Below are 288358 nucleotides of genomic sequence, written 5' to 3' on the forward strand. Positions count from 1 at the left end.
TACTGCCACATCAGTTATATTTAACTTCTTAAAATATATATACAGATTATATTATCCAGAATTTCCCTCACAAAGTGAAGTTGCTTTAAAATATTTCTACAGGGCTTTCCTAGTGGTCCAGTGGTTGAGAATCTTCTTGCAATGCAGGGGACACCAGTTTGATTCCTGGTCTGGGAAGATCCCACATGCTGTGGGGCAACAAAGCCCTTGGGCCACAACTACTAAGCCTGTGCTCTGGAACCTGCAAGGTGCAACAACTTCGTTCACATGCAGCAACTACTGAAGCCCCTACAGACCATGCTCTGCAACAACAGAAGCCACTGCAATGAGAAGCCTGCACATGGCAACGAGAGTAGCCCCCACTCTCTGAAACTATAGAAACCCCATGCAAAGCAATGAAGACCCAGCTCAGCCAAAAGTAAATAAATAAATGAATATTAAAATATATTTCTACAAAGAAACAGCATATTGAAGAGAATACTAATAATACAAATAAAGTATTCAGGCTGATGCAAAAGTAATTTCCAATTTTGGATTCTTGAAATTTGCTGTTCGATACTGGAATATATTCTTAAATAAATGTAGTTACATTGTACATCACTTTAATGCTCATATCTTGCTTTGCTTTTTTTGCTAATGACTTATTACTTGCTGTTTATTTTATATTTATTTTAGACTAAGGAAACGATGTTAGACAAAAAGCAAATTCGAGTGATTTTCTTATTGAGTTCAAAATGGGTCATAAACAACATGTTACAGAGACAACTTGCAACATCAACAAAACACTTGGCCTAAGAACGCTAACAAAGATACACTGCAGTGGTGATTCGAGAAGTTTTGCAGAGCAAATGAGAGCCTTGAAGATGAAAGAGCACAGTGGCCGGCCACTGGAAGCTGACAATGACCAATTGAGAGGATCATCAAAACTGAGCCTCTTAAAACTACCTGAGAAGTTGCCAAAAAACTCAGCATCAACCATTCTATGGTCAGTCAGCATTTGAAGCAAATTGGAAAGGTGAAAAAGCTTGATAAGGGGGTGTCTTGTGAGCTGATCAAAAAGAAAAATCGTCATTTTGCAGTGTCATCTTTTTTTAGCTCTACAACACAAGAGAAGACTCTACACATGGACATCACCAGATGGTCAACACCGAAATCAGATTTATTATATTCTTTGCAGCCAAGGATGGAGAAACTCTATACAGTTAGCAAAAACAAGACCAGGAGCTGACTGTGGCTCAGATCATGAACTCCTTATTGCCAAATTCAGACTTAAATTCAAGAAAGTAGGGAAAACTACTAGACCATTCAGATATGACCTAAATAAAATCCCTTATGATTATACAGTGGGAGTAAGAAATAGATTTAAGGGACTAGATCTGATAGATAGAGTGCCTGAAGAACTCTGGACAGAGGTTTGTGACATTGTACAGGAGACAGGGACCAAGACCATCCCCATGGAAAAGAAATGCAAAAAAGAAAAATGGCTGTCTGAGGAGGCCTTACAAATAGCTGTGAAAAGAAGAGACACGAAAAGCAAAGGAGAAAAGGAAAGATATAAGCATCTGAATGCAGAGTTCCAAAGAATAGCTAGGAGAGATAAGAAAGCCTTCCTCAGCAATCAATGCAAAGAAATAGAGGAAAACAACAGAATAGGAAAAACAAGAGATCTCTTCAAGAAAATTAGAGATATCAAGGGAACATTTCATGCAAAGATGGGCTCGATAAAGGACAGTAATGGTATGGACCTTACAGAAGCAGGAGATATTAAGAAGAGGTGGCAAGAATACACAGAAGAACTGTTTAAAAAAGATCTTCATGACGAAGATAATCACGATGGCGTGATCACTCACCTGGGATCAGACATCTTGGAATGTGGAGTCAAGTGGGCCTTAGAGAGCATCATGACGAACAAAGCTAGTGGAGGTGATGGAATTCCAATTGAGCTATTTCAAATCCTGAAAGATGATGCTGTGAAAGTGCTGCACTCAAAATGCCAGCAAATTTGGAAAACTCAGCAGTGGCCACAGGACTGGAAAAGATCAGTCTTCATTCCAATCCCAAAGAAAGGGAATGCCAAAGAATGCTCAAATTACTGCACAATTGCATTCATCTCACACGCTAGTATAGTCATGCTCAAAGTTCTCCAAGCCAGGCTTCAGCAGTATGTGACCCGTGAACTTGCAGATGTTCAAGCAGATTTTAGAAAAGGCAGAGGAACCAGAGATCAAATTGCCAACATCCGCTGGATCATGGAGAAAGCAAGAGATTTCCAGAAAAACATCTATTTCTGCTTCATTGACTATGCCAAAGCCTTTGACTGTGTGGATCACAATAAACTGTGGAACATTCTGAAAGAGATGGGAATACCAGACCACCTGACCTGCCTCTTGAGAAACCTGTATGCAGGTCAGGAAGCAACAGTTAGAACTGGACATGGAACAACAGACTGGTTCCAAATAGGAAAAGGAGGGTGTCAAGGTTGTATATTGTCACCCTGCTTATTTAATTTATATGCAGAGTACATCATGAGGAACGCTGGGCTGGAGGAAGCACAAGCTGGAATCAAGATTGCCGGGAAAAATATCAATAACCTCAGATATGCAGATGACACCACCCTTATGGCAGAAAGTGAAGAGGAACTCAAAGGCCTCTGGATGAAAGTGAAAGAGGAGAGTGAAAAGGTTGGCTTGAAGCTCAACATTCAGAAAACAAAGATCATGGCATCTGGTCCCATCACTTCATGGGAAATAGATGGAAAAACAGTGGAAACAGTGTCAGACTTTATTTTTTTGGGCTCCAAAATCACTGTGGATGCTGATTGCAGCCAGGAAATTAAAAGACGCTTACTCCTTGGAAGGAAAGTTATGACCAACCTAGACAGCATATTAAAAAGCAGAGACATAACTTTGTCAACCAAGGGCCGTTTAGTCAAGGCTATGGTTTTTCCCGTGGTCATGTATGGATGTGAGAGTTGGACTGTGAAGAAAGCTGATAGCCGAAGAATTGATGCTTTTCAACTGTGGTGCTGGAGAAGACTCTTGAGAGTCCCTTGGACTGCAAGGAGATCCAACCAGTCCATTCTAAAGGAGATCAATCCTGGGTGTTCATTGGAAGGACTGATGCTAAAGCTGAAACTCCAATACTTTGGCCACCTCATGCGACGAGTTGACTCACTGGAAAAGACTCTGATGCTGGGAGGTATTGGGTGCAGGAGGAGAAGGGGACGACAATGAGATGGCTGGATGGCATCACCGACTCGATGGAGGTGAGTTTGAGTGAACTCCGGGAGTTGGTGATGGACAGGGAGGCCTGGCGTGCTGAGATTCATGGGGTCACAAAGAGTCGGACACGACTGAGCGACTGAACTGAACTGAACTGGAGCAACAATGAACCATTTTTTGATTGGATTGTGACATGTAATGAAAAGTGGATTTTATATGAAAATCAGCAATGACTAGCTCAGTGGCTGGACCAAGAAGAAACTCTAAAGCACTTTTCAAAGCCAAACCTGCACCAAAAAAAAGGTCATGGTCACTGTTTGGTGATCTGCCGATTTGATCCACTATAGCTTTCTGAATCCAGGCAAAACCATTACATCTGAGAACTATGCTCAGCAAATTGGTGAGATGCACCAAAAACTGCAATGCCTGCAGTTGGCATTAGTGGATAGCATGGGCCCAATTTTTCTGCATGACAACACCCAACCACACATAGCACAACCAATACTTCAGAAGTTGAACAAATTGGGCTACAAAGTTTTGCCTCATCTGTCGTATTCACCTCACCTCTCACCAAGTGACTACCACTTCTTCAAGCATCTTTTTTGCAGGGAAAATGCTTCCATAACCAGCAGGAGGCAGAAAATGCTTTACAAGAGTTCATGGAATCCCAAAGCATGGATTTTTATGCTACAAGAATAAACAAATTTATTTCTTGTTGGCAAAACTGTATTGAATGTAATAGTTCCTATTTTGATTAATTAAGATGTGTTTGAGCCTAGTTTTAATGATTTAAAATTCATGTTTCAATACCACAATTACTTTTTTACCAACATAATAAGGAATATAAAAGAAAGTAGAACATGATTACTATCTGCACAGAAGGTACAAATGAAGAGGAGAAAGAAACTGCGGTGAGGAGAGTGCTAGAGTATGTGAGATGCCCTATAAAATCATAGGGACAGTAGTCCACACTTCAGTTTAAAGAGATGACAACAAATGCAAAGCTGAGGTGAGTATACTTGCCTTACTCAACTTCTGTTTTTAACTTTTTGTTTCATAACTTAGCTAATATATTATGCTAGATAATTAAAAAGAAAATTTAAATATTACATTTTGGAAAATAGAAAACATTGAATGTCTATTCGAAATTAGGCAGTCATGTTTGGGCTATTAGTTTGTTCATTCACTCATTTAATGCAATAGTTATGAATGGTTACAGACACTCAATTTTCAGTCAGACAACTCTACCACTTTTTAATTTGCAAATTAGTTAACCTCTACTCTAGGGATAACCAGAGTACCATCACTCTGAAACCTCTTTTATAAGGATACTAATCCCCATTCATAAAGGCTCTGTCTTTATGATTTAATCACCACCCACTGCATCTACCTTCTAATAACATCACATTGAGGATTAGGTTTCAATATGAATTTCAGGTGACACAAATATTCAGTCTATAGCATTCCATCTCTGGCCCCCAAATTCACGTTCCTCTCTCATGAAAAATACATTTATTCCATTCCCAGAAGTTTTAACTGCTTCCAACATCAACTCAAAAACCTGAAGTCCAAAGTTTCATCTAAATATCACCTAAATCAGATATGGATGAGACTGAATGCAGGATTCATCTTGAGGCAAATTCCTCTCCATCTGTGAACCTGTGAAATCAAATGTGTTCTCTGCTTCCAAAATACAATGGTGGGACAGGCATAGGACAGACACTCCCTTTCCAAAGGGAGAAATAAAACAGAAAGGAATGACAGGTTCCAAGAAAGTCTAAACATTAATTCTGGATAATAATCTCTGGCTCTATGCGCTCCCTCCAGGCACACCGGGGCTGTGGACCCCTTCCAAACCTACTAGGGTAGGTAACCACATAGTTTTGCTAGGTAGGGGTTGGGCCCTATAGGATACAGCTGGTCTTGTCCCCATATGGCTTTGAAGGCAGCCCACACAGTAGCTGTCCCAGGTTAGAGTCAAGTGCCTGTGGTTTAGCTTGGCTTTACTGGTCAGGTTCATGATGGTGACCCTGACCCACAGCTCCACAGTGCAATGGAGATAAAAGAACTTATTATTTTACTTAGTCAAACGAGGCTAAGTTGTACCTTCAAAGCCTTGCTTAGATATTTCCTCAGCCACATATTCGCTTTCATTACTCACAAATTCTACCTTTCATGAAACAGTACACATGAACACAAATCAGCCAAGTTTTTGCCACTGTGTCACAAGGACCATTTTTTCTCCATTGCTCAATAACATGTTCCTCATTTTCATCTGACACCTTATTAGAATGCCCCCTTTACTGTCCATGTTTCTACCAAAATTCTGTTCAAAATTACTTGGGTATTCTCCAAGAAGACTGAAGCTTTCTCTACAGTTCTCACCTTTTCTTTCTGGGCTCACATCACAGTTGCCTTTAACAATCCATTCACTTGTGGCAATGTAGACCTTTTCTCTCTGGAGGAGGGCCCAGCAACTCACTCCAGCATTCTTGCCTAGAGAATTCCAGGGACAAAGGAGCCTGGTGGATTATGACCATAGAGTCACAAAGAGTCAGACATGACTGAAGCGACTTAGCACAGCACAGGCTTTTTCTAGAATGAACCTCAAAACTCTTCCAGCCTCTACCTTTTACCCAATTTCAAAGCCACTTCCACATTTTTAGGTATTTATTGCAGCAGCGTCCCCTTTTCTCAGTACCGATTTCTGTCTTTGTTTAGACTGCTATAACAAAAATACTAGACTGGGTGACTTATAAACAACAGAAATTTATTTCTCACAGATCTGGAGGCTGAGAAATCTAAGATCAAGGCACTGATATATCTGGTATTAGAAAGCACCCACTGCTGGTTCATAAATGGTTGTTTTCTATAGTAACCTCATTTGGAGGAATGGGCAAGGTAATTTGGAGGTTCTCTTTTTATAAGTGAATTAATTCCATTCATGAGAGTTCTGCCCTCTCTACATTATCACCTCCCCAATACCATCCTAACACTTCCTATTATCATCACGTTTTAGGGGGGACACAAATATTCAGTCTATAGCAATAATCAGTTAAACATTTTAAAAAATGTTTTGAAAGCAAGGGGAAGGATCTTAGTGGTAAGGGAAGACAGTGGCACAAAAATCTTAGACATCCATTTTGGGTAAATGGATGAAAAGTGCAGTTAATAACCAACTAGGGGGACACAAATATGGGGCAAGCTTGAGATTTGGCGGACAGAAATAATACAGTCTTTTGGGTCTTGATTTTAAAATGCTTGTATGTCAGCTAGATACACAATATGAAATTTGGGTCTATTCCTCTAGAGAAAATTCCAGAGTCACATAACAAAAAGTGAGAGTATAAACTAGGCACCATAAATCCTAGACATCTATTCAACTCTTAAATGCTTGACCACCTGGTTTTTGCCAAGTTTCTTTTAAAAGAAACCAAAGGTTTTATAATCACCTAATCCAAAGGCTTACTCTTGAACCTCTAACCACTACTGATTGATTCCTTGACCAGTTGCTCCTTCTTTCCCAAGACCCTGAATAAGTCTTTCTAAGGCACTGTCTTCAAACTTCACTTACATTTTCGTCCTTGGAGATTTCACTCAAATAGTTTCCACTCTCTCTCCCATGCAAATGGCTACCAAATCACCTTAATCCCTGAATTCCATCTCAAGTCTCACCATCACACCTACATTCCATGAAATTTTGATACCTGGATTTACTCACACTGAACTTGGGCCAAATTGAGTTTTCTTTTCCTTCAAAACAGTTTCTCTTTCACATTACTGTTCTGTTCAGTTCAGTCGCTCAGTCGTGTCCAGCTCTTTGCAACCCCATGGACTGCAGCACACCAGGCTTCCCTGTGTCCATCACCAACTCTCAGAGTCTACTCAAACTCATGTCCATTGCATCGCTGATGCCATCCAACCATCCATCCGTTACCTAGATTCAAATGTCGGCAAGGGTCAACTTTGAAAATGCCTCCTTCCTTATCTCCTCCACTAAAATAGTTGTCATTTTGTTGCGAGTTACAAAATTAAAAAAGTGTTTGTGTGTTTCCCCCTATCTTACTGCTACAAACACAGCTCAGTTCCTCACCAGTTCATTTCAGTTCAGTTCAGTTCAGTCGCTCAGTCGTGTCCGACTCTCCGCGACCCCATGAATCACAGCACGCCAGGCCTCCCTGTCCATCACCAACTCCCGGAGTTCACTCAAACTCATGTCCACAGAGTCGGTGATGCCATCCAGCCATCTCATTCTCCGTCGTCCCCTTCTCCTCCCGCCCCCAACCTTTCCCAGCATCAGAGTCTTTTCCAGTGAGTCAACTCTTCGCATGAGGTGGCCAAAGTATTGCAGTTTCAGCTTTAGCATCAGTCCCTCCAATGAACATCCAGGATTGATCTCTGCTCTAAATAGCCTACTAACCAATCTGTCTACTCTCTCTCCCCATATTAATTATTTCAACTCATCAAAAACAGATTAATCTTAGAAACTCACAATTGGTACTTTTGCTAAAAAATATATTGTTTGCCACTGCTAACATAGTTGAAAATAATGTCCCCACTTTCAATTTTCCACAATGTAACTCTATAGTGAAATACTTAAGATTATGAATTTTATTACCAGTAAGACTTAGACTAAGATCTAAAAACATCAATTTAATATCTGTATGACCTTCAGTAAATCATTTCATATCTTTCCATCTGGAAAGTGGGAATAATACTAGCACTACCTCATAAAGTATTCAAAAAGTTCTATAAAATGATGCATGCAGGATATGTGGCAAGAAGCACAGCATGCGGGTGTTCATTAAATGGTAGCTAGCTAGCATCACTATTTATCTTCCAAACAACATCAATTTACATTATTTGTTATTTCCCCAAAATATCCAATGTATTCTCTTTATCTTTGCTCATGTATCCTCCTTACTCTAGCATAACCTGCAAATTGACTACTTTCAAGACCCACCTCAAATACCATGTCTTTCAAGAAGTCTCCTTGGAAGTCCTCAACCAGCTGCAATTTCTCCCTGCTTGACATTCATGTCCTCTCAACTTCTGGTATTTACAATATTGTGTGACATATTACCATGATGCTTACTACCTAATTCCCACCACTTGACTGTATCCTCTCTGAGGACAGGGATGTTATTTTGAATCTTCAGTAAAAAATGATTTGATATTAGAAACATTGTTCTCTGTTGATCCCCCAATACCCAAATAGTATTTTACATGCAGGAATCATTTGTATCACTTCCCTAATTTTGCCGTATTTCTTCTCTGTATCTGTGGAGCATCTGGAAAGAGTTAAATACATTAAAAGATGAGAAAGGGGCTAGTGAGCAATTTTTTATCTATCACAATACGACACAACGTATTACTAGTTATATGGAATTTAATAAGACTACCAAGGTCTGTAGAACCCCACTAAATTGTTCTAAATAACTTAATATAGTACAATTATTATAGATATTTGTAGCATTAAAGTGAAATTCATGAGCTAAATAACATGGATTTTACATAAATTCTCCAAAGATTTCTACAGACCATGAATGCTACTTTAGTGTTACAGCAGAGTCCGAAAAAAATTAGAAAACAAGATCAATTCTTTTTGAATTGAAATATTACACAGTTGCATTGTTCAACAGAACAAAGGCCTTAGATATGGAGTATAGCCAATATGAATTCTTATGAAGCATCAGTTTTTATTACAATGTATATGTATTTTATGACTGATGTATCCCAGATGGCAAAATTACAACATATCCAAGGAGTTCTGAATAATCTCAGAATTTAATGAGACAGTGTGAATAAATACATACAGAATAGGAATGAAGACAAATGGCTACTTATAATAGAAATTGCTTTTATTGTTTGTATGCGACTGAGAAAAACAATGATTGTTCTTCCAAACAAAAAAAGTTGTCATTATTATTTTGCTCTCCAACACTGTTGTTATAGAAAGTACATATATACAGACTAACCCAGATGATGCAACTCTTCTGAGTTTGAGAAAAGTAACAGTATCTGTACCACTATCATTACACTTGGGGTATTTCAACATTATAATTTCAATTTTCATCATGTCCATTTCTAGATGTATCTCCTACATGAGTTTGAGTGAACTCCGGGAGTTGGTGATGGACAGGGAGGCCTGGCGTGCTGTGATTCATGGGGTCGCGGAGAGTCGGACACCACTGAGTGACTGAACTGAACTGAGATGGGTTTCATTGTTTCACGGGGCTTTCTTTAGTTGCGGTGAGCGGAGCTACTCTTGCCTGTGGTGCAGACTTCTCGCTGTGGTGGCTTCTCGTTGCTGAGCACAAAACTCTAGGCACCTGGGCTTCAGGAGTTGCAGCTTGTGGGCTCATTAGTGCGGCATACAGGCTCTAGGGTGTGAAGGCTTCTGTAGTTGTGGTGCATGGGCTTAGTTGCCTTGCATCATGTGGAATCTTCCCAGACCAGAGATCAAACCTGTTTCCCCTGCATTGGGAGGGCAATTCTTATCCATTGTACTACCAGGGAAGTCCTGGTATCTCACTTGTAAACAATGACTGTATGACTACAATACAGAATCTGCTTACTTCCAAAGAGAATTTAAAGTGAAAATAAGATAATTTTAATATTAAAGATTAAAATTTCATAAATTCAAGAGACAGTAAAAAAAAAATCAGAACTTAGGAGTCAAAAAATGCAGTTTCTATCACCATGCAACTTCCTGCATTTATAATCTCAAGAGGACACAGTGTTTTCAACTATAAGGGAAAGAAGTAGGACTGGATGATCTCTAAAAATTTGTTGGGCTTTCATATTTCTTCTTCTTCTTTATTTTTAAAACTATGAAAGTATGACAACACGTTTACAGAAGATTTGGAAAATACAGAACAAAGTTACACAGAGTTTCACCATATAATTTTTTTTAAGCAGATAAATTAAGAATTTTTAGTTGGAGTTTCAAAATAAAACTCTCAAAAATTAATAGAATAGACAGAAAAGTAGAAGGATATAGTAGACCTTAAAAAGCACTATGAACCAATTCAACATAATTAAGATTTATATAATTTTCACACAACAGTAGGATACAAATTCTATTCAAGTTCCCACAGACTATAAACCAGGAGACACTGGAACATCAATTCAGTTCAGTTCAGTCACTGAGTCGTGTCTGACCCTCTGTGACCCCATGGGACTGCAGCACTGCCAGGCTTCCCTGTCCATCACCAACTCCCAGAGCCTGCTCAAACTCATATCCATCGAGTCAGTGATGCCATCCAACTATCTCATCCTCTGTCGTCCCCTTCTCCTCCTTCCTTCAATCTTTCCCAGTATCAGGGTCTTTTCAAATGAGTCAGTTCTTTGCATCAGGTGGCCCAAGTATTGGAGCTTCAGCTTTAGCATCAGTCCTTCCAATGAACACCCAGGACTGATCTCCTTTTGAATGGCCTAGTTGGATCTCCTTGCAGTCCAAGGGACTCTCAAGAGTCTTCTCCAACACCACAGTTCAAAAGCGTCAATTCTTCGGCGATCTCTTTATTCTCAGTCCAACTCTCACATCCATACATGACTACTGGAAAAACCATAGCTTTGACTAGATGGACCTCTGGAGGCAAAGTAATGTCTCTGCTTTATAATATGCTGTCTAGGTTGGTCATAGCTTTTCTTCCAAGGAGCAAGTGTCTTTTAATTTCATGGCTGCAGTTACCATCTGCAGTGATTTTGGAGTCCAAAAAAATAAAGTCTGTCACCGTTTTCATTGTTTCCTCATCTATTTGCCATGAAGTAATGGGACCGGATGCCATGATCTTAGTTTTCTGAATGTTGGGCTTCAAGCCAACCTTTTCACCCTCCTCTTTCACTTTCATAAAGAGGCTTTTTAGTTCCTCTTCACTTTCTGCCATAAGGGTGGTGTCATCTGCATATCTGAGGTTATTGATATTTCTCCCAGCAATCGTGATTCCAGCTTGTGCTTCTTCCAGCCAAGCATTCCTCATGATGTACTCTGCATAGAAGTTAAACAAGCAGGGTGACAATTTACAGCCTTGATGTACTCCTTTCCCGATTTGGAATTAGTCTGCTGTTCCATGTAACTGTTGCCTCTTGACCTGCATACAGATTTCTCAGGAGGCAGGTAAGGTGGTCTGGTATTCCCATTTCTTTAAGAATTTTCCACAGTTTGTTGTGATCCACACAGTCAAAGGCTTTGGTATAGTCAATAAAGCAGAAATAGATGTTTTTTTGGAACTTTCTTGCTTTTTGGATGATCCAACTGGTGTTGGCAATTTGATCTTTGGTTCCTCTGCCTTTTCAAAATCCAGCTTGAACATCTGAAGTTCACGGTTCATGTACTGTTGAAGCCTGGCTTGGAGGATTTTGAGAATTACTTTGCTAGCGTGTAAGATGAGTGCAATTGTACAGTAGTCTGAACATTCTTTGGCATTGCCTTTCTTTGGGGTTGGAATGAAAACTGACCTTTTCCAATCCTGTAGCCACTCTTGAGTTTTCCAAATTTGCTGACATATTGAGTGCAGCACTTTCACAGCATCATCTTTCAGGATTTGAAATAGCTCAACTGAAATTCCATCACTTCCACTAGCTTTGTTTGTAGTGATGCCTCCTAAGGCCTACTTGACTTTACATTCCAATATGTCTGGCTCTAGGTGACTGACAATCTGGGTGGCTGATGGGTGGCTGTCACTGTTTTCATTGTTTCCTCATCTGTTTGCCATGAAGTAATGGGACCGGATGCCATGATCTTAGTTTTCTGAATGTTGAACTTTAAGCCAACTCTTTCATTCTCCTCTTTCACTTTCATTAAGAGGGTCTTTAGTTATTCTTTGCTTTTGGCCATAAGGGTGGTATCATCTGCATATCTGAGGTTATTGATATTTCTCCCAGCAATCTTCTCCCATCACCCATTGTGAATATCTGGGTCATGAATATCATTTTTGTATAATTCTTCTGTGTATTCTTGCCACCTCTTCTTAATATCTTCTGCTTCTGTTAGTTCCATACCATTTCTGTCCTTTATTGTGTCCATCTTTGCATGAAATGTTCCCTTGGTATCTCTAATTTTCTTGAAGAGATCTCTAGTCTTTCCCATTCTATTGTTTTCCTCCATTTCTTTACATTTATCACTGAGGAAGGCTTTCTTATCTCTCCTTAATCTTTGGAACTCTGCATTCAAATGGGTATATCTTTCCTTTTCCCCTTTGCCTTTAGCTTCTCTTCTTTTCACAGCTATTTGTAAGACCTCCTCAGACAACCATTTTGGTTTTTTGCGTTTTTCTTGGGGATGGTCTTGATCACTGCCTCTTGTACAATGTCACAAACCTCTGTCCATAGTTCTTCAGGCACTCTATCAGATCTAATCCCTTGAATCTACTTATCACTTCCATTGTATAATCATAAGGGCTTTGATTTAGGTCATACCTGAATGGTCTAGTGGCTTTCCCTACTTTTTTCAATTTAAGTCTGAATCTGGCAATAAGGTGTTCATGATCTGAGCCACAGTCAGCTCCCAGTCTTGTTTTTGCTGACTCTATAGAGCTTCTCCATCTTTGGCTGCAAAGAATATAATCAATCTGATTTTGGTATTGATCATCTGGTCAATGTCCATGTTTAGAGTCTTCTCTTGTGTTGCTGGAAGAGCGTGTTTGCTATGACCAGTGCGTTCTCTTGGCAAAACTCTTGTCAGCCTTTGCCCTGCTTCATTCTGTACTCCAAGGCCAAATTTGCCTGTTTCTCCAGGTATCTCTTGATTTCCTACTTTTGCATTTCAGTCCCCTATAATGAAAAGGACATTGTTTTTCTGGGTGTTAGTTCTGGAACCTACCCAGGGACATAAAACAAGGTGCAAAAATTTCTTGGTCTAAAGGTATTGAACTCATACAGAGTCTATTCTCTGTACTGTAGAATTATATTAGAAATCAGTATCAAAAGATATCTGAAAATAACCCACATATTTTCAAGTGCAATGTGTCATTCACCAAGAGAGATCTTTGACTTAGCCACTGAAAGCCTCAATAAAGTTAGACTAGAAAAACACAGAGGGTGATTTCACAGAAGAAAGAATTTAAATGAAAAATTAATGTCAAATATACTTTAAAAACCTCATGTATTTGGAAATTAATGTTCATTTTTAAATGATGGATGTATCTAAGTCATAACAAGGAAAGTTAGACAATATTAACAACAGAATAAAAATGAAAAGAGAATTTATCAGAATTTGGTGCATGAAGCTAAAGCAACTAAATACAATGTATGGAAACAAATAATGGACACTAGCATAAAATTTTGTGATATTTTTACTTTAGTTAATCATACTGTATCACATATTAATTTCTTTTTTTTTTTTACAACACAGTATTTCTTTATATTCTCAGAATTGGATTAAAAGTTTTAAGGCTCATCAAAATCTTTTAAAAATCACTAAGCTTATCAGCTTTCTAGGTTTTTAGCAGTAATATTAGATGCCAGAATAAATGGACCTATGTCAAAGTTTTAAGTGAATTTAAATTAGAAATCTAGCATTCTATTCACACTCAGTCAAACAAGTGGAATAAAAAATGTCACAAAAGGCAAAAATTCATACATTTTCTAACATGTGTATATTATACATACTATTGGAGAAGGAAATGGCAACCCACTCCAGTATTCTTGCTTGAAAAATCCCATGGACCGAGGAGCCTGGTAGGCTACAGCCCATGGGGTCACAAAGAGTTTGCAAAGAGTCGGACATGACTAAGCGACTTCACTTTCACTTTCTTATACATATATATACACATATATGTATATAAAAGTTTTTCTACTACACTTGATAAAGGCTTGAGAAAGAGCAACAAAAAGAGACAAACTAGAAAACATAAACTAAATGAAATGGGAGTACTGACCATGCATAGAAAAAGTGAAACAAACTGGATAAAGGTAAAAGATCATCATACAGTCCAGCTGTTTTTAAACGTGGCTGCACTTAAGAATCATATCTGAATCTTTGGAAAAAGAGAACAATCTCTGGGCATTTTTATTTTTCAAAAAGTTCCAAGATACTTCTAACGTGCATCTGGATTTTAAGAAATGATTACAAGTTTTTCTATTAAATGATAGTTTTCGTGATAGTCTATTATTTTCTGTTAACCAATCATGATACATGGTATCAAATGAATAATAATTACATAATCACAACAGCAAAAGATATTTATCAGTTTTCACAGTCAATCAGAGAGAGAGATCAGATCAATCACAGTCAATAGCCAGACCAAAAAAAAAAGATAATTACAATTGCAAGCCGTAATGGGAACAGGATTAATCTAACAATATAAAATAATTACATATAATTTGAGGGGTAGAATGACATGGTAAATAGAAGTGATGTGGTAACATACATGCACAAGTTTTCATCCACTTAGCCAGTCTATGTCTTTTGGCTGATGGATTTAATCCTTTTACATTTAAGATAAATATCAATACGTAAGGGAAATAGATGGGGAAACAGTGGAAACAGTGTCAGACTTTATTTTTTTGGGCTCCAAAATCACTGCGGATGCTGATTGAAGCCATGAAATTAAAAGATGCTTACTCCTTGGAAGGAAAGTTGTGACCAACCTAGATAGCATATTAAAAAGCAGAGACATTACTTTGCCAACAAAGGTCCATCTAGTCAAGGCTATGGTTTTTCCCGTGGTCATGTATGGATGTGAGAGTTGGACTGTGAAGAAAGCTGATCGCCAAAGAATTGATGCTTTTGAACTGTGGTGCTGGAGAAGACTCTTGAGAGTCCCTTGGACTACAAGGAGATCCAACCAGTCCATTCTAAAGGAGATCAATCCTGGGTGTTCATTGGAAGGACTGATGCTAAAGCTGAAGCTCCAATACTTTGGCCACCTCATGCGAAGAGTTGACTCACTGGAAGACTCTGATGCTGGGAGGGATTGGGGGCAGGAGGAGGGGATGACAGAGAATGAGATGGCTGGATGGCATCACTGACTTGATGGACATGAGTTTGAGTGAACTCCGGGAGTTGGTGATGGACAGGGAGGCCTGGCGTGCTCTGATTCATGGGGTCGCAAAGAGTCGGACAGGGCTGAGCAACTGAACTGAACTGAACTGATGATTCTATTACCATGTTCTTAATCATTTTGGGTTTATTTTCTGTAGATCTTTCCCTTCTCTGTGTTTCCTGCCTAGATAAGTTCTTTAGCATTAGTTGTAAAGCTGGTTTGGTGGTGCTGAATTCTCTTAACTTTTGCTTATCTGGAAAGCTTTTGATTTCTCTGCCAATCTGAATGAGAGTCTTGCTGGATAGAGTATTCCTGGTTGTAGGTTCTTCCCTTTCATCACTTTGAATATATCGTGCCATTCCCTTATGGCTCATAGAGTTTCTGTTGAGAAATCAGTTGATAACCTGATAGGAGTTCCCTTGTATGTTTTTCCCATGTTGCTTTTAATATTTTATCTTTGTCAGTTGGTATACTATGTGTGTTGGTGTGTTCCTCCTTGAGTTTATCCTGCCTGGGGCTCTCTGTGCTTCCTGGATTTGGTTAACTATTTCCTTTCCCAATTTAGGGAAGTTTTCAGCTACTATCCCTTCAAATACTTTCTTGGGTCCTTTCTCTCTCTTCTCCTTCTGGGACCTATATAATGTGAATGTTAGTGCATTTAATGTTGTTCCAGAGGACTCTTAGGCTGTCTTCATTTTTTTTCATTCTTTTTTCAATATTCTGTTTTATGGAGTGACTTCCTCCATCCTATCTTCCAGGTCACTCATCCATTCTTCCACCTGTTATTCTGCTGTTGATTCTTTCTAATGAATTGTTCATCTCTGCTTTGTTCTTCCGTTCTTCTAGGTCTTTAGTAAACATTTCTTGCATCTTCTCCATTCTTCTCAGATCCTGAATCATCTTCACTATCATTATTTTGAATTCTTTTTCTCGAAAGTTGTTTCTCTCCACTTCATTTAGCTGTCTCTCTGGGGTTTATTTTGTCCCTTCATCTGGAATATAACTTTCTGGCTGTTCATTTTGAATAACTTTCTGTGAAGTGGTTTTCATTCTAGCAGCTGTGGAGTCATGTTTCTTCTTGCTTCTTCTGTCTGGCCTCTGGTGGATGAGGCAAAGAGGCCTGTGTAAGTTTTCTGGTGGGAGGGACCTCTGGTTGAAAACCTAGGTCTTGCTCTAGTGGGCAGGGCCTTGCTCAGTAAAGTTTTAATTTGGTTATCTGCTGATGGAAGAGGCTTCCCTCCTTCCCTGTTAGTTGTTTGGCCTGAGGGAACACAGCCCTGGAGTCCACAGGTTCTATGGTAGGACTGATGGCAACCTCCAAGACAGCTTATGCTAAGGGGCGCCTCCCAGACTGCTGCTGCCAGTGACTCCATCCCTGCAGCAAGCCACTGCCGACCCACACCTCCACAGGAGACCCTCCAACACTAGCAGGTAGGTCTGGTTCAGTTTATTGTGGGGTCAGTGCTCCTTTCTCCTGGGTCCTGGTGTGCACAAAATTTTATTTGTGCTCTCTAAGAGTAGAGTCTCTGTGTTCCCCAGTTCTGTGGAAGTCCTGTAATCAAATGCCACTAGTCTTCAAAGTCACATTCCCTGGGGATTCCTAATTTCCTTGTTGGATCCCCAGGCTTGGAAGTCTGATGTGGGGCTCAGAACCTTTACAACAGGGGAAGAACTTCTTTAGTATTACTGTTCTCCAGTTTGTGGGTTGCCCATCAGTGGGTATGAAAGTGAAAATGAAGTCGCTCAGTCGTGTTCAACTCTTAGCGACGCCATGGACCATAGCCTGCCAGGCTCCTCTGTCCATGGGATTCTCTAGGCAGAAATACTGGAGTGGGTAACCGTTCCCTTCTCCAGGGGATCTTCCTGATCTAGAGATCAAACCCAGGTCTCCTGCATTGCAGGCAGATACCTTACCATCTGAGCCACCAGGAAATCCCAGTGGGTATGGGGTTTGACTTTATCATGATTTTGCCCCTCCTACTGTCCTGCTGCAGCTTCTCCTTTTTCTTTGGACATGGGGTTTCTCTTTTTGGTGGGTTCCAGCATCTGCCTGCCAATGGTTGGTAAACAGCTAGTTGCGATTTTGGTGCTCTTGCAGGAGAAGATGAGCACACGTCCTTCTACTCTTCTATTGTGAACCAATCTTCCATATTTCTTAATTTAGCTATTCTGGCTGTTATTCCTCAAAAGTCTTCTATTCCCCCTTGCTGAATTATCAGCCCCTCTCCAGTATTTAACCATATATCAGAGTCAAATTTCACCAGCCCTCCTTTCATCACATCTGTGTTAAATCTTGTCAGCGCTGAAGACTGCTAAACTTTATTAGCTTTGCAATACCTGTTGGTTTTCAGTGTTTATTCTGTTTCCAGTTCACATACAATCTCCTCTGATTTGGCAATCATATTAGTCTAAAAGCTGTATTTCTTGTCCAATTTTAACATTCAACATTCTTCATCACCTTCAATCCCCATCTGGAGCCTTCTGATAGAAGTCTGATACCTTCTATCATCTTTCATGAGAGATGCTTTGATCACTGCTTCAAGACAATTAAATATACCAGATATGAATTATCTTTGGCAAATGTTCACAGAGTGTTTCACTGTCCTTCCCACCTAAGCAGCCCAATATAATTATAATGTTATCAGCTCTGAAGTCAGGCAGTCAAACAGGAGTGCACAATCTACCAATAGTTGTATAACTGGGAAAGACATTTAACCTCATAATTTTATCTGTAAAATTATATTTTATAAGAGAGGTTATAAAGATAAATTTAAAAATAAGTATATGTAATAAAGAACAGTTATAGTAATAAAAGTGCTTTTGTGGCAGGGACAGTCAAGTCTGTAAGTTCCCCCAACACTTCCAGAGTTGTAAACTTTTTCTTTTTTATTCTTAGGAAAATTCCATGAAGAAAATCCAAAATATAGATAAGGAAGGTGAGGACTATAGTAACAAAAAGAAATAGGATTCTACTGAGATGAATCTGAAGACAACTGTGTGTCAGTCTACAAAGTTTAAAACTATGTAAGTCTACAATTCTAACATTGTAAAGAATTATTTTAAATTCTCACATACTATTGACAAAAGTATAAACTGGTAGAAACCTTGGGAAGGAAATTTTGAACTATATAACAAGAGTCTTTAAAATGTATCCACTACTTTAAAATGTAGTAATAGTATTTCATCAAAGTTAAATTGATGATTTGGGTAACTACACTGTAGTCATGTAAGAATAAAAATATGCCTATTTTTGGAAACAGCATACTGAAGTATCAAGTGGTTGAAAGATTGCATCTACAAGTTTTTGTAAAGATTGTACTCTTCGCTGTGTGTGGTCAACAGCATGACACTAACATACCGCACATGTGAGCTGCCATTCCAATGGCCACCTGTGAGCTGGGAATGGACGATAGCAGGTGGGTGTTGAAACTAACCATTGCTAGTTTTATGTGTCAGCTTGGTTGGGTCAGGGTACCTAGATATCTGGTGAAGTATTATTCTAGATGTTGCTGTGTGAAGGTGATTTTTTTTAGATGAAATTAACTTTTAAATTGATAGGTTCTGAGTAAAGCAGATTACCCTTCACAATGTGGACAGGTCTCATTTAATTAGTCAAAGGCATTAATAGAAAAGAAAAAACTGACCTCTCCTAAGCAAGAAGGAATTTTGTAGCAGAACTAACTGCCTTTGGACTTGAAATGCAACTTTCCTGAGTCTCTAGCCTGCTGGCCTACCCCATCACATTTTGGACTATTAAGACACCACAATCATATGAGACAGTTCCTTAAAAATAAATTTGTCTCTGTGTATACACACATGCACACACACTCTGTTAATTGTGTTACTCAGGAATTACCCTAACACGTGGGAAAGTAGCTTAATGAAATACAGCAGCTGCTTTCTTTAGTAAGCAATCTTCTGGGTATTGTCAAGTTTTTATCAGATTCCAAAATTAGACTCCAGAGATCCAAAAGATCTAATTTTAACAGTACTTTCCCCCAGTTTAATCATTGCTTCAGTTGAGGAATAGATCTTTTTAAAGTTCCCTAATCTGTAATTTTCAGTAATATCACTACAACTTACTTAAATGATTCTCAAATATATGTTGAATTATATATTTTCCAGAATCATTACTTTCAAATGTTAACATTGAGAATATTGGGAAGTTGGGTGTAAAGCAACTGGAAATCTTCTCTTCTGTTTCTGAAACTTTTCTGTAAGTCTGAAATTAAATCAAAACAATTTCTAAAATATAGCCTTTTTAGAGACTCGCTCAACATGGGCAAATGAATACAAGCCAAAGCCTTCTCATGCCACCCCAAAGTGCCTGGAAATTAAAGAACATTTTCTCTCCAGATCACCTTACCTGCCTCCTGAGAAATCTGTATGCAGGTCAAGAAGCAACAGTTAGAACCGGACATGGAACAACAGACTGGTTCCAAACTGGGAAAGGTGTATGTCAAGGCTGTATTTTGTCACCCTGCTTATTTAACTTATATGCAGAACACATTATGCAAAATGCCAGGCTGGATGAAGCACAAGCTGGAATCAAAATTGCCAGGAGAAATATAAATAACCTCAGATATGCAGATGCTGCTGCTATGCTGCTAAGTCGCTTCAGTCGTGTCTGACTCTGTGTGACCCCATAGACGGCAGCCCACGAGGCTCCCCTGTCCCTGGGATTCTCCAGGCAAGAACACTGGAGTGGGTTGCCATTTCCTTCTCCAATGCATGAAAGTGAAAAGTGAAAGTGAAGATGCTCAGTTGTATCGGACTCTTCGTGACCCCATGGACTGCAGCCCACCAGGCTCTTCCGTCCATGGGATTTTCCAGGCAAGAGTACTGGAGTGGGTTGCCATTGCCTTCTCTGGATATGCAGATGACACCACCGTTATAGCAGAAAGTGAAGAGGAACTAAAGAGACTCTTGAAGAAAGTGAAAGAAGAGAGTGAAAAAGCTGGCTTAAAACTCAACATTCAGGAAACTAAGATCATGGCATCTGGGCCCATCACTTCATGGCAAATAGGTGGGGAAACAATGGAAACAGTGACAGACTTTATTTTCTTTGGCTCCAAAATCACTGCAGATGGTGACTGCAGCCATGAAATTAAAGGACACTTGCTCCTTGAAAGAAAAGTTATGACCAACCTGAACAGCATATTAAAAAGCAGAGACATTACATTGTCTACAAAGGTCCATATAGTCAAAGCTATGGTTTTTCCAACAGTCATGTATGGATACAAGAGTTGGGCCATAAAAAAGGCTAAGCACTGAAGAATTGATGCTTTTGAACTGTGGTATTGGAGAAGACTCTGGAGAATTCCTTGGACTGCAAGGAAATCAAAGCAGCCAACCCTAAAGGAAATCAATCCTGAATATTCACTGAAAGGACTGATGCTGAAGCTGAAGGTCCAATACTTTGGCCACCTGATGCAAAGTACGGACTCACTGGAAAAGACCCTGATGCTGGGAAAGATTAAAGGCAGGAGGAGAAGGGGACAAGAGAGGATGAGATGGTTGGATGGCATCACCAACTTGATGGACATGAGTTTGAGCAAGCTCCGGGAGTTGGTGATGGACAGGGAAGCCTGGCGTACTATAGGTCCACAAGGTTGCAAAGAGTCAGACACGACTGAGCGACTGAACTGAACTGATCTCCATATTCCCTTAAAGATATAATAACAGTAATAAGCAAGCACAATCCTCAGGTCTCCAGAAACTATGAGAAATTGTTTCAAGAAAGAAAATACATGGAATGAAAAAAAATAAATACACAGAATGAAGAGGAAGACACCACAGCCCAACACACCCACAGAAAACAAACTCCCACAAAGCTGTAGGCTGGTTCAAGGGTGTGCTAAGATAATGAATGCAGGAGAGTCTGGGACAACAAGAGAATGACTTGCTGGAGTACAAAGTAGAGCACACAGGGTCACCTCTGCTCAGGTCAGGCTTTAAGCAACGGAGATGTCTATTGTCGGGTAGAGTGGAAACAGGCAATCCCAGGAGTGAAGGGGGAAACAGGAGCTTCAGGAGGTTAGCAACACACAGGAAAAACAGAGAGTTCTCACTACCCAGAAGCAGCAACTGGCTCACCTCATCCAGGAGCTCTGTGTCAGCCACTCTTTCACATTTGGAGAAAAGCTAAAGTAAACCAAGAATGCATAAATAATCTCAAGTATATAGTTGAGCATTCAATCACAGCAAAGAGAAAATCCAAAACTGAAAGAGAGGATACAAACCCAACAAAACAAATAATTCATTATGTAAAAAACACATTTAATAAACTAAATAGGATGGCACTTTAGAATAGCCACTAACTTCAGAAAGATATGAAATGATATTCATTATTTAAAAGAATAACAGAATATCATGGAAACTTAAATTTTGGCCACTGAAATAAAAAAAGTCAAACGATACACTATTAAAATGGTCAAATAAAAATCAGTAAACTGCAAGATTGAGCCAAGGGTTTTTCACAGAATGCAATCCAAAGTTTAAAAATTATGTATAAGACAAATGAATAAACTAGGAAACAAGTGAAAAACAAGCACATAAATAACCAATAGAGTTGGTTATGATCAATGTAGGCTGCCATTAAAACAAACAACGAACAGACTAGTGACTTAAACAACAGTCTTAAAACAGAAAACAAGTTGACTTTCTTACAGCTTTGGTGGCTAGAAGTCCAACATGAGGTTCTAGCTGACCTGGTTTCTGGTGAGAGCCCTCCCGGCTTGTGACTGGCCACCTTCTCTCTACGTTTTCTGTCACACAGCCTTTCTCTGGTTCATGACCAGAGAGAGTGAGCTTTCTGGTGTCTCTTCTGATAAAGAAACCAATCCCGTAAGATCAAGTCCCTACCTTGAATGACATCATTTCACCCTAACTACTATCCTTAGAGGCCTGATCTCCAAACACAGCTGGAGATTAGGGCTTCACCATATGAATTTAGGAGCACAAAAACATTCTGTCCACAATAATCAGTAAAACAAAAGCTGGGTCTTTAAAAGGAGAAAATTCAGAAATAAACCATACTACAAACATACCTGCAAACTATAGAAAAATTTAAAAGTTCCTAGAGGATATCTTGTACATATTTAACAAAAAAGAAAAGTTTAAAAGTCAGGTAGAAAGAGTGTAAGAAAGAAAAATCTATGTTAATCTCATTTAGGAAAACAGATTTTAAATATCCTAGCTAAAAGCAGATCAGATCTGAAAAGTAAGTCAGATGTATTAGAATATTGAGAAAAAGGGATCATGGCTAAATAGGCAGTGAGAAGTCATGGTTAATTAGTCCAACACTGGTCCCCTCCAACCTGACTTCCCTCACATGTGGCATCACAGAAAGCTCCATTGACACTGGCTATAGCCCAGAGCCCAAAACAATCAATACTGATCAACCACAACATGCGGACACCAGTGCCACCTCTACCCCTTCATGCCAGGGAAGGGGATGCTGCTAACCCAATCTGTATACTGGTGTGGCCAACTGAGAATTAAGCACGGTGATCCTACTGCTAACTTGCAGCATCTCACAACTGTAACCACTTATCTTAGATTTCTCAACAACCCTCAATGCCATGCTGTCAGGATAGTGCTAGAATCAAAGTTCTGCCACATTTTATTACTACTGTATCCTGGTCCCTGATCATGCCAGGGCAAATCATGTGTTTCTTTAATTATTCGTTAGAAGCTCCCCAGTTCAATGGTCAAAGGCTCTATAACGATAAGTTGCCCTGTGGACTGAATAGATTGTGCTGTATTCTGCCTCAGAGTGAAATGAGGCAAGGGAGGCTCACCATGAAGTTACTGACTCTGTCCTTGTGAGGGCTCTCTAGTAATACTGACCCAGCTAGTCTGACATGTGGGCTGCGAGGCTACTCGCATTGTTTGCATGACATGCCACATTACAGATTAGAGAAGGAAAACCATTATGATCATCTTCATATTTACCTCCCCAAAACAAGTGAGAAATTCAACATCCATTCACAATTTTTACAGCAAAAAATAAAGTTCAATCCCAACCCAGCATCATTTACTAAAACAAATTCTGGGCTGACTAAACAATAAGGTAAAAAGTATCAAACATATACAGAATTGAAATAAGAATGCATTTGTATGCAGAACACAAAAAAGTCATACAAGAAAGACTTTTGAAAACGTAGAGATTAAATGTTCTGTGTAAATAAAACTTAAAAAAATTAAAACCATAAAATAAGTTGATAAGCAAGAAAAAGACAAGGTTGAATATTTTCAATACACAGACACAGGGATTAATATTCAGACTGTACACAATATAAAGTGAGTATACTTGGTAGAAGAGCTTCGTGAAAGCAGGGAAGCCTCAAGATTGCTTTTCTGTTTATATTGTTTTGAAAACTTTGTAGTAAGACTTTAAATAATAAAACTTTGTAATTCGATATCCTAGTAAAAGTCTGAGTGTCAGGATCTAACAACATAAAAAGCACAAAACAGATTTTTTATTTCTAATATATGATTACAAACTATATGATCATATATAATATATAGTGCATTCTACAAGCAAAGAAGGGGAAAAGAGAAAAGAAGACTGTGATTGGATCTAATAATAAATATGAAACTTGAGATGATCCACATTCAATTATATTCTACCAAGACCAAAGTGTAAAAAATAAAACTCAAATATGACTCAAGAGAGAGAGAATAATGGCTAAGATTTCTTTATGGAAGTGTTGTGTTAGTCAATCGGTCAAGTCCTACTCTTTGTGACCCCATGAACTGTAGCCCGATGGACCGTAGCCCACCAGGCTCCTCTATTCATGGAATTCTCCAGGAAAGAACGCTGGAGTAGGTTGACATTTCCTTCTCCAGAGGATCTATCCAAGCCAGGGATCGAATACAGGTCTCCCACATTGCGGGGAAATTCTTTGCCGTCTGAACCACCAGGAAATCCCTTAAGATTTGTACACTATATCTCAAAGGTTACGGGAGAATCCATCCACCTCACCATGTAGTTTGTATACATTGTGACATGTAGCATGTAGGTTTTTCCAGAAGGAAAAACTTCCGAATTTTTAGACTACTAATTATAAAATTATAGCACACCCATAAATGGCTCATTACTTATTATTATTTATACTAATATTTAAATCCAGTTTTAAAATTAAGCACTGAGTCACATTTTTATAAAGTATGCAAAATGTTGTTCCCTCATTAGAAAAAGTCTGAACGGGAAACCTTTTGTCCTTGAACTTTTAGAAAAGCAGCAGTGAGATACTTTTGTTTGGGCTCAAATGAGATACTTTTAATGAAGATTTTAGATTGAAGAGCTAGGATTCATCTGAATGTTTCAGTTCAGTTCAGTTCAGTTGCTCAGTCATGTCCGACTCTTTGCAACCCCATGAATCACAGTATGCCAGGCCTCCCTGTCCATCACCAACTCCCAGAGTTCAAACTCATGTCCATTGAGTCGGTGATGCCATCCAGCCATCTCATTCTCTGTTGTCCCCATCTCCTCCCACCCGCAATCCCTCCCAGCATCAGCGTCTTTTCCAGTGAGTCAACTCGTCGCAGGAGGTGGTCAAAGTATAGGAGATTCAGCTTTAGCATCAGTCCTTCCAATGAACACCCAGGATTGATCTCCTTTAGAATGGACTGGTTGGATCTCCTTGCAGTCCAAGGGACTCTCAAGAGTCTTCTCCAGCACCACAGTTCAAAAGAATCAATTCTTTGGCGATCAGCTTTCTTCACAGTCCAACTCTCACATCCATACATGACCACTGGAAAAACCATAGCCTTGACTAGACGGACCTTGGTTAGCAAAGTAATGTCTCTGCTTTTTAATATGCTATCTAGGTTGGTCATAACTTTCCTTCCAAGGAGTAAGTGTCTTTTAATTTCATAGCTGCAATCAGCATCCACAGTGATTTTGGAGCCCAAAAAAATAAAGTCTGACACTGTTTCCCCATCTATTTCCCATGAAGTGATGGGACCAGATGCCATGATCTTTGTTTTCTGAATGTTGAGCTTCAAGCCAACCTTTTCACTCTCCTCTTTCACTTTCATCCAGAGGCCTTTGAGTTCCTCTTCACTTTCTGCCATAAGGGTGGTGTCATCTGCATATCTGAGGTTATTGATATTTCTCCCAGCAATCTTGATTCCAGCTTGTGCTTCTTCCAGCCTGGCATTTTGCATGATGTGTTTTGCATATAAGTTAAATAAGCAGGGTGACAAAAAACAGCCTTGACATAATCCTTTCTCAGTTTGGAACCAGTCTGTTGTTCCATGTACAGTTCTAACTGTTGCTTCCTGACCTGCATACAGGTTTCTCAAGAGGCAGGTCAGGTGGTCTGGTATTCCCATCTCTTTCAGAATTTTCCACAGTTTATTGTGATCTACACAGTCAAAAGCTTTGGCATAGTCGATAAAGCAAAAATAGATGTTTTTCTGGAACTCTCTTGCTTTCTCCATGATCCAGCGGATGTTGGCAATTCGATCTCTGGTGCCTCTGCCTTTTCTAAAATCTGCTTGAACATATGGAAGTTCACGGTTCACATATTGCTGAAGCCTGGCTTGGAGAATTTTGAGCATTACTTTACTAGCATGTGAGATGAGTGCAATTGTGCAGTAGTTGGAGCATTCTTTGGCATTGCCTTTCTTTGGGATTGGAATGAAGACTGACCTTTTCCAGTCCTGTGGCCACTGCTGAGTTTTCCAAATTTGCTGGCATATTGAGTGCAGCACTTTCATAGCATCATCTTTCGGGATTTGAAATAGCTCAACTGGAATTCCATCCCCTCCACTAGCTTTGTTCGTCGTGATGCTCTCTAAGGCCCACTTGACTTCACATTCCAAGATGTCTGGCTCCAGGTCAGTGATCACGGCATCGTGATTATCTTGGTCGTGAAGATCTTTTTTGTACAGTTCTTCTGTGTATCCTTGCCACCTCTTCTTAATATCTTCTGCTTCTGTTAGGTCCATACCATTTCTGTCCTTTATCGAGCCCACCTTTGCATGAAATGTTCCCTTGATATCTCTAATTTTCTTAAAGAGATCTCTTGTTTTTCCTATTCTGTTGTTTTCCTCTATTTCTTTGCATTGATCGCTGAGGAAGGCTTTCTTATCTCTCCTTGCTATTCTTTGGAACTCTGCATTCAGATGCTTATATCTTTCCTTTTCTCCTTTGCTTTTCACAGCTATTTGTAAGGCCTCTTCAGACAGCCATTTTGCTTTTTTGCATTTCTTTTCCTTGGGGACGGTCCTGGTCCCTGTCTCCTGTACAATGTCACGAACCTCCGTCCATAGTTCATCAGGCACTCTATCAGATCTAGTCCCTTAAATCTATTTCTTACTTCCACTGTATAATCATAAGTGATTTGATTTAGGTTTGATTAGGTCTGAATGTTTAGAAATCCTGAATAAAATTCATTCCCAAACCAGTCCACTTGGTATTAATGCATATCTCTTTTCTTTTAGTAGAATTTTTCTTTAATATAAAATGAAAATAAAATGTTTATAGGTTAAAACAAGCCAAATTCCCACCCTACACACATAAATACCTTAGAGTCAACTAAATCCAGAGCTAAACCTAAATTGTGCAAGTTTTCAGTGAAATCATAAGTCACACAATCTGAACAAAAGTCAACTACAGATATACATGGTTAGCCCTCGGCATGGTGAGCCCTCTGAGGAATGTACCCCAAGAAGCAGTAGCCTGTGTTCTGTGCCATCGTGAAGATCTGCATATCTTATTTGCTCATATAGTGCAACACTTCAATAGAATACATTAACTACTAGGTGATGATGCATTGGTACTATTCATATAGCATTCCTTATCTTAAATGATGTGTGTTTTCCTGAAGAGGAGCTTTGGTTTTGCTTTAGAAGTCTCATCTAAATTAAACACCTTATTAAATATTAACAGAAAGGGAGGTGACATAGGACGCAATACAGACAGTCAAGTCACCTCTCTGTATATACAGGAATAACTTTCTCCTTCGAGGTATTTACACTGGAAAGCTTAGTGTGGCCTGATTAATATTTCAGTGGTAAAATTTTTAGTGATCAGAACCTTGGCAAAACTAGAATTCAAAAATTGTTAACAAATATTTCTAGTGATAAGACTATGGAATTATTACAAATTTATTACTATGAGGGAAAGCAATCATCTTTAAAAAATGCCTCAATCACTGCTACTCAGCATAGAATAATAAAACTCCACAATAAGCCATAATCTCTGTCCTCTGAAATTTCCCTAATATCATTCATTAGAAGGGGATTTAAAGTTGTAAGAACACTTTATAACTACATTCAGCTTTCCTATGAAATAGTATCATAAACACTATGTATACTTTTTTCTCTTAGTAAACTTGATACAAGCTTCAGAGTTTGTGGAAATGGAAAAAAATGAAGAATCATCTATTATCATTCTAGAAATGATTTTTTGGTAGAATAGCAAGTATACAAATCAACATCCCTCATAATCAGAGAAATGCAAATCAAAACCACAATGAGATACCATTTCACACCAGTCAGAATGGCTGCTATCCAAAAGTCTACATGCAATAAATGCTGGAGAGGGTGTGGAGAAAAGGGAACCCTCTTACACTGTTGGTGGGAATGCAAACTAGTACAGCCACTATGGAGAACAGTGTGGAGATTCCTCAAAAAACTGGAAATAGAACTGCCTTATGATCCAGCAATTGCACTCCTGGGCATACATACCGAGGAAACCAGAATTGAAAGAGACACATGTACTCCAATGTTCACTGCAGCATTGTTTATAATAGCAAGGACATGGAAGCAACCTAGATGTCCATCTGCAGACGAATGGATAAGAAAGCTGTGGTACATATACACAATGGAGTATTACTCAGCCATTAAAAAGAACGCATTTGAACCAGTTCTAATGAGGTGGATGAAACTAGAGCCTATTACACAGAGTGAAGTAAGCCAGAAAGAAAAACATCAATACAATAGACTAACGCATATATATGGAATTTAGAAAGATGCAAATGATAACCCTGTATACGAGACAGCCAAAGAGACACAGATGTATAAAACAGTCTTTGGGACTCTGTGGGAGAGGGTGAGGGTGGGATGGTTTGGGAGAATGGCACTGAAACATGTATATTATCATATGTGAAATGAATCGCCAGTTCCGGGTTGATGCATGTTACAGGATGCTCGGGGCTGGTATGCGGGGATGACCCAGAGGGAGGATAAGGGGAGGAGAGAGGTGGGAGGGGGGTTTGGGAGGGGGAACTCATGTACACCGGGAGCAGATTTTTGTCAATGTATGGCAAAACCAATCAATATAATATTGTAAAATAATTAGCCTCCAATAAAAATTAAAAAAAAAAAGAACAGAAACTTTGGCATCTGGCATTTTAGCATTAAATAAAGAACATCAACATTAAAAAAAAAATAAAAAAACATGATAGGGACTCTAGGGCCTAAACTGTTCCCCCCGCCCCTAATTTATAAGTTGAAGTCCTAAACTTCAGTTATCTCAGAATAAAAGAGACAAGGTCCTTAAAGAGGTAATTAAAAAGAAGTCATCAGGGTGAGTCGTAATCCAGTTTGACTGCTTTAAGACTGGACAGAAGAGAAATCTGGACACAGACAAGCACAGAGGGGAGACCGTATGAAGACACAGGGAGAAGACAAAGATCTGGAATCCGAGGAACAGAACCTGACCTCCAGGGTCTCAGAAGGAGCCAACTCTGCGACACCTTGGTTTCAGACTTCTGGCCTCCAGAACCGTGAGAAAATATGTTTCTGTTGTTTAAGGCACTGTCTTCAGTACTTTGTCATGACAGACCCAGAAAACATATACAGCCACTTCTCTTTCCAAAACTGAAGTAGTTTTTTGTTCCCTTTTTCTGTAAGCCTCAGCCGTCACTCCTCAGTGGAAAAGGGTGGTGGTCCAGCCCTGCTCCTCCAGCTTCTCAGAAACTGCTTTCTCACTGTTGCAGTGAGGCTTAAACAGATGTGTGTTAATGAGGACTTTCCCAAATGCCTTTAAAGATAAACCCACAACCTATTTCCTGCCTTTCCTAACATGTGAGGCTGAAAATGAAAGACAGTTGCCTTGTTAAAACCAGAAACCATCTTTGCATGAGGGCCATCATCTGAGTGATAACTGGAACAAAAGCCTGGGCTGGAGAAGTACTTGAGAGGGACTGCAGGCACCAGAATTGTGACACTGGAATAATTCTTGCAGTTTAGTCATCTCGTGGTTTCTTCATCCCTTTCTAGACAGAGATAACACTTTTTCTGGCTTCAACACAGACCTCAGACCAGCCTGCCCTGATATCTATCACATGACTCTTGATTTTGGTTTTTCATCCCACTGGCAGCTTTTCCTGTCTTCACAAGCAGCACTCCACCGCTGCAAACCTGCTCTGAAGGAGTCTCCTGGAACTGCAGACAGCTTGAGAAGTCCTTTCAGCATTTACTTCTGCTCAAGTGAAAACCAGAGAACCTAGCTCTGCAAGTATAGCAGCCTTCTATAGTGCAGTGCCTGGAAAATCCCATGGATGGAGAAGCCTGGTAGGCTGCAGTCCATGGGGTCACTAAGAGTCGGACACGACTGAGAGACTTCACTTTCACGCATTGGAGAAGGAAATGGCAACCCACTCCAGTGTTCTTGCCTGGAGAATCCCAGGGATGGGGGAGCCTGGTGGGCTGCCGTCTATGGGGTTGCACAGAGTCGGACATGACTGAAGCGACTTAGCATGCATGCATGCATCTATAGTGCAGTACACCTCTGGCTTGTAAAACTCAACATCTTTACTTCCAGAAATAGTCTTCTGAAAGCTGCCATTCCATCCCCATCCTCAGTAACACTCTGCTGTGTGACTTGTACACTAGGCCATCCCCTGCCAATGTCCAGGCCCTCCCTCCTCAACCGCCTTATCTAGGATGACTGTCTCTCGTAGCTTTCCAGCAGACTACTTTTTTGGTTTAGCTTTTAACAAAGAAGCAGCACACAGCAAAGCTCCAAAAGCCCAAGGAAGGGGCAGAATCCATGGCTGTGGCGGAGGTAAACTGGCATTTGAAGGTGCTAAAGAACGTTTAGTACATAAGTGCATCTAAACACTTGACAGGACATACATATAGAGACACAGAGATTAAACATACAGTTATCTTCCCCTCCTCAGTTTCTATTTCTCAGAGCTTTTATTTGCTCCTGGGAACTTTAGCAGATAGCTAACAATGCAGACCTAGAGGAGCTGAGAACACTCCTTGTAAAAGAAAAAACAAGGAGGAGGTGTAAGATGATATTTGAAAGATGACAGCAGAAGAGAGGGAATGAAGTAAGGAAGTGACTGGTCAAGTTAAAACAAGTGCAGAGGTCTGTGTCTCCTGGGTGTGTACTGGGAGTGGAACAGCTCGGTCGTTATTGTTGTTCGGTCACCAAGAAGTGTCCAGCTGTCTGGGACCCAATGAACTGCAGCATGCCAGACTTCCCCGTCCTTCACTATCACACTGAGTTCGCTCAAATTCATGTCCATTGAGTCAGTGATACCATCCAACCATCTCATCCTCTGCTGCCCCCTTCTCCTCTTGTTTTCAGTCTTTCCTGGCATCACGGTCTTTTCCAGTGAATCAGCTCTTCGCATCAGGTGGCCAAAGGATTGGAACTTCAGCTTCTGCATCAGTCCTTCTAATGAATATTCAGGGTTGATATCCTTTAGGATTGATTGGTTTGATCTCAAGGGACTCTCAAGAGTCTTCTCCAGCACCACAATTCAAAAGCATCAATTCTTCAGCACTCAGCCTTCCTTATGGTCCAACTCTCACATCCATACATGACTACTGGAAAAACCGTAACTCTGACTATATAGGCCTCAGTCAGTACAGCGATGTCTCTGCTTTTTAATACGGTCTAGGTTTTTCATAGCTTTTCTTCCAAGAAGCAAGCATCTTTTAATTTCATGGCTGCAGTCACTGTCCACAGTGATTTTGGAGCCCAAGAAGACATAATGTCACTGTTTCTATTTTTTCCCTATCTGTTTGCCATGAAGTGATGGGACCAGATGCCATGATCTTAGTTTTTTGAATGTCGAGTTTTAAGCCAGCTTTTTCACTCTCCCCTTTCACCATCATCAAAAGGCTCTTTAGTTCCTCTTCACTTTGTCATTAAAGTAGTATTATTTGCATATCTGAGGTTGTTGATATTTCTCTTGGCAATCTTGATTCCAGCCTGTGATTCATCCAGCCTGGCATTTCACATGATGTACTCTGCACATAAGTTAAATAAGCAGGGTGACAATATACAGCCTTGATGTACTCCATTCCCAATTTTGAACCAGTCTGTTGTTCCATGTCCAGTACTAACTGTTGCTTCTTGTACTGCACACAGGTTTCGCAGGAGGCAGGAAAGGTGGTTGCATATTCCCATCACTTTAAGAATTTTCCACAGTTTGTTAAGATCCACAGTCAAAGGCTTTAGCATAGTCAGTGAAGCAGAAGCAGACTTTCTTCTGGAATTCCTTGCTTTCTCTATGATTCAGTGAATGTTGGCAATTTGATCTCTGGTTCCTCTACCTTTTCTAAATTCAGCTTGCACATCTGGAAATTCTTGATTCATGTACTGCTGAAGCCTAGTTTGACAGATTTTGAGCATAACCTTGCTAGCATGTGAAATGAGTGCAACTGTATAGTAATTTGAACATTCTTTGGCATTGCCTTTCTTTGGGATTGGAATGAAAACTGAGCTTTTCTAGTCCTGTGGCCGCTGCTGAGTTTTCCAGATTTGCTGGCATATTTACTGCAGCACTTTAACAGCCTGGTTGACTCTATGCTGAACATTCTGAGGAACTGTCCAAGTGTCTTCTTGAGAGCCTGCACCATTTCACATTCCCAGCAGTGACTATATGAGGGTTCCCACTTCATATCCTCACCAACACTTGCTATCTTTTTTATCACAGCCATCCTAGAAGGTGAGAAGTGTTTTCTCATTTCAGTTTTGATTTGTTTTTCTTATAGCTAATGTTGAATATCTACATGTGTCTTTTTTGCCATTGCTATATCACCTTTAGAGAAATGTCCTCTGTCAATGTTTAAAATTGGGTTACTTGTTTTTTATTATTAATTTTTAAGATATATTTAGATACAAGACCATTATATCATTTCAAAAATATTTGAAAATATTTACTCTCATTCTGTGTGTTGTCTTTTCACATTCTTGATAGCAGCACAAGAGTTTTTAAATTTGATGGAATCAACTTTTCTGTTTTTTCTTTTTTACCTATGATTTTGAAGTCAACATAAGAAGGTTTTGCCCAAGTCAAACTCAGGAAAATTTACTCCTGTATTTTCTTCTAAGAATTTAATAGTTTTAGCTTTTATATTTAAGCCCTATGTCCATTTTAATTTAATCTTTTAAAATATTACAAAGACTTTCAACTTGATTCTTTGCATGTGGCTATCCAGCTGCCTCAGTATAACATTTGTTGAAGACTGTTTTCCCATTAAACTGTCTTGGCATCCTGTTGAAAATCAGTTAACTCTTAACTCTAAGGGTTTATTTCTGGACATACCACTCTATTCCACTGATGTATTTCATTCTTATGGTACTAACATGAGAATATACCATGTGAACGGAAGTATGAGAGTACCATATGAATGGAAGAATGCGTCATGGAATAGAACTGTCCTGGTTACTATAATTTTCTAGTAAGTTTTGAAACTGGAAGTGTGAATCTTCTACCTCTGTTCTTTTCCAAGATTGTTTGGCTCTTCTGAGTTCCTCAACTTCCATATGAAGTCTGGAAGTTTGCCAATTTCTACAAAGAAGTCAATGGAAGGTTTGACAGGGATTGCACTGTATCTATAGATCAATTGAGGGAGTACTGTCATCTTAACAATATCAACTATTCCAATCCATGAACATGAGAAATCTTTCCACTTATTTAGGTCTTCCTCAACAGTGTTTTATAATTTGCAGAATATAAGCTCTGCACTTCTTGTAGAAATTATTCCTAAGTATTATATTCTTTTCATACTATTGTAAATAGAATTTTCTTAATTTCACATTTGGATTGCTGATTGCTAGTGTACAGATATACGCCTGTATATTGATCCTCAATCTGACAACCCTGTTGAACTGGCTTATTATTATTAGTTCTAATAGTCTTTTTACTGGATTCTTTAGGATACTCTATTTACCAAATCATCGACAAACAGAAAAGTTTACCTTTCCCTTTGCAACCTGGATGCTTTTAATATCATTTTCTTGCCTAACTGCCCTGGTTAGAACCTTGACTATAATGTTAGAACTGGGAAAAGTGAGCATTTTGTTTTGTTCCTTATTTCAGGGGAAACACCCATTCTTTCATCATAAAGTGTAGTGTAGTCTATGAGTTTTGTGCAGGTGCCCTTTCTGATTGAGGAAGTTCCTTTCTATTCCTAGTTTGTTGAAATTTGTTTTTAAATAAGGAAACTGTGTTAGATTTTGTTAAGTGCTTTTTCTGCATCTATTGGATGAGATTGTTGGATGGCATCACCGACTCAATGACATGGGTTTGGGTAGACTGGCAGTTGGTGATGGACAGGGAGGCCTGGCGTGCTGCGGTTCATGGGGTCGCAAAGAGTTGGACACGACTGAGCAACTGAACTGAACTGACTGACTGAGATGATCATGTGGTTTTCTTTTACTGATATGGTATACTATACTAATTAATTTTCAGATGTTAAACTAACTTTAAATTCCTGAGACAAATTTCTTTAATCATCATGTATGGTATTTTTTATATGTTGCTGAACTTGGTTTGCTAGTATTTTGTGAAGGATTTTTATCTCTACATTCATAAGAAATAATGGTCTATTCTTTTCATGTCTGATTTTGGTATCAGAGTAGATGGATTTGATTTTAAATTCTGTGATTACAAACCTTAAAAGGATACTCAATACTCCTATATAATTCTACCATAGTTCCCTTTAAGTATACTTTCCTGTTCATCTAGACAATTTCTCTATTGAAAATATACTCTTCTGCCTCCCCACCTTAGCTAATGAACTTAATTAGGAAATATTTCCATGAATTCAATTACTGTTTTCATCTATGATCAATCACAAGCACATAAACAAATATACACAAAGACTTAAGCTTAGCTCACAGGCTAAGTTAATGTGAAGATATATCAGAACAAACCTACTGTCTCCAAATTTAAGCCTCTTGTGATGAAAATAGAACTGCTCATCTGCCTTAAATTATACTTCCCAAACTATATTTTTCAATATTCCAGATAATGTGATCACAATGTCAAGCTATCATGGAGTCTTCTGCTCTTATATGCAGAATATACTTGTAATATGTTTATCAAGTAGTGTGTACAATTATAGACACTTGGCATTAAAGATACAAATTTTAAAATAGTTTTGACTAATAAAAAAACCAGACCACCTGACTTGCCTCTTGAGGAACCTGTATGCAGGTCAGGAAGCAACAGTCAGAACTGTACATGGAACAACAGACTGGTTCCAAATAGGAAAAGGAGTAGGTCAAGGTTGTATATTGTCACTCTGCTTATTTAACTTCTATGCAGAGTACATCATGAGGAACGCTGGGCTGGAAGAAGCACAAGCTGGAATCAAGAATGCCAGGAGAAATATCAATAACCTCAGATATGCAGATGACACCACCCTTATGGCAGAAAGTGAAGAGGAACTCAAAAGCCTCTTGATGAAAGTGAAAGAGGAGAGTGAAAAGGTTGGCTTGAAGCTCAACATTCAGAAAACAAAGATCATGGCATCTGGTCCCATCACTTCATGGGAAATAGATGGGGAAACAGTGTCAGACTTTATTTTTTTGGGCTCCAATATCACTGCGGATGCTGATTGCAGCCATGAAATTAAAAGACACTTACTCCTTGGAAGGAAAGTTATGACCAACCTAGATAGTATATTAAAAAGCAGAGACATTATTTTGCCAACAAAGGTCCGTCTAGTCAAGGCTATGGTTTTTCCAGAGGTCATGTATGGATGTGAAAGTTGGACTGTGAAGAAAGCTGATCGCCAAAGAATTGATGCTTTTGAACTGTGGTGCTGGAGAAGACTCTTGAGAGTCCCTTCGACTGCAAGGAGATCCAACCAGTCCATTCTAAAGGAGATCAATCCTGGGTGTTCATCAGAAGGACTGATGCTAAAGCTGAAGCTCCAATACTTTGGCCACCTCATGCGAAGAGCTGACTCACTGGAAAAGACTCTGATGCTGGGAGGGATTGGGGGCAGAAGGAGAAGGGGACGACAGAGAATGAGATGGCTGGATGGCATCACCGACTCGATGGACATGAGTCTGAGTGAACTCCGGGAGTTGGTGATGGACAGGGAGGCCTGGCGTGCTGTGATTCATGGGGTCGCAAAGTCGGACACGACTGAGCGACTGAACTGAACTGAACTGAACTGAACTGAAACCTTACTAGTTGGTGATGAACAGGGAGGCCTGTCATGCTGTAGACCATGGGGTCACAAACAGTCAGACACGACTGAGTGACTGAAGTGAAACTTTACTAGTAATGTGGCTATTTAATGTTTGTGAGTCTTAAATACTTAATGTCATAACCAATATATTGTTAGAATATATGTCTTGTTAATATGTTCATAAGATATGGTGAATAAGTTAACAGAAATTGGAAGATTAATATATAAAACAAGAATACAATACAATATGCAGGTTTAAAATACTTCTTTATGATTTAACTGGCATTCTAATTACTTATGGCCATAATTAGTATTACTAAATTTAAAATTATTATATTGTTCTATAAGAACTGAATAGTCTCTATGTCCAAAACTATTAACTTTTTCTTAAATTGTTAAAATGAGACACCAATTATTTCAAAGTTTATAGTAGCAATAGCCTACTAATGTATAATGAACTGCAATAATTCATAACTGTTTAATATAAACTATTTTTGGTAAGCCAAAAAGAAAATGTGACACATAAAAAAGACTCACAGTTTTTATCCTGACATGACTAAAGTAAAAGTCGCTGAATTCCAGAAAACAGAGAGCAGCACAAACATGTCAACAAAAGCGTTTACTTGTAGTTTGACTAGATATATTATCGAAGAAAAAAAATTTTAAAGAGATAGTTTTCTTGTATTTTCAAACACTGAGCATTGTGAAGAAAGCTGACTGCTGAAGAGTTGATGCTTTTGAACTGTAGTGTTGGAGAAGACTCTTCAGAGTCCTTTGGATTGCAAGGAGATCCAACCAGTCCATTCTAAAGGAGATCAGTCCTGGGTGTTCATTGGAAGGACTGATGCTAAAGCTGAAACTCCAATACTTTGGCCACCTCATGCGAAGAGTTGACTCATTTAGAAAAGACCCTGATGCTGGGAAAGATTGAAGGTAGGAAGAAAAAGGAACGACAGAGGTCGAGATTGTTGGATGGCATCACCGATTCAATGGACATGAGTTTGAGCAAGCTGCAGATGGTGAAGGATGGGGTCAAAAAGAGTCGGACATGACTGAGTGACTGAATGGCAACAAGGAAATCCCTGGTGGTCCTGGTTAGGACTTGGTGCTTTCACTGACATGGGCCCAAGTTTACAAAGATCCCACAAGCCATGTTCTGTGGCCAGAATGCCAAAAAAAAAAACAACAACCCAGTCCTACCTTTGATGACTGTTGTATTAAATGAAATTGCTATATATTTTTATAGTGTGAATTTTATATTTACATATCCAAATAAAACATTACAAGGTTAAAAGCAATATTATAAATGCATATGAAATGCTGACTGAAACTGCATTGTATCAGCTATAATTCATTTTGTTGCAAGTGACGGCTTAAGCCAAAAAATTAAAATTAAAAGGGAAAGAAAAAAGAAAAAATTATTGGTTCATATGTCAAAAGAGAGAAGTATGTCTGACATGAGGCACAGCTAAATTCAGAACTAAATCAACACAGCAAAATAAGCAGCATTTCTTTACACCAATAATGAACTACCCAAAAAGGAAATCAAGATGACTATCTCATTTACAATATCAGCAAAAATAATAAAATACTTACAGATAAATCTAACCAAGTAAGTGAAAGATCGGTTAAATGAAAACTACAAAACCCTGATGCAGGGACTTCCCTGGCGGTCCACTGGCTAAGATTCTGTGCTCCCAATGTAGCGGGCCCAGGTATGATCCCTGGTCAGGGAACTAGATCCCACATGACACAACTAAAAGATGCTGGATGTTGAAATAAAGATCAAATATCCCAAGTGCCACAACTAAAAACCAAATCAGCTAAATAAATAAATGAATACAAAAAATTTTAAAAACGATTGGTGAAAAAAACTGAAGACACAAGTAAATGAAAAGATATTCATTGTTCATGGATTGGAAGAATATTGTTAAAATGTCCATACTACACAAAGTGAGCTATAGATTCAATGTAATCGCTATCAAAACCCTATAGCATTTTTCACAAAAACAGGGAAAAAATTATAAAATTCCTATGGAACCACAAAAGATCCCAAATAGAGAAAGTAATCTCGAGAAAGAACAAGTTGAAAGCATCACAGTTTCTGATTTTAAAAATACATTACAATATTACAAAGCTACAGTAACCAAAAGATTATGCTGTTTGATTGAAGAAATACATACAGACCAACTGAACTGAACAGAACAGAGAAATAAATCCACAAATATATGGTCAACTAATGGTCCCATCACTTCATGGGAAATAGATGGAAAAACAGTGGAAACAGTGTCAGACTTCATTTTTTTGGGCTCCAAAATCACTGCAGATGCTGATTGCAGCCATGAAATTAAAAGACGCTTGCTCCTTGGAAGGAAAGTTATGACCAACCTTGATAGTATATTAAAAAGCAGAGACATTACTTTGCCAACCAAGGTCCATCTAGCCAAGGCTATGGTTTTTCCCGTGGTCATGTATGGATGTGAGAGTTGTACTGTGAACAAAGCTGATCGCCGAAGAATCGATGCTTTTGAACTGTGGTGTTGGAGAAGACTCTTGAGAGTCCCTTATACTGCAAGGAGATCCAACCAGTCCATTCTAAAGGAGATCAATCCTGGATGTTCATTGGAGGGACTGATGCTAAAGCTGAAACTGCAATACTTTGGCCACCTCATGCGGCGAGTTGACTCACTGGAAAAGACTCTGATGCTGGGAAAGGTTGGGGACGGGAGGAGAAGGGGACGACGGAGAATGAGATGGCTGGATGGTATCACCGACTCTGTGGACATGAGTTTGAGTGTACTCCGGGAGTTGGTGATAGACAGGGAGGCCTGGCGTACTGTGATTCATGGGGTCGCGGAGAGTCGGACACGACTGAGCGACTGAACTGAACTGAACTGAATCTTCAACAAGGGCATCAAGAACAGATAACGAGGAAAGGACAATCTCTTCAATAAGTGAGTCTTGGAAACGCAATATCAATTATCTTACAAAATACACAAAAATTAACTCAAAATGGATTAAAGGCTTAAAATGTAACACCTGATACTAGAAGGAAACAAGGGGAAAGCTTCATGACACTGGTCTTGGGAATAATTTCATGGATATGATACCAAAAACACAGGCAATAAAAGCAAAAACAGACAAGTAGAAATGCATCAAACTAAAAAGCTCTGCATAGCAAAGGGAAAACCAGAGTGAAAAGGCAACCTGAAGAAGAGACAATATTAATAACCATATCTGATATCAAAATATATAAGGAATTCTTACCTCAAAAGGAAAAAACCAAATAATCCAATCAAGAAATGGGCAAAGGACCAAACATACATTTTTTCAAAGAAGACATACAAACAGCCAGCAAGAGTATGAAAAAAGCTCAATGTCATTAACCATCAGGGAAATGCAAATCAAGCATTGACAAGGATGGAGGAAAAGGTTATCCTTGTACACTGTCAGTGGACATGTACATTGGTCTAGCCATTGCGGAAAACATTATGAAGGTTCTTCAAAAACTTAAACATAGAATTATGATATGATCCAACAATCCCATTTCTAGATATATATCCAAAGGAAATAAAAACATTGAGGTATCTGTACTCCCATGTTCATCGCAGCATTATTCACAATAACCAAGAAACAGAAAACAACCTAGGTGTCTATTGATTGATGAATCAATAAACAGTGATGTACACATACATATGTAAATTATTATTTAACCTTAAAAAAAAAAAAGGAAATCCTGTCCTATGTGACAACATAGGTGAACCTAGAAAGGCACTGGGCTGAATGAAATAAGTCAGGTATAGAAAGAAAAATATCATATAATCTTGCTTAGTCTGAAAAGTCAAACTCAGAAGCAGAAAGAACTGTGGTTACCAGAGGTGGGGGTGGGGAGAGGAAACGCGGTTCTGCTCCTCAAAGGGCACAAAGTTTCAGCTATGCAGAATGACTAAGTTCTCGACCTATGGTAAGGGTGGTGACTACAGTTAATAATACTGCTGCTGAAATCTAGTAAGACAGTAAACCTTTTTCTAAAAAAACAAAGATAGAAGCACTGTTCACAATCTCCAAATACCAGATAGAACCTATTTTTTTAATTTACAGAGAATTCTTTTTGTCTTTTTAATCCTCCTATATTTTAATTTTACTTTTATTAAATTACAGTTGATTTACAATATTAGTTTCAGGTGTACAATACAGTGATTTAGTATTTTTATATACTCCACTTTGAGTTATTATAAAATATTGGCTATATTCCCTATGCTAGGCAGTATATCCTTGCAGCTTATTTTATAAATAGCAGTTTGTACCTGTTAATCTAATATGCCTACCGTGCTCCTCCCCGATCCTTCTCCCCACTGGTAACCACTAGTTTGTTCTCTGCATCTGTGAGTTTGCTTCTGTTTTGTTATATTAATTCATCTGTTTTATTTTTGTAGATTCTGCATATAAATGATAATATAAAATATTTGTCTTTCAAGAGAGTAAATCTTGAGTGTTCTCACCACACACATATAGCAACTATGGGAGATGATATGGATATGTTGATAAATGTGACTGTAGTAATCATTTCGCAATGTATTAATATATGTACATCAAAAACATTTTGTTATACATTTTAAATACATACAATTCTTATAAAAATAAATAAGTTCAGGATTAGCTGATTTCATCAGGATTTGTTTTCCCTTAGTCTCTCTGATGCCTGCTTCTGCACTAGGTTAAGCATTAGGTCCCATGTGAAGGAAGATGGCAGCAAGCTCAAGGCCAGTGTGAGAGCACATGTATCTCCCCAGAAGCCCACAGAAGCCTCACGGCGTCACACTGATTCTCAGCGGGCATATGTCTCTACCAGTGTCAGTGGCCATAGCTGGCAAACACCACGTGCTCATTTTTCGGCAGAGGTCAGGTAAGTACCACTGGAGCAAGCGGTAGACACCGCTCCAGACGAAATACAGTGGGGGAAAAGAATTTGCAGAGGTAAACTGGGTAGAAGACAAAAAGAGTAGGTATTCATGCAATATTTGGAAATATATATACCAGAGACAAAAACTGGAAGAAAATATAGAAAATAAAAATCTTATGATAATAAGAATATGAACTGTTTTTCCCTCTATCTTCCAAACATTTTTAATAGAAGTTTTAAAATTATAGTTCCATATAACTATACAGGTCACTTCTCATTACTGGCAGATACCATATTTGCAATTCTGTCTACTCATTATAAATTATTTGTAACCTCTGATATCAGTATTTGCTGGGCTTTTGCAAGGTAACACTGACTTTCTTGCTTCAGCTTTCATACTGTAAACAAGTATCCATTCAGTGGTCTATTCAGGGCTAACATAAATGTAAAAGGACAAAATTAACATTTAAAAGTTATTTCTCAAAGATATTTTAGCGACATAACAGTATCTATTCTTGAGATAAACATTTTTTTAAAAAAACACACTTGGTATCAGATCAATATATATTAAAATGGTGACTAATTACAGAAAATTTTGAATAATACTAATTTATCAGGTTTAATACTATTTTTCTGTATATTCTGTTCACAATAACAGACTTCAATTAAAATCAGTTATTGAAAACTTTAAACTTTTAAATATGAAAAAATTTCCAAATAAACCACTAAACAGTATAAATTTTCAATAAAAATGATTTCAATCTGCATTATCTCTTTATTTAAACACTTGTGTACCTAAATCTAAGTTTTTGCTAAGCTGTAACTTCTTGTTGCAAAGATTAAATTGTAAAAATGTTTTATAGATTTGTAAATTTTAGAACTGTAAAGATGTATCAAGTAATATGCCAAAAATGGCTAATTTTATTTTAAATGTTAATTTTTTTGGTCCCACCATGGTCATACTGGATCTTAACTCCCTAACCTGGGATCAAACCCATGCCTCTGGCAGTGAACGTGCAGAGTCCCAAACACTGGACCGCCAGGGAATTCCCAATAATAGCTAATTTTAGAGTAACCTTAGAAAATGAAGATGATAAAGAGTTCAATAATTTTAATCCTTAGGAATGTAATTATAATGTATGTAAGAACTGTCAAGCAATATTCCGAGTTCAAGAAAATTCCCCTTAACCTACAAAAACATATTCCTTTGGGGGAAAAAATCTGGTTTTATTTAAATACAGCAATATGGACAATATTTTAAACTATGTATTAATTTGTTCCTTCACTCATTTTTTTTAAAACCAGATATTTACTGTGTACATGTCATGTGTTGCACAAAAGTTCTAGATGCTAGGGAAACACCAGTGAATCAAAACAGATACAGCATACGCGAGTTAACATTCCAGTAAGAGCGGACACAGAGGGTATATAAAAGCAAACCAATAAATAAATAATGTCAGATAATGATAAGTGCTGAAGAGCAACATAGGATGATATGATAGCGATAAATGTTGGAGGAGGTAATTTCTGGGAGGAAATTACATAGTCATGCATATTGGTAATACTACAAATTCAGACTCCAGTCTCAGATGAGCCCTCAGTACACCTTTAAGGCTATCCATTTTATGTATTATCTCTTTCCTCTTGCAATTCTTTAGTGATTATTCTAAACTTTTCTCAGTCTCAGACCAACCTCTTCATTCTCAAAAGATAAACTTTCCTCTTACTTTACAAGGATTATCTTTGCCATTTCTCACCTCAATACCTAAAAGCTTATCCAAAACTGCTCTCTTACATCCTTGCTGCCATTTCAGACCTCAATTCTATTTTCTTCTAAAATACTTCTTGAGGATTTGCTATGAACCAGTAAGCTAAAGCGGAGAAGGCAATGGCAAGCCACTCCAGTACTCTTGCCTAGAAAATCCCATGGATGGAGGAGCCTGGTAGGCTGCAGTCCGTGGGGTCGCTAAGGGTCGGACACGACTGAGCGACTTCACTTTCACTTTTCACTTTCACACATAGGAGAAGGAAATGGCAACCCACTCCAGTGTTCTTGCCTGGAGAATCCCAGGGACGGGGGAGCCTGGTGGGCTCCTGTCTATGGGGTCACACAGAGTCGGACACAACTGAAGTGACTTAGCAGCAGCAGCAGCAGCAGTAAGCTAAAGGAAAAACAAGATTCTTCTCCTCAAATAACATTAAGCACTACCATGAAACCAATACAGAATGATTTGGAAGCATACAGGGCACACCTAAGACTTTCAGGTAGGCGGTGTCAGGATACTGCAAAGAAGTGATTTTAAGCCAATCTGAAAAATTATTAAGTAGAGGCAGGCCACTATCATGTGCCCCTAGAAATCTCTACCCTTCTCCATGCCACTTAACACACTCCACTTAACATTTAAATGAAGTGCTCTACAAGACAAGGAAAATCCTGTGGCAAGTCATTCTATCTTGTTAACCACTGTATCCCTAGCATTTAATGGAATACTTACCAAAGAGGAGCATTGAAAGAATATTTATATTATAAAATAAAGAAAATAGTATGAACTTTAGAGTTAGGTCTGTCCTTGACAGTTCAGTCGCTCAGTCGTGTCCGACTCTCTGCGACCCCATGAATCACAGCACGCCAGGCCTCCCTGTCCATCACCAACTCCTGGAGTTCACTCAGACTCATGTCCATCAAGTCGGTGATGCCATCCAGCCATCTCATTCTCTGTCGTCCCCGTCTCCTCCTGCCCCCAATCCATCCCAGCATCAGAGTCTTTTCCAGTGAGTCAACTCGTCGCATGAGGTGGCCAAAGTATTGGAGTTTCAGCTTTAGCATCAGTCCTTCCAATGAACACCCAGGATTAATCTCCTTTAGAATGGACTGGTTGGATCTTCTTGCAGTCCAGGGGATTCTCAAGAGTCTTCTCCAACACCACAGTTCAAAAGCATCAATTCTTCGGCGATCAGCTTTCTTCACAGTCCAACTCTCACATCGATACATGACCACGGGAAAAACCATAGCCTTGACTAGACGGACCTTTGTTCCTTGACAGTACTGATATTCAAATTATTTTAAAACTAGGATGGCTATATCAGATGAATGTCATTTGTAGCTCTGGATTTAAATTCTGACTCCATTTTGTATGAGATTTTTAAATTAAGGCAAGTCAGTTGAATAATTTGACTATCATTTTATCATTTGTACATGCTGATAATAATAATACTGAAGTCATAGGATGGTTTTAATGATGAAACGAAACAGCATATAAAAAAACACATTTCAGAGTCAGTACATTAAATATAATAAATGTTTGACTTTCTTTCTAGACTACTTTTAAATGAGTAATATTTATAGTTAGATAAAATTAAAATACGCAGAAACCAATGCAGAATGAGAGCACTCTATTCTGTCTTTTGTTCATGATTTTTCTCAAGCACTCAACTTAATAAACGATTGTTTAGTTTGCATACAGACTTTAAAATGTCAGGCTTCCCTCATAGCTCAGTCGGTAAAGAATCTGCCAGCAATGCAGGAGACCTGGGTTCAATTACTGGGTCAGGAAGATCCCCTGGAGAAGGAAATGGCGACCCACTCCAGTATTCTTGCCTGGAGAATTCCATGGACAGAGGAGCCCAGCAGGCTATGGTCCATGGAGTCGCAAGAGTCAGACACGATTTAGTGACCAAACCACCACCAGACTTTAAAATGCATTTAATCTTAATCTTCTCGCCAATGTAAATTGGAATTTATAGGAATTCCAACTGGTGTTCCAATTGGAAATTGAAATTCTCCAGGCCAGAAAACTGGAGTGGGTAGCCTTTTCCTTCTCCAGGGGATCTTCCCAACCCAGGAATCGAACCCAGGTCTCCCACACTGCAGGTGGATTCTTTACCAGCAGAGCCACAAGGGAAGCCCATGGTTCTAGCGAGTAACTATATAAATAATGTTTCAAAAGTCACTATGCAAATACTAAGAAATCCATTAATAAAGAGTTTTTAAGTGAGAATGTGGAGTTAAATTTAAATTACATAATGCGAAACTAAGAATATGCTTCTACACATATCACATCTAAAATTGCAAAGTAAGCATGAAACACTGAGAACAGAAATAAGTTGAAATTATTCTGGAAAGAAACAAACAAAGGTTTTCCCCACTATCTCTAATTTTCTTTTCAATTTCTTTGGAGAGGGTCCTCTCCTTCTTTGTCCTGAGAGGAAAGCCTGGACAAATTCTTTCTGCATGATGAAACAGGAAATATAAGGAAGCAAAGAAGCTTCATGAAAGACTTCCAAAAATGTCATATTCATCCTCCGTCTTTCATTTAGGACCTTCAGAGCCTCATCACGATCTGTCAGGGAGGACTGATTCCTATTTCCACTGTGGTCTCCTGTCCAGTATATTCTGTGCTAAGGCTTCCTGGACTCCACTTCAATTCATGACAGATTCAAACCAAGTTTCTCAGAATATTTGTTGAAATTCTTTGTTCTCTGATGTCTCCCCAACTCTTTCTGTTATATGTGTAGTTTTTATTCTTTAATTCTAATCTTAATGGAAGGAAAAGATATAAATAAGTCAATCTGTAATCTCAAACGGAACTCAACAATTTGCTTTCTCAACAATATATTCTGAACATTTCCCTGTATAATTAAATGTCTACACTATTTAAGCATAGGCATGATTTTAGTTTTGAAGTTAAAGTTATACTTTATTTACTCTTCAATTAATGATTGCAGACAATTCTAATGAAATTCAAAGACCACAGTATTCAATATTGGAGTCACTAGACAATGATTTTTACATATTAGTGACTGATTTAGAAAACATTACCTATTTTTTGTTTTGTTGACTATGTTTTTGGTGCCACATCCAAGAAACTGCCAAATCTAGTATCATGAAGCTCTTCCCTATTTTTCTTCTAAGGGTGTTCTAGTTTCAGCTGTTAAATTTAGGCCTTTGTTCCATTTTGATTTAATTTTTATGGTGTCAGATAGGGTTCAACTTCATTATTTTGTATATGGATATTCAGTCTTTCCAACAACATTTGTTGAAAAGACTGCCCTATTCCCATTGGAGGGTCTTGGCGTATCTGTTGGAAATCATTTGGCCGTATATGTGAGGATTTTTTGTGCCCTTTATTCTATTCCACAGGGCTATATGTATGCCTTGATGCCAGTACCATAATGCTTTAATTCTACAGCTTTGTAATGTGTTTTGAGGTCAGCAAATAGCTTTGTTCTTTCTCAAGATTGTTTTGGCTATTTAAGGTCCCTTGGGATGCCATATTAATTTTAAGAGGAATATTTTCCATTTTGGTTTTATTTCTGATAATAGCCATCATAGTAAGTGTGATGCTAATAATTTTATTCCAATTGTCTATTTACTTAATGTATTTTTTTATTGCTAGTGAAGGGAGCATGTTAAATGGAAGCATCTTCCAGTATTGGGGGCATGTCTCCTAGTTCTGTCCAGTTTTGCTTTGTATGTCTGAGGCTTATATCCATTATCTGAAAATATAGGTTCCTCTTTTAAATGTGATATCATTTTAGGACAAGTAAAAAGTAGAACCATAATTTTTAAACTAATGTTGAAGAATTTTTCTGGAGTTCCCATCTGAGAATTTTTAAATTTACAAAAATGTCAAATGATGATCTAAGAAAGTAAACATTCTAAAATTATAATCAGGGTCAATTGAATGAAAACTTTATAAAGGAGTTAAGATATCCAATTTCAGTGTCTGAGCTGGCAGTGCTTATAGAAGTTGGTGGTAAAACAGGCTGGGCTAGATTACAAATGGACTTTTAAAATATGCAAAGGAGTCATTTCAGGAGTTTAAGAGGAGAAAAGTAGTGGCAAGATTTACACTTTTTAAAAGATCATTTAGCTATCCTATAAAGAATGACCTGGAAGCTAAAAAGAAAGAAAGAATTAGAAGAAACTATTATAATAGACAGATGGGAAACTGTGGCACAGTAGAGATTATGAAACAGATCCAAAAGATTAGCTAAAGGGTAAAATCTACAAAATCAGTTGAACAGACTGACTATAGGATGAGAGGAAAGGAGCTATAAAAGTCAAAGAGAATGACATAAAATGATTCTCAAAAGAAAATGACAAAATATAAGTGAATGAAAAAAAAACACTCATCATTTTGTTTTTGGACTTTTAATAATCAACTGACTATTCAGACAATTGAAAAATCTACAGTAGGAAACTGTGTTCTTAATTTTGCAACCATTAAAAAAATCAATGATTTCACTTTTATATCATGGATTGTGAAATGGGTTTGGAAACTTTCCCTCTCTTTTGCTACATAATCTATTTGAAAAACAGATTATGAAAAATCTATCTTTCTATAGATCTTACTGAAGCTTAATGTCATCCTTTCTCTGTTGTTTATTTGGTAGTTTTATAAAAATGTCTTTCCTCTGAAAAACTCACTTTTATCTTCCTGATTTTCATAGTGTATATGTGCAAGTCACAAAACAGAATTATTTCTGCCTCTCTTCCCATTTTAAATAGGGGAAAGAAGTTTATTTTCTTCATAGACACTTACAGAAACTGTTACAAAACTCAACGGGAGGGAATTTCTTATCATGTTAAATTTCTCATAGGTCTTGTCTATGTGACCGATTTCTGATAAATTAAAAAGCTACTTTGCCTGTTTCATCTCAGTGCCTAAAACAATGACACACGGCATGCTCTGAATAAATATTTGTTAAGTATTGAATGGTATTCCCTGGTGGCTCAGATGATAAAGAGCTTGCCTCCAAAAATTTGCCTGCAATGACGAAGACCAGGTTCTATCCCTGGGTCAGGAAGATCCCCTGGAGAAAGAAACGGCTCCTCACTCTAGTGTTCCTGCATGGAGAATCCCATGGACAGAGGAGCCTGGAGGGCTATAGTCCATGGGGTCACACAGAGTCGGGTATGACTGAGTGACTAACACCAAGTATTGAATAAACTAATGAATTCATATCTCAGACAGTAAGAGTCTAAGTCTCAAGCTTTAGGGAAGGGTTGCTCTTACTTCAGTTAGTAAGTACAGAATTCCCCCTGCTGGACCTTTTTTCCTTCTCTGTACAATCTACCAACCCTCTCCTGGGGCCTCTGCTGCTGTTCTTCTGTTAGCTCTTCTCGTATTTCTTCTCCCTACTCTCCTAAGATTATTAAAACTTTTCTTCACCTACGTATATCCAAGAAAAAGTCATTGCATTTATAATTATGATATTCATGTTTTTTTTTTTAATGAAAGCTGTCAGAAGCTAATTCCTCCTGACTATAAAGCACTTCAGGTCAAAAAGTTATTATGAAGTACACATTGTCTGTTCAGGACAAGGCTAGCTGCTATAGACAGAAGGATATATCTTTTTTTATAAATGGAATGTAATTGCCATAATAATTTGATATCTACTATCAACCCATTCATTTGAAAAGCACATGAACAAGATCTCCTTCTACAGTCAGGAAATTGATCTTGTTCCTTTTCTCCTTGAATTCATATTTTTCTATCACTTCCCCAACATAAGCTTATCCCAACACATTTCATTGCTTGCAAATACTTTAGTCATATTCTCCTACATGAAACAGTATATTTAAAAATTCCTGAGAACATAAATTTAAGAACTGTCATCAGTATTGTTATATTAATTTACTAAAGCAGTACTTAGCAAATGAGAAACAGTTCAAATTATGATCATTATAAAATATCCTAGGTCAGCTTTTATTGGAAATGCATCTCATTTAGAATTGGATAGCTCCTCCTCCCTCCAATTAAGTCATTCATTTCAGAATCATATTATTTGTTGCTAAACAGAAACAGGGTTCAAGCTGATCCTAGTCTTACATTTTATATTCTTCCATCCCAAATATTTAGGAGCAGAAGGATTCCTGGTTATATCAATAATCACTCTTCTGAACTACTAAGCTATGTACCAAAAATCACATAGGAGTATGCCATAAAATTATTCTTTTTTTTTTTTTTTTGAACAGATGAAAATTTATGCGTCGAACCTGGACTGGTCACTTATGATAATATACATGCTACAATTCCATTCTCCCCAATCATTCCACCTTCACCCTCTCCCACAGAGTCCCAAAGACTGTTCTAAATGCCTATGTCTCTTTTGCAGTCTCTTATACAGGGTTCAGGTTACCATTTTTCTAAATTCCATATATATGCGTTAATATACAGTATTGATGTTCTTCTTTCTGGCTTACTTCACTCTGTATAATTGGCTCCAATTTCATCCACCTCATTAAAACTGATTCAAATGCATTCTTTTTGATGGCTGAGAAATACTCCATTGTGTATATGTACCAAAGCTTTCTTATCCATTCATCTGCAGATGGACATCTAGGTTGCTTCCATGTCCTGGCTATTATAAACAGTGCTGCAATGAACATTGGAGTACATGTGTCTCTTTCAATTCTGGTTTCCTCGGTGTGTATGCCCAGGAGTGCGATCGCTGGATCATATGGCTGGATCATAATTATTCTTAATAAGCAGACAACTGTGTTCTTCTGTAACATTTTTGAAAACCACTGGAAATTACTATTCTTAGGAAACAATTAGCTATCCAGTTATTAGAATCATTTACTTTCTAAACAGATTTAGGTTAGATTAAAGGTATACTTTAATTGTAGAGTGGGAGAGGGACAGTTACCGAAGAGGAAAGGGGAGAGGTGTCCAAATTCAGGCAGATCAATTTTCGGAAGAAACATGCAATTTAACAACCTGAAAATTAATACCCTTAAAGCTATCATTTGGGCTTCCCTGATGGCTCAGACGGTAAAGAATCTGCCTGCAATGCAGGAGACATGGGTTCGATCCCTGGGTTAGGGAAGATCCTGAGAAGGGCATGGCAACCCACTCCAGTATTCTTGCCTGGAGAATCCCCATGGACAGAGGAGCCTGGCAGGCTACAGTCCAGTCCGTGGGGTCACAAAGAGTCGGACATGACTGAGTGATTAAGCACATAACCCCCTGGAAAGCCGTCATGTACTTTACAGGTTAAGGGTCTCGGTTACATGATGCCCAGTCTGAGGACTGCTGTTTCAGGGATACACACAGTCTCAGATACACACAGTGTAACAGAAGTCATGAACTTTGATGCTGAGGGGAGGTCTGGGGTGGGGGGTGTGGGCGCGGCACAGGGTGAGTGATGAGGTATGGGAAGAAAGAGGGAAAACAGACTCTGTAGGCCCAGACACCAGATTTTTCATTTTTGGTAGTATTTTTGAATCTGCTTTGTATCTCTGCCACTGAAACCATTCCCTTACCCTAAAGCTCTAGATGTGAATATATGATGGATGTGGGGGATGGGAAGAAAAATGGCTTTAAGACAATACTGATGAAATGACACTGAAGCTGATATATGAAGAGACACTGCTATTTCAGCTTATAGGTTCTGACATCTTAATTCCATTCTGCTAACACTGAACAGCCACACATACACAGTAGTCACAGAACACAGGGCAGAGAAACAGTAAACACGACCCCTTGGATGGTATGATTTTAATAATACAAAATTTAAATCACTAACCCAAAATACGCTTTACACATTTTCCTTAAAAGAAACATTCTCTTTCCTCTAACAGTATCTACTCTTCACAGCTTAGAAATCTATACCTCCCATTAAAAAAGAAAACACAACAGCACTATTTTTTTTATTGTTTTAACATACTGCCTAGTTAAAAGATCTGAAGCAGCTCTAAAGATGCAAGACTGCTGCATCCGCTGATAGACCTTGAACAATCTGCAGTTGTTCCTTTGGTTTGCACTAGGATGCAAAAGCAACATCCCCGTGCTTTCTGTCTGTCTGTGTGTGTGGCAGCTTAGATTGAATAGGGGAGTACATCTGAAGCCTAGAAACTGAGATACTTTCATGCCAGAAAGGTGTGTTAATGGGCTCTTCCTTGTTTTCCCAGTAACAAAGTTGGCAGTTACTTTGGATCAATCACCTGTCGTCATATCTGGCTGGCCACTGCTTTTCATCCACACAACATCCGGACTTACACAGACGGGAATGATGTCATCTCGAGCTCTTCATTTGTTTTGAACGTTGATTTATTTGGAGCGGAGGCATTGTTTTCGAGAAAAAATGTCATGCAAGTTGTCTAAAAATAAAACGCATTTAAACTCAAAATAAAATAAAGACGCAAGATTGTTTAAAAACGAGAGAAGCAGGCTGCGCCACAGTCAGGAGTTGGGTCAGGGACCCTATACTTGGTTCAGATATGGCTCTGAAATCCATTCTACCCCAGGGCAAACGGAACCTCGCTGAAGCTAGGCCTCACTCTAGGACTTTCAAGGACAACTCCAGATAGAGAACATCAGGACCTTGCCGAGATAACGGGCAGAGGTGGGGAAAGCTGGGGGAGAATCTCTTCGGATTTCTGTTTTTATTTACCACAGCCTGTAAACAAGACCTTTGAAAAACTGTCTTGTGTCAAGAGTTGAACTCAGTCCAAAATGGCCATTTTGTAACAAGTATATGTTTATAAACGCTTCGGAGGTAGCGTCTCCTAGGTATTCGATCACTAGGTCATCAAGATTCCCTGCAGAAGGAAAGGGCGACCCGCTCCAGTGTTCTTGCCTGGAAAATTCCACGGATAGGAGTCTGGTGGGCTACGGTCCGTGGGGTCGCAAAGACTCGGACACGACTAAGCGACGGGGCACATGTGTCCATGTTCTACAAACAACCCTAGCGCAGCAGGGTACACCCCGAAGCTAACAGCTTCCTCACTGTTAATAAGAGCCGCGCGCCCAACGGTTAGGGTCTCCGGAGCAACGCCCCGAAACCAGGCGGGGAATTAACGGCTCCTCAACAGCAGCGCACCGCTCCAGGTTCCTCGTTCCGGGCCACGGCGAGGCGAGCGCCCGAAACCCCAAAGAGCGTTACCCTACGGAGCCAACAGAGGACACGACACGCGGGGACCCCCAAGCGGACGCTCGAGGAAGCACACGACGCAGAAGGCGGCCCACGGCCTGACCGCGCTCACGGCCGCTCCGAACTTACCCCACAGCGCCTCCGCCTCCCGCGTCGCCGCGCCCCGCCCGCCCCGCCGCAGAGGCTCCCGGGACGCGCGGCCCGCGGCGGCCCCGCCCACCTCGCCGCGGGCGCTCACGGGACACGTAGTCCACCGCCGCCTCCGACCCCGCCCCGGCACCGGCTTCGCGAGCGCCCTCGGGGCTCTCTCGGGCCCGACTTCCGGTTCGCCCGCTCGGCCCTGGCTGCGAGCTGCGGACAACCGGAGGCCGCGTTTCCGGCGCGCGCCGCCCGCCCTGCCGCCGGCCCTTCCGCGGCGTTTCCCCTGCGCGGCGCGCCGCCCGGGCGGGCGCTGACGAGGCCGGGTTGCCGGTCTTCTTCGGCAGCGGCTCGGCCCTCCTTCCAGAGCCTCCGGGGCCGCAGCCCGCTAGCCGGGCGCGCCGGCCCCGGCCCCGCCGGGGCAGGAGAAATGGGCGTCCCTCCGCGGCGTTCCCGGAGCAGCTGCGTTCGCCAGGGAGGCGGCTGTGTCTTCGAGGAAACCGGAAGCCCGCGGTGACCCCTGGCGACCCGGTTTGTTTTCGGTCCGCTTCCAGACACCGGGGAATCGAAACTCGGCGGCCCCGGGGGCGGCCCCACGGAGCCTGTGTTCTGGGTGAGTGAGCCGCTCGGTCCGGCAGCGGGTGCGCACGGTGGGACCACCCTCCGCTGTCGGCGCCGGCGGAAACGGACGCGTCGTTTCTCCAGACGGCGGGGGTACCCAGCGCTGGGCATCTCGGGTGCCAGCCAGGGGTGCCCAGCTGGCATCCCGATTCTCGTCCCCTCGCGCGAGCCGGGCCGGGCCCGCTCGGTTCTCGCCTCTCCCGAGTGTTTGTCTTCTGCCGGTTCTCTGCTGTTCGGGGGGCCCTTCAGTTCTGTGTCATCCAGTGAGAACGCATTTAAATAGGAAACCAAAGAGGGGGACGTGTGGCTTGGATGCTCTTGCCTTGGGCGATGCATATTCCATTACTCAGGACTAAGAGTCCGTAGTCGTTGGTTCTCCAGTGTCTAACCCAGGATGGTTTTCCATCATTTGTTGAGTGACTGCCACATGCCAGATAGACTGAGTCCCTCATCCCTACCAACAGGGAACGGAGATACTCGGAAGTGAAAGAGAATACAGAAACTGAACTACAGGTGAAAACTGATTGGTCCAGCATGTGTTAGAGATACACTGAGATGATCAAAGTCAGTGACCTACTAGGATTGAAATTGATCCATGCCTCTTAAACCTAAAAGACGTTTGCTTTTTTTCACGTTTTGGAGTTTTAAATTGGCTTGAACGAGATCTCAAGGCATGGTTTACGTTCCAGTTCTCTAGAGTTGTCATATCTAATTCACCAACCTGTGGGGGAATGATGCATCCGTTCCAGGTTTGTTAAATTTCAATGCGATGTTGTTTGTAAAATGGGAAGTTGTAAACAAAGGTAAGGTTTTAATGTTAAAGAGACATAGTGACATGGGAAATGCACTGGGTTAAGTGAGAACATTAACTCAAAATCTGAGTGCTGAATTTTCTACTTATTCACTTGACACTGGGTAAGAAACCAAATCTCTCCGTTTTCCCTATCTCTGAAATGGGAATAATGCTTCCTCTCCGAGGCATCAAAGCAGTTTCCTGGAGTTTACTGGCTGTAGAGTCAGCTAGCCATTTTTCATTACTGGCTTCCACTGTTTAAATCATTCCATCTGTTATATAAGGAAATTCTTACTTACCTGGTAGGTCTTATGTAGATTTAATGAATTGTTATGGAAAGCAAATGAACTAGTTTCCCTAAAAGTCAAAACACACTGCTTGACATGCCAATACAGAATGTTGTCATGATTATTAAGTAAAATGATGTTATGAAGTACTTCATAATCCTAGAAGTAATGAAATCAGTGAAACAATGTTTTTTTCTTTCTTTTGGTACATGTATTCTGGATTAAAATACAGTTGTCTTATCACCATGAGAGCATTATGCTCAGTTGCGTTGAGATGTACTATATTTTTTGAAAGGAAAGAAAAGAAGTAGACTGCCTTTCACACCTATGCTAACCCAGAAAGGATCTTATGATTCCTTGGCCATACAAACTGATTTCTGAACTAAAGCAGTTATAAACATGATATTGGGGTTTTTCCTGCTGTGTATCTGCCATCGAGAACGTTTTCGGGCTCTCACTGGATTACAGGGTCTCTGAGTGGTGAGGTACACAGATTCAGTGGTAGTGGTTGTTCAGTTGCTCAGTCGTGTCTGACTCTTTGCGACCCCATGAATCACAGCACGCCAGTCTTCCCTGTCCTTCACCAGCTCCCGGAGCTTGCTCAAACTCATATCCATTGAGTTGATGATGCCATCCAACCATCTCATCCTCTGAAATTGAATATAGTATCTTGAAAAAAGGCATGCAAAGAGTCGGACACGACTGAGTGACTGAACTGAGCTGAACTGAACTGATCCCTTTATAAGCTAGTTAGACCATTCCTTCCCTTAATTCTTTCATTAAAAATAGAAAAAGAAGTATTGGTTTTCGTCTGTAAGACTTAATCCTTGTTCTGTAGTATACTGACTGATCTTATGAAGTAGGGATAGTCTGGTTTTTGAGGATTAGAAAGATGATGAAAATTCTAGATAAGGTTCACTTCAGGAGGCAATGCGAAGTTGAGGAAAGAGCCTGTTAAATAGGCCTCGACTCAAACCCTGGCTCTTATACTGCCAGATGATTATAGACAAATTTACCTCACTTTAAGCCTCTGTTTGCTCATTTGTGTGATAATACCTTTCCAGTCAAGTTAGGTGATGACATGACATATTATGTGTTCAGTTCAGTTCAGTCGCTCAGTCATCTCCGACTCTTTGCAACCCCATGAATTGCAGCGTGCCAGGCCTCCCTTTCCATCACCAACTCCTGGAGTTCACTCAAACTCATGCCCACAGAGTCGGTGATGCCATCCAGCCATCTCATTCTCTGTCGTCCCCTTCTCCTCCTGCCCCCAATCCCTCCCAGCATCAAAGTCTTTTCCAGTGAGTCAGCTCTTCACATGAGGTAGCCAAAGTATTGGAGTTTCAGCTTTAGCATCAGTCCTTCTGATGAACACCCAGGATTGATCTCCTTTAGAATGGACTGGTTGGATCTCCTTGTAGTCGAAGGGACTCTCAAGAGTCTTCTCCAGCACCACAGTTCAAAAGCATCAATTCTTTGATGATCAGCTTTCTTCACAGTCCAACTCTCACATCCATACATGACCACTGGAAAAACTATAGCCTTGACTAGACGAACCTTGGTTGGCCAAGTAATGTCTCATATTATGTGTAGTATATCTTTTACTCAATTCATAGTAAAGCTGAATTCTGTTTTAGGTTGCCATACTGTGTTTGCATTAACACTTTGTTTTCACAATATAGAAAGGCAGCATCTGAGTGATGTTGTTCAACCCTGGCATTTTCCCACAGATAGTAGGAAAATTTAGATCTGGATAGGTAAACTAATCAATAATCAAGGTGCCAGATCTTAGAGTCTGGGCTTCTGAATCTCAGGCCAGTGTTTTTCGTACCACTGAGTTCTGCCTTGTCCAGATTCTTATTGGGAAAATAAGAATCCATTTTGTGTTGCCTCTCAGAATGTGGTATTAAGACTACACATTTGGAAGATGGCTTATTTGGGTTCACATTTGACCTTTGCTGCTGATTCTTTTTGTAGGTGTAAGTAAAGTATTAATTTTTCTGGGATTTGTTTATATATTAGAATGATAGTACCTACTTGAGAAATAGGAAGATGCATATTCAGAAGAAACATTCCTCTGTTCTAATATTATTCAAGCCCACTGGGGATTTTAATCCAAGAGACAGTCTTTCAGAAAGCTCTGAGAGGTCAAAGCATAGTTCTATAAGTTTTTGAGACAGATAATATGACATATTATTGATGGTTCACACAGTCCAGATCTAAGTGTACAAAGTGAGTAAGTGGTCATGGGTCATTGTGGCCTCTTACAAGATTAAGGGGGAAGTTATTTCCTAAGGAGTTCTGGTTAATGCAAATGCGCAACACGCTAAAGGAAGGGAGGAGGCTCATAAGGGTAGACAAAATTTTAACGTTTAAATTTTTCTCATCATAAAATATGAATGTTATTTCATCACTTTCCCCCACCCTTGATCATTAATTTTTTGATAGCATTATGGTGATCAAATATTTGGTTCCCTGATGCCAGGGCGGTTGCTTACTTGCCCTAGGTCCATCATGTCCTTTGGCGTTGGGTCTTAATAGCTCAATTTAGGGAGTTGTACCAGTAAGATGTCTAGCAAGGACTAATGGTCAGTTCCAGTGTCTGATAGGATTTCTGCCAGTTCTGCCTTGCAGGTGCATTGTGCATGTTCATTAATCTATAGAAAACTATCTATGTGATCAAAACTGACAATAGGAGAACTTTCCTGGCAGTCCAGTGGTTCGTACACTAGTTTCCACTGCAGTGTTTGATTCCTGACCAGGAAACCAGGATCCTGCCTACCATGCTACATGGCCAAAAAATTGGGGGTGGGTGGGGCGGAAATTGACGATAGAAGTATCAGTGTCAGTAGTAAATGTTTAAGCCAAGATCCTCCTAAAGTAAAACATTTTCCTAGTGTGGTTTCTCAACTGGGAAGAGGAACATTCAGAGTGGAAATTTGACTCTTCGAATATATTATAAGATAGGTTAACAAATATCTTGGCTAAATGGCCTTACTATTGGAAAACTGATGGAAACCCCACACATAAGCATTAAAGGCAAATTGGGAGGTTTGTTTCCAAAGGCTACCCATAGACGACCTTCAGGCCGGAGGAAACCAATTGTGAGTGCTCTAACCAACCTGGAGAGAGCTGGGACGATAAACTTATTCCGTAAGTTCATTAGATTCATTAGGAACTACCCAGTACTTAGCATCTAGTGAAAAAGAATGTCTATGGCCAGGTTCAGAACAGGTGTCATTAACTGGCCAGGTAAGAAGGTCCCACGTAGTGGCATTAGTAGTGGGTAGTTTGTATAGTATTAGAGTTACTTCTAAAATAAAATAAGGGCCATCCAGTTAGAGCCTTGGAGAGGAGAAATCTACCAAGGAAACCTAGAAATGTTGGACATAGGTCCACAAACCTATGGTTTGTTTGGCTTGATTTTTGAAACTTGCAAATGATCGAGCCCAAGGAAGAAATACAGGGGGTTTATGAGCAGAAGTGTGAGCAGTTGTCAGAGTAATGTATGCAGTCCTGGTCTGGCTCTCTGCTTCAGGTGCCGTTTCCAGGTGCCCTGGTCTGGTGGTGCTGATCCTAGTCAAAGTCAGGGGTCAGAAAAAGGAGTTACAGCTCATTCAGGAGTGGAGGCCTGCCATGGGCCCTGTCCTCCAAGGCTGTAGAATCTTTTGTTGATGTCTTTTCCAGTGTGCATAATCCCTTGGTTGCAAGTCATGGTGAGATCTTCATTCAAAAATAGATTATTGTGATAGGCTTTAGAAACAAACATAGAGTGTTGTTTTAATAATTTGATTCAGTTTTACAGTAATATAACAAGCCATCTAAGAAGTGAGTCTTAGGCAGTAAATATATTAAAAAAAAACCTCAATTAACAAAACTAGAATTTAATATCCACTGATGCATAATCTTTCTTTCTGTGAAATTACCTTCGTTAACAACCAAATAGCCAAAGTAAGACCGATTTGTGAAGTGAGAATGGTTAATTGACCACATGCTTATTTGCTCAGCACTGTCTGACGCTTTGTAACCCCCTGGACTGTAGCCCGTCAGGCTCCTCTGTCCTTGGGATTTCCCAGGCAAGAATACTGGAGTGAATTACCATTTCCTTTTCCAGGGAATTTCCTGACCTAGGGATCGAACCCACATCTCCTGCAGTGGCAGGTGGATTCTTTATCAGTGAACCACCTGGGGAGACCAGTTGACCACACAGCTTCTTATAAGTAGGCTGTATCGGAACTTTTCATAAGGAATCTTAGATTAAACCTTTTAAAGGCCTTCAAGGCCACATAAATCACAACAAGAGTTTGCCACAGATTCTTCCTGCAATATCTATAGATTTGGGTGAATTCCTCCTTTTGAGGTCCCCAAAATACCTGAGGTTCATGCACCTCTTAGATGGTAGCCTTCTTTATTTACCTGATAAAGGTGCTGGAAACCTAAGAGTTTCCAATTCCTGGAGGGATCAGGTAGAGAAAAAAGATGTGGTTGCTTAGTTGCACACATGTATAAATCTTAATTGTGTTGAATTTTATTTCTGACTTTGCAACTCGATGGACTGTAGCCTGCCAGGCTTCTCTGTCCATGGGATTCTCCAGGCAGGAATACTGGAGTGGGTTGCCATTCCCTTCTGCAGGGGATCTTCCCCAACCCAGCGTTCAAATCCGGGTCTCCTACATTGCAGGCAGATTCTTTACCGTCTAAGCCACCCAGGTGGAAGGCAGTTCAGATGGAGGATACCTGCAGTGGGCACCCAAAGCAGGATAGACGGGAGCAGTAGTTACCTCAGTCTTTGGCCACATATGCGGGATCTTGGTTCCCCAATCAAGGATTGTCAGTTTTAAAGAGGTTTCTTTGTTGTTTGTTTTAGTTACCTTCTATAGTATGAATATTTAATTAGCCCTTACAACAAATCTTTCAGTGAGGCTATTTTGGAATTTTGAAGCCTTTTGGGGCTTCTGCATATCAGTTAAAATAGATAAAATAGTTTGAAATGGGAGCTTTTCTGAATTTTAACAGCCTTCAAATCTTTTTAATTCAAAGGAACCAAGGAGCTAGCCCTACAAATATTTTCACCAGCTATAATTCAATTTTAGAAATGAGAAAAACTTTTATTTAAATTTTTTATTTTTTAAATTGTGGAAGTATGATAACATATTTATAGGAGATTTAGAAAATACAAAGCAAAGTTACATATAGTTCCACTTTATATTACAATTATTTTTTAAGTAGATAAACAAAGATTTTTAGTTGGAATTTCAATGTGAAAACTCTCAAACATTAATAGAATGAGTAAACAGAAAAGTAGAATATAGTAGACCTGAAAAGCACTATGAACCAATTCAACATAATTAAGATTTATATAGGTTTTATACAAATTCTGTTCAAGTTCCCAGGAGACACTGGAACATATCCAGGGACATAAAACAAGGTACAAAATGTCATGGTCTAAAGATTTTGAAATCATAGAGTCTGTTCTCTTATCACATGGAATTATGTTAGAAATGAATATCAAAAGATATTTTAAAATGACCCGCGTGTTTTCAAGTACAATGTAACATTTTCCAAGAGAGATCTTTGACTTAGCTATTGAAAGCCTGGAGAAGGTTAAAAGACTGAAAAAACAGGGTGATTGCAGAGAGTAAAGTATTTAAATGAGAAATTGATATGAAAGATACTTTAAAAACCTCATGTATTTGGAAATTAGATGCCCACTTTTAAATGATGGATGTATCTAAGAAGCCATAACAAGGAAAATTAGAAAATATCTGTAACAGAATAAAAAGGAAAAGAGAATTTATCAGGGTTTGCAGCATGCTGCTGAAGGTGCTCAATGCAACTGAATACAGTGTGGACTCTTGACTAGGTAGGAAAACAATAATGAACACTAGCATAAACTTTTGTGGGGTTTGAATAAAATCTGTACTTCAATTAATAGTTTTTTGGGTTTTTTTTAATGACATAGTATTTCTTGATATTCTCAGAATTTGATTAGAAGTTTCAAGCCTCATTCAAATATTTTTTTAAAAAATCACTAAAATAATAAGCATTCTAGACTTTTAGCAGTAATACTAGATGCCACAATAAATGGAACTATTATCAAAGTTTTCAGTGAATATAATTACAGATCTATCATTCTATTCATACTTGGTCAAACAAGTAGAATCAAAATATCATAAATTTTTTAGCTAAGCAAAAATTCATAAATTTTCTGAAGTATATATATTATACTATATATATAGGTATGTATATATGTATGCAAAAGCTTTTCTACTACACTTGATAAAGGCTTGAGAAAGATGAATAACAAAAATAGATGGAGAAATTGGAAAATATAAACTGAATGAAATGGGAGCACTGAATATGAAATAGAAAAAGTGAAACAAACTAGAACGAACTAGAAATAAAGATCATCATATAGTCCTGTTGTTTGTAGACGTGGTTGCTCATTAGAATCATACCTCGAGCTTTGGAGGAAAAATGATAGCTAGGCACCTATATTTTTCAAAAAATTCCAAGATAATGCTAATGTGCATCCGGATTTTAAAAAGTGATTATAGGTTTTTCTATTAAATGGTAGCTTTTGTGATACAGAATTCTATTATTTTCTGTTGACCAATCATGATACAGTGGTATTAAAATGAATAATAGTTATATAATCACAATAGTAAAAGATGTTTATCAGTTTTCACAAAAAATAAAATTGCCAACCATAATGGAAACATGATTAACCTAACAGTATAAAATAATTACAATTTGAGGGGTTAGGTAGAGTGATATAAGTTGAAGTACATACATGCATATGTTTTCATCCACACAGTCCAGTGTGTATCTTTGGTACATTTAATCCATTTACATTTAAGGTAATTATTGACCTATATGATCCTGTTACCATTTTCTTAATTGTTTGGAGTTTATTCTTTGTAGGTCTTTTCCTTATCTTGTGTTTCCTGCCTAGAGAAGTTACTTTAGCATTTGTTGTAAAGGTTGTTTGGTGGTACTGAATTCTCTTGAACTTTTGCTTGTCTGGAAACCCTTTGATTTCTCTGTCAGATCTGAACAAGAGTCTTGCTGGGTAAAGTATTCATGGTTTTAAGTTCTTCACTTTTATCACTTTAAATATATCATGCCATTCCCTTCTGGCTTGAAGAGTTTCTGTTGAGAAATCAGCTGAAAACCTTATGAGAGTTCCATTGTATGCTATTCGTTGTTTTTCCCTTGTTTCTTCTAAGATTTTTGTCTTTGTCTTGTCTTTTTTTTTTTTTTTTTGCATCAAACCTGGACTGGCGATTCGTATCACATATGATAATATACATGTTTCAGTGCCATTCTCCCATATCATGCCACCCTCGCCCTCTCCCACAGAGTCCAAAAGACTGTTCTACACACCTGTGTCTCTTTTGCTGTCTCTTATACAGGGTTATCATTTCCATCTTTCTAAATTCCATATATATGCGTTAGTATACTGTTTCGGTGTTTTTCTTTCTGGCTTACTTCACTCTGTATAATGGGTTCCAGTTTCATCCACCTCATTGGAACTGGTTCAAATGCATTCTTTTTAATGGCTGAGTAATACTCCATTGTGTATATGTACCAAAGCTTTCTTATCCATTCGTCTGCAGATGGACATCTAGGTCGCTTCCATGTCCTGGCTGTTATAAACAGTGCTGCAGTGAACATTGGGGTACAGGTGTCTCTTTCATTTCTGGTTTCCTCGGTATGTATGCCCAGCAGTGGGATTGCTGGGTTGTATGGCAGTTCTATTTCCAGTTTTTTAAGGAATCTCCACACTGTTCTCCATAGTGGCTGTACTAGTTTGCATTCCCACCAACAGTGTAAGAGGGTTCCCTTTTCTCCACACCCTCTCCAGCATTTATTGCTTGTAGACTTTTTTGATACATAATGGATTAAAGATCTAAATGTAAGACCAGAAACTATAAAGCTCCTAGAGGAGAACATAGGCGAAACACTCTCTGACAGAAATCACAGCAGGATCCTCCATGATCCACCTCTCAGAATATTGGAAGTAAAAGCAAAAATAAACAAATGGGACCTAATTAAAATTAAAAGCTTCTGCACAGCAAAGAAACTATAAGCAAGGTGAAAAGACAGCCTTCAGAATGTGAGAAGATAATAGCAAATGAAGCAACTGACAAAGAATTAATCTCTAAAATATACAAGCAGCTCCTGTAGCTCAATTCCAGAACAATAAACGACCCAATCAAAAAATGGGCGAAAGAACTAAACAGACGTTTCTCCAAAGAAGACATACAGATGGCTAACAAACACATGAAAAGATGCTCAACATCACTCATAATCAGAGAAATGCAAGTGAAAACCACAGTGAGGTACCATTTCACGCCAGTCAGAATGGCTGTCTTTAATTTCTGTTGGTTTGATTACTATGTGTCTTAGTGTGGTCCTCCTTGGGTTTGTCTTGCCTGGAACTCTCTGCATCTTCTGAGCTTGGTTGACTGTTTCCTTTCCCATGATAGGGAAGTTTTCAGCTATTATCTCTTCACATATTTTCCCAGGTCCTTTCTCTCTCTCCCCCTTCTGGGACCCCTATAATGTGAATGTTGTTGCATTTAATGGTGTCCCAGAGGATTCGTAGGCTGTCTTCATTGTTTTCCCCCTTCTTTTTTCAATATTCTCTTTTGCAGCCGTGGTTTCCACCATTCTGTCTTCTGGGTCACTCATCCGTTCTGCCTCAGTTATTCTGCTGTTGATTACTTCTAATGTATTGTTCGTCTCTGTTTATTCTTCCATTCTTCTAGGTCTTTGGTAAACATTTCTTGCATCTTCTCCATTCTTTTTCTGAGATCCTGGGTCATCTTCACTATCGTTATTTGGAATTCTTTTTCTGGAAGGTTGCTTAGCTCCACTTCATTTAGTTCTTTTTGTGGAGGTTTGTCTTGTTCGTTCTTCTGGGAGTTAATCCTCTGCCTTTTCATTTCAGTTATTCTGTGGTTGTAGTTTTCAGTCTGGAACCTGTGGGATTACAGGTCTTCTAACTCCTTCTGTTTGCCCCCTGGTGGAAGAGGCTGATGGGAGGGCCTGGTGGGGGAATCTGGGCAGGCTCCTGCTCAGTAGAACCTTCATCCAGCATCTGCTGGTGGGTGGAGCTGTGCCCCCTCCTTGGTGGTTCAGCCTGAGGTGATGAGCTTGATGGCACGCTCACCGGTGACCTCCAGGAGGCCTCACTTGCCAAGGGGACCTCCTAGGACTGCTGCTGCCAGTCCCCTGTCCCTGTGGCTGCCACTTCTGACCCACACCTTCACAGGAAACCCTCCAACACCAGCAGGTAGGGCTGGTTCAGTCTCCTTCCCCCTGGGTCCTGGTGCATGCAAGATTTTGTTTGTGCCCTCCAAGAGTGGAGTGTCTGTTTCCACCCATCCTTTGGAATTCATGAAATCAAATCCCGCTGGCCTTCAGAGTCAGATTCCCTGAGATTCCTAGTCCTGTTGACTAAAAAGATGCACACCATGAGAGTTCCGAGGTAAGTTTTAACTGGGCAAAATGAGGACTACAGCCCGGGAGACTGCACCTCAGGTAGCTCTAAGAAAGTTAGAGGCAATGGAGGAAAGTCAATATAAAAGATTTTGGTGAAAGGGGAGTTCAGTGCAATCAAGCCCTTACTTTATATAAGGAGCTGATGTCATCACAAAGGGATTTAGTGCTTTTCTAGGTATGAAGAGATATAAGGATCTCTTGGGATCATGAAATAGGTTCCTGAAAATAAGTATCTAAAGACCTGTTATACCAGTTTCCCTGGAGCACAGAGGGCCCCACTCTCCACCCTGAATTCAGGGGGTGTCGCAGGTCAGCAGCTGCAGCAGCACAGGCTTCAGCCTCCGCAGAGGCAGATGCCAAACGCCCTTGTTGTTGCTCACTCACTGGAAAATGCTCTTGGCAAGTGCCAGTTTGTGGTGGACGTTCCTTTGCTGGACCCCCAGGCTGGGGAGCCTGACTTAGGGCTCCGAATCTTCACAAGAGTGGGAGGACTTCTTTGGTCCTGTTGCTGTCCGGTTTGTAGGCCACCCATCTGGCAGGTGTGGAGTTTGATTTTACCGTGATTGTGCCGCGCTGTCTCGCTGCGGCTTCTCCTTTGTCTTTGGTCTTTGGTGGGTGCCAGTGTCGTTCTGTTGACGGTTGTCAAGCTGCTAGTTGTGACTGCGGTGCTCTTGGAGGAGGAGCACACGTCTTTCTGCGCTACCGTCTTAATTTGACGTCTTTAGAAATGAGAAAAACTCTTACCACTCTTGCTTCTAGTAGACCTTGCAGGCAGGGTTCCAGGCAACAGACTGACAAGGTAAGAATTTACCTTCTGCTGGCCTCTCTAACTGTGCATACAAAGATCAAGTTTGGAATGCCAAAAAAGAGCCCCATCTTGGCTGTTACGGGGCATGATTCCCTTATTTCCTAATTAAGGAAGCCCTTGTAAGCGTGTCTAAACCCAGCGGGTATTCCCATAGATGGCAGTCTGTCTAGGAGCTGTTTGGTCTTTAAGGTGAAGTTTCCATTGTCAGTTTGGTAGTTTAGTGCAGATATGAGACATGCTCTGAACAGCTCTGTAAAGATGGGACTGTGGATGAGATGTGTGCTGTTTATCCTTGGATCGGTTCCATTTTTAACATTTCTCGGTTTTTCCCTCCTACAGTATATCCTCTGAGAGTGCTCAGGGTGAAACAGGTCTCTGTGGGGCTCCCGGGCAGGAAGTCTTTATTGAGTCCAGCCTCTGCTGTGAGTTCCAAAGGGCAGATTCTGAACTGTTGCTAATGCAGTGATCCCGGAAGGAAATGGATTTAAAGACAGGGTGTGGGCAACCAAGAAACAGTAGTGCAGCCTTGGAGCAGGGCCCCGGTTCCACCTCAGGGGGCACAGTAACAGTGTCTTTAAGATCTTTAAGATGTCAGCCTTCTTCATACCAGGGAGGCTACATTAAAGGATTAAATCGTTTAATTACATTAAATCATTCAGCATGATTACCTGAGACCAGATTAGTGGAGTACAGGCCCTGCACACTCCCTAATCTTACCAGCAGCTCCGCCCTTGAACCATTGCCCTGAAATGCCTCATTAACTCTTCGGTTGGGAGACAAACAGTTTTCAGGGCAGGAGCCTCCTGTGTCCTTTTCCCTGGCAGAGCAGTAAAGCTATTCTCTTCTGTTGGGTTGGCCAAGAGGTTCATTTAGATTTTTCTGTAAGATGTGTGGAAAAAACCCAAGCTTACTTTTTGGCTGACCCCATTCTTCACCCACAACCCTGTCTCCGAGATTTGACTGGCACCAGTCACTGAGGCCAAGGTCGGGTCAAGAGCGCAAGACGATGTGACTGCAGCGCGCACCCGCGGGAGAGCTCTGCTGCCCTAATGGTCGCGGTGGGGCCCTTTGTAGGACTGCAGCGTCGTGAGGGCTGGCCCGCAGATACTTCTCCTAGGTTCTCAGGAGCAGGTGACCCTTCTTCAGAGCAGGATTGATTCATTCTCTCACTAGCAAAAGTTTGGTCAGACCATATATTGACTTGTTTTTAAAATTTAAATCCGACAAAAACCTTAGGTCCCCTGACTAGGAAATTCACGGTCGTCCTTCAGGCTTAATAAGGTAAAGCAGCTTGAATAACATTTTTAAGATCTTCACTTAAAAGTAATGAGACCCATATATCAGGAGAACTCAGCAGAACACCTGAGCTGGTGGGGCTCAGAACCCATGCTGGTTCTGAGCACTGGTTCAAGGTAGACCCCAGGAGTTCTCTGGTGGTAAGATACGCATGTCAATGAAAAGGTGAGCAAGTCAGTCTAAGAACGAAATGGAAAATGTTATTGGAGCCAACCTGGAGTTTGTACCCAGAGACATTCTTTCGGAACACTTTGAGGACTGCTCCACCCAATAGAGGTCAGAGCATGATCATGTTTTTGAAACAAAAGATTATACTTTAAGTGATGTATTATTGACACTTTACAGTCTAAGGAGAAGGCAATGGCACCCTACTCTGGTACTCTTGCCTGGAAAATCCCGTGGACGGAGGAGCCTGGTGGGCTTCAGTCCATGGGGTCACTAGGAGTCGGACACGACTGAGCGACTTCACTTTCACTTTTCTCTTTCACGCATTGGAGAAAGAAATGGTAGCCCACTCCAGTGTTCTTGCCTGGAGAATCCCAGGGATGGGGGAGCCTGGTGGGCTGCCGTCTCTGGGGTTGCACAGAGTCGCACACGACTGAAGTGACCTAGCAGCAGCATACAGTCTAAATATGCAGATGCAAAGTGAGTAGTAGGTCGTGGGTCACGGTGGCCCCAGGAAAATTTAGGAAGGACGCTCTCTCCTCAGGAGGTCTGGCTGATGCACAGGGAAGGGAGGAGGTGGGAGGGGCTGAAGAAACGTTCATGTTTACATTTCTCTTGTCTTGCTTTAACACCTTCCAGGTTTCTCTGGCTGAATTAAATTGACAGGAGGTGGTTTAACAGGAGAAAATCAATCAAAAATTTAATAACACGTGTATACACGGGAGAGACCTGGGGGTGCTGAGTAACTCGACAGAGTCGCCAAAGCCCTCACTGAGAGAAGAAGGGCAGAGAGAGGGCAGCAGCCTTGCAGGTGGAGATCTCCCTTGTAGATGTAGATGTTTCTTACAGAAGGGTGACTACTATTTGCTTTTCATAGTTTTCCCCCCACGTCTGCAGTTTCTTAGGAAATAACCAAAGAGATGTATTTTGGTGGCAAATTCTGCTTTCCTACTATGGGGAAACACTTGTACGTGGCATTTGGTTAGTGATCAATAAATAGTAAATATTCCGTTCCGTTCCGTCGCTCAGTCGTGTCCGACTCTTTGCGACCCCGTGAACTGTAGCCTACCAGGCTTCTCCATCCATGGGATTCTCCAGGCAAGAATACTGGAGTGGGTTACCGTTTCCTTCTCCAGGGGATCTTTCCGACCCAGGGATCGAACCCAGGTCTCCCGCATTGGAGGCAGACACTTTAACCTCTGAGCCACCAGGGAAGCCCAGTAAATATTAGGATGATTAAATATGACAGGATAGTCATATTTTTTCCTGGAAAAAAGACTATCTAGTATCAGAAGATAATCCTGTTTTTTCTAGTCTCTCCTCTCATTATATACAGCATATCTCAACTGAGGATCCTCTTGGTGTTGACAGTGGTCAGGAATGAAATACAAGGTCTCCTGAAATAACTCTGTGAGTAAGGCTTGAATTGTTTCCCTTTATGTCTCTCCTGTAGTCTTTAGAAACTCCTCTTCTCTTTTCTACCACCTCCTCTGGCAAGTTGTCTCCATCTTCCTCCGTTAACACTGACGATGTTGTGATTTGTAAGAAATGGACACGTAGTCACGCAGATGACCAAAGTATATTTCACACGTGCATTAGGTCTTCATCCATGGTTCTGTAACTCATGGGAGCATCTTTTGTCCTAATGTTTGGTCTCGTTACGCAGAGCAGACCTTCCACCTTGCCTGGATGTATGTCAGTGAGGTGACTTTTGGAAAACATCTAAGGATGGGAGCTGTTTGCCAGAGGATCTCCCCAGCTGATTAGAGGATTAGCACATTTAGTCCCACCGACCTCGGCTATTGAGGTGGGTGTCAGAGAGGTTGAGTCAGTTTCCAGTGGTTAGTCAGTCATGCTTATGTAATGAGGCCTCTGTTAAAAACCTAAAGCCGAAAGGGTCAGACATCTTCAGGTGGGTGAACCAGAATGTTCCCAGCGCCCGGTGCTGGCCGCCAGCTCCACAAGGGCAGAGGCTGCTTTGTTCAGCACCTCACCCTGTCTGTCTCTGCATCTGCTGTTGGTTTGTATCTTTTAATAGTAATCAAGTGATGAGTTTGAGTGATCAGATATAAAGGTCACGAGAACCTCTGCTTTATAGCCAGTTGCTCAGAAGCACAGGTAACAATCTGGACTTGGTGATTGGCTTCGTAAGTTGGAGGGAACCATTGAAACCTCTAGTTTGCAGCCAGTTCCTCAGAAGTACAGGTAGCAACCTGGGCTTGCCATTGGCTTCTGAAGTGGAGGCAGGTGCAGGGACTGAGCCCTTTACCTGTGGAGTCTGACGCTGTGTCCCGTAAACAGTGTCTGAGCCGAGTTGTAGGGCCCCCAGCTGGTGTCCAGAGCACTGGCAGTTGGTGGTGTGGAGCTGCCGCTTCCTCCACATTGGAATTGGGTGACCAGAACTCCTTTTAATCATTCTTGGGAGTTTTATTCTTTAATACCACAGAGTATATTCCTTAAATTGGAATGGGGCTTAAAATTACAAGGACTGATTACTGACAGTTCAGCTTAATATTTTTTACTCCAACATTCTGATTTGCATAGATCTGTACTGGAGCCTAGCCATTAGTAATTTTGAAGAGAACCCCAAATGATTCTAAGGTAGCTGTCCATTCGTCACTTTGCAAACACTTGGTCAGCTCAGTTTTTTTAGAATATTCTTATACAAGACAGTTTTTTTGGTTGATCATTCTTATCTTTGATAATGATATCCTGCTCATGGCACTCACTTTTTCAAGATTAAAATAAACACAGGTTCATTATTTTAAGATAATTTAAGTTGTGGTAAATAAACTTAGATTACAGTACACGGTAAAATTTGACAAATGTTAAAGCTGCCTTAGTCTAGTTTGTTAGCTTTATAATAGCCAGTTAGCCTTTTACCCTTTATCCAGAAAGTCAGATTTCCCCAGGCCAATACTTTGGATATTTGTGAATATCACAAATACTTTTTACATCACAAAGTACATAAAACTGAATCTGACTTTACTGTGAGTTAACTGCTGAAGCTCCCTTTTACTTCTCTGTTGCAGTGAGGTTAAGGAAGGGTGCTTGCATAAGCAATAAAGCCAAAGGTCACGCGTGGCCTATTTTATTACTTTGCAAGCAGTTTTCCTTTCAGTATGGAGATATTTACAGTGGGATACCTGCCTTGTATTATTTGGTGTCTTTCTAAGATCTCATTTTTCCCTGGCCCCACAGCTTTTACTCTCTAGAATTTGGGTGTGTATGGAGTCACACGATAAGCATTAAGGTTTCTAACTTACTTGATCTTATGTTTACTTTTCAGGGATAGGAATCAAATCTTTCATTTTCATTCATAATAAATTTGAATGGCAGTCATTGGAACAGTAAGCTTGCTGCGTGGCACTAGTAAATTTTCTCTTTGCTGTGCTTCATTTTTCTCATACTTTTTAGGACAGATAAGTAGTTTCCCAGGACAGCAGATTCTAAGTCCTGTTTAGAGTATATAGAATAATGGTATAAAACTTGAAAATCATTTTTAGGCAAATAATGTTGTTTTATATTTAGAGGGAGGCCATATGCAACTTTGGGTGATTTATAAATAATAAATAGGCAACAGATGTAACTATATAAAATAAACTATCTGGCTGCATATTTTGTCTTAAAAATGACCAGTTATCATACTTTATCGAATGTGACATTGTTAAGTCGTCACACTCCCTTCCCTTTAAGGTACTTAAAAGCCTTCCAAAGGGTTCATAGTTTTGTAGTTCTTGATGAATTTAGTGTATAAATGGTTCATTGAGGTGGGAAAAGTACTACTATTTCAGGCTCTAAAATCCATATGTTTGTGCTGATCTTGGTTGAATTTCATAATCTTTATGGGCCCCAGTTTTCCCAGATGTGAAATGGGTCCAACAAGATTTTCCTGCCTCATAGGTAATCATGAGAATCAATTGGGAGATCATTTGTGAACTACTTTGTGCAGTACTCAGTAGTTCATTTGACTGTGAATATGGTTTATAGTTGTGTGTGTGTTCTTCACATTCTTGACTCAGAGCCAGGTTTTTCTTAAATTCCACAGGAGGATCACATCCTGTAGTCTCTATTAGAAAGAGCCATCTTCATTGGTTTCCACTCTGCTTTTCCAGTCTCATCTCCTACTGCTCTCCTCCTCATCCCTTCTCCGCATACTCTTACAAGCCTTGGACCTTGTTAACACAGCTGGCAGCAAGCTGTTAAAGTACTGCAAGTACAGTAAACATAACCACCCCCTTCACCTGAGAGCGCAGGGTGGAGAGTCAGCCTCCTCCCCCGCCTCAGTCGCTGTGGCATTCTGTACTGTTGCAAATATATTACTTCCCTTTACGGCATAGTAACTATTTTACTGCACAGCTGTCTCCCACACTGGGTTTTCCTTGCTAAGTAAAGGATTATTTCGTGATAAAAATGAGTGCGTAGGAAATCACGCTGCTGACCTAGTTAGAACTTCGTGCAAAGCAAAGGCATAAAGACCCTCAAGGTGCACACACTGTGGGACACCATCTGTTTCAACTCTGTAGAGCAATTTGACTTACTCCTTTAGCGGGGAATAAAATGATTCCAGTTGAATAAATCCTGTCCATTTGGTTGGCTGTTAAGATGTTATGTATATCAGATATCTAAGATGAGCACAGTTCTACCTCTCCTTAGCTAGACTGCAGCCTGTCACTTCCCTGGCCGTTACTCTTACTCTGCTGTTCCTCTGTGGAGGCATAACGTGTGTGCGACAGAGTCTTAGTTGGAAATGTACATGCACACTTGAAGTGTACAGTATCATATTTCCTTTTGGACAGGAAATAAGAGGATTTCAACTACTAGCAACGTGATCGGAATGATGTTTACTGTTATTCTGGAATACAGTTGAATCCAGAGAGGAGAAAGTAAACCCTTCAGGGGAAGAAAACTTTACCTCTTTATCTGTCATTAGGAGAAAGTGCAGTTTGCACTGGAAACAGCAGGGGTTAATTATGGTCATGAGGATCTACCACTTTGAGGGGATATAGCAGGTCTTACCTCTTAACTTTTTTGATAAACTGAGAAAGAATCTAACTTAAGAATAGGAGTTGCCCTACATGGTTAGAAGTTATTAAATTGTTCTTGCTGAAGAATGATTGAATGGTAGCTTTCACCTACTCAGACTCGTAGTAAAACACATTTATTTTTGCCTAACTTTCCTATAATCCTTGGTATAAACAAATCACTGGACATGTCAAACTCTGACTTTACTTGGGAGCAGTTGGAAGCTTTCAGTTATAAAATCAGAAAAGCAAATGCACAATGATAGAACAGACCCAGAAAAACACACACACACCCTTTCCTTAATTTTCATGTTGTCTGAAATAAAGTAAAACAAACTTTACAGACTCGATTATTTAGTTGTGTAGCTGAAACTAACAGAACATGTGTAAATCAACTATACTTGAGTGAAAAAAAAAAGTTTTAATAAACTATACAGTGGAGAAAAGACAGTGTCTTCAGTAAGTGGTGCTAAGAAAAGTGGACAGTTCATGTAAGAGGGAACTTACGACATTCTCGAGCATCATGTCCAAAAGTAAAGACCTAAACGCAAGACCTGAAACTATAAAAGAAGAAAGCAGGCAGAATGCTCTTTGACATAGATCATAGCAATTTTTTTTTAAAATCTGTCTCCTAAAGCAAAGGAAACCAAAACAAAAGTTAGCAAGTGGGACTTAATTTCACAGCAAAGGAAATCATTCACAAAATGAAAAGACTGAATGGGAGAAAATATTTGCAAACCATAAAATCGATAATGATAACATCCAAAATAGCACAACTCAGCATCAAAAAAACAACCTTATTTAAAAATGGACAGAAGACCTGAATAGACTGTTTTCCAAAGAAGGTATACAGATGGCCAACAGACATGGGGAAAGATGCTCAGCATCATTAGTTAGAGAAATGCAAATTCAAACTACAGTGGGATAGAATGAGACTACAATTCTGACATCTGTCAGAACGGCCATCATCAAAAAGACCACAAATAACAAATGTTGGCAAGGATGTGGAGAAAAGAGATCGTTTGTACAGCACTGGTGGAAATGTAAATTGGTGCCGGCACCGTGGAAAAGAGTATGAAGCTTTCTCAAAAAAGTAACAATAGAGTTACCATATGAACTAGCAAGTCCACTCCTGAGTATATATCCAAAAAAGGTAAAAACACAAATGAAGAAAGATAACATGCACCCCAGTGTTCATAGCAGCGCTATTTACAATAGTCAAGACATGGAAGTAGCCTATGTCCATTGACTGATCAGTGGAGAAAAAAGGTATGGTGCATATGGACAGTGGGATACAACTCAGCTGTGGAAAAGGAGATGCTGCCGTTTGCAACAACATGGATGAGCTTGGAGGGTATTACACTTAGTGAAGTAAGTCAGAGAAAGACAAAATCTGTATGGTATCACTTACGTGGGGAATCTAAGAGATGAACTAGTGGCTGTATAACAGGTAAGAAACAAGCTTACAGGTATAGAGAGAAAGCTGGTGGTTACCAGGGAGGAGAGAGAATGGGGATGGGCAAGATAGGGTAGGAGATGCAGACTACTGTGTATAAAATAAATAACCTGAAAGGATATATTGTACAACACAGGAAATACAGCCAATGTATAACTGTAAATGGAAATAACCTTTAAAATTGTCAATCACTGTGTTATACACCTGAAACTTATATATACATCAACTGTATTTCAGTAAGAAAAAAGAAGTGGGAGTTTTTAAACCTTTCAGCAGTGTTCATATTATTCTCTCAATATACTTTTTTCTGCTTATTTATTCAGCAAGACATTTCTATTTTATGTCTTTATTTTTAAACAGCTGTCATGGATGCACTGGTGGAAGATGATATCTGTATTCTGAATCATGAAAAAGCCCACAGGAGAGACCCAGTGACTCCAGTCTCAATATATTCAGGAGATGAATCTGTTGCTTCACATTTTGCCCTTGTCACTGCATATGAAGACATCAAAAAACGACTTAAGGATTCAGAGAAAGAGAACTCTTTCTTAAAAAAAAGAATCAGAATTTTGGAAGAAAAGGTAATTTGTCTATCAACTTCATTGTGTTTACGACTTAATAATTCAAAGTATTTGAAATTTTAAATATTTCTCTGCTCTGTCTTCCATGAGTGTACCAAATTTCCAAAGATAAGTCACTGCTAATCTCAAAACCCTGAACATTTTACTTGACCTTCAGTGTTTCACGTATCATAATGTTTGGTGAATGTGTGCAGAAGATGATTTAGCAGCATAAAGGGATTAAAGTTCAAATGTTTTTCTTAACTCTTTCAGATTGCCGTACCTTCCTGGCTGTGTGTATTTCATTCAGGATGTTTAAACCTATGCAAGAAATTATATATCAAGAAAGGAACACGTTCTTGGAACATTGTTCCAATATGTTTAATAGTGTTTTTGTCAGGACTGAAATTTCACCAGGACTGACATCTTTACCTCAGCATTCTCTTTTGTTCTCAAATACACGTTAATAAGAATGTGTTTAACTGATGAATTAATGTCCTCTGTGTATACCTTTCTCATGCAGAAACTGTATATCCTAAATGTTATGGAATACATAAGCCAGGTAGCTGATTCAATGATAAATCCTCAGATCTGCTTTGCTTATGTATTGGGAAATCTTCCTCACTCATCCATTTATGTGTTACAGACAGCAGCTTCCACAAAATGAGAAGGAATGATCTAACTGTAGAAACTTGAGGATGGAGTTTGGTAGAAATTGGCTCATTTGCAGGAAGTAAGATAAGGAGGACTCGGTTGTAAAAACAATTGATTTCTTAGTATTCATACGAATTTTCTTTAATGACTATTGAATAGATTTGTGACATGCTGGGATAGAGTGAAAAAGGATAACATTTGGAGTTTGTAGTTAGGTTTATTTTAAAAGTCAGTAGAGAAATGTGAGCAATATTGGAATATTTCTGTACTTTGTGATCAACAATAATTTGATAATTTGTTCTGCAGTAATATAGAACTTAATGAACTAACACTTCTATTCCTTAAAGTATCAAGTAAATGACATCCCACTCCAGTATTCTTGCCTGGAGAATCCCATGGACAGAGGAGCCTGGTGGGCTATAGTCCATGGGGTCGCAAATAGTCAGACACGACTGAGCAACTTCACTTTCACTTTCACACACTAAATTGATATTCACTTTTCCGATGATGGAAGTTAAATAGTATGTTCTAGCTTGGAAAACAGAGAAGCGCCATAAAAGAATGATGTACTGTTTTAGTATGATGAATTATTATAAAAGATACAGCAAAGTATAAGACACTGATTAAGGAAAAGCATAAAAGAAGATTTTTAAAAATATCTATTCTGTGCTTTTTACTGTCTTAATCACTAATGCGTAATTGTGTGGAAGTGAAACGTTCACTTAATTGTAGTTCAGGCTTTATTCCCTGCATTAATGTAATTAAAGTGAGATATGGAGCCATCAGAAGACTGACTTATTCGCTGATGTCGAACATCTTCTTAAGCTTTGTTTTCTAATTTTGTGCCTTTAGCTTATAGGAGCTCGAAAGGATGACGAAACAAGCTCTGTGGGACGGGAACAAGTAAATAAAGCCTATCACGCGTACCGAGAGGTCTGCATTGATAGGGATAATCTGAAAAACAAACTGGATAAAATGGTAGGTTGGTCTGTAAAGAATGGTTTCTGTATGTTGCAAATGAGTTTTCTCCTTCAGGAGGTTTAAAATTAGGAGAGATATTTACATTTATTAGACAAAAAGTTTGCCTGCTCAAGGCAAAAGCAGAAAAAATTTTAATAGGAATATTTGTTACTTCTATACAAAGTAAGTAGTCGATTTGTAATGATGTTTAGGTCTTAAGTGCATCTAACACCATTAACTTATTTTGAAAAATTGTGACTTGGTAGAGTTTATTACTGTTTTCTCTTTTTTAAGCCAGTGAAAAAAATGTCCTAAGTTAGAAAAAGAGATTGGTGAAAACTGCATTCAGTTTCCCACCTTGCTTTTAAAAGGCTGGAATCTGTTTTTTCACATCTGCCTGAAAATGAATATATAATATGATACCAACCGTTAAATTTTATTGACTGTAATGTGGCATTTTCCCTACTTTACTAGAATAAAGACAACTCTGAATCTTTGAAAGTGTTGAATGAACAGCTACAATCTAAAGAAGTAGAACTCCTCCAACTGAGGACAGAGGTGGAAACTCAGCAGGGTAGGCCACTTACTTGTTACAAATATTCTACCGCAATCAGTATGATTTTCCATTCATGTGTTGTATCCATGATCAGTTTTCTATGTCTGTGTGCTAAGGACTGACTTTTTAATTTGGGGGCTTATGTTAATTTCTGTGTTCTGCTTTTACCAAATATCAAATCCTTAACTTTTCCTTAGGTGTAAATTGTACTTTTCCTCGAGAAACTTGGATGGTTGACTCAGGGCTGGTTTGTGATGAAGTAGATAAAGGAGTACAATCCCATCTTCTGTAAGGCCTCTGGCCCACACTGGCTATCCTGTCAGAGAGTAGTTACAGTTGCTTTTCTGTTTGTTTTAATCCAGTTTCTGAAGGTTGTTAAAATGTGCAGCTGAGATGCTATGCTGAGAAGTTAGGAGTGGGGGGTGGGTACTAGCCTGCCCCCATGCAAGCAAGCTCTGAGGGGACAGCTGAAGACATGGCCTCTGAGAGGCCTAACGGGAGGTTGAGGGGGCTATCTCATGGCAGGTGAGTGGGCCTTTTTCTATGGACAGAGTCTAAGGAACTAAGGACTTAATAAGGGTAAGGTTCCTTATTAAGGGTATCCCGTAATACGGATAAGGGTTAGTCCGTGTGCAGTGGTGTTGCATGTACAGTGGAACATTTATGAATGAAATTGTTCAGAAGTCATGTTGTAGGCCTGATGGTCAAACTTTATCCTTTCTACAAGGACTGGATGGGATGATTAACTGAGTGAGCCTCAGCTTACTCCCTTCATTTCATTCTTAATCACTTAAGAATGAACCTTAACCTTCACATATATATGTAATTGATCCGTTATTTCAGCATATGCTTGATATGTGCTGTATATTTTAAAGTTTCAGACTAATTTGCTGTTTAAACAGAAAATCAGGAATAGGGGTGATGAATACATTCTATTGTATAAAATAAGATTGCTAATATCTTAGCATAGACACTTGAAAATACTTACTGTCTTTCAAAAATGTTTTAATTGTAGATGTTTTATACTGGTTTTTCTTTTACCTCCATTTTACTAACATAATCTTTTTTGAACTGCAACCCATGTAGAAGTCAGAAATAACAATTTTAATGTCCATCCTTTTTGTAGTGATAAGAAATTTAAATCCTCCTTCATCAAACTGGGAGGTGGAAAAGTTAAGCTGCAACCTGAAGATCCATGGTTTGGAACAGGAAGTGGAGCTGATGAGGAAAGAATGTAGAGATCTCAAAGCAGAGCTGCAGAAAGCCAGACAAACGGTACTGCCGGGCCGCTGAGTGGAGAGGCCCAGCGCGCTGTGCACATCCCATGCAGGATTTATAGCTGGGTGTTAGGTCACAGAGGCAGCGTGAATTGTAACTACTCAGAGAAGTATATTCTGTGAAAATTCACCTTTATCTTCCCCTTTAATCATTTTTGCTAAAATGTGGTAACTGTATACTTTTATCTTAATTCCAGAATTACATGCTTTAGTTGTTTAAAAGCTAATTTTTTAAAAACCTTATTAAAGTTGTTCTTTCAGCTTCCTTTCTTTCAATCTCCTTAAGTCATTTTTTTCTCTGTAAAGTTTAAAGAGAACTCAAGTTTCAAGTTTTCCATTCTATTTAACTTAATAATTTGATTAATTTAAACATACAAGAGACTTGATTTTTAGAATTATTGAAACAAAACTTTTGAGCATCCACTAATTCTCAGAAGTCTAATACTTTCGGAGCAACTTTAGTTTTCGGCAGATAGCTGAGAATTCAAGAATTCGGGGCAGGGAAAGCAAAACAGAAAAACCTGCTGAGCTGCTAAGGTGTGTTTAGGCAGAAGTCATCCACTGAAACACAAGTTGCCTCTCAGATCATTCAGAGTCTGTCTGCTATTACAGTGACCCCTGGACAGTGTGGGTGTGACCAGTGGAGGTCCACTTATACAGAGATTTTCCCCAAGAAATATGCAGTCAGTCTTTGGTAAATCTTCAGGTTGCACATCTGTGGCTCGAGGCCACCACAGGTGGCTGCCGACTAGGCCACTGGTTGTTGGTTGCATCCATGGATGCTGACCTGAAGATATGCAGGGACGAATGTGGGACTTGAACATCCCTAAGTCGTTTTGGTACCCACTGCGAATTTTGGAACCAGACCGCCATGGACACCGAGGGACAACTTTACATTGAGTTTTGAAAAGCTTGGATATGTGTTTTCAGATATCTTGACAGAAAGGGCTGAGAGTAAAAAGAAGGAATGATAGAGAAGCAAAGCAGAGTGGGAGCAATGCTCTCGATGCAAAGTTTAAAATAGTTATTACAAGAAATTGAAAAGTTACTCTAGAGTTCAGTGGCCATTATATACATTCTGTACGCTCATATATTGCAATCTAAGGTGGCCTCGGACAGTTGCTCCTCAGGGTCAGCCTTTCTGCCCATCAGAGTACCCAGCACTCCTGAGTAGCTGGGCCCCCACCCTGGATCCTTCTGGGCAGCCACTGCCTGAGAGAAGAGCTTCCCCCATGTCGCCTGACTGCCCGCCGGCACTCTGCCCCACGTGTCCTTAGATGAGCTGACAGGCCCCTCTTCTGTACTGTGGTCTTTACTGAAGGTGACTACTGGTTAAGAAGGAGATAGGCATTAAGAATAATACAGCATCCTGCCTTGGCCTTTACCCAGTGAATTCCTCTGCACTGGACAGGGAGAATCTGATTTGCAGCCCCCAGGCCTGATACAGAGGAAATACCCCCTATAAAAATTACTCTCAACTCGCGTTAGAACCAAAAGAAATTTTTTTCCTACTTGACATCTGAAGTTGTTTTTCCTAGCTTTGCACCTGTGACCGCATACACAATTCCTTCAGCAGCTCCAACATCTTGTCCCACATCTTGTCCCACAAGCCCAGTCGCTACTTGCAAGATGTGCTTGCGAGAAAAGATTGGCACCTTGAAGCTCCGAATTACAATTGTCAGCATATACATTCTACTTGAAATAATTCAGTAGCTTTAATAAATAATGGATATCTCCTTATAGAGTGGAAAGCAGTACCATAGAGTCATAAAAACTTGGTTCTTAATTGTTGTATTGCTTATTAATTGTGACATCAGCAAAGTCATTAACTGTTCTAACTTGACACTAACTAGCTACTTTTTATGAAAGTTAAGTTAGGTAGTATGTAAAGCAGCATGGTGCCTAGCACATAGTTTATTCAATAAGTAACTGTGTTTCCAAAAAATGCAGTTAGATTAATCCAGAAAAGCAGCACTTTAGGGGTCTATCGGTGTAAGGGGTGTGTCTGTGCACCAGCGTTACCCAGTTAAACTCTTACCATTTAATGTTTTCCACTAGGTGGCGCTAGGGGATTAAATTTGCTTTTAGCTTAATTCATCTTTCACAAATCTCAGAAAGACTTTTGAAGTCTTTTAAAGATAGAAGAAACGTTAGAAATCACTTGTCTTACTGCTGATGAACTTGACTCAGAAACTAAGAAACTTTAAGAGTTGAAGGTGAGATAATGGAGGAATTTTTATTTTTTGAAAAGGAATTGAAGATCCTTCCTTCATAAGAATGTCTAGGGGAAGGGAAGTTTTAAAGTAAAAAAATGTTCAAAACCAAAGATGAACCAGAGAGAGATGGAGTGGAAATTTATCAAGGGTTCCAAGTTTAAATCTTGATATTGTGGGATGTGTACATTTCAGTCTTGTTTCAAAGGTGTTGCTATCAGAGTCCTTTTGAACCTGGGACTCAAAGAGCAAGCCAACGAGAGAAATTTATGTTCATATGAATAATCTTACTTAAATCTTCTGCGGGCATACTTAAAAATATTTTTAAGATGGTACTTCCTGTGAAACATTAATATCTCTGAAGTATGAAATAACATCCTACATGGAAAGAACAGTGGGGCTTTGGTGGGCTTACTTTTTTTAAAAGTACTTCGTGAGCTCGGTAGATAGTGTTTGATATTAATGAGGTCAAAGTTTCAGGGTCAGTTCCACTATGGGCCTTTTTTGCTTTTTGTATCCTCCAGTTTTCAAGCCATTTGTATTCGGAACAGTGGGACCTTTGAGAAGAACTGTAGGGGCCCTGGTCGAATGCAGTTGGTATAGATGTCTGTGGTGGCTGGTGTCAGCCCCGTCAGAGTCCCTGTTTGCTGTGTGGATTGCAGGTTCTGAGCAGTCCTGAAGCATAGGAACCTGTTTAACTGGAACAGTGTTCCCAGGATTCTGTAGCTCTGAGCCTGTTCATGCGAAGCTTCAAACATCAGATGGCAGGAAACAGATCCAGCACAGTTTTTAGAACATGGCAGCTAAGAACTGGCCAGGACAGGGTCTTTGCATGTTAGAGACAATTCCTTTGTGCTTTTTGTTACTTTACATTACACTTTTCTAAATTGTTAGGTAGTAGCTGGAGAAATACTTTACCAACCCAAACTGCTTGGTGTTTGGGTTTTTTTAATTGGTTTTAAAAAACAAGGAAGGTTTCCATCATGCATATATGTATAAGAGTCAGACACAACTTGGCAACTGAACAAAAAATAAGTATACTGTAATTAAAACAGGTATTTTTAATTAATGGTACAAAGAAACTAAAAGTGGCCTGATCTGATTCCTTCATTTCCTGTGAGGAAATGGAAAGGAAAAGGTCCAAGGTTATGTCCTTTATTCGTGGTCAGACTTCCTCTGACTCAGGGACCAGTTCTGTTTCCCCGTTCCATAGGGCTCCTTGAGATGCGGCCAAATCATTTGCAGTGTTTAGTTGCTGTTTTCTGAAACAAAGTCCGATCCAAAGACACTTTAACTTCTGTAGTACATTTTGATGATTTACACTCCCAGATTCAGAGGTCTCATGAATTCCTTTTGTGCTTTTTAGTGTTCCACTTATATCATTAAATGATATAAGAAATGGTAAAATGAAGTTTTATTCTCTCAGCTTATACTGGCCACTGCCGCTAATAGAATGGGTGCCTGTGCTAGTCATTTTTATTTGTTCTAGACCTCGAATTGAAATGCATTGCAAATAGTGTGTTATAGAATTACCTTAAATGTATTAAGTTCACTTTTAAATACCTTTTATAGGTTCTTTTTGTCATCTGTAACCTAAATTACTAAAACTTGAAAGTATATAAGGACTTTATATAAAATCCTTTCCCTATCATTTTATTATGGAAAGAGGACATTTATGCTGATCTTTTAAACAGTAACCTATTAAATTTGAGTACTTTTTTTGTAATAATACCAAAAGTGAAATACCAACAAACTTCCATTTTCTGATGGAATTCACTCAGCTATACCTTGAAGAAACAGTACTTTGATAGATGTTACCATTTTTTGAGTATAGATTTCAGGTTAGTGTCTTCAGAAATATATTTTGTACGACTTAAAGGTCTTTTATGTGAAAGCAAGTGTATTTTTTAAAGAAAATTAAAGCATTAATGACTTTAAATGATTTAGAAATATCTGGCAGATTTGGAGTTACTTTATTAATGTTGAATATAAGATCTACTATGGTTACAGATGTATTCTGTAAAAGCTGAAGCATGTGTAGATTAGTAAAGTACTGAGTAAATAGAAGGTAATGATTATAACTTTTAAACTGTTTTTTAAACAATGACAGGATCCATCTCCGGAAGACAGTCTGAACTGCAGGGATCTGCAGAGACTGAGGGTTTCAAGGTATGAACGTCTTCAGCGCTCAGAAGTGACACCTTCTCGTTTTGTCGGCCACTGTGTTAGGTGCTGCTTTTATGATTTAACCTTGAAAACAGATCGACACTGTTTGAGTACTGCATGAAATCTCTGATCACTGTGTATTTATAAAAATATTTAACTGTTCCTTAACAATGGGCTTGAACTTGAGCAGTAGAAAGGTGCATATTATTATGATGCCTTAGATAAAATTTTTGAACATTCAGTACTGTTTTAGATAGAATATTAGGGAGCTAGCTGTGTAGCAGAATGCTGTAATAAATTCTGAGTTTTACGTGAAGATTATGCATTTCCATACGTGGCAGTATCACTTTGTTTTAGGGCCAGACTTGGACAGCCTTAGTCTTTAATGTGACATGAACTTTAAGAGAGCCGTCTTCTTGGGGTGAGACTGAAAGTAGCTGTCAGGGCGTATGTGTGTTACTTCAGCCCCCTGTTTCTCAAGTACATATATCATTTTAATTTCAGTGACATAAGTGCATTGTTTTATCTGATGTTTTTTTTGTGCTGTGTTCTCACCCCCTCTCTTCATGGACACTCCACCCAATGAAACACACATATTTGACTTCATCGTTGGATTGTTTGGCTTCCAAAATTTACTGAATGATCTCATACCTATTCCTCCTATCAAACACCCAGTGGAGAGAAACACTCAGTTGGGAAAACAGCTGAAGGAAAGCCTGTGCAGCCCCTCTCCAGATGCAGGGCAGCCCCTCTGCAGGTGTGAAGGGCTGGCAGTACTGTAGGCCTCGTAGGCCGGAAGCTGCTCGGCCCTGCCATTCCTCCACCTGAAGCCTTCCACCTCTATCTACACTCACAGCAAGGAAGCGCTTCCTTTTTAAAACGTGCGCCTAGTACACTGTCCTTGTGAATTATTTTTCAAAGATGCTTTCTGTGTCAAACTTACCATTTTTCCTGTCAGCCTAGGTGTCCCCTTATTAATTTATTGTATTTGTCATTTTTATAAGCTTTCTTAAACCATTTTTTGGAAAGAGGCATGTTAGAGTAGGTCAAAAAAAGGGCTTATACAGATACTTCCTTAGGAGTACACGGTATAGAATAGGCCTCTGTATCCATTCATGAGCAATGTTACATAATTGGGGTCACTTCTTTTGAGAATAACGGGAAAAGCTGCCCCCCACCCACCAAAAAGATGTTTGTGTGAAGGCACGGTAGCACTGACAAGACAGTGGAAGCTCTCTGCAGGCTTTGGGAGAGGGAGGCAGCCCCAGGAGGCTGTAGAGCTATATAACTGTGGCTTCGGTGTACTGTTTTGAGTTTTCTAAAGCTCAGTAGTAGTTCAGGGGATATCAACTGAGAGAAACAGATTTTAGAATTAAGTTCAGTCTAAGAGCTTTTCTGTGTTACAGAACTGTATGATTAACCCTAGTCTTAATGGCTCCCCATGGCCAGGCACGTTTGTGTTTGTTTGCAAACCCGTAGCAGTGTGGATTGTGGAACTGACCACTTTTCCGTCTTCTGGTTAAGCAGCTAGAAAATTAATAACCAGATTTGTGACTTACCTTTGGTAAACTTAATATCATGCATAAAATTTTATGTAGTCTCATTCCTAACTGCGTTTTATCTTTTTTCCTTCAATTTTTTATACCTATGTCCAGTTTATAGTCCTGTTTTGTTAATCTTTGCAAGTTATGTCATCCACTTTTAAATGGAATAATTCAGATAATAAATTAAGTCTACTATATTAGGAGAGAGAAGTACATGGCATGTTTCCATAAAACCATTAGCTATCAGTTTAGGTATTTTTAATGATTATTTTCCAGTTATTTAGAAAACTTTTTTGGAACACCTCTGTTTTTTGCATTTCTTCATCATGTTACGGGGTGAACGAGGTGAGATACAGTATTATTCCTGAGTGAACGTTTGAATTACTGGAGGCCTTTTCATGGTCCTCGTTGTATACAATGTCATTCAACAATAATTGCCCTACCTGTCAGAAACTGGGCCACTGCCCTGCCAGTGTGCTGGCTAGGGTTACGTTTAGGTTATTGCCCTCAATTCTGAAGCCAGATCTAGGTGTGGGGTCACTTCAAATGCACGTTCTTGGTTTCCAAAATAGGGAATATGTTGGTGTTTTTCACACTGTGCTGTGCACAGCCTTAATGATCATGAAATTTTGAGTTAAGACAGCATTTTAAAAATAGGGAATAAAACAGAACATTCCAGAGTGTGGGCTGCAGGGTAAAATGATTGCCTGCTGTGCCTTACAACTAAAAGAAGCTTGTTTGAGGAAATCATAGTCGTCAAAACTACTTTCCTAAGTCCTGAGTTCTTGGCTGAAACTGTCCCGTACTTTCATTTTAATTCCTCTGGGGAATCTCACGGTTCAGTAAATTTTCAAAAGCTAAAGAAAAATAGGACTGAAGTAAAAAGATTTTTCTTGTAGAAGAAGGCACATTCATTTCAGTATTAAAGAGTTGAGTGGACAGTCTCGGTTAAGAAAATGGAGTTTTTACAGTTTTAACCATGTAAGCTAGATGTCTGCCCCCTCTTGAGCTGTGAATAAGGCAGGCTTCAATATGGTGTAGAATTACATACTGGGACTAAGAAGATTGTGCCAGCAGTCAGTGTGATAAAGATGAAGCTGAGGATGGTGTGGAAAATGTGACCCTAAAATGGTGGCAGTCAGTCACGGGACTGGATCACTAGAGGCCCTTTGCACGGCGGCTTGTCGGGGTCGGGAATTCCTCCCACCCCCACTTCCTTGTGTCCAGCGAGCCCCCAGGCCGCCAGGCTGGGTGAGGGCGGGTGAGCTGACTGTATGGCATGTGGGACCTGCCCAACCACCATTCCCCTCATGTCACTTCTGCTTTGTTATTTACGGTTCTCGTTTGGGATACTTGGGTGTTGCATCTCACTGTTAAGATCGTTTTTAGGAGTTCTTTATAGACAAGTCTATCATTAGGATTTTGCAACACACTTTGCAGACTTTAATATTAACTGTAAAGCGTAAATAACTGCCATTACTTTGCAATCCACAAGAGGGAGAGCTTACTCTTAGTATTAACTAGATTTTTATATCCGTAGTTTTCAATTCAGGTGACATTCAAGGCAAAAGAACAAGATTAGTAGTCGTATGTTAAACTTGGTGACATAGTTTCTAGTTTAACCTAATTTATAAGCAGTCTTTACTAAACTGAATTGGAAAATGTGTATTAGAGTTGGCCCAACATCTCTATTATTTTTCTCTTTTACTTTATTCAAGTAGCTATGTTGAATGATGAGATGCTTGATACTGCAGTTCCAGTATCCACATTGTCTTGAGTACTGTATTTGCTTTTCTCAAGTCAGGTACTGATTTGCCATCGCACAATAATAAGTGCTGTTTGTAAGCTGTGTGATTCATGTCAGGACTGCATGTATAGCATGTGTACAGTGTTTACATGCACTTAGCTGCTGTGTAACGTGAGTAACTCTTGGGGAAGCACCCTGATGCCCAGAATTGCAGCCAGGAACCCACGACTCTTCACACTTAAGACAGTGCCTGTGTGAGACGCGCAGAGTGGCACACAGCTCAGATGCTGACTGCCGAAGCAGAGGCGGTTCACTGATTTTTGTGATTCTCTCACACCTGTCAAAAACTTGCAAAAATAGACTACTGGTTAACAAATGATGTTTACAACAGATTAAAACAAGTAGATTATTCTCAAAAGCAATGTAAAGTTTATTCTCTTGCTTCTATTGAAAGAATTATAGTCTGAATGGAATGGGAATATTTTGACCAAAAAGGTATGTAGTCTTGCATAATTAAAATAACTCTGTTTTTTATTATATCTGTTGTTTTCATAGTTAGGATATTAGGTTTAGATATCAAGAGTGTTATCCTTGAAGTTTGCGCAAAGGTTTTTGTTTATAGCTAGACAAAAACTGAACCTGAAGTGACATGTTTGTTTAATTTTATTACTAAAATTACACTAATATCTTTAAGAGGCAGCAGTGCTTGTTTGAACAACATGGGATCAGTTGTTCTTACAGTTAACATTTTCTGTATTCTCGTGCAGCAAAGCAAGAATGTGAATTGAGGATTTCAGTTTATTTCGTTGCCAACTAAGAACCTTAAAAAAAAAATTATGACTATCCAAATAAGAATGCTTAGTGGAAGATGAAACTCAATAAAATTAGGTTTAAAATAACTGATTTATGACCTCCCAGGTAACTGAGGAAAATACTTTCATTTACGGGGGCTCTGTGCAGTCCTTGTTGTTTCCACGACCCTCTGCAGCTCCTCTCTGACCAGGAAGTCGGCAGCCCCTCATGTCTCGTGCCGTCACGTCACGCTGGTTTAGAGCCAGCAGTCTGAGACAGCCCGGTCAGTCATGAGCGCAGGGAGTGCATGGGACCTAGATTGTATGTTAATGTGGGCTTGGGTATACACTCAGCAACTGGTAACAGCATTCACAACATCAAAACAACAACTAAAGGTAAATATATTAATAAACTTAAAATGCATACATGAGTGAACGTCACTGAATTCTTGATGAGACTTGCAAGTGAAGAACACAGTCCTTAGTATTAAATATATTAACACCACTGCACCTCGTGGGCCGTCCTAAAATCTAAACACTGGGAACTATTAAATTAGGTTAAGATATTTTTTATATTACCATTCCGTTTAACACAGTTCAGTTCATTGATAAAAATTAGGTCATTATTACTGTAAGATTTTTTCATGTTATATAATGCTCTAATTAAATATTTCAACTAATATTTAATGGGGAAGTTTTATTATTTCAAAACTAATTTGAGCAGAAATGCAGGTAAGTTCATTTCTGTGTTAAAGTTTTCCCCTTCTATCCACGTAGAATAACAACCATTAAAAAATAAACCCCTGTATTTCAGTGACGACATGCAAAGTGCATACTGGGAACTGAAGAGAGAAATGTCTAACTTGCATCTGGTGGCTCAAGTGCAAGCCGCACTACTGAGGAAGCTGAAAGCCCCGACTGCAGCCAAGAAAGGCAAGTCCGTGTTTGCTGGAGACCGCTGATTCCAGCCAAACTACCCGAAGAGCAGCTCCTGATGGTGTCTTATTGAAATCTTACCAAATGTCCGATAAGCCCAAGTATATGTAGTGTGTTCACAGCCTCCCATTCTCTGCTCTGGCTTCGGCCTCATACGGGTCAGCTTCACACATAAAGGTGTTGCTGATGTGTTTCTTCAGCACTGTATTCTCTTCCCCTTGTGGCTTTTTTCTCAGCCAAGTGTTGCTTATGTGTTCAAGGCTGAGGTGTTAAGTTTGCTCTAGTTGACCTTTTACCACAAGTACTTCACATATTAAAAAAAAAAAGACAGCAAGGCACCAAAAGCTATTTTCATTCCAGTGCTTCAAAATATGCCAGAGACCTAGCTCTGTACATTGTTTTCAAAAAGACAACTCTAATTGGTTATTTGGTTATTTCCATTTTTGTAAACTTTTCTCTCCATAAAGGATAATTTTAAATGGAGACTAGATGCTATTCATTTAGCCCTTCTAACCAAACAAAAATTTTCGTTGCTTTTTCATATTTAACTGCTTAGCTGACTAAACCTTTTGAGTTTTGTGTTAACTAGTAGTGGGTACTTTGCCAAAGCTACTTTTTATACCTCAGAGAAAAATCAGTGCATTTGTACCTTTCATTACATAATAGTTGTAGTTCTGTAAAGTTGAGTAATGTAAATTTGAATGTCCTAAACTTTAAAGGCATGAGAGTAACTTTTTATTTTTTTTAAATCATTAGCTTAAAATTATTATTTGCACCTCAGATTGTTCTAAAGAGGGCACGAAACAATTATTTTATGAATCGTTCTCTGGGATGTTTACTGTGGGGCGGGGACAGTGGGACAGGAAAGAAGTTCAGAATTCCTTTCCTTTTCTAAGGTTAGTTACTTACGGACCAGCAAAGTAACAAGGTGCTTTGGCAGGCCCCGACTTAATTTATGATTCATTCTGTTTTCAGATTTTCCAGCAGCCAGGGTTACATAAGAGATAACTTTAAGTTGATGGTAGAAATAGCACTTCTCTTGAGAGACTCATAAATTAGTTTTTCAGTGAGTTTTCCTGTAACTCTTCTAAGTAGAACTTCCAGAAAGTAATAAAGGAGACGTGCTGTCCCCTTGTTTGGAAATGGCTCACTGTCGTGTCCCTTCTGAACTGGACTGTTAAGTTTCTAGCACGTTTCCAACAACAGTGCTAGGCCTGGGCCACCACTCTCCACCACAGAACTCTGTTGTGCAGAGTGGACAGAGATGAGCCGAAGTCACCTTTTCTCTCGAGCCACGTGTCACCACGGTCCAGAAGCTGAGCACTGCCACCGCCCGTGAGAAAGGGCAGTGGTGAGCGTACCGTCTCATGTGGTTCACTTTCTTTCTTCTTTAAAACTGGTCAGGCATTGATTTGCTTCCCTGGGCAGGTGAAGGCAGAGGGAGCAGGCCCTCGCTGGCTCTGCCGTCTGTGGTCTCTATTCTAAGCCATGACATGGTACTAAATACATTTTTTTTGCTTTTTTTTTTTTTTTTAACTTGAACTATATTGTGACCATAGCAGAATTTAACATTTACCATTTACAAGAAAAAAGATGATTTTATAGCTTTTAAACTATTTTATTCATAAAAGCCATTTAGGTCTCAACAATTCACAGTATAATCATTCCTGGGAAATTTACTTTTGGACCACCTTCCGGCTTTTTAAAATAGTGATTTCTTCACTTCACTGTGACACGGGCAGGGCAGGATTACAGTGCCCATTGTGCAGGTGAGAGATCAGCTATTTACCAAGAGGTAAATCTGAACTGGGAGCATCTGTCATCCCTCAAGTCCCAGGGCCACAGTGATTGCACTGACTTTGCAGTGTCCATTTCCACTTCTAGAATCAACCAGATTAACCATATATTTACTATTTTATGACTGTAACTGCCAGACAGCTGACGCTTAGCCTGTATTCTCTTTTCAGCTTGCGCCCCAGCAGGATGCATGGCAGACCTGGGTAAAGACAGCACAAAACTGCAATTGTCAAATTTCACTGCAACTTACAAGAGACATGCCCCCCTCTCACCAAATGGCAGAACTCCCTGCCATGCCACGCCTTCCCCCTTTCCAGGAGACGAAAAGGTTTTATCGGAGAAGGCAGCTCTCCAGTCGTGGACAGATCACGAGCGATCCATTCCTCACGACGGCACAAACTTTCAGGAACACAACTCTTACAGCAGAAATTCCCTGGAAGATAATTCCTGGGTATTCCCAAGCCCTCCTAAATCAAGTGAGACGACATTTGGGGAAATGAAAAGTAAACCTTTGCCTTTACCCAACCTGCCACCACTGCATTATTTGGATCAACATAATCAAAACTGTCATTATAAACATTGATTCTGAAGAGATTCATGGTGTTCTCATCAGTGGTTTTCTGGGAAAATCATTAGCAAACAAAGCAGATTTTGCTTAAACTTTTGGAGAGTTTTTCAGTATTTACATTTGCACATAATGTACCATATTATGTAGTTGATTTTTCAGTATGGAAGAACACCCTCCAGCTCCGTATTCTGGCTAAGAATGAAATATGTGTTAGTACTTAATAAATTAATAAACTTATGATATTTCAAAATCATAATTCTCCCTTTGATGATGATTGTAAATTTCTGCCTCTCACATTGAGAATGGAACTGAAAGTTTGCAGACATGGTTTTACACAGCGTATGAAATGCCTAACATAAAAATAAAAAAGGAAACTGTTCTATCAGAGAAGAGCCATGTTCAGCTGCATAAAGGAGTAGGTGGAAATGTGAGTAGATTACATTCCTGCTGGCCTGTTACAGCACACAGATAAGGAGACTAGGACAGAGGAACGGTAGTGTCTGGTTTACTCCATCCACGTGTGCTATTGTGTCTCAAAGTTTAAGGTTAAAATCATTGTTTAATCACAATGTTGATAAAATTTGAAGCTGCCATCTGGATTTTAAGACTTGAAATTACCTCATTGCAGCCAACTCTGTCCTGGTATTAATACATCCCTCAAGTCTTAACTGAAAAAAATGATGAAACAGTTGAAAAACTATATGTTATATGAATTAAACTTACAGTCACGTACATTATCCAGGTAGAAGTGGGAACAGCATCACACAGGCTATGTGAAGCTGTTTGCTTCAAAGGGTGTACACCTGCTATTAACATAGACTAGCTTATTCATCGGTTAGACTTTATTTTGAAGTGTTAAGGATTTGCTTATTGAGAAAGTGGTTTTTAATTAGTGAGGAATTTTAATTCTAGAAACCCAGTTCTGTGCTGTGTTGATGTCATGATGGTGCTTCCCAGGTGTTGAGAGCAGGAGCAGGGGGTGACACGAAGATGAGATGGTTGGATAAGACAACATCACCGACTCAGTGGACCTGAGTTTGAGCAAACTCCGGGAGATAGTGAAGGACAGGGAAGACGGACGTGGCTGCAGTTCACAGGGTCATGAAGAGTTGGACATGACTTAGTGACTGAACCACCACCACCACCACCCAGGCGGCCCGGTGGTCAAGAATCCACCCGCCCACGCAGGCAGAACGTCCCACAGGAGACGTGGGTTCGATCCCTAATGGTAAGGACGACTTCATCTGGAAATTCCTCTGTATTTCAGGGTGATAGTATTAAGAATATTAGTAATAACTGTCTCAGTTCCTACATCTTTTGCCTGAGATAAAGTGTTTGATGTCAGAAGGCTTTTATCCTTTTTGACAGTTTTAAACACCTTGGACTCAAAAAGAATATTTCAGATCTCATACATTAACTGGATAGCATCCATATATAAACAGTGTTCGCCATTCACTAGATATTTCTATTACCTTCCTCACTTATTCAGGCTTGTCTGTGATTAATAGAGTTGGTGTCAGATGATGGAATTTATTCTGACCAATGAACACAGCTGACTCAGGGGAGGAGGATCTCCTGCCAAGTAATAGAACAAAACCCAATATGCATAAAACAAATAGGAGGCTGCAGGCTTCTGCTGAAGGAAGCAACTACCTGTGTGATAAAGCAGCGGAAACTCTCCGGGCTGCGTAAGCTGTGCATTGTATCTAATTTCTCAGGGTAGCTTACTGGTTTGCCTGTTTCAAAAGCAAGATTGGGAGTGTTCCTTAAAATGAGTCATATGATATAATGGCTTGTTTAATGGTTTGAACAATGCCAAGACATTGTTTATTTAAATTATTTTTGTTTGAAGTGGGTGTGAAATACTGTCCTTGCCTAAATATTTCGGGGTCAGGTGCTAATTATTAGTTGTTAACAAGACATCTTGTTAAATCAACTTTCGAAGAGACAGTGCTTTTGCATCTGAACAGTAATAAGGTAGCTGTCAAACAGTTATGCTAGAAAGTCAGTGGTTGATGTTCCTGACAGTTCAAAGTGCTAAACAAATGAAATAAAACTGTAGGGAAAATTAACCCCCCAACATTTCCCCAGTCATAATTTTTTAAATGCACCCTTTATGATCATTTCTGTTAATGGTAAGATTCAAAGAGAAATGAGAGAATGGCCCATCTGTAGCTTATTTCAAATGGAAACTTTTGTTGACTTATGCCCCCCTAGCTGGAACTTCCTCCAAAGCAGTGGTCCCCAGTATTTCTGGCACCAGGAACCGGTTTCATAGAAGCCAGTTATTCCGTGGATAGGGTTGGGGGATGGTTAGGATGATTCAAGTGCATCACATTTATTGTGCATTTTATTTCTTTATTTGTACTATTACATCAGCTCCACCTCAGATCATCAGGCATTAGATCCCAGAGGTTGGGGACCCCTGCTCCAAAAGAAAATTTTCACTCACTTGAAAATATCTTTTATCTCCAGGGTTTGTTTTTTCCTTCCCATTTTTAAAATCTTTGCTACAATAGCATTTGTTTTATGTCTTGGTTTTTTTTTGACCTCGAAGCATATTGGATCCCAGCTCCTGCATTTGGAAGGCAGTCTTAACCTTTACACCATCAGGGAAGTCCGTAGTCTCCAGGTTTTTATAAGGATAACCCAGTTCAGCACTTCCATAACTCAAGACTGAAAAGAACATTGATAACCAAAAAAAGCCTCTTTATCCCCTCATTACCTAAAAGAGAAGTTACATCTTCTCTAAAGGGAAACAAGTTCTGCTAGAAAGGGACCTAATTTGTAAGCAGAGCAGGGATGTGACTCCCTGAAAACCAGAGGGGCAGAGGGGGAGTTCAAACCTCAACCCCCGAAGGACCGAGTCCTAGGGAACAGAGCAATGTTCTCATCCAGAAGCGCCCTCTGGAGGAGACAGCTCGCACAGGGTGGAAGACGGGCGGCCTGCAGCTGCCCAGGAGAGCCAGGGTCGGGGCATGCGCGGCGGGGGCCAGCGGGAGGGGCGCCAGTGGACGGGGAACGGGTTTCCCGCAGGGGACGCGTTTACACTCTGTAAGCTAGTCTGTCCAGCAGCTGCAAGGACGTGGCATCTGCACAGATGAACTGTCCGCGTAGAAACGAAGCTGGCCCCCGCAGAACAGCCAGAGGCCGTGTGTAGCTTTTCAAAAGTATCTTTCCCTTTCTTCAGTTAAGTCATCAGGCTGCACGACAGAAAAAGGCCCCAGCGGAGCTTGCGCTCGCTTACCCCACTGTGGTGTCTGCTGCCCTGGTCTCCCGCCTTTTGATCTGCACACAAGAGGTGCAGTGCGGGACCTACACATGTGGGTGAGCGCCTCTCTTTCTGAGGTCCCCAAAATACTTAAGAGACTCCTGCACCTCACCTGATAAAGGTGCTGGTGTGGGGCACCGAAGAGTTTCCAGTTTCTAGAGGGACCAGGTAGAAAAGGAAAATGTCTCAATTCTACTTAGCAGCAGTATAATTTACCAAGCTGCTGTAAGCCGTAATTAGCTTGAGGGGAAAAATTTACTTGTATCAGAAAAATACAGATTACAAACCAGATATTTTAGCCAAAAACAAAAAAGATTATAATCTTGTCCATCAGTTCATTCAGTTTCATGGGACTGGGGCCTAAGTTAAATCTTAGGCAAGAATTTCTATTTGTGATTTTAATAAGAACTATGTAAATACATATAAAATAAATATATATACACACATGTAAATACATATAAAGTACCTGGAAACTAGTTGCAGTGGCTCTGGTGAAGAGTTAACAGCTTGCATGAATAAAAGAGCAACTTTTAATATAAAAGCTCAGCCTGCAACCAAATTACTGCCCTGGGACAGAAAACTTTTACACTTAATATTATGTTACAAAATGGTCATTCATCCTTATAAAGAAGACTTCTAAAAACATTAAAATATTGTCAGTGGCAGAATTAACAGGTCATAGAGTGTTAATACATTTTAGGAAATTTCCTGTCAAAGACGTAAGCAGGGACTTCCCCGCTGGTCACTGGTTTAGAATCCTCCCTGCCTGGGACAGGGGTATGACCGCTGGTCAGGGTTCTAAGACCCCACACGGCACAGGGCAACTAAGCGTGGGTGCTGCAGCTGCTGAGCCCAGGCGCCACAACCAGACAGCGTGCCCCACAGTGAGAGCGCCCACACTGCGACTGAGGCCTGGTGCAGCCCAAGGAACTTAACAAAGAAAGATGCAAGTAAAACTGATTGGTGTATAAGCACTTACCTGTTTCCAAATAAGCCTTCTAATAGTCATTGAAGTGCACTTACCTCATCCAAGATGCTGTCCTGCATATTCTACTTGGCTGCGACACAGTTAATCCTCACCTCCACAGTCTTTGTAACTGTGGAGACTGCTTACATCCACAGCTGCTTAGTCATTAATAAAATGGTCAAGCCAGGCTCAGACCACCCTACTACACTGCCCAGTTACTAACTCCTCTGCAGATTGTCCACTCCTGCTCCCTTTCGTCACTTCTGGCTCCATGATTAGTCCACACACTGACGAGTAATACTCGTGTGGAAACCTAAAATTCAGTGTCACAGTTAGAGAACTATAGTTGTGAGACCATCTATTTAAAATCCATTACGACCAGGCAAACCATGTCCCAGTTCCCTGCTTGCTCTTATCAGTCAATAACTTTGAGATTAAAAAAAAAATCTTTATTTCAGATAAAGTTATTTCCATAATTAAGGATAAAGGAAACGCACTTCCCTGAGTCCATTATTTCAGGTGACTGATTTCCATGAACACTGACGTTCCTGAGCATCATCTTGAATATTTGCCTACATGCTTGTGGGAAGCTTCTGTAGCCTTTTCTTGGTAGGAATTCCAGTTCTTCTGAATTCCTCCCTTTCCTTCAGGTATTCCATTTTGCATTCTTCATAAAAGGCTGGATCTTTATAGCTGTGAGAAGGAAAAAAAAAATCTTTTAAAGCAAATCACTTTGCAAGCATGTAAGATAAACCTGCTTTAATAATAAATTCAGACATCCAGTTCATCAAGCACAATCTTTACAAGTAGGTTTGTTAGTAAAGTCATAAATTCATTGTAAAGATGAGGCTACCAAATGAAAGGGAAAAAAAAAACCAAAGGTTCTCTCTTGAACAGCAATGTCCCACAACAGGACAGTGGGGCGCGGGGCCCACACCAGCAGACGTCACGATGACGTGCACACAGCACGCCGTGTGGCCCAGGGCACCAGGGAGAGACAGGGTGAAGAGGAGCATAGCAGCTGTCGGGGAGACGTGTGAGCTGCATTCTGAAGGACCAACAGAAATCCCCACAGAAGGCCCACAAGGAAGAACCCACGGACGAGGGAAGCTGAGATGTGTGGAGAACCACGTGCAGCTGGTGCCACGGCGGCAGGGCACGGGCTGGAGGAAGGGCCTGAGGTGCAGCTGGAAAGGCAGGGGCACATCGTGGCAATCCATTCCCGCCCCATGAGAAGCCCAAGCTGCCCTGCCGGGCACTGTCAACAGAGCGGCTGGGACACCGGCTCGGGGCCTTGGATGAATCTCACAGTGTGGAGTGTGTGTGGCCTGTGGAGCACACACAGGCCAAGGGGGCCAGGGGACAGCAAGGTTAGTGGCCGAATGCCCAATAAATAAACTACTCCAATAATCCAGACAGGAAATGACTGATGCTAAAGCTGAAACTGCAATACTTTGGCCACCTCATGCAACGAGTTGACTCACTGGAAAAGACTCTGATGCTGGGAAAGGTTGGGGGCGGGAGGAGAAGGGGACGACAGAATGAGATGGCTGGATGGCATCACCGACTCTGTGGACATGAGTTTGGGTGAACTCCGGGAGTTGGTGATGGACAGGGAGGCCTGGCGTGCTGTGATTCATGGGGTCGCAGAGAGTCGGACATGACTGAGCGACTGAACTGAACTGAACTGAACGATCTAAAGGAGTCAACTTTCTGGTGACAAGGATAGAGTGGAGCTGGGAGAGATTGGGGAAATGTAATCAGGAAGATCCTGGATCCTAGACGATCAGAATTCACAAAGACACGAGGCAGGAGTCAGAGGAGCTGAGTTCAGTATGGGACCTGCAGGAGGAAGCGGAGAAATGCCATGACCCGCGGGAAGCACTGAATTCCACGGGTGCAGACTGAGCTTTCTCAGACTGAAGATGGAGAGGAGACCCTGGGGAAATAGCTTTCGGGAAGAGGTTAAGGAGGAAAAGGTGGAGAAAAAGTAGGCAGAGACACTGGGGAGACAGGATGAAAGGGGGTCTACGAACAGAGAAAGACACACGCTGGAACCTCTGGAAACAGTTCCAGGGCTGAGGGCAGAAGCCAGACATGGTTACTGAGGGACGAGCAAGATTAGATAGGGAGAAACGGAAGAACACGAACCATTGATGCTTCCCGTGTCACTGGGCAGAGATGCCAGAGGGTAGTGGTTCCACCCACAAAGTGTCCACAGCAGGTAGAGCAAAGGCGCCTCTTGGGCAAAGACGAAAACACAATTTCTTCAAGTATGCTGAGACTTGTGGTGCTAGTGCTAAGTCGTTTTAATCGTATCCGACTCTTTGTGACCCTATGGACCACAGCCTTCCAGGCTCCTCTGTCCAAGGGATTCTCCAGGCAAGAACGCTGGAGTGGGTTGCCATTTCTTCCTCCAGGGGGTCTTGCAGACCCAGGGATCAAACCCGCATCTCACTGGCAGGCGATGGCCTGCGCTGGCAGACGGGTTCTTTACGCTGAGCCTCCTGGTGGAGACTTGTGGTCAAGTAGGAGTCTCCCTCAGCAGCTCTCAGTCCCTTCCCACAGCGCCCGTCCCTCCTCTCGGTCTCCCCTCTGCCCTCTCTTCCAAGCAGCGGCAGCACCCCCAAACCCCCAGCCCCCCGGATGGTCTAGGACCTCTCATCCCCCTCTCAAGGGCGAGAGACGGCGGGATATTCCAATGACTAGTATTCACATAACAAACGCTGAAACTAACACAGACGGACTTTGGACGAGCCAGCGTCTACCGAGTACCAGGTATCGATGCCCTCCCCGTGCCCAGTGCTGGGGCGACGTGTTTCCACGTAAGGAATAAGCACCCTGCGGGAGAGCACGGACCCTGCCCAGGGCACGGGAGAGCTGAGCTCCGGGGGGCTGGCGAGACCGGCCTGCCGCCTCCTACAGTCCTGCTCCCAGCTCCAGGGCCACCCTGTCCCAACCAAGAGGAACAGGCGCAACGGAGGCTGAAGCTGAGGTGTCAACAGCCATTAATCAGGTGCACAGGGAATTCAACACATACAGTCACACAGACGTGCAAGAGGTTCATATGCATCCAGTGTCTCCTGGGAGCTCTAGGGACCAGAACCCATACTTCTCCACAGTTAGATGCTCAGTGCAGGTCTGGGATCATAAAAAAGAGCAGCTATTAGAATTGTTTTTATTTATTATTAACTTGAGAAAAGACTTGGACTTGGAGTATGTTTCCTTATGTATAAATGCAGATAATCAGTATTCTAAAACAGTGTGTAAATCCATGTGTACATTATTTGTTATCAAAAAAGAAAACAATTTAAGATTCAGATAATCACCACTTTCTTTTTATGTAATCATCTAAGAAGTATCTGACATAGATGCTCGCAGGCCAGGGGAGCAGAGTACAGAAGGTACTGATCTGACCTGACCTCACAGACAACTGCCAGCTACCTACTTACGAAAGCACTGCATCCACCACACTACCTGTCAGTAACGTGGGTGATGATGAAATCTGGGGAGATGAGCGAAAAGCACCTGCATTCAAAGAACTCCACACATTTTTACTTTAAGACTCAACAAACTACAATGAAGTATCAGTGAACACGTTTAAGAACTATTTTTTAAAGTAATTTACCTTCAGAAATCTAAACATACCTTTGTTTGATTTATTACAACTCTCCTTGAAGTTAAATGTATTTATCCAAAAGATCCTAAGGCTGGTAAAATTAGCTTTTCATTAAAAGATAAACATAAGCATAATATATTCGATAGATTAACCTGTTCATGAAAAGGCATTTATTAAATCCTATGGAAAATCATGTATTTTTATGGCTGACCTAGTATTTTAATCAGATAAAATGCTGACAAACACACATAACTTGAAAAGACCCTTCATAAATATATTGCACCACTTGTCTTAGAAGCATCTTTACCAAATTAAAATTTTAGACTCAGCCAACAATACGATAAATCTGGTGGGAGAGAAGTACAGAATGTATGACACACAGTGAGTTAAATAACACACTCTTACCTCCCACACATTACACACACACGCAGGAACACGGACACCAAGGTAACTACTTACTAAGAGGTCAGACAGTCTTTCAGTGCAGAATTTTCTTTCCGGCATTTTACTACCATAAGGACTCCAGAGTCCTTGCAACACTTGGTGAAATCTGAAATAAAAAATTTGGAAGAGAAAAAATGATCTGTAATTACATCTCTGTAAGTTTAAACAGCTCTAAAATCTTCGTTCATTTAACATCTATGGCCTAGACTGGTTGGCACACACAGTACATGTTCCACAAAAGACGTGAACGTGAATAAAAGCTGGTTGATCTGAAAGGAGGGAGGGACCTCTGAGGTAAGGAAGGAGCTGGCTCCACAGTGACACGCCGAGTGCAGACGAAGCAGGATTTCTAACTCAGGCATACTTCATGTGACTGCTCTGCAAGCACTTCTCTGTGTCATACTTTGGTAATTCTTGCAGCATTTCAAACTCGTTCAGTATTGTAATTGTTATGGTGACCTGTGATCAGTGATCTTTGATGTTACTACTGTAACTGCAGACGCGGAGGAAACAGCAGGAGACCTAGAATTAGAAGTGGAGCCTAGGGATGGGATGGACTGCTTCGTCTCCAGATCACACTTGACCAGAGAAGTTGCTTCTTAAGCATGAACAAAGACTGCGGTGTCCTGAAATGGACTCTATTCCTGGTGAAGATCCTATAAACCTTGCTGAAATGACAACAGAGGGTTTAGAATATTACAGAAACTTAGCTGATAAAGCAGCAGCAGCAGGGTTTGAGAGGACGACTCCAATTTTGAAAGTTCTTCACCAAATCAAATGCCACCAACTGGCACACTGCAGGCAGAAAAGAAACCGTTCCTAAAAGGAGGAGTCCTATGCAGCAAACTTTATTATTGCTCTCTTATTCTGAGAAATCCACCTCAACCTTCAGCAACCCCACCTTGATCAGTCAGCAGCCACCAACATCAAGGCAAGACCCTCTTCCTGCAAAAAGATTACGACTTGCTCAAGGATCACAGCTCAGAGGAGCATTGGCATTTTTCAGCAATAAAGTATCCTTACTGAAGGCATGCACAGTGTTTTTAGACCTAACGCTATTACACACTGCGGAGACTACAATGCAGTGTGGACATAACTTTTATACGCGCTAGGAAGCCAAAGGCTGCGTGTGACTTGCTCTACTGTGGCACTGAGCATTTTGCACTGGTCTGGAACCAAACCCACAGCCTCTCCAAGGTCTGTCTACAGACAGGAAGCAGGTACTCCATGGATGAACGACAAGGTCCCGCTGTACAGCACAGGAAACCATAGTCAATGTCCGGTGATAAACCGTCATGGAAAAGAATATTTTAAAAAGAATACACACACACACACACATATATATGTGTGAGTGCTCAGTCACTTTAGTCATGTCTGACTGTTTGCAACCCCGCCAGGCTCCTCTGTCCATGGGATTCTCTAGGCAAGAATACTGGAGTGGGTCGACATGCCCTCCTCCAGGGGATCTTTCTGACCCAGGGATCAAACCCATGTCTCCTGTGTCTCTTGCATTGCAGGCAGGTTCTTTACCACTGAGCCACCAGGGAAACCCATAAACATACACACACACACACACATACATATATACCCATAAACTTATATATATATAAAACGGAGTCACTTGGCTGTATAGCAGAAATTAACACAACATTGTAAATCAACTATACTCCCAGTTTTTTTAAAATAAAAGAGTATATTCCAGAAGAGATGAGTAGGGAGAGTGAAGGGGATTGTATCAGACACAGCCCCTCCTGGGGTCCAGTTTCTATGACTTCTGATGGCATCCTTCAACCCCATTTCCTTCAGACAACCTGCCATGGTCCTTTACTTTGATCCCAGGGCTCCCATCCCATATCCTGAGTCAACTCTGAGGTGCCCCAGAATCCAAATGGCTTTCCATCACATTTCCATTCTGGTAGTTTGCCCCTCAAATCACACTGGCCCCCTGGGAGTCCTGCCTTCTCAGGAGCCCCAACCCAGAGAACCCTATGCCAGAGTCCAGTCGCAGCAGCCCGCTGCTCAAGCCGGCCCGCGCCGGGGCAGACCAGCTCCTCCTCAGCCCCTCCTTGGGACGGGCATGGGGCCCTGCTCGAGCAGCGACTCTCCCCAGCTGTCCCAGTCCTGCCCAGTCCTTCCCCGCCTCCTCTCTCTAGTCTCTGTCTCGGCCACCCCCCATCTGTAACCAAAGATGTCAGACTTTAAGATACGACACCACCTTCACCAAGAAGCTTGCATCATCATTTAGTATAAAATTATCAGAATTCTCTTCTTATCCTTCCAGCTACTAAGGAATATGATTTATAATCATCTTAAAACAAGCAGGTAACTTCAGGAGTCCCCATGAAGACACGTTATGTGTAACAAAAGTGGCTTTAAACCACAAGCAAACTGAAAACGACTGACATTTGTAAATGCACAAGACATTTGAGGGGCTGTGCTGGACCGAGAGGCCTCGGGCATGGATGTGCGTCTGCAGCATCAGCGCAGTCTGCAGGGTGCGGGCGGGCGGAAACCAGGCCTGCTGGTCCAGGCGGAGGGCAGGTCTGGTCACAGCCGCGGGGCAGGGACGCTCCAGTGCGGGTCTCGGGCTCCGTGCACTAGCTGTTCACCAGTGTCAGCACTGCCACCATTTGCCCTGAGTCCTGAACTGAATCAGCCATCGTTTACACTCAACACACGCTCTTGTGGTCTCTGTGCTGATGAGCTGGGCATGTGGCCAAATCAGAGCAAAGGGGACTTCCTGTGTCCTCTGCGACGCAAAAAGGGAAAGCAGGGGCTTCCCTGGTGACTCAGTGGAAAATAAACCTGGCTGCCAGCGCAGGAGACACGACGTCGATGCTTGAGCCGGGAGGATCTCACACGCCGCGGAGCAACTAAGCCTTGTGTAACAGAACTGCTGTGAGCCTGTGCTCCGGAGCCTGGGGGCCACCGCTGCTGAAGCCCGTGTGCCCTGGAGCCCGAGCTCCGCAACCAGAGAGCAGCCCCCGCTCACCAGAGCCAGAGAAAAGCCTGCACAGCAACAAAGGCCCGGCACAGCCAAAAATAAACAAGGAAAACTATTTTCTATTAAAAAAGGGAAAAAACATTTCTTTTTTAAAAAAGGCAAAGCAAATGCAGGATCTCACTCTCATTGGAGGTCCCGAAGGGAGGCAGCAAGCCCATTGAGAAGTCCACTAGCCTGCACTCCGGAAGTCATCAGCTCCTTACACATCCACTGTTCTCCACACAGCCTAATGGCAGACCTGCCTTTCCAGAGGCAAGGGTTACGATCCTAAGCAAGAATTAAAGCATGAGCTACCCTCAAAGCGAGTGTGAACACAAAGTTAATCCAGAAGTGATGAATGTTCAACGGCGGTGACGGGCCGTGGGCTGGCTCCTCACAGCCCCACTTCATTCAGACACCTGGACCGGCTCACTTGGACGATGGCGTCCACAGAAAGATCGTGAGCATCAGGGACCTCCCCTCATAAACATGTGCAAGTTGACCAAACCCCAGCCCCCTTCCAGAAAACACGAATGCAAGGGCTCCTACCAACAGTATACTTTCTGAATTTAACACTCAGTACTCTGACACTTGACAAATTCACAACAGAATGCGCAGGCACTGACTTATGTTAAGATCTGTTTTCCCTAACGTGACTAAAAATGTCCTCAAGTAGGGAAGTGGCTCCAGATAGCATGTGTGTGTTCTGATGGCCATAAAGGCACAGTCTGCATTTTCACACTTGTCCAGATCTCTTCAGGAGTAACTGTGACTGGCCCAAAGCCTCAAGCTGTTTGTAAGGTTTCTGTCACTTGTTTAGCAACAAGATTTTAATGAGGATCCTTCTTTCAAACCACATTAGCAAACATTCATATAATGGTGATGTCGCCAGCTGATTTCTACAATGGTATTCTGAAACAAGCCCAATTTAAATCACTTCTGTCTCTCGATATTAAGTGTTAAAAAGTTTGTGCACCTGTAAATAAATATTCGCCTTTAACCACTACGAAAATGAACTGTCATTCACTGACATATACCTTAATGTAGTGAAATGGCTGTCGGTAAAGAGTGAGAGTAGAGAGACAACTAAAAGTCATCCCAGCTGCAGAGAAGTGCGGGCTTAACCACAGCATTCAAGACTTTTCCCCTTTAAAACATCAAGAACATGAAATGCTTTCTTTTGTAAACCCTCCTTTCTCTGAAAGAAACCACTGAATATCATACAAAATAAACTACGGGTAAACATATTCTGTGAGCATGGTAAAATCTGCGTCAAGTGAAGCTACGGAAAACAGAGATAAAGTCTTCTCCCCACTTTAGTCTAAGATAATGGGCAGAATAATCATGCTGTAATTAAGAACAAGAATACACAGTTTCCAGTTTATATAAGAAAAAACTTAGGGAAACTCCATATAAAAGCAGTGAGAGAAAGAAATGGTTTGGAATTCATTGCTTTTCACTCATTTATGAACTTTGGAATGTATCTTGATATTTAAAGAACCTCCATAATTAGGTTTCCTGATTAAGCCGAAGACGAGCAACAAAGTGTGCATGGGAGCAGAAAGACTGGCCTTCCACACTTCATCAGTTTCAAGCAACATGCAACTCTGCAGACACAGTCATCCAGGCAGGACTACAGCGTTCAATGAGAGATGACAATTTAGAAACATACCAGATTAAAAGAAGTAATTCCAGTGTTTCATATTTCTGACTAGAACCACTCCTTTCATAATTACACCGATTTATATTTTCTAAACAAGCCTGAGCTTACGAACTTTTGCACACTGCCCTTAGACACAGCACTTATTTCTAACTTTCCAGCTCTTTTATTTCCTCAATCAGTGAAGCACCTAATGAGGTACCTATTTTGTTTCCAGTATTATAAAAAGCAGAGCTCTATTTAGGTACCAATGTAATTTAGAATTTTTAACATGTAAGTTCTGTGTCATATTTCTGTGACTAAACCACCATCCTGATGGTCTCACTTTTAAATCTGGAACTTCAACTCAATCGAAAAGACATTTAGGAGGTCTTGCTTACTGAAGAAATGCAGCAAGCAGATTTTTAAATCACGCTGAATTCAAAACATTTCATCAACTGCACAAGAGGAAATCTTAAGCATAAAACTGCTTCCTTATAGAGAACTTGATAAAAATAAAAACAGAAATGTACTTGAAACAATGGATAAATGATCTGCCAACAAACATTCTGACAACAACAAAATTTCAGAGACAACTTTTTGAGAGATCACTCAATGGAAAACATAACACGCAGAAGCCACCTCATCTCTCAGGAGGCTCAGTCACCGAAACAGTGACTTCCTAACTGCACTCGCGCCTTCAAAATGTTTCCGCTTCCAAAGGTGAGCTGAAACACTGCAGACAGGGAAATCAACAAATCATGCCATCACGCCAGCGTTTGGGAGAGGACCCAGCTCTCTGTCCCTTGTTTGGTTTTGACTTTGTGTCGGCGTGGAGCTGATGAACAGCCTGTGTCAGTCTCTGCAGCAGAGGCAGTCACTCACCCGTACGCCTATGCCGCTGTCTTTCAGATTCTCTCCCACACAGGCCATTCCAGAGCACTGTGAAGAGCTCCCTGTGCTACACAGTAGGTCCTTGTCAATTATCTATTTTATATACAGTAGTATGTATATGGTAATCTCATATCATTTATTTCTTAAATTATCAGAACAGAATGAAAATGAAAAAAGTCACTTACATTCCTGCCTCATAACAGTAACAATGATAGCTAACACTTCTGTTTACTGTGTACCAGGCACCAGCCAATGAGTTAGGACAGGCTTTCACAGGTATTACTGATTAAAGTTTTGTTTTCATGTATTCTTTCAGTACTTATACAAAGGCTCATAAAAATGCCACTCATTCACTCCACTTGGGGAAGGGAGGTGGAGCAGGGGGGCGTGTGCCAGCTACCACCGCAGGCAGCGTTCCAGGTCGGGCTCTGTCCTGAGGCTGTGGAAGCCCTCAGAAGGGTTCGCCCAGCAGAACGGCATGATGAGACTTTCTTCTACAGAGAACTAGTCGAGCTGGAATGGAGGCAGAGGTGGGGATAACAGGGAAACCGGTGAAGAACTGAACACAGTAATCAGACCGAGAGACGGCAGCGGGGCAAGAGGCAGGGAGCAGCTCTGGAGAGGCGCAGACAGCTACCAGGGAACCATGACAGACACTGGCCAGTCACTGGGTGACAGACACGAAGTCAAGGATGATGCCGACACCTCCGCTGGGCGCAGCCGGCGCGGTGTGATGTCTCAGAGACACTAGGAAAGGAATGCACGTGACGGGGGAAAAGATCAGTGCGTGTTTCAGACACATCCAGCTGAGAGGAGCCCGTGAAACACCCAAGTGGACTGTCCAGAAAACCCTCGGCTCTACGGGGCTGAAGCAAGTCGAAGACACTGGGGTGGCAGCAGTCACTTATGAAAAATAAGGAAAAGTGAAGAGGGCCCAGGTAACCACTAGGCTGCCAATATTTAAGGGTCAGTGGAAACAGGGGAGCCCGAAAGACGGGAGGACCTCGGGGCATCACAGAAGGTAAGGGGACCAAGAGGCTGACCCTCTGAGTAGAGAGCAGGGTCCACTGGACCCAATTTTAATTCCTGAATTTCTTAGAGTAGTTCTAACTATTTTAAAGGTATGTTATGATTTTCGTTTTTTCTGAGGCTTTCCAAAAAACCAGAGAAAACATATACTTTGTAATATAATGAGGCTCATCTCTGTCTTGCAGCTGCAAATCAAATAGACTCACTGGAGCAGTGTGTGAAGGTGAGCCACCACACAGACTCGACGGTCTTTCTCCACATTTCGAGCCTTTTCACTGGATCATCCCAGGGCTTCTTTCGTCATGACTCATCACTTATTTTCAACTATGCTCAACCTGACTAAAACAAGAAAACACAATGATGGAATCAGCTACAAACAAAGTGAGACCGCTCAGTCGTGTCCGACTCTTTGCGACCCCGTGGACTGTGGCCCACCAGGCTCCTCCATCCGTGGGATTCTCCAGGCAAGAGTACTGGAGTGGGTTGCCATTGCCTTCTCCAGGAGCTCTTCCTGACCCAGGGATCGAACTCGGGTCTCCCGCACTGCAGGCAGACGGTTTAACCTCTGAGCCACCAGGGAAGCCCGGAATCAGCTAGAAGAACGATGCGACAGTGAAATAAACCACTGTTGTATCAGTTTTCTTACTGGATCATCTGGCATATTACATCATCATTTATCAGTATAGAAATGGAGTCTTTTTGATGTTTGCTTTCCTTGAACACAGTTAAGATCTGAGATTTTTTTTTTCACTTCCTGATTATGTTAGGTAGAATAATAGATCTCAAAGATTTCCAAATCCTACTCCCTGAACGCCATGAATGTGTCAGGTTATATGGCAAAGGGGAATTACAGTTACTAATCAGCTACAATCAAATAAGGAGATTACCCTGGATTATCCCCGGCGGGGCCCAAAGGAATCACCAGGGTCCTGAGAAAGGGAAGAGGGAGCCACAGATGAACAGAGAGACGTGGGGATGGCGAGACATCACCTTGGCAGCTTGAACATGGAAAAAGGGGACACCAGACAAAAAAAATAATAGGGTGCCTTATAATGGGGTATCTGTGTCCCCACAAAATGCATGTGTTGGAACCCTAATGCCCCCACCCCCACCACTAACCTACCACGTGATGATATCAGGGGGTGGGGGCTTGGAGGGAATCAGGATGAGACAAGGTCAGCAGGGTGGATCCTCATAAATGGAGCAACACCTTGGTAAGAGTCAGGAGGGAGTGGCTTGCTCTCTGCTCCCCACCAGTGAGGTCTGCAACCCGGAAGAGGAACCAACCAAGCTAGCACCCTGAGCTAGGACTTCCAGCATCTAAACCCGTGAGAATGAAGTTTTATTGTTTATGAATCATCGGTTTATATTATTTTTGTTAAGCAGGTCATGCTAAGATAGGTTTCTAGAAACTGAAAAAGGCAAAGAAACAGACTCTCTCATTGAGTTTCCAGAAAGGAACGCAGCTCTACCAACATGTGGATACTAACCCAGAAAGACCTGTGTCACACCTCTGAGTTAGACTGTAACGTCACACACCTGTGTTGTTTTATGGTACTCAGTTCAGTTCACTTCAGTCGCTCACTCGTGTCCGACTCTTTGCGACCCCATGAATCACAGCATGCCAGGCCTCCCTGTCTATCACCAACTCCTGGAGTTCACCCAAACTCATGTCCATCAAGTCGGTGATGCCATCCAGCCATCTCATTCTCTGTCGTCCCCTTCTCCTCCTGCCCCCAATCCTTCCCAGCATCAGAGTCTTTTCCAGTGAGTCAACTCGTCGCATGAGGTGGCCAAAGTATTGCAGTTTCAGCTTTAGCATCAGTCCTTCCAATGAACACCCAGGATTGATCTCCTCTAGAATGGACTGGTTGGATCTCCTTGAAGTCCAAGGAACTCTCAAGAGTCTTCTCCAGCACCACAGTTCAAAAGCATCAATTCTTCGGCGATCAGCCTTCTTCACAGTCCAACTCTCACATCCATACATGACCACGGGAAAAACCATAGCCTTGACTAGACGGACCTTGGTTGGCAAAGTAATGTTTCTGCTTTTTAATATGCTATGTAGGTTGGTCATAACTTTCCTTCCAAGGAGTAAGAGTCTTTTAATTTCATGGCTGCAATCAGCATCCACAGTGATTTTGGAGCCCAAAAAAATAAAGTCTGACACTGTTTCTACCGTTTCCCCATGTATTTCCCATGAAGTGATGGGACCAGAGGCCATGATCTTTGTTTTCTGAATGTTGAGCTTCAAGCCAACCTTTTCACTCTCCTCTGTCACTTTCATCAAGAGGCTTTTGAGTTCCTCTTCACTTTCTGCCATAAGGGTGGTGTCATCTGCATATCTGAGGTTATTGATATTTCTCCCAGCAATCTTGATTCCAGTTTGTGCTTCTTCTAGCCCAGAGTTCCTCATGATATACTCTGCACTAAATGTGTGTAATTTGTGACAGCTGCCATAATGAACTAACTGCACTGCCTGTAGCAGAAGAAGGAAAACTGACAAAAAGATGATTCTCATTTATTAGATGAATCAGAAAATGCACGCTAAGTCCTGAAAGCAGAGCTCCCGATTCTGCCAACAACGACAAAATTATCTACTATGAACACAACCACCAACCAGTATCTTCAGATGACAGTATCCCAGATGAACTTCTCAAAACTCAGGAACTGATGAGTAAATAACAAACTCTGCAGGACAAAAAGGAAATAAGGCCTCCTCATCCCATCAGTCATCTGACGAGAGGCACCTGGTGTCCCGTGAAAAGGAACCAGCACAGCCCACGTGCTGGGGATCCCCACTGGCATCCTCCCATCTTCTGTGCTGATGTGTATGTGACCTAGATACTTACACCTGGCTTATAAACGAAGACGATCAAGGAAATAGCATTTATGTGATGGGATGTATAAGTCAAAAAACTAAAATTCTTAAAAATTAAGGAGCAAAAAAGATAACTGTATTCTCTTAAAAAAAATTAGTAGCCAGCGATGCTTGCAAAAGCATTGTATGTTATGAAAGCAAGCACAAGAAGAACCAGCACTGCGGGTCCGTGGAGGGCCAGCTGGAGATGTGCGGGAACCTGGCACAGTACTGACAGGACAGGTGTGTCCAGGTTCCCAACGGACACTCAGCTTCATTCAGGCAACACTGACCATTGCAAGTACAAAACTTTCAGAACAGGGAACAACAGAATAAAAACTGCTACAGCTATATTTAATTATTATTAAAATTTTAAGGTCACCCTTTGTTCTTTCAAAAATTTTTGAATTTGATTTTTAAATAGAAAAATTAATAAATAAAAGGTATCCACAGATGACCACCTTTTCTAGGACAGTATGGACTAAAGAAGGCGTCACGATTGTTGAATGCTAAGATGAGGGGAGAAAGTCACCTGTTAGTTTTTATGTTAAGACTTTGTGACATTCTGCTGTCTAGGAATATCTTTGATTAATGTAAGGTCAGGAAGAGGATTAGAACAAACAAAAATCCTTGCTCTTTATCACAGATGAATTAAACATAGCTTTTATTTCCAAGACACTTATTTCTTTAATCAAGTATTCATTAAATACAAAATATGGTTCCTAACTTCAATGTGTTTATAATATAGTGGCAGATGCACAAAGGAATTCAATAATACCAAACAGTTGTCTTCATTTGGTCAGCTTGGGTTTGTAGAATCGATGCTTTTGAACTGTGGTGTTGGAGAAGACTCTTGAGAGTCCCTTATACTGCAAGGAGATCCAACCAGTCCATTCTAGAGGAGATCAATCCTGGATGTTCATTGGAGGGACTGATGCTAAAGCTGAAACTCCAATACTTTGGCCACCTCATGCGACGAGTTGACTCACTGGAAAAGACTCTGATGCTGGGAAAGGTTGGGGGCGGGAGGAGAAGGGGACGACAGAGAATGAGATGGCTGGATGGCATCACCGACTCTGTGGACATGAGTTTGAGTGAACTCCGGGAATTGGTGATGGACAGGGAGGCCTGGCGTGCTGTGATTCATGGGGTCGCGGAGAGTCGGACACGACTGAGTGACTGAACTGAACTGAACTGAAACCCTACACACAAGACTACCAAGCAAGGTCTGAAATGCGCCTAGTCTGAATCTCCATGTACTGTGAGTATAAAAGGCACACTGGAGGGATTCCCCTGCAGGTACAAGGGTTAAGCTGGTTTGGGGAGCTAAGATTCCACATGCCTTGTGGCCAGAACAAAAACATAGAAGCAATATTGTAACAAATTCGATAGAGACTTCAAAAACACCTTAAAAAAAAAAAAGACACATTGAATTGTTGGAGCTTAGGATGAAAAATAATAAGCAGGATGACAATATGCAGCCTTGACGTACTCCTTTTCCTATCTGGAACCAGTCTGTTGTTCCATGTCCAGTTCTAACTGTTGCTTCCTGACCTGCAAATACGTTTCTGAAGAGGCAGGTCAGATGGTCTGGTATTCCCATCTCTTTCAGAATTTTCCAGTTTGTTGTGATCCACACAGTCAAAGGTTTTGGCATAGTCAATAAAGCAGATATAGATGTTTTTCTGGAACTCTCTTGCTTTTTCCATGACCCAGCAGACGTTAGCAATTTGATCTCTGGTTCCTCCGCCTTTTCTAAAACCAGCTTGAACATCTGGAAGTTCACGGTTCACGTACTGTTGAAGTCTGGCTTGGAGAATTTTGAGCATGACTTTACTAGTGTGTGAGATGAGTGGAAATGTGCGGTAGTTTGAGCATTCTTTGGAATTGCCGTTCTTTGGGACTGGAATAAAAACTGACCTTTTCCAGTCCTGTGGCCACTGCTGAGGTTTCCAAATTTGCTGGCATATTGAGTGTAGCACTTTCACAGCATCATCTTTCAGGATTTGAAAGAGCTCAACTGGAATTCCATCACCTCCACTAGCTTTGTTTGCAGTGATGCTTTCTAAGGCCCACTTGACTTCATATTAAAAGATGTCTGGCTCTAGGTGAGTGATCACACCATCGTGATTATCTTGGTCATGAAGATCTTTTTTGTACAGTTCTTCTGTGTATTCTTGCCACCTCTTCTTAATATCTTCTGCTTCTGTTAGGTCCCTACCATTTCTGTCCTTTATCGAGCCCATCTTTGCATGAAATGTTCCCTTGGTATCTCTTGAATTTTCTTGAAGAGATCTCTAGTCTTTCCCATTCTGTTATTTTCCTCTATTTCCTTGCATTGATCGCTGAGAAAGGCTTTCTTATCTCTCCTTGCTATTCTTTGGAATTCTGTATTCAAATGCTTGTATCTTTCCTTTTCTCTTCTGTTCACAGCTATTTGTAAGGCCAACTCAGACAGCCATTTTGCTCTTTTGCATTTCTTTTCCATGAGGATGGTCTTGATCCCTGTCTCCTGTACAATGTCACAAATCTCCGTCCATGGAAGAAGCACAAGCTAGAATCAAGATTGCCAAGAGAAATGTCAATAACCTCAGATATGCAGATGACACCACCCTTATGGCAGAAAGTGAAGAGGAACTAAATACTCTCTTGATGACAGTGAAAGAGGAGAGTGGAAAAGTTGGCTTAAGGCTCAACATTCAGAAAACTAAGATCATGGCATCTGGTCCCATCACTTCATGGGAAATAGATGGGGATACAGTGGATACAGTGCCAGACTTTATTTTTTTGGGCTCCAAAATCACTGCAGATGGTGACTGTAGCCATGAAATTAAAAGACGCTTACTCCTTGGAAGGAAAGTTACGACCAACCTAGAAAGCATTAAAAAGCAGAGACATTACTTTGCCAACAAAGGTCCGTCTAGTCAAGGCTATGGTTTTTCCCGTGGTCATGTATGGATGTGAGAGTTGGACTGTGAAGAAAGCTGACTGCCGAAGAATTGATGCTTTTGAACTGTGGTGCTGGCGAAGACTCTTGAGAGTGCCTTGGACTGCAAGGAGATCCAACCTGTCCATCCTAAAGGAGATCAGTCCTGGGTGTTCATTAGAAGGACTGATGCTGAAGCTGAAACTCAAAGACTTTGGCCACCTGATGCGAAAAGCTGACTCGTTGGAAAAACACCTGGTGCTGGGAGGGATTGGGAGCAGGAGGAGAAGGGGACGACAGAGGATGAGATGGCTGGATGGCATCACCAACTTGATGGACATGAGTTTGGGTAAACTTTGGGTGTTGGTGATGGACAGGGAGGCCTGGCGTCCTGTGGTTCATGGGGTCGCAAAGAGTCGGACACGACTGAGCGACTGAACTGAACTAAGGATGAAAAATGTAACAAACTGTCTTGTTCACAGTTTTTATGCTGATTGCATGCTAATAAGATAGGTGTGCTGTGCTTGTCAGTCAGTTGTGTCTGACTCCTTGACTCCGTGGACTAAAGACTGCCAGGCTTCTCTTTCTGTGGGGATTCTCCAGGAAAGAATACTGGAGTCGAATACCATGCCCTCCTCCGGGGGATCTTCCCAGCCCAGGGATTGAACCCAGGTTTCCTGCATTGCAGGCAGATTCCTTACTGTCTGAGCCACAAGGGAAGCCCTAATAAGATAAATACTATTTATTTAATACATAAATTAAATAAATATAACATTGAAATTAAGCTTACCTTTCAAAACTAATGTCACATTAAAAAATATGTGGCTACTGTAGTTTAAGGAGAAGAAAAAGCTACCCACTCCAGTATTCTGGCCTGGAGAATTCCATGGGTTGTATAATCCATGGGGTCGCAAAGAGACGGACCCGACTGAGTGACTTCTACATCACTATAGTTTAAAATTATAAATATAGTTCATGTTATTTTCTTTGGTCCAGTGGCACTTTCTGCAACGACAGAGGTGTTCTCTGCACTTTCCCATAGTGCCACCGTGAGCCACGCAGGACGACTGAGCACTCGAAACGCGGCTGAGTGCAGCTGAGGAGCTGACTGTGTCTCTGTAGCTAATCAAGCTAGAGAGTGACGTGTGTGCAGCGCCTGCCACACTGAAAGAGGCAGCCCTGAGTGTGTTTAGTTCCCTGCACTTCAGGTCAGATGCAGGCAGGAGGCTGGTGATAAGATCCTCAGACTGCTCGTCTCCACGGACTGGAATGAAGCTCAATGGGCACAGCTGTGATTCTGACCAGGAGCCCTTAGCATGGAGCTCTTGGAACAGAGATGAGAATACATTAACTGCTCAGCAGGATCCATATCTCTATTAGAATAAACTCTTATTTCAGGTGGAATTTTTGTTTTTCCATTTTCCTATGTGATTTCATAACTTTTTCTTGTAAGGTATTTAAAGATGTTAATAATAACAGCAACAAAATCAAATTAATAATGGCTACTGACATATATTGGGTATTTACTATGTCCCAGACACGATGAGCACTTCATTAGCTCACTTGAATTAAAAAAAAAACCTAACAGATAAGCACTGTCATCATCTTCATTTGCCAGACAAGGACACCGAGCTTTCAGTGGGTGACATCATACATTCCAAGACGGACAGTGTGGCGAGGACTAGCCTGGAACCGGGCCTTTAGTTCCTGAAAAATCCGTAACTCCTATGGAATCCCACTGACTCTCCTTCACAGTGAGAACAGGGGAGACTCCTCCACACTGGGCACAAGTCCTCATGGTCACAGGAGAGCCGTAAGCCCTGCCGGTCACCACACACTGGGCCCAGGAAGCTCAGTCCTTCAGATCCCCACCTCCGGGGGAAGAAAAGCTACAGGTTAGAGCTCTGATGCTCTGCTCCTGAGCAATCATCTAAAATAAAATGATGCCAGATACCTTGCCCTCTGGTTCCACACCTCCTTTTCCAGAATGCCTATAAAATATATTTAAATATTTAAAATAAGGATTTTACACATTAGAAAGTGACTTTACCAAGCAGTTTACAAGAAACTGCTAAGTTCTGTGCTTGGGGTTCTGAGAGCCTTCAGCATAGGAAAGGGAGACATCAGCACAGCCGGGCTGTGGCTAAGAAGAGCACCGACTCACTCCATCTCCCAAATGAGACGCACACAAGAGAGGCCGTCAGCCTCCCCAGGCAGGAGAATCCGTGAGTATCACTAGCAGAGACAGAGGGGGAGGACTCAGACAGCGACAAAGCCAGAGGGACGCTGAGTGAGTCAATCTGGTTCACGCCACACATTTTGGCTGCGTGCTCCTCTTTGGCCCCCCACCCCCGCCCCCGCCTCTAAAGTTAAAAGATCTATTCATGAACACATGTCCATCAGAGCAACCAACAAAGGCACCATGTTTCTGAACATCCCCTGATAAGAAGCAGGATCAACACTGTAAACAACACAAGCAATGCAATCAACAAACCAGCCTTCTGTGCCTTCCCATCCTTGCAGGAGGCTTCACAGCCTGTTCTGGGGGCCAGGGTGGGCCAGGGTGACCACTCACGGCCATCCACAGAGGGGCCAGGAAAGGACCTTGTTCTCAACTCCTCGGGTGGAAACGGCCAGAGAAAGAAGGACTAGACGTCACTAACCCAAACCCTAGACCCTTCCTCAATTCAGAAAGTGCAAATCTTCTGGGAACAGAAACACCTTAGCAAACAAGGGAGCCAGCTGCACCCCACGTTACCCCTCCCCCACAACGCATGGTTTTGTCAACTTTTCTTATGTCTCGGACACCTTGCTTTGCTCCAAAAGAGGAGCTGACACAGCTTGGCATTTCCAAGCAGTTATGTTCTTTATATCCAAACACAGGGGACAATTCAAATACAAAAATAACCATGACTACACCTTTCTTATAACAAAAGTCATTTGTAGAGAATCATTAAGAGAACGGCATATCACGAGTCGTTCCTCATTCTGTCTTCTCTTAGCTGAAGCAAAAAATATCTTTATGTGAGTAAAAAATAGCCTTGGCACCGTTCAAAGCCACTTACCAGCTTTCATTTAATCTAACAGAGTCACACCAACAGCCTGAGTAGAAATACTAAACCACAAAGCTCTATCCGGCCACTAAAGAAAGTGCACAATTGGGGACGATCTCCAAGACACAAAGTGAAACCAGCAAGGACACACACACACACACACACACATATCCCTACAGACAAGACCCAAGGGCTGGGGGCGCCGGGAAGGGACGGGTGACGGTCCTGGGCTCAGGGGAAAACCTGGAGTCTGGGGGGACGGAAGAAGTAGGTCGCTACAGTGTTGTGGTAGCCTGTCCCTGGGCCAACCTTACAACACGCAATTTTAAAAAAGGAGAGTGAATAAAGTATACCTTTGTGTGGAGGAGGTCTCACTTTGACGCAGAGTGAGAGGTCATCTCTCCCGATTTTTTTTTTTTAAACAGTCCTCTTCCATTTCCTCGGAACTGCCCGTTAATGACAAGAGGGCAGGGACCTCTTTCTTGCAACAGAACCACCCCACTCTTCACAGTCAATGGACACTTCTGCCTGGATGGCTTCATTTCATTAAATGCTGACTGTTCTCAAATAAAAATGTGGGCATTCCTTTTCACAAATTACAGAGCTGCAGAGATCCTACGATTCCCACCCCACCAATGCCACGTGGAGCCCTGACCCAAGGTAAAAAGACACCGTCAAAACCCACACTCCTGGCTTTCTTTTAATTTAACACAGTCACACCAACTGCCAAAATGGAAGAAACCCAACACTGATAACGCATGCTCCCTTGCTCATAAACTGGTCCCAATTCTCAGTTTTAAAGAGGAAAAAAAAAAAAGAGAACAGAAGACATGTGATGCTAAATTTAATTAGACATTTAATAAATGTAGTGTCCCTAGTTAACAAGGCAAATCCATCCTTTCCGTTCAAGCTGCAGGTTATTTAAAGACTTTACAATTTTACTACTTAAGGGCGAGTCCTATGGAGGTGTTATCTCACCATTTATATTTTCACAACACTTATGATATTGCTATCACACTCTTAAAATAAATAAAAAGCCCATGCCGTGTGGTGGACCAATATAATGCTACATACTCTATTTCTGGAAATAAATATTAAAATCATTCTGTATTGTTCACTTGATTCTTGCAGTGTTGACTATTAGAAAAAAAGTAAAACTAATTTTTTTAAGCCCCAGGTATACTTGAAAAACAGAGGTTTTATCACTTGGTTTTTAAAATTAGATACTAGAAAATATATCACTAGAAAATTCTGACCACAATAGCATTTATGACAAAATTATTATGCTTTTAATTTTCTATTAAATTGTGGTTTATTAGCTTGCTACTTTAAAGATTAGACTGGGTACAGAATGAATTTAGTGATGCATTTAATGAGACAAGAAAGATGAACATGAAAAGATGATTTTACATGGTGGTGCATAGGCTATTTGATAATTCTAACATAGTACAAAAGAAAGCTTCTCTCTAGATTGACCATGGTTCACTTAACATCACTGAATATCTAATACCTCCAACTCAATTAATTCTCACCTGATTAAGATCAGACTGATATTCAAACTAAATCATCTCTCCAGTCAAGTAGAAATCAATATTTCTGATTTTACTTTTAAATTACAATAGAAAATAAAATGCACACGTCTTCAATATGCCAAGAGTAGCTTTTCCATTCTAGTCTACCATGGCAGGGATGACACAGTTGATTAAAGAATTATTCTAATTTGAGCACCAATATGTAGTCAGAATCTGATTAATTTGAACACGGAGATGGAATAAAGTAATTAAATATATCTTATACAGGGCAAATAGAAAATTGACATAAAATAAACTTGACTTCTTTAAAACAAACTTCACTATTTATCAGCTCAAGTAGTTAGGAATATGCTTTTATTACAGACTGACTGCTCTTGGAGGGGTCTTGTTTCAGGCGCAGATATTTACGAGGTAGCCAAAGAAAAGAAACAGTTCTGTTCAGGTCATCCTCCTTCCATGATCACCACTCCACAAAGTATGCACACACCTAGAAACAACCAAATCATTGTTTGACTCTTCCAAAGAAAGCTGGACGTACCAAGCAGGATAAAAATTAGTGAATCCGGGAGTTGGTGATGGACAGGGAGGCCTGGCGTGCTGTGATTCATGGGGTCGCAGAGAGTCGGACACGACTGAGCGACTGAACTGAACTGAACTGAAAGTGACAAAACGCTTACACCCTTGTAACCTACACTTCTAAAGAGAAGAGGAGCACTCCTCAGATCCAAGATGGAGAAGGGGAAAGTCAAATCATTCACTGGGTCGACTGAACAGAAGTATTGCTTGTCTTGTTAGCAAACTCAACTAACTCATATGAAAATGACAGAAAACTGTCAAATTTTAAACAATACATTTAAGAAACCAAAATCACTGTTAAATGCACTAATTATAAGAACTGAAAATAATAATACAATTTAGAGTATTTAATGCATGCCAAATATTGTTCATTATATATATTGTGTATTGTATATAATATGTAAAATAGTCTATTGTAAATATGTATTTTACATAAAATATATGAAGCATTTATTATCTATTATTTTTAAACCTTACAATAGAGGTTATTCCTATATACTGAATAATTCATACATGTTACCTACCTTAGGTGTACCTTTTCTCATGTCTTACCTATCATGTCCCAGAAAAGAATTTGAAGAATGAAAAAATTAAGTAAATTAACCTAGAAATGTGGACTTCCAAAATTCATATCCCATGAGAAACAGCCAAAGAAGTTACTTAGAGACCCGAACTAGGGGCATGAAACCCAGAATTTATAAGATACACCATTCTCCAGAAACTTGTAGAATTTGAGCTGGGGCTATCTATGCGACATGAAGTCGGGCCATTTGCACGTCAGATTCAAAGAATATTCTTGACTTTCATGGAAGACTCTTCCCTATTTTTCTTGAACCATACAGACATCTGTTTGATTTTCTTATAACTGAAACGTATTTTCAGAGAAATAACTAATATAAGCAGCATATACATATTATATAGTATACATGTATAAAATAGTATATTTATAATATAAAATATTTCACATGTATATAAGAATCACGGTACAAGCACTGAGGCTACTGAGCCAGTGCATGTACCCCACGTTTAAAGGTGGAGCTGTTGCTTTATCCCAGATACTGTCTGCCTTGCAGGAATGGAAAGAGCATTGCCAGACCCACGGATCCATGCTTCTTTTTAAGCTGGAATTTTTGTTTTATGTAAAATCTCACAATTTTAAGTAGCTCAGTTAATTTTGTTTCTAAGACGCCATGCAGAGGAAACACGAGATACAAAATGCCTACGCCTGCACAGTGGCTTCTGGCTGAAGGCTGATAGTCTGTGTTGCCAGCCTGAAAGGCTCTCATGGACAGGTCAGAGTAAATACGCACATGGGGCAATCCCCTTGAGTCCTACCATCACTCACTGGACAACCACCAAAGCAGAAGCCTCCTACAGATGCCAAACTAGCATCGCCGCCCTAGAAGCAGAAGTTGGAGGCGTTCCCATCTCTAACACCCTGACCTCCCACTTTCCACAGTCCTACAAGGCTGGGACGGATGGAGAATACTCCTTCTGGGAATCAACGACAGGGCATCGAAGTGCACTCTTCACTGAGTCCACGTTTCCTTCAAGTCCTCACTGGGTGGGTGCCGTGTGGGCTGCTCAGCCTCCCTGGCCTGACCGCGCTGCACTGAGGGGGACGCCGCTTCACAGCACAAATAAGGGGCCCTTTTCCTCCTCTGCGACACTGTGCGCGCTCGGTCGCTCAGTCACGTCAACTCTGCAGCCCATGGGCTGCAGCCCACCAGGCTCTCTGGCCATGGGATTTCCCAATCAAGAATACTAGAGGGGGTAGCCATTTCCTATTCCAGGGGATCTTCCCGACCCAGCGATCAAATTCACGTCTCCTGCATCTTCTGCCTTGGCAGATAGATGATTTACCACTGCACCACTTCATCCCACCCTCTATGACATTCTCAGACGTTTAGTAACCTAAAAAGTAGTGCATTTGCTGCCCTCCTGAAGTTTCCAATGGAGAAGCAGAGCAGTGACGTATAAAACTGAACAGCAATTATGGCAAAATACAGCAAACACCACAAGGCAGCAATGCCACCTGGGGGGACAAGTGTGCAGACTACTGTGAGGTGCGTGGGGTCCCCGTGGCCACAGAGACGAAACAGGACATTTAAAGGACTGGCCCCACGTTTGCAAAGATAGATGGAAGAGTCCCAAAAGTGCAAAACTACATTCTTTACCTTTCCTCTCCTACTGAATTGTCTATTAGTCTGTGGGTACAACTGCTGAAGTATTTTAGATAATTAATCCAAAATACTTTTAATAATTTTACATTTTCAGAATCCAATATAATACTGTTTGTTATACTCATGCATAACATGAGTGGTAAAATTTAACAAGTCAAACACATCAGGCTTGGTCGTAAGAAGCCACTTTACAGAAAACAATGCTAAATAAGAATTTTACTTCTGACCTGTACCTTATTAGTAACTTTCATTAAAATAATAAAAATAAACATTAAAAAATAAATTAAAATATAAAATATTCTAAGTATAAAAACAGATTTGGAAATTTTCTGCCATAGGAAACAGAAGAAAGTAGAGAAAGTTGCTGTCACAGAGTCATGTTCGTTAGATTCCACAAAGAATATTTTTAATTTTAAAACAGAATGTCAACAGGGTTGATTGAAATAAAGAGAAATAAATTAATGCTAAATAATTACTAAGGAAGTTTTGTTTATGGAAATGAATAATTCAGTGTTTTACAAAATAAATTCAAACAGCAGCTGCTTTGCTAACATTAAGCTAAAAAGAGCTTTCTCAAAATGTACAAACTTTAAAACTAGAGAATCATCATATTTTTAAATGTCAGAGTTATTTCCTGGGTTTTCTGGTTCTAGTGTAAAAGATTACATGGTTTCAAAGGTAATCGATCAACCATTTAAATATCTCCACGTTACATTTTTCATGGGGCATATCTATCACATTCTAGCTAACTGAATATATGCATAATTCCTGGCCTGTTAAATCCTAGAACAGCTGGGGGAGATAGGAATTCAGATTTCTAACAATCTGTTCCCAATCTACTTGGCCCTGAGTGATTCAGATCTCAAAATTAATCAATGGCTGCCTTTCACTCCACTGCGGTTTCATTTCTGTCTCCCAGCTACTGCCTCTCTTCTTCCTTCAAAAAGAAATGAATCCAAACTTTAAAAAACACACACTTGAGAGGAACTGCACAAATTACAAATTAAGTACATTTTTACTAAATAATGTATCCATAGTTTTTGTAAGAATCAGTTTCTCAAAACAGCAGCTAATGCAGAAACCCAAAAAATACTCTCAAAGATCAATTTGAAATGAAAACAAAACATTTCCAAACAGTCACATAAGACAAAGGGAAAACTGGGTACTACTTACATAAAAAGGTTTCTTGGTTTATCTATTGCCCAAAGCAAATTGCAGTCTGAACCCCTTTAATGGATCATGAAAATTTAGCAGATGGCAAATAACAGTTGTTTTTAAAAATGAAAGAGAAGAGGAAATAGCACATATCATGCATTTCATCTACATAAACACATACATATATACAAAAGTGCCTATTTATCTATGTAGACACTGGGTTGCACTTTAAAGTATATTTCTTACATTCAGCCTGGTGAAAAAATTTTTTGAAAGCCACTGGCCTAGTGCATTCTAATTCTTATACTCCACAACAGTAGGAAAACAACTGAGACAACATATTCCAACCTCCTTCTTCTGTTAAATACCTAACATTTCTGTATGTCCCTACTCTAGGCACTTGGAATAAGTGAGTAACACAAACCAGGCTCCCTGTCCTCAAAAGAACCAGACAAGAAATACAATATGGCAAGGTGGGTCAGAATGTGGGCACAATTATAGGAAAAGAGCAGAGAGAGGTAAGGGGACTACAGGAGAGTAGACGCAGTGGGTCCGATTTTTCTCACGGCTGCTGAGGTTAGACCTGCTGAGAATTTGGAGGGAAAACTTGAAGTAAGGAATCAATACACAATGTAGCATAATACACTGTATACACAATGGTAGCATAATACAAATACTTTAGTTTTTCCTTTTTAATGCAATTTTTACTTTTTGATGGGAATACCAGACTGCCTGACTCGCTTCCTGAGAAATGTGTATGCAGGTCAAGAAGCAACAATTAGAACTGGACATGGAACAACAGTTCAGTTCAGTTCAGTCGCTCAGTCGTGTCCGACTCTCCGCGACCCCGTGAATCACAGCACGCCAGGCCTCCCTGTCCATCACCAACTCCCGGACAACAGACTCATTCCAAACTGGGAAAGGAGTATGTCAAGGCTGTATATTGTTACCCTGTTTATTTAACTTTTATGCAGACTACATCATGAGAAATGCTAGACTGGATGAAGCACAAGCTGGAATCAAGATTGCCGGGAGAAGTATCAATAACCTCAGATATGCAGATGACACCACCCTTATGGCAGAAAGCAAAGAAAAACTGAACAACTTCTTGATGAAAGTGAAAGAGGAGAGTGAAACTCTTGGCTTAAAACTCAACATTTAGAAAACTAAGATCATGGTATCTGGTCCCATTGCTTCATGGCAAATAGATGGGGAAACAATGGAAATAGTGACAGACTTTATTTTGGGGGCTCCAAAATCACTGCAGATGGTGATTGCAGCCATGAAATTAAAAGAAGGTTGCTGCTTGGAAGAAAAGCTATAACCAACCTAGACAGCTATTAAAAAGCACAGACATTACTTTGCCAACAAAGGTCCATCTAGTCAAGCTATGGTTTTTCCAGTGGTCATGTATGGATGTGAGAGTTGGACTATAAAGAAAGCTGAGCACTGAAGAATTAATGCTTTTGAACTGTGGTGTTGGAGAAAACTCTTGAGAGTCCCTTGGACAGCAAGGAGATGCAACCAGTCCATCCTAAAGGAGATCAATCCTGAATATTCAATTGGAAGGACTGATGCTGAAGCTGAAAACTCCGATACTTTGGCCACCTGATTCGAAGAACCGACTCATTTGAAAAGACCCTGATGCTGGGAAAGATTGAAGGCAGAGGAGAAGGGGATGACAGAGGATGAGATGATTGGATGGCATCACCGACTCGATGGACATGAGTTTGAGTGAGCTCCAGGAGTTGGTGATCAACAGGGAAGCCTGGTGTGCTGCAGTCCATGGGGTCGCAAAGAGTCAGACACGACTGAGCAACTGAACTGAACTGATCTTTTGTCCACGCCTCAAGGCATGTGAGATCTTAGTTTCCCAAACAAGGATCGAACCCACACCCCCAGGAGTGGAAGTGCAAAGTCTTAACCCCTGGACCATGAGGGAAGTCCCCAAACATTTTAGTTTGTAATTCTATACCTGAGAGATCCAAAAAATATAAGCAAAATGGGACATGAGGAAAGAGTAACTGTAGATAAGACTAAATTTCCAGAAATGGATTCCTAAACACAAAGCAGGTAGCCACTTCACCAGCTACCAGAGAGAAGGCATAGCTACTGATGCCAATACATGACTCCTGTGGAAATCAGACAGAGTTTAAGATGCCACTAAAATGAAAGTAAAGACTCAAGAAAAACGAAATACATAAAAACTACTTTAAAATCTTGAACAGCTCAGATTACAATAAATCTACTGAAAAAACATTCACCAACAGTATTTCCAGGGTAGACAAGCATGAGAACAGCATTCCCTACTCCTTCCAGAGTCACAGATTCTTTATCTTTGGTTTTCTAAAAACTCAATGACACAAAACATCTCTGCAATTTCTACCACAGTAACAGAAGAATGAAGAAATAAATTTGGCTAATTAACCCAAGCCTGGTTTCTAATAAAACAAGTATCCTGAGTAATAGCAACTTCGGTGTTGGTTAACGTCTGGAACAATAAATACAGACACAGCCCTACGAGCATCCACTAGGAGCCTAAGTCCTCTATTTTGTATAAGGAAGTGAGCACAAACAGACCTCCTCAAGATGAGAAAAATAAGATGAAAGTATGTCAGGTTAAAATGAGTTTTTAACTTGTAAATACAGAGTTCTCTTTCTTCTTGTTTATGAAATACAGGGGTGTCATAGTTAACTTCTGGTATTCCATACTGGCCATGCGGCCATACAAGTTATCTTTCACTCACTTTGTAAAAGCCTATGAAATATTCTCCTAAATCCATCTGACATCTGAAATGGTTAATGAAAGTTTACTTGTCCTATACTGTAGAAGGAAGAAATTTATGTCATGTAAGAAAAGGAAAATACTATCCTCCAAGTCTATTTTCTCCCTTACTGCAATGCTAGAAAGCTATCTGGTAAGAAAAGAAAGCAATTGCAGAAATTTTGTGTATCAGTGAGAAACAAGCATGTCTTTTTGTAACTGTAACACTTGATAGCACTTGCTCCTTGGAAGAAAAGCTATGACCAACCAGAAAGTATATTAAAAAGTAAAGACATTACTTTGCTGACAAAGGTCTGTCTAGTCAAAGCTACAGCTTTTCCTGTAGTCATGTATGGATGTGAGAGTTGGACTATAAAGAAAGCTGAGCACCGAAGAACTGATGTTTTTGAACTGTGGTGTTGGAGAAGACTCGTGAGACTCCCCTGAACTGCAAGGAGATCAAATCAATCAATCCTAAAGGAAATCAATCCTGAATATTCATTGGAAGGACTGATGCTGAAGCTGAAAACTCCAATACTTTAGCCCCCTGATACAAAGAACTGACTCATTTGAAAAGACCCTGAAGCTAGGAAAGATTGAAAGAGAAGGGGATGACAGAGGATGAGATGGTTGGATGGCATCACCAACTCAATGGACGTGAGTTTGAGCAAGCTCCGGGAGCTGGTGATGGACAGGGAGACCTGGTGTGCTGCAGTCCATGGGGTCGCAAAGAGTCGGACATGACTGAGCGACTGAATTGCAACTGGAATACTTGATAAGGCTCTCAAAATTGTAGTGCCAGTTCTATAAATTTTTTGATGGAATTCATTTATGTAACTACCCCATAGACAGGAACCACTCACAGGCATACATCATGTTATGGTAAACAGAGGACCCTGGAGCAGCCCTTTCTACATAACTGTGCATGATTATCACGAAGGTTTAAAAAAAAAATCATTAACCTGACTTTTAATCCATTTTTTAAAAAAGATGTTGGCAACAATATTTTATTTCATTTCATGAAAATTGGAATTAACAAATCATGAAATTTGTTATTTTAGATATAACACCATTTATTTAATCTAATAAAGGGATGGAGCAAAAGCAAAACCAATACCCAGTTGTGGATGTGACCAGTGATAGAAGCAAGGTCCGGTGCTGTAAAGAGCAGTATTGCATAGGAACCTGGAATGTTAGGTCCATGAATCAAGGCAAATTGGAAGTGGTCAAACAGGAGATGGCAAGAGTGAACGTTGACATTCTAGGAATCAGTGAATTAAAATGGACTGGAATGGGTGAATTTAACTCAGACGACCATTATATCTACTACTGTGGGCAGGAATCCCTTAGAAGAAATGGAGTAGCCATCATGGTCAACAAAAGAGTCCGAAATGCAGTACTTGGATGCAATCTTAAAAATGACAGGATGATTTCTGTTCGTTTCCAAGGCAAACCATTCAATATTACAGTAATCCAGGCCTATGCCCCAACGAGTAATGCTGAAGAAGCCGAAGTTAATCGGTTCTATGAAGACCTACAAGACCTTTTAGAACTAACACCCAAAAAAGATGTCCTTTTCATTATAGGAGACTGGAATGCAAAAGTAGGAAGTCAAGAAACACCTGGAGTAACTGGCAAATTTGGCCTTGGAGCACGGAATGAAGCAGGGCAAAGGCTAATAGAGTTTTGTCAAGAGAATGCACTGGTCATAGCAAACACCCTCTTCCAACAGCACAAGAGAAGACTCTACACATGGACATCACCAGATGGTCAACACCGAAATCAGATTGATTATATTCTTTGCAACCAAAGATGGAGAAGCTGTATACAGTTAGCGAAAACAAGACCAGGAGCTGACTGTGGCTCAGATCATGAACTCCTTATTGCGAAGTTCAGACTTAAATTGAAGAAAGTAGGGAAAACCACTAGACCATTCAGATATGACCTCAGTCAAATCCCTTATGATTATACAGTGGAAGTGAGAAATAGATTTAAGGAACTAGATCTGATTGATAGAGTGCCTGATGAACTCTGGACGGAGGTTCGTGACATTGTACAGGAGACAGGGACCAAGACCATCCCCATGGAAAAGAAATGCAAAAGAGCGAAATGGCTGTCTGAGGAGGCCTTACAAATAGCTGTGAAAAGAAGAGAGGAGAAAAGCAAAGGAGAAAAGGAAAGATATAAGCATCTGAATGCAGAGTTCCAAAGAATAGCAAGGAGAGATAAGAAAGCCTTCCTCAGTGATCAATGCAAAGAAATAGAGGAAAACAACAGAATAGGAAAAACAAGAGAGCTCTTCAAGAAAATTAGAGATTCCAAGGGAACATTTCATGCAAAGATGGGCTCGATAAAGGACAGAAATGGTATGGACCTAACAGAAGCAGAAGATATTAAGAAGAGGTGGCAGGAATACACAGAAGAACTGTACAAAAAAGATCTTCACGACCAAGATAGTCACGATAACGTGATCACTGACCTAGAGCCAGACATCTTGGAATGTGAAGTCAAGTGGGCCTTAGAAAGCATCACTACGAACAAAGCTAGTGGAGGTGATGGAATTCCAGTTGAGCTATTTCAAGTCTTGAAAGATGATGCTGTGAAAGTGCTGCACTCAATATGCCAGCAGATTTGGAAAACTCAGCAGTGGCCACAGGACTGGAAGAGTTAAGTCTTCATTCCAATCCCAAAGAAAGGCAATGCCAAAGAATGCTCAAACTACCGCACAATTGCACTCATCTCACACGCTAGTAAAGTCATGCTCAAAATTCTCCAAGCCAGGCTTCAGCAGTATGTAAACCGTGAACTCCCAGATGTTCAAGCAGGTTTTAGAAAAGGCAGAGGCACCAGAGATCAAATTGCCAACATCCGCTGGATCATGGAGAAAGCAAGAGAGTTTCAGAAAAACATCTATTTCTGCTTTATTGACTATGCCAAAGCCTTTGACTGTGTCGATCACAATAAACCGTGGAACATTCTGAAAGAGATGGGAATCCCAGACCACCTGACCTGCCTCTTGAGAAACCTGTATGCAGGTCAGGAAGCAACTGTTAGAACTGGACATGGAACAACAGACTGGTTCCAAATAGGAAAAGGTGTACGTCAAGGTTGTATATTGTCACCTTGCTTATTTAACTTATATGCAGAGTACATCATGAGGAACGCTGGGCTGGAAGAAGCACAAGCTGGAATCAAGATTGCCGGGAGAAATATCAATAACCTCAGATATGCAGATGACACTACCCTTATGGCAGAAAGTGAAGAGGAACTCAAAAGCCTCTTGATGAAAGTGAAAGAGGAGAGTGAAAAGGTTGGCTTGAAGCTCAACATTCAGAAAACAAAGATCATGGCATCTGGTCCCATCACTTCATGGGAAATAGATGGAAAAACAGTGGAAACAGTGTCAGACTTTGTTTTTTTGGGCTCCAAAATCACTGCAGATGTTGATTGCAGCCATGAAATTAAAAGACGCTTGCTCCTTGGAAGGAAAGTTATGACCAACCTTGATAGTATATTAAAAAGCAGAGACATTACTTTGCCAACCAAGGTCCGTCTAGTCAAGGCAATGGTTTTTCCCGTGGTCATGTATGGATGTGAGAGTTGGACTGTGAAGAAGGCTGACCGCCGAAGAATCGATGCTTTTGAACTGTGGTGTTGGAGAAGACTCTTGAGAGTCCCTTATACTGCAAAGAGATCCAACCAGTCCATTCTAGAGGAGATCAATCCTGGATGTTCATTGGAGGGACTGATGCTAAAGCTGAAACTGCAATACTTTGGCCACCTCATGCGACGAGTTGACTCACTGGAAAAGACTCTGATGCTGGGAAAGGTTGGGGGCGGGAGGAGAAGGGGACGACGGAGAATGAGATGGCTGGATGGCATCACCGACTCTGTGGACATGAGTTTGAGTGAACTCCGGGAGTTGGTGATGGACAGGGAGGCCTGGCGTGCTGTGATTCATGGGGTCGCGGAGAGTCGGACACGACTGAGCGACTGAACTGAACTGAACTGATACAGACATATGGGCATATGTCTGTTTGGACATTTAGATTGCTCACAATCTTCGCTATTAAAAACAGTGCGGCAATAAGTACTTTTGTACTTATTGAACCCCTTATCAAAATAAGTTCTTAAAAAAATAATTATCCTCTTCCCTTATTTGAATTCAATACAGTTCAAATTTAATCACACAGCAAAATATCTTAGGAAGGTCTTAAGAAGAAAATGAACACAGACTTTACAGGACTCAAACCAAGACTTTGAGTTAAAAGAAATACTTTGGGTAACTTCCCTAGTGGTCCCATGGTTAAGACCCTCCCTTCCAATTTAGAGGGTGTGGTTTGCTTCCCAGTCAGCTAAGATCCCGCATGTCTCATGACCAAAAAAAGCAAAATATAAACAAGAGAAGAAATATTAAAAATGGTTCACATTAAAAAAATCTAAAAATATATATTAAAAAAACTAAGAATACTTTGCAAACATGTATGTTTTGCTGTAATAATAATTAGACACCTACGACTAAACAGTCTCTGCTGAACGCTGGGCATCTTCCTGGGTATCTCACAGCTACTGACCTCAGACCTAAGGTGCCCAGGTTCAATGCTTCTGGCAAAGCATCTGAAATCAAACTTTCCCTGGCATCATCAGGCTTCTCAGTGATCTCATCAATCACCAAGTCCTGCTAAGGTCTCCTTTGATTAAAGGTGAAATTTCTCAGGAATAAATACAAATTTCTGCATTTATTACATTAAAAAAAAATTTTAGAAGAGAATGACTATAAAGTCAATGTGCTCCAATGATATAAAAAATGACAGGACGTCAGTGTCACAATGGCAGTGGCAGCTCACAGTCTCTCTGTGCTCTTGTCTGAGATGGGTCTGGACAAACCATCGCGTTCCTAGAGAAAGGGAGCAGGAGCCCAGGAGGTCAGAAAGCACAAGGGGTGCACAAGCCATGTTACGGTCTAGCTGCATCTTGGAAACCCACCTGCGGCGTGAATGCCCAGTCGTCTCAGGCATGTCTGACTCTTCACAACCCTTTGGATGTAGCCCACCAGGCTCCTCTGTCCATGGGATTCTGCAGGCAAGAGGACTGGGGTGGGTTGCCATGCCCTCCTCCAGGGGATCTCCAGACACAGAGATCGAACCCACATCTCCTGCATCTCCTGCACTGCAGATGGATTCTTCACCACTGAGCCACCGGGGAAACCAATGGGAAACTGAAAATGTTTAAATTTAGCCACAGTTGAAGCTCGAGAGTGAGACCGTGACTAGCAAGGCAGACTAAAGTGCCATCTTGTGTGTGTGCGTTAAGTCACTTCAGTCATGACCGACTCTTTGCAACCCCATGGACTGTAGCCCGCCAGGCTCTTCTATCCATGGGATACTCCAGGCAAGAATACTGGAGTGGGTTGCATTTACTCCTCCGGGAGATCTTCCCGACTCAGGGATTGAACCCACATCTCTTACATCTCCTGCACTGGCAGGCGGGTTCCTAACCACTAGAGCCACCTGGGAAGTACAAGGGACATCCTGGAAGATGCTGAGCCTAAAAGTAGAGGCAGTGGGAATGACACGGACCAGACTGTGCACCTCAGCAAGCTCTACCGAGCAGTTACACTCAGGGTAAGGTGAGGAAAGGGGAAGGAAAGGAAATCTTCCAGACAGGGAAAGCCAGTCTACACACTAAGAAAACAATTCAAGCAACAGATACTGAGGACAGTCCTGGGTAAAAATGGCAGGCTATTTCAAGCTCACGTGAAGTCTCTAAATCGACCACTTGAATCTATATGAAGGAGAAAGGTGCTGAGAAAACTCACTCAAGAGCCCAGAGAGTTGGTTTGTAGCAACACCTGTTCCCTGGGCGAGTGTATTCTGCCTCTGCTGCCTTCCAGGAGTTCTCAACCAGGAGGAGTATGAACTCCTGCTCTGCTTGTTCAGAAAAATAAACGAGAAGGAGTTTAAGAAAAGGAAACATTGGCTAGCTCTCACAATACAAGAAAAAAGGTGTATCTCTGGTCTTACACCCTAAGCTTTACAAAGGAGCAGTAAGGAAAGAAAGAAAAGATTCTGGCAAAGCTCAGCTCAGATCCCATTCTTGCTCCACCCCTAGAACCCTGGAGTCACAGAGAAAGAGCTGAGAAAGTCCTGGAATCTCCACTGCCAGCCCCTTAATCTCAAGAGAAGCAGACAAGGCACACACAGAAATCCTAAAGAAAAAGCAAAAGCAAAGCATCTAGAACAAAAGCCTCCGGCCCCTGCAGAGGACCCAACAGGGGAAGAAGACCCCCCAGGGCTGCTGCTCCCCACCTAAGCTCCAAACAGAGAGAGGCACCCAAAGGCTACCCCATGGGAAAGAGGACGTGGCCCTGAGGGCTATTCAACAGAAACAAGGCACTGCCCGGCCTCCCTCCAGGCTCCCACAAGGGACGAGAGACATCAGAAAAAGGTGACAAGAGTGTTAGAGAGGATTAACCCACAACTTCTCAGAGAAGCAGCAGGGCAACTCTGCAAACATGCCCGAAGGAAAAGAAGATTCATCTCAGATGTCAGACTACGTAAGAACTTCACAAAAACCTAAGTTCAAGAAAGCCAGACTTCAAGGAATGGCTGATAAAACAGAGTGAGATGAAAGAGGAGATAAAAATATAAACTGAAGACCAGGACAAATCCATTACAGTGCTAACAAATAATAGAGCAGACACAGCTAAAATTCAAGTGCGAGATTTTCATAGAAATGACTTGGGATAATCATGGTAAATTCAGAGTAAAACAAAGCTCACACAGAGGTAGGGAAGGCCAAGGTGTGGCAGGCAGTTACTGCAGGAGGCAGCTGCTCAGGAGGCCTGGACAGATGCCAGCCCCTGGGGACCAGACCCGGAGGGCAGGCTGAACCAGCCACCCCCTTCCGGGCAGAGGGCATGCCCTGAGAAAGCATCAGGACTTCTCCCCTGTGCACACACACAGCTGCCTTCCCAGCTCGGCGCTCTGAGGAAAACCGCCCGTGGGTGCTGCTCCCGTGACCAGCAAGGAGGTGCTTGCTGGGGCGCTGGTGGCAGACCCCCCGGAAGAGGCCGCAGGTGAGCTGAGACCCTTGCCGCCTGTGGGAGACTGAGGCAGCTGTGTGCAGGGCTGACCCGCAGACACTGTGAGATGACCGGTGTGCACTGCTGGGGGCCACCCGGTTTGGGGTAGTTTGTGACGCAGCCAAAATGACACCAAGAGTTAATCCCATGTCCAAGTATAGAAAGAGCTGACACAGACCAATGAACACCCAAGATGCCAAACGCAGGGATAAAGGAAGAATGTTTCTACTATCCAAGCAGAAAAATCAGATCATCCGCGGCAAGGTGGGTGCGAGGTGAGGAGGGGATGCAATCAGGCTGGCCTCTGCCTTCCCAGAGCAACATCCAGGGTCACAAATCATGAATGCGACACTTACCAAGTTCTGAGGAAAAGAACACCATAATTTTATACCCACCCTCTATCTGACACATGCGTAAGGCAACAAGCATTCATTTCCAAACATGACAGACAGTAAGGATTCTAGGATCCAAAGATTCTTCTTAAATAAACTACGCGACAATGAAATCTAGCCCATGAAGCAATGAATAGAAACCAAAAAATGGAATGACGAGATGTGGTGAGCACTGAATTTTTCAGTTATAGAAAAGAAGTATTATACACTGTGACCATGTAAAAATATAACTGACAGAAACTGGGGCCCTGAGACAGGATGTGGGGGGAGTATAATATTTTCGAGACTGTGCCAAACTAGATCATGAAATTTAAAAAAACCCAATGACTCAAGTTTATTAATGGCTTTTATATAATCGTAAGATCTGAGGCAAACTTAGAAGTAATACACTTTTAATCAAACAATTTGACCTGAATGTCAGAAAATCTCAGTTTAGTTTAGTTCTGGTTTGCTAAATTCAGTTTTAAAATATGATGTATTTTAAGTAATACCTTAATCACAGAGAGATATCTGAATGTGTGAATGCTGACATTCTGGATAATTTTGTGGAAGGGATTTCATATTTTCTGTATTTCTTATATAAATTTATATAACTCATATAATTTTATATAATTACATGAATTTTATAGTTTTATATAGTATTTATAGTTTTTATTTCAAGAATGGTGTTTTCTAAAAAACTAACAATCAGGTATAGGAGGGCGTAAATAATAAAAGTCTGAATTGGGGCAGAGGTATCAAAAATGGAAGGTCTCATATATAGTTGGAAAGATTCCTGAACTGGGACCAATAACCTCAAAACATCCATCTAATGCAAATTTCTAAGATCCCAGAATTTCCCTAAATACAACTTAGCTGCAGGGAAATCCCTGTTTTCTATTACGTTAGATCTAGGCGTTTTTTGCTAGGCTTTCAAGGAGCACCAAAACAGGGTCCTGAACTAGTCTTATGATTAGGCTTATTTTCAGTCTGATTTCTATTCACTGTCCCACAGATAACTTGCATTATATTCAGCTTTCATGTTCTAACTCCTATTAGGGATATCTTCTAAATAGGCAACTGAGATGTTGCCCATTTTTAGGCTATTTCTTCCCTAATTATTGATAACATAAATGGGTATTTTTTTTAAAAGTTAATCTAAATCTAACCTAGCTAAAAAGTCTATCTGCTGCATAAAATTCTTCCTAAGCTCTTGGAATTTAACTAAAATATTCTTTCAGAATTCCTACAGCATTCATAGACTTTTCAATATAAAAAGTAAACTCTAAATGAATACTACTTTGTAAATTATATTAGTCAACTAAAATAAACAAAACTTACCAAACTAAAAGAATATAAAAACCAAAATATTAAGTTAAATACAATCTGTTAAAAATCTTTCAGAAAGTTTTAAAAAATTATTTTATTTAAAAAAATTTTAAATAAATCTGATTCTAATAAATCTGATTTGAATATGTTCTTAAATCTTTGATATTTCATATTAGAATTTAAGAAGATAATTTTATACATTTACATAGAATGTTATAGTTTACAAATTATTTTAATGCCCATTTTAAAATTTACTTCCAAAAATAATTTTATAATGATAATTCTCTTCAAAAAGGCTGAGTACATTCAAACACTAGAAACTATAACTAAAAATTATTAACCAAAAAAATTGAGTCAGCAAGAGACAATTTATGAAACTTCATGGATTTATCACAGAAACATATTTACCATAATCCTCTTTAACAACAATGTGCTTAAACTATCTCCAAGTAAGAAGCTAAAGCTATCGTGTGTGTTTTTCTCTCAACCATGACTAAAACGTTTGTATTCCTTGTTTTAATATTCCAACATACTCAAATGGCTTGTAGTTCTATATTTCCCCCTTTATAGTAATTATAAAATCTAAAATTATTTTTAGTTGGCTCCTGGAATAAGACCTAAAATTTTGTTAATAAACACTTCATTTACAGTAATGGGAATGAGCAGAGAAAGTCAATATAAAGATGAACATAGTTTAACAACATTCTTAAAAACAGGATTTACATATATTTCCACCACAAGATGGAGATAAAGGAGATATATTTACATATTTCAAAAATATATAATTTTTACTACAACAGTTGATATCATTTAGCTTATAATCAGAAATACAGGCTGATCTTTAAATATATAGGTTCAGTTCAGTTCAGTTCAGTCGCTCAGTCGTGTCCGACCTTTTGTGACCCCATGATGTAAAATTATTTCATATGTGATGAGTTTCAATTACAGTTCTTTCCAAAATTTTCTTTTGCTAAAAGAGAAGAAAATACAAAAGCATATAATGTTTACCTATTTCAATTCATTTCACACAGGAAACTACCAGTATTAAGATGTTTTTAAAAATACACTGACAAGGATGATTCGTATATCTATACCACTGCTGTCTGAAAAAACTTTCTGCAGTGGTAGAGATGATTAGCGACTGGATTATCCAGTATGGCAGCCACAGGCCACATGGAGCCAGTGAGCACTGCAAGTTTGGGTAGTGCTAAGAATAATGAAGTTGCTTCTGTGACTAGTGATTACCAAACTAGACAGCAAAAATCTACACCATATACATCAAAATCCAACGAGTTTCAGTATTAAAGCACTTAAATAAAACCTGAACTTTAAAAGTACAAACTAATGATAAAACACAGGTTCTGACAATCAATAATCAAGGTTTTTCCATAACCATGAGAAAAAGAATGGAAAAGATCAATACAACTACAAAAGTGAAAATATATATTAAAAGGAGTAAAGTTTTATAGCACTCCTCAAAGGGAATAACAAAGAGCATTATTAAACTACAAGCACACACATACAACACATACTAATCTTTTAAAAATATGTCAATTACCATGTGAATTTTTATATTTGACATAGAAATGTGCTTAAACACACAAAATATTTAAATATCTGCACATGAACTCCACATCTGTCATTTACTCAAGTCCTCGTAGCTCAGCTGGTAAAGAATCCCCTTGCAATGCAAGAGACGCCAGTTCGATTTCTGGGTCAGGAAGATCCCCTGGAGAAGGGATAGGCTACCCACTCCTGTATTCCTGGGCTTCCCTGGTGGCTCAGACGGTAAAGAATCCACCTGCGATGCAGGAGACCTGGGTTCGATACCTGAGTTGGGAAGATCCCGTGGAGAAGGGAACAACTACACACTCCAATATTTTGGCCTGGAGAATTCCATGGACAGAAGAGCCTGGCAGGCTACAGTCCATGGAGTCACAAAGAGTTGCACACAACTGAGCAACTTTCACTTTCAAGTCCAAGTTCAGTTAACATTTTCAATAATGGGAAAGAAATTGCTCCCTCTTACTAAACAGTAAGGGACTTCCCTGGTAGCTTGGCAGTAAGAATCCGCCTGCAACGCAGGAGACATGTGCAGGGGGTGTGGGTTCGATCCTGGATCAGGAAGATCCCCCAGAGAAGGACATGGCAACCCAGTCCAGTATACGTGCCTGGAGAATCCCATGGACAAAGAAGCCTGGTGGGCTACAGTCTGTGGGGTCACAAAAGAGTTGGACACGACTGGGTGACTAAATGGTAAAGAGCCTCATTCTATAATCATGAAGTAGAGCCCTCTGTGTCACAGACGGAGTCTGAGGAGAACAGCTGGCCCTTAAGTGATGCCAGGCTGGACGCCATTCAGGCCAAAAGACTCAGTCCACAGAGATGTCACTAGAAATCCACCATCGCGGCCGGAGTGCACTCAGGTCCATGAGGAGCCCACCTCGCTGAGGCTTCTGCTGTGTTTGAGCAGCAGAGGGGAGGCAGCTGACTGGCAAGTGCTAGTGAGGTGACACTGGGTGACAAAGGAGCATCAGAGAAGAATTCATGGGTCGGACTCTGGAAAATGCAGTGATGGCTGGATTAGTCTGGCACACGTGCTCTAACTGTAAAACCAACCAAGAAATCCCAAAAAGGATGTTCAATTAAACTGCCTGTAGGTGACAAAATTGGGATGTTCTCATGTTTAATTACAAAGTCAGCTTGCTTTGACTGGTCACACGGCACAGAAAATGAACAGAGCTTCCCTGTTTGGCAGACCCCTCCCCCCAAGATCTCATCACCTTTTTTCCACATGTGCTGTGTTAAAACTGAACCCCTAGAGGGCAACTCAGCTTCATTTTTTATTTCATAATATACTTCAGTTCCTGACCAGTTTATAGATGCCATGACCTATTTCCTTAAACCTTGGAACTTTTCCTTTAAAACAAAAAGGAAATAGAAGAAAACAGAGACATTCCACCCACTGCTGAAAAATATAATTACGGCATATATTCTTGAACAGTGATAATTTGAAGATGAAGAATATGGTATATTCTTATTAGGCATATTCCTGAATAACTCACATCATAGATGGATATTTGAATATTAACACTCTCAGCAGGAACCACGCAGCAGATAGGAAAGACATACTTAACAAGTCTATTTAATATAAATGCTCTGCATAACTTTACATTCATTAAATGGTATGTTAAAATGTATAGGGAAAAAAGGTGAAGAATCCAATCCAATGACAATTAACCCTAAAAAGGTCTCAGTATAACCCACGATAGGAAAACCAATGTTCCTTCAAGATCAAAAACTTAAAGGGGTTTCCTGACTGCCCATCTAAGCTGACTCTGCATCAGTGAGGCAGAAGTCTTGACATTCAAATAGGCCCACTCAAAATATTGGCATGGAAAAAAAGAGTTATTGTATACCAGTGTGAAAAGTATATTAGCTATCAAGGACACTAACCTATACACTTAACAGTGATATCTTTGACTCAGCCTTTTCTTTTAGTGAAATCCAAAAATGGGATATATATGAGTCTAACTAATATACATGCATGATGAGAGTAACATAACAAAAATGAGCTGAGCATTTCCCTGGATGATATGCAGGATTAGAGTAGTAACTCGGTAAGTCATGTATATGAATGTTCTTTAATCCAAATTAAGATTTTTAAAGGACCAATTCTCATGCTTATACATATACTCTATAGTACATACTCGCTAACTAGAACAACACTTTAACTCCATCTGTAGGCAGTTTTTGAGTGTAAATGTGTCGCGACGCAGGGCCTTCCTCTTGAACAGGGGATCGAGGGTGTCTCCTCGTCTCTGTGCAGGGGGCGCACCACGAGGGTGGGGAGGACCGACCTCACAGGCACAGGCTGGGTACGGACCACAGCTTCAAGCCAGAGCAACTGTCGTCCCTAAAACTCTAAGCTCATCACTCACACGGCATCATCCTCTGGACTCAGGGATCCGAGACGACCACAGACCACTCTCTGCTCATGGAGTTTAGAGTCAAGATTTGAAATCACAAATCAAAGATCGTGCTGATGGAACACAGAGGAAAGACCACCGCGGAAGGGGAGGTTTGTGTGCCACGAGGGGAGCGACTGTCCTAACGGGAAAGAGGGAAAGGGGTAATCATGTAATTACAGGATAAAAGGGGGTTGAGAATGAAGACTGCAAAAATATACTTGGATTTATCATTTCCTAAGAGGAGTTTTACCAAGAATCTTTGAGCCTCTGGAAAAGAAACAGAAGGCTTGCCTACATAATTTGGGGCTGAGCCTCCATGATGGAAGCAAAGGAAATTAAGGTTCAGGAAATGTGACACATGAAAACTAAGAACAGTTACAACCACAGAGCAACCAAAACATTCATAGTTAATACAAAAAATAGGAAAAGATGTCTAATACCATATATTCAGGGTTAAATTGGCACTATGATTTTTGAGTCTCGTCATCACTAAAACCAGTTATAAGGTTATGATGTAGAATAAAGGGGATTCAGTTCAGTTCAGTTCAGTCACTCAGTCGTGTCCGACTCTCCGCGACCCCATGAATCACAGCACGCCAGGCCTCCCTATCCATCACCAACTCCCGGAGTTCACTCAAACTCATGTCCACAGAGTCGGTGATGCCATCCAGCCACCTCATTCTCGGTCGTCCCGTTCTCCTCCCGCCCCCAACCCTTCCCAGCATCAGAGTCTTTTCCAGTGAGTCAACTCGTCACATGAGGTGGCCAAAGTATTGGAGTTTCAGCTTTAGCATCAGTCCTTCCAATGAACACCCAGGATCGATCTCCCTTAGAATGGACTGGTTGGATCTCCTTGCGGTACAAGGGACTCTCAAGAGTCTTCTCCAGCACCACAGTTCAAAAGCATCAATTCTTCGGCGATCAGCCTTCTTCACAGTCCAACTCTCACATCCATACATGACCACGGGATAGACCATAGCCTTGACCAGATGGACCTTTGTTGGCAAAGTAATGTCTCTGCTTTTTAATATATTATCAAGGTTGGTCATAACTTTCCTTCCAAGGAGTAAGCGTCTTTTAATTTCATGGCTACAATCAGCATCTGCAGTGATTTTGGAGCCCAAAACAGACTAAGCATTTATGCATTTTGAAAGTAAGGACTTGTATATGATATTCCAGGGCAGAACAAAACTATGGATGTTGATTACACACACAATGTGGCAATATGAACTTTCAGATTATGTAAGGAGAAGTCAATTGCTGTTCAATAAAAGGATAAACTGTTTAGCTATTTAGCCATTCTTAGGCCACTGAAGGTTTTTCTTTAGCTCTGGGGACTTAAAAATGTTAGATGTTAAAATCTGACAAATGTGATGACTCGATTTCTCTAGAAAAGATAACGAATAATACAAGTCTAAGGACACTTGGGAGTCCCTTGGACTGCAAGGAGATCCAACCAGTCCATTCTAAAGGAGACCAATCCTGGGTGTTCATTGGAAGGACTGATGCAAACCTGAAACTCCAATACTTTGGCCACCTCATTCGACGAGTTGACTCACTGGGATAGCTGGATGGCATCACCGACTCGATGGACATGAGTTTGAGTGAACTCCGGGAGTTGGTGACGGACAGGGAGGCCTGGCGTGCTGTGATTCATGGGGTCGCAAAGAGTCGGACACGACTGAGCGACTGAACTGAACTGAAGGACACTTGCCAACAAAGGTCCATCTAGTCAAGGCTATGGTTTTTCCCATGGTCATGTATGGATGTGAGAGTTGGACTGTGAAGAAAGCTGATTGCCGAAGAATTGATGCTTTTGAACTGTGGTGTTGGAGAAGACTCTTGAGAGTCCCTTGGACTGCAAGGAGATCCAACCAGTCCATTCTAAAGGAGATCAATCCTGGGTGTTCACTGGAAGGACTGATGCTAAAGCTGAAACTCCAATACTTTGGCCACCTCATGTGACGAGTTGACTCACTGGAAAAGACTCTGATGCTGGGAAGGATTGGGGGTGGGAGGAGAAGGGGACGACAGAGAATGAGGTGGCTGGATGGCATCACCGACTCTGTGGACATGAGTTTGAGTGAACTCTGGGAGTTGGTGATGGACAGGGAGGCCTGGTATGCTGTGATTCATGGGGTCACGAAGAGTCGGACACGACTGAGCAACTGAACTGAAGGACACCTATAAGGAGGAAGAGACTGTGCAGAAGCCTGTGCCATAGTAACGCCCACCTTACACACACCAAAAAGGGGTCCTGCCACCACACATGGGCCCAGGCTGGCCCAGGGGTGACCCCAGGCTCTGGCAAACACACACCGTGGTCACCTGAATGAAAAACAGCTTCGAAATGCAAAAGAATGAAGAGAGTCAAACTTTAGGAACTTGTCAGCTTGTCTTGCATTCTGTTGCAGAATTAGTCCCCTACTTTTCCTTGGGTAAAGTCTCCTGGGGAGGGATAGAGGAACACAATGGACGGGGGAGTAGCCACTGTAGATGCTTCTGACTTCTTACTAGAACCCAAGTCTACACTTCTGCCTGAGGTGTTGAAGGTGCTACAAAGTCAGGCTCAGCTCGACTCCCAGTTCTGATCTACCATCAGCCTCCCCAGAGGACCCCTGCTCTCCCAAGGTCAGTCTCCTTACTGTTTCAGGGACACGCCAGGCCTTTCTCAGCTCCCTGCCTCAGTCCTGAGTCTGGGGGCTGGGGTGCCTTTCCAGCCGAGCTGCCCCGTCCAAGTCTGGAGCTGTGACGCCGGGGCCAGTGCCAGCCCACACTCTCCACTGAGGCGAACCCGACTACAGCAGGACTCGTGGGCTTTTCCAAACTAATCCTCACTATTTCACTGTAAACTGTAATTGCAGCATTCTATTCCACGTGTGCCTGGGCCCCGCTCAGTCAGGCTAGAGGTCCTTAACGCGAGTCTCACTCCACGCTCTTCAGCGCTTCTCACTATGGTGCCCAAGTGACAGGCACTCGACAAACATTTAATAAGAATGCTGTTAAAATTCTTTAAATCAGGAGCAATATTTTCTTGAAGTTTAAAAAATTTCTGAAGCAGTGAATGTCTGGTTATCAACTCAATCTTCTTTACTTCCCTCCAAAGAAAAATAATTGACAAATATATCAGAAACCTAGAAAACTCCAAAAAGAGACAAATTTTTAAAATCACCAATATTCCCAACACTTAAAAACAACTTCTGTTAACATGTCTTCACAGCTCTCTCTCTCTCCAGACCATTAGTCGTAACTTCGGTTCAAGCATTTGTTTTCTAACTGCCACCTCCCATACTTACCTCTGTAAGGGTGAAGACCAACTCGGTCTCAGCCACACCTATGCACACAGCGTTGTGCACACGGTAAGGGAGCAGGTGGAGGAGGCAATGGCGCCCACTCCAGTGTTCTTGCCTGGAGAATCCCAGGGACGGGGGAGCCTGGTGGGCTGCCGTCTATGGGGTCACACAGAGTCGGACACGACTGAAGTGACTTAGCAGCAGCAGCAGCAAGGGAGCAGAAGAATGTATGGAATTAGTTACTTTTGGCAAGGCCTTCTATATTTTTAAAAATTTTATCTAATTGAACTAGGGATTGTACTTCCCAGGCAGCGCAGTGGTAAAGAATCCACCTGTCAATGCAGGAGATGCAGGTTCAATCCCTGGGTTGGGAAGATTCTCCTGGAGCAGGAAATGGCAACCCACTCCACTGTTCATGCCCAGGATGATCCCATGGACAGAGGAGCCTAGTGGGCTATAGTCCATGGGGTCAAAGAGAGTCGGACACAACTGCATGCATGCACGCAAACAAGGAATTAGGACATTTTTTCAGCAAAGAAGTTTATGGTAACTATATTGTCTCTGCTACAACTATTCCAATCTACTACAGCAGCATGAGAGGGGCCACAGGTAATACCTTAGAAAATGGGCACAGCTGTGCTCCAGTGAGACAGACAGGCAGAGGGCAGGAGCTTACCACTGTAGACCAGCAACCCTGGATGAAAAGTACATAGTATGCCAGTCTCTCATGTTGAAAATGAATCATTACGATCACAAGATCACAATGTGTATATCATCACTTCTGATAACATAATCTTTATAACCAATCAACTCTTGACGTCAAAGTTTTTGACAGACTTTTATATTACACCCAACACTATGGCAACATCTCTGATCACTGCCTTCACACACACGGAGAAGCCATATTTAGGAATCTGTTAATTTTTTAAAATATTTACCAACTCTTTTGCTGACATCATGCTGATCTACATTCTAAGCCAGCAGTGTAGAAACTGCATCTCCAAAGCCTCACCAATGTTATACCTCATATACATTTTCTTACCACATACTTCATGATGGGCATGATCAGAGTTCTATATTTTTCTTAGTAGATGGCACGTATATATAGTGAAATAAATAAATCTTAAATACAGTACTCAACAAAAGCATACACCTGTGCAACGTAAATCAAAGCACAAAACATTAAAATCACTCCAGAATGTTGCTTTAATATCCCTTTCTAATCAGAACCTGTCCCCTAGCAGTAAGGTCTGTGTTATGAATTTGGAAGTCATATCAAGTTTATTAGTTACATACTGGGTGTGGTTTGCAACTAACCCACGCAAAGTGAGAGCATACTTAATAATATGGTTAATGATTATGTACTTTATCGAGCCCATCTTTGCATGAAATGTTCCCTTGGTATGTCTAATTTTCTTGAAGAGATCTCTAGTCTTTAGCATTCCATTGTTTTCCTCTATTTCTTTGCACTGATCGCTAAGGAAGGCTTTCTTAGCCCTTTCCCCTTGCTATTCTCTGGAACTCTGCATGCAAATGGGTATATCTTTTGCTATCTCCTTTGCCTTTAGCTTCTCTTCTTTTCTCAGCTATTAGTATAAAAGACAGAATAAAGGACAGAAATGGTATGGATCTAACGGAAGCAGAAGATATGAAGAAAAGGTGGCAAAAATACACAGAAGAATTATACAAAAAAGATCTTCATGACCGAGATAATCACGATGGTGTGATCACTCACCTAGAGCCAGACATGCTGGAGTCTGAAGTCAAATGGGCCTTAGAAAGCATCACTACAAGCAAAGTTAGTGGAGGTGATGGAATTCCAGTTGAGTTTTTTCAAATCCTAAAAGATGATGCTGTGAAAGTGTTGTACTCAATATGCCAGCAAATTTGGAAAACTCAGCAGTGGCCACAGGACTGGAAAAGGTCAGTTTTCATTCCAATCCCAAAGAAAGGCAATTCCAAAGAATGTTCAAACTACCGCACAATTGCACTCATCTCACACGCTAGCAAAGTAAAGCTCAAATTTCTCCAAGCAAGCTTCAGCAATATGTGAACCGTGAACTTCCAGATGTTCAAGCTGGATTTAGAAAACGCAGAGGAACCAGAGATCAAATTGCCAGCATCCACTGGATCATTAAAAAAGCAAAAGAGTTCCAGAGAAACATCTACTTCTGCATTATTGACTACACCAAAGCCTTTGACTGTGTGGATCACAACAAACTGTGGAAAATCCTTCAAGAGATGAGAATACTAGACCACCTTACCTGCCCCCTGAGAAATCTGTATGCAGGACAAGAAGCAACAGTTAGAACTGGACATGGAACAACAGAATGGTTCCAAATCAGGAAAGGCGTACGTCAAGGCTGTATATTGTCACCCTGCTTATTTAACTTATATGCAGAGTACATCATGAGAAACGCTGGGCTGGATGAAGCACAAGCTGGAATCAAGATTGCCGGAAGAAATATCAATAATCTCAAATAGATGCAAGATGACACCACCCTGATGGCAAAGGGCAAAGAAGAACTAAAGAGCCTCTTGATGAAAGAGGAGAGTGAAAAAGTTGGCTTAAACGCAATATTCAGAAAACGAAGATCACGGCATCTGGTCCCATCACTTCATGGCAAATAGGTGAAAACAAAGGAAACAGTGACAGACTTTTTTTGGGGGGGGGGCTCCAAAATCACTGAAGATGGTGACTGCAGCCACGAAATTAAAAAACGCTTGCTCCTTTGAAGGAAAGCTATGACCAACATAGCATATTACAAAGTAGAGACATTACTTTGCTGACAAAGGTTCATCTAGTCAAAGCTAGTTTTTCACAGTATGGATGTGAGAGTTGGACTATTAAGAAAGCTGAGCGCCAAAGAATTGATGCTTTTGAACTGCGGTGTTGAAGAAGACTCTTGAGAGTCCCCTGGACTGATCAAACCAGTCCATCCTAAAGGAAATCAGTACTGAATATTCATTGGAAGGACTGAGGCTGAACCTGAAACTCCAATACTTTGGCCACCTGATGCAAAGAACTGACTCATTGGAAAAGACCCTGATGCTGGGAAAGACTGAAGGCGGAAGGAGAAGGGGACGACAGAGGATGAGATGGTTGGATGGCATCACCGACTGGATGGACATGAGTTTGAGTAAGCTCCAGGAGTTAGTGATGGACAGGGAAGCCTGGCGTGCTGCAGTCCATGGGGTCGCAAAGAGTCGGACACGACTGAGCGACTGAACTGAATATGTACTTTATCGGAAATTTATATGTGATTTATCAGAAAGAAATTTTGTGTCCTTTGCTCATTTTTTAAACTGGCTATTTAGATTAGTGGGATTTGTTCCAGAACACCATACAAATGCTGCCTGTTCTAGAACACAATATTTTTAAAGAGTGCGTACGCTCACATTTACATTCCATTCAGAATGACAGTCTGAGATTCGTCTATGCTACTGTGCATAACACTAGATGTTCCATTTTACTGCTGGACAGTACCCACTGCATAAGTACCCCAGAGTCTACCCTTTCTCCTTCTGAGAGATGCCTGGGCTGTTTTCAGTTTGGGGCTATCTGGATGAGCTACTGCATGATTTAAGTGTACCGCGATGAAAGGTGTTTCATTCCTCCTGGGGAGCAATCCTCAGGCAGTGTGCAGGTCTATGTTTAGTGAATGCTGTCAGTGTTTTCATTGTAGCCATTCTGGTAAGTAGGCAATTCCTATTACTTAAAGGTTATCATCCTTATGTTCCTACAGGTCCCTGAGATTCTGTTCATCACTTTTAATCTTCTTCTCTCTGTTCTTAAGATTGAATATTTCTACTATCTATCGCTATATTCATCATTCCTTCTGCCATTTTCATTCTACGGTTTTCTATGCCAGATATTTCAGTTCCAGAATTTTGATTTGGGTCTTTCTCATTTCAAATTCTATTAAGATTTTCTTTTTATTCATTGCAACCCTATTTTCCATTACATTGTTAAGCAATTACAACAGCTGAGATAAAATCCTTATCTAACTCCAATACTTTAGTAACCCTAAAGTCCGCCTCTGCCACTTTCTGTTAAGAACCCGTCAAACTTTCCTGTTTCTGTGTACACTGAATAATTTCACATGATCATGAACACTGTGATGATATCATGGAAAAAGTTTGGATCCTGTTCTGTCTCTCTCAAGATTTTTTTTTCCTTTTGCCTTTAAACAATCAATTTTCTTCACTGAATTCAAACTGCAGAAGCCTGTCTCCCCAACAATATACAGTGAGTAGAGCTCGAATTTTGGCTCAGTTCTTTTAGCCTTAACTGAGCTGCTTGGAATGGGCCCCACATGAAGTTCAGGACTGACCACAGTTCATGGACAGAGTATGAAACTCCTCTCCTCTGGCTCAATCCTTGGGATTTATGCTCTTCCCCTCTCCTCCACGTACAAACACAAACTTTCCAGGGCTTGCAGTTATACCAAACCCTGTGTTTGGTTCTTCAAACCAGTAAGACCAATGTGTTTTTGGTCAGTCTCAGCCTCCCCTCTGGAGAAGGCAATGGCAACCCTCTCCAGTACTCTTGCCTGGAGAATCCTTTGGACGGAGGAGCCTGGCAGGCTGTAGTCCATGGGGTCGTGAAGAGTCGGACATGACTGAGCGACTTCACTTTCACTTTTCACTTTCATGCACTGGAGAAGGAAATGGCAACCCATTCCAGTGTTCTTGCCTGGAGAACCCCAGGGACGGGGGAGCCTGGTGGGCTGCCTTCTATGGGGCTGCACAGAGTCGGACACGACTGAAGCGACTGAGCAGCAGCAGCAGCAGCCTCCCCTCAGTCAAATACCAATGTGTGACTCCCCTTTGAATTCCATCTGTTCTTGTCTACCCTCCAATGCCTTCAGGTGGTTCTCTTTAAATTTTGTTCATAGTTTATATTGTTTTCTACAGAAGGATGCGTGTGATAGAGCTATTAGGCCAGGCCAGAAGCAGAAAGTCTCTACTGGGAATTTTTAAATCATATCAAGTTCACAGATTACATATTGGGTGCGGTTTTCAATTAACCCACTGAAAGTGAGAATATGTTTAATAATATGTACTTAATCAGAAATTTATATTTATCAGAAAGAAACTGTGTCCTTTGCTCTTTTTTTTTTAAACTGGATATTCACTGATTCTTCATGGACAGTACATATTTATATATTAAGGATACCAAATATTTGTCTCATATGTTAGAAATATTTTCCTAGTTTATGATCTTTCTTTATCTTTCTATAGAACATATGGAAAAATTTACTCTTTATATATTTATAGCTTTACTGTATTATAAAACATATAGTGAGTTTTTATAGGTTTATTTTTTAAGAAATATACATTCATTATGGAGAACAATCTATGACAATTTTAAAATCACCCATAATCCACCCTCTTCCTCCCATATTCCTTCATGTGTTGTTTTTAAAAGTTGGATGTATGTGCATCCAGTTATTTGGAAGACTATCATGCACATTATAGGGCTCAGAAATCCCATTACTAAGTATATAAATAATAGAAATACATGTACACAGGTACCAAAGAACATGAACAAAAATGTTGCTAGGAGACTTATTTGCATAAAACCAAGAATGACCTAAATCTCTATCACAGAAGAATGGAGGAGCAGCACATTCACATCATGGTACCACGTGACAACGAAAATGAAGGACTGTTACTCCACGCAAGAACACGGGTGAATCTCACCAAGGTCAGTACAGGAAGTGAGGCACAAGGAACACACACCATTCGACTCCATTTACATTAAAGCACACGCAAACTAATCTATGCAGTCCGCAGTCAGGACAGCGGCTCCCTTCTGGGAAGAGCAGAAGGACAGCGATTGGGAGGGGACACAGAGAGAGTGACTTCCGGTCATTTCTGCCTCTTGACTTCAACTGTGGTAACACAGGCATGTTTACTACATCATAATTCATCAAGTGACACACTGATAATTTGCACATACAGGGCATAAGTTTATTTCAAGAAAGTAATGTAAAAACATAAAGCTTTGGAGAATATGAAAAAAACTACACATAGGAAAAGAAATAACTTATGATGTACCATCTCCCTTCCCACATTTCCAGATACTTATTAAACTTTGAATGTACTTTTTTCTATATGCATCTATCATTTTGTTATAATCAGGCTTAAACTATGTAGACAATTTTACATCATGCTTTTTTAAAGTTAGCATGATAAATAAATATGTTCAGATTTGCTAACAATCCTTCCTAAAATCAACCATTAATTAGCACATAATATTTTGAGTGTATTTTTCATAAGATTACTAGGGTAATGAAAATCAACACTTTCAATTTTAAAAACTAAACATCAAAAAAGTAGATACTATTAATTATAAATTATAAAAGTAAAACATTTAAGTTCAACACATAATCCAAATTACTATACCATGTGAGTATGACTGCATTTTTAATGAGTAAATAAATGGCCTACAGTTTACATACATCGGGCTGCTGCTCTGCTGTTAAGATTCCCCAAAAAGAGTGCTACAGAAAACACCACTGGAAGTGTACAAAATGAAGAGAATAATAAAAATTACTTACGCTATTGGAAGAAAATAACTTTTCAATCTAGGTGAAGTCTGAGATAAATATAAAGCATAGCAAACACGATCCAGAACTAAAAAGCAGTAACTACAAATAAACCTAGCACGTAGGCTGAAAGGACAAGTACTAGACAAAGTGTATCATCACCTAAAAAACCTACGACTCCCAACAGACACAGCACCACCATGCTGGGCACACTTACAGACTATCAGTCAGCACAGAGGAGCCATAATCGCTACCCCTGGCAACACGTCCTGTGACGCAAATGGCTAATTCAGCATCATCACTGTCGTGTGAATCCAGGTACCCAGCACCAGTACCAGAGCCAGTGTGCTGAATAAACACATCAGTGTAGTCACGATTTACTCTGGAAGGAAAGTGGTCCAGGTGGCATCTTAGAATCAAGGAATAAAAGTGTCAGTTTTTATCACTAAGTCAACACCATGTGTCAAACATATACTGAAAGAACTCAACCATTAGAAACATACCAGACCCACCAAAACTGGGTAAATATTCATTTCCCTCGAAAAGAGTGATGAATTTTTACCACTGTCCAATATAGTGGCTTCAAACTTAGATGTCTATCAGACACCTCAGAGTTCACGTGTCCAAACTCCCAGCCTATCAATCTCCAGAAACTAAAATCATATAACTTCTTGACATGCAGGTTTCCCACCTCTGTTAACCACAGGTCCATCCGTTACCTGCTCTCTCTCAGCCCTGTCTCCAGACACCCCAGGTCTGCTCACTGGCACCAGCCGCTGCTCCCCCACCCTGTCAGCTGGACCATCGTCCTCGTCCCTCCACCGGCCCCCGCTCAGCCCTCGCCCTGACCCATCTACTCCAAACGCAGCAGGGGGCGGTGTAGCACTCTGTGCATCAGACCCATCTCCCTCCACTGCTCCAAGTCACTGCGTCCTTGCACTTGTTTCCTCAGGGCTCTCAAGACCCTGAGCCTGCACTTGTCACCCTCCTGAACTCTCACTGCTCACCCTAACCACAAAGACCTTTCTAGCGCCCCTCCAACACGCCAGCCACGCCCACTGCGTCTGCCTCTTCCCTCCTCTTCACACCACTCCTCCCAGAGATGTCTGTATGTCTCACCTTTTCACCTCCTACGAGAATTCTGTCCAAATGTCACCTTCTTGGTGCGACCTACACTGACCACCTACTAATAACTGCAGCCCCGTCTAACACCAGCATCCTCACTGCTCTGACCCAACTTCATTACTCTCTAGATCACTTATATTTTCTTACAATAACTTAAGGTATTCACCACCTTCCTTCACTGAAATCTAAGAATTATAAGGGCAAATATTTTTGTGTTTTATTGACTGTTCATATAATGGTGAAGAGCACATTGGAAATACGCAGTAAATACTTTTGAATGACTATGTTCCATATAACCCTAAGTGCTTAAGGGAATCTGAAAATTCTGTTTTGCTTTGTAAAAATATATCTTAGTCATGTAAAAGTTGACAAACACTGAAATATATGCAAATAGTATATAACACTTTGGAGACAACCAATATACTAAAATACGATGCCAGATAAACTTGTTTCTGAGCCTCAGAACAAAACTTTTATTATATCTACTTAATTGAACAATTCTTTGGGTAAATTATAAGAAATCATTTCTATTTAGAACTTCTTTATGTGATTTAGGATTTACTCTACATTTGCATCCCCCAAAAGAGTAAACCACAAAAATGAACTGGGAAATACCCACTAGGCTGCAACTGTACTCCATAACATCTGAGTTCAGATTTGCTTCATGGAAATACCACAACACTGTTTTCACGTATTGACTCCTTAAATGTAATGAAATTAATAATTTGTAATAAAACCAAAAAAATACTGTGTTTATCTGTTTTATATATTATCAGTTCAGTTCAGGTCAGTCACTCAGTCGTGTCCAACTCTTTGCAACCCCATGGACGGCAGCACACTAGGTTTCCCTGTCCATCACCAACTCCCGGAGTTTACTCAAACTCATGTCCATCAACTCGGTGATGCCATCCAACCGTCTCATCCTCTGTCGTCCCCTTCTCCTCTGCCTTCAATCTTGCCCAGCATCAGTGTCTTTTCAAATGAGCCAGTTCTTTGCATCAGGTGGCCAAAGGATTGAAGTTTCAGGTTCAATGGGCTGCAAATTCTAGACCATCCCCCAAAAAACTGGTTATATTTTAAACAGTTTTACATCTATCAATTTAACATATTCCAAATTTCCCCCTTATTGATTTTTCCATGGACATATAAGATTCCTATGAGAATGTATCTAGCCAAAATATAACTGGCTGTGAGTATCAGTTCCTGATTATCCGGAAAGAATCACAATCACAACTCAAAATCATCAGGTAGCTTCAATCAAGTGTGATCTCATATTCAGATTTTATAAACAAGGCATGGAACTGTTTAAAGACCACAGTTAAGTCTGGATTAACTGCACATAAGATGACAGGATTTAAGTCTATTATGGCAAAATATTTGAAAGTTGAACAGCAAAGAAATCTAGAAAAATAGATATCTAGAAAAAATTAACACAAACTTGTTAATGAAGTACTGATAGAAACAGCTATAACTCATACTTTATATTAATAATATTTACCCATTTAAACAATATTTATAAGTTCCAAGCAACATAATTTTTTGGCTTTGTGTTCAAAATGTAGACTTTTCACTCTTAAACCTTCAGAGATGAGTTGCATAAATTAGTTGTTAAAATACTAAATTCAGCATTTCCCTGGCAATCCAGTGGTTAAGAATTTCCCCTTCCACTGAGCAGGTGCAGGTTTGATCCCTGGTAGGGAAACTAATCAGAGAAGGCAATGGCACCCCACTCCAGTACTCTTGTCTAGAAAATCCCATGGACGGAGGAGCCTAGTAGGCTGCAGTCCATGGGGTCGCAAAGAGTTGGACACGACTGAGCGACTTCACTTTCACTTTTCACTTTCATGCACTGGAGAAGGAAATGGCAACCCACTCCATTGTTCTTGCCTGGAGAATCCCAGGGACGGGGGAGCCTGGTGGGCTGCCGTCTACGGGGTCATACAGAGTCATACACCTGATGTGACTTAGCAGCAGCAGCAGGGAAACTAATACCCTACATGTTGCAGGGTGCAGCCAAAAGAAAAAGAAAAAAATACTAAATTCATCTGCCCTAACAATACTCCCTGCTAATTGAGTCATTTAAAGATTTAGCTTAACTCCTAAGACAAATATACTGCACCTTTCTTTGTGAAATAAGAACTGGCCATGTTATTCAAGTATACTGAAGTCCAAGTATACATAATTTTATTATAAAATTGCCATTATTCAGAAACTATCATAAGTCAAGACAATCATGAGTCCTACAACAGAAGTGTGAATTAATAAGTGTGACCAAGAATCACTCAAGTCAATGAGTCGTGACCATCAAACACTGTGCTCAGTTGTTCTAAAAATCATTCAGTTGGATTTGTGACTGACAGAGGTTTACTGCCCATGATTCCACTGGCATGACATCAGGCCCAATAGGCATACATAATAACTTTAATCACACATAATTATTTAAGTATTAGAAAGTTACTAAATACAGGGACTTCTCTGGTGGCCCAGTGGTTAAGACTCTGCACTTCCACAGCAGGGGGTGTGGTTTCCATCCATGGTTGAAGAACTAAAGATCCCACATGCCACATGGTATGACCAAAATAATAATAATAATACAATTATTAAACATAATAATTTTTACTGTGTCCATGTGCAAGAAAGAGTTACCATGGCAGGCCTGAAATTGCACTCCTTAGAAAGTGCTTCCAAGGCTAACCATTAGCTGTGTCAGAATCTCGATTTGGGAAGTACTCTCACTATTCCCTAATTGGTAAGAGCCACTCCCTGTGCTTCAACCATCTGGGTAAAGCATGTGTTTTGTGCTCCACACCTGCTTTCCTTCTGGGAGTCTGAAATTTCGGTACATGTTATGCAGAAGCTGCCACATCACCAATTCCCTGAGCCTCTAGTGAGTCGCCCCAGAGACAACACTTCACACGTCCTCACAATTTGACCACAGAAGAGTTCCGCTCAAGTTGACAGACTCTACTAAGAATTAGAGGAAGCTTGTGCCTGGTCTCCTCTAACCTTCATCCCACATGCCTTTCCCTTGGCTGGTTTTGCTGTAATAAACCTTAGCTGTGACCTTGACTGTGTGCTGAGGACAATGAGTCTTTGTAGGAAAGTACTAAGCCCAGGGTGGTCTCAGGAACCTGACACAGCCCAGTGAAGGCCCAGGAGAGAGGACTTGTGCCTTAAATCCCTTTATGCTCCTTAGACTACATAACATACTCTTATACATAACAGACATTCATCATATTTGAGAATTTTATATCTCGTTCTCCTAATTGATCCAAACCAGTCTAAAGATGTGCTGCATCTCCATTTCAGTGTGAGTTAACATTGGTGAACTAGTTATATGGCAAACACATTATGTGATAATACAGGTACAATTCAAACAACCAGTAAGAAATCTGGGGCAAGTTCAAGTAACAGAGTTGGAAAGACTGATTACTTTGACCATTTATAGTCTGTAGCCCTCCAATCTGCAGAAGGCAATGGCAGCCCACTCCAGTACTCTTGCCTGGAAAATCCCGTGGATGGAGGAGCCTGGTGGGTTGCAGTCCGTGGGGTCGCAAAGAGTTGCACACGACTGAGCGACTTCACTTTCACTTTTCACTTTCATGCATTGGAGAAGGAAATGGCAGCCCACTCCAGTGCTCTTGCCTGGAGAATCCCAGGGACGGGGGAGCCTGGTGGGCTGCCGTCTATGGGGTCGCAGAGTCGGACACGACTGAAGCAACGCAGCAGCAGCAGCAGCCCTCTGATCAGTTTTAATGATGCCTTGATAGTTCTCTGCCTGCAAAGTCCCTGAAGAATATCCTAAGCATTCTTAATTTGAATCTACTTCAAATTAAGGTTCATCTACCTTTGGAATTTAGTAAAACACAACATATTTCAGTTTTATGTGACTGATAAAGAAGACAGGCGTTTTTATCAAGGTTCTGTGTTATTTAACAACAGTTCTGTGATGTGTCAAATAAACAATCCACGCCCTTAAACTTGTTACAATTCCTTTAGAACCAATGCTACATATTGGCCAACAGATGAAAAAGACAGCCACAAAAAACACTGATTCAAAAGAAACACTGAAATACCATAAAAGAAGGTGCAAGGGATGAAGAGTCAGAGAGTAGAACATAACCAGGTTAAAGAAAGTTCCAGGCCACTGCTGATGTCAAAGTCCTTTACTGGTCTTGATCTGTCACAGCAAAAACAAAAAAAGGTTCTTGCTTCCCAGGTGGCCCCAGTGGTAAAAAAAAACAAAACCCCACCTGCCAATGCAGGAGACGTAAGAGACACAGGTTTGACCCCTGGATCGGGAAGATCCCCTGGAGGAAGGCATGGCTACCCACTCCAGTATTCTTGCCTGGAGAATTCCATGGACAGAGGAGCCTGGCGGGCTACAGTCCACAAAATCACAAACAGTCAGACGTGACTGAAGCAACTTAGCACATGCACGCACTATTTTTAAGGCAAACTTCCTTAGTCAACAAAGACATTATTATAAAATGTTAATTATGCATTTCCAAAAAACAAAGAAATACAATGAATTTTTACAAAACATAGCAATTCAGTGACTCTTCCTCTTATAAAGGCTCTATTTTTTAAAAAAATGTAACAATAGAATGCATACTTTACCAATATATATGACAAATAATATTCTTAAAAATATTAGTAACATAGAAAATATAAATCATGAAATTAGTGAAGAGTCAAACGTGTGGAAAAAGTCACACAGTGAAAAGTAACCCCCAGAGGTCATCAAACCATCCTCCTAAGACACCACAAGCTGGTACGTCGCAGATTCAAGAAAAAGCAGTGATTCCACCACCACGCTTAGTAGAAGGGGATTTCTGTTTGGGCCTTTGGGAGGTGGGGACACAGTGGGGAGAAAAGCAGAGACTAGCCATTCAAGAGTTTTCCTTCTGTTCATCCCCAGTACACTCAGCCCTCATCGTTACTCTGTTCATTTATTTTAGTGGTTCGGTTCACTGCTACTCATGCTTTGCTACTGGCAAAAAAAGAACATTATAAAGCTGAGTTTTCTATTTAAATGAACTGTGCAAATGCCTTTCTTTTGATGTATGCTCTACCAATAGAGTCTATCATCTTGTGAAAGTTTATGTAATAGTAAGACTGGGATTCTCAATTCTGCATTTAATCATCAAGTCAAGCCATCTTTACTCATCACATCAAAACTAAGTTCTAAGGGAAAAGGTGACGTGCATTCTTTTTCTCTTCAAAAAGAAACAAAGAAGTATATCTATTTTACAAAGATTCTCAGGTTGATCCCAGTTTAATACAAACACTGCTTAATTGTTACCCCGAAGCTGAGATTTTCTTGTTTCAGGTTATAATTTTCATTACATGGCAATGGTGAAGTGACCATGACTTTATAAATAATGGACTGCAGAATTAGAATCATGTAATTATAGGTAAAAGTCAAATTTTAGAAGCAATAGGGGATGTAACCACGGAACACTCTAAACATGATCCACTGCTTTGACAGATTTTAACTGTGTTTAAACAGAAGGTGCAGTGTGCACCACAGACTGAACCTGTGCAGAGTGAAACCCAGACGTGCAGACAGATAGTGAAGGGACCGGGAAGCAGGTCAAAACGCACAATGAAGAGAGAACTGGGAGGAATACAGCAACCTGGCTGAAACTGATACTCATTAGGGTGCTCTTCACATCAGTAGGAGCATTTGGACCCTGTGGTCTTTATCAGTGTCCCAGCTGCTAATGGCTGAAGGTTAATGCCTTGCCCCATTCTGTTCAATCTTCTATCCTAATTAGCCCTGCAAATCTATAGCTGTGAGCACCAAGTGTCTGTGCTCAAAAGAAACTAATTAATGCTGGCAAATTAGATCAAGTCCAAAGATCCAACAGCCAAACTCTTAGTTAAATGCTCCTTGTTAATAGGAAGTGTAGCTGTCAATAACTGCTGTTGCTGACTATAATGAGGCATCTCTTTTTTTTCATTGAAAGTGATTTCATTTCTCTTTGTCACTGGAAAAGCTGTTCCATTCCCTTCACAAACCTATAAGTTGCTGGCAGCCTGACCCAATTCTTATGATCAGCCAGGTTGAAATGACACAGGAAAAAAAAAAAAATCAAACAGAAAAGCTTTCTGACATAATCATGTTTCAGGCATTTAGCAGAAAGTCAGATCATTTATTAGAATTCTTATATCTTTATCTGAGAACTATACAATTAGGATGCATAATGCTTTTATGTAGAATCCTATAATTATGTAATAAAGCAAAGGCTATAAACAGTAAATAAACCACAAAGAAAGTCTCCTGATTCTACATTATGCCTTTTTGTTCAGTTTAAATGGAGTTGTTCTACTCCTGCCTGAGTAATGTCAGTGTATGTGCTCTCCTAATTCACCTGGTTAAACAGCAAGATTATTCTTAACAAAATAATCGATTTTAGATTCTAAAATACTGTTTTGGACCATATGGCCTAAAAGAAAAAAAAATCAATATATGATTATAAAAGTCCTAATACTCAAAGATCATATGTTATAACATGTTCTATTAGGGTTAAAGCATTGAAATAACTCAAATGAACCTCAAATTTCAAGGTGCTTTCCATCTTCAAAGGATTTTAAGTATATTAAATAAAAAAGGAAAGAAAACCTTAACACTGTAAGCAACTTAAGTTTTGATAAAGAAGCAAAATTAAATATTCTTTCTGTACCATTACAAAGTAGTAGGTGCGTGACACAAATAAGCCTTTTAAAGTTGTACTCTAGTTCTTTCATTTCAAAGGCCAAAACCAAAGTTTCATTGTCCAAGAGCAAAGCAAAGGTAGTCCTGAAACCCACACTCGACCATTTTGCATTTTCATTTGAATCACGAGAGGAAACAGTCTGTAACTGAGTTGGCTAGCTTTCTTTCATTCTAAGAATCAGAATAACATGTTACAAAAGAGAATAAAGTGAAAGTCACTCAGTCGTGTCTGATTCTTTGCAACCCCATGAAGTGGGACCTGCCAGGCTCCTCTGTCCATGGGGGTTCTCCAGGCAAGAATACGGGAGTGGGTATGCTCTGCTCCAGGGGATCTTTCCGACCCAGGGATCAAACCGGGGTCTCCTGTGTTGCAGGCAAATTCTTCACCAGCTGAATACCAGGGCAGACCCACAAAACAGAATAAGTACGACTAATGTTTATAATTTTGAACCAATACATCAGTAATAAATAAATAATTTTCCTGGCAGTGAAAAGTTAACCCTAAAATTTTATTATCCATTTTTAAGTTTTCTCCTCCATCACCAGAATCAGGATCTGTATTTTTAAACGTCTGTGCAGCAGATGGAAGATTACTTCTTGAAACCATGAGTATGGCTGCCCACCGCCAGGTGTGTACTGAATCGCACTGCAGGGGCCAACGGAGCAACTTCTCCTTAATCTGGGGAGGAGGGGGGACGGGGGGGTGGGCTCCAATCAGACAACTAATTCATAATGAAAGTAAGACCATCAAATGATACTGATAAACTGCTGATGATTTATTAACAAACTTATTTACAGATGGATTTAATTCAAACCTAATTTATAGATGGATATAAAATGGGAATAGCTCATAATAAGTCATTTATGAAAAAGAAATGATCATCACACAGTGTTGACTCTGAGGAACTACTCTTTTATTGTCTGTATCCATCAGTTCCAGAGGTTATTCTCTAAGGAGACAGCATCTAAGGGACAAGAATGTGCCTGACACCAAATGCTCCTGACACAGTCCCCAAAAGATAGCTGATACAGCCTGGCTTCCTGATGAGAAACGTGCAAGGAACTGCAGTCAGCCCCACCTGGCATAACTATGGTCCCTCAGCAAAGGCCACAAGGGAGAGGGGAAACGGGAAGCCGGGGAAGGTCCACGTCTGCCAGAGTTTGCCACTGCTTCTCTGACGTGGCCATTCCAAGAGATAGACTGTCGCTACAAGACATTTCTACAGTAAGACTGCCATCTGCTTTTCTAATTACCCATTATTTAAAGTCTCATTTTTCACCTTCCATGCCTTTGTTTATATTTTTCACTATAATATTACATATTAATCAACAATATATCTCTAGATTTATAGAATACAGGAATACTTCATGTTAAAAACTATTTTCCAAAGAACATAGGCATAGGTGGGTGCCTAGTACATGCATTTACATAAATACCTTCCACTTAAAACTGTAAAACATAGAAAAAATTTAAAAAACAGACTCACTGTATTTACTATTGCGATTCCATTCATAATTCAATAGCAATGATGCCAAAGAAATCATCTTAGAATTTATTCCTATATTAATATGTTGACAGAGGAGAAATAGATATACATTACATTTGACGTTTCTTCTTTCCCTATCAAAATCACCAGATTAACTTGTTTCTCCAAAATACAAATGCAAGTTTTTTCTCTATAACTGTACATCTGGGGGGAAAAATGTTCTTTACTGGGAATTTGGGAGAATATTTTTAAATTGTAAATGAACGCCGCTTGTAAGTTCTGAAAGCTGAAACACTGGTATCTTAGTGAAAGGGTGAGAACCAATTCATACATATTAATTCACTGACTACTTCACTCTGAGGCTAAGGATTAAATTCAGATCATATTATAAAAAACATATTTGATCTTTACATGAATATTTGAATTTACCTTGAACTTGTTCAGAACATCTCTCTCGGGCCTTTTCTCTCATTATTTTAGGGATCAAAACATCTTTTTCGACGTGTCTGAGATGCTGCTCTGAAAAAAAAAAAAATCTTCATTTAATAAAGTCTCAAGTAAACCACCTGTTTAGGTGAAAAATAAGCATTCTGGTTTACTTAAAATAAAAGCCTGTGCAAATATATTAAAAAGAAACTCTTCTATAACCTCATGAAGCTGTAATTAAGTCACTGAAAATCATTAAACATTGTTTTAAATATAACAGAAAAAACATGAGGGGCATAGGTAATATCTTCCTAAAAGACTTTCTGCAAACTACATTGTAACACTTTTATTTGGTGACATATTCCATATAGTCTTGACAAAATTAAAGTCATAGACTAAGGCATTATCATTTTTTAATTCATATAATCCACAAGAAGAGAATTTTTATCAACACTGAGACCCAAGGGTAGATGAAGAGATCCAAGATTACATATATAAGTAGTTTCTCCACCTAACAATGAGTAGCTTAAGAGCGAGCTGGCAGAAGAAGAAAAAGTGGAACTACCTTTGCAAAGAAAACAAAGCACAGGAGGTTTCTGTGTGTCTCAAACACAACTACCATAGTCAGACGAACACGGAGGCCTGGGCTCCTGCTCCAGACTCCCCCCCAGCATGCTCCTCAGTTCCCAGAGAGCTCTAAAACCCAAAGAGGTGAGTATTCTCCCAAAATCCAAATGGTCAGAAATTCCAAAAGGCAAAAGATGGATGGGATCAGATTAAAGAAGGCATTCTTATCCCCAGAGTTTTTTCCCAGGAAAACACTGATGTCAAAAGCTGGAAGCATGCCCCACTCTCTGAAGCAACAGAAATGGAGAGAAGACTTCCCGAGAGGAAGCCAAAGCATCAGTGGTCGAAATAACCACAGCAGGAGTCAAAGTAGGTCACTCTTTTGCTGCCTTCAGACCGTGGGTAAAATAAGTAAATACAGGCACTTATCTCCAAAAGATGAGCAAGTTTCTGAGTATGTATATAGTGACACTTAAGACCAGGAACTCCTAAACTTTTCCTGGTCCCCAACATCCTCTGGATGTAGCTATGAAGTGATACAGTATTTGCAGTTAGGGTAAGGGGGCATCGTCTCAAAAAGCAAATAAAATTAGCAACAACCAGTCAGTTCAGTTCAGTTCAGTCGCTCAGTTGTGTCCGACTCTCCGCGACCCCGTGAATCACAGCACGCCAGGCCTCCCTGTCCATCACCAAATCCCAGAGTTCACTCAAACTCATGTCCACAGAGTCGGTGATGCCATCCAGCCACCTCATTCTCTGTCATCCCCTTCTCCTCCCGCCCCCAACCTTTCCCAGCATCAGAGTCTTTTCCAGTGAGTCAACTCGTCGCATGAGGTGGCCAAAGTCAAGAATCACCTAAATTTGATAAGGACAACACAGTGAAAGGGAGAAGCCCACCGCAATGAATCAAGAAGTAAACTCCTGAGACAGTTAAACAGTACAGAAAATAAGACTTTCAAATGAACATAATCAATGTACTGAGGCAAATAAAAAGATATGAGCCCTCAGACAGAAACAAATCATAGATCACCTAACTGATGAAAGTCTGAAGCTCAAAAATCCTAAAAGCTTCAAAAGGGAAAAAAACATCACCACACACACAGAGAAACAAGAACCAGATTTACATCATATTTCACAGGCAAGATGTGGATACAAGAAATCAATGGTGAAATAATTTCAAGGCTCTGAGAAGACATTACTTTATATCCAAGAATTCCAGAGCCAATCAAGAGTGAAATTAAAGATATTCTCAGTGACTTCCCTGGTGGTCCAGTGGTTAAGACTTTGCCTTCCAATGTGAAAGGTGAGAGTTTGATCCCTGGTTGAGGAGTTAAGATCCTACATGCTTTGTGACCCAAAAACCAAAACATGAAACAGAAGCAATACTGTAACAAATTCAATGAAGACTTTAAAAATGGGAGGAAAATATGTATTTTCAGATATGTAGGAGCTGAAAAGTTTACCTCTTTCAACCTCACTGAAACAGAAATGATCTTTGTAACAGTGAGACACGCCAAGCTGCTAACCCAATGTGAACACAGAACAAACAGCTTCTGTGTGCACAGAGAGCCGGCAGAAAGGCATTCAGGCAGGTGGAGCAGAGCCGGTTCCTCTCTGCCTCTGTCTGGTGCTCAAAACCCATGAAAGCTAGGCCTGGAGGACTTTCTCCAAGACTTCTCTCTTCACATACGTATCCTGACACGTGGGCTGGGAAGACTGAGGGCGGGTTCAATGAGGAAGAGAAACCAAATCCCCTCCACAGGGCATAGCAGGGAGGTGACGAGCAGAAGCAAGCAGCCCAGGGGAAAGCAGAGCAGCCTTCTCTCTGAGCCTGTCGTGGGAGCCGTCAGCCGCATTTCTGCTATCTTCTGTGGATTTCAAGTCACTGGGTTCAGCTCAGCCTATACCCCAATGGACAGAGGGCTACATCACACAGAGCTTGACAGATGGAAGATACTGGCATAACCTTCTTTGTAAAACAAAATTTGGCTCAAGAAGTAATAGAGAACATACTCTGACCCAAAGAAACGAATCCGTGATGTACAAATGTGAAATATATAAAGCATATTAGAAAACACACATTTAAATTTACACGGTAAACCTGCAACATCAACAACTAACTTGACCCAAGTAACATTTATAGAATATTACACTCAATAACAGCTGAATATTTAGCAAGATAAACTACAAAATGGGATATGAAACAAATCTTAATAAGTGTAAGGGAATTCAAATCATTCATACAAAGTATGTGTCCTGACACCAGTGTGATTAAAGTAGAAATCAGTAAAAGATCTCTTGAAAATCTCTAAGCATCTGGAAACTAAACAACACACTTCTAAATAATCCATGGGTCTAAGCAGAAATGAAAAGGGAAATTAGAAAGTTTTTGTAAATGAAAGAAAATGTAACACATCAAACTTTGTGTGATGCAGTAAAACAGTACTGACAGAGAAACCTGTAGCACTTGCATCTACACTGGAAAAAAGGATGGTCTTCAAATCATGACTTAAGCTCCTGTCTTGAGAAATCAGAAGAACAACAAAAGAAACACAAAGCATAAATCAATGGAATGGAAAACAAAATGATCAAACAAGCAAAATGATGGAGAAAAGCAATGAAACCAAAACTGGTTCTTTGAAAAGATTATTAAAATTGATAAACAACCTAGCTAGGAAAAGAGAGGTCACAAACATCAGAAATGATACACCTTTTATATAACAATAATGTATTTAATATGTAAATATAGGGGAATAAATTTGACAACAAAGATGAAGTAGTCAAATTCCTTGAAAAACACAAATAACCAAACCTAACTCATAAGGACATATAATCAGTATAGCCCCACACCTATTAAAGAAATTGAATCTGTAATCAAAAGTTTTTTCACAAAAGAATTCCACACCCAGAGAGCCCTTACTGGTGAATGTGACCAAACACTTAAGAAAGAAATAATATCAATTCCACATAAACTCCTTCAGAAAACTGCTCTGAAGCCAAAATCAGACAAAGACATTACAAGAAACCTACAACCCAATATGTTATCATGAATACTAATGTAAAAATCTTAACAAAGATGAGCAAACTGAATCCAGCAATTAAAAAAAAGGATAATACTTCATGACCAGGTGGGGTTTATCCCAGGATTGCAAGATTTGTTTAATATTCAAAAAATGAAGAAGTGTAATTCATCATATTAAAAAACATGGTTATCACAACAGACACAGAAAATATATTTGACAAAAATCCTATATCCATTCCTAATTTAAACCTCCATAAAGTAGGAACTGAAGGAAACTTCCTCAACATGATAAATGGCATTTATAGAAAAAACCTACTGCTGACATCACATTTAATGCTGAAATACTGAATGGTTCCCCCTAAAACAGGGAACGAGCTAAAGAAGGCTGTTCTTACCACTTGTATTAAGCATTATACTGGGTGTTCTAGTCAGTATAATAAGGCAAGAAAAATAAAAGGCTTCTAGAGTGAAAAGAAAGAAATAAAACCATAGTTAATTGAAAGTCATATGATCATCTATATAGAAAATCAAATGAAATCTATAAAAAGTTACTAGAACTAGTAAGTGAGTTTAGCAAGATTTCCAGACACAACATTAACATACAAAAATCTAATGGAAATGACATAAAAGTCAGAGGACTAGAAGATAATTCAATAACAATTTCCCAAGCTATAAAATAGAAAATGGCTTTTTAAAAAATGAACTGAGGCTCAGGAACCTGGAAGACCAAAAAAAAAAAAAAAAAAAAAATTTAATATTGATTTTACCACAGTCTCAAAAAGAGGAAAGAAGAATTGCAAGGCTGAAAAAATATTTGAAGAAACAATGACTGAAAGTTTTCCAAATTAGTGAAAAGACAGAACCCTATCAATTCAATAAAACAGTTGAAAACCCAAAGAAATACACACCCAGACAAACCATACTTATACTTCTGAAAATGAGAAAGGAAAGTCATTGAAGTATCAGAAATACAGAGGAACAAAAATTCAAAAGACAAAGGATTTCTCATCAGAAACCACAGAAGCCTGAAGGAAGTGGCATGGTATTTTCAAGTGCTAAAAGAAAAGCACTGTCAATCAAGAATTCTATAACCAGTGAAAATATTCTTCAGGAATGAAGATAAAGATAACTCACATGAAGAGAAGCTAAGGTAATTTCCTGCCAGCAGACCTATTCTAAGAATGGCAAGAGGAAGCTACTCATACAGGAAGGAAATATTAACAAAAGGACACTCAGAACAACAGGAATGAAGGAAGGACAACAAAAAGGGTAAACACAGTAAACTGTTTTTTTCTTGAGTTTTAAAATTCATTTTTGACAGAAGCAAAAAATATAGCATTCTCAGTATACACAGAGGTAATATTAAAGATGACTTCATTGTAAAGGGAATAGGGTAAAGCAACTTTGGTAGTAAGATATCTACGTTCTATTTGAAAGATAAAATGTTGATTCGACTAGACTGTGATAAGCTATGCATAAGGTAATCTTCAGAACAACCACTAAAAAAGACAAAGAAATACATTCAAAAACACTATGCTGCTGCTAAGTCACTTCAGTCGTGTCCGACTCTGTGCGACCCCATAGACGGAAGCCCACCAGGCTCCCCCGTCCCTGGGATTCTCCAGGCAAGAACACTGGAGTGGGTTGCCATTTCCTTCTCCAATGCATCAAAGTGAAAAATCAAAGTGAAGTCGCTCAGTCGTGTCCGACTCTTCGCGACACCATGGATTGCAGCCTGCCAGGCTCCTCCGTCCATGGGATTTTCTAGGCAAGAGTACGGGAGTGGGTTGCCACTGCCTTCTCCGTCAAAAACACTATAGATAAACCAAATGGAATGGAGTCAACCAGACAGTAATAACAGAAAGATAGCAGGAAAATCTCCTGATACCTGGGAATTAAACAATATCCTGCTGCTAAATAATTCATAAGGCAGAAGAGGAATTAAAAGAAGACACTGATCTGAATGAAAATGAAAGCACAGCATATCAAAATGTGTAAGACAAAGCTGAAGCAGGGAAATTCACACCATAAATGTTCATATTTAAAGTCTCAAACCAATACAGCTGACCTGCGAACAACATGGGTTTGTACTGTGAAGGTCCACTTAGAAGGAGACTTTTCCCAACACATAGGTAATATGGCACTACACAGTGGCAGCTGGTTGGACCCACTACATTTTATTAGGACAGCATTACTCAGATAGCAAAAGTAAAAACATTTTTAAGTATCCTTCAAGATACTGACTGTTCATCTTTCATTAGACTCATTTCTGTTGGTAAAGGTATCTTTTCATAAATAACATAATTATTTATTGCTGGTACATTGGCTTTCCAGGTGGTGCTAGTGGTAAAGAACCTGCCTGCCAACGCAATGCAGGAGAAGTAAGAGACGTGGATTCGATCCCTGGTTTGGGAAGATCCCCTAGAGAAGGAAACAGCAACCCACTCCAGTATTCCTGCCTGGGAAATCCCACAGACAGAGGAGCCTGCTGGGCCAAGTCCTTGGGGTCACAAAGACACAACTGAGCACACACACATACAGGCTTGATTGAACTGACTGAATCAATACAGCCTTGAAAGTAAAAGTGTTAATGGCTTAGTCGTGTCTGAGTCCTTGCAACCCCATGGACTGTACCCTGCCAGGCTCCTCTGTCCATTGAATTCTCCAGGAAAGAATACTGGAATGGACTGCCATTCCCTTCTCCAGGGGATCTTCCTAACTCAGAAATCAAACCCAGGTCTCCCACATTGTAGGCATATTCTTTATCATCTGAGCCACCATGGAAACCCAATACAGCTTGACTGAATTCTAATTCTAATCCTCTGCCAATAGATTGTGTTCCGATTTCCATGCAGACAAGCATAATGATAGCTCTGCATTTTCCTTAATTCTTACTGTCAACACCTTTCAGAAGAACAGTGAGCAGTAGCCAGCAGCACCTGCACCTTGGGTACTCCAATTCTGTTTAGACTTTTTGCAGTTATCTTGATTTTGAGATCTGCCCATGACTTTCCTCTCTTATCTTTGTGTTGTTCTGGTAGCAAAGTTACATGATTTAAACAATAAATTAGGGACTTTTCTCTGTATTCTCTGAAACACTGTACAAGATAAAGATTACTACCAGTTTTATGAAAGTCTGACAGAAACCACCTGTGATGGTCAGCTTTATGGTCAGTTTGGCTAGGTGCAAGTCCCCAGTTACTCAAACAAACACTAATCCAGCTCTTGCTGTGAAGGTATTTTGCAGATGTGATTGAAGGCTATAATCAGTTGACTTTAAGAAGAAAGAAAAGAAAGAAAGTAAAGTCGCTCAGTCGCTGAAGTCGCTCTTGACATTTTTGAGATCCAGTTAGAGTTAAATCATTGATCAAAGTGAAGTGAAAGTCGCTCAGTCATGTCCAACTCTTTGCAAGTCCAACCATGGTGTTGGAAAAGACTCTTGAGACTCCCTTGGATTGCAAGATCAAGCTAGTCAATCCTAAAGGAAGTCAGTCCTGAATATTCACTGGAAGGACTGATGCTGAAGCTGAAACTCCAATACTTTGGCCACCTGATGCGAAGAGCCAACTCATTGGTAAAGACCCTGATGCTGCGAAAGACTGAAGGCAGGAGAAGAAGGGATGACAGAGGATGAGATGGTTGGATGGCATCACCGACTCGAAGGACATGAGCTTGAGCAAGCTCAGGGAGTTGGTGATGGACAGGGAAGCCTGGTGTGCTGCAGTCCATGGGGTAGCAAAGAGTTGGACAGAACTGAGCAACTGAACTGAACTGAGTTTATGTGTGTGTGCCAGGTTTAGGCAGGCTTTGTGAGTATGTGTGCGCTGGAAAGGGTTAGTCGCTCAGTCGTGCCCGACACTTTGCAACCTCATTGACCACAGGCCACCATGCTACTCTCTCTGTGGGATTCTCTAGGCAAGAATACTGGAGTAGGTGACTATTCACTTCTCCAGGGGATGTTCCTGACCCAGGGATCGAACCCAGGTCTCCTGCATTGCAGGCAGATTCGTTACCCTCTAAGTCACCAAGGAAAGCCCCAAGGTAGTCATAGAAAGACTTTTATCTATTGATCAAATTTTCTGAAGGTTTTTTATTCATTCTTGAGTCAACTTCAGTTTTCAGTAAGTTGGTATTTCTCAAGGAAACTATCCATTTCATCTAAAAGTTCAAAATAATGATATGGAAATGTTCACATGACTTTTTCCTCTTTACTGCACTTATAACTTTATCCCAGTTTTTACTGCCTGCCAGGGAGTCAACAAACTTTCTGTTAAGAACCAGAGTGTAAATATTTCAAGCTTTGTAGGCTACAAACCATCTCTGTCATGTACGCTCCTTTTTTCTTTTTTTCCAAACAACCCTTTGAAAATATTACTATCCATTCACAGCCTACCAGCCTTACCAGATTCTGCCCAGGACACAGATGGTTGAAGTCTGGCCTACACTATTGATCCATGCCTTCTCGTCTTCCTTAGTTTCGCCAGAGCTGCTGTCGGATGAGAAAAAGCACACTAGCACACGGGAGGAGCTGCCGAGTGTGGGTGGAGAGGGGAGGACTGAGAGGGCGGACCTGGGGGCACAGGGGGCTGGAGGGACAGAGGGACCGGGATGCGGCAAGGCGGCCTCCCAGGGTTTCGTCTCACAGTGAAATGAGGTGACCACTCACCAAGGTAGGGAGACGAAAGAACTCCAGGGGGGATGGCAAGTCTGACTGGACAAATGGAATATGAGATTCCTACGAGACACCCTGTGAGTGGAGAGCTGGCAACTACTTGGAAGAAAAACAATAAAACTGGGGCCATCTCCACACATTTCTTTCTCCTTGTCTGTAGTGCAAACCACAATCATCGGGGTAAAGAATCCACCTGCAATGCAGGAGACATGGATTTACATGGAAGATTCCCTGGAGCAGCATTCTTGCCTGGAAAATTCCACGGACAGAGGCGTCTGGTGGGCTACAGTCCGTGGGGTCACACAAGAGTTGGACACGACTGAGCAGGCACACACAATCAGCAGCACGACTATTGAGGAGATTAGGAGAAACAGCGTGACAGCTGATCTGGTTCACACAGTCAGCTTCAGCACCTGGGCTCCCCCGTCACTTACACACCTATAACCGAGACGGCTTATCTACAGTGCGTCCTCATGAATCCACCCCTTCCCTCCACAACTTGCAGTGTTCCTGAAACATTTTTTAAATGTGCTGTAAGAAGTCCTTCTGATCATTCGTCTAAAACTTCCTAAGGCAAAGAAAATCATAGAATCATATGAATGTTGATTCTGATTTTCCACACTCTTGGTGTTAAATCTCTGGCAGACCAGTGGTTAAGACTCTGCGTACACTGCAGGAGACACAGGTTCTATCTCTGGTTGGGGAACTATGATCCTGCATGCTGAGCAGTCAAAAAATAAAAGGCTTAAAAAAATTATATATATATATATATATATACACATAAATAAATTCTGCTAACACTTGGTAAAACTGACTTTCATTAAAAGTCAATTTTTAATTAATTATGATTCTGTATGTATTTCAAAGTTTCCTTTGATACTACAAATATAGATATGGCACCTTTTACTCACAAAATTACAGGGTGATTCCCTCAGTGTCAATACGCTACAGAGATGTTATACATCTGCACCAAAGCTTGCAAAAAAAAAAAAAATCAAACTTTGAGAATTTGCTACTCTACAGTCACATGAATTTATATTGAAATGAAGAATCAGGGTAACACCACCAGGGCAAATTTTCAAAGCTCTAACTCCTCGACATTCTATCACCACCTATAAGTCAATTTTTACCTTTTTCACTGGTTGACTTTGTTAGTACAGACTCTGCTCTGGGGCTCACATGTTCCTGCAACACAGCCACCCGGGATCACACAAAACAACCGACGGCGGTACCTGCCCTGAATCCACAAGTGACAACAGTGACACAGCTCAGAGCATCACAGAACCTTCCCCCAGAAAGCGGGCAAGGAGTGCCCTTCAACACTGACAGTGTCCATCACAACGAGCGGAACCGCTATTTAGGCAATGCCACATTTTTGTTTTTTGGAGCCTCCTGCTGCTGCTGCTAAGTCGCTTCAGTCGTGTCCGACTCTGTTTTACTTGTTCCATTACCATGACGTTGTTCACTCTGTAGGCAAAATCAGAAAAATGCTTGTAGGAAATGCGCAAAGGTGTTCTTATTAGCAACGGTTTCTCCTTCAGGTCCGTCTTTTGTACTGAAGGCCCCAAGTAGATGGCAATGCGCAGCATTCAGCAGAACCAGGGCGGCCAAAGGCACCTTCACCCCGTGCACTTCGCCCCGGAGCCCCCGAGGGCTCTGGTCTCAGTGCTCAAGGCACACTTGCCCCAGCACCTGGACTCCACAGTGCACAGAAAAATGTGGAGACTCCGACAGAGCGGGATGACCCAGGGGCAGGTTCCAAAGCTCTTCCATGGCCCAAGCCCTCCCCTAGGGCGGTGGTCTATTTCAGGGGACTTAGTAAACTAGGTCCCGGAGCTTCCAGAGGCCTGGTGAAGCCTGCAGAACTCTTGGACAAGAAGAATGTTGGTTTCAGAAGCATCATTCTGAACAAGCAAAATTCAAAACTTCACAGTTCATACTTCGTTATCAGAAAGAAGCTCAATGATTTCAACCATGAAGAAAACTATTTTACAAAAGGCAAAGGACTGATTTGTCAGCTGGCTGAAAAAGTACCTTCGCGGAGAGTAAACATCAAATATTGGGTCAGTCAGTGACCATAGAACTTTTCACAACTGCGACCTCACAAGACCCGGAAAGCACATCAGTGAGGCAGAAGTGCCTATTTCTGCTCAGCTTCTGGGTCACACACGCCGGCGCCCCGCCATCGCTGTGCCACATCTGAGCTCCTCCGTGCTATCAGCTCCCACTGGTAGTAACCGCCGCGTTCACACCACGAGTGCCCGGTTCCCAAAAGCACCTATTTCTTGGACCTCAGATTCTGCAGATTGCGAGGTGTGAAAACTTCCTCTTCCACCCACGTTGCTTTAACCAAGATGAGGCCAGAAAGGGACAACCCATCTCAAAGCATACCGAAGCAGGAAATCGGCTTATGCAAGAAGACCTGCCAATTTTAGAAAAGCGCTGTGATCTCCGCTGTGGCCATAATGCCTTCAGTGAAGAGGTTTCACATTTACTTTATTTGGTAAAACTTCAAGACTGTCTTTTGCTATGGGCATAATTTCCCATTGACTGCTAATAGGAAATCAGTCATGTTACTATCGGAGACATGTCTACATATGTAGACATCTGAGAAAGGAATATATGACAGCATGCCTGGGCCTCCCAGCAACACATCCCTCACTCTCGTACCTTCCCTCCGATGCGCATCTGGGACACAGTGGGCTACCCCCACACCGATGAGCACTCCTCAATGGCTTCTGGCCGTCCGAGCTCTCCCGGTCCTTCACCTCCATCTCTCAACAGTTCATAAAATTTAACAAAAAACATGGACCATTTTGATAATAGAGCAGGGGAATATTTTTATATTGAGAGCTTATTCACTTATTTCAAAGATTCATAGCTTGCTGCAATCATTCACATTTTTTAAATGGGGGTATAAGTGCTTTGGAGAAGGCAATGGCACCCCACTCCAGTACTCTAGCCTGGAAAATCTCATGGATGGAGGAGCCTGGTTGGCTGCAGTTCATGGGGTCGCTAAGAGTCGGACACGACTGAGCAACTTCACTTTCACTTTTCACTTTCACGCATTGGAGAAGGAAATGGCAACCCACTCCAGTGTTCTTGCCTGGAGAATCCCAGGGACGGGGGAGCCTGGTGGGCTTCCGTCTATGGGGTCGCACAGAGTCGGACACAACTGAAGTGACTTAGCGGCAGCAGCAGCATAAGTGCTTTACAATGCCGTGTCAGTTTCTGCTGTACGGAAGCGTGAGTCAGACACATGCATACAAACATCCCCTCCCTCCTGAGCCTTCCTCCCAGCCCTCCAGGTCATCACAGAGCATCCAGCCGAGCTCCCTGGGCGGTACAGCGGCTTCCCACTAACTACATATATGCCAATGCTAACCTCTCAACTTGTTTGTCCCCACCCTTCACCTCCCTGTGACTTCCCAGGTGGTGCAGTGGTAAAGACCATGCTGCCAATGCCAGAGACGTGGGTTCAATCCCTGGGTTGGGAAGATCCCCTGGAGGAGGGCATGGCAACTCACTCCAGTACTCTTGCCTGGAGAACCCCATGGACAGAGAAGCCCGGAAGGCTACAGTCCATGAGGTTGCAAAGAGTCAGATACGACTGAGCAACTGAGACACACACAGACAAACGGGGCCTCACATCCATTCCTCACGTCTGCGTCTCAATTCCTGCCCTGCAAACAGTGCCATCTGTTTGATTCCACACACACACGTTAATAAACGGTACTTGTTTTTCTCTTTCTGACTCACTTTACTCGATATGACAGCCTCCAGGTCCTTCACTGCAACACTACTGACAACAGCCAGGACACGGAAGCAACCTAGATGTCTACTGAGAGACAAATGGATAAAGAAGACATGCTACATACAAACAAAGGAGCATTGCTCAGCCATAAAAAGCAACGAACCTGGTTCATTTGTACAGACTCACAACATCTTTCTCAGGATGGCCTTTAGAGCCAAGCTGAGTTAAAACTACAATGCAACCTTCTTGGGGAGCAGTGTTCCCCAAGGAGGGTCATCTACTCCCTTCATCAGACTGCCTCTGGCTAACTGTGGCTGAAATTCAAGTTCGCCTTCAAAACAAAAATTTACCAAAATGGGAATATTAATAAGATATTAAGATAAATATTTAAGATATTAAGATAAATGTACTGTAGAGGCTGAAGGCAAATTCTAAAAGAGTCTTGAAAATACTCTGAACAACGGTAATACTAAAAGCCAAATAAACACTCCCAAAGCAAGCTCCGCTCCCATTCCTCCCCAGGCAACCCCACAAGGCTTTGTCTTTAAATCGGTGCTTTTCAGGCTGTGTTCTCAGTGCTGCTCTCTATCACCAAATTTGACCCACGTTTTCAAGAATCTGTTAGTAATTCCAAAGTCCCACCAGGATCAGAAGTTCCCAACTTAAAATGTCTATTGTTTAAATCCTTATTCTGCCATCCCAGGGGTTATATTATCCTCCTTGGCTAAAAATCAATCAATCCATCAGACAAACAGCTGAGATCTTACTTAGAGAAAGAAGGCCGAAGTGGAGGTGAAGGGATCGTTTTTCGAACCCCATCCAGGCAGGGGCGGGTGTTCCGACCCCGAGGCTCAGAGAGCACAGAGCGATCCTGCAGCGCCGAGCAGGCAGCCCGCCAGGTCAGACTCTGCCTCAGCCTGCCGGCTTTATTCTCCACCTCCCACCCTTCATTTTCTTTATCAAAGCTGACTCACTTACCATCATCCAAGGTGCGCCCTAACCCCAGCACCTGAAAGTGACTTCTCCTTCCACTAACCCCCAGGTGTTTCACGCACAAACACTATGGCTCTAATCATACGTGGACTCACAACTCAGAGTAGCACACTTCCTACAAAAACTTTCTTCTCTTGATCAATGGTTGCCAAGGACCAAACTGTGTTCCCACCACTGTAGGATTCACAGAAGCCCTAAACTCGAAATGACTCTAGTTGGAGAGGTGATTAAGGTTAAATGAGTTGACATGTATGTACGTTATGTGTATGAAAGTTAGTCGCTCAGTCATGTCCAACTGTTTGTGATCCAATGGACTGTAGCCCACCAGGCTCCTCTGTCCATGGAATTCTCCAGGGAAGAATACTGGACTGGGTTGCCATTTCCTCCTCCACAGGATCTTCCTGACCCAGAGACTGAACCTGGGTCTCCTGTATTGCAGGCAGATTCTCTACCATCTGAGTCACCAGGAGAGCTCACGTGGGTAGGGCCCTAATCAGACAGGGGGCCCTGCCAAGAACGGGAAAAACCAGCAGCTGAATCGGCCAGCACCTTGATCTCAGGCTGCCAGCCTTCCAAACTGTGAGAAAATAAACATTTATTGTTTAAGCCACCCAGTCTATAGAATATTATTACGGCAACCCAAGAGGATGGAGAAAGGATTTGAACAGAAGTTGTCAATTCTGGCTGCATCTAACAACCACACCTGATGTCTGGGCCCCACTCCAGACCAGTTAAATCAGAGACGCTGGGTAACATCCAGGAACTGGTATTTTAAAAAGCTTCCCAAATAATTATATTAGATTCTAGATTAAGAACCACTGCATGAAATATAACTATAATGAGGTCTGAGACCACACCTCGTTAACCTCCAAATTTCCCTCCTACTCCTAGGATATGGCAAAAATCCAATAAACTATGTAATAAATGACACATATGTGTAAAATTTCCATATTTGATAATCATTATAACAACTACAGTGATTAACACTATATCAACAAATAGTTGAAAGATATATTTATTCATTTGACATTCATTCTGTTAACAAACATGTATTAGGTGCCCACTATCTACCAATTATCAGGCTAGCGATTGTTGATACATTGATGTGCCCTATTCTGCAATATAAACATTTAAAATCGTCTTTCAATTAGTCATGCTTAGGGCTTCCCTGGTGGTTCAGATGGTAAAAAAACCTGCAATGCAGGTGACCCAGGTTCAATCCCTAAGTCAGGAAGACCCCCTGGAGAAGGAAATGGCCACCTTTTTGCCTAGAGAATTATTCTTGCTTGGAGAATCCCATGGACAGAGGAGCCTGGTGGGCTACAGTCCATGGGTCGCAAAGAGTCGGACACAACTGAGTGACAAACACACAGTTAATTAAAATATGGAAAACCAGTAAGAGTTCTCCAGCAAAAACACAACAAAGGATTCTTCTTAAAAATGTTTGTTTCCCTCAATCTCTTAAAAATGTAAAAGTGTAAAAGGAGCTGGCTGATGCAGGGAGAAGGTTAACTTGGGAATCAATGTTTTCATTTGGGCACATTTTGTGTGGCCGACTTATATCAAATCTAGATTTCTACAAATAAGGTAATAACACCCCTCAGTTCAGTTGCTCAGTCGTGTCCAACTCTTTGCAACCCGATGGACTGCAGCACACCAGGCCTCCCTGTCCATCACCAACTCCCAGAGCTTGCTCAAACACATGAGCATTGAGTTGGTGATGCCATCCAACCATCTCATTCTCTGTCACCCCCTTCTTCTCCTGCCTTCAGTCTTTTCCAGCATCAGGGTCTTTTCCAGTGAGTCAGTTCTTTCCATCAGGTAGCCAAAGTACTGGAACTTCAGCCTGAGCATCAATAACACGCCTAGAGATAAATAACCATACTAATCCAGTCAATGAAACATGAGCTTTCTGTGCTGAGTCTAGAACCCCTTGAGACCACCTCCAAGTATTTAAACACACACAAGTTTAAGGCTTAAAGCAGCCTTAGCATCCGATACATCTTACTCTCCCTCCCCGTCATCCTCAAATCTCAGAATAAGCCATTTAGAATTCCTGAAGGGCCTGAGGTTACTAGCAATGTCTGAAACACCTCAGTCCTACTCATTCCCAAATTCAATTCGGTGCTGTTTGCATAACAGTACAGAGCCTACTCGGGCTACTGGAGAATCTCTTACTCTCTAGCTGTAACTATCTGGCCTATCCTTTCCCTATGCTAATAAAGTTAAAGACACAGAACCATATCAAAGATACTGTTCACCACAGAAGTAAATATTCCTTCACATCTGATTTTTCTTCATCTCTCAAATTATTTGATACACGTAGCTTTCATTTTCTTTCTAAAAGAAAAAATTCTAGATCTAGAATGAAAGAAACTCCACACACTGGTTATTCGACATTTTGGTGGTTTTTAAAATTCCATATATTAAAATAATTTTTTTGTTAAAATATTAAAATAAAGTCCGGACGCAGTGACATCAAGGATGGCCTTCTATGAAACTCATTTCAAAAAAGAATAAGACTTAGATGTGAGGGTGGGACAGAAAGGGAAACGTTCCAAAGAGAAGGAACAGCAGGCAAAGGCCTAGAGACAAAAAGAAAAAAAAAGAGAGAGCACAATTTGGCATCTGTTATCCTGCGGATGGAGGAGCCATTGTCCATGGGGTTGCAAAAGAGTCAGACACAACTCTGCAACTAAACAACAAAGTAGATCTCAGGCCAGTGTTACCTACACTTCTTTACCACAACCCCATGATACTCCTGGACACAGCACACATGTGTATTTTCATATGTGCGCAGGGGTCCTCCTTCCTGCCTGACTTGCCCACCTGATTCGAACTCTCACTGCACATACTGAAGTTCCTAACAGTCTCAGATCAGTTATTTACAGGCTGCAACAACAGACTGGTTCCAAATCAGGAAAGGAGTACATCAAGGCTGTATATTGTCACCTTGCTTCTTTAACTCAAATGCAGAGTACATCATGAGAAATGCCGGGCTGGATGAAGCATAAGCTGGAATCAAGACTGCCGGGAGAAATATCAATAACCTCAGATATGCAGATGTTCAGTTCAGTTCAGTCGCTCAGTCGTGTCCGACTCTTTGTGACCCCATGAATCACAGCACGCCAGGCCTCCCTGTCCATCACCAACTCCCGGAGTTCACTCAAACTCATGTCCATCGAGTCAGTGATGCCATCCAGCCATCTCAATCTCTGCCATCCCTGTCTCCTCCCGCACCCAATCCCTCCCAGCATCAGACTCTTTTCCAGTGAGTCAACTTGTTGCATGAGGTGGCCAAAGTATTGGAGTTTCAGCTTTAGCATCAATCCTTCCAATGAACACCCAGGATTGATCTCCTCTAGAATGGACTGGTTGGATCTCCTTGCAGTCCAAGGGACTCTCAAGAGTCTTCTCCAGCACCACAGTTCAAAATGACACCACCCTTATGGCAGAAAGCGAAGAGGAACTAAAGAGCCTCTTGATGAAAGTGAAAGAAGAGAGTGAAAAGGTTCGCTTAAAGCTCAACATTCAGAAAACTAAGATCATGGCGTCTGGTCCCATCACTTCATGGCAAATAGACAGGGAAACAATGGTAACAGAGACAGACTTTATTTTTCCAGGGCTCCAAAATCACTGAAGATGGTGACTGCAGCCATGAAACTAAAAGACACTTGCTCCTTGGAAGAAAAGTTATGACCAACCTAGACAGCTTATTCAAAAGCAGAGACATTACTTTGCCAACAAAGGTTCGTCTAGCCAAAGCCATGGTTTTTCCAGTGGTCATGTATGGATGTGAGAGTTGGACTGTGAAGAAAGCTGATCGCCAAAGAATTGATGCTTTTGAACTGTGGTGCTGGAGAAGACTCTTGAGAGTCCCTTGGACTGCAAGGGGATCCAACCAGTCCATTCTAAAGGAGATCAATCCTGGGTGTTCAATGGAAGGACTGATGCTGAAGCTGAAACTCCAATACTTTGGCCACCTCATGCGACGAGTTGACTCACTGGAAAAGACTCTGATGCTGGGAGGGATTGGGGGCGGGAGGAGACGGGGACGACAGAGAATGAGATGGCTGGATGGCATCACCGACTCGATGGACATGAGTTTGAGTGAACTCCGGGAGTTGGTGATGGACAGGGAGGCCTGGCGTGCTGCAGTCCCTGGGGTCGCAAAGAGTCGGACACGACTGAGTGACTGAACTGAACTGCTGGTGTCTCTCCCTGTAACAAAGCCGGAGGAGAGCGAAAGCCTGCTCACCACCTGCAACCTTCCCAGCACGCCACCTGGGCCGTGGGTGTAGCACCTGGTAGTTTTCCATCTCCAGGCCCCTCTCTCTCCACCTGCAGTAGGCAAGGGCTGACAGGGGGTCACAAAGCCCAATTCCTTTGCTTCGGAAGCTAGACAAGTCCCCATACCACACCTTTACTCAGCCTCCTCCCTTCAGCTCCTACTCCGTCTCTCCCCCAAAGGTTTGCGCTCCAAGAATCAATCCCTGCACAGGAAAAACTCAATATCAATAACCTCAGATATGCAGATGACACCACCCTTATGGCAGAAAGTGAAGAGGAACTAAAGAGCCTCTTGATGAAAGTGAAAGAGGAGAGTGAAAAGGTTGGCTTAAAGCTCAACATTCAGAAAACTAAGATCATGGCATCTGGTCAAATCACTTCATTGCAAATAGACAGGGAAACAGTGGTAACAGAGACACTTTATTTTTTTTGGCCCAGGGGCCCACATATTGTGCTCCAAGACCCCCCAAATAAAGGAACCAGGGCTTGTTCGAAACATGAGTAATCCTGTGGCTGGGCTGGGAAGGTCCCAGAGTGGTCAGGACTTTCTGTGTGAGAAGTGAAGGAAACGCTCAAAAAAAGATGGGAGCGTGTCACAAAGACCCAGAAGCTGGTCTGAAGGAACTCTAGGTGGACAAATCTGGGAAAATGTGAGCACTGAAATAGTTACAGTGACAAATGATACACCATTGAGAAAACAAATTCCTGAATCCATGCCAATAATCATGCCAGTAATATCAATAAGAAACAAAGTATTTTCTTGTTTACAGCAAAGTGTCAACAACTGTCTAATGGAGAGATAACCATCTAAGTGGAAAGAATGTTGGAGGCAGAAAATCATTTTGCAACCTTCACAGGAAAAACTGAATCTGGCAAAAATCATCAACAGAGGCTCCATCATGTCTGGCTGTGTGACCCCGTGGACTGTCGCCCACCAGGCTCCTCTGTCCATGGTGCTTCTCCAGGCAAGAAGACTGGAGTGAGTTGCCATCCCTCCTCCAGGGGATCTTCCCAGCCCTGGGATCGAACCCATGTCTGCTGTGACTCCTGCACATAGGCAGATTCTTAACCACTGAGCCACCTGCGAAGTCCACAGAGTGCTTATTAATTACAGGAGAGGAAAAACACAGCAAAGAAACTGGGCAAGACACTGGCTGGGTGGTCAAAATTAGAACCACCCACTAGCAACAGACCTCTGTCTGGTGCCTCCAGGTCTGACACCTCAATGCAGAGGGTTCAGCTGAGATCTCGATCCCCGTCTGATCAAAAGTCAGAGCGACGCACAATGAAGAATTCTGCTGTCACTCCCTTCCCTAAGCACTCTCAGTGTCTCCCTGCTGTTCCTGGATAAAATCCAAACCCCACAAATGGGTTTAAGAGCCATTTCGTGATCCACAGCCCAAACCCCAGGGCCTCCACACACGCGCCGCTGTGACCTCAAAGCTTCTCTTTCCCCTGTGCTCCCTGCTCACGCCAGGGCTTTTCAATTTTGGAGAACAATTTCAGGCTGTTTAATTAACCAAACGAGGCAAACAAAACCAACATATTTTGTAGTAGTGCAAACATGCTTTGACCTTAAAAATTTATAAAATGTCAGACTTTTACCTCTGAACCATGAATATACAGGATACTGTAAAAACACAGAAGCAGTTACAAAATAAAAAAAATTCTAATCAACTACATAATAGTATTTTTATTTTTTACATATTAATCACACAATACTCAGGAAAAAAACATAAACAGATTCTCCCAATCTGTTTAGCTGTCTAACTCCAGAGTGGCCTTTTCCAGTGACTGAGCGCTGGTATACCTACAGCCCATCTACCTCCATCTCCATGGGAACCACTGAAAGAACCCCTGCAACCTAAGTATTCCCAGAGTTGCCAAGATGCCGTCCTCCCAGGAGACACACACTCGAAACCTGTACTCATGGGATGTCATGAAATTCCTGACCCCACTTCCCACCCTGAGCCTGCTCACTACCCATTCCTCCCCTGGAGGTTTCTGGAAGAAAACACCCATGGAGGGAGCCACAAATGGCCACGCATGTGCTTAAAGAAACCTCTCATCAGCTGCCCACTGCAGACTGGGCAATAGATGGGAAGGGAAACCATCTACTTAGCTCAAAGGGGAAAGAGTAGAACAATGGGGCAGAAAGAACTCTCTCCTAGTTATTAGGAAAAGTAAGAAACTACTCAGGCCCAGGTTCCTGTGAGTTGTCACCCGGGACTAATTTTGTCAGATGATTTCTCTGAACTCTGGAAGCAGCAAAGGCTTCACGGGTGTCCTTTCAGGACAGCACTGGGCTGGGCTTCCCATGACTGGGCTAGTTTACAACTTGTTAGGGGCAGAGGTTAAGTTCCAGAACTCTGTCCAATAGAGACAGAAATAATTTCTAACCAGTGGAAAGATAACCCCCCAAATGACAGTTCATGCTGCTACTGCTGCTGCTAAGTCACTTCAGTCGTGTCCAACTCTGTGTGACCCCATAGACGGCAGCCCACCAGGCTCCCCTGTCCCTGGGATTCTCCAGGCAAGAACACTGGAGTGGGTTGCCATTTCCTTCTCCAATGTGTGAAAGTGAAAAGTGAAAGTGAAGTCGCTCAGCCGTGTCTGACCCTTACACGGACTGCAGCCTACCAGGCTCCTCCATCCATGGGATTTTCTAATTAACCAGCTTTTACCTAAGCCAACGATCTATGACATTTTCTATGTATCTACCGTTTCAATGTTTTTCGAGTAGTTTTTATATTTTACCGGTTCCCTCACTACTGAGTTGGAGAAAATCTTCAACAAATATCCACTTTGTATTACCTTTTTACATTTTACCTTTACCTGTATTACATTTTATCTTTCTGGAAATCCTACTCTAATAAGTACCACTTGCACTACAGTCCATGGGGCTGCAAAGAGTCAGGCATGACTGAACACACATCCTTAGAAAACAGATTGTGCTGTTCATGTGCATGGTTTGTAATCTACATAAATGGTGTGTGCTCTAGATTTGATTTGATGATTTCCCTTTTTACTCAATACAATGTTTATAAGATCTTAAAAAAAACAGGTGTCATTTGTAACACTGTTTCTACGGATGAGCAATAAACAACCTCTAAAATTTCAATCACCTCAGTCTGACTGGATTTTTTAAATATATATAGTACATACAATATACATACTGTATACTTAAACTGCTTAAGTCTTTTCATAGGAGAATGACCTATACTGTATATTTCTTGAATCATTACTGTGTTATAAAAGGTCCCACTTAGGGCTAAAGATGCAAGGCAAACTTCCCAGGCTGCTAAGAAAACAAAGCTGAAGGTCAAGTCAATAAACCTGGGAGAGTTCAGAGCCCTGGCAATACTCTGCAGGTTAGAACTCCCCGTGGACTATTTTAAATCACCAGAAGCTTGGGCAAAGTAAGTCTGAACATCTGCTAGTGCAAACAGCTACTAGTATTTTTTTTTTTAATTTCCCTCTCTTCTCAGTCGCCTTCTCTGGGTGTTCTGCACTCTCCAGCTTTTTCTCTCGGCATTCAAATAGTAAGAGAAAATAGTGGACAGAATTATGGCTGATAAGCTTCCAAAGAGTGTTGTTATTACTTCAACATTAACAAAAAGGGAAACTGCGTAAATAAAACTACATTTAAGAGTAAGTATGCATTGTTGGGTTCAGAGTTTTTTGAGAAAAATGAACGGTACAAAGTTAGTTTAAAGGCTGCTGCCAAATGAAGATCAAACTTGTATAAAGATTTTTAAAAATCTAACATAAACCAATGGGAAAATAGATGTTGCTACATAAGCTTCATTTGGTATATCTACTCATTTAGCAAGAAACATACCACTGTGTACTCTAAGAAGCAAAACAAATATCAAAACATGACTCTATGCTTCAATCTATGAAGCAAACACAAATTAAAAGAGCAGTGTATTTGTATTCTGGAATCTAAACCAAGAAATTGTTCAAAAATAGTCCTACTAGCTGAGTCCGCTCTCTTAAGAACTTTCCATTCCAATCTTGCTTCCGAGTCTGCTCTTGTCCGAGTCTCCAGTGGTCAGCGTGTTGTTAGATCTGACCAACACCAGTCATCCAGTTGAAGAGCCTAGGAATTCTCTTCGTGCCTCCCTTTTGCTCACCACCCTTACTCAGTGAAACAGCGAGTCCTGTCAATTTCTGAACATCTTCTGAAGCTTTTAATTTCTCCCCATTTTTTCCCTAATACTATCCCAAGCCAACACATACCAACACATTTGGCCTGAACTGCTACCACTGTGTCTTAACCCTCCACTCTGGGCCCCTCTACAAGGCTACCACCACTGCCAGAGCGGTAAAGGTATAAATCGTATCATGTCACTGCCCTCTTTAAAAGCCTCCACAGGTTTTATGTTAACATGAAGAAAAGTCCAAATGCGCACTGATCAGGGCCTTCCGGCACTGCAACATGTAGGTTCTACTTTCCCAGCACCTCTGCTTATGCATCTCCTCCAAACTCTGGACCGCAATCCAACCCAACAGTTGAGGCACTCGCACCTTGGAGCGTCGAGCACACTGGTTCCTTCCCTCTTTCCAGGACAGCTGCCTCTGGTACTGAAGATGCCAACTCACACGAACCTGCCACCTAAAGTGGTCCTCTCTTTACCATCTACCTCTGACACCGCTTGTCTTCCTCATAACGTTTACCACTATCTGTAAAAGTCTGTGTGTTTGGGGGGGGGGGGTGTCTTTTCTTGCACCCCTAAGACACAAGATCTACACAGCGCAGGGGTCTTTCTGTCCTATAGACCAGTTTCCCAGGGCCTAGAAGAGACAGTGAGTTCGCAACAAGTATCTGTTTACTCCATGAGGCCTGGACACAGGGTTCCCTGAATCCCTGGCGGACTCGGCTCCCCAGCCACGAGTCTCGTCTACTTCTTCCTCGGGCCCACAGAGGGGCTGTCTCCCTCCCGGCTCTGCAAAGGTTGGAAGCCAGTCCTCCTCCCAACGCCTTGAGTTCACACACGTATAATACTGATACGAAGGGCGCGCCCCAAAGCGCCTCAGCGCTCCCGGCCGTTCAGCGAGCATGCTTGCGCCGGGTGCCGAAGGGAGCCCTGCGGCGGCGGGCGCGCGGAAGTCACGGGAGGGGGGACCGGCTCTCTGGGGACACCTTCCAGCGGAACGGCCCCGTCCCGGTCAGTGCGTTCCAGTCGGACCACAGATACTTAAAGGAGCCCGTGAGCCCCACGGGCCCAAAGAGAATGGCGGCGAGGCGGCAGGCGCCAGGACGGTGAACACGCGCACGCCCCGGCAGACCGCGGCCCCCGGCCCCGCGCCGAGCGCCCGCGGGCAGCGACGCAGGAGGGCGGCCCCGGCGCCGCGCCTCCCAGCCGCCCCGCCCCCTGCACGCCCCCGCCGCCCGCGCCTTACCTGCGGGGTCGCGCGCCATGTCCACGCGCGGCCGCCCGCGAGCGTGGGGGGGCGGGGCCGCACGGGGGCGAGGGGAGGAGCGCGGCCTGCGCAGAGCGAGGCGGCCCCGCGCCTCTGGCTTCCCGGTCGCGACTTCCGCCGCTCGCCGCGCCTGCGCACTCCCGACCCCGTTCCTAGCCGCGTGACCGCCGCGGAGCCGCTCGCCCGAGGAAGCCCCGGGAGAGGGCGTGGCCGCGCGCCCGGGGGCGGGGCCGCCTGGACCCCGCAGGCGTGCCGGGAGCCGGCCGCCCGACGGCGTCTGTGAGGGTGCCGACGGGCGTCCACACCCCCGGACGACTCCATTCAATCCCAAGCCTCTCTCTGCATTCCTGCCTTCCAACCTGAGAAGCAAGCCTACTCCTTTGTTTGCACTTCGTTAACGTCGTTCGTTCAGAAGTGTCTGTGTCAGGCCTGCCAGGTTCTAGCCTCGGTTCTGAATACTAGGGGGAAATAACTGGATAAAAATGAAATCTCTCATTCTGAAAAAGCACAGTGTTGGTGAAGAAGCCGGTGAGAGCAGTGCGCTGCTAAATGCGGCGAGCAGTTCTTCGAGGCGGTGCAGCAACTTTGTATTATATACAGCATCTTGCTCCTGCCCCCGCCCCCATCGGAAGCCTATGCCTCTCCTGGAGGTTACACATAGGAAGTGGGCGCAAGGGGCACTTCTGTCCTGTGAAATGATACCCTTGGATGATGCTACAAATCCCCACTCTGTCGATTGAAGCTGTTAAGTGTGTGAGAAAAATGAAGGAAGGTGATAGCCATCGTCCTCAAGAACCCCAACTGCCCCTTTCTCAGTAGAAACTTTCGGGGTAGCAGTGATGCCCATACCCATTCACGAAGCAGCCTTCAGAAAGGCCCCCTGGTTATGCTTACATGTAGCTAGCTCCAGCCCCCAAAGGGTGGGATGCGGAGGGGGACAGATGGGACAGATGTTGGAAAACAAGGAGCAGCTGCTGCTTCCCTGTGAGGGATTTAAGGCTTTCAAAAAAACCGATCCCCTCCCCACCTACCTGCAGGCCCTCCTCCCCTGCTGCTGCTTCCGCCTGGTCAGTTGGCAGAGAAGCTGACGCGGTGGAGCAGGACTGGGAAAGTGGGTCTCTGCTCAGCAGGTCTTCCGTTTAAGGGCCTATTTGGGCATAACGGCCCTTATCACAGCTGCAGGGTGAGGTGCCAAGTTGGAGAATTAATGTTTCACTCAGCCAGGCAGGAAATCGGGCCCTGTTCCCTGTATGTTTTATCAGTGTGTTTAAAAACACACCAAATTCATTCTGGAGGAGAAGGATTTCATTTAGGAAGTAAATATTTTTGAGGCGATGAAGTGGGATTAAAAAAAAAAAAAAGAGTCACACGTGTCAGTAGTTGAACGAAAAATTCCTTATACAAAAAAAAAAGCATCCTGGTAAAGGGGAACGTTGGAGAGCATTAGTCAGAGATGTAAGTACCTCCTCCTGAATCCTGTTTCATGACCTATTCACTTTCTAGGTTGGCTAAGTTCCAGTGTTTCTCTGGACTTTTATTTCTAATTTGCAAAGTTGTTGTGAGAAATAAATATGCCATCTAACACTCTTTCAGTCATTCGTGTACCACTTCCATAGTTTTTGCCATAACTTTCTCTTGAACCTTTATTAATTTTTTATTTAAACTGAATTTTTAAAAATACCTTAAATGGACACTCCCTCAGTTCAGTTCAGTTCAGTTCAGTCGCTCAGTCGTGTCCGACTCTTTGCAACCCCATGAACCACAGCACGCCAGGTCTCCCTGTCCATCACCAACTCCCGGAGTTCACTCAAACTCATGTCCATCGAGTTGGTGATGCCATCCAGCCAGCTCATTCTCTGTTGTCCCCTTCTCCTCCTGCCCCCAATCCTTCCCAGCATCAGACTCTTTTCCAGTGAGTCAACTCGTCGCATGAGGTGGCCAAAGTATTGGAGTTTCAGCTTTAGCATAAGTCCTTCCAATGAGCACCCAGGATTGATCTCCTTTAGAGTGGACTGGTTGGATCTTCTTGCAGTACAAGGGACTCTCAAGAGTCTTCTCCAGCACCACAGTTCAAAAGCATCAATTCTTTGGCGATCAGCTTTCTTCCTACTTTAGCCTTATCCTGAGCTAGAATGTCTGTAAAATCATGGTTTCTGTGTGCCCCATAAACAGTGTATGGTCAGGCCACACAAAATGACTGTTCTCTCGTTCTCCACATCCCCTGCCCAACAGGCACCAGCTCCACCTGCAGCTACTCTGACCTTCCTATGTACTTGCTCCTGCCCCAGCTTATAATTGTTCTGATCCAAGGAATGGTAAGGGGTGTGCCCCTCTGCTAGTTTCCATGGTAACCAAGAGCCACCTTGACATCCATTATTTCTAGAACTGACAATATCCCCCTGTCCCTGGGGAGCGAAGACTGCCACCATTTCCTGCCCATTGTCCACACAGTGGGACGTTGGTCCAGGGCCCTTCTTCAGACGTGTAAGATCCCCCTGTCCATTAAACCATTGATGTCTCTGTTGCCAACTCTAGGCTCTTTCTTAGGTCTTAAAGCTGGATAATATACGGCTTGTAGTTCAGCAACAAACAGACAGCTAGACCATTATACTGTGAGAAGTACTGGCAAAAACAGCACCTCACTGCCTGGTACCAGACAATATATTCCGTCTCCTCCCTCACATGAAACTAGGTCGTTTGGGGACAAAGTCTTTATAATCTGCCTGGGAAAGAGAAGTCATTTTTTAAGAGTTAAATCACAGAAATGTAATTGGCAATTCCAAACAGAAGAAATTTTGTAAGCAGTCACACTATCAATGCACAGTTTGGGGCTGAGGGGCTCACTGCCCCAGGAGTAGAAGAGGGAGGCGGGCCCATCATCCTGGGAATGAGCTGCAGCTGTCAGCCACTGGTGACCACTGGGGTTCAGACAGCAGAGCCAAACGGCCCCACGGTTGCTGGCACCAAGGATTGAGTGTCGGGGTGGTTAGGAAAGATGTCAAAGATGAGGATAAATTAAGGCTGACTTTGAAAGATGGGTAACGCAGGTAAGCAGAGAAGAAGGCTTGTCATGCTAGGAGAAGAAGGAGCAGACACCTCTGGGGCTCGAGATGTTCTTGAAGGACGGTGTGACATGGAAAAGCGGGGGAAGGGAGGGACACACAGGAGCAGAAGCACAGGAACTCTCCTGACTGCACTGTGGGCATGGGGCTGGGCAATGCCTGAAACCACCTCGGTGAATGTGGGGGAGCAAGGATGGTTATAAATAAGACTGGAAAAAAGCAAAACAGATTCCCAAAGCCTTCAGCATTAGACTGAGGGGGTGCTGAATGTGTTGCTATAAGCAGCTGAAGGCTAATGAGTATGATAGAAAATGGCATTGTGGTCAAAGTGATGTTTTTCAAAGATTTTCTGTAGGACAGATTTAGAGAGCCAAGAGGTGAACAGAAGAGTCAGGAGGCTACTGCAACTGGTGAGGCAGAATCAGATGATAACTCAAACTGGAATATGTGAAATGTACCAAGAAAGGGTGAGTCAGAGAGTAATTATAAAGGGAGGATCTAGGCTTCCTATTTTATTTAACAGAATGGAGTCAAGAAGGATTTCTAGGTGTGTACAGACCAGTGAGAAAGTCATGGTGATTTATGCTTCACGTGATCTGCCCTTGACCCTCATTACTAGGGAGCAGTACTGTGTCAGAGGGGAAGTTAGGAGGAAGACGGAGGACCCCATGGAGCAAAGACAGGCTGACCCGCGACAGAGCACATGAGGTGTGTAGTATGTAGACGGAATACGTGTGTAGGTATGCTATGCATATATTTATTTTGGGTTTTGTTTTTTTTGGCTGTGCTGAGCCTTTGTTGCTGCACACAGGCTTTCTCTAGTTGCAGCGAGTGGGGACTATTTTAGTTGTGGTGCTGGGACTTCTCATTGCAATGGCTTCTCTTGTTGCAGAGCACAGGCTCTATGGTGGGCAGGCTTAGTAGTTGTGGCACAGGGGCTTGGTTGCTCCACAGTATGCGGAATCCTCCATGTACAGGGATCGAATCCGTGTCCCTTGTGTTGGCAGGCAGATCCTTAACCTCTGGACCACCAGGGAAGCCCCCATATACTTAATTTTTTGGTCTAGTATCCAAAGAATGTGCAAATGTAAACAAATATTTTGTTTATCAAGTCAGTTCTGACTGGATCTAGCTTTCCTTTTTGCTCAGAGTTGATATCACATTATTTTTTTGAAATTGAAAAAAATTGAAATTGAAGTTAGTCAGCTTGCATCTAACTCTGCCTAGCATTGAAATTAAAATCTCTACCTTTTGTGTGTGTGTGATTTATTTTTTATTGAAGTATAGTTGATTTACAATGTGGTGTTAATTTCTGCTGTACAGTGAAGTGATTCAGTTATACATATATATAAATGTTTTCTTTATTTGTATTCTTTTCCATTATGGTTTATCATAAGATATTGAATATAGTTCCCTGTGCTATGCAATGGCTTCCCTGGTGGCTCAAATGGTAAAGAATCTGCCTGCAATGCAGTAGACCCAGGTTCAATCCCTGGGATGGGAAGATCCCCTGGAGAAGGGAATGGCAACCCACTCAAGTATTCTTGCCTGGAGAATCCCATGGACGGATACAGTGGGACCTTGTTGTACATCCACCCTATGTATAATAGTTTTAGTTTGCTAACCCCAGCCTCCCACTCTATTCCTCCCCCAACCCTCTCCCTCTTGCCAACCACAAGCCTGTTTTTTGTGTGAGTCTGTTCCTGTTTTCTAGATATGTTTGTTTGTGCCATATTTTAGACTCCACATATTAGTGATATCATGTGACATTCTGACTTACTTCACTTAATATGATAATCTGTCTCTTGGTCCATCCATGTTGCTGTGAATGGTATTGTTTTATTTTTTGAATGGCTGAGTACTATTCCACTGTGTATATGTACCACATCTTCTTTTTCCACTCATCTGCTGATGGACATTTAGGTGGTTTCCATGAGTGACCGTACCTTTAATCCACCTGTGGCTCTGCGCTGCCCAGTCTTTGTAACAAGAATTAAATTCAGAGGAATATTAACAGCCCCATTCCTACCAGTAGACGGACTTTGGAACCACTTCTTGGCTAGAAGCCCTGCCTGCTTTCTGAACTGTGATTTAGGCACGGCTGTGCCTTCTGTGATTTAAATGGCCTGAAGTCCAGGATGACATCTGTGCTTGCTTGCTAGGGTTGCCATTACAAAGTACTACATGCGGGGTGGCTTAAACCACAGACACTTGTATTCTTATAACTGGAGGCAAGAAGTCCAGGATCAGCATCCAGCATTTCGGCAGGTCTTCCGGGCTTCCCTTCCTGGCTTGTTGATGCTGTCTCTCCACATGGTCTTCTCGCAGTGTGTGTCTGTGTCCACATTTCCTTTTCTTATCAGGAGACCAGTCGTACTGGACTAGGGCCTCCTACCCTAATGACCTTCTTTTAACTTAATTACCTTTTAAAAGACCCTATCTCCAAATAAAGTCACATTCTGAGGTCCTAGGGGTCAGGACTTCAACATATGAATTGGGGATACACCATTTAGCCCATGACAACATTCTAGCTCTTCCCTGAGCCCCGAGTTACTTGCCGGGAGCCTCGACGAGCTGTCGAGCGTCAGCCTCTGCCCAGAGGACTACACTTTTTCCCTGTCTCCCTGAGGGTTACTTGTCACGTTGTTGCTCAGTCGTGACCCCATGGACTCAGCATGCCAGGCTTCCCTGACCTTGTTCAAACTCATGTCCATTGAGTCGGTGATTTCATCCAACCATCTTATACTCTGCTGTCCCCTTCTTCTGCCTTCAGTCTTCCCCAGCATCAGGGTCTTTTCCAGTGTGTTGGCTCTTCACATGAGGTGGCCAAAGTATTGAAGCCTCAGTTTCAGCAAAAGTCCTTTCAGTGAATATTCAGGTTGATGTCCTTTAGAATTGACTGGTTTGATCTCCTTGCTATCCAATGGACTCTCAAGAGTCTTCTCCAGTACCACAGTTCGAAGGCATCAATTCTTCAGCCTTTTTTATTGTCCAGCTCTCACATCCATACATGACTACTGGAAAAACCATAGCTTTGACCATACAGATCTTTGTCAACCAAGTAATGTCTCTGCTTTTTAATACACTCTCTAGGTTTGTCATACCTTTTCTTCCAAGGAGCAAGCGTCTTTTAATTTCATGGCTGCAGTCACCATCTGCAGTGATTTTGGAGCCCCCCAAAATAAAGTCTGTCACTGTTTCCACTTTTTCCTCATCTATTTGTCATGCAGTGATGGGACTGCATGCCATAATCTTCATTTTTTGAATGCTGAGTTTTAAGCCTGGTTTTTCATTCTTCTCTTTCACCTTCATCAAGAGGTTCTTTAGTTCCTCTTCACTTTCTGCCATAAGGGTGGTGTCATCTACATATCTGAGGTTATTGATATTTCTCCCTGTAATCGTGATTCCAGCTTGTGCTTCATCCAGCCCAGCATTTCTTATGATGTACTCTGCATATAAGTTAAATAAGCAGAGTGACAATATACAGCCTTGTATACTTCCTTCCCAATTTGGAACCAGTCCGTTGTTCCATGTCCAGTTCTAAGTGTTGCTTCTTGATCTGCATACAGGTTTCACGGGAGGTGGTTAAGGTGGTCTGGTATTCCCATCTCTTTGAGAATTTTCCAGTTTGTTGTGATCTACACAGTCAATGAAGCAGAAGTAGATGTTTTACTGGAATTCTTTAGCTTTTTCTATGATCCAGTGGATATTAGCAATTTGATCTCTGGTTCCTCTGCCTTTTCTAAATCCAGCTTGTACATCTGGAAGTTCCCGGTTCACATACTATTGAAGCGTAGATTGGAGGATTTTGAGCATTACTTTGCTAGCATGTGAAATGAGTGCAATTGTGTGGTAGTTTGGACATTCTTTGGCTTTGCCTTTCTTTGTGATTGGAATGAAAACTAATCTTTTCCAGTCCTGTGGCCACTGCTGAGTTTTCCAAATTTCCTGGCATATTGAGTGCAGCACTTTCACAGCATCATCTTTAGGATTTAAAATAGCTCAGCTAGAATTCCATCACCTCCCCCAGCTTTGTTTGTAGTGATGCTTTTTAAGGCCCACTTGACTTCACATTCCAGGATGTCTGGCTCTAGGTGAGTCGAGCCCCCTTTACTTGGAATTAGCCCACCAAGTCATATCAGAGCTCCTGTCCACCCATCATCTTTGTGTTGTGTGTTCTGTTCAGTTGCTTCGGTAATGACCGACTTTGCCACTCAAGGGGCTGTAGCCCACCAGGTTCCTCTGTCCATGGAATTCTCCAGGCAGGAACACTGGAGTGGGTTGCCATGTCCTTCCTCCAGGGGATATTCCCAAGCCACAGATCCAACCCATGTCTTCCGTGTCTCCTGCATTGTAGGAAGATTACCGCTGAGCCATCGGGAAACTTCACTGCCCATATCCAGTCGCTCACGATGTCCACTAACCGATGTTTGTTCCTTCTAAACCACACCGCTGCCATTCTCGGTCCAATGACAGAGACAGTGACAACAGCCTTCCACCCCTCTGTCAGCTCCCTGACCTTTCCTACACCCTTCCATCCATCGCCTCTCATCCATCTCACCGACAATGGCAAATACAATCATAAAGCTTGCCATATCAGATACCTCAGTGGCTCCCCGTATAAATAAAACACGTTCCTTGAACATGGATCACAAAACTCTTTATAAACCAATCCTAGCTGCTGTATTATCCTATCACAACCACTCCTGTATTCTGCAGTTTCTGTCACATAAGCTTATTTGCAATAGTTTATTAAAGTATCTGTGAGACTTTTCTGTGCAATATCCCAGAGTCTATGTTGAACATGAACTTTTGAAACATTGTGGAAATAGTGTGTAGTGGAAAAAGAGAGCCTTTGGAACTAAACAGAGCTGAACTCTAATTCTTTTCCCCCTTCTCTTTTTAACTTTTTAATTGAGGTACAACTTATATATAGAAAAGGGCACAGATATTTGTGCAGATGGATGACTTTTTAACACGTGTCCATGCTTTTGGACCACCATCCACATCAAGATATAAAACACTTATAGTCATCTAGAGTGTCCTCTGATAACCCTTCATATCCAAACCCACCCCACAAAGGTAACTCATGACTTCTATGAGGATTTATTGGTTTTACCTGCTTTTGAACTCTGTGGTTGTTGTTTAGTCACTAAGTCGTGTCTGACTCTTGGCGACCCCATGGACTATAACCCACCAGGCTCCTCTGTCCATGGGATTCTCCAGGCAAGAATACTAGAGAATGGGTTGCCATTTCCTTCTTCAGGGGATCTTCCTGACCCAGGGATCAAAGCACATCTCCTGCATTACAGGCAGTTTCTTTACCAGTTAACACCAGGGAAACCCTTTTGTATTTTAATAAATGAAATAATACAATGTGTAGTCTTTCATATCTGGCTCTTGTTCACCTTGAAAGCTGGGAGACTCATTCATATGCTGAAAAGACCTACCTGTCTCCCCTCCTACGTCGTCTCCATTTAATAAATAATTCTTCTCCTGAGCTTCAGTTTTCTCAATAACACCATCCCCACATGACTAATGTGAGCGTTAGATGACCTGTATCAAATGTCACTGATGCTTTTTGGCACAAAGTAGGCTGTTCCCGAATTCTAGCGGTTGTTACTATGAAAAGTAGTTTTTAAAAAACTGGTCTTTTGAACTACTATTGCACTATATTCTGGTTTTTGTTCTTTTTTTTTTTCATAGAGTAGCTCAGAGCTACTTTGCCTTGGGGACTGCAATCTAGGTAATGGTATGTTTAAATCAAGATTATGTGAAACACTCTTCAAAGGAGATTTAACAGTGTGCCCTATCACTTATCAGGTGAGAAAAAAAAGTGTGAAAAAATCACCTCTCACCTCTGCAGAAGGCTTTCTGTATTTTATGTTTTGTTTTTACTCCGTACTGTTTTTCAGGTGGCCTCCTATGAGACAGACCACAATTTTCTCTGGGGTCAGAGACTCTTCTTTGTAAAAGAAATGATGATAATAAAGATCATAATAAAGATAACACTACAACTTGACTTACACTGGAAATCTCTTACCTCGACCTCCCACAGATGCTCTCATCCTCCATAGAAATTTTTACAGGAGTTCACAAGCTTGACAAACAAAAAAGAGTAGAGCTTTTTCTTGTCCGGTGAGTCTGAAATATCAGCGGCATTCTAGTTAGCTGCACTGGAAACATCTCTAGGATCCTTTGCTTATTTCCAAGGAATAAGCAGTGAGAACCATAGTGACCTACACCAAAAGTCTGTGCTTGTTAGCCTTTCAGAGGACAAACTTGATGAATTCATTCTCTGCTTCTCCCCCAAACTGGAGGACCTGCTATGTGCCATGTTCCATACTGGATCCTGGGAAAACAAACAGAAAGAAGATGAAGTCCCTACCCTCAAGGAACTCTGAAGTCCAGAGGGAGAGAGACAAACACATTAAACAAATTATTACAGTCCAACATGAGAGAAGACAATGTGGGAGCCTGGAGCAGGGAGAAAATTAATTTGAATTTTGAGGACTTTATGGCCCAGGCGGTAAAGAATCTGCATGCAATGTGGGAGACCCAGGTTTGATCCCCGGGTTAGGAAGGTCCCCTGGAGAAGAAAATGGCAACCCATTCCAGTATTCTTGCCTGGAGAATCCCATGGACAGAGGAGCCTGGTGTGCTATAGCCCATGGGGTCGCAAAGAGCTGGACACGACGGAGTGACTAACACTTTCACTTTCATGTCCTGACGTGATACCTTTATTTAAGATACCTGACCTTAAGTAGGTCAATGATGCTTTGCCCTGGGACATTTTAGATGTGGGTCTAATTCAATCAGTTTATTTTCTGAGGGTGAAATTGTAAGATGCAAAATGTAGAAGTCATTAAAAGACAAGTTTTCTATCACACAGAGAAAAAGTGCTATCTCTGCAGCCAATGAGATACAGAGACTCAAGAATGAGAAGGTCCAGGTGGACTGGAACTTCTGGTTAGTTTCATTGAGATTCAGCTCTATTCCTGCCTTTCTGGGTCCTCGCTCATCTCTGAGTCACCAAAGTCTTGTGTATGGGGCATGTCTGGTATCCCTCTAAGCCCTATCCCTACATGTGGCCACCAGTGCTTTGTAGGTTTCAACCTTCTCCACGCAGGAGCAACCTAAGTGCACCAGGAGTGTCTCACGTGGTCCTTTGACACCTTGGAGTGGGTACACAAGGGCTCCCTCAGCTGTCACACGCACCACCTGACGTGCAGGAGAAGTTAGTGCTTGGGGGCCAACTTGATCGAGAGCGGTGGGGCCTAGTGTGTGAATATGTCCTGCTTTCTATTTCCTGGGCAGGCAGTTCTGAAGGCCCTGAGGGATCCAGCTCCAGTGACGTGTAGGGTGGGTCCATGTATTGTCCTTCCCAGCCCCATTCTTCCCTCTCACTCCTGCTCCTAGGATTAAACTCCAAGACAATCCACTTGCATGTGACCTAGGCTAGGAAAGGACTTCCCTGATAGCTCAGTTCAGTTCAGTCGCTCAGTTGTGTCTGACTCTTTGCAACCCCATGAATCACAGCACGCCAGGCCTCCCTGTCCATCACCAACTCCTGGAGTACACTCAGACTCATGTGCATCGACTCGGTGATGCCATCCAGCCATCTCATTCTCTGTTGTCCCCTTCTCCTCCTGCCCCCAATCCCTCCCAGCATCAAAGTCTTTTCCAGTGAGTCAACTCTTCACATGAGGTGGCCAAAGTATTGGAGTTTCAGCTTTAGCATCAGTCCTTCCAATGAACACCCAGGACTGGTCTCCTTTAGAATGGACTGGTTGGATCTCCTTGCAGTCCAAGGGACTCTCAAGAGTCTTCTCCAACACCACAGTCCAAAAGCACCAATTCTTTGGCTATCAGCTTTCTTCACAGTCCAACTCTCACGTCCATACATGACCACTGGAAAACCATAGCCTTGACTAGATGGACTTTGGTTGGCAAAGTAATGTCTCTGCTTTTGAATATGCTATCTAGGTTGGTCATAACTGTCCTTCCAAGGAGTAAGCGTCTTTTAATTTCATGGCTGCAATCAGCATCCACAGTGATTTTGGAGCCCAAAAAAATAAAGTCTGACACTGTTTCCACTGTTTGTCCATCTATTTCCCATGAAATGATGGGACCAGATGCCATGATCTTAGTTTTCTGAATGTTGAGCTTCAAGCCAACTTTTTCACTCTCCTCTTTCACTTTCATCAAGAGGCTTTTGAGTTCCTCTTCACTTTCTGCCATAAGGGTGGTGTCATCTGCATATCTGAGGTTATTGATATTTCTCCCAGCATCTTGATTCCAGCTTGTGCTTCCTCCAACCCAGCGTTCCTGCTTTGCTGGAGCGGCTGTGAAGAGATACCCCACGACCAAGGTAAGAGAAACCCAAGTAAGACGGTAGGTATTGCAAGAGGGCATCAGAGGGCGGACACACTGAAATCATAATCACAGAAAACTAGTCGATCTGATCACACAGACCACAGCCTTGTCTAACTCAATGAAACTAAGCCATGCCATGTGGGGCCACCCAAGACAGCCGGGTCATGGTGGAGAGGTCTGACAGAATGTGGTCCCCTGGAGAAGGGAATGGCAAACCATTTCAGTATACTTGCCTTGAGAACCTCATGAACAATATGAAAAGGCAAAATGATAGGATACTGAATGAGGAATTTCCCAGGTCGGTAGGTGCCCAGTATGCTACTGGAGATCAGTGGAGAAATAACTCCAGAAAGAATAAAGGGATGGAGCCAAAGCAAAAACAATACCCAGTTGTGGATGTGACTGGTGATAGAAGCAAGGTCTGATGCTGTAAAGATCAATGCTGCATAGGAACCTGGAACGTTAGGTCCATGAATCAAGGCAAATTGGAAGTGGTCAAACAGGAGATGACAAGAGTGAACATAGACATTCTAGGAATCAGTGAACTAAAATGGACTGGAATGGGTGAATTTAACTCGGATGACCATTATATCTACTACTGTGGGCAGGAATCCCTTAGAAGAAATGGAGTAGCCATCATGGTAAAAAAAAAAAAAGAGTCCAAAATGCAGTACTTGGATGCAATCTCAAAAACAACAGAATGATCTCTGTTCATTTCCAAGCAAACCATTCAATATTACAGTAATCCAAGCCTATGCCAGTAATGCTGAAGAAGCCGAAGTTGAACGGTTCTATGAAGACCTGCTGCTGCTGCTGCTGCTAAGTCACTTCAGTCGTGTCCGACTCTGTGCGACCCCATAGACGGCAGCCCATCAGGCTCCCCCGTCCCTGGGATTCTCCAGGCAAGAACACTGGAGTGGGTTGCCATTGCCTTCTCCATCTATGAAGACCTACAAGACCTTTTATAACTAACACCCAAAAAATATGTCCTTTTCATTCTAGGGGACTGGAATGTAAAAGTAGGAAGTCAAGAAACACCTGGAGTAACAGGCAAATTTGGCCTTGGAGCACGGAATGAAGCAGGGCAAAGGCTAATAGAGTTTTGTTAAGAGAACGCACTGGTCATAGCAAACACCCTGATAGCTCAGTTGGTAAAGAATCTGCCAACAATGCAAGAGACCCTGGTTTGATTCCTGGGTCGGGAAGATTCACTGGAAAAGGGATAGGTTACCCACTCCAGTAGTATGGCCTAGAGAATTCCATGGGCTCTGTAGTCCATGGGGTCACAAAGAGTTGAACACGACTGAGCAGCTTTCACTTTCACTTTTTCACTAGGCTACAAAAGAACTTGCTGATTGCTTCCTACTTTTTGTTTAAGCTAATTCAAGATCATTGTCCTAATTAATACAGAGACCAGCATTGGGTCCCTCACTGCCCACAGAATAAGATTGTAAAACAGCAGAACTGAATGGGAACCCATGGAAACCCAACCCAGAGTTTACTGAATATTAAATCTTCTTTTAGAAAATATTCTTCATTCAATATTTATTTATTTGGCTGCAGCAGGTCTTAGTTGTGTACAGGGGATCTTCATCATGTCACGTGGGGTTGCTCCATGCAGCTCAGGGACTCTCTAGTTGTCTCAGGCAGGCTTAGTTGCTCCAGGCATATGGGATCTTAGTTCCCGACCAGGGATCGAACCCACATCCTCTGCATTGCAAGGCAGATTCTTAACCACTGGACCACCAGGAAAGTCCCTGAGTTTACGTTCTTAACTTCTCTGCTGCTGTGTGAACGTCTGTCACCCTCTCCCAAACCATCAAATTCTCCCTCACTGCAAAATGACACCAGAAATATGTAAAAATCCGAGCAGAAAACCCGACTACTGTCATTAGCTCACTCTTTGCCTGCTCTTTCCTGTTGTGACCTGAATGTATGTGTGTGTGTGCGCGTGTGCACTCAGCTGTGTCCAACTCATTGTGACCTCATGGACTATAGCCCACCAGGCTCCTCTGTCCGCAGGATTCTCCAGGCGAGAATACTGGAGTAGTTTGCCACTTCCTCCTCTTGGGGATCTTCCCAACCCAGGGAGGGAACCCAGTGTCTCTTGCGTCGCCTGCATTGGCAGGTGAATTTTTTACCACTGCGTCACTTGAGTGTGCATACCATCCTTTACTTCACTGTTTATCTAGTGTCAGAGTTTTAGGTTGTTTCTTGTTTTTCTTTTAAAATTAACACAGAGATAAACACTCTAAAAATAAAGCTTTCATCTCTAGCTCTATTTCTGAAGGATAATTTCTAGAAAGAAGTGGAATTATTGCGCCAATTACTATGGATAAATTGTCAACAATAGGTACAGTCATTTTAAATGTATTTGCTAAATTGATACAAACAGGTATATTGTTACAACTTATTGACTGGCATTAATAATGATAAATACATGGATGCTTAATAGCCTTTTTACTATGAATTATCCATATTCTTTCACATTTAAAAGTTGGCTGTTACTATTTTTTCTATAGATTTTATTATCTTTCTATATAAAGACTTGTTCTGTTTGGTTTTTGGCACTTGTTTATTATAATTGTTGTTTTTCTTTCACTCCTCTATATTTCTTCTGTTTTCTGTTTATTGAAAAATATCTATTTTACATCTATTTCTTTTTTCCCTCTTTATTTCATCATATTACAGTAGGAATTGAGTATCTGAGTTGACTTCTTTTTCCAAATAATTAACCCATTTCCCCAGAACCTCTCTTTTCCTTTTCAGCTCTTTCTAACCTAGAATCTATTTCTAGGCTATTTATCCTGTCCCATCTCTGTCTATTTCTGCGACTGTCATAGTCTTCTTATTTTCAACAGACTCAAGCTCTGGATCAGTAACTTGAAAGGGGCAAATGATGTTTTCATCTCTTCCAGTTTCAGCCCATGTCTCAGCACATTTGAACACTGGACTTACTGAAAGCTCAAGACAAGATCTGTGAGTGGTCCGTGTCAGGACAGTGAGCAGGGTCATCAGCCGTCCATCCTGGTTCTGCGCCCGCTGTCTCCTAGTGTGTGAGCAGGCAGATGAGCTGTGGAGCTCGTAGCCAGTTTCTGGGTTCAGCTAAAGAATCCTGGCATACCGTCCCTGCTTTTAGAGCGTGTTTATGTTTATCTCATACAGCCTGCTCCCATGACTGGGGTTCCTGGGAAGTAATTTCTGAGGTGGAGATTGGCACACAGGAGTGCTCTGGTGGTCATTACTTTGGGAGCAGAAGAGAAAGAAACAGATTTAGGCAGAGGGGGAAACTGAGCTGAGGTGTAGGCATAACATGGACTTAGCCAGCTCCATGAGGTCTGAGCTGGGATGGCCCTTCTGGATTGTCCTGAATTGGAGGGACAGGCTCCTTTTGCATGGACCAAACTTTGCTAGTAAAGATCCAGCCAGCAATGCAGGAGACACGGGTTTGATCCCTGGGTCAGGAAGACCTCCTGGAGAAGGGAATGGCCACCCACTCCAGTATTCTTGCCTGGACAATTCCATGAACAGAGGAACCTGGCAGGCTACAGTCCATGGGATCGCAAAGAGTCAGACATGACTGAGCGACTTACACTTTTACACACTTTTCACTACCCTGGGACAGGGCATGGTGGGGTGGGGCATCTCTCTTTAAGAAAAAGCAGAAGCACTCATTGTAATTGCAAATCAACACAAACATGTGCAGTTCATTCATTATTGCCCCCCCCACTCTACATCATAGGGTCCAAAAGGTAAAGGACGCTGTCTGTTTTTAATATCTATTATAGCCTCTGAGCATAGCAATTTTTTGTTTAGTACCTGGCATGTGCAATGTACTCAATAAATAATTGCTGAATAAATAAATGATGAGGGGGCGATTCTCATTATTTGTATTTTAATATGAAGGTTATAGGACTTCCCTGGTGGTGCAGTGGTTGGGAGGCTGTATGCCAATGCAGAGGACATGTGTTAGATCCCTGCTCAGGGAAGATTCCACCTGCTGTGGGGCAACTAAGCCCGTGTGCCACAACTACTGAGCCTGCTCTTTAGAGCTCGTGCTCCACAAGAAAAGCCACTGCAACTAGAGAGTAGCCCTTGCTCACTGAAATCAGAAAAAGCCTGCCTGCAGCAACGAAGACCCAGAGCAGCCAAACAAAAATTTAAAACATTTAAATAAAGTGAAAGTCGTGCTTGTGGCTGGAGCTCCCTCCAGCAGTCTCTCTGGCTCACACACTTCCTTCTTGAAGTTCAGACTAGGTTCTCCAACTGTCTCCTTACTTGCCTCTACTTGCTGCCAGAAGAGCTCAGACACTTTCCCTAATCTGGTTTTTGGCTCTTTGAACCCGGCTACAATCCTAGGCAAAAGGCCCTTCCAGCTGTGGCGACTATAATCCTGCTTGATCTCCCTCTCCTACTACCCTTTTCCCTACTGCTCACCAGTCAACGCTTTCCACTGACCTTCAGTCTTTATTTAACCATTTCGCAACTCACCCTTCTATTCATTCTTTAACTCAAGAGTTTGCTTGGGACAAAGGCTATGGCATCATCTACTATACTTCTGCTTCAAACGAGTTCTTAGTACACTCAGAAACCATAAAAGGGGAAAAACTCTGGGCTGAAAAATTTAAAAAAATAGTCAATCACAACCTACCTATGAAATATTGCTAATGATAGTCTCTTCAATTTACCATTAAGAGGGCAACATAAGCTAGATTTTCAGAAGATGTGAATGACCCAACTCTTCATTAATTATACTGGAAGTACACAGAACCCTAATTATAGGAAAAATTAATTATGAAAAAGTGCATACCCTGTTTACTTTCAGGATCAAAAACAACTTCTTGAATTTGTAGATTCATTTTGTTTTGTAGGTTGGGTTTAAGTATAAATAATAGTGTATTTCTCCTGTAAGCTAAATAGGTTTAAAACAGGAAACTGTGAACTTTTGTAAACTAGATGCAAGGGATGACAGCTAAGCCACTATGTCAAATTTCAAATTAAAAGTTTTAACTGGGACAACGGAATTAACAGCAGAAAACATTCCTTACTCTCAGAAATTATGGTACAATGTAAGGAGGTCAGTTTTTATTGCAACTAGATAAAATTTCATATAATTTGTAGTTTCAAATAATTATTGGTAACAAACAAGAACAATGGGTAATATATTGCCTGATTAGCATTATTCTCTAGTGTTGATGCTTTTTTGATTTTCATTCTTTGATCTCTTGGTCCAAGAGTAGACCATTTTCTCAGTCTCAAAGGAATGGAGATATTGCCTTCCATTTCAAGGAGTATAAAACAACCTTGGGAGGCTGCTCTGAAAAATAAGGAACAATAATTCCCAACAATGTCCAATGTGCAGTATTGTCAATATTACATAAAAAAACCATTATGGAAATGCTAGCCAATGCATGGCATGTAATTGGTGGTCAGTAAATGTTAGATGTTCTACAATAGAGATTAGAGATCTCATCAAGAAAATTAGAGATACCAAGGGCAATTTTCAAGCAAAGATGGACACAATAAAGGACAGAAATGGTATGGACCTAACAGAGCAGAAGATTTTAAGAAGAGGTGGCAAGAATACACAGAAGAACTGTACAAAAAAGATCTTCATGACCCAGATAATCATGATGGTGTGATCACTCACCTAGAGCCAGACATCCTGGAATGTGAAGTCAGGTGGGCCATAGGAAGCATCACCACGAACAAAGCTAGTGGAGGTGATGGAATTCCAGTTGAGCTTTTTCAAATCCTAAAAGATGATGCTGTGAAAATGCTGCACTCAATATGTCAGCAAATTTGGAAAACTAAGCAGTGTCCACAGGATTGGAAAAGGTCAGTTTTCATTCCAATGCCAAAGAATGTTCAAACTATCACACAATTGTACTCATCTCACACGCTAGCAAAGTAATGCTCAAAATTCTCCAAGCAAGGCTTCAACAGTACGTGAACCATGAACTTCTAGATGTTCAAGCTGGATTTCAAAAAGGCAGAGGAACCAGAAATCAAATTGCCAAAAACCACTGGATAATCAAAAGAGCGAGAGAGTTCCAGAAAAACATCTACTTCTGCTTATGAGTACACCAAAGCCTTTGACTATGTGGATCACAACAAACTGTGGGAAATTCTTCAAGAGATGGGAATACTAGACCACCTTAACTGCCTCCTGAGAAATCTGTATGCAGGTCTAGAAGCAACAGTTAGAACTGGACATGGAACAACAGAATGGTTCCAAATCGGGAAAGGAGAATGTCAAGGCTATATATTGTCACCCTGCTTATTTAACTTATATGCAGAATACATCATGAGAAAGGCTGGACTGGATGAAGCAAAAGCTGGAAACGAGATTTGGGAGAGAAATAGCAGTAGCCTCAGAAATGCAGATGACACCCGTTTATGGCAGAAAGTGAAGAAGAACTAAAGAGTCTCTTGATGAAAGTGAAAGAGGAGAGTGAAAAAGTTGGCTTGAATCTCAACATTCAGAAAACTGAGATCATGGCATCTGGTCCCATCACTTCATGGCAAATAGATGGGGAAACAATGGAAACAGTGCCTGATTTTTTTTTTTTTTGGACTCCAAAATCACTGCAGATGGTGATTGCAGCCATGAAATTAAAAGACACTCGCTGCTTGGAAAAAAAGTTATGACCAATTTAGACACCTTATTAAAAAGCAGAGACATTACTCTGCCAACAAAAGTCCATCTAGTCAATTCTATGGTTTTTCCAGTAGTCATGTATGGATGTGAGAGTTGGACTATAAAGAAAGCTGAGTGTCTAAGAATTGATGCTTCTGAACTGTGGTGTTGGTGAAGACTCTTGACAGTCCCTTGGACTGCAAACAGATCGAACATTTAAGAGTCCATCCTAAAGGAAATCAGTCCTGAATATTCATTGGAAGGACTGATGCTGAAGCTGAAACTCCAATACTTTGGCCACCTGATGAGAATAACTGATTCATTGGAAAAGCCCCTGATGCTGGAAAGATTGAAGGCAAGTTGAGAAGGGGAAGACAGAGGATGAGATGGTTGGATTGCATCACTGACATGAGTTTGAGTAAACTCCAGGAGTTGGTGATGGACAGGAAGGCCTGACATGCTGCAGTCCATGGGGTTGCAAAGAGTAGGACCCAACTGAGTGACTGAACTGAACTGAAGTGTCCTACGATAGTACTTTAATACTCTCTGAATCCCAGAAATACCTTGGGCATCAAAGAGTTTACTCTTAGGAAATAGAAATGCCCATAAGTCATCATATTTTCTGGGCAATGATAGCTTACATTGAACAGTGTCTGATTCATGATCTCCAAAGAAGATTTTAGCCTTGGGACCAAGGACCAGACTTGATCACTCAAGAGCTTTCATGTAGTAGAGTTTTTTTTAAGTATGTAAAGGGACAGAGAAAGCTTCTGACACAGACATCAGAAGGGGGACAGAGAGTGTCCCCACTCACTAGCCTAATCAAGGCCTTATATACTTTTATCAGACCCACTCCCACAACATATATCTCAAATTAACAAGATTAGAACTAACAACAGAAAGGTCTTACCAGACCTTCTCCCACAATATATGTCTTAAGATAACAAGATTAGTCAGAAGGTTTTGTGAAGGAGAAACTTGTCCATGAGCAAGATACACTGTTACATCGACTAAGACAAAGCAATGTAGAAAAAGCATTTGTCCTTCTCTCCTTAAGAGCCCCCGACCCCTTTCTCTTTCTCGAGGGCTCTGGACCCCTTTCCCTTCCTTGGGGACACTGAACTTCTTATCAACCTACCTAGGAATTGACTCTCTCAGGCAGAGAGTTAGTTGCTCTTGTAGTGGTCCAGAGTAGACTGTCAGAACTCGTAAGTACCCAATTAGCCACACCAGGTGTTCTAGAAAGGCTTCTCCCAGGGGACAGGGGGAGTTCTGACCCTGGAGTTCTGACCGTGGTGGAGGTGCATTTTCCACCATGCAGAATAGAATCATGTTCCCTAAGAGCTGGTTTACCATCAAGGGGATGAGACAAATTGGAAATGATTAAAGTTTTGCTTCCACAAAAATGTGTGGAAGCAATTTCAACCTCTCTGAAGCATCCAACACTATTGCCCACACTCCAACACCTATCCGTTCTTTTACAAAGCTTTTCTCAGAATAAGACTGATACTATCCTCACCTACTTCTCCCATGAACTCTGCTCTTTTTTGATTCTTTGACTAATCCCCTACCATTTTTAAATCTTTGGCTTTCCCATTATGTTCAGTCTGAGAGCTCTAGCCTTCACTATGGCCTTCCTCTTAGAAAACTGATCCATTCTCAGGGGTGCAACTGGTGAATTTTTGTGGAGGGGTCCCAAATATTACTTGAGTTCTAATTTCTCAACTTTCAGGCTTGCATCCTCAGCTCTCTACAGAATAGTCTTGATGTCTTATAAATACCTCTAACTCAGCACCTTAGAAAAGACTTACCTACTGTCATTCCTATTTCAACCAATATTCTCAGAACTCAGCCTGTCCTTTTGAATCAGTGTTCTGCATTTCACTCCCTAAATCCAAATTACATTGTGTAACTGTCTGTAAAACCATGAGCCTTTCTTTCTTCATAGTCAATGTCTGTGCAGATCCATACCCCTTCCTACCCACACTATTTCTGTATCCTCCCAACGACTTCACACCTGCAGGCTTTCTTCTCAGTCATTCTGTGCATCTCAACTACATGATACCTTGTAAAACCATCTTCTATCTCATCACAACACTGCTTCCTGCAACCTGTTTAATGACCCTAGATTTTCCACAGGATGATTTCCAAATTACTAGGCCTACCTCTGGACTGATTTGAGTTTATAACCCCACTCCTTCCCACTTAACTCTGTCCCTCTGGGGCCCCAGATTATTTTATTTATAGGGGATTCAGAGCAATTGCTCTTTAAAAAAGGGGTGAAACATTCTGAGATAATTTGTTTTCTGTCTTAAACCATTCTGAGATACTTTGTTTTCTGTGTAAGATACTTTCTTATGATTAAAACCCTCTTCTTTAGAGACCCAATTTGACTCCACAAATTCAAAGTACCACTAGTGTTCTAGAGGTCACCCCTAATACTTTTTGCCACTTCCCATGTAATCTGAACACTGAGAACAGGCAATTTTCCCAAGCTTTTTCTTCATTCATACAAAGATCATTAAAAAAAAAAAAAAAAGATCTTTCAACGTTTGTATTTTCATCACTTTACATTTATTTTTATTATAAAATGTTATAAGTAGAAAATACAATATATAACCCCTTTACAATCACCAGATTTAATAAATTCAGTTCAGTCACTCAGTTGTGTCCGACTCTTTGCACACCCATCGATTGCAGCATGCCAGGTCTCCCTGTCCATCACCAACTCCCAGAGTTTACTCAAACTCATGTCCATCGAGTTGATGATGCCAACCAACCATCTTTTCCTCTGTTGTCCCCTTCTCCTCCCACTTTCAATCTTTCCCAGCATCAGGGTCTTTTCCAGTGAGTCAGTTCTTCACATGAGGTAGGTAAAGTATTGGAGTTTCAGCTTCAGCATCATTCCTTCCAATGAATATTCAGGACTGATTTCCTTTAGGATTGACTGGTTTGATCTCCTTGCAGTCCAAGGGACTCTCAAGAGTCTTCTCCAACAGCACAGTTTGGAAGCATCAATTCTTCGGTGCTCAGTTTTCTTTATATTATATTTAACAAATGGAAAAGGTCAAAAGACACTTATTACAGGTCAGTTTAGAAAATGGTTTTTACTGTGATACATTCTACTAGTGAATGCTTGCTCATTGATATCTATTAACGATTGGATATTTTAAGTTTAATCTGTTGATTAAGAAGAAAATAAACTTGCATTTATTTCTATTTATTTCTATTGTCTCAGGGTCATAAGATTTAATGAGTCCTGTGACCCAAATGCCCCATTCACCTGGAGCTCTATAAATTAACACTGTGGCAATGACTTAGAAGATACAAAGTATATTGAAATTTATATAATATTTTTGTTAAATTTTGTCTATGGCTTAGTCGGAATGGAAAAAGAGTCTGTTTAGGAAAGAACAAGTCTATAGGTATTCTTTTATAAGACCAGAGTTAAGTTACCTGGTAAATTTCCCATCATGTCTTAGCTGCCAGGAAACTTGCAGTATTTTAATTGCTAAGTCTGAAAAATTAACTCATTCCCAGGTCCCCGATACATCTGTTATTCTCCTCTCCTTTAACAGCGTTTTGTGCTTTTAATTCTTCATCATCTTATTTACATGTTTTTAAAATATGAATTTAATCATTTATTGAACATGTGAGGACTGAAAAAAAACACATCAACATACTAATGTGACATATTGACGAAAGTTATCAGAGAATTCTAAGATACAATTTTTCCTCACACATTTAATCACATTTCTTATAGATATGGCATCGATAGTTATTTGTTTTAAAGGAGGACAACAAAGACTAATTTTCACGAAATCCACGGTGACCTGAGCTTCAGTTTCATTTCACTGTCCACCTTCTCTTCAACACCAAACTTTTCACCTGATCTACTAAAAAAGAAGCGAAAAGTGATGGAGATCTATCAAATTTTCTCTTCATTTTGATGAGATAGTCAAGGACTCAAATTCAAAAGATTAAAAAAAAAAAAGGAAAGGGAAAGAATTTCACTGAATTATTTACAAATGGAGAACTGCCCACTGCACCCACTCACTGTGCAAATGAGGTGTCTCCGTCTCTGTTCATGGCCCATAGATGAGCCTGGCTCCTGTAGTCATTAGAGCAAAGCAGTGGGAAGAAACACAGGACTTCAAAAAGGGGTTGGTAGATCTTACATTATTGCCCAATGGAGAAAGTCCAGCCTAGAACCCTCCATTTATGACAGGCATTCCTGGTTTGTGTAGCCACAGTGTAAGCTGATCGTTGGCTAAAGAAATCATGTGAAAGGTCAGGATTTATTTGAAAGTGTAAATTCTCTCATTTCTGTTGAGTCTCTCATTAATACCCTGGGCAACAACGCAGGTGTTGATGATCCAGGGTGAATAAAACATTGCTTGTAGCTTTCAAGATGCTTATGTCTGCAAGTGAGTTTTTAATGATCATGATGCTCTCAAGAGGTGGTGGGACCTTATGGGGACTGAGTGGTCCGAGCACAGGAGGGCTGCCTGATCCAGCCCCGCTTGGAGTGAGGCTGGAGGTGGGCAGCCCAGAAAAGTTTCTGAGAGAAATTGACATTTAAAATGTGAGATTAAGGTGCAGGAGGGAAGGACTGGGTATTTGTGATTAGCAGACACAAACTATTAAATGTAGGATGGACAAATAACAAAGTCCTACTGTATAGAACAGGGAACTATATTCACTATTTTCTCATAATGGGAAAGAATATGAAACAGAATACATGTATGTCTAACTGAGTCACTTTGCTGTACAGCAGAAATTAACAAAAAATTGTAAGTCAACTGTACTTCAATAAGATAAATTGAAAATATGAAGTGTTTCTAGGAAAATGAAACCTTTATAATAATTTTTGTCTCATCGTTTACTGTTTAGTGTTGATTCTGTAGAAAAGGATATCTACTTATCATACAGCACTTGTTTAATTTGGGTGGGGTCATGCAGCTGGGTTTCAAGGCATTTCAGGAGGGTTACTCCTTGGAAGGAAAGTTATGACCAACCTAGATAGCATATTAAAAAGCAGAGACATTACTTTGCCAACAAAGGTCCGTCTAGTCAAGGCTATGGTTTTTCCCGTGGTCATGTATGGATGTGAGAGTTGGACTGTGAAGAAGGCTGATCGCCAAAGAATTGATGCTTTTGAACTGTGGTGTTGGAGAAGACTCTTGAGAGTCCCTTGGACTGCAAGGAGATCCAACCAGTCCATTCTAAAGGAGATCAATCCTGGGTGTTCATTGGAAGGACTGATGCTGAAGCTGAAACTCCAATACTTTGGCCACCTCATGCGACGAGTTGACTCACTGGAAAAGACTCTGATGTTGGGAAAGGTTGGGGGCGGGAGAAGAAGGGGACGACAGAGAATGAGATGGCTGGATGGCATCACCGACTCTGTGGACATGAGTTTGAGTGAACTCCGGGAGTTGGTGATGGACAGGGAGGCCTGGCGTGCTGTGATTCATGGGGTCGCGGAGAGTCGGACACGACTGAGTGACTGAACTGAACTGAATGTGTCTTTCAAACACCACACTGTAAATCAGTAAGTGTTACGTGCCCCAAATATGCATTTTGGCTTTAAATGTAAATATAGATAAATACTTTTTATCTATAGACTTTTACTATGATGAACAGGAAATGCTGGTCTTAAAGCTTCAATTATTAGATCCATATTCCTCCTAAAGTGTTACAGCCTTTTCCCAATTATCATTTCTTAAAGAGAACACACGGATACACTTAGAAAATTACCAAAACAATGAAGTCATGAAACCTATCTCTCAATTTGGATTTCTATTCATCTATCAAAAAAGAAATTGCTGAGGTAGACTGGATGTTGATTTGTTTATTCAGATTAGTCTGTATTTTAAATAGAAATGACTAAGTCCACAGGAGAAAAATAACTGACTATTCACTCAAATGTGCTTCTCCTTCTTGGCTCTTCCCTGCTTATGATCCTGAACTATAGCTAATCTTCTTAATCTCTTGTATTTTAAAATGCTTACAGTAGCTCTGCTTTTGACTTTTTCAAGATCCTCCATGCTGTTATCCATGTTGGCTGTATCAATTTTACATTCCCACCAACAGTGTATGAAGTTTTCTCCACGTTCACATCAGCATTTGTTACCACTTGTATTTTTGATGATGGCCATTCTTACAGGCATAAGGTAACATCTCATTGTGGCTTTAACTTGCTTTCTTTCTAATGACTAGTGGGCTGCCGTCTATGGGGTCGCACAGAGTCGGACACGACTGAAGCGACTTAGCAGCAGCAGCAGTGACATTAAACATCTTTTCATGTATTGCCTGATGACCTTTTGTGTATCTTCTTTGGAGAAATGTCCATTCAGGTTCTTGGTCCATTTTTTAAACTGGGTCATTTGGGTTTTTGCTGTTGAGTTCTATGTTCTTTATATATTCCTATTTTGCATATTAACACTTTCTCAGACATATGCTTTGCAGGTGTTTTTCCCCATTCAGTGGGCTGTCTTTTTGCTTTGTCAGTGGTTTCTCTTGCTGTGCAGAAGCCTTTTCCTTCAGCGTCGCTGCACTTGTTTAGTTTTCTCTTGTTGCTTGTTCGTTAGGTGTCAAATCTTAACAGTCATAACCAACACCCATGTCAAGGGGCTTTATCGTTGATTTCTTCTAAGAGTTTTATGGTTTCAGGTCTTACACTCAAGTCTTTAATGCATTTCAAGCTAATTTTTGTGAGTGGTGTAAAGTTTAATCTGTTAAAATAAAATCGTCATTTTATTATTCTACATGTGATTGTTCTTCAATTGTCCCCAGTGTCATTTGCAGAAAAGACTATCTTTTCTCCACTGAATATTCTTGGGTCCCTTGTCAAATGTGAGTTGTCTGTTTATGTTTGGGTTTATTTCTGTCCAGTGGTCTATTTGTCTGTGTTTATGCCAGTACCATACTGCTTCAAACACTGTTATCTTCATAGTAAAGATGGAAATGAGGAAATGTGATGCCTCTGCTTTGCTCTTCTTTCTCAGGATTTCTTTAGTTATTTGAGGTCTTTTGTGAGTCCAGATAAATCTTAAGAGTTTTTTTTTTTTCTACTTCTTTTAAAAAATTACTTTTGGAATCTTGATATGGCTTAGATTGAATCTATAGATGACTTTTTGTAGTGTTGATATTGTAATAATATTAATTCTTCCAGTTCATGAACACAGGCTACCTTTCCATTTATTTGTGTCTTCTTCAATTTCTCTTATCAGTGTCTCATAGTTTTCAGAGCAGAGATCTTTCACTTGTTTGGATGAGTTTATTGCCAAGCTTTTTATTGTTTCTGATGCTGCTGTAAAAGGGGTTGCCTTCTTTATTTCGCTTTCAGAAAATGTGTTGTTAGTGTACAGAAATACTACTGATTGCTGCAGGTTAATTTTGTATACACCAACTTAATTGAGTTCATTGATTTGATCTAACAGTTTTTTGGTTGAGTTTTTAGAATTTCTGTATATAAAATCATGTCATCTGCAATTAAAGACAACTTTACTTCTTCCTTTCCAATTGATGCCTTTTATTTCTCTCTCTCGCTTGATTGATCTGGCTAGGACTTCTACTGCTATGTTGACTGTGAGTTATCAGAGTGAGCACCCTTGCTTTGTTCCTAATCTTAGAGGAAGAGCTTACAACTTTTCACCACGGAATATGATACTAGCTGTGGGCCTGTCATATATGGCCCTTATGATTTTGAGATGTGTTCCTTCTATGACTAATTACTTAACAGTTTTTATCGTGAATAGATGTTGAATTTTACCTAATATTTTTCCTGCATCTATTGAAATGATTATATGATTCTTTTCTTTCATTCTATTAATGTGATGTATCACAGTGAGTGATTTGTGTATGTTGAACAATCCTTGCATTGCAAGGATAAATCCCACATGATCATGGTAAATGGTTTTTTAATGTGCTGCTGAAATTCATTTGCTAGTATCTTCCTGAGAAATTTTGTCTCTTTGTTTATAAGGGCATTGTCCTTAGCTTTCCTTTTCAGTAGTAAGTGTTTCTAGTTTTTGTATCAGGATAGTGCTAGTCTTGTAAAATGAATTTGGGAGTGTTCTCTCCTCTTTCATTTTTTTCAGTCTTTGAGAAGGAATCATATTAATTCTTCTTTAAATGTTTGGTAAAATTCACCAGTGAAGCCATTTGGTCCTGGGCTTTTCACTGTTGGGAGATTTTTTATTACCATTTCGATTCCCTAGTAATTGGTCTATTCAGATTTTCTATTTCTTCTTGATTCAGGCTTTGTAAGTTGTATGTTTATAACAATTTTTTCACTTCTTCTAGGTTGTCTAATTTGTTAGCGTTTAGTTGTTAGTGTCATAACCTCTTACGACCCCATTATGATCACTCCTTTGTCTTTATGATTTTATTGATTTGGGTTCTTTCTCTTTTTTTCCTTCATTAGTCTAGCTAAATGTCACTTTTGTTCAGCTTTTCAAAAAACCAACGCTTAGTTTGGTTAACCTTTTCTACTGTTTTTCTGTTCTCTATTTCATTATTAGTGTTCGAATTTTTATCATTTCCTTTCTTCCACTGACTTGGGACTCTGTTCCTTTTTTTAGTTCTTTAAAGCATGGAGTTAGGTTGTTTATCTGGGATCTTTCTTGCTTCTTAACGTAAGTGTTTATTGCTATGAACTTTCCTCTTACAGCTGCTTTTGTTGCATCCCAAAAGTTCTGGAATGCTGTGTTTCCATTTTCATTTACTTTATAATTTTTGTTTTTTTTACTTTCTCTTTAACGTCTTTGATCCATTGGTTGTTAAAATAGAACTACCAGCCGAGAGGAGCTACCAGCACCCGAGGGCAGGGGCGGTGGCCAAGAGGAGCTACCCCACATCCAATGTAAGGAGCAGCTGCTGTGCTTTGCTGGAGCAGCAGTGAAGAAAGATTCCACGTCCAAGGTAAGAGAAACCCAAGTTAGATAGTAGGCACTGAGATAGGGGATCAGAAGACAGACAGACTGAAACTACAATCACAGACAACTAGCTAATATGATCACACGGACCACAGCCCTGTCTAACTCAATGAAACTAAGCTATGCCTGGTTGGGGCCACCCAAGACAGACGGGTCATGGTGGAGAGGTCTGACAGAATGTGGTCCACTGGAGAAGGGAATGCAAACCACTTCTGTATTTTGGCCTTGAGAACCTCATGAACAGTATGAAAAGGCAAAAAAATAGGACACTGAAAGATGAACTCCCCAGGTCGGTAGGTGCCCAATATGCTACTGGAGATCAGTGAAGAAATAACGCCAGAAAGAATGAAGGGATGGAGTCAAAGCAAAAACAACACCCAGTTGTTAATGTGACTGGTGATGGAAGCAAAGTCCAATGCTGTAAAGAGCAGTATTGCATAGGAACCTGGAATTTTAGGTCTTGAATCAAGGCAAATTGGAAGTGGTCAAACAGGAGATGACAAGAGTGAACATTGACATTCTAGGAATCAGTGAACTAAAATGGACTGGAATGAGTGAATTTAACTCAGATGACCATTATATCTACTACTGTTGGCAGGAAACCCTTAGAAGAAATGGAGTAGCCATCATGGTAAAAAAAAGAGTCTGAAATGCAGTACTTGGATGCTATCTCAAAAATGACAGAATGATCTCTGTTCGTTTCCAAGGCAAACCATTCAATATCACAGTAATCCAAGCCTATGCCCCAACCAGTAATGCTGAAGAAGCCGAAGTTGAATGGTTCTATGAAGACCTACAAGACCTTCTAGAACTAATACCCCCAAAAAAGATGTCCTTTTCATTATAGGGGACTGGAATGCAAAAGTAGGAAGTCAAGAAGCACCTGAAGTAACGGGCAAATTTGGCCTTGGAGCACGGAATGAAACAGGGCAAAGGCTAATAGAGTTTTGCCAAGAGAACACAGTGGTCATAGCAAACACCCTCTTTCAACAACACAAGAGAAGACTCTAGACATGGACATCACCAGATGGTCGACACTGAAATCAGATTGATTATATTTTTTGCAGCCAAAGATGGAGAAGCTCTATACAGTTAGCAAAAACAAGACCAGGAGCTGACTGTGGCTTGGATCATGAACTCCTTATTGCCAAATACAGAATGAAATTGAAGAAAGTGGAGAAAACCACTAGACCATTCAGATATGACCTAAATCAAATCCCTTATGATTATACAGTGGAAGTGAGAAATAGATTAAAGGGACTAGATCTGATAGACAGAGTGCCTGATGAACTATGGACAGAGGTTCATGACATTGTATAGGAGACAGGGATCAAGACCATCCCCAAGAAAAAGAAATGCAAAAAAGCAAAATGGCTGTCTGAGGAGGCCTTACAAATAGCTGTGAAAAGAAGGGAAGTGAAAAGCAAAGGAGAAAAGGAAATATATACCCATGTGAATGCAGAGTTCCAAAGAACAGCAAGGAGAGATAAGAAAGTCTCAGTGATCAATCCTAAGAAATAGAGGAAAACAATAGAATGGGAAAGACTAGAGATCTTTTCAAGAAAATCAGAGATATCAAGGGAATGTTTCATGCAAAGATGGGCTCGAGAAAGGACAGAAATGGTAGGGACTTAACAGAAGCAGAAGATATTAAGAAGAGGTGGCAGGAATACACAGAAGAACTGTACAAAAAAGATCTTCATGACCAAGATAATCATGATGGTGTGATCACTCACCTAGAGCCAGACATCTTGGAATGTGAAGTCAAGTGGGCCTTAGAGAGCATCACTCCAAACAAAGCTAGTGGAAGTGATGGAATTCCAGTTGAGCTATTTCAAATCCTAGAAGATGATGCTGTGAAAGTGTTGCACTCAATATGCCAGCAAATTTGGAAAGCTCAGCAGTGTCCACAGGACTGGAAAAGGTCAGTTTTCATTCCAGTCCTAAAGAAAGGCAATGCCAAAGAATGTTCAGACTACCACACAATTGCACTCATCTCACACGCTAGTAAAGTAATGCTTAAAATTCTTCAAGCCGGGCTTCAGCAATACATAAACTGTGAACTTCCAGATGTTCAAGCTGGTTTTAGAAAAGGCAGAGGAACCAGAGATCAAATTGTCAACATCCGCTGGCTCATCGAAAAAGCAAGAGAGTTCCAGAAAAACATTTATTTCTGTTTCATTGACTATGCCAAAGCCTTTGACTGTGTGGATCACAATAAACTGTGGAACATTCTGAAAGAGATGGGCATACCAGGCTGCCTGACCTGCCTCTTGGAAAACTTGTATGCAGGTCAGGAAGCAACATTTAGAATTGGACATGAAACACAGATTGGTTCCAAATAGGAAAAGGAGTACGTCAAGGCTGTATATTGTCACCCTGCTTATTTAACTTATATGCAGAGTACATCATGAGAAATGCTGGGCTGGAGGAAGCACAAGCTGGAATCAAGATTGCCAGGAGAAATATCAATAACCTCAGATATGCAGATGACACCACCCTTAAGGCAGAAAGTGAAGAAGAACTAAAGAATCTCTTGATGAAAGTGAAAGAGGAGAGTGAAAATTTTGGCTTGAAGCTCAACATTCAGAAAACTAAGATCATGGCATCTGGTCCCATCACTTCATGGGAAATAGATGGGGAAACAGTGGAAACAGTGACAGACTTTATTTTGCGGGGCTCCAAAATCACTGCAGATGGTGACTGCAGCCATGAAATTAAAAGACGCTTACTCCTTGGAAGGAAAGTTATGACCAACCTAGGAAGCATATTAGAAAGCAGAGATATTACTTTGTCAGCAAAGGTCCATCTAGTCAAGGCTATGGTTTTCCAGTGGTCATGTATGGATGTGAGAGTTGGACTATAAAGAAAGCTGAGCACCAAAGAACTGATGCTTTTGAACTGTGGTATTGGACAAGACTCTTAAGAGTCCCTTGGAATGCAAGGAGACCCAACCAGTCCATCCTAAAGGAAATCAGGTCTGGGTGTTCATTGGAAGGACTGATGCTGAAGCTGAAACACCAATCCTTTGGCTACCTGATGGGAAGAGCTAACTCATTTGAAAAGACCTTGATGCTGGGAGAGATTGAGGGCAGTAGGAGAAGCGGATGACAGAGGATGAGATGGTTGGATTGCGTCACCGACTAGATGGACATGGGTTTGGTAGGACTCTGGGAGTTGGTGATGGACAGGGAGGCCTGGCAATCTGCTGTTCGTGGGGTCACAAAGAGTCGTACACAAATGAGCGACTGAACTGAACCAAACCATAGGATCAGCAATTCCACTTTGAGAATATATCCAAAAGGAATGAAAGCAATAACTCAGAAAGATCTGAATCTCCATATTCATAGCAACATTGTTTACAATAGCCAAGACATGGAAGCCACCCAAGTATTCATCGATGGATTAATGGATAAAGATGTTGTGATATCTTTAATTGCAAATGAATATTATTCATTTATTAAAAATGAAGAAATGTTACCATTCATAGAAACACAGACAAAACTTGAAGACATCATACTAAGTGAAATAAGTCGGAAAAAGAGAAGTACTATATGATCTTACCTATATGGGAAACCTACAAAAAACCCAAGGAAACAAAATTACAGCAAAGGAATCAGACTTGTGCATTTCATAGGTGGAGGGTGAGAGGGGAGAGAATTGGATAAATGTGGTCAAATCTGCAAACCTCCAGTTACAAGATAAGTGAGTACTAGGGACATAATAGACAACATGATGACTAAGTGACACTGCTGTGTGACATCCAGGAAGACTGTTAAGAGTAAATCCTGAGAATTCACATCACAAGGAGAATTTGTTTCCCTTTCTTTTATTGTATCTATCTGAGAAGACGGACGTTGGGTGTTCAGCTGAGCCCATCGTGGTCATCACAATACGTGTGCACCGTCCTGCTGTACGCCTGAAACTCACACGGTAGTGACAGTGGTAGTGTTAGTCGCTCAGTCGTCCCTGACTCTGTGCCACCCCGCATCTGCAGCCCGCCAGGCTCCTCTGTCCATGGGACTCTCCAGGCAAGAACACTGGAGTGGGTTGCCATTCCCTTCTCCAGGAGATTTTCCTGACCCAGGGATCAAACCTGCTGCTGCTAAGTTGCTTCAGTCGTGTCCGCCTCTGTGACCCCATAGACAGCAGCCCACCAGGCTCCCCCATCCCTGGGATTCTCCAGGCAAGAACACTGGAGTGGGTTGCCATTTCCTTCTCCAATGCATGAAAGTGAAAAGTGAAAGTGAAGTTGCCCAGTTGTGTCCAGCTCTTCGCGACCCCATGGACTGCAGCCCACCAGGCTCCTCCGTCCATGGGATTTTCCAGGCAAGAGTACTAGAGTGGGGTGCCATTGCCTTCTCCGAGGGATCAAACCTAGCTCTCCTCTGTTGCAGGCAGAATCTTTACTGTCTGAGCTACAGGGAAATCCCAAACTTATACAGTGATATATGTCAATTATTTCTCTGTAAAACTGGAAAAATGCCTAATTAGGGACAAATCTGTAACTTTCTTCCTTCTTTTTTGAGGAGTCATGCAATTAAAAAGTTGAGAATCTGCTTAGATGTTTGAGGAGCACAGATTATACTGCACAATCCACCCTTCAAAATGAAATAGAAGGTTGCAATCATAAATAGCTCTGCCTTGCAGTTTCTGTAATTCTGTCTAACATTCATATTGTCATTTGATTAGTTAATCATCCATTTTCAAAGGTGTGAATGTGTTTTCACACTTCTGCTAAGACAGTGTTAACTATGAAACTATAGATAGCAATAGAGATTAATTATCTATTGCACAAGTTCCCACACCTTGTGCTTACCAGATAGAGGAAGAGAGTGCATGTCTTGAAACAGGTGTGATTTCAAAAAACGGAAAAAAATACTTGGTCAAATGAGTTCAAGGCATACTTTCAATTGACATATCTTTAAAATGTTAACCGCATTTACACTTTTAGTTTTATTTCATAAAACAATTGATCTTCCGTGTGTAACAAGAGTTGTTTCCTGAGTGGATTGATGCATGTATTTCTTTACAAAGGAGTGAGTGGAGTAGAGGTTTTTTATTCATGAATTAGTCTTTCATGGAATTAGAAAAGGGAACAGAACTGTATCAGATTTTAACAACGGTTGTTAACTTCAGTAAGACAAAACTGGAAATTTTAGATATGTCCTCTGAAATAGAGCCTTCTGAGCTCTATGGTTCAGTTCAGTTCACTTCAGTCGCTCAGTAGTGTCTGACTCTTTGTGACCCCATGGACTGCAGCATGCCAGGCCTCCCTGTCCATCACCAACTCCTGGAGTTTACCCAAACTCGTGTCCATCGAGTTGGTGATGCCATCCAACCATCTCATCCTCTATTGTCCCCTTCTCCTCCTGCCCTCAATCTCTCCCAGCATCAGGGTCTTTTCCAAGGAGTCAGTTCTCATCAGGTGGCCAAAGTATTAGAGTTTCAGCTTCAACATCAGTCCTTCCAATAAACACTCAGGACTGATTTCCTTTAGGATGGACTGGTTTGATCTCCTTGCAGTCCAGGGGACTCTCAAGAGTCTTCTCCAACACCACAGTTCAAAAGCATCAATTCTTCGGTGCTCAGTTTTCTTTATAGTCCAACTCTCACTCCATACATGACTACTGGAAAAACCATAGCCTTGACTAGATGTACCTTTGTTGCCTAAGTAGTGTCTCTGCTTTTTAATATACTATCTAGGTTGTTCATAACTTTCCTTCCAAGGAGTAAGCGTCTTTTAATTTCATGGCTGCAATCACCATCTGCAGTGATTTTGGAGCCCCCCAAAATAAAATCGGACACTGTTTCCACTGTTTCCCCATCTACTTCCCATGAAGTGATGGGACCAGATGCCATGATCTTAGTTTTCTGAATGTTGACTTTTAAGTCAACTTTTTCACTCTCCTCTTTCACTTTCATCAAGAGACTCTTTAGTTCCTCTTCACTTTCTGCCATAAGGGTGGTGTCATCTGCATATCTGAGGTTATTGATATTTCTCCTGGCAATCTTGATTCCAGCTTGTGCTTCTTCCAGCCCATCATTTCTCATGGTGTACTCTGCATATAAGTTAAATAAGCAGGGTGACAATATAAAGCCTTGACATACTCTTTTTCCTATTTGGAACAAGTCTGTTGTTCCATATCCAGTTCTAACTGTTACTTCCTGACCTGCATAAAGATTTGTCAAGAGGCAGGTCAGATGGTCTCGTATTCCCATCTCTTGGAGAATTTTCCAGTTTGTTGTGATCCACACAGTCAAAGGCTTTGGCATAGTCAGTAAAGCAGAAATAGGTGTTTTTCTGGAACTCTCTTGCTTTTTTGATGATCCAATGGTTGTTGGCAGTTTGATCGCTGGTTCCTCTGCCTTTTCTATAAACCGGCTTGAACATCTGGAAGTTTATGGTTCACATATTGTTGAAGCCTTGCTTGGAGAATTTTGTGCATTACTTTACTAGCATGTGAGATGAATGCAATTGTGCAGTAGTTTCAGCATTCTTTGGCATTGCCCTTTTTTTTGGATTGGAATTGGAATAACTTAAAGTAATAACAATAACCATGATTATAATCATCATAGTTGATTTTACTGCTGCTTTCTGACCCTAATCATGAGATCTGTTAACTTAGAGTCTGGCTCCCCATCTTTTTGGGGTCTTAATTTTTCTCTCTTAGTGAATTGTTAGTTTTGACGTGTAGATATCATGACTGACACAGGGACTGAACCTGTGTCCTGTGCACTGGCAGGTAGATTCTTAACCACTGAAACATTCAACCTCACTCTTTATGAAGTAAATATATGTTCAAATTTTAACCCATCATGAGAGGTAATGCTCTTCAGTCTAGAGCAAAGTGGTACAATTGATAATTAATAACCTAAAAACCTTATAAAAACCTAAGTGCTGAAAGTGAACACAAATTTACTTTCCTCATTCAGAAGCTGTCTCTTGCATCCCCTGTGCTTTCTTCTTTCTTCCAAAAAGTAGGTGAAACCATCTCCCAGGCCTATTCTGTGTGGACACTCAGATGAGCCTTCAGACCTCAGAGTAGCAACCTTATTCTTTAAGTGCCTGCAGGCTTCTCTGGTACCTCAGTTGGTAAAGAATCTGCCTGCAATGCAGGAGACCCTCGTTCGATTCCTGGGTCTGGAAGATCTGCTGGAGAAGGGATAGGATACCTACTCCAGTATTTCGGGGCTTCCCTGGTGGCTCAGCTAGTAAAGAATCTGCCTGCAATGCGGAAGACCTGGGTTCGATCCCTGGGTTGGGAAGATCCCTTGGAGACGGGAAAGGCTACCCACTCCAGTATTCTGGCCTAGAGAATTCTGTGGACTGTATATTCCATGGGGCCAAAAAGAGCTGGACACGACTGAGTGACTTTCACTTTTGCTATAAATTCAGTTCAGTTCAGTTCAGTTCAGTCGCTCAGTCGTGTCCGACTCTCCGCGACCCCATGAATCACAGCATGCCAGGCCTCCCTGTCCATCACCAACTCCCGGAGTACACCCAAACTCATGTCCACAGAGTTGGTGATGCCATCCAGCCATCTCATTCTCCGTCGTCCCCTTCTCCTCCCGCCCCCAACCTTTCCCAGCATCAGAGTCTTTTCCAGTGAGTCAACTCGTCTCATGAGGTGGCCAAAGTATTGGAGTTTCAGCTTCAGCATCAGTCCCTCCAATGAACATCCAGGATTGATCTCCTTTAGAATGGACTGGTTGGATCTCCTTGCAGTATAAGGGACTCTCAAGAGTCTTCTCCAACACCACAGTTCAAAAGCATCGATTCTTCGGCGATCAGCTTTCTTCACAGTCCAACTCTCACATCCATACATGACCACGGGAAAAACCATTGCCTTGACTAGACGGACCTTGGTCGGCAAAGTAATGTCTCTGCTTTTCAATATACTATCAAGGTTGGTCATAACTTTCCTTCCAAGGAGTAAGCGTCTTTTAATTTCATGGCTGCAATCAGCATCCGCAGTGATTTTGGAGCCCAAAAAAACAAAGTCTGACACTGTTTCCACTGTTTTTCCATCTATTTCCCATGAAGTGATGGGACCAGATGCCATGATCTTTGTTTTCTGAATGTTGAGTTTCAAGCCAACCTTTTCACTCTCCTCTTTCACTTTCATCAAGAGGCTTTTGAGTTCCTCTTCACTTTCTGCCATAAGGGTAGTGTCATCTGCTATAAATACAGAGCTCCAATTACTTCTTTCTTGGGTTGTTTATGATACCATGAAAACAAATGTCAAGCCATGTGGGTTTGGGGCAGCAGGAAAATGAGTTAAAAACCAAATAACACTGGTTGGCTTTGGATGAAGTCGCGTAATAATCCAATATTTCTGACCCGCCCACCAGTAGCATACCATGTTGCATCACTACAATTGCGATGGTTATTTTCTATTTCGTTCTTCTTCCCTGATCTAAGTTCCCAACCCCACACCAATGCACTCGCCATTGTGTGAATCAGAATGGCCATCATTTACCACCATGGCCCCACTTAGATACAGGGCACTCTTGTTCTCAAGCTGATTTTGACCTTCTGGGAGGCTGAGTTAACCAGGCAACATCTAACTTCAGCTCTGGCAGCATCACGGATGATTTGGCAACCTTCCAACAGCAATATTTGGGAGAAAATCAGTTGAAAAGAAGAAAGTGAGATGTGACCAAGGCCAGAAACTTGTTCTTGTAAATGAGATTCCAGCAAAGTCAGCATCATCTTAGCTGGGCCTGCCTTCCGAAGAGGGAGAGTGCTGGGCCCTCGGGGGCTTATGTCAACCCTGCTGCGGCCCATCTGCAGCCCTGACAGAGTGAAAACACAAGCGGGTTGAAAGCCGGGGGAGTCTGGGTATGGGAAGCCTCAGATCTTCATGTTTAAGATTTTGAATGCTTTCACCAACTCCAAATGTGTTCACTAGAGCCATACATTTGCCAGCCTTAATGTCTATAGGCCGTCTAATTTGATAACTGTGAAGTTTCTCTTAAACTCAGAGTTGGTTCTGAGACAGAATGATGCTCTGGGATGTGAAGCAGGTGACCTCTCCCATTCTTTGGAGCAGTCTAAGCAAGAGAGGTTCTTGTGGAAGACAATACGTGCCTCATCATACCTAGCTTTGGGGACACGCTCCAGAATCATCTTAAGATATAACAGAGCCACCTAGAGATTTAGGAGTAGAAGTCAGTACTGACATGTGTCAATGCCCTTCCAGTTTTCTGCTTGGCATTTAAAAATTGGATTAATAGGGAATTCCGTGGCACTCCAGTTGTCAGGACAGGGTGTTTTCACTGCTGAGGGCCTGGATTCAATTCCTAGTCAGGGAACTAAGATCCTGCAAGCTGTGTGGCATGGAACAAAAAGGATTTATAGATATCTGAGGTTCAACAATAAAATAAAATCACCTTGGCTAATAGATCATTAGTTTGTGTGTGTGTGTTTACTATTTGTTATAAATAATTCCTTTGCAGTAGGATTTTTATAGGAACAGAGATTATTAACATTAAATATTTATATTATTATGCCTAATATTTACTATGTGCTAGACACTCAGCTACTTTGGTCACCTCATGCGAAGAGTTGATTCACTGGAAAAGACTCTGATGATGGGAGGGATTGGGGGAAGGAGGAGAAGGGGACGACAGAGAATGAGATGGCTGGATGGCATCACCGACTTGATGGAGGTGAGTTTGAGTGAACTCCGGGAGCTGGTGATGGACAGGGAGGCCTGGTGTGCTGTGATTCATGGGTTGCAAAGAGTCGGACACGACTGAGTGACAGAACTGAACTGAACTGATCTTTTTTTTTTTTAATGTGGACCTTTCTTTTTTAAAAGTCTTTATTGAATTTGTTACAATATTGCTTCTGTTTTATCTTTTGGTTTTTTGACCCTTAGGCATGTGGTGGGACCTTAGCTTCCTAGCTAGGGATAGAACCCACACCCCCTTCATTGGAAGGTGAAGTCTTAACCACTGGATCACCAAGGAAGTCCCATACATTGTAATTTATCTCTTCAAAAATTTTGAAATAAAAAATTGTGTGGTTTATTTTAAAAATTGTTTTTACTTTTTACAAAAATGTATTTTCATGATCAAAATTAAAATATTACAAGTGGGACTGCAGCTCTTCTTATCATGCTTTGATTTCTGTCCTGCCCTCAACACTCTCTGGGTTGCCCCTGTGAGCAGTTCTGAAAATGTGCTTCTAGATCTTATTCTTTGCATTTGCGTGCTATTACCTACGAATTCATAACAATTTATACTATTGTTTTGTATATTCATTTAACTTAGTCTTCCATGCAGATACAGTTCTACCTTGTTCTTTTTCACTCTGCAACTTTATCTGGAGACCTGTTCATGTGAATACACACATATCTACCCCCATGCTTTTAATAATGTAAAGAACCTGCCTGCCAATGCAGGAGACATAATAGATGTGGGTTTGATCCCTGGATTAGGAAGATCCCCTGGAGGTGGGCATGGCAACCCACTACAGAGGTCTTGCCTGGAGAATCCTGTGGACAGAGGAACCTGACAGGCTATAGTCCACAGGGTCACAAAGAGTTGGAACTGTGTGAAGTGACTTTAGCACACACGCATGCACATTTTGCTTGGCACCTCCATGATTAATAACTGTTTTGCTTGTTTCTATTTTTTCATGCTTATCAATAATGGTCTATAACTCTTGTAACTTTAAATGTAGTTCCTTATATAATAATTGCACAAAACATATACACTTATTAATGTGTTAAAAGCAATAACTGCCTACCAAAATTTTTAGGTTATGACTGGAATTAACTGGTAAAATTTTATTTAACTAATAATAAATTGTATTTAATTGACAGTAAATTTTATTTGTGATAGTATTTAATTTTATTTAACTGATAAAAGGTGTGGAAAAACATGTGACTTTGTCAATAATTTTGATGATATTAAAATGATTCCTTTTGGTTTATGAGAGTACTTTTTGTTTCACATTCTTTCCAACCACTGGTATTATTAAATTTTGGGCCAGTTTTATTTCTGGCTTTCTGTTGGGGAAGTAGGGTTATCTTCTTGTGGTTTTAATGTTTATTTTCCAATATCTTTAAAGTATCTTTTCATATGCTTATGGATTATTTATCCTTATTTGTGAAATGCTGTTCAATTGTCTTCTGCATAGTTTTATTGGGTTGCCTTTCTTTTTCTTAATGATTTGAAAGATTTACTCATATATTGTGAATGCAATCTTTGTCGATTACGTGAGTTACAAAATACTCTTTCACTAAGTGAAAAAAAAATGCTTCCTTTTGCACCGGAACAAAGGAGGTTAATGAGAAGTGGAATTACTGGGTCACAGAGGCACGTGTTTTTTTGTTTCAATATATTCTGCTGAGTTGGCCTCAGAATGTCTGTAGGGATTTCAGTTCCCCTCCTTCACGTCATCGCTGACACTTGATATTGTCAGGTTTTAAAATTTTATCAATCTGATAGGTGAAGAATGCTCTTTAATTGATTGTAATTTGAAATTCTCTGATTTCTAGTGAGGTTTAGTGGCTGAACTAATTTAGCATCTTTTCAAATAAGGATAAATAAATAATCCATAAGCATTTGAAAAAATATTTTAAAGATATTGGAAAATAAACATTAAAACCACAAGAAGATAACCCTACTTCCCCAACAGGACTTCCCTGGTGGCTCAGATGGTAAAGCTTCTGCCTACAATCTGGGTTCGATCACTGGGTTGGGAAGATATCCTGGAGAAGGAAATGGCGACCCACTCCAGTACTCTTGCCTGGAAAATCCCATGGATGGAGGAGCCTGGTAGGCTACAGTCCATGGGGTCAACAAGAGTCTGACATGACTGAGCGACTTCACTTTTTCACTTCTGAAAACACAAAAGACTTGTTTACATTCCTTTTCTATTATCTTCTCATGTGGTTTATCTTTGTTTATTGATTTGTAGAAATACTTTATATAACTTGGGTATTGATCCATGTTGTATTTACATATGTGTCTATATATGTTTTCTCCAAATCTGTCACTTCTCTTTGAACTTCATTCATGGTATTTTGTAATAGAGATTTATTTAAAGTTTGATATTGTCAATTTTATTGGCAAGGTCATGGGCATAGTCTTTTAAATTTTCCTTACTATCACTTAAATAAAATATCAAATTTACTAGCTTTGGTGGTTAATTTTGTGTCATCTTGACTGGACCCATTAAATGCCCAGATAGCCCAGATAGCTGGTTAAACACTGTTTCTGGGTGTGTCTGTGAGAGTGTTTTTGGAAGAGATTAGCAGTTGATGGTGATCTAAGTAAAGCAGAAAACCCTCCCCAATGTAAGTTGGCATCATCCAGTCAATTGTGAGCCTGAATAGCACAAAAATGTGGAATAAGTTTGAGTTAACTGGGCTGGCTGGCTTGCACTGCAACACTAATCTCTTACCCTTGATTTCAGACGTTCAGGCCCAGATTGAAGTCTACACCACCAGCTTTCTGACTCTCAAGTCTTTGAACTACATCAACAGCATTCTTAGACCTCTAGCTTGTAGATGGCCAATAGTGGGACTTCTCAGTGTCCATAATTGCATGGGCCAATATCTTATAATAAATCTCTCTCTCTTTATACATATATATATACATATATACACACACACACACAGACACACACAAAAAACAGAAAGTTATAATATATAAATCAAAATTTTAATATATATAATTTTATGTTACACATATATAATAGTTATATAAATATAATATACATGTAAATTATATGCATATATAAATATCTTTGAAGATTTATTAGGGAAGAGATTATTTGAAGAACAAATGAAAAGGTTTACATATACAAATTATTTACTTTGTAGAGAGACAACAATTTTTAACATATTGATAAAATTAACATATTTTGGTATAACTATTCTATATCAAGACTGTGCTGAATGTTGCAAGGTTTACATAGGGGCAAGGCATAATGTCATTAGAATTTAAGAGAGATTTGATCTCTCTGCTGTTGGTGGTGGGAGTGGTGTATTTGAAGGAGACCAAGGTCATGGGGTCGCAAAGAGTCGGACACGACTAAGCGACTGAACTGAACTGAACTGAAGGTTATAGAGGATCTAGTGGTATTTACCTGCCTGGAAAATCCCATGGGCGGAGGAGCCTGGAAGGCTGCAGTCCATGGGGTCGCTAAGAGTCGGACACACTGAGAGACTTCACTTTCACTTTTCACTTTCACTCATTGGAGAAGGAAATGGCAACCCACTCCAGTATTCTTGCCTGGAGAATCCCAGGGACGGGTGAGCCTGGTGGGCTGCCATCTATGGGGTCGCACAGAGTCGGACACGACTGAAGCGACTTAGCAGCAGTGGTATTTAAGATATTTTTTGATTTTTATGGAAGATTATCAGTTCAGTTCAGTTCAGTTGCTCAGTCGTGTCCGACTCTCCGCGACCCCATGAATCACAGCACGCCAGGCCAGTGGCCACAAATTTTTGACACTGTTCCCACCAAATGTGGATGGGACTGTGACTGCTCTGATAAGCAGAGATTGCTACTAGTGACATCCTGCCAGTTGTGGACCTTTCAGGGGACTGGCTTTGGTTTCTGAACATCCTGGGTCGCCATGACGACCTTGATGCAGAGCAAGAGTGGAGCCAAGGTGACCCCAGCCTTTCAGCTGCTCCTAAGGCACCAAGATAAGTGAAGCCATCTTGAAGCTTCTGGGTAAGCTTAGCAACCTTGAACAGCATCCAGCAACACTCCTGATCCCATGCGCCTGAATTTCTGACCCAGGAAATTGTGATGCATAGTAAACCAGCTTATGTTTTCAGTTACTGAGTTTTAGGGTGAGTTATCCGCTGGAGGAGGGCATGGCAACCCACTCCAGTATTCTTGCCTGGAGAATCCCCATAGACAGAGGAGCCTGGTTGGGCTAAAGTCCATGGGGTCACAATGAGTCAGACACGACTGAGCGACTTAGCATAGCACAGCACATGCAGCAAGAAACGATGGAACAAAAGCCAATATAAGAGTACCATCTAAAAAGAAAGTAAATTCTGCAGCTGTTTATAGTAACAGAGCACCATTCTTTCATACATATGTTTATTTATTTAAATTGAAGTATAGTTGCTTTACAATGTTTTGCTAGCTTCTGTTATACAGTAAAATGAATTGGCTACCTGTTTACACATATCTCCTCCATTTTGGATTTTTTTCCCATTTGGGTCACCACAGAGCATTGAATAGAGTTCCCTGTGCTATACGGTAGGCTCATGTTAGTGTTTTTAAAAACTTTTCATCTTTTTAATTGCTTATTTATTTTTGACTGCGCTGGGCCTTCGCTGCTGTGGGCAGGCTTACTCTGGTTGTGAAGAGTGTGGGCTTCTCAATGCGGTGGCTTCTCTTGTTGCAGAGCATTGGCTCCAGGATAAGCACAGGCTTAAGAACTTGCAGCATGTGGGCTTAGTAGTGCGGTGCACAGGCTTAGTTGCCCAGCAGCATGTAGGATCTTTCCAGACCAGGGATAGAACCGGTGGACCCTGCATTAGTATACTGATTCCTTACCAATGGACCACCAGGGTAGACTGTCATTAGTTATCTTTTTTAAACACAGTAGAGTATATATGTCAATCCCAATCTCTCAATTCATCTCAGCCCCTCACCTCACCTTGGTGTCCATATGTTTATTCTCTATGTCTGGGTCTCTGTTTCTGCCTTGCAAACAAGTTCATCTGTACCATTTTTCTAGATTCCACATATATGCATTAATATACAATATTCGTTTTTCTCTTTCTGACTTACTTCACTCTGTATGACAGACTCTAGGTCCATCTACATCTCTACAAGTGGCTCAATTTCTTTCCTTTTCATGACTGAGTAATATTCCATCACATATATGGACCACATCTTATTTATCCATTCCTTAGTTGATAGACATTTAGCTTGCTTCCATGACCTGGCTATTGTAAATAGTGCTGCAATGAACACTGGGGTGCATGTGTTTTTTTAACTTTTTGTTTTCTCGGTATATGTCAAGTATAATGCTGGGATTGCTGGGTCATAGGGTAGATTTATTCCTAGTTTTTTAAGGAATCACCATACTGCTCTCCAGGCTTCCCCAGTGGTAAAGAATCTATCTGCAATGCAGGAGCTGCAGGAGATGGGGGTTCAATCCCTGGGTTAGGAAGATGCCCTGGAGGAGGTCATGGCAAGTGACTGCAGTATTCTTGCCAGAAGAATCCCATGGACAGAGGAGCCTGGCAGCCTGGAAGTCCATGGGGTCACAAAGAGCCGGACATGATTGAAGCAACTTAGCATGCATGCCTACTGCTCTCATAGTGGCTGTTTTAATTCACATTCCCACCAACAGTACAAGAGGGTTCCTTTTCCACCCTCTCTAGCATTGTTTGTTGACTTTTTGATGGTGGCCATTCTGACCAGTTTTAGGTGATACTTCATTGTAGTTTTGATTTGCATTTCTCTAAGGAGATAAATCCTGGGTGTTCATTGGAAGGATTGATGCTAAAGCTGAAACTGCAATATTTTGGCCACCTCATGCGACGAGTTGACTCACTGGAAAAGACTTTGATGCTGGGAAAGGTTGGGGGCGGGAGGAGAAGGGGACGACGGAGAATGAGATGGCTGGATGGCATCACCGACTCTGTGGACATGAGTTTGAGTGAACTCCGGGAGTTGGTGATGGACAGGGAGGCCTGGCGTGCTGTGATTCATGGCGTCGCAGAGAGTCGGACATGACTGAGCGACTGAACTGAATAATTAGTGATGTTGAGCATCTTTTTATGTGCTTCTTGGCCAATAATATGTCTTCTTTGGAGAAGCATCTATTTAGATCTTCCACACATTTTTTGATTGGGTTTGCATGAGCTGTTTGTGTATTATGGAGATGAATCATTTTTTTGCAAGTATTTTCTCCTTCTGAGGGTTGTCCTTTTGTCTTGTTTATGGTTTCCTTTGCTGTGCAAAAGCTTTTAAGTTTCATTAAGTCTCATTTGTCTATTTTTATTCCATTATTCTAGGGGGTGGGTCAAAAAAGATCTTGCTGTGATTGGTTTTGTCCAAGAGTTTTATAGTGTCTGGTCTTACATTTAGGTCTTTAGTCCATTCTGAGTTCATTTTTGTGTAACTGAGAGAGACTGAGTGACTTGGCTAAAGACTCATAAGGGATTAGTGGAAGAACCTAGGAGACCTTTGGTTTCCTGACTCATTGGAGCCTTTTGTAATTACCTGTATAGCATCATCAGCCCTGAGCATGTGTATGGGGGTTGTGCACAGACCCACTGGGCCAAAAGATGACTTGGCTTTAAAATTGTATAACTCATTAGTTTTAAAACTATGTTACAATCTGATTTCTAGGACCAAACAATCATTTTAATCGCCAGTGTGTACAGTGGCGTGCTGGTAATTGTGTAACAACTGCTTCTTTGAAAAACAGAAGTGTCCTAAGTTGCAGCATTTGCTAACCGCTGTGGTATGGATGCACCCACTGTGGTCACATTCAGGCTCCCACTGTGATGTCACTGGGTGTGGATTTGGGAGCTGGGCAGAAAAGCATGGGGGCAAGATGGCCCAGCATACCTAGGAGGACACCACCTCAGGAAAAGTCAACCTAACCATGCCTGCCTTCATTTGAAAGGGACCCATTTGAAGTAATTATTCACAAAATACTCTTTATAAAATGAGTCACTGTATTGCTTGCTTCGTTGAAGGGCTGAAACTTTTAAGTACACCTAAATATGATTTGGGGATTTATATTTTAATTTACTTATAGTGTATAAATAATGAATCTTTGCCAAAAACATTGATAGCCCTTGTGGATAATACTCACCAAATATTTCTCTTGCCCCTACATCTCCCAGACTCCTTTGTTGCTGGGTCGGGCCCACGTGACAAGCTTAGATCAGTGGCTTATGAATGGAAGTGATGTGTGCCACCTGTGGACCAAGGTAGCACAGACTTGTGAGTTCTCCCTGCTTTGTTCTGCACAAAGGTCAGAGGTCCAGGTAGAAGCAGTGGCATAACATGATGAAAGGAGCCTAAATTCTTTTTTTTTTTTCCAATTTTATTTATTTATTTTTTTCAAGTTGAACAGACTAAATTTCTTTAAACAAACTTACTTATACTCCAGAGTCCTTTAAAAACTTAATAGCATTTATACATTGAAGGTATTTGATTTTCTTGTAACTAGCACTTCAAATGCAACAAGCATTTGAAGCAACAAGCATTTGACCCAACAAGTAAAACTTTCTACAGTTCATAACTTTTATAAATAAAATAAATTAAATGTACAGTGAATAAGTTCTCTGAAATATTTCAATATTTCTGCAGGTTTAGTAACATCGTAAAATACATTTCAACTAAAATTCACAAATCTAAAAACCTGTTAGGCATTTTTAGGTGTTTTAAGATGGAAATGAAGACCAATGTTACATCGTAATATGCCAATTACAAATAGTACTTCAAATAGCAAATACTACAGTTTGTCCCAAACTTTAAAAACTATTCATGAACTCAACACTGAACTATTGATGGCTATGAGAATTGTTTCCTAGCCTTTTTGAAAATTTCAACCCATTTACGTTTAAGGTAATTATCAATAAGTACGATCCCGTAGCCATTTTCTTTATTGCTTTGGGTTCAAGTTTATACACTCTTTCTGTGTATCCTGTCTATAGAAGATCCTTTAGCATTTGTTGGAGAGCTGGTTTGGTGATGCTGAATTCCCTCAGCTTTTGCTTGTCTGTAAAGCTTTTGATTTCTCCTTCATATTTGAATGAGATCCTTGCTGGGTATAGTAATCTGGGCTGTAGGGTATTTTCTTTCATCACTTTAAGTATGTCTTGCCACTCCCTTCTGGCCTGAAGAGTTTCTGTTGAAAGATCAGCTGTTATCCTTATGGGAATCCCCTTATGTGTTATTTGCTGCTTTTCCCTTGCTGCTTTTAATATTTGTTCTTTGTGTTTGATCTTTGTTAATTTGATTAATATGTGTCTTGGAGTATTTCGCCTTGGGTTTATCCTGTTGGGGACTCTCTGGGTTTCTTGGACTTGGGTGATTATTTCTTTCCCCATTTTAGGGAAGTTTTCAACTATTATCTCCTCAAGTATTCTCTCATGGTCTTTCTTTTTGTCTTCTTCTTCTGGGACTCCTATGATTCGAATGTTGGAGCATTTAACATTGTCCCAGAGGTCTCTAATATTGTCCTCATTTCTTTTAATTCGTTTTTCTTTTTTCCTCTCTGTTTCATTTATTTCTACAATTCTATCTTCTAGTTCACTTATCCTGTCTTCTGCCTCTGTTATTCTACTGTTTGTTCCCTCCAGAGTGTTTCTGATCTCATCTATTGCATTATTCATTGTATACTGACTCTTTTTTATTTCTTCAAAGTCCTTATTAAATCTTTCTTCCATCTTCTCAATCCTTTTCTCCAGGTTATTTATCTGTAACTCCATTTTGCTTTCAAGATTTTGAATCATTTTCACCATCAAAATTTGAAATTCTTTATCAGGTAAATTCCCTATATCTTCTTCTTTTGTTTGTGTTGGTGGGCAATTATCTTGTTCCTTTACTTGCTGGGTATTTCTCTGCCTCTTCATCTTGCTTATATTGCTTTGCTTGGGGTGGCCTTTCCCTCTTCTTGCAGTTTGTGGAGTTCTCTTTATTACGTAGTTTCTTCGCTGTGTGTGGGGTTGGACGGGTGACTTGTCCGGGTTCCCTGGTTAGGGAAGCATGTGTCGGTGTTCTGGTGGGTGGAGCTGGATTTCTTCTCTCTCCTTTAGAAGACAATGGGCTGCTTTTCTGGGAGCCTGATGTCCTCTGCCAGTATTCAGAAGTTGTTTTGTGGACTTTACTCCGCGTTCAAATGTTCTTTTGATGAATTTGTGGGGGAGAAAGTGGTCTTGCCATCTTATCCCTCCGCCATCTTGTTCCTTCCTCCCCAGAACACTGGATTCTTATATTCCACTTGGTCGTGGAGTATCTCTTCCCAGCTGCTCCAGCAAGGTGCAGCCGCTGTACCTTACCTTGGGCGAGGGGTATCTCCTCAAGGCCGCGCCTCCTGCTTTGAATGTAGATCAGCTCCTCTCGGCCCTCTGGTGCCCAAGCAGCCACCGCCTCCTGAACGTGGTACAGCTCCTCTCGGCCACCGCCCTAACCCTGGGCGCGGGGTAGCTCATCTCAGCCACGATTCTGCACGTGGTCGGTTGCGCCGGAGCCGGGCGTCTCCCGCGTCTGCGCCGCCGGAGCCAGGCGTCTCCCGCGTCTGCGCTGCCGGAGCCGGGCGTCTCCCCGAAAGGAGCCTAAATTCTTGAGTCATTAAATGGAAGATGACTTTGCAAGAATGAGAAATAATTTGATCTGTGTTGAAAGCCACTGAAATTCAGGGTTTGCCCCTACACCACAGTAAGGATTATCTTGACGAAGTTAAAAATAAAAGCAACTTGAGAGCCAACTTCCTTTTCCAGATAGTTTTCGTATATCTCAAATGGTGGAAATAAGAAAAAGACATGACTTAGAAGCAGAAGAATGAAAATGAGATAAAAATGAGACTCCAGGTTTTGATAAACCAGTAACTGTTTCTGATGCTTTTTAATATGAGAATAAAACTCATAGAGTATTAGGTTGCCTTATAAATATATAGCATTGATTTTTTTATCTGGAGGTCTAACAAGTTCATAATAATGCATGTCTCTTTTAGAGCAATCAAATCATTTTCATGAACCATATGAATTCGTTCCTTCATTTATTTATTCATTAAACAATTATTTTTTTGAATGTTGGTGGTATTCTGGTGTGAGATGCTGGGAACATTATGGTGAGAATAAAACAGCATAGACTCTGCCTCCATGGAAGTTGGAATCTAGGGGGTTGCACAGCTGTTAATCCAATAACCTAACAGGGCCGAGGGTTATGAAGGAAAAGCATGGTATACTGTGAAAATGCAACTGAGGCATTTCTTTGATGAGTTTGTGGTTGAAGTGGTAATGCAAATGACATTCCCTTTCCTGAGGAAGAGACATCTGAATGAAAATCTGAAGGATCAGCAAGACTTAAATAGAGGAGTATGTGGGAGACAGTATTAGTTTCTTCTTGCTGCTGAAACAAATCACCACAAACAGTGGCATAAATGAACACTGTTCGTTATCTTACAGCTCTGGGGTTCATAAGCCTAAAATGGGACAGCAAGGTTTCATTCCTGCTGGAGGCTCTGGGACAGAACCTGTTTAAGGGAAGGGTGGCATCTTCCAGATTCTAGATCCCACCACAGGCCCTGGCTCCTGGACTTCTCCAGGCAGTGGCATTAGTGACATTGCTCTGAGCTCTGCTTCTGTGGTCAGCGCTCTTTCCCTCCGACTCGGAACCCCCTGTGTTCCTGTTACAAAGACTCTTGTGATCACGTTGGAGCACCCAGATAATCCAGATACGCTTCCTGTCTCAGCATCTTAGTCACACTTATAAAGTTCCTTTGTCATCTCAAGTAACGTACTGACAGGCTTTGGGGATTACGACATGGACATCTTTGGGGGTCACCACTTTGTCTACCAGGGAGTGTGAGACCGAGAGAGCAGAATTTATGGAAACCCAGACATAGAGGGAGCTTGTCTCATGGCAGAAACAGAATGAAGTGCTGTGACCAGAGTGTCACAGCTGGGGGGCAGGGACCTGCTTTGAGACTGGACTGGGGACACAGGCCACACTGGGCCCTGCAGACACCTGTCTCCTTAGCCAGCTCAGGATGCTTATAGACTGGGTGGCTTGAACCACAGATGTTTATTTCTCAGAGTCCTGGAGGCTGCGGAGGCAAGGTCAAGGTGTCAGCCAGTCTGGCTCCTGGGAGGCCTCTCCCTGGCTTTCAGATGATCATCTCCTTGCTGTGTCCTCACGTGGTGAGGCAGAACAAGACGAGTTATCTGGTCTCTTCCTATAGGACCTCATGTCTCACCCAAACCTAATCACCTCCAAACACCATCACCCCCACAGATTAGGGCTTCAACATATGAATCTGCGGGTGGGGGAGCAGCATCTCTTCACAGCATCTGTAAACTACTTCACAGGTATGGGTCTATGATTATCCTGGAACTTTTGGAAACATCTCTATTTGCCAAGAAGAGATCACCTAAATGAACTTCCAAGGTTGTTTCTAGCCCTTAAGTACTGTGGAATTCAAATGTTCCAACTGAAATTCTTAATTTAATCTAGTAAAATGGAGATAATATTAGTGTCTGCAACACAGAGTTGATACAAAGAAAGAAAAAACTTATGTAAAGTATTTATAACAATTTGGAGCACATAAGAAGCAATATGTAAATATTAGCAGTTATTCTCTAACTATGAAAATAAAATCTTATGGATCTGTAAGGATTTATACTATAGTAACTTGTTTCTGGGGGAGTTTTAAAAAATTGTTATTGGAGGATGGTTGCTTTACACCATTGTGTTACTATCTGCTGAACAGCAAAGTGAGTCAGCTGTATGTACACATATGTCCCCTTTTCTGGATTTCCTTCCCTTTCAGGTCACCACAGAGCATTGAGCAGAGTTCCCTGAGCTGTGCACTAGTTTCTCATCATGGGAGTTTAGTCACTCAGTCATGTCCAACTCTTGCGACCCCATGGACTTTAGCCTACCAGGCTCTGTCCATAGGATTCTCCAGGCAAGAACACTGGAGTGGTTGTCATTTCCTTCTCCGGGGGTCTTCCTGACCCAGGGACTGAACTCTGGTCTCCTGCACTGCAGGGAGACTCTTTGCTGACTGACCTACCAGGGAAGCTCCGTGCTACAGTTGGTTCTCATTAGTTACCTGTTTATACATAATAGTGTGTATGTGTCAATCCCTATTTCCCAGTTCTTTCCCACCCCATCTTCCCCCTTGGTGTCCATATGTTTGTTCTCTATTTCTGCTTTGCAATTAAGATACTCCATAACATTTTCCTATATCCCACATACATGTGTAAATATACAGTATTGGTTTTTCTCTTTCTAATTTACTGCACTCTGTGGGATTTTTACATGAAAGATGAGTTTGAGCTGGAGTGGGTGGGGGATGAGGAAGTACCAGAAGCAACAAAAAAGCAAACAAAGTGGCTATCTAACCATGTCCCTGGTGAATCCAGTTCAAAGGGACAAGACAGACTGAGTACATCACACAACAAATGAAGCACAATTTGAAAATCTCTGGGAATTCTGAGACGTCTTAGGCTTCCCTTGATGAAGTTGAAAATTGTGGTGAGCAGAATGCTGGACTCATGGTGTATTGTCAAAGGACAGGGGCCACTTATCCAAGCTAGACATCTATTGCTGTCACACCGATGTGACAGAGAGTGGCACTCAAGCACGGACACGGGCCATTTGAGTCAAGATAGACACTCCTCTGGGCTGCACTGTTCTCTCAGTTGAAATCTGCTCAGACACAGAGACATTGTGTGAAGTTACTTCAGGATGACAACTTTTCTCTACAGCTCATAAGAAGCACCGTACTACTGACGAGTAAGTGGGGCTTGTTGTTGTCTGGTTGCTAAGTCAGGTCTGACTCTTGGCGACCTCATGGACTGCAGCACACCGGGCTTCCCAGTCCTTCACTGTCTCCTGGAATTCGTTCAAACTCATGTCCATTGAGTCAGTGATGCCACCCAACCATCTCATCCTCTGTTGCCCCCTTCTCTTCCTGCCCTCAGTCTTTCCCACCATCAGGTGTCTAACGCTGATTGAATTTACACTGCTCTGGGTTGAGTTTCCCCAGAATAGACACTGGAACAAGGATTTGGGTGTAAGTAGCCTCTCTGGGAAGAGAGTCCAGGAAGTGAAGTGAGGCAGGGAGAGAATTCAGCCAGTATAGAAGGAGGTAGAGAGCAGACTTCTGCTGGGGGGACTGGGCCCAGCACCCCCCAGAGCTCTTGGATGGCACAGAACCTCCCCAGGACTGTCCTCTCCCAGAGGGAGAAGGATCCAGGGAACTAGAAGGAACGGACATTCTAGTTCCATCCATTGTTGCCCGAGGGTGTTTGAGGAAGGGAAGGCCAACATTTGAAGGGGGGGCGAATCTTCTCTTCTAGTCAGAGAAAAGCCTCCTGCTTTGAGGAAGAAGCTGTAAGCACCCACTGGACAGAAAGTACCCAGAGAATATGGCCGCTGCTGTGTGGATCTCAAACTTAACTCTCTCAGCATCTATGAAATACACTGAAACACACATAACATGACTCAGACCTCTCTCACCTACCCAAAGGTTACAGTGGTAACACTTTTCTCCTCTCTCCTCTGAGTCATCAGAGCTTCCCGCTGAATTTGATGTTTTTTCATCATTATAAAAACATGCCCTGCCATTTTCCCATCATGACTCCACTTCTCCCTCTAGTTGATTCCTGATTCTGCTCTGTCCATTTATAGAAAGCTCATTGAAAAAACAATTGTACTCTATGTCTATAATTATTTTCCTTTACTTCTGGAATCAAGTAGAAACATGTTTGCTCCAATCAAATCAGTTCAGTTCAGTCGCTTAGTCGTGTCCGACTCTTTGCGACCCCACGAATCACAGCACGCCAGGCCTCCCTGTCCATCACCAACTCCCAGAGTTCACTCAAACTCATGTCCATCGACTCGGTGATGCCATCCAGCCATCTCATTCTCTGTCGTCCCCGTCTCCTCCCACCCCCAATCCCTCCCAGCATCAGACTCTTCTCCAGTGAGTCAACTCGTCGCATGAGGTGGCCAAAGTATTGGAGTTTCAGCTTTAGCATCAGTTCTTCCAATGAACACCCAGGATTGATCTCCTTTAGAATGGACTGGTTGGATCTTCTTGCAATCCAAGGGACTCTCAAGAGTCTTCTCCAGCACCACAGTTCAAAAGCATCAATTCTTCGGCGATCAGCCCTCTTCACAGTCCAACTCTCACATCCATACATGACCACGGGAAAAACCATAGCCTTGACTAGATGGACCTTTGTTGGCAAAGTAATGTCTCTGCTTTTTAATATGCTATCTAGGTTGGTCATAACTTTCCTTCCAAGGAGCAAACGTCTTTTAATTTTCTGGCTGCAATCAGTATCTGCAGTGATTTTGGAGCCCCCAAAAATAAAGTCTGACACTGTTTCTACTGTTTGTCCATCTATTTCCCCATGAAGTGATGGGACCAGACGCCATGATCTTCGTTTTCTGAATGTTGAGCTTTAAGCCAACCTTTTCACTCTCCTCTTTCACTTTCATCAAGAGGCCTTTGAGTTCCTCTTCACTTTCTGCCATAAGGGTGGTGCCATCTGCATATCTGAGGTTATTGATATTTCTCCCGGCAATCTTGATTCCAGCTTGTGCTTCTTCCAGCCCAGTGTTCCTCATGATGTACTCTGCATAGAAGTTAAATAAGCAGGGTGACAATATACAACCTTGACGTACTCCTTTTCCTATTTGGAACCAGTCTGTTGTTCCATGTCCAGTTCTAACTGTTGCTTCCTGACCTGCATCCAGGTTTCTCAAGAGGCAGGTCAGGTGGTCTGGTATTCCCATCTCTTTCAGGATTTTCCACAGTTTATTGTGATCCACACAGTCAAAGGCTTTGGCATAGTCAATGAAGCAGAAATAGATGTTTTTCTGGAACTCTCTCGCTTTCTCCATGATCCAGCAGATGTTGGCAATTTGATCTCTGGTTCCTCTGCCTTTTCTAAAACCAGCTTGAACATCTGGGAGTTCACTGTTCACATATTGCTGAAGCCTGGCTTGGAGAATTTTGAGCATGACTTTACCAGCGTGGGAGATGAGTGCATAGTGTGATATTTTGAGCATTCTTTGGCATTGCCTTTCTTTGGGATTGGAATGAAGACTGACCTTTTCCAGTCCTGTGGCCATTGCTGAGTTTTCCAAATTTGCTGACATATTGAGTGCAGCACTTTCACAGCATCATCTTTCAGGATTTGAAACAGCTCAATTGGAATTCCATCACCCTCACTAGCTTTGTTCATAGTGATGCTCTCTAAGGCCCACTTGCCTTCACTTTCCAAGATATCTGGTTCCAGGTGAGTGACCTGGCAGCGCAGACGCGAGAGACGGTGCAACCGACCACGCACAGAAGCACGGCCGAGAGGAGCTACCCCATGCCCAAGGTCAGGGCGGTGGCCGAGAGGAGCTGTCCCATGTCCAAGAGGCGGTGGCTGTGTGGGCACATGAGGGCCGAGAAGAGCTACTCCATATTCAAGGTCAGGAGGGGCGGCCTTGAGGAGATACCCCTCGTCCAAGGTAAGGTACAGCGGCTGCACTTTGCTGGAGCGGCTGTGAAGAGATTTTCCACGACCAAGGTAAGTGAAACCCAAATAAGAGGTAGGTATTAGAGGGCAGACACACTGAAATCATACTCACAAAAAACTAGTTGATCATATGGACCACAGCTCTGTCTAACTCAATGAAATTAAGCCATGCTGTGTGGGGCCACCCAAGATGGACAGGTCATGGTGAAGAGGTCTGACAGAATGTGGTCCACTGGAGAAGGGAATGGCAAACCACTTCAGTATACTTGCCTTGAGAACCCCATGAACAGTATCAAAAGGCAAAATGAGAGGATACTGAATGAGGAATTCCCAAGGTCGGTAGGTGCCCAGTATGCTACTGGAGATCAGTGGAGAAATAACTCCAGAAAGAATGAAGGGAGGGAGCCAAAGTGAAACAAATACCCAGTTGTGGATGTGACTGGTGATAGAAGCATGATCTGATGCTGTAAAGAGCAATATTGCATAGGAACCTGGAATGTTAGGTCCATGAATCAAGGCAAATTGGAAGTGGTCAAACAGGAGATGGCAAGAGTGAACATAGACATTCTAGGAATCGGTGAACTAAAATGGACTGGAATGGGTGAATTTAACTCAGATGACCATTATATCTACTACTGTGGGCAGGAATCCCTTAAATAAATTGAGTAGCCATCATGGTCAACAAAAGAGTCCAAAATGCAGTACTTGGATGCAATCTTAAAAACGACAGAATGATTTCTGTTCGTTTCTAAGGCAAACCATTTAATATTACAGTAATCCAAGCCTATGCCCCAACCAGTAATGCTGAAGAAACTGAAGTTGAACGGTTCTATGAAGACCTACAAGACCTTTTAGAACTAACACCCAAAAAAGATGTCCTTTTCATTATAGGGGACTGGAATGCAAAAGTAGGAAGTCAAGAAACACCTGGAGTAACAGGCAAATTTGGCCTTGGAGCACGGAATGAAGCAGGGCAAAGGCTAATAGAGTTTTCCCAAGAGAACGCACTGGTCATAGCAAACACCCTCTTTCAACAACACAAGAAAAGACTCTACACATGGACATCACCAGATGGTCAACACCGAAATCAGATTGATTATATTCTTTCCAGCCAAAGATAGAGAAGCTCTATACAGTTAGCAAAAACAAGACCAGGAGCTGACTGTGGCTCAGATCATGAACTCCTTCTTGCCAAATTCAGACTTAAATTGAAGAAAGTAGGGCAAACCACTAGACCATTCAGATATGACCTAAATCAAATCCCTTATGACTATACAGTGGAAGTGAGAAATAGATTTAAGGGACTAGATCTGATCGATAGAATGCCTAATGAACTCTGGACGGAGGTTCGTGACATTGTACAGGAGACAGGGACCAAAACCATCCCCATGGAAAAGAAATGCAAAAAAGCAAAATGTCTGTCTGAGAAGGCCTTACAAATAGCTGTGAAAAGAAGAGAAGCGAAAAGCAAAGAGAAAAGGAAAGATATAAGCATCTGAATGCAGAGTTCCAAAGAATAGCAAGGGGAGATAAGAAAGCCTTCCTCAGCGATCAATGCAAAGAAATAGAGGAAAACAACAGAATAGGAAAAACAAGAGATCTTTTCAAGAAAATTAGAGATATCAAGGGAATATTTCATGCAAAGGTGGACTTGTGGACCCACCTTAAAGGATGGGTCCTTTAAGGACAGAAGTGGTATGGACCTAACAGAAGCAGATGATATTAAGAAGAGGTGGCAAGAATACACAGAAGAACTGTACAAAAAAGATCTTCACGACCAGGATAGTCACGATGGCATGATCCAATCAAATAGATATGTCAAAAGACTGCCTGTGAAAATCAACAAAAAACAAATAGCCTTATGTTTGGTTTGTTTAGTTTTAGTTGTTTTAACAGAGAATGTAATGGTGCTGGTAATAGACAGAAGACCAGTCTCTTGTTGTTAAGTTAGTAATGTATTTAGCAACTTACAGATAGATAATGTCAAGGTCATCAGTACCTTTCATGACAGCAAATCAAAAGATCTGTTCTCAATCTGGTTTGAGTAGGTCTGTTGGATTCAGTTGTATGTTCTGTCTTTTTTAATTTTATTTTTTAAATTGGAGGATAATTGCTTTACAATGTCGTGTTGGTCTCTGCCGTTATTACAGAGTGTGACTCAGTCACAAGTGTACATATGTCCCTTCCCTCGAGAACCTCCCTCCCCTCCCCCTCCCCTCTCGGTCATCACAGCACCGAGCTGAGCGCCCTGTGCCACACAGCAGCTCCCACTAGCTGTCTGTTTTACATGAGGTAGTGAATGTATGTCAGTCCCAGTCTCCCAATTCAACCCACTCTCCTCTTTCCCGCACCTGAGTCCACATGTCTGTTCTCTGCATCTGTGTCTGTATTCTCGCCCTGCAAATAGGTCCATTAGTTCTATTCTTCTAGATTCCATGTCTATGTGTTAATAGTATTTGTTTTCTCTGACTTACTTCACTCTGTATAGCAGGCTCTAGGTTTGTCCACCTCAGTTCAACTGACTCAGATTTGTTCCTTTTTATGGCTGAATAATCCATCATACCACAACTTCTTTATCCATTCATCTGTAGATAGACATCTAGGTTCCTTCTATATCCTGGCTATTGTAAACAGTGCTGCAATGAACATTGGAAGACGTGTCTTTTTCAATTCTCTCTTTTTTTGATGAACTTTTTCCCACTTGGACATCATACTCTCTTGGTTCCTCACACCGGACTTGTTTTTGTTTTTTTGCTAAATCTTTGTTGGTTTCTCCTTTTCTCTCTGACTGCAAAATTCTGGTGCATCTCTACCCTCAACCACAGCCATTGAACATCTCTTTACATCTACACTGTGGTGGTCCCTATTGGTTCGATGATTTTAAACACCATTTTAATGCTAATGACTCCCAAATTTATCAGCTCAGGGTTGTCTTCATAATCCTTTCCCATTTCAGTGGTTCTTACCTCAGGACATTTATGTCCCCCACCCCCACCTGTAGGATACTTAGGAATGACTACAGAATTTTTTGGTTGTCACCACTGGGAGGGCAGAGCCCAGGTGCCACTTGTATTGAGCTGAGCAGGTAGAGGCCAGGAATGCTGCTAAATATCTAACGACACACAGGGTGCTCCACGACAAAAAGCAATCCAGCCTCGGACATCCTCAGTGCTGCTAGGGAGGACCTGCTCCTGCTCCATTCTCACACAACAGACACTTGATGGATGCATGGGATGCCCTACCAACATCTCAAACTTAACAGCTCTGAGACTCAGCTCTGCCCAGCGCATCCTTCCCCAGTTCGATTAAGGGCATCTCTACCCTTAGAACTGCTCAAGCAGAAAATGTTGGAGCCATCCTTGGCAACTCCCCCAGCACACAGCCAGTCCATCAGCAGGCTCTGTGGCTCAGTTTTGAAATCTCCTTAACTTTATGCTGTTATTCAGGTTCAGACCTCCGCTTCCGAAGATTCCCACCACCCCATCCTGTCCCTTGTAGTCTGTGTGTACCCTGAAAGCCAGTAGTCCACTTAAAATACAGGTGGAGTCAGGTCACACTTCTGCTCAACACCTTCCACTGACCTCTGTTGTCACTTAGAGAAAAAGTCAATGTCCTCGCAAAATAATCAAAGGTATGTTAGACTCATCAACAAAATATGGAGCAAGAAGAAGCCTTGCACACAGCTTGTAAGAGCATCCAGTGGCAGAACCACTTTGGAGAAGCATGAGGAATTATCTGGTGAAGGTGTAAATTAACACATCCTGCAATCCAGCAATTTCACTCCTAACTATACACCTGGAGTTGAGAAATTCCTGCTCCTGTGTATAGCAAATTATTCACAACAAAAACTGAAGATAAGTTAAATATACACAGATAGCAGAGTGGATAATCAAGTGTAGGTACAGTAAAACATGAATGAATTACAGCTATACCTGCAACATGGATGAATCTCAAAATGATATTGGGAAACAAAAGCAAGCTGCAGATGAAGAGTGGAATGGGTTGCCATGCCCGCCTCCAGGGGATCTTCCCAACCTGGGGATTGAATCTGTGTCTCCTGAGTCTCCTGCATTCCTCTTTATCATTAAGCCACCGAGGAAGCCATACATATGTATACTTCTGTGTACATATGAGTGTATGTATGTGTTGTCCCCATTGCCAAAGATCTACTCCATCCCTGGTCCCCTGTAGTCTATCTGCACCCTGAAAGCAGGCAGTCCTCTTACCATACAGGTGGATCCAGGTCACAATTCTGCTCAACACCTTCCAATGACCTCTGGTGTCACATAGAGTAAGTCAGTGTCCTTTCAAAATAATTACATAATGTGTACATATACACATACATATATTCATATATACATGTAAGCGTATATGTATGGAACACGTAAGAGCTGACTCATTTGAAAAGACCCTGATGCTGGGAAAGATTGAAGGTGGGAGGAGAAGGGGATGACAGAGGATGAGATGATTGGATGGCATCACCGACTCAATGGACATGAGTTTGAGTAAACTCTGGGAGTTGATGGACAGGGAGGCCTGGTGTGCTGAGGTTCACGGGGTCGCAAAGAGTCGGACATGACTGAATGACTGAACTGACTGACTGGCTAAGCATGGCTTCTTTTGTGGCTCACACAGTAAAGAATCTGCCCGCAATGCAGGAGAGTCAGGAGATATGGGTTCAATCCTTGGTCAGGAAGGCCCAATCCCTGGGCCTGTAGGGGGGCATGGCAACCCACTCCAGTATTCTTGCCTGAAGAATCCCATGGACAGAGAAGCCTGGCAGGCTATCAAAGAGTTGCAAAGAGTCAGATACTACTGAAGCGACTGAGCTCACACACATGCACTTATGAGTGATGCACAAAGGCACTTAAAAAATGATATATATCAACATATATAGTTGATAACTGTCAACAAAAGGTAAGAGAGTGATCAGCACAAAATACTGGACACTGGTTATTTGGTTGGGGAGGCAAGAAAAAACGCTTTTAGATGAGCACCCAGATAGTTAACATCAAAGGTCTTTGTAATACAAGTTTTTTGACCTGGGTGGTGGGTCATGTATGATACTATAATTTTTTAAACCATATGTACACTGTATATTGTGCCACATGTAACTATTTTGTGTACACTGTAAGAATATAAATTTCTATGGAATGAAAAGAATGAGTCTTGCATGTGTAAACCTTAAATACTACATCCTACTGACCCAGAGAAATGTCAACTGGGGCTGAGTTTAAAAAACAAGACCCCCAAGTGTGCACTATGCTCTTCTGCATATATTAGTTGTTACTTCCCTTGTAGCCATCATGTGACATGAAAATGAATACCAGGAAAGCTGCTAAAAATTGGACAGCAGGGATACAAAATTTTTTAGTTAGTGTGTAGATGGTTTATGAGCCAGGGATTTGGGAGGAAAATGGCACTGTTTTAGTTACCTACTACTGTGTAGCAAATTACCAAACACTTGGCAGCTTAAGACAACATGCCTGTGTTATTTCAGTTTCTGTGGATCAGGAATCTTGCCAAACCTTAGATCCTCTGCTTAGGGTCTCACAGGGCTGGAATCAAGGTGTGGCCTGGGCTGTGCTTTCATCTGGGAGCTCAAACGGGGAAGAATCCCTTTGAAGCTCAGGGTTCATTTCCCCATGGCTGTAGGGTAGGGTTTAGCTCTTGCTGGCTGTTAGCTGCAGGCTATGTGCACACGCAGGAGCAGCGGAGAGGAGCTACCCCACAACCAAGGTCAGGGGCGGCAGCCAAGAGGAGCAACCCCACGCCTAAGCAGCGGCAGCTGCGTGGGCGCAGGAGGGCTGAGAGGAGCTACTCCACGTTCAAGGTCAGGAGGGGCGACCTCATCCAAGGTAAGGAGCAGCGGCTGCATTTACTGGAGCAGCCATGAAGAGAGACCCCACGTCCAAGGTAAGAGAAACCCAAGTGAGACGGTAGGCATTGCGAGAGGGCATCAGAGGGCAGACACACTGAAACCATAATCACAGAAAACTAGTTAATCTGATTACACGGACCACAGCCTAGTCTAACTCAATGAAACTAAGCCATGCCCGTGGGGGGCCACCCAAGACAGCCGGGTCATGGTGGAGAGTTCTGACAAAACGTGGTCCACTGGAGAAGGGAATGGCAAACCACTCCAGTATTCTTGCCTTGAGAACCCCATGAACAGAATGAAAAGGCAAAAAGATAGGACACTGAAAGATGAACTTCCCAAGTCAGTAGGAGCCCAGTATGCTGCTGGAGATCAGTGGAGAAGTAACTCCAGAAAGAATGAAGGGATGGAGCCAAAGCAAAAACAATACCCAGTTGTGGATGTGACGTGATAGAAGCAAGGTCCGATGCTGTAAAGAGCAATATTGCATAGGAACCTGGAATGTTAGGTCCATGAATCAAGGCAAATTGGAAGTGGTCAAACAGGAGATGGCAAGAGTGAATGTTGACATTCTAGTTGACATTCTAGATGAACTAAAATGCACTGGAATGGGTGAATTGAACTCAGATGACCATTATATCAACTACTGTGGGCAGGAATCCATTAGAAGAAATGGAGTAGCCATCATGGTCAACAAAAGAGTCCAAAATGTAGTACTTGGATGCAATCTCAAAAACAACAGAATGATCTCTGTTTGTTTCCAAGGCAAACCATTCAATATTACGGTAATCCAAGCCTATTCTCCAACCAGTAACGCTGAAGAAGCTGAAGTTGAATGGTTCTATGAAGACCTACAAGACCTTCTAGAACTAACACCCAAAAAAGATATCTTTTCATTATAGGGGACTGGAATGCAAAAGTAGGAAGTCAAGAAACACCTGGAGTAACAGGCAAATTTAGCCTTGGAGTATGGAATGAAGCAGGGCAAAGGCTAATAGAGTTTTCCCAAGAGAACGCACTGGTCATAGCAAACACCCTCTTCTAACAGCACAAGAGAAGACTCTACACATGGACATCACCAGATGGTCAACACCGAAATCAGATTGATTATATTCTTTGCAGCCAAAGATGGAGAAGCTCTATACAAGCAGCAAAAACAAGACCAGGAGCTGACTGTGGCTCAGATCATGAACTCCTTCTTGCCAAATTCAGACTTAAATTGAAGAAAGTAGGAAAAACTACTAGATCATTCAGGTATGACCTAAATCAAATCCTTTATGATTATACAGTGGAAGTGAGAAATAGATTTAAGGGACTAGATCTGATAGACAGAGTGCCTGATGAACTATGGATGGAGATTCGTGACATTGTACAGGAGACAGGGATAAAGACCATTCCCATGGAAAAGAAACATGAAAAAGCAAAATGGCTGTCTGAGGAGGCCTTACAAATAGTTATGAAAAGAAGAGAAGCAAAAAGCAAAGGACAAAAGGAAAGATATAAGCATCTGAATGCAGAGTTCCAAAGAATAGCAAGGAGAGATAAGAAAGCCTTCCTCAGTGATCAGTGCAAAGAAATAGAGGGAAACAACAGAATGGGAAAGAATAGAGATCTCTTCAAGAAATTAGAGATACCAAGGGAATATTTCATGCAAAGATGGGCTCGATAAAGGACAGAAATGGTATGGACCTAACAGAAGCAGAAGATATTAAGAAGAGGTGGCAAGAATACACAGAAGAACTGTACAAAAAAGATCTTCACGACCAAGATAATCATGATGGTGTGATCACTCACCTAGAGCCAGACATCCTCGAATGTGAAGTGGGCCTTAGAAAGCATCACTATGAACAAAGCTAGTGGAGGTGATGGAATTTCAGTTGAGCTCTTTCAAATCCTGAAAGATGAGGCTGTGAAAGTGCTGCACTCAATATGCCAGCAAATTTGGAAAACTCAGCAGTGGCCACCGGACTAGAAAAGGTCAGTTTTCATTCCAATCCCAAAGAAAGGCAATGCCAAAGAATGCTTAAACTACTGCACAATTGCACTCATGTCACACTAGTAAAATAGTAAATAGAATTTACTAGTAAAATAAAATTTACTAGTAAATAGAATTTACTAGTAAAATAGTAAAATAGAATTTTGAGCTAGTAAAATAATGCTCTAAATTCTCCAAGCCAAGCTTCAACAATACGTGAACCATGAACTTCCAGATGTTCAAGCTGGTTTTAGAAAAGACAGAGGAACCAGAGATCAAATTGCCAACATCTGCTGGATCATGGAAAAAGCAAGAGAGTTCCAGAAAACCATCTATTTCTGCTTCATTGACTATGCCAAAGCCTTTGACTGTGTGGATCACAATAAACTGTGGAAAATCCTGAAAGAGATGGGAATACCAGACCACTGGACCTGCCTCTTGAGAAATCTGTATGCAGGTCAGGATGCAACAGTTAGAACTGGACATGGAACAACAGACTGGTTCCAAATAGGAAAAGGAGTACGTCAAGGTTGTATATTGTCACCCTGTTTATTTAACTTATATGCAGAGTACATCATGAGAAACGCTGGGCTGGAAGAAGCACAAGCTGGAATCAAGATTGCCGGGAGAAATATCAATAACTTCAGATATGCAGATGACACAACCCTTATGGCAGAAAGTGAAGAGGAACTCAAAGGCCTCTTGATGAAAGTGAAAAAGGAGAATGAAAAAGCTGGCTTAAAGCTCAACATTCAGAAAACTAAGATCATGGCATCTGGTCCCATCACTTCACGGGAAATAGATGGGGAAACAGTGGAAACAGTGTCCGATTTTATTTTTGGGGGCTCCAAAATCACTGCAGATGCTGATTGCAGCCATGAAATTAAAAGACGCTTACTCCTTGGAAGGAAAGTTATGACCAATCTAGATAGCATATTCAAAAGCAGAGACATTACTTTGCCAACTGAGGTCTGTCTAGCCAAGGCTATGGTTTTTCCATTGGTCATGTATGGATGTGAGAGTTGGACTGTGAAGAAAGCTGATCGCCGAAGAATTGATGCTATTGAACTGTGGTATTGGAGAAGACTCTTGAGAGTCCCTTGGACTGCAAGGAGATCCAACCAGTCCATTCTAAAGGAGATCAGTCCTGGGTGTTCATTGGAATGACTAATGCTGAAGCTGAAACTCCAATACTTTGGCCACCTCATGGGAAGAGTTGACTCATTGGAAAAGACCCTGTTGCTGGGAGGAATTGGGGGCAGGAGGAGAAGGGGACGACAGAGAATGAGATGGTTGCATGGCATCACTGACCTGATGGATATGAGTTTGAGTGAACTCCGGGAGTTGGTGATGGACAGGGAGGCCTGGCATGCTGTGATTCATGGGGTTGCGGAGAGTCGGACATGACTGAGCGACTGAAGTGACTGAACTGAACTGATGTGCACACGCAGAGGCTGCCTGGAGTCCTAGTTACATGATCACTTTTCCTATGTGACCACTTCCTCCATCAAGGAGAGACTCTAGGATACACTTCTCAGCAACAAGTGTCTTGCATAACACCACGCACCCATGGGAGTGATGTCCCAACACTTTTGCCACATTCTTAAGGGAGGGAGTTGCACACAGGCATGGACACCAGGAAGGGGGGCTGTGGGGGCCACTTTAGAATCTGCCCGTCGTGTGCACACATGAAAAAAAGATGACTGATGAGTTTAATGAAGGTCCATTTACAAAGAAAGGCATGGGCAAGATTAAGAGTCGCCAGGAGGGCATCGGAAGCACTGACACCAGGGCGGCTCCATCACTCCAAGACTCAGTGGAGGGCTGAGGGGAAAATACAGTGGGTGCAGAGGGCTGGCTGCCCAACGGGAGGTGCAACCAGGCGGCACTGCCACTGCCAACTTGCCATCCAGAAGGGAGAGTCAGGAGCATAAATAGCTCAGCCAGCAGTTTCCAAAGCGGTGTGGGGACTCTCTGGTATCCTGAGAACTTTCACAGCTACTTATGTTGTTTTCTCTAATTTTGTCTGGAGTATACAGTGACTTTTTCAGGGACTGCATGATGTGATGTGGTAACAGACTGAACAGAGAAGCAGATATGAGAATCCAGCTGTCCTCTGCTAACCCAGATATTAAGGAGATTTGGAAAATTGTAAACCCTGTAAGTTTTATCACTAATTATTATTTGTTTGGGCTTCCCAGGTGGTACTAATGGTAGAGAATCTGCCCGAAATGCAGGAGATGTGGGTTGGATCCCTGGGTTGGGAAGATACCCTGGAGGAGGGCATGGCAACCCACTCCAGTATTCTTGCTTGGGAAATTCCATGGACAGAGGAGCCTGGTGGTCTACAGTTCATGGGGTCACAAAGATTAGATGCAACTGAGTGACTGAGCAGAGATTGTTTGAAAAAATACATTTTTTGTAAAGCATTTTAATTATTTTACTGTATTTTGGAATTATTATTTTCAACTACATTAGTATGTTAATGTAAAAATTCCCAATAGATGTAATTTCCTCTGTATCATTGTCTATATCAATATCCATCTATTTTTTCATGTATCTATGTCAATAGATATAATTTTTTCAGTTTTAACTTCTAATATGGTAAAATCAATGGGCACAACTTTTGTGTTAATTATTTATATCAATAGACATAATAATTTTTATCTTTTAAGAGTGTAAGTGAGTCCTCAGACCAAAATGTTTGAGGTCTGTTGCCAAAAATCTCATCCTTCTTCCACTTTCTGCTGTCCTGAGGGTGGTTCCCATCAGTGAAACAGAAGTGGAAGCCAGGGGAGAAGCTGTCAGCCTGGTGGATGTAGCCCCAAAGTCAGACTTCCTGTGACTGTTCTGGTCTTGTCTTCATCCTTGCTTCATACCACGCAGCTCTGGGTCAGCTCTGATCCACTCCAGTGCTTGTCTGAGTCAGATCTTACTCAGACCCCACAGCTCCATCTGCCTGGCGTGAACACTTGGATGACATGGAATACAATCACAACACCAGGCTTTACCCCTGCCTGTATTACAAACCTTTCAAGACTCTTCTACTTTGGTTATTTTAAAAACTGAAGTATGGTTGATTTACAATGTTAATTTCTGCTGTACATCAAAGTGATTCAGTGATACACATAAATATATTCCTTCTTAATATTCTTTTCTGTTATGCTTTATCATAGGATATTGAATATAGTACTTGGTTATTTTTAGTCCATGGTCTTCAAGGAAACTCCTGATGGCTTCTAAAAGTCTCTTGAGACTGGGAAAGGTTACAGGGATTTTGACTACATGTAAGTATTGACCTACTGATACATACTTTTGTACCCACTTAGATAGCTGATTTGAATCAGTGTACAGGGCCTGACTGGTTCTGAGAAAAATAGTGAGGCTGAATTTCTGAATCTATACCACTGATCACAGTTTGTCCTGTGGGTCCCAGGGCTCTCAGCATGCACTTGCCAACCTCCTCCCTCTCTTGTGAAGATTTGCGCATGCATAGGGGCTTATCTTACTTTGTCCCTTGCTGTCTTAATTCTCTCTTTCTTCTAACTTGTTGGCTTCAGTGACGTGATGTTCTGTCCTCTGCATCTTAGAAGAGAAGGGTGTTCAGGTTGACTGCTTTGTCATGAACCAAAGAGTATGGGCCACAAGTGCTCTGTTAGGATGAATCCAAGTCATGTCTCATGATACAGTATTGGACTTCTGCTTTCAGAATTAGGGAGCAACTAGAACCCTGTTGGGGGGGGCATAAAGCAGAGATTGTAGAGGGATTGGCCCTCTGTGATGAAGCGATGGAGGCTCAGGTGGTGGAAAATAGTGCTTGGTAGATCTCGTAGGGCGGACTGGGATGAGGCTCAAGCCTATCAACATAGCTGTCTGCCAATGAGAACTGGCTGACACCAACCAAGCACTGACTAGACAGTGCTTTCCTTGTTATGTGTCAGCTTCTGTGGTTCCCAGTCTCTCAGATTTCCTTATGGTCTTCATGCTCTCTCTTGGTCATTTTTATCTTATATATTCCATTCTATGAATTTTAGTATCTGAATCTGACCTTGCTCTTCCTCTTCTATTTTTTGACTCTTTTTTTTTTTTTGGTCATCTTGTATTGATTTCTTATTTAGATCTTGGTATTAATAACTGGATGCAATGGACATCTAGCTTGGGTAAACATCGGGAGATGGTGAGGGGCAGAGAGGCCTGGTGTGCTGCTGTCCATGGGGTCACAAAGAGTTAGACATGACCAGGCAACTGAACAACAACAATAATTAATAACTCACAGTTAACTGGCTCCAATATAAGGCAACAGAAGAGCACTTTCTACAAATGACATATTCTAGCTCAGGATTCTAGCATCTAGCCTGTCTTAGGTATTCCACAAATATTTGTTGAAGAATGAATGAATCAAAAATAGTCTTTAAGCTTCCATAACATGCACAAAACCACATATTTTTAGCAATAATCACACATTTTTATAACATAATTATCTGTCATATTACTTTGAAAAGAGAGTAAAATGTGTGGATATTTTTGATATGTTTGAAAGCAAAGCAGAGCATATACAAAACAGAATAATAGTAGGTAACTCAGACATCTATAGGTCAGTGCCAAAAAAAGGTTACAGGTTAAATGTATAAATGATAAACATGTTAAGTAAATCTCAATGACTCATAAAGTACAATGTACTTTACATAAATCAAACTGTGCAAGTAATATTGTACTTTAAAGAGATGTCTGGATCAATTTATAAGCTTGATACTCAGAAGTGAGCGATCCCTTCAGGATTCTGTTTTTCTGGCACAAATTCCAAGAGGAAACAAGTGTAGTTTTACACTTTGTTTCTGTTCTCCTTTAGTTATAAAGTAATTTCTTCCTGAGGGATAGAGGGGTGTCAAGACTTCCCTACTTGCAAGTTTTCCTGACACTGCTGCTGCTGCTGCTGCTAAGTCGCTTCAGTCATGTCCAACTCTGTGTGACCCCATAGACGGAAGCCCACCAGGCTTCCCCGTCCCTGGGATTCTCCAGGCAAGAACACTGGAGTGGGTTGCCATTTCCTTCTCCAATGTGTGAAAGTGAAAAGTGAAAGTGAAGTCGCTCAGTCATGTCCGACCCTTAGGCTATAGCAAATGGGTATCTGGCTAACATCCTTCCCATGCCTGGGAAAATACCACAATACTTTTCCCCCAAGTGAGCACAGAGTTATCAATACTGAATTCCAGGTAACTCTTTTACTGATCTTACCTGACATCTTCAACTTAGGTTGTTTCTTACTTGAGGAAAAATATCATTTGACAAGTACTAGTCTCAATCTCATTGGCATATTTTTTTATAATAGTGATTTTTCACTTCTAAAGGGCCATTTTACCAAACATTGCCCAGTTCACAGGGTTCCAGTGAGGATTTGGAGGACCTTTCTTTCTTTGGGGGACACTTAGTTACTGATACTGCCTGAGGCCTAGAGTCATTCTCAGCTCCTTGGAAGCCCAGAGTTGAGATGTCCGTGTTCTGGGGGAGAGCAGCAGAAAGAGCATCCAAGTGCCTCCACAGAGTTTTAGTCAGACCCTACATAGGTCCACCTTCTTCTTGCTCCAAAATGCACTGCTGGGCTCCAACTTGCAAGTGATTCTCTTGGGTGCAACTTCCCAAGGGCTACGGCAGTGTCAGGCCTGCTGACTACTGAGCACTCAGTTCCCAGCAGTGCCTGGAACAGAGTGTGGGCTCATAGATGATGGAGGGAAAAAAGGAAGGAAGGAAGGAGGGGAGGGGAAACGGGAGGGAGGGGGGAAGGAGAGAGGAAGATAGGCTTCTTATCCATCCCTACTGCCCTGCTTCTCAGGCCTGCACGTTCTGGCGCTGTTTGCCACCCTTATTCAGTGAACTGGACTCCATCCCTTGTACCATTCCACTGAATCGTTTGTCTTCATGTCTGTCTGTCCCCTTTGTCTCTTGATTCCTGTTCTAGTCAGTCAGTCCAGTTGCTCAGTTCAGTTCAGTTCAGTTGCTCAGTCATGTCCGACTCTTTGCGACCCCATGAATCACAGCACGCAGGGCCTCCCTGTCCATCACCAACTCCCGGAGTTCACTCAAACTCATGTCCATCGAGTTGGTGATGCCATCCAGCCATCTCATTCTCTGTCGTCCCCTTCTCCTCCCGTCCCCAATCCCTCCCAGCATCAGACTCTTTTCCAGTGAGTCAACTCTTTGCATGAGGTGGCCAAAGTATTGGAGTTTCAGCTTTAGCATCAGTCCTTTCAATGAACACCCAGGACTGATCTCCTTTAGAATGGACTGGTTGGATCTCCTTGCAGTCCAAGGGACTCTCAAGAGTCTTCTCCAATACCACAGTTCAATAGCATCAATTCTTCGGTGATCAGCTTTCTTCACAGTCCAACTCTCACATCCACATGACCAATGGAAAAACCATAGCCTTGACTAGACAGACCTCAGTTGGCAAAGTAATGTCTCTGCTTTTGAATATGCTATCTAGATTGGTCATAACTTTCCTTCCAAGGAGTAAGTGTCTTTTAATTTCATGGCTGCAATCAGCATCTGCAGTGATTTTGGAGCCCCCAAAAATAAAATCGGACACTGTTTCCACTGTTTCCCCATCTATTTCCCGTGAAGTGATGGGACCAGATGCCATGATCTTTGTTTTCTGAATGTTGAGCTTCAAGCCCGGAGAAGGCAATGGCAAGCCACTCCAGTACTCATGCCTAGAAAATCCCATGGATGGAGGAGCCTGGTGGGCTGCAGTCCATGGGGTCGCTAAGGGTCGGACACGACTGAGCGACTTCACTTTCACACATTGGAGAAGGAAATGGCAACCCACTCCAGTGTTCTTGCCTGGAGAATCCCAGGGACGGGGGAGCCTGGTGGGCTTCTGTCTATGGGGTCACACAGAGTCGGACACGACTGAAGTGACTTAGCAGCAGAGCTTCAAGCCAACCTTTTCACTCTCCTCTTCCACTTTCATCAAGAGGCTTTTGAGTTCCTCTTCACTTTCTGCCATAACGGTGGTGTCATCTGCATATCTGAGGTTATTGATATTTCTCCCAGCAATCTTGATTCCAGCCTGTGCTTCTTCCAGCCCAGCGTTCCACATGATATACTCTGCATATAAGTTAAATAAGCAGGTTGACAATATACAACCTTGACATACTCCTTTTCCTATTTGGAACCAGTCTGTTGTTCCATGTCCAGTTCTAACTGTTGCTTCCTGACCTGCATACAGGTTTCTCAAGAGGCAGGTCAGGTGGACTGGTATTCCCATTTCTTTCAGGATTTTCCACAGTTTATTGTGATCCACACAGTCAAAGGCTTTGGCATAGTCAATGAAGCAGAAATAGATGGTTTTCTGGAACTCTCTTGCTTTCTCCATGATCCAGCAGATGTTGGCAATTCGATCTCTGGTTCCTCTGCCTTTTCTAAAACCAGCTAGAAGATCTGGAATTTCATGGTTCACGTATTGCTGAAGCCTGACTTGGAGAATTTTGAGCATGACTTTACTAGCGTGTGAGATGAGTGCAATTGTGCGGTAGTTTGAGCATTCTTTGGCATTGCCTTTCTTTGGGATTGGAATGAAAACTGACCTTTTCTAGTCTGGTGGCCACTGCTGAGTTTTCCAAATTTGCTGGCATATTGAGTGCAGCACTTTCACAGCCTCATCTTTCAGGATTTGAAAGAGCTCAACTGGAATTCCATCACCTCCACTAGCTTTGTTTGTAGTGATGCTTTCTAAGGCCCATTTGACTTCACATTCCAAGATGTCCGGCTCTAGGTGAGTGATCACACTATCGTGATTATCTTGGTCGTGAAGATCTTTTTTGTACAGTTCTTCTGTGTATTCTTGCCACCTCTTCTTAATATCTTCTGCTTCTGTTAGGTCCATACCAATTCTGTCCTTTATCTAGCCCATCTTTGCATGAAATATTCCCTTGGTATCTCTAATTTTCTTGAAGACTTCTCTTGTCTTTCCTATTCTGTTGTTTTTCTCTATTTCTTTGCACTGATCGCTGAGGAAGGCTTTCTTATCTCTCCTTGCTATTCTTTGAAACTCTGCATTCAGATGCTTATATCTTTCCTTTTGTCCTTTTTTTTTTTGCTTCTCTTCTTTTCACAGCTATTTGTAAGGCCTCCTCAGAGAACCATTTTGCTTTTTTGCATTTCTTTTTCTTGGGGATAATCTTGATCCCTGTCTCCCATACAATGTCACAAACTTCTGTCCATAGTTCTTCAGGCACTCTATCAGATCTAATGCCTTGAATCTGTTTGTCACTTCCACTGTATAATCGTAAGAGATTTAATTTAGGTCATACATGACTAGTCTAGTGGTTTTCCTTACTTTCTTCAATTTGAGTCTGAATTTGGCAATAAGGAGTTCATGATCTGAGCCACAGTCAGCTCCTAGCCTTGTTTTTGCTATCTGTATAGAGCTTCTCCATTTTTGGCTGCAAAGACTATCATCAGTCTGATTTTGGTATTGACCATCTGGTGATATCCATGTGTAGATTCTTCTCTTGTGTTGTTGGAAGAGGGTGTTTGCTATGACCAGTGCATTCTCTTGACAAAACTCTGTTAAGTTTTATCCTGCTTCATTTTATACTCCAAGGCCAAATTTGCCTGTTACTCCAGGTACCTCTTGACTTCCTACTTTTGCATTCCAGTCCCCTATGATGAAAAGGACTTCTTTTTCAGGTGTTAGTTCTAGAAGGTTTTGTAGATCTTCAGAGAACCATTAAACTTCAGCTTCTTCAGCATTAGTGGTTGGGGCATAGACTTGGATTACTGTGATACTGAATGGTTTGCCTTGGAAAAGAAGAGAGATCATTCTGTCATTTTGAGACTGCACTAAAGTACTGCATTTTGGACTCTTTTGTTGATTATGATGGCTACTCCATTTCTTCTAAGGGATTATTGCCCACAGTAGTAGATATAATCGTCATATGAGTTAAACTCGCCCATTTCAGTTTATTTTAGTTCAATGATTCCTAAAATGTTGATGCTCACTCTTGCCATCTCCTGATTGATCATTTCCAGTTTACCTTGATTCATGGACCTAACTTTCCAGGTTCCTATGCAGTATTTTTCTTTACTTCCATCACCAGTCACATCCACAATTGGGCATTGTTTTTACTTTGGCTCCATCTCTTCACTGTCTGGAGTTATTTGTCCACTCTTCTCCAGTAGCATATTGGGCACCTACTGACCTGTGGTGTTCATCTTTCAGTGTCATATCTTTTTGCCTTTTCATGTTCTAGCGACCACATCTAATTTCTTGATGCTCTAAGGGTTGTGGCTTTTGTATTCTCTAGTCATTAACATGTACTAAGTAGACTGCTTTTTGCCTGGAGTAACAATAAACCCTGACTCAATTGCTTTAAATGGCAGGAATTATCAACATTTCCCAGAATAAGAAGGGCTCTGCCTCTGCTCCTGGGGTTCTCACGGCTCTGCCTCCTCTGTGTTGGCTCTTCCCCCTGACCTCTCTACCACCTCCCCAGTGTCTTCACTGAACCACCTGTTTATGAAGGAGAACCAGAACCATGCACTGGGTCTACACCGACCAGAGTCCCTTTCTTGGGGCTTGGGAGAGACAGACTCCCTTGAAGTCTTTGAACTTGAACTTAAAGCTGGGAACTCCAGGAAAACTGACCTCTCATTAACAAGGAAGAAGGGAGTAAGTGTTGTGAAAACAATGGTCTTAGTTAAGTTACCCCAGCAGCAGATCCTAAAGCACTGTAAAAGTTAGGAGGAGGAACCAGGAAAGACTGGGGAAGAAGGGAAGTGAGAGAAAGAAGGGGAGGTCGCTAATAAAGGGCACATTATAGGTCAGGTTACAAGAACGGGTGGTGAAGTTCACCAGGCTAGGGATGCTGGGGTGGATTTGGTTACTTCTCAGATTCTGACACGACTAAATGACTTCACTTTCACTTTTCACTTTCACACACTGGAGAAGGAAATGGCAGCCCACTCCAGTGTTCTTGCCTGGAGAATCCCAGGGACGGGGGAGCCTGGTGGGCTTCCGTCTATTGGGTCGCACAGAGTCGGACACGACTGAAGCGACTTAGCAGCAGCAGCAGAGTTACCCCACCAGTTTGTACTGGGGGTTCCTCCCAGGGGTGCTCACCCCCCACCCCCCGTCCCCCACTTCCAGCCTATGCTGGGGGAGGCCCTGTGGCTGGGAGTTGTGGATGCTTCCGGTAGAACCGGTGCCCACCGTCTGTGGGAGGGGTGTTGACAGCATCTGCTCCAGTGCCGGGCAGACTGTGTTACTAACACTAGCTGTTTAAACTTGTAATTTCATTCTTAGACTTTCGGAACCACAGGGCCAGACCCCAGTCTAATCTAAAATAAACGTAATCTTCATCAAACCATGTGCCTTATAAACAGGAACAGTTGTTCCTACTGAGCCGCAGAGATTTTTGGAAGGAATTCCGTGTTCCTGATTACCCTTGAGACTCAGATGTCAACTTGGAGAACAAGTGGTGGCAGGGGTGGGCCTGTGGGGAGGCCTGCATCAGATGCTTTTCCATTTTTAATTCTTTTGTATAATGCTGTATATTTTTTTAACAAGGCATAATGTTTTCAAAGGAAATATCTTTTTAAACAGGAATGACAAGTAGCTATAAGAACTTTTTCAAAGACTCAGTTTTTAAAAATTAAGACGATACTTTTAGAGCAGTTTAAGGTTCACAGCAAATTTTAGGGGAAGGTAGAGATTTCCTATACCTCTGACCTCACACAAACATAGCCTCCCCCATTATCAAGTTCTGCCCCCCCCCCACAACCCTGCCACCCTGGGGCGGTGGGGGGGGGATGGTACATTATAGTCACCCCAGTCCATAGTTTACCTTACCACTCAGTCTTCATGTTATACATTCTACAGGTTTGGACCGTGATGTATTCATTATGGTACCCAAAGTATTTTTACTGGTCTGTTCATCTCTTTATCCTCAACCAATCTCTGGCAACCACCAATCTTTTCACTATTTCCATAGTTTTGCCTTTTTCAGAACACTATACAGTTGAAATCATGCAATATATATGCTTTTAAAATTTCTTTCACTTAGTAGTATGCATTTATGGTTTCTCCATGGCCTTTCATGGTTTGATAGCTCATTTCTTTTTATTCCTGAATAATGTTCCATTGTATGGATGAACCACAGTTTGTTTATCCATTCACTTTCTGAAGGACATCTTGATTGTTTCCAGCTTTTAACAATTATGCATTAAGCTACTATAAATATTCACGTGCAGGTTTTAATTTCAACTCCTTTGGGTAAATACTAAGGAGCATAATTGCTTGTTTCAGAGTATACTATTCTTGTAAGAAACTCTACAAATGTCTTCAAGAATGACTTTTCCAGTTTTCATCCCTCAGCTATGAATGAGAGCTCCTGTTACTCCATATCCTCATCAGCATTTGGTATTGTCAGTATTCTGGATTTTGCTATTTTAATAACTGTATAATAGTAGCTCATAGTTTTAATTTGCATTTCCATGATAACATGATATGGAGCATCTTTTCATATGCTAACTTGTCATTCTATATATCTTCTTTGGTGAGGAGTCTGTTAAGGTCTATGGGTCCAGTTTTAAAATCAGGTTGTTTGCTTCTTACTGTAGAGGCTTAAGAGTTGTTTGTATATTTTGGGTAACAGTTGGGTTTTGCAAATATTTTCTCCCAGTTTGTAGCTTGGGTTTCTGTTCTCTCGACAACATGTTTCACAGAGCTAATCTTTTAGTTGTAATAAAGTCTGACTCACCAATTATTTCTTTGCTCCTATCTGAAAAGTCATTTTCATACCCAAGGTCATCTAGATTTTCTCTTATATAATCTTCTAGAAGTTTTATAGCTTTGCATTTCACATTTAGGTCTATGATCTGATCCGAATTAATTTTTGTGAAGGGATAAGGTCTGTCTAATTTCACTTTTTTAATGTTTATTTTTTACATGTGGAAGTCCAGTTGTTCCACCACTATTTGTTGAAAGAGTATCTTTACTGTATATTGCCTTGCTCTCCTGTCAAAGATTCGGTTCAGTCGCTCAGTCGTGTCCAACTGTTTGCAGTCCCATGGACTGCAGCACACCAGGTTTTCCTGTCCATCACCAACTCCTGGAGCCTACTCAACACATGTCCATCGAGTGGGTGATGCCATCCTACCATCTCATCCTCTGTCATCCCCTTCTCCTCCTGCCTTCAATCTTTCTCAGCATCAGGGTCTTTTCAAATGAGTCAGTTCTTCACATCAAGTGGTCAGAGTATTGGAGTTTCAGCTTCAGCATCAGTCCTTTCAATGAATATTCAGGACTGATTTCCTTTAGGATGGACTGGTTGGATCTCCATGCAGTCCAAGGGACTCTGAAGAGTCTTCTCCTACACCACAGTTCAAAAGCATCAATTCTTTGGTGCTCAGCTTTCTTTATAGTCCAACTCTCACATCCATACATGAATACTAGAAAAACCATAGCTTTGACTAGATGGACCTTTGTTGGCAAAGTAAAGTCTTTGCTTTTCAGCATGCTGTCTAGATTGGCCACAGCTTTTCTTCCAAGCAGCGTCTTTTAATTTCATGGCTGCAGTCACCATCTGCAGTGATTTTGGAGCCCCCCAAAATAAAGTCTGTCACTCTTTCCATTGTTTCCCCATCTATTTGCCCTGATGTGTCAAAGATTATTTGACTATATTTATATGGGTCTATTTCTGAGCTCTCTATTCTGTTTCATTGACCTAGATGTCTATTCTTTCATCAATACCACACTGTCTTGATCACTGTAGCTTTAAGATAAGACTTGAAGATGGGTGAGTTTGATACTCCAACATTTTTGTCTTTCTTTCTTATTTTCCTTTGGGTCATGATTCACCTTTTTTTATTTTCTCCTTTCCACAGTATTTTGTCTTTCAAAATTATATTGGTTATTCTGAATGTTTTGCCTCTCCACATAAATTTTGTAACCAATTTGTCAATATTCACAAAATAACGAGCTGGGATTTTGACCAGGATTGCACTGATTCTCTAGATCAAGTTGGAAAGAACTGATATATTAATAATATTAAGTCTTCTTATCCACAAACTTGAAATATCTTTCCATTTGTTCAGTTTTCCTTTGATTTTGTTCATCAGAGTTTTATAGTTTTTCTCATATATCTCATGTACATATTTTGTTAGATTTATACCAAAGGATTTCATTTTGGGGGGTGTTAATGTAATGGGGCTGTGTTTTTAATTTCCAATTCCACCTGTTTATTGCTGGTATATAGGAAAGTGATTGGTTTTGCATATTAATCTTGTATTCTTCAACCTGACTATTATCACTTATTGGTTCCTATAGGTTTTTGTTGACTCTTTTGGATTTTTACGCTGTCAGTCATGTCATCTTCAAACAAAAAAGAGTTTTATTTTTCATTCTCTATATGTGTATCATATATATCCTTTATATACACATACATACATACCCTTTTATGTCTTATTGCATTAGTTAGAATTTTCAGTATAATGTTGGAGTGGTAAGAGGGAGCATCCTTATCTTGTACCTGATCTTAGTGGGAAAACTTAAGAGTTTTTCCACCAGGAAGTATATTTTTGAACTGGCTATTAGCTATAGATTTTTTAATAGATATTTTTTATCAAGCTGAGGAAGTTACTCTTTCACATTTTTCTAAACTAGAAAAGTTCAAATGGAATCTCTTTCTGGAAAGGGCATAAATAACTGTGAAATAAGGAGATTCATTTCAGTGTTGTGATGGGTTGAATTGTGTCACCCCCATGTTTATAGGTTGGTGTCCTAACCCCAGCACCTCAGAATGTTACCTTATTTGGAAATAGGGTTGTTGTGGTGTGACTTGTTAGGGTAAAATGAGGTCATCCTGGAGTGGGTGAGCTCCAACTCCAATAGACCTGATGTTCTTATAAAAATAAGTGGTGAAGGGACAGACCTACAGCAAGGAGGCCACATAAACGTGAAGACAAAGGTGCAGGAGATAAGCCTACATCTAGAAGCCAAGCAATGCCAGAGAACTGCCAGCATCCAGGAGACAGACTGGGAGCAAGTTCTCCCTCAGAAACAACCACCCCTACACGGAACTTGATCCTGAACTTCTAGCCTCCAGAACTGTGAGATCATACACTTTCAATAACTTTCAATAATTTTCTTCAGTAATTTTCTTTTGTGAAGCTGTGTAACCCCTCTCTTGCTGTGACTGATGACCACTTATGACCTGTTTGTTTAGTGAGGCTGGTTAGACCAGTGTTAGAGAAGGCGTGTGAGCCTCAGAGGGGAGATTAGGTCACCTTGCCAGGAATGTTGGGATACCAGGGGTGGGGGTGGGGGTGGTGAATCACAGAATCAGTTCTGTGATTCAGCTCAATTTGTGTTTTAAAAGGAGTCTTTGGGACTTCCTGGTGGTCCACTGGTTAAGAATCTATTTTCCAACACAAGGAACTTGGTTTTGATCCCTGGTGAGGGACTAAGTGGAGAAGGAAATGGCAACCCACTCCAGTGTTCTTGCCTGGAGAATCCCAGGGACGGGGGAGCCTGGTGGGCTTCCGTCTATGGGGTCACACAGAGTCGGACACGACTGAAGTGACTTAGCAGCAGCAGAGGGACTAAGACCCCCACATGCCATCGAGCAACTGAGCCCAGTAGGCTCTGGAGCCTGAGCCCCCAACTAGAGAGCCTGAAAGCCGCAACTAAGACCTGACACAACCAAATAATAAATATTTAAAAGAAGAAGTAACTTTAAAAGACAGGAATCCTTCAATGGCTTCTCAAAAATTATTCAGCACCCCCATTCAATAACTGTTTCTGCAAAATTTCATGTGCATATCAAGTGTGTTACTCTGGGGGGTAATGTATTGTTTTCAGCAGAGGTTCAATGCAAAGTAGAAAAAGTGACGTTGACAATGATTTGAAAATCTCTTTGTCAGGTAGTATTGGTTTTTTGAAATGGTGTTAAAGAAACTGTATTGGGGCCTCCCAGGTGGCGCTAGTGGTAAAGAACCTACCTGCCAATGAAGGAGATGTATGAGATATGGGTTCAGTCCCTGGGTTGGGAAGATCCCCTGGAGGAGGGCATGGCAACCCACTTTAGTATTCTTGCCTGGAGAATCCCATGGACAGAGGAGCCTGGAGGGCTACAGTCCACAGGGTCACAAAGAGTTGGACATGACTGAGCGACTTAGCACGCACGCATTGTTTATGTTTATGATATTGAAATACTCTGCACCAAGCAAAGCTTTGCATTCCTTGTTCTTAATGCTTTAAAGGCACTCAGCTGGTTATTATTGTTTCTGCTTTGCAGATGATAAATCAAAAGCTTAGAGAGGTTAAGTAATTTACATTAGTTCACAAAGCACATAGAGGATCAGGACTCGTATCTGCCTCTGTCTTACTCTGAAGTCGTGTTCTTCTTAATCTCAGTCTCCTGCCTCTTGTTTGATATTAATTTTTTTTTTTTTCTGGCTGCACCCTGCGGCATGTGGGATCTTAGTTCCCCACCAGGGATTGAACCCTCACCCCCTGCACTGGAAATGCGGAGTCTTAACCCCTGGAGAGCCAGGGAAGTCCCTTGATAGTAGTCTTTTGTCTGAGTTTCATTAAAGCCAGCTATAAGTGCCAACTACGGTATGAGGCATTTTTACATGGTAAGGGACTATAAACAAAGTAGTCGGAATGGCAAATCTCGCCTCCTTGCCCTACTTCATAAGCGTTAGAGAGGGAGCTGCTGCTGCTGCTAAGTCACTTCAGTCGTTTCCGACTCTGTGTGACCCCATAGACGGAAGCCCATCAGGCTCCCCCGTCCCTGGGATTCTCCAGGCAAGAACACTGGAGTGGGTTGCCATTTCCTTCTCCAATGTGTGAAAGTGAAGTCGCTCAGTCGTGTCCGACCCATAGCGACCCCACCGGACTGCAGCCCACTAGGCTCCTCCATCCATGGGATTTTCTAGGCAAGAGTACTGGTGTGGCTTGCCATTGCCTTCTCCATTAGAGAGGGAGGGAGGGTGTTATTACTGGTACACTGGGCTCCAGAGTGGTAACTGGGTTTACTTGGGGCCAGCCTGGACATCTGGTCCTCTTTCTTCAAGTTTCCCCTGGTCGTCCTCACCTCTCCATCATACCCCTTAAACCTCCCTCCAGCCTCCCTCTTGGCCACATGGGCCCCATTTCTGGGTGGCGAACACATGCCTGCTGGTTTCTGTCTCAAGGAGTTGGCTGTCCTTCTGCTTGGAACGCTTCTCCCGACCTTCACAGGCCTCCCTTCTCACTGCTGAGAGTGAGTGTGTGTGCTCAGTCACGTCTGACACTTTGTGGCTCCATGAACTGTAGCCACCAGGCACCTCTGTCCGTGGGATTTCCCAGGACAATACTGGGAGAATACTGAAGTGGGTTGTCACTTCCTGCTCCAGGGGATCTTCCCAACCCAGGGACTGACCCTGCGTGTCTTACATCTCCTGCACTGGCAGGTGGGTTCTTTACCACTAGTGCCTCCTGGGAAGCCTGCCACTGCTGACACTTCAGTTCAAATATTCCCTCCACAAGAGCCGCCATGGTGGGTGTCCAGGGCTCTGCATCCCCACCCTTCACTCACCCACTGCCATCACAGCCTCCTTCTTCTCCTCCCCAGCAGCTGGTGTGTTTCTTCTTCTGTGGGCCCACTGTCTGAGTTCCTCCTCCAATGACAAGCTTCTGGGGAGGGGGGTACTTTACCTTATTCACTGTGTGACTGGTAGCAGTTTCTCAACACACACATGCTGCTTAGCGGGCTGCCTTTTAGAAATGGCAGCTATGCAAGTAACTCTCCTGTCTGGAAGAACAGAGATGCTTTTGTATGGAGCATAAGGACCAGGGCCCGTCTGCCTCCCCATCCTCACTAACCATCCGGCTCCTGCCAGCTCTAGTCCTTCTTACAGTCCCTCCTGGCGGGACTTCCCTTCCTTTTTCATTATCACACCTTTCCTTCTTCTTGTCCTGGGCTGGCGCCTCCACTGGAAGTTCTTCATTTCTCCAAGCCACACCCTCATCGTGTCCTGCATTTCTATGATGCCAGCGCCCACCACACTTTGTAATCTTTACCTGGTTAATTGTACCTAGATGCTACCTGGGGCATTGCACTTGCTCAGTGAGTGAATGAATACACAAGCATGCAGATCTCTCAACATATCTGCTTCACTCTGCACTCTCTTGGATTTTTACATCTTTGCATTTATCCTAAAAATATAACAGTTCTACACACCAGGCATCAGCGCCGGATTTATCACCACCTCCTGATTCATCTTCAATTTCTAGATGTTACGAGATCCTGCTGCCCACAGCACTAGTGCTAAGCTAAAAACCTGCAGCCTCTTATTAGCTCTCAACATCTAATGAGTCACCACATGCGGTACTTGTTTAAAACTGTCGTGCTTTTTTTCCAGTGCCTGCTGCCAGGTATCTGCTCTCTTGTCCCTTTAACAGAAAGTCTCCTTATTGCCATCATTATGGTCAAAATTGGTGACTACACCTGCTGTCGGATTTTAGTGGCTCTCATGGAGTGCAATCAGCTGTTGCTTGAGCTGTCTCATTTCAGCATTAGAATATTGGTAGATCACATCCTGCCTGGCACAGGGAAGCAGATACACTGTCCCAGAAGCAAGCTAGATGTCCTGAGTATCTCTGAGTTAGTCTGATGCTGAAGTCAAGATTATGGGCGTACATGTACCCCAGACCTCTGCCAGCTGTGCACCAGATGATCGTGGAGGATGGGTGTGAAATAGTGGAAATTTTACTTCTCACTTTCTTATTTGTAGTCAGGCTAGGGCTTCTAATTCTTTAAGGATGTTTGTATATACAGAGACCATCTATCATCATTCCTGTGGAGAAGCCGTGTATTAGGAGCCCTGGACCAAGACTGTATGAGTCAGATCTCAGCCCCTACATGCTTGTTATCAGGGCTTCCCTGATAGCTCAGTTGGTAAAGAATCTGCCTGTACTTCAGGAGACCCCGGTTCGATTCCTGGGTCGGGAAGATGTGCTGGAGAAGGGATAGCCCACTCACTTCAATATTCTGGGGCTTCCCTTGTGGCTCAGCTGGTAAAGAGACTGCCTGCAATGTGAGAGACCTGGGTTCAATCCCTGAATTGGGGGCATCCCCTGGAGAAGGGAAAGGCTACCCACTTCAGTATTCTGGCCTAGAGAATTCCATGGAATTGCAGAGTCGGACACGACTGAGCAACTTTCACTTTCAAATGCTTGTTACCTGACCCAGGGTAAGGGTCAGTTTCCTTGCTTGCGAAGTACAAAGTTTAGAAGTAGACAATTTGGAGTACTCCTGAACACGTGATGTGTTTCCCATGTATGACGGACTACATCCTCCTCCTCTTCCTGCTAATCATTCCATTCCGGTTGCTACTCAGTCAACAAAAGCAGAGAAACATCCATCTGGTAGAGTGTGTGTGTGTGTGTGTAGATCATGTGTGTGTGTGTGTGTAAACAGATTAAAGTTTAATTACTACCAACATCACACTTGCATTTGGCCTAGGACAAATCACATTTGGTGGAGGAAGAAATGATGAAAGTATCTCATCACATTTTAAAGCTATTTAAAAAGTCATTACAATAAATTGCCCTGCCATAATTCATACCCCTGTTCTATTTCTGCTTACCTGTGCCCCTTCCTCAGCACGCTGTTTTAGCAGATCGCAGTCAACAGGTGGTTTATTGCAGATGCTCACAGGTCTGTACGGTGAACTAAAGGAAATTTCTGAATAATTTTTCTTTTAAAGAAAACTACAGAAGTAACACATGCGAGCTGTAACAACTTTAAAGAATACAAAAAAGAAAATAAAAATTGTAGCCCAAACCAAGCAATTAAAAATAAACCTTTTCCATTCCAATCCCATGCTTGCATGTTAAGTCATTTTGGTTGTGTCTGACTCTTTGTGACCCCATGTACTGTAGCCCACCAGGCTCCTCTGTCCATGGGATTCTCCAGGCAGGAATACTGGAGTGGGTTGCCATGTTCTTCTCCAGGGGATCTTCCTGGCCCAGCACTGAACCTGAGTCTCTTATGTCTCCTGCATTGGCAGGCAGGTTCTTTACCAATAGTGCCACCTGGGAAGCTCAATTCCAATCCCAACTCCAAGGAATTACCATGGATAACATTTGGAAGTACACTGGAGTATATCCTTTTACATGTCTCTGTCTCTCTATGTGCCCGTCCCTAAAAACCAACAAGTCCCATTTTATCTGTGACTCAGGGCCCAATTCAAATGGCATCTTAATTTCCTTGATTGTTCAGATAATTACTTCTGTAAGTAAACCTGGTTTCCCTGAAGTCTTTATCTTTTAAAAATATTATTTCTAACTTTATATTTAGTGTTTTATTTACACACTGATCTTCCCTGTTACACACAAACTTCTTGAGGATAATGTATGAGTCAAGACTCATCCTGTTATAAGGGATATAACCACAGCTTAAGCAAAACAAGACAAGTATTACCTCAGGACTCTGAGTCCAGCAGGCTTCAGGCATGGCAGTCCAGGGCCTCCACCTCCTTCTTTCCTGAGCTCTGCTTTTCTCAGCGGAGCCTCTTCCTTCTCATAGGCTTTTGTTCAGATCCTTTTCACCGAAAAATTCCTTTTGAAAGGCATCTCTTTCTTGATAAATCTAGCAAAACAGTCCCAAACAAGACTCTTACTGGTCTATCTTCAGTAGCTGATCTGTCCTGAGCCTGTTACACAGAGTAGAAGACAAGAATGTGCTGCTAGAAGGCCTGGGTCGTGGTTACCAACTTGTGCCTGAGTACATGCTGGAGGAGGAAGCAGAAATGCATGCCAGGGATCCAGAGATGCACTGGTGATGGGTCCTCATCTGACTTTGGGTCGTCTGTGGCTCTCAGGTGGTGCCCTGTTGTACACTTGCTTAGTACTCAATAAATATTTGCTAAGTGCAATGACCACATTCATTACCTACTTTCTATTTAGCAGCAGGTGAAGAAGGTACAATGACCTTTCTTCAGGTATAGAAGAGAGGTATAGAACTCTTTGAGGTCTATTAACAGAATTAAGAGGGCCAAGTTTGCTGTTTAGAATTGTTTCTTTAAAAGAGTTCCATGAAGGACTTCTCTGGCAGTCCAGTGATTAAGACATTGCCTTCCAATGCAAGGAGTGCTGGTTCTATCCTAGCTGGGGAGCTAAGATCCCACATGCCTCACAGGCATAAAACCAAAACAGAAGCAATATTGTGACAAATCCAATAAAGACTTTTAAAAAATGGTGTACATAAAAAAAAAATTCCATGTAACTGATTTCTTGTAGAAGGAAAAGAAAGTTCAAGGGGAAGGGATGCCTGTATCTTCTAGCAAAAAGTGGAGACAGAAAGGTACTAATCTGAGATTGCTTTCCTGTGCCCTCCTGCCTCACTGTCCCCTTGCTCTGCACCAAGATGGCACTGACAGCTTCCTCCCCACTCTGGTTTCCCACTGGCATAGCTTACTGGCAGGCCCTGAGGAAAATCAGGGGCAGGAAGTGGGCAGGGTAGGGTGTGGACTCCTCTCACCTGCATTGCCAGGTCATTCTGGGCTGGCTGCAAGGCTCTTCAAAAAGCCAGAGTGTTTCATAGGTTTGGATAATGGTTCTTTCCATTTGCTGTTTCAGTCCCCAGGATGACAGTGGTTACCAATAGCGTGTGTGGATGATTTTCCTAAACCCGTTTCACACCTTTATAAACACAGCTGATCCTTGAATAACACAATTTGAGCTGCATGGGCCCATTTACATACAGATTGTTTTCAGTACTAAATACTACAATCTATATGGTATACTGTGGGTTGACGCCAAGGAAATCAGGAACCGACGATAGTGAGTTATACTCAGGTTTTGACTATGTGGAGGGTTCCAGCTCCTGTGATGGGGGGGGTGGTCAGTTGTACTGTACTCCCCTCAGTTCAGTTCAGTTCAGTTCAGTTGCTCAGTCGTGTCCGACTCTCCGCGACCCCATGAATAACAGCACGCCAGGCCTCCCTGTCCATCACCAACTCCCGGAGTTCACTCAAGCTCATGTCCACAGAGTCGGTGATGCCATCCAGCCATCTCATTCTCTGTCGTCCCCTTCTCCTCCCGCCCCCAACCTTTCCCAGCATCAGAGTCTTTTCCAGTGAGTCAACTCGTCGCATGAGGTGGCCAAAGTATTGCAGTTTCAGCTTTAGCATCAGTCCCTCCAATGAACACCCAGGATTGATCTCCTTTAGAATGGACTGGTTGGATCTCCTTGCAGTATAAGGGACTCTCAAGAGTCTTCTCCAACACCACAGTTCAAAAGCATCGATTCTTCGGCGATCAGCTTTCTTCACAGTCCAACTCTCACATCCATACATGACCACGGGAAAAACCATTGCCTTGACTAGACGGACCTTGGTTGGCAAAGTAATGTCTCTGCTTTTTAATATGCTGTCTAGGTTGGTCATAACTTTCCTTCCAAGGAGCAAGCGTCTTTTAATTTCATGGCTGCAATCAGCATCCGCAGTGATTTTGGAGCCCCAAAATATAAAGTCTGACACTGTTTCCACTGTTTTTCCATCTATTTCCCATGAAGTGATGGGACCAGATGCCATGATCTTTGTTTTCTGAATGTTGAGCTTCAAGCCAACCTTTTCACTCTCCTCTTTCACTGTCATCAAGAGGCTTTTGAGTTCCTCTTCACTTTCTGCCATAAGGGTAGTGTCATCTGCATATCTGAGGTTATTGATATTTCTCCCAGCAATCTTGATTCCAGCTTGTGCTTCTTCCAGCCCAGCGTTCCTCATGATGTACTCTGCATATAAGTTAAATAAGCAAGGTGACAATATACAACCTTGACGTACACCTTTTCCTATTTGGAACCAGTCTGTTGTTCCATGTCCAGTTCTAACTGTTGCTTCCTGACCTGCATACAGGTTTCTCAAGAGGCAGGTCAGGTGGTCTGGGATCCCCATCTCTTTCAGAATGTTCCACAGTTTATTGTGATCGACACAGTCAAAGGCTTTGGCATAGTCAATGAAGCAGAAATAGATGTTTTTCTGGAACTCTCTTGCTTTCTCCATGATCCAGCGGATGTTGGCAATTTGATCTCTGGTGCCTCTGCCTTTTCTAAAACCTGCTTGAACATCTGGGAGTTCACGGTTTACATACTGCTGAAGCCTGGCTTGGAGAATTTTGAGCATGACTTTACTAGCGTGTGAGATGAGTGCAATTGTGCGGTAGTTTGAGCATTCTTTGGCATTGCCTTTCTTTGGGACTGGAATGAAGACTGACCTCTTCCAGTCCTGTGGCCACTGCTGAGTTTTCCATATCTGCTGGCATATTGAGTGCAGCACTTTCACAGCATCATCTTTCAAGACTTGAAATAGCTCAACTGGAATTCCATCACCTCCACTAGCTTTGTTAGTAGTGATGCTTTCTAAGGCCCACTTGACTTCACATTCCAAGATGTCTGGCTCTAGGTCAGTGATCATGTTATCGTGACCATCTTGTTCGTGAAGATCTTTTTTGTACAGTTCTTCTGTGTATTCCTGCCACCTCTTCTTAATATCTTCTGCTTCTGTTAGGTCCATACCATTTCTGTCCTTTATCGAGCCCATCTTTGCATGAAATGTTCCCTTGGAATCTCTAATTTTCTTGAAGAGGTCTCTTGTTTTTCCCATTCTGTTGTTTTCCTCTATTTCTTTGCATTGATCACTGAGGAAGTCTTTCTTATCTCTCCTTGCTATTCTTTGAAACTCTGCATTCAGATGCTTATATCTTTCCTTTTCTCCTTTGCTTTTCGCCTCTCTTCTTTTCACAGCTATTTGTAAGGCCTCCTCAGACAGCCATTTCGCTCTTTTGCATTTCTTTTCCATGGGGATGGTCTTGGTCCCTGTCTCCTGTACAATGTCACGAACCTCCATCCAGAGTTCATCAGGCACTCTATCTATCAGATCTAGTCCCTTAAATCTATTTCTCACTTCCACTGTATAATCATAAGGGATTTGATTGAGGTCATATCTGAATGGTCTAGTGGTTTTCCCTACTTTCTTCAATTTAAGTTTGAATTTGGCAATAAGGAGTTCATGATCTGAGCCACAGTCAGCTCCTGGTCTTGTTTTTGCTAACTGTATACAGCTTCTCCATCTTTGGTTGCAAAGAATATAATCAATCTGATTTCTGTGTTGACCATCTGGTGATGTCCATGTGTAGAGTCTTCTCTTGTGTTGTTGGAAGAGGGTGTTTGCTCTCCTTAAATTTTCAGGTACATTCTATATATTCTATATATGCATTTAATATACGATATTTTGTCTTCCTCTTTCTGACTTACTTCACCCTCTATGACATAGCCTAGATTGAACTACATCACTGCAATGGACTCAGTTTCATTCCTTTTTATGCCTGAGTAATATTCCATTGTGTATATGTACCACTTCTTTATCCATTCATCTGTTGATGGACATCTAAGTTGCTTCTATATTCTGGGCTACTGCAAACAGCGCTGGTATGAACATCAGGGTACACGTGGAATCTAGAAAACGGTACTGATGAACCTACTTGTGGGGCAGGGATAGAGACGCAGGCCACAGGAACTGGGCTTGTGGACACAGGGTGGGAAGGAGAGGGTGGGATGAGCCGAGAGAGTAGCAGTGACATTTATACACTATCACTGTACAATAGCTAGCTAGGGGGAAGCTGCTGTATGGCACAGAGAGCTCAGCTCAGTGCTCGGTGATGACATAGATGGGTGGAATGAAAGGGTGGGAGGGAGGTGCAAGACAAGGGGAATCTATGTATACATATGGCTGATCCATGTTACTGTACAGCGGAAACTAACACGACACTGTGAGGCAATTGTATTCCAATAAAAAAACCTGTCAGATAGTGTTCTCTGCATTCCTGTTGGTACTTGCCCAGTGAAAATGGAAAACAAGCAAACAAAAATTAAAGCCTATATTCTGATAAACTTGAGGTGTTTATTTTACAGGGTAGAGTGGGAAGGAAGACAAGTTGGTTTCTTGAGAGCTGCATCTTTGGAACCCTGAGTCTTCATACACTGTAACATTTGCCTCATTAAAACTGCCTTTGATGGTCTTTTTTTCTGAAATCTATTGGCACAAAAAACTTTTTGTTTTAAGAAATAACATTATTCCAGGCCCAAAAGCCAATGGCATTTATGAATTTTAATATTTTGAAAGCTAGAGTTTTACTTCTAGAGACAGAGAAAGCATAAATCCATTGGTTCTCTTAACTAATAATATAAGAAAAGAGGGGGCAGGAAAAATGTCTCATTGATCACCACTGCATTGAAATTGTTTTTATGAACCTATTTTCAAGGAACTAGCGAACAAGTCCATTTTTGTGCGGCTTAAATGAGAAAAGATGCCAGGAGTTTTAAAAAATAAAAGTGTTTCTCTCCTTTCAAGTAAAGAAAATTAATATTAAGGGATTTCAAATGACTGTCTGCAAGCATTGTGACCAGGTACGTAGTTTCATCACGTTCTTTGGTTTTAAAGTGAGTTACTTCTGCAGCGAAGGTAAGGATGTATTATTCTCCTTCGCCGTGACATTTACTCCCAGGCTGTTTATGCCAATGTGGCTGCTGAGAAAGTCAGTGCTTTTTCTTGTTCTTTCTTTTTTCATTCTCTTTCCATTTTAAAGGCATACGTGTGAGTCATCTGACCCAGGCTGCACACGAACTATACAGCATATGGTTGGGGTAAAGAACGTCGTCTTTTGTTCAACAGTTTTTTTATTTCTTTCCAGTCTTTTGCTTCTCTGGTCCTCAAATAAGGCTAATTACAAAGGGAAAAAAAAAAAAAGGTAGGACTGTTGGAGAGGGAGGCTTTAAAACCATTCCTTTTGCAGCAAGGAACAAAAGAGAGTACCAAGGGCATGGCTAGGCCTCAACAAAAAAGAAAAGAGAAAAATCACCTAATGAGGATGTCGAGATAAGTGCTTGTGAAGAAAACTGGCAAAAAAGAGCTTTTAGTCTAAAATCCATAAATAAGTGTGCATCAGATGGGTACTAGAACATTTTTAACAAGACAGGCCATGAAAACTCTATCCTTCTATGCAAGAGCTACACGCCTGACAAAAATCTCCTTTCTTTACAAGACATTTTTTCTTTCAAATATTAATTTAAAAAGAAATACTTGAAAATTAAGACGTTTTATTCATGTCTCTGAATCCATTATAGAGTGGGTACCACATAAAGAATTGTTTTTGAGATATAATTATCAATGCAGCTGGCTTCTTAGAGGTCAAAGGTTTTGCATGAATATATGAAGTTGCTCATGAAGAAAAGCTGAACAGAGGCTATGTTGACCTTGGAGACTTTCGTAGCATTTTCACTGTTCAAATGGAAGAAGCAGTAGATACAGCTGAAGTTTTTAACTCTATACAGCTCTTCTTTCTGTCTTTTCTGATATGTTTGAGCCTTGCCTCCTCTCCTGAAATTGGGAGACTCGTTTTGCTGTATTGGAAGCAATGATGATTCAGACATACAGAATATGACCCACCTGCCTTTGGTTGTTCCTTCAGCCAGTGCAGGAATCTTTTCTAAATCAGTGGTTCACCTGGGCAGAAGCACCCTGGCTCTGGGATCAAGCAGATTCGTATTCAAATGATGCTGTTACTGTCCTCCCTCTGTATCTGCAGGACCCCTGTGGCTACCCAAATTAGTGGATGTTCAGGTCCCTCATATAAAATGGCTTACTGAACTCTTCCTTCTGCACCCATAGGTTCTTGTAGAACACCCCCAGGTTCTGCATTTGCAGGTATGGAGTGCCAACTACATTTACTATCGGTATTGGCCAAATTACTTTTGTAGGCTCACTTATTTCATTTGTAAAACTGGAGATAAAAAATTTGCCTATCTGAAATATTTATTGTGAAAATCAAATGAGAAGATATTTGCAAAGTGATTAGCATACTGCTTTGGTGCATGGAAAACAACCCAGTAAATTGTCGCTCAGTAGTACCCAACTCTTTCTGATCCCATGGACTATACAGTCCATGGAATTCTCCAGGCCAGAATACTGGAATGAGCAGCTATTCCCTTCTCCAGGATATCTTCTCAACCCAAGAATTGAACCTAGGTCTCCCGCATTGCAGGCAGATTCTTTCCCAGCTGAGCCATGAGGGAAGCCCAAGAATACTGGAGTGGATAGCCTATCCCTTCTCCAGGGGATCTTCCCAACCCAGGAATCGAACCAGAGTCTTCTGCACTGCAGGCGATTCTTTACCAACTAAGCGATCAGGGAAGCCTGAATAAATGCTAACTATCATTATAATTATAATCTCATTGTAATCCTGAGAACCTGCACTGTCCTGAACAGTGGTTCACAACCCTTCCAGACTTAGCGCCACAAAGATGAGTATCAGGCTCCTGATACTCATAGGTTACAAAAAAACAAAACAACAAAAAAACAAGAAACCCTACCTGTAAATAAAGGAGAGAGAAAAAGAAAGTAGTTTATAATGAAAGAGCCACATGTTTACTTAAATTAGAATCTACACCAGTTTGAGAGCTACAAAACTGTCTGTCTGATATTGAAACACCAGAACCAACTTTGCAGTTAGGAGCATGATATTTCAAAATAGAGAAAATGTCTTTACAAAATTATGAACAAAACAAAGGGCAATCTTCCATGGATTTACATATAGATATACTTCTGGAAAGGTCAGTGAATCTAAAAGTTGTGCTAAATATACTTTGTGTTATAAAAGCAAAGTTGGGTTTTCATCATTTTAGCTTTCATCATTAAGGCTGACAAGTGACATAACCGAGTGGAATGCAAACAAATAGGGGACATCCAAGAAATAACCACATACTTGTGTTACCGAAAGTGGGTCTGGCTGCTCAACAGTCAATAAAGAGTCAAAAGTCAATAAAGAGGGAAGGATGGTGGAAAGAAAAGTTAGATTTATTTCAGAGACTGTCAACTGGGGGTGGGTGGACTTCTGTTCAAAGGCTCAATCCCCAACCACTGATGATCAGTGAGCAAGAGCTTTTATAGGCAGAGAGTGGGGGCTACATGCAAAGCATGGTCAGCTCTGAAATGCGCTTTAAGCCATTAACATAAAGCCAGCAGTGATACACATTATAAGTAGTTATACTCTGACAACTTCACTAGATAATTTCTTTATCCTGAACATTGAAGTCAAAAGGAAAACAATAAAATCTTTTCATTAGAGTTAAAAATTTTTTTTTACTAATATTTTTTTCTGAGATGACTCAGGGGCCCTCTGGAAAACTCAAAGTTAGCTAGAGAAACAAACTTACAATCTTATCAAAAGTAGGTATTCCAGGAGAACTTTTGTTCTCTTAACAGAGAGAGAAAAAAAAAATCATCTTGCATCATTTCTCTGTTAATAACAAAATTCATTTACTTACCTAGTTAAATTCAATCTAATCTTAATTCTGACAATGCACAGAATTTTTTCTCAAAGTTCCTTTTTCAGAGATATTTTATCACTTTTTGGATCCATATTAATTTATCCCTTATTTTCCTATACATAAACAACCAGCCACAGGACAGAATTATTCTTTATTTTTTCTCAACAAAAATCTCTAGTCTTTATAACTTCTCTTGCTGGCAGCACATATCCTACTTCCTTTACACAGTGAAATGCTTCCCTTGTCATTTTTACATATTACAATTTTTAACCCTTGAAAACCTTAACAAAACCAAGAAATAAGTAATTGAATGGTTATACCAGAACTTTCTGACTGGCAAACTTAAGAACATATTTCACAAACTCTAAGAAATATATTTTTTTCATAACACAATGTCTCTTTTATGGTACAAAATGTGTGTTTAATAAACCTGGCCCTCTTTCCTCTTGTTTTCTTGGCTTGTAGTTTTACTTATTAACCCAAAGCTGAAGTCTTCACAAAGTGGGTTGTTTGCATTTTAAGGACATGATAAGAGTTAACCTCAAGTTTTCTCTTAGTCTTTTTTCTGTTCTCTCAGGGTCAGAATTCTGAAAGCAATATTTTATCAACCTAACTTTCTTTAATTGTATATGCAGAGAGAATCAGTTTTGGAGTTTTGAAAGTTTCATCTTAGCCAATTTTCTCCAGAGCCTAAATAATACATGGGCAAAAAGTCATCTTTCTTTTTTTAGTCATGGTTTCATAGCTTAATTTTTTCTGATTTGAACCTGAATTCCTCATTTTACAAAAAACAGCAAGAATACCAACCCCACAAATGGAATACACGCTCACACAATAGAAGACAGAACTGTCACAAACCCTCCAGAGGAGGACCCAAATGGAGTCCCAGACAAACACTTGTCAACACAAATGGGCCTCGATGGCAGACACACATCAGAACCAACTGGCAAAAATGCCCAGACAGCACACTTGGTGCGCAAAAGAGAAGATAGCCGGGTGCACACCGGTGGACTTACTGTCTGCTCTTCCAGAGCCCTCTTTCAACTCCACCAAGGAAAGAATACCTTGGCCACCAGTGCTGAGCAGGGGAGAAACAGGGAGGAACCCAGAATCAAAGCTTTGGCAGCTGCTAGGAATGGCCCTCAAGTCCACTCCTGCAGCCAGTAAGCCAGGAGCAATAGGCTTCTCACAGGCTTCCCAGGTGTCATCGTGGCGGCGGCGTCACTTGGGAAAACCTCGGGAGCGAGATACCGCGAGAAACGCAGCTTCATGTTGGCGCCAAAATCTGTTACTGAAAGTGGGTCCAGGTGCTCACAGCTTAAAAGCCAGCAAAGAGGCGAGGCTGGTGGAAAGGAAAGTTTACTTGTTTTCAAAGGTTCGTAACCAAGGGGGTGGGAGGACACCTGTCCAAAGGCCAACTCCTTCATCCCCCTGCTGACAAGTAGTGGGCGAGAGCTTCTATAGCTGGAGGGAGGGGATACAAGCAGACACAGCACAGTCGGCTCACAGTCATTGTGAAACTAGCCATCAGTTACCTGACCAGTGTCATTCTGATTATTTTCAGTGCAGTTCATCTTCAGTTCCAGGGTCAGTTTGTTCCCATTTCTTTGAGGCCAATTCTCAGAATTGCGGGAGCTTATGTAACAGCTACAGTCTGATCGTCATGTAGTTAATTTCTTCCACTTGGTGAAGGCTTTAGTCTCCATAAGACAGCTCACAGAATATGGCTCAGAATATTATCTGTAGCCTTTGAAAAGGAACTAAATGTCCTTCACTATGCTTAATGACTGAACTATTACTGTTCTGTTCTGTTTAGTCGCTCAGTCGTGTCCGACTCTTTGCGACCCCGTGGACTGTAGCCTACCAGGCTTCTCCATCCATGGGATTCTCCAGGCAAGAATACTGGAGTGGGTTACCGTTTCCTTCTCCAGGGCATCTTCCCGACCCAGGGATCGAACCCGGGTCTCCCGCATTGGAGGCAGACGCTTTAACCTCTGAGCCACCAGGGAAGCCCTAGTTAGTCTTATTGGGACTGTTTTTCTTTGCTTCTGCATTTTCTCACCTCTCTGACTACACTCATTCTTTGGCCAAAGTTTTCTACAGACAAAAGACTGGTGAAAGACATGGCAGGGAAGGACCATAGAGTCCTGCTCTGTGTTGGTCTCTCTTCTGGGTATGTGTCTGGAAAAGACGAAAAACTCTAATCTGAAAAGATACATCCACGCCATTGTTCACAGCAGCACTAGTCACAATAGCCAAGACGTGGAAACGACATAAATGCCCATCAACAAACAACTGGCTTAAGAAGATGTGCTATGTGTGTGTATTTACACACATCTTCTTAAATGTATATATATATATATATATATATACACTCAATGGAATACTATTCGCAGCAACATAGATGAGCCTAGGCATATTATACTGAGTGAAGTAAGTCAGACAGAGAAAGACAAATATATGATATAACCTATATGTGGAATCTAAAAAAAAATACAAATGAATCTATATACAAAATAGAAACAGACTCACAGACATAGAAAACAAACGTATGGTTACCAAAGAGGAAAGGGAGGAGTGGAGGATAAATTAGGAATTTAGGATTAATAGATACACACTAGTAGATACAGTAGATAATTAATAAGGATTTACTGTAAAGCATAGGAACTATATTCAGTATCTTGTAATAGGCTATATGGAAAATAATCTGAAATATATATATATGTATATACATAACTGAATAACTAAGTTGTATACCTGAAACTAGCACAATATTGTAAATTTGTGTTTACAACTATACTCCAATTTTAAAAAGATATTGCTGAAAATCAAAACCAAAAAACCTGAATCTGGTGACTTTTAACAGCAGAAGTATATTTCTTGCTCATCCTTGTCATCACAGTTCAGCCAGGTTCTCTGCTTCTAACCTGGTTTGATACCCATCATTCCAAAAATCACTGGGCTCACAGCAGAGGGACTGGAGCTCTGGAGGCCTTGCACAGTAGTTTAATGCTCTAGCCTAGAAGTGACACAAGTTACTTTCACTCATTGGTGACACCCCTGCCCAAACAGAGGAAGTCAAGCCATTGTGCAGAAGACTACAAATTGGAACTGTTACGGGAAGCACACTGATTGTAACCACCCACCCTGGCCAGGCACCACAATAACCATTTGCACGAGTTGTTTTATGACAGGAGATCCTGGTAAGGAAAATGGAACTAATAAGCCTCCACCAACTGGAAGAGTTTGGGAAAGGTCAAGAGGAGACACCACAGGTCCGACCACCTCCCAGAATCCTCCGCTCTGGCACACATCTTGGCTGAACAAGGTGTGCACCACCAGGAAGGGCTCTGAGTCAGAATGATTGGCTGAGACAACCCTGAAGCTAATCCCATCACCATAAAACCCGAGACGGCAAGCCTCCTGGGAGCAGTTCTCCTGTGTTCCCTTACCCTCCTGCTCTCCGCCCGGGTGCCCTCTCCCAATAAAATCTCTTGCTTTGTCAGCACATGTGTCTCCTCGGACAATTCATTTCTGAGTGTTGGACAAGGGCCCAGTTTCGGGCCCTGGAAGGGGTCCCCTTTCCTGCAACAGAACTATTGGATGAATAGTAGCAAACACTTCCGAGGTAGGCTGAATAATGGCCCCAAAGATATAAGGTCCTAATACTTAGAGCCTGTGAAAGTCACCTTATTGGAAAAGAACTTTTGCAGATGGGGATTAAGCTGAGGATCCTGAGGTAGATCCTAAATGACACAAAATGTATTCAAATAAGATGGAGAAGTTGTGATATTGTGATTTATTATAGGAAATATATATTTTATCTTAATCCTGTTCCTGGTACGGAGCTCCTAAAGCTCTTTGAATTTCCTATGATGAGAGCTATCAAGGTGTCTTTTGTTGTGTTAATGAGTGACTTAATAAGCCTCTGGGCTCCTCCCCACAGACCTGACCAGTGTGTCTCTTCCATCTGTCTGTTCCTGAGCTCTATCTTTCCACAATAAATGGGTGATCCAGTAAGTACAATGTTTCTTTGAATTTTGTGAGCTGCTCTAGCAAATTAATCAGACCCAAGGAGGGGGTTCATCAGAAGCACCGGTGGCAACTTGGACTTGCAGTTCGCACAACTTTGGGGGAGGGGGAGAATGGCCATTCTGCAGTACTGGGCCCTTGACCTGTAGTATCTAACAGGCCTTCCAGATAGATGGTGTCAGAATTGAGTTCAATAACAGGACACCCTGGTAACAGAGAGGTGCTTGGTGGTGTGGAATAAAAACATGCATTGGAATCAGTGTGGAAATCTTAGAGACCAAGGGCGATTTGACACACAGAAGAGCAGGAGCCAGTGGGACCCTGGAGGCAGAGTGGAGGGATGTTGCCACAAGCCAAGGATCCTGGTGTTCACTGGGAGCAATTCTCCCCTGAGCCTCCAGAGGGAGCATTGCCCTGCTGGCACCTTGGTTTCTGCCCAGGGATACTGTTTTGGATGTCCGGCCTCCAGAACCTGAGGGACTAAATTCCTTTTGTTATGCACCACCAGGTTTGTAGTAATCTCTTAGCGCTGCCTGGGAAACAAATAGAACAAAAGTTTGGGGTACTGTAAATGTGTTTTAGACTCACTTTGGGACAGCTAAACCAGTCTCTTGAGTAGTCACATGACCATGACCACATTAAAAGCAAGCCAAGATGCTAAGCTGCTAAACACAGAGGCATCAGGAGCGACACACGGACTCAGGGACTCACAGGACTGAAAGATTCACGATGGCATTCTGCAGCAGTTGGCACTGCACTATCCTCAAGACCTTAGAGAACTCTCATTACAAGTTATAGTGCTAAGTTTGGAAACAACCGGAATTTTCAACAACAGATAAATGGATAAAGAAGATGTGGTACATATTAATATATACAATAGAACATTCCGTTCTGTTCAGTCGCTCAGTCGTGTCCGACTCTTTGCGACCCCGTGGACTGTAGTCTACCAAGCTTCTTTGTCCATGGGATTCTCCAGGCAAGAATACTGCAGTAGGTTACCATTTCCTTCGCCAGGGGATCTTCCCGATCCAGGGATCGAATCCGGGTCTCCCGCATGGGAGGCAGACGCTTTAACCTCTGAGCCACCAGGGAAGCACTCAGCCATAAAAGGATGCAGAGATGTGGGTGGACCTAGAGTCTGCCATACAGAATGAAGTTAAGTCAGAAAGAGAAAAATAAACATATATTAACGAATGTATGTGGAATCTAGAAAAATGGTGCAGATGAACCTATTTATAGGACAGGCCTAGAGGCGCAGACATAGAGAATGGACATGCTGAGCTGGGGGAGGGGGAAGAGGAGGGTGGGATGAATTAGGAGTTTGAGATTGACATATATTCGCTGCTACTGCTGCTAAGTCACCTCAGTCGTGTCCGACTCTGTGTGACCCCATAGACGGAAGCCCACCAGGCTCCCCCGTCCCTGGGATTCTCCAGGCAAGAACGGGAAGCTCTTTTATAGCACAAGGAGCTCAGCTTGGTGCTCTGTGATGACCTAGAGAGGTGGGATGCAGCAGAGGTGGTCCAAGAGGAAGGGAATATATGTATAAATATAGCTGATTCACTTTTTGTACAGAAGAAGCTAACACATTGTAAAGCAATTGTGTGTGTGTGTGTGTGTGTGTGTGTGTGTGTGTGAGTTGCTCAGTCATGTCTCACTCTTTGCGACCCTATGGACTGTAGCCGGTCAGTCTCCTCTGTCCATGGAATTCTCTAGGCAAAAATACTGGAGTGGGTTGCCATTCCCTTCTCCAGGATTTCTTCCTACCCAGGGATTGAAACTGGGTCTCCTGAGTTGCAGGCAGATTCTTTATCTTCTAAGTCACCAGGGAAGCCCTGTAAAGCAGTTATACTCTTAGTAATTAAAAAAAAAAAAACAGAAAGAAAGAAGTTTATCTGTGGGTAACCTTTAAAAAAAAATACTGTGGTCCAGGGCAGTGCAAATGCGTGCAAGAAACTGGTCCAAAACTGGCAAGAAGAGAACAGCAATAAATTAGTCTCTGGTCTGTGTTCTGAGAGAAAGTTGACGACTGAACTGGCAAATGACAACCAGGGAAGATCTCTGGAGGGTCTGGGCGCTTCTCAGGTGTTGCTGGGGAGAGGAAATCTACTCAGCACCTGGATTCCTGAGATCAAACAGATGGAGACACAAACCACCGTGACTTGGCATTTAAAGGAAATGTGACAAGAAAACAAATTTTAAGATCACAGTCCTTACAAAGCTTGGAAAAACATACAACACTATGATCTCATTATACTAACAAAGAGACCTAGGCTCACAGGAGTCAGAGTCTCAGTTTCTCTGTCTTTAAAGTCAGGAAGGTAGACAAGATCATATTAAGGTTCTGCTTGGTGGAGGGAATGGCTGGGAGCAGGGGAGCAGGGTGGAGAGTAACCAAGTGTCTGCTGAAATTTTGCTGAGTGTAGACAGTCATTCGATACCTGCTTCTTTTTTTCTTTTTATTTTAAATCCAGGCTTCTAGGGTTTTGTTTTGTTTGTTTTGTTTTTTAAAGTCTTCATTGAATTTGTTACAATATTGTTTCATTTTGGTTTTTTGGCTGCAAAGCATGTGGGATCTTGGCTACCCGACCAGGGATTGAACCACTGGACCACCAGGGGAGTCCTCAATACTTGCTTTCCTATAAAACTTCAAGGTTGAGAATTACTGCCTCGTTGCTAAAATGTTCTATTTCTTGCTGAAGTTTTTGTTGCCTTTTGTTTCTGCCTTCTGACAAACCTGCTTTGGAAATTGGCCAAGAAATGCTAGCTTACTCCTGGGCCAAGCAAGGGCATGTCACTTTCTCACCTGGAAAGAACCCCTCCAGAAAAGGCCATTTCTCCTTGTATTACCTACTGGTCTACCACCAACCTCTAGGCCAAAGCTGTGAATATATATTTTCTGTCAGCCTCCTGTGTGTCTGCTCCAGGACTAAGCCTGAGCCTGAAACTTCCTTTGTGCTGGGGAAACTTCCAGACTGGCCCCACACTCCCCACTTTGCTTCTCCGTGGGCAATAAAGCAGCAATTTCTGCCACCAATGACCAAACAGCAAATGAGAAGTGATGGTTTGAGTGGAAAGTACTATCTGGGAGATAAGAGAAAGAGGCAGCGCTTGTGACAGAGCTGTTCACACTTTCCCTGCACAGCTGGGAGACATTAGCTGATCTCTCCAGACTGGTCTGCTTTCTGGCACCGGTGAGTTAAAATCCCCAGAGCCTCCAAGGTAAGCTGGACTTCTATCATATGCATTTAGCAGCTAAATCAGCAAAAGTCGTTTTCAAATATTCATGCAAAGCTGAATCTTTACCCAAGGTCAGGAGTTCAATAGAAGTTAGCACACACACATGCACACACACATAACAAGGATTTGTGGGCAGGAGGAAAGAAAAAACACAGAAAATATGGATAGATTATCTCGGTTCAAAATCTGCTTTTTCTTGGAGGGGGGTTTGTGCTCTGGAAGTAGATAAAAAATAGTTCTGCAATAAACAGTGTGGAATATATAATATCATAGAAGTATGACTATAAATAACATTTCTCTGTATGTCAGATTCCACATCTGACACTATTGAGTGGATGAAAAGCAGGTTAAGCATTTGAAATTTAGTAAATTACCCCCATTTTAGGATGCTTTCTTCACTACACTTATATCAAGAAGTCTGCTCTACCTCCATCAAAAGCTGTCAACTGATTTTATGCAAAAGTAATATGAAAAATATGTTTAAAGTGAAATCTATTTAGTAGCAAAATGTGGGGTCTCAGTTGCTTCAGTCATGTCCTACTCTTTGTGACCCCAAGGACTGTAGCCCACCAGGCTCCTCTGTCCATGGGGATTCTCCAGGCAAGAATACTGGAGTGGGTTGCCATGCCCTCCTCCAGGGGATCTTCCTGACCCAGAGATCAAACCCGTGTCTCCTGTGTCTCCTGCATTGTAGGGGGATTCTTTACCCACTGAACCACCTGGGAAGCCCCAGTAGCAAAATATGCAGTCTCTATTGCTTTTGTTGACATATCTTAAATCAGATGCCAGAAATGTTTTTTATGAACACCTTTAAGATCTTGTGTTGCTTGCATAGTGGAAGGGAAAAATACAAAACAGAGCCTCAGAATAGAAAAGGCTGGATTCCAGCCCTACCTCATGATCAATTAACAGTGAGATTTTCAGAGCGTCATGTGACTATGAAGCTCAGTGTCCTGCTTCCTTCACTACAATGGGAACTTAATTATGAAAAATTCTACTTTTCTCCATATCAAGTGACCTACTAACAGCTTTTGATTCCATAGTCAGGAGCTCTCTCTGTGCTTTTTGGTTCAGTTCAGTTCTGTCACTGTTGTGTCTGACCCTTTGCGACCCCATGGACTGCAGCACTCCAGACTTCCCTGTCCGTCACCAACTCCTGGAGCTCACTCAAACTCATGTCCGTTGAGTCCGTGATGCCATCCAACTATGTCATCCTCTGTCGTCCCCTTCTTCTCTGCCGTTAATCTTTCCCGGCATTAGGGTCTTTTCCAGTGAGTCAGTTTTTCACATCAACTGGCCAAAGCATTGGAGTTTCAGCTTCAGCATCAGTCCTTCCAATGAATATTCAGGATATTTCCTTTAGGATGGACTGGTTGGATTTCTTTGCAGTCTAAGGGACTCTCAACAGTCTTCTCCAGCACCATAGTTCAAACGCATCAATTCTTTTTTTTTTTTTTTTGAGAGTCAAAAAGTTTAATTTTATTACAATTATTTTTAAAGTCAACTATGATCTTGATAAATATCATGAGTAAGTCTATAGCAAGTCTCTAATTTCTGAGATACAAAAGACAATAAATATAGATTCAAATCTCAACCTAAAAACAAGAATCTAAATCTATCTGTAGTGTAGTGTGGTTTCAATATTTCAAAGATATGGTGCTACAAGGAATTATACCATCAAGTTATTGCTCACTGACAACCATCAAACAGTTCTTCACAGACAATACACAGTGTGCAGCACCTTTGAGCCTCCATGCAAGTCCCCCGTGGGCCTGCTGTTCTGGGGGACAATCAGAGATAGCACCGTGGTGGCACTGGTCCTTCTGGTGGGGGACGTGGCAGGTGCTGAAAAACACCAACAGAAGCAGGCCATGAAGCTGACCTCCCAGTAGTCCAATAAGTGGTCCCATTTCTTGCAGAGAACAGGATTGTCACCATGTATTTTTTGGAGTACAACACAGGGCACCTTGCCCAACGTGGTGCATCAGCTTCCTGCCAAGCTCTGCTCCATCCAGCTGAGCATCCTTTGCCAACAGTGGCTGCTCCAAGCCTTCATCTGCTTCCAGAGCTCCTTCTTCATGGCTTTCAAGTTATTCTGTCATTAAAATGAGTCTTGAGAAATTTCTGCCACAAACGATCATACTGTTTCTTCTTAGTGGATTAATTCTTCATGAACTAAACGTCTGCAAAGTTTCAGGCCAAGCTCCTTTGTCTTGGTTTAATTCTTGGGTATAGTCCCAGCAAGTTGCGTGGAACATATCCTTCCTTGTCGTTCAGGCGGGCCCACCACCATTCAACCTCATCTTCGTCTTCCCTGCGCGCGATTGTCATGCAGTCTCCTTCCTTCATGGGCAGCTCGTCGTCATTCTGAGGCTTATAGTCCCAAAGTGCATAAATGACCCCTTTATTCATTATGCCCATTTTCTCCTGAACTCCATACAGAAATTGCGAGCACTGGGTGTAGACTTCTTCCATCTCCTCTCACTTATCAGCAGCCGTCTGCATGTCACTGTAGGTCATGGCAAACACAGCGGCTCCTGACTCCAGCAAGAACTTACACACCTGGACGTTATTACAGGAGGCAGCGCAATGCAGCGGGGTCCATCCATTACTGTCAGCAGCATTGACATTTACACCAAACCATACCAGGAATTTCACGATTTCAGTGTGACCTGCACACACAGCATTGTGAAGAGCTGTAATACCTTCATCATTAGGCAGGCTTGGGTCATCAACTTCATAAATAATTCTCTGTACAAGGTCAAATTCTCCCTCCAAAGAGGAATCTAGAAGCAAAGCAAAAGGGTTGAATTTCACCCTCATTCCATGTGCAATCCGCTCGGAACTAGTTTTACGCAAGTTTGTCCTTTTGCCAGGAGGCAGAGAAACCTGCCCGGTGATCTCAGGTGGACGCAAGCTCACAGAGTCTTCTCCCCGGCCTTCTGGTTCCCCAGATGGGTACAGCGGGGGTGGGTAGAGGGGTTACTCCTCCAAGTACACTTCCAGCAGAGGGAGAGCCTCTGGGTTTGGTTCTTCCACACTGTTCTGGAAATTTGGGCTGCTGTCTGGGGCTCCTTCAGGCACATACTCGAGGCCTGCATCAATTCTTCAAAAGCATCAATTCTTCGGTGCTCAGCTTTCTTTATAGTCCAACTCTCACATCCATACATGCCCACTGGCAAAATCATAGCTTTGACTAGATGGACCTTTGTTGGCAAAGGTCCTTTTGTTTATACCCACCTTATTCCAGAAGAAATTCCAAGTTGTTCCATGGGTAGCTTATAGGATTTTGAGGTAGCCTTTAGATTTTAAGTGGTTTTCTTAATCTAAATGGCAACATCAGAATGGATATTGAAAGTGTCAGTTCTGCCTTTAAATGGCTTGCGGCAGGGTTGAATCTAGAAATTTTCATTTATAACTTGCACCTAAGTAATTTCGTCTTGCTCACTTAAATGATCTATGTATTCCCTTCTGCCCCAACATAAATAAAAATGTAAAAATGATAAACATCTTTCCATATGTTGATGATATCCATATGTTAATGATATAACCTTAATATTACAATATAAGAATGGCCTCAAGGACTAATGGGGGCTTCCCAGGTGGCTCAGATGGTAAAGAATCTGCCTGCAGTGCAGGAGACCCATGTTTGATCCTTGGGTCAGGAAGATCCCCTGAAGAAGGGAATGGCTACCCACTCCAGTATTCTTGCCTGGAGAATCCCATGGACAGAGGAGCCTGGTGGGCTACAGCCCATGGGTTGCAAAGAGTCAGACATGAAAGAGTGACTGACACACACAAGGAGTAATGGAACCTGCTGGCAAATTGCTAATTTAAACAAAAAGAAAAAAGAATTCTACTCGAAAAGACCATACTGTTGGCATTTATTTAATAGATCTGTGGTTTCTCTCTTTTCTAGAGCCAGGGGCTCATCAGAGCAGAGCTAGGGAGGCTGAGAGACAAATAGAAACAGCTCTGGCCTGGCCCACTCCTCAAAGAGGAGCATTTTCATTGGTGGTAGTTTTATTTATTGGACTTGTACATAAAATTCATTTAAAGATAAGGGTTTCTTTTTTAATTTTTATTTTATATTGGAGTAGAGTTGATTTATAGTGTTGTATTAGTTTCAGGTATACAGAAAAGTAATTCAGTTATACATATACATATATCTCTTCTTTTTCAAATTCTTTCTCCTTTTTTTTTGCCTTACCACCCCATGTGGCATGTGGGATCCTAGTTCCCTCACCAGGGATTGGGAGTATGAAGTCTTAACCACTGGACGACCAGGGAACTCTCTCAAATTCTTTTCCCATTTTTCTGATTTTAATGTTACAAAAGCTTTTTATTTCATTATATTATTTTTTATTGACATATAGTTGATTTACAATGTTGTGTCAATCTCAGTTGTACAGCAAAAGTAACTCAGTTTTACACATATATACATTTGTTTTTCAAAATATTCTTTTCCATATTCTGTTTACCCCAGGAGATAAGATATAGCTACCAGTATCTATAGTCCCAGGTGACTCAGTGGTAAAGAATCTCCTGACAAGCAGGAGACACGGGTTCGATCCCTGGGTTGAGAAGATGCCCTGGGGAAGGAAATGGTAACCCACTCCAGTATTCTTGCCTGGAGAATCCCATGGACAGAGAAGCCTGGCAGACTACAGTCTATGGGGTGGCAAAGAGTTGGACACGACTGAGTGACTAAACAGCAGTAGCATCAGCAGCTGTACGGTAGGACCTTGTTCATTCATTCTAAATGCAATAGTTTGCATCTACCAACTGCAAATTCCCATCTTTTCCCATTCCTTGAGAAAACAAAGGAAAAAACAAGAACAAGAGTAAAAAAGCAAACAAAAAACCTGATTTAGTTGAAAAGACGCAAACCAGGAGCAAGGAGAGCAAATGTTGACCATATTTTTTGGACCATGATTAAATTTTTAAAACTGTGTTGCCAATATTTATAGACAAGTCATTTTACGCAAAAATCTGGATTTCTGGGTCTCTTGACAATTGGGAGAACTGAAAACACTGGGATCTCATTCCCATAGATAACCCGAGCTGGGTGCTGGCTACCCCTTTAGGAAGTCAGGACCCACCAGGTCACCAGGTCCCCACACATCTGTGGCCAGCGTTGAGGTGTCCTGTAAGGAGAGCACTCTGAGAGTGCAGAGAAAGAAGCAGCAGAGGGTTAGTCCTCATAGCACCCAGCTCACTACATTCTGGCACGTCGCCCAAGAGGCATGCTTGCTCCAACTCCAGCTTTGTGGCTTAGACAAATTGAGCCTGAAGGAACAGAACTCAGCAGCTTCCATCAGGGCATGGTGCAGCTTCAGACAGATGGGGGTTCAGCTGCCTGATCTCCTTGGTAGCATTTTATGAAGAGAGGCTGGTGCTAGCAGGGTTAACTTCAGGTAGAACCAGGACGGCATCAGTTTCCTATCGTGTTTCTCAGGATGGTTGATTGCAGCTCTGATTTTATCTGGAGCTTCGCTGGTGGCTCAGCAGTAAAGAAAGAATTCGTTTTCAATGCAGGAGCTGCAGGAGACCTGGGTTCGACCCCTGGCTTGGAAAGATCCCCGGGAGAAGGAAATGGCAAACCACTCTAGTATTCTTGCCTGGAGAATCCCATGGACAGAGGAGCTTGGCGGGCTACAGTCTATAGGGTTGCAGGGTCAGATAGGACTGAAGCAACTTAGCATGCACTGCTTTTATCCAACAGCCCGGCATCTTCCACCTTCTCCACCTTACGGTGATTTCAGAATCACAGCTGAGATCCTCGAGTCAGTTCTGGAGGGTTGTGTAAAGAAAAGCTTTTAAAACCTATTTGTATCATGACCTGCAGTATGGACTGTACTGGGCCCTGTATACACACAAAATCATAGGCACACAAGTTTTGTGTTGTGCCACTTGCCCTTGCTAAGTACAAATATCCCATTTTCTATTCAAATCTAGTGTTTCATTTTAAAAGTGCTACTTTTCATCTACTATGCTGATTTCACAACTCCTACTAGGTCATGATCTGAAGTTTGAAAAACATGATTTAAGAGACATGTTTATTTATCTCCTAGGTTTTTAAAGTTCTCTCTCTACACTAGAGGTCATAAGAAAGCAAGGTCTATCTGTTATTATCTTAGGTCCTTTTGGATGTACTATAATTATGTGAATTATGTGAAACAATTATGTTTCATTTTGCTTTTGTTTTTAGAGGTTTAAAAGAAATCTGATGTATTAGTCAGGGTTCTCCAGAGAAATGGAACCATGAGAATATCTACTAATATATAAGAGGAGGTTTATTGGGCTTCCCTGGTGGCTCAGATGGTAAAGAATCTGCCTGCAATGTGGGAGATTTTAGGTTTGACCCCTGGGTCAGGAAAATCCCCTGGAGAAGGGAATGGCTACCCACTCCAGTATTCTTGCCTGGAGAATTCCATGGACAGAGGAGTCTGGGGGCCTACAGTCCACAGGGTCGCAAACAGTCAGACACGACTGAGTGACTCTTTCCAAGAAGAGATTTATTGTAGGAATTGGCTCCGTGATTAGGGAGGCTGAGAAGTCTCATGATATGCCATCTGCAAGCTGGAGACCCGGAAAGCTGAGGTGTAGTTCATTCTCAGTCCAAAGTCCTGAAGAGACAGATGGCAGAAGTCCCATGCGAGTCTGAAGGCCAGTGAACCCGGATCACTGCTGGGGGCAGAAGACAGTGGACATTCAGTTGAGGGTGAGAGTAAACCCACCCTTCCTCCCCTGTTTGTTCTCTGGCCCTCAGAGGACGGCCTGATGCCCACCTGCACAGGTAAACAGCCTGGTTCAGACAGGCCACCAACTCAAATGCTGGTCTCATCCACAAACACCCTCACAGACACACCTGGAAGGGATCTTCAACCATCTATCTGGGAATCCCTCAGCCCAGTAAAATGAGCACACAGAATTGACAATCACTTTTGGGGTGATTTGGTTTTCTTTTAATATTAAACCTTTACGTGAAGTCAAAGGCTAAACTATGAAACTGATTGCACTCGGATAAGTGGGGATTCCGTCTCTTTCATTTTCATCTTGTACCTTCCTTCCCTTTCAGTTCAGTTCAGTCGCTCAGTCGCGTCCAACTCTCCGTGACCCCATGAATCACAGCACGCCAGGCCTCCCTGTCCATCACCAGCTCCCGGAGTTCACGCAAACTCATGGCTATCGAGTCGGTGATGCCATCCAGCCATCTCATCCTCTGTCGTCCCCTTCTCCTCCTGCCCCCAGTCCCTCCCAGCATCAGAGTCTTTCCATTTACACATAACTATTTATTTTTATTTTTGGTTTATTGTTCCGTTTAAAAGATCACATGTACTTTTATACACCTTATCTTTTAGAAAAGTAGCGTCGCATAAACACTAAAGAGGATCATGCTTAGAAGGCTATAGGAGAAAGTCCTCCAGGTCTTAAGTTGCAACTCTTATAAAAATAGTTATTTTTATTATTAAAATTCAGTACATTTGGTATAAAATCACAACTGTTAGGCTAGAACTCTGGTGACCTGAAGAGAAACGTTTCGCTCAGTTAGTGATTATATTTTTGACATTTGCTATATGCCAGTTTCTCTGTTATTAACCCTCATGACGTCATCATTAGTTTCCTATTTTATGTGTACATGTGCTAAGTCACTTCAGTTGTGTCTGACTCTTTGTAACTCTGTAGACTGTAGCCCGTGAACTTCCAGATGTTCAAACAGGTTTTAGAAAAGGCAGAGGCACCAGAGATAGAATTGCCAACATCCGCTGGATCATGGAGAAAGCAAGAGAGTTCCAGAAAAATATCTATTTCTGCTTCATTGACTATGCCAAAGCCTTTGACTGTATGGATCACAATAAACTGTGGAAAATTTTGAAAGAGATGGGAATCCCAGACCACCTGACCTGCCTCTTGAGAAACCTGTATGCAGGTCAGGAAGCAACAGTTAGAACTGGACATGGAACAACAGACTGGTTTCAAATAAGAAAAGGAGTCTGTCAAGGCTGTATATTGTCATCCTGCTTATTTAACTTATATGCATAGCACATCATGAGGAAAGCTGGGCTGGAAGAAGCACAAGCTGGAATCAAGATTGCCAGGAGAAGTATCAATAACCTCAGATATGCAGATGACACCACCCTTATGGCAGAAAGTGAAGAGGAACTCAAAAGCCTCTTGAGGAAAGTGAAAGAGGAAAGTGAAAAAGGTTGGCTTGAAGCTCAACATTCAGAAAACAAAGATCATGGCCTCTGGTCCCATCACTTCATGGGAAATAAATGGGGAAACAGTGGAAACAGTGTCAGACTTTATATTTTTGGGCTCCAAAATCATTGCAGATGCTGATCGCAGCCATGAAATTAAAAGATGCTAAGTTATGACCAGCCTAGATAGCATATTAAAAAGCAGAGACATTACTTTGCCAACCAAGGTCCGTCTAGTCAAGGCTATGGTTTTTCCAGTGGTCATGTATGGATGTGAGAGTTGGACTGTGAAGAAAGCTGATCCCCGAAGAATTGATGCTTTTGAACTGTGGTGCTGGAGAAGACTCTTGAGAGTCCCTTGGACTGCAAGGAGATCCAACCAGTCCATTCTGAAGGAGATCAGTCCTGGGTGTTCATTGGAAGGACTGATGCTAAAGCTGAAACTCCAATACTTTGGCCACCTCATGCGACGAGTTGATTCACTGGAAAAGACTCTGATACTGGGAAGGATTGGGGGCTGGTGGAGACGGGGACGACAGAGAAAGAGATGGCTGGATGGCATCACCGACTTGATGGACATGAGTCTGAGTGAACTCCGGGAGTTGGTGATGGACAGGGAGGCCTGGCGTACTGTGATTCATGGGGTCGCGGAGAGTCGGACACGACTGAGCGACTGAACTGAGACTGTAGCCCACAGGCTCTCTGTCCCTGGGATTCTTCAGGCAAGAATACTCGAGTGGGTTGCCATGCCCTGCTCCAGGGGATCTTCCTGATCCAGGGATAAAACCCACGTCTCCTGCGTTGTGGGTGGATTCTTTACCAATGAGCTACCAGGGAAGCCCCTAGTTATTTTATACAGAGTGTCAATAGTGCAGATATGTCAGTCCCAATTCATCCAGCACATGCAGCTCTACTCAGCGCTCTGTGGTGACCTAAATGGAAAGGAAATCCAAAAAAGAGGATGTATGTGGAAACAAAGTGAATGTCTGATTCACTTTGCTGTACAAAGAAACTAACACAATCTTGTAAAGCAACTATACTCCAATAAAAATGAATTAAAAACATAATAATCCTGATGACTACCCTATGAGGTAAGTGTCATTATAAATTTCATTTGGGAAATGGAGAAACTAAGGCAAGATGGGTTAAGAAACTTGCATTCTGAAATCCCAGCTACTGAACAGCAGAGCTGGGCTCTACACCGACATCCTGGGCTCAGAGTTCAGGGTCTTAGCTGGTACCTGTTCTCCAAGGCAAACCTTCACCTGTGTCCTCTTGTTTCCTCTTGTTAGCAGCTTTGCAGTGAACATCCTGAACATTAGTTTTAGTTCTCATCATTTAGTATTTTCATGTAGGATCATTTCTCTAAATGAATTTTTGAGTTGAGAGGTAAGCATATTTTAAATTAAGTATTTTGGAATTGTTTAAAAGATTATCTTTAGCTCAAGAAAGTGAGAAAGAATCCTTTTGAGTGTACTGATAATGTGTCCCCATGAGGTTTTTTAAAATTCAACATACAATAAAAAGTATCCAATATAATTATATGGTTCAGTGTTTTGACAAATGTATACAAATGTGTAAACCCATGTAACCACAACTGTAATCAAGAAATAGAACATTTCCAGCAACCCCAAAAGTTTCCTTGTGCCCACTTGCACATCCTCCAAGTTTTGAGAACTGATTCCTTTTACTTGAAGTGCTCTGTTTAGAGAGACAAACTCTTTGGAAACAGGTCATCTCATTCCCAAATGAAATCTCTCCAGGGAGAAATTAAATCCATTTTTGTAATTGTCTGTTTTCTTTTCTGCTAGAGTCCATGTCAGAGAGCATGGACTTGAAGCTGTCAATATTAAAATTGCTTTCACGATGGGAGCTGAAGGCACGCATCCACTGGGCTCTTGACACCACCCTAAATTTCTCATGTTTCATGGCCACGCCCACCACAAGCCCTGACTTTTTGCATGTGTATATTTAACTTTCATTTTGATATTCAGTTCAGTTCAGTCGCTCAGTCGTGTCCGACTCTTTTCGACCCCATGAATCACAGCACGCCAGGCCTCGCTGTCCATCACCAACTCCCGGAGTTTACTCAAACTCATGTCCACAGAGCCGGTGATGCCATCCAGCCATCTCATTCTCTGTCATCCCCTTCTCCTCCCACCCCCAATCCCTCCCAGCATCAGAGTCTTTTCCAGTGAGTCAACTCATCGCATGAGGTGGCCAAAGTATTGGAGTTTCAGCTTTAGCATCAGTCCTTCCAATGAACACCCAGGATTGATCTCCTTTAGAATGGACTGGTTGGATCTCCTTGCAGAAACACTTAAATAGCTATAATGCCTGCTTCCCTGTGGGAGTGTTGTATATCTGTCCAAAAGATGGGAAATTTCAGTTGTTGAATGATCAGAAAATGTCACTTTTAATTAAAATATAAAAATAAATCCTATAGATATGACCAACTAAACTAGTGTGTAATTATGGAATATTATAACTTTAAATGGTCATCTATATACAAGAAAACTAAAAGCCAAAATTAAGTGAAATGGCTGGTACAAGGTCCTGCTATTTAAGGAATAGTTGGGATACTGCTGGGGATATATCCAGAAAGAAAACTATAATTCAGAAAGATACATGCATCCCAAATATTCATTGCAGCACTGTGTACAATGGAAGCAACCTTGTTATCCATCAACAGATGGATGGATAAAGAAGTGTGGTACATGTACTACTCAGCAAAAGAAAAGAGTGAAATAATGCCATTTGCAGCAACATGGATGCACCTAGAGATGATCACACTAAGTGAAGTTAGACAAATATTGTATGATATCAATCATATGTGGAATCTAATTTTGAAAATGATATAAATGCACTTATTTACAAGACAGAAACAGATTTCTAAAACAAACTTATGGTTATGAAAAGGGAAGTATCAGGGGAAGGGAAAAATTAGGAGCTTGGGATTAACATACACAGACTACTATTTATAAAATAATTAACAAGGATCTACTGTATAGCTCAGGGAATTCTATTCAATATTCTATAATGACCTATATGGGTAAAGAATCTAAAAAAGAATGAATATATGCATATGTATTAATATAACTGAATTACTTTGCTGTATGCTCAAAACTAACACAACATTATAAATCAACTATACTTCAGTAAAATAACAGGAAAAAAGAGAAGTTGGGGTAAAAACTTTTCTAATGGGGTAAGCTGCCTCTTCTCACTCCCCAGCCCACCAGCCCCATCTCGTGTTCTTTTCATCGGCACTATGCTGCCATTCCATACTGGCATTCCTCGGGTATGACGGTTCCCAGACAAAAATGACAAGTTTTGTGTTCACCACACTATGAGGAACTTCTGGCCCTCATTCTGCACTGTCACTCAGATATCACTTACAAATCAGCGTATTGTACCCATCATCCCACTGATTTGGTATAGCACACATCTGCTCAGGGCTTCCCTTGTGGCTCAGCTGGTAAAGAATCCTCTAGCAATGCGGGAGACCTGGGTTACAGCATGTGTCAGAACTGTGGAAAGCATGTAGGACACTTCTCTGCAAAACTGAACTCTTGCTGCCAATCGCCACAGAATGGTTCCACATAGTTACCAGTTAGAAAGGAAGCTACTGCATGCTTTCTGGAGCATTCCCTTGTGATCACGTGGGGAGTCCCGCAAAACAGTTTGAACTCTGTAACCTTGAAAATTAGTGACTTTTTAATTGAAAAACAAAACATGTCTTTTTGAAAATAATAATAATAAAATATTAAATAAATACAATTAAAATTGTCCCCAATATTTAAAGATTGACTCTCACTATTAATATTTTGATGTATACTCCCCCAAACTTAAACTTTCAAGTATTTAGTAGTTTAGTTTTCATAGCACAATCAATACATAAGCAATATTTCTTCCTATTAGACATAGTATGGTATATTGATCAGTGGCACAGACCCAAGATTACCTGGTTACCATCTAGGATCTGCCAATTACTAGTTGTGTGACCATGAGTAAGTTAATCTTCCTGTGCTTCAGCTCCCTCATCTGTAACACAGTGATAATTTTAGTGCTTGCTTCCTAGGGTTGTGGCCAGAAGGAGACGAACTAATAGTAAAGTATTTAGTAGCAAATGACATATTATCATTGCAATATCATCATAACTGAATTTATTTCCAGGGCAGGAATAGAGGCACAGACATGGAGAATGAACTCATAGACAGGGCCGGGGCAGGGAGGGTGGGAAGAACTGAGAGAGTAGCACTGACATATATACCCTACCCTGCGTGAAATAGACAGCCAGCGGAAAACTGCTGCATAGCTCCATTCAGTGCTCTGTGACGACCTTGAGGGGTGGAGTGGGAGGAGTGGCAGGGAGACTAGGAAGGGAGGAGACATATGTGTATTTATGGCGATTGTTGTATGGCAGAAGCCAACACAACATTGTAAAGCAATTATCCTTCAATTAGAAAATTTGTAAGAAACCCATATCATCATGACTATAAACCCCTTTAGCCAACGTAGAGTCACTGAACATCCGCCTTGCTCACCATCTCCCAAGTTCCAACGCCCTCTGCAGGGATGACCCAAATTAGACTCATAGCAAAGAACCCAATCTTCCCAGTGGTGTGATCTCTAAGGATAAATTTATGAGCGAGTTCTGGCTCCCACTAGAGTTAAGAGGATTAAGAGAAGGAAACACTTTGAGCATCTTAAGGATGCTTTGTGGATGGAGTGAAAGCAGAGAGGGGCAGGAAGCGAAAGCGTTTCTCAAATGGAGAAAGTGACTGACTGTAAAACCGCCCTGCTTCTCTTGCAGGTTTAGGTTGGAAAAAGCAAATGATCTAGGGCTGCCCTGGCCAGTCTTGACTGTTGCTGCCAAGGCTGGGTACCATGGTCTTTACACACTTCTACAACGACACGTCAAAGTTTGTACCTTTACCTGCATAATTAGGGACAGTAAAGTCAGACTGTCCTCTCTCCCATTTCGGAGACTTGCGTCCTCTGAGACTCAACCTCAGACATCTCCCTCCTTGTCTCTCGCTTCGGGTTGCAGGATCTGTCGTCCTCCCTGCCTGTGGGCTGGTCTCCTCCCTGTGGCTGGAGATGTCACTTCTTGACAGTTCACACTTTCTCAGCCTGTGCTTCTCATCACGCTTGGAGAAGGAAGATCTCTTTTTACTTAGTTCACATTCTGGGCAAGGTGAGTCTGCACTGGGTCAGGGGCTAGGCCCCTGAAATCATCAGCGACGGATGCTGGGGCTGGTGGGAGAGCATGTCCCCCACAGGGGTTGGAGCCGTGGGACTGTGCTGTCTCAGTGGTGGTGGGGGCTGAGCACCTCCACCACGACCCTTCCTTAATTTCCTTCTGCTCTCTGCCCTGCGTCCCCTCAGTTTCATTACTCAGTGCATGCTGTGGGTGTGACTTTTGCTCTTGTGTGCCATTGGCGCCATCTGCTCCTGCCTCTCTCCTTTGATGTCATGATACAGATGGCAAGGCCACACTGGGAAGTGGCACTTAGTTCAATATGGCAGCTCTGGCTCGTCCCGCCTGCCCCTGCCTCAGTGCTGCTGGTGAGTAATCCAGCTCATGTGAAAGTCTAATAACGGAATCACTCTTACATTTGGGTTTAGCCTCTGAAATCCCATTATAAATGACTGGAACTAGATGCACTCCTTCCAAAACAGGCATCTTCTACAATAGGAGCGAATATCTAGGATTGTTTAAAAGGTAATCTGATCAATTTTTAAAGGAATCATGATAACTTACTATTAACAACCCAGGAAAGTTGAGGAATATTTTTCCTGTTATAAACAATAGAAAATATCTTACAAGTATGCTTGTTAATTTGACCATGTAGGTGTCAGAGCTAATCAGTCAACAGCTAGAGCTAATGCAGGAAAGAAGAAAAATTAATATTCATTAGACTCCTGTTTACACTTCTGTTGTCAAGGTTAATCAGTTTGCTTTAAGCACAACATTTCGTTCTTATTAAAGTCATTAGTACTCTTCAGTACATAAAGAACACTTGGGCTCACTAGTGTTTGATTTATACATTGCACACATTGCAAAGGGAGCCATGCTTAGGCTGTATTTTTCTGGAATGTAGACATAAATCTTTTTTAGATCAGTCAATTATTATTCTTTACAATAGAATAATAGTTAAAAACAATGGAACCAAAATTTAGGTATCTGGTCATATTCTCAGTTGCAGAAACAAACAATGATTCCACTTTTCAGCTTTAACACATGCACTGCTGCTGCTGCTGCTGCTGCTAAGTCACTTCAGTCGTGTCTGACTCTGTGTGACCCCATAGACGGAAGCCCACCAGGCTCCCCCATCCCTGGGATTCTCCAGGCAAGAACACTGGAGTGGGTTGCCATTTCCTTCTCCAATGTGTGAAAGTGAAAAGTGAAAGTGAAGTCACTCAGTCGTGTCCGACCCTTAGCGACCCCACGGACTGCAGCCTACCAGGCTCCTCCATCCATGGGATTTTCTAGGCAAGAGTACTGGAGTGGCTTGCCATTGCCTTCTCCGAACACATGCACTACATAGACTCAAATCAAAGCCGTCTCTACCAGCACTGGCAATGCAAAAAGGATAATTTGGTATTTTGGTTACCCTTGCGTCAGAAATGATCATTGTAAACAACTGTGATTAAAGTGTTTTTTGTTTTTGTTTTTTTGAAGAATAGTAAATATAGCTTCTATTCCATGGTTGTAATCTTATCAGGGGTTTCCCTGGTGACTCAGTGGTAAAGAATCCACCTGCAATTCAGGAGACGCAGGTTTAATCCCTGGGTTGGGAAGGTCCCTGGAGAAGGAAATGATGACCCATTCCAGTATTCCTGCCTGGAAAATCCTATGGACAGAGGAGCCTGGCAGGCTACAATACATGGGTTCAAAGAAGAGTCAGACACGACTTAGAGATTAACCAACAACAAATCTTATCAGAAGATTCACTTTTCTTATTTCAAATAGGAAATGGCTCTTTTTTAGTAATTTTTCACACCCCCCCAAGTATGAAGCTCATAATCTGATGGATATCCCAGCCGGACATCATTCTGGTTTACTTCTCAACAGCAGTTTGCACAGGAGAAGTGAACCTGGGAAAAACTCTCTCCGCTCTTAATCCCATGGAGAGAGCTGATAGATGTCATGTAATGTGGATCTCAGCTTTCACCTGTGCTTCCTGAGTGCTTAGTTCCAGAAATAGGAATTATGATGGCTTACTTAGCAAAGACTCATCCTGATACCCAGGTACTTCGAACTCTGAAGCCTGCTCAGGATGTGTCAGCATAAGGCTCAGACTCCATGGAAACAGTCTGTTCATTAAGCTGGGGATGGAGCTGTGTTGTTTTCCTTTATTTTCATCCTGTGTCCCAATGACTAGGATGCTCTGGAGGAAATGCCCCTTAGCAATAAGAAGAGAACAAACAATACTTCTTCTGTATCCAAGTTTACATGTTTTCATGACAGTGAATATGGAGGGGCCTCAGAGGACAAAGATTTGTTTCAGTAATTGCTGTAAGAGGACTGAATATTAATTATTCTCAAATTAAAAAGTTATTTTTAGGATATTGCTTCTAAGACTTAATATATTTATACAGCAGGAGAGTTCATTCATTCTTTGGTGGGGCCTTTTGCCATCCATTCTGGTATTTTTTTCCTGAAAGTTCTTACAAATAACTAGACATTCCATTGGAGCACTCTTGACATTTTCTGTAGACAGATGACATATAGAACTTTCAGCAAAAAATAATCTCCACAACACCATAGAAATGTTGAGTATAGTATTTGGGAGTAGCATTATTTATTTTTGAGTGAGAAAAGACTGAATCTGCTGCCATATTGAAAACAGTCCTCTATCTGGCCTGGAGTCTTGGTCTGGCTTCTCAAGTTATTTACCACCTAAATTTGCACTGCCCAATACAATGGCCACTAGCCACTTGTAGGCATTAAATTAAAGTTTAAATTAATTTAAACTAAATAAGATGAAAACTTAAGTTCCTCAGCCATATTTAAGTATTTAGTATCCACAGGGGCTGGTGGCCACGCTGTTGAATGGTACCAGAAGATAATATCCCTGTCATCTCAAAAACTTTTATTGAATAATGTTAATATAAAACTAAAGCAGTCCTCATCATTCACTAAAATGAGTCTATTCTTCAATCATTTTAGAGATTTTCATTTGTTTTGCCGAACAAAAATCTTTGATAACTATAATTATTTGTATGTACTATATGATAAAAATTAAATTTAAAGCAAACCAAAACCTGGTCCAAGAAAATAACTGCAAATTATTTAATATCCAAATAATTTTTAATCAAACTCCCTGTATAAAGAATAAGCAAGCAAAAAACAAACTTTTGGATTCAAATTGGCAAGAGTATCAATTATATACAGAATAGCAAGGAGAGATAAGAAAGTCTTCCTCAGCGATAAATAGAGGAAAACAATAGAATGGGAAAGACTAGAAATCTCTTCAAGAAAATTGCAGATACCAAAGGAACATTTCATGCAAAATGGGCACAATAAAGGACAGCAATGGTACGGACCAACAGAAGCAGAAGATATTAAGAAGAGGTGGCAAGAATACACAGAAGAACTGTACAAAAAAGATCTTCACGACCAAGATAGTCACGATGGTGAGATTACTCACCTAGAGCCAGACATCCTGGAATGTGAAGTCAAGTAGGCCTTAGGAAGCATCACTACAAACAAAGCTAGTGGAGGTGATGGAATTCCAGTGGAGCTATTTCAAATCCTGAAAGATGATGCTGTGAAAGTGCTACACTCAATATGCCAGCAAATTTGGAAAACTCAGCAGTGGCCACAGGACTGGAAAAGGTCAGTTTTCATTCCAATCCCAAAGAAAGGCAATGCCAAAGAATGCTCAAACCACCGCACAATTGCACTCATCTCACACACTAGTAAAGTCATGCTCAAAATTCTCCAAGCCAGGCTTCAGCACTACGTGAACCATGACATTCCAGAAGTTCAAGCAGGTTTTAGAAAAGGCAGAGGCACCAGAGATCAAATTGCCAACATTCGCTGGATCATGGAGAAAGCAAAGAGAGTTCCAGAAAAACATCTATTTCTGCTTCACTGGCTACGCCAAAGCCTTTGACTGTGTGGATCACAATAAACTGTGGAAAATTCTGAAAGAGATGGGAATCCCAGACCACCTGACCTGCCTCTTGAGAAACCTGTATGCAGGTCAGGAAGCAACAGTTAGAACCGGACATGGAACAACAGACTGGTTCCAAATAGGAAAAGGAGTCTGTCAAGGCTGTATATTGTCACCCTGCTTATTTAACTTCTATGCAGAGTACATCATGAGGAACGCTGGGCTGGAAGAAGTACAAGCTGGAATCTAGATTGCAGGGAGAAATACCAATAACCTCAGATATGTAGATGACATCACCCTTATGGTAGAAAGTGAAGAAGAACTAAAGAGCCTCTTGATGAAAGTGAAAGAGGAGAGTGAAAAAGTTGGCTTAAATCTCAACATTCAGAAAACTAAGATCATGGCAGCTGATTCCATCACTTCATGGCAAATAGATGGGGAAACAGTGGAAACATTGGCTGACTTTATTTTTTTGTGCTCCAAAATCAGTGCAGATGGTGATTGCAGCCATGAAATTATAAAAAAAAACATATTCCTTGGAAGGAAATTTATGACCAACCTAGAAAGCATATTAAAAAGAAGAGATATTACTTTGCCAACAAAGATCTGTCTAGTCAATACTATGGTTTTTCCAGTAGTCATGTATGGATGTGAGAGTTGGACTGTGAAGAAAGCTGATTGCTGAAGAATTGATGCTTTTGAACTGTGGTGCTGGAGAAGACTCTTGAGCGTCCCTTGGACTGCAAGGAGATCCAACCAGTCTATCCTAAAGGAGATCAGTCCTGGTAATTCCTTGGAAGGACTGATGTTGAAGCTGAAACTCCAATACTTTGGCCACCTGATACGAAGAACTGACCATTGTAAAAGACCCTGATGCTGGGAAAGATTGAGGGCAGGAGGAGAAGGGGATGACAGAGAAGGAGATGGTTGGATGGCATCACTGACTCAATGGACTTGGGTTTGGGTGGACTCTAGGTGTTGGTGATGGACAGGGAGGCCTGACGTGCTGTGGTTCGCAGAGTCGGACACGACTGAGCGACTGATCTGATTTGACCTGATCCGATCAGTTATATACTTTCAAAGTGTAAGTTTTATGAAGTAAATAAGCTAATGAATAAGTATATGGACCCTCTTTTTTGTGAGGATTTGAAGAGATAAAATACATAGACATCATTGATACAACAGTGCCTTGTTAAAAGCAACTATAGCCACATTTCTAATCTTACACCCAGAATTTACAAAAAGGACTCCTGAAATCATTAGTAAGCACAGAAAATAGCCTACTTGACTGACAAGGAATCCTCTTTCAGGTTCAGTTTGTCAAAAATGCACCAGTACTAGTTAGTCTAGTACTAAATCTTGACCATATTTATTGTCAATGATTATACAAAAATCCTTAGAGCACTCTTTTTCAGGAGATTGAGACTGCCTAAGAAGGAATACAAACCCCCAAATTATCATGAAACGTTATCACGAAACCCTGGAACTCCTGTTTCCCACCAGGTCACCCTTTGGAACACTGGTGATGCTTCCAGACTTTAATGGCACAGAAGTTGTTAGGTTTTTAATGAGGACAGATTGAAAAAGTAAGCCTAGTGACTTCTCTGCTGGTCCAGTGGTTAAGGCTCCACACTTTCCATGGAGGGGAGGTGGTCTGATCCCTGATGGGGGACTAAGATCCCACCTGCTACGGTGCAATTAAGCCCGTGTGCTGCAACTACTGAGCTCAAAGCTCTGGGTCCCTGAGCTGCAACTAGAGAGAAGCCTGCATGCCACAGAAGATATTCACACACCACAACCATGGCCAGATGCAGATAAAGAAATAAACAATGTCAATACACACTTAAACAGTTTCTTCTGAAATCTGATGTAAAGAACTGAGTCCATGGCTAATCTCGGGGTGATTAAGTATTCATGGAGATCTAGTGAAATTCTTTAAGATTAGATTTTAGAAGTAATGCGTTATGGGAAACAGAAAATCCAGACCTTACAGACTAATTTTGATTCTTATGTAAACAGTGGGAATCAG

General features: G+C 41.7%; 2 protein-coding genes and 1 non-coding gene across 7 annotated transcripts; 2 read left to right on the plus strand and 1 right to left on the minus strand.

Moving 5' to 3' along the window:
* Nucleotides 1-50245: 50245 nt before the first annotated feature.
* LOC129548245 (small nucleolar RNA SNORA31) lies at nucleotides 50246-50377 on the plus strand. The gene has a single exon (XR_008684321.2). It is a non-coding gene; the product is annotated as a small nucleolar RNA SNORA31 (small nucleolar RNA).
* Nucleotides 50378-51766: 1389 nt separating this feature from the next.
* AZI2 (5-azacytidine induced 2) lies at nucleotides 51767-87300 on the plus strand. Of its 3 annotated transcripts, none has more exons than XM_055414772.2 (8): nucleotides 51767-52158; nucleotides 71866-72086; nucleotides 73572-73697; nucleotides 74154-74253; nucleotides 75362-75510; nucleotides 79836-79954; nucleotides 84788-84906; nucleotides 86877-87300. In XM_055414772.2, exons 2-8 carry the CDS (start codon nucleotides 71871-71873, stop codon nucleotides 87287-87289), a joined length of 1242 nt encoding a protein of 413 aa, XP_055270747.2. In that variant the 5' UTR covers nucleotides 51767-52158; nucleotides 71866-71870; the 3' UTR covers nucleotides 87290-87300. The 3 variants fall into 3 exon arrangements, with proteins under 3 accessions (XP_055270747.2, XP_088688059.1, XP_055270746.2); XM_088831933.1 differs by having other exon boundaries at nucleotides 51773-52158; nucleotides 79836-79894; XM_055414771.2 differs by lacking the exon at nucleotides 51767-52158 and adding an exon at nucleotides 66341-66435.
* A 307-nt stretch (nucleotides 87301-87607) lies between these two features.
* Nucleotides 87608-174400, minus strand: CMC1 (C-X9-C motif containing 1). Of its 3 annotated transcripts, XM_088831935.1 has the most exons (5): nucleotides 174235-174400; nucleotides 151534-151623; nucleotides 124156-124245; nucleotides 95591-95681; nucleotides 87608-92205 (listed from the first exon to the last, which is right to left on the minus strand). In XM_088831935.1, the coding sequence occupies exons 1-5, from the start codon at nucleotides 174251-174253 to the stop codon at nucleotides 92085-92087; spliced, it is 411 nt and encodes a 136-aa protein (XP_088688061.1). In that variant the 5' UTR covers nucleotides 174254-174400; the 3' UTR covers nucleotides 87608-92084. The 3 variants fall into 3 exon arrangements, with proteins under 3 accessions (XP_088688061.1, XP_088688062.1, XP_055270749.1); XM_055414774.2 differs by lacking the exon at nucleotides 124156-124245 and having other exon boundaries at nucleotides 90991-92205; nucleotides 174235-174399; XM_088831936.1 differs by lacking the exons at nucleotides 124156-124245; nucleotides 151534-151623 and having other exon boundaries at nucleotides 174235-174399.
* Nucleotides 174401-288358: the final 113958 nt, after the last annotated feature.

Source organism: Moschus berezovskii, chromosome 24 (assembly GCF_049115385.1).
Source record: "Moschus berezovskii isolate FMDL1 chromosome 24, NW_MosBer_1.0, whole genome shotgun sequence".
Lineage (NCBI taxonomy): Eukaryota > Metazoa > Chordata > Mammalia > Artiodactyla > Moschidae > Moschus > Moschus berezovskii.

Coding starts and splice junctions, on each gene's coding strand:
- AZI2 (XM_055414772.2), top strand. CDS start 71,871: ATGGATGCACTGGTGGAAGATGATATCTGTATTCTGAATCATGAAAAA. Junction 72,087..73,571: donor TCAGAATTTTGGAAGAAAAG/GTAATTTGTCTA, acceptor TTGTGCCTTTAG/CTTATAGGAGCTCGAAAGGA. Junction 73,698..74,153: donor AAAACAAACTGGATAAAATG/GTAGGTTGGTCT, acceptor CTACTTTACTAG/AATAAAGACAACTCTGAATC.
- CMC1 (XM_088831935.1), bottom strand. Junction 124,246..151,533: donor ATGTTCTGAACAAGTTCAAG/GTAAATTCAAAT, acceptor TCTTGCCTGCAG/AATCCCATGGACAGAGGAGC. Junction 95,682..124,155: donor ACTGGGCATTCACGCCGCAG/GTGGGTTTCCAA, acceptor TTTTTATTTCAG/ATTTCACCAAGTGTTGCAAG.